General features: G+C 42.3%; 4 protein-coding genes and 1 long non-coding RNA gene across 16 annotated transcripts; 3 read left to right on the top strand and 2 right to left on the bottom strand.

Moving 5' to 3' along the window:
- The first annotated feature begins 14,989 nt into the window (after nucleotides 1-14,989).
- Nucleotides 14,990-45,402, top strand: ACAT1 (acetyl-CoA acetyltransferase 1). Its single transcript, XM_005289962.5, has 12 exons — nucleotides 14,990-15,152; nucleotides 18,739-18,786; nucleotides 20,412-20,529; nucleotides 21,250-21,345; nucleotides 21,629-21,729; nucleotides 24,362-24,505; nucleotides 28,960-29,110; nucleotides 30,155-30,250; nucleotides 35,492-35,605; nucleotides 36,056-36,120; nucleotides 38,708-38,865; nucleotides 40,933-45,402. The coding sequence occupies exons 1-12, from the start codon at nucleotides 15,105-15,107 to the stop codon at nucleotides 41,051-41,053; spliced, it is 1,260 nt and encodes a 419-aa protein (XP_005290019.1). The 5' UTR covers nucleotides 14,990-15,104; the 3' UTR covers nucleotides 41,054-45,402.
- LOC101940351 (protein NPAT) lies at nucleotides 43,717-79,506 on the bottom strand. Of its 5 annotated transcripts, none has more exons than XM_005289961.5 (19): nucleotides 79,324-79,462; nucleotides 73,430-73,548; nucleotides 73,025-73,100; nucleotides 71,420-71,480; nucleotides 69,296-69,368; nucleotides 68,705-68,745; nucleotides 67,525-67,752; nucleotides 66,913-66,997; nucleotides 64,500-64,632; nucleotides 61,757-61,848; nucleotides 61,582-61,669; nucleotides 59,238-59,334; nucleotides 58,556-58,681; nucleotides 55,608-57,287; nucleotides 53,747-53,862; nucleotides 53,554-53,662; nucleotides 50,470-50,527; nucleotides 46,513-47,677; nucleotides 43,717-45,610 (listed from the first exon to the last, which is right to left on the bottom strand). In XM_005289961.5, the coding sequence occupies exons 2-19, from the start codon at nucleotides 73,474-73,476 to the stop codon at nucleotides 45,533-45,535; spliced, it is 4,353 nt and encodes a 1,450-aa protein (XP_005290018.2). In that variant the 5' UTR covers nucleotides 73,477-73,548; nucleotides 79,324-79,462; the 3' UTR covers nucleotides 43,717-45,532. The 5 variants fall into 5 exon arrangements, with proteins under 5 accessions (XP_005290018.2, XP_065437546.1, XP_005290016.2 ...); XM_065581474.1 differs by having other exon boundaries at nucleotides 66,913-66,994; XM_005289959.5 differs by lacking the exon at nucleotides 73,025-73,100 and having other exon boundaries at nucleotides 79,324-79,506.
- LOC135980912 (uncharacterized) lies at nucleotides 60,811-64,840 on the top strand. Its single transcript, XR_010597847.1, has 2 exons — nucleotides 60,811-61,006; nucleotides 64,502-64,840. It is a non-coding gene; the product is annotated as an uncharacterized LOC135980912 (long non-coding RNA).
- Nucleotides 79,478-198,982, top strand: ATM (ATM serine/threonine kinase). Of its 5 annotated transcripts, none has more exons than XM_065581473.1 (63): nucleotides 79,478-79,496; nucleotides 99,297-99,401; nucleotides 99,483-99,595; nucleotides 103,069-103,214; nucleotides 104,953-105,117; nucleotides 107,714-107,879; nucleotides 108,286-108,524; nucleotides 112,263-112,426; nucleotides 115,349-115,518; nucleotides 117,305-117,676; nucleotides 122,858-123,052; nucleotides 125,169-125,264; nucleotides 126,493-126,718; nucleotides 127,514-127,651; nucleotides 128,715-128,840; nucleotides 131,919-132,008; nucleotides 133,720-133,891; nucleotides 135,227-135,426; nucleotides 135,976-136,058; nucleotides 136,164-136,319; nucleotides 137,196-137,271; nucleotides 137,792-137,922; nucleotides 138,635-138,755; nucleotides 140,038-140,214; nucleotides 142,340-142,509; nucleotides 142,840-143,086; nucleotides 143,771-143,889; nucleotides 146,065-146,191; nucleotides 147,170-147,369; nucleotides 151,220-151,394; nucleotides 153,415-153,579; nucleotides 153,879-154,011; nucleotides 156,983-157,078; nucleotides 158,138-158,309; nucleotides 158,779-158,920; nucleotides 159,769-159,945; nucleotides 160,251-160,428; nucleotides 161,291-161,378; nucleotides 161,848-162,003; nucleotides 163,116-163,224; nucleotides 164,186-164,274; nucleotides 164,358-164,460; nucleotides 165,701-165,849; nucleotides 170,776-170,880; nucleotides 171,627-171,746; nucleotides 172,914-173,148; nucleotides 175,908-176,075; nucleotides 176,231-176,350; nucleotides 177,253-177,470; nucleotides 178,017-178,224; nucleotides 178,854-178,967; nucleotides 179,465-179,623; nucleotides 181,029-181,167; nucleotides 182,170-182,252; nucleotides 182,707-182,847; nucleotides 184,596-184,712; nucleotides 187,504-187,653; nucleotides 188,262-188,427; nucleotides 190,097-190,183; nucleotides 190,271-190,385; nucleotides 193,782-193,845; nucleotides 194,837-194,973; nucleotides 195,097-198,982. In XM_065581473.1, the coding sequence occupies exons 2-63, from the start codon at nucleotides 99,330-99,332 to the stop codon at nucleotides 195,275-195,277; spliced, it is 9,216 nt and encodes a 3,071-aa protein (XP_065437545.1). In that variant the 5' UTR covers nucleotides 79,478-79,496; nucleotides 99,297-99,329; the 3' UTR covers nucleotides 195,278-198,982. The 5 variants fall into 5 exon arrangements, with proteins under 5 accessions (XP_065437545.1, XP_042710942.2, XP_042710943.2 ...); XM_042855008.2 differs by lacking the exon at nucleotides 79,478-79,496 and adding an exon at nucleotides 79,504-79,635 and having other exon boundaries at nucleotides 143,774-143,889; XM_042855009.2 differs by lacking the exon at nucleotides 79,478-79,496 and adding an exon at nucleotides 79,504-79,635 and having other exon boundaries at nucleotides 198,464-198,982.
- An 800-nt stretch (nucleotides 198,983-199,782) lies between these two features.
- C1H11orf65 (chromosome 1 C11orf65 homolog) lies at nucleotides 199,783-236,055 on the bottom strand. 4 transcript variants are annotated; one of them, XM_005308977.4, is made up of 9 exons: nucleotides 235,961-236,055; nucleotides 229,017-229,095; nucleotides 226,538-226,630; nucleotides 223,584-223,637; nucleotides 220,218-220,421; nucleotides 215,538-215,671; nucleotides 207,371-207,541; nucleotides 207,061-207,116; nucleotides 199,783-203,147 (listed from the first exon to the last, which is right to left on the bottom strand). In XM_005308977.4, the coding sequence occupies exons 2-9, from the start codon at nucleotides 229,083-229,085 to the stop codon at nucleotides 202,966-202,968; spliced, it is 963 nt and encodes a 320-aa protein (XP_005309034.2). In that variant the 5' UTR covers nucleotides 229,086-229,095; nucleotides 235,961-236,055; the 3' UTR covers nucleotides 199,783-202,965. The 4 variants fall into 4 exon arrangements, with proteins under 4 accessions (XP_005309034.2, XP_065437548.1, XP_042710990.2 ...); XM_065581476.1 differs by having other exon boundaries at nucleotides 235,968-236,036; XM_042855056.2 differs by lacking the exon at nucleotides 226,538-226,630.
- Nucleotides 236,056-236,694: the final 639 nt, after the last annotated feature.

Genomic DNA, 236,694 nt, shown 5'->3' with positions numbered 1-236,694 from the left:
TCAGGAAGCTAATACTGTATAAACAAACCAAGGTGAAGGAAAACTTTCAACCAAGGTATTGATTCTGCTGTGACTTTCCTCTTTGACTGTCCTTGCCTTCTTTTATTATGTTACAGTTCTTATATTTCAGCTTTTTTGTATTTAAGGTGCACAGAGTAAATTTAGAATGTTTTGTGCCTTCTGATATATGCAAAGATTATTCTTTCTATGGAATAAATACTATTTTTGAATGACTATTCAGTGCTCATGGCAGTTTTCAGACTGGCAACCCTTGCAGACAGACAGCTTCCTCATACCATACTGCCAGTGTTTCTCAATCCTGTTCACAAGAACTCAATGCAAAGGGTAAGTACAATCAGTTGCCATGTCCCACAAATCCTTGGGAGGGCGCTTCCGCTTCCGCTCCCACTTGCAGTAAGGAGAGTAGTTGTGATGATGGTCTTTGTGAAATGTGTCCACAAGAAATAAGACAAACAACTCTTACAGAAATTAATTGTGTAGCATTGGGTGGTAACCTCTTCAGCTTCTTCCAGCTTGAACCAATGACTTTAAGGTGAAAGGCTTTTTATCTATTTCAGTCTTCTGATCTATTTAGTTCCCTACTATGTTCAATTATGATTTTATCCATTAACATGTCTCCTGTTTATAGTCGTGTGGGGGGGGGGGGAAGGGAGGTAAAATAACTTCCTATGGTGAGGCTCAAAGAGAATCTTCTGTTGTTCTCTGCCTGGGGATGTTCTTTTGTCATGTGACCTTTCCATTTCTCCTGGTTTCCTGCCTTAATTTCATACTTGGTCATTCTAGCTTCTGAAATCTTCCATGTAACGTCAATTGGATAATGTGATCCTGGGACATAATCTGGAAAGTACATATCACAAGCTGAGGGGGCAGGGTACTGCCCTCCGCTGATTCTGGGCCTGCTCTGTGCAAGGCCAGTCTCCAGAGATAAGTGTAGAGTCTGCTCCAACTTGTGCCAGCTTTTAACAGCCCCGAGGGAGCCACAACCCTGGAAGCGGATAGTGTAGGAGACACTATGCCACCAAATGATGCATAAGGGTTGTATTCCCTTGCCTAGTTTTGCTGGCTTGGTTGGCCAGAATCTGTCGTTAGTGCTGTGCAGCCCAGGATCTGACCCTTTATGACTTCCATTCCATTTACTTTCATTGGATCGATGCTGCATTCAGAAATAGTGTTGCCAGTGATGATGGATATCTTAACATGTGAAATATTTAAAATATCCCATATTAAATGTTGCATAACAGTTTATAAAGTGCTTTTCTACCTTTTATGCAGAAAGTAATCATATACAGGTAAAATAATTATTCTCTTACTTGAAATGCTATTTTGATGTCTTGTCTTCTCTGCTTTCATTTTTAGAAGGTTTGGGGAATACTCTGTGATGCATATCATACTCACTGAATAGTCGTCAAGTGGAGAATTTCACCCTTTTTGCCTTCTAATTTATTCCTCTGTTACTCACTAGTACTACAGTACTAGTAGTAAAATGACATGCACAGCTCAGATCCCAGTGTAAACTAGTCTTTTATTTGAGAAGTCTGTCTTGTTGCTTAAGTCTTTGGTTTACAACCAGTGGAGTGCTCAGATAACTTTATTTATTTTTGTAAATATAATGATGTCTTGTGTCTTATCTTCTGGGCCACGGAATTGCTATCCATTCTGCAGAAAACACTGATACATTATTGATACCCTTGCTCGCCTTTTGGCCAGGTACGGCATATTTACTCATTGTATCCTGACTCATGTTTTTTTCACACTAGCAGGGCAAAAATCATTCTAGTGTGGGCAAGAGACACAATCATCCATAATATTTGTGACTCTGATTAAAATACATTCATCTGAGAGAAACATTTTATAATTTTATCATGTTTTTCATGAGTGCAGTCAACATTGCTAAAGGAACCTGCGCTGCAGGAATAAATGTGAAATCAAGGAGACCTGGAAACTTGACTTTGTTCTTAATTATTCAACCTAAGCTTGGTTTCAGAATTTAGCATTAGAAAAGACACCCGTGTCCAACCAAGAACCTTCTTTATTTTTATTATATTACACTTAATTTTTAAATCTATTTTCATGCTGAAGATTTTTTAGCTGTTTTGAGCCAAGTTGTGAGCTTTGTTCCCTTAGTTATTTGTTCATATATAGTTAGTTGCTGAGCTATATGGCTCTGGATCAGAGAAATGGGATTTTTTTAAGAGTAAGAGAGAGCTGCTTGGCAGTAATTGTCATACCTGACTGCTTGTAAGCGGTTGAGGGCCAAAAAGCAAGGAGGCCAATGAATTGTGATCCTGCCCCTGTCTCTGTAAACTTCCCACTTTAGAGAGCTGCTAGAGCTACTCAGAGAAAAAGAGGTTGTGGCCAATGTAAACAAAAACAAAAAAAAAGGAAAAGGAAAATGGCACTCTACATCAGAGGGAACACTCAAGATGTATGTAGAGTGGGAGAAGAGAAAAAAATGTTGCCTTTATTTTTCCCCGTAGTCATATGACCTCACCTATCCTATAACCAGCATTCTAGGTTGTGACCGGGGGGGTTGGGGGATGGGGCTGAGATTGTTCGATTAGGGCAAACTGCAAAGAATGGGGCTGATAATCCCCCAAATTGTTGGTTTATTCCAATAGTTGGATTTACCAAGCCAGAGACAAAACAGCTTTCACGATACTTTACTGGTTACCCAGAAGCCAAAAATACAGTTCCCTTAAAGCAACCCAGCCTTGGGCTTCCACCCAGTCAGCCAAGTCAAATATGATGATGATTGAAAATCTTGTTCATCATATAAAAATTTCTACCAGTCCCAAAAGATCGGACACCTCCCAGATTAACGAATATTTCAGATCTTACCCAAATACACGTGTACAGCCAATTCTTATTAACTAAGCTAAAATTTATTTTAAGAGTGTGTATTGGTTAAAAGATCAGTATTCATACAGACTTGAATATAATGCTTAGGTCAGTTTCATATAGCTGGTGGTCTTCAGAGTTGCACAGAGTTCTTTCAGAAATAGTCCATAAGTTATAGTTCAATGTCCAAATATTCAATATCAGGGCAGTCCAGATGGGACTGGAGATCTCAGTCTCACGACTCAAACGTCCCCCAAATAAAGCTTAAGCAGATCTGAGATCAAAGGATTAGGTGCCAAGAGTTTTTACAGAGATTTTTGCAGCCTCTTGACCATGCAGTCCTGGGATGAACAATAGTGTTTTTGAAGTAACCTATTTCCTAAACATCACCAGTAATTAACTGCATGGATTAATATAAGGTAATTATCAATTGAGCAGTTCGTTGCCAGTTTACCACAAACTTCATCTAAACGTTAATATTCCCTTTTGATCTCCGAATCATTAGCTATAGTAATAGACAGCCATGTAAACAGACCGTTACTAACATCTAACAAGATATAAGTAAACACATACAATTAGTATTACCTCTAATTCTCTAACAATACAGGTTTGCTTTTTAAAGCTCTAGTCCATTTAACATGGCTATGTTAACTATTTCTAAGGAATAGCCCTAATTATCATTTTATATACTTCTCTAATAAGTCTTTAAAAGTTGAATTAGGGTCAATTAGCCTGCAAGTTGCTTAACCTTTTTTGGCCCTGTGTCACATGGATAGTTAGTGGATGTAATGACCAGTACCTGTGGAGGGAAGGTCTTGCCATATGGTGCCATTTGAAGGACCCTCTATTCAAAGGAGGTATTCTGGGATTTGCAGAGGTCCAGCTGGTAGTATTGTATGAAGGTGTGAGGAGATCAGCAGGTGGCTGCCTTAAATCCCTCATAGGTTTTATTTAGGTGTGGCAGGTGAGAGGATGGGGGGTGTCCTGATAGATTGAGACTATATGATGAGAGATAAATAGTGACCCTGTCCTGGGAATGCAGAAGCCAAGGGTTGGGAATGCTCTAGTAAGGTGGTGGTTGTCATTGTATCACCTCCCAGTGAGGAAAAAGCTATGAACAATCAGGAATTTTGTAAGAGCCTGGAGCTGAAGCAAGCCTGAAGGGCAAGGTGGTAAATTAAAAGTGGTTGTCCTCAAGAACACATTATAGGAAATGGCAGGGATGTGGTGATTGCATGCTGAGCAGGAAGGGGTGACTGATCTCAGCAGGGCTTGTTACCCCAAGGATTTCTCTCAGGTAGGGTGGTCTCAGGAATACCAAGGGGACATGGCACATTTGTCCGATAAGTGATTGACACAAGCGGTATTTCTAATAAAAAAAAAAAAAGAAACTTTATTAACACAACACAGCAGTCCCTGTCACAATAGACTAAGAGCACCCCGAATCGAAGTTGCATGCAATTGGGAGTGATGCTGAGTGGTGGCGCCCTGCTTCTGATGACCAGTCTTCCATGGGTCACTGACAGCAGCTCCTTAGTAGTTCTTAAGTCTCTCAAATCAAGTCTTCCTTTTGGTCTCTTCTCTTTTCTTTCTGCTCTTCCACCCGCACATACTCACTGACTGACTGACTCTGATTCTTATACCACTCTTGTTTTTCTCACTTTTGCTTATATCTTTCTGTCCGAACCCTTGGTGCGCACACCAGCGTTGCAACATATCTAAATGCACCCAACCTTAGGATTAACTGCCTCACCATTACTTTTTATTTTCCCACCAGTTTTTGCTGCTACATGTTCTCTTACCTTCAGCTAATGGTGGAATGGTACCTCAGTGATGTGCTTACTTAACACACAACGGTGGCAAGATTTATAATAGGAGTAACTCATTCTCTGGTATAAGTAACCTCCTTGATGGTTGACATATTTTATATACACTAAATCATCACCAATTAGTAGGTTCAGTGGTCCAACATTAGCTCCAGGCTCCCTTAGAGACCGAGCAGGTGTGGCTTCTTGTGGGCACAATACCTTATTACCCCTGACTTTGCCTCACTAGGACGATGTAACCATTTCAATTCTTTTAAAGCACATATGCTGCAATTGCTTAATCCAGCATGCCACAATAACAGGATCACTACCAATACCTGAAACACTAAAAACATCGCAATGGGATGCAGAATTGGGAGCACTGTGGGAGACTATTTACCATTTATGTTTTGTAATCCCTTTTACTTTCTTTACAGTTTGTTTAATTTTATTAGCTGTGTGGTGTACAGTTGTCATAACCCTGCGTGCATTAGCTTGAGCTTTTTGTAAACAATTTTACAAATTTGTATAATTTAACTCTTTTTATCTTTAGATACTCTAAAATTTACATTTAATTACAGCAACTATATTACATAATTATAGATGTATTAGTAACACCACTTATAAGGCATGTATAAAAGGAGAGAAATTTAAATTATGGATGATCAAGCCCTTGGCAAATAGGCTATCCTAGCATGCACATTAAAATGACTTGGAGAACTATATGCATATACATTTTCATAAAATCTGGAGGCACTGTTAAATGAAAATTTAATTTTCAGCCTTCATACTGAAAGAGCATTTGTATGCCATTACTTTACAACAGGCATATATTAATGTGTATGTGCTCAGTTCAGTTTTTTCCTTTTTAATTTCAACCTTTAACATTCAGTGTTCTGCCTGCTTGTTTATGGAACTTTGCCAATGCATTTCCTTTTTTCTAGCATTATTACAAAGTTCAACAACCTTTTGTTGAATAGTCCAAATACACAAACTTCTTCTTACTTTCAAATGCCTTCCTGCATAAAATGCAGTTATAACCAGTTTTCCTGTATACACAACTACAGATCCATTATGTGAGAGAGGATTTAATTGATAGCGGCATTTTCCTTTCAATAAAAAAAAGAAACTTAGAAGGCTGTACAGCATTACTGTTGCAAATATTTGCTGGATTACGCAATGAATTACCACACTGCTTTGCTCTACTTGTCGGTCAATAATGTTTAACAAAACAGAGCTCTGGTTGGCAATGTTGTGGGTCCATTCCAGCAATATGGTGTCATTTTCTCCCTTTACCCATTTAGAAGTGTACCACACTACAAATGCATGTAAGGGATTTTCTGAGTGTTCGGTGGCGGGTTTAGAAGGTATTACTATAAGATTATGGAAGCTTGCAAATATCCCTGAGCCATTTATTAATCCACCATTGTCCTGGTTGATTTACCTACCCCCATATGATTCTCTGCTCACTCTTTTGGGACCACCTGGTTGAGAAAAATCATGAGGGACGATAGTACCTGGGTTTGCAAGAGGGGCAAAGGAGATAAAAACACTTGTAAGTAGTGCCCGCAACTATATTTGGGTCACCTATGGGTCCCAGGGTAACTTCAGTGTACCAATTCTCTACAGCCTTTCCAATAGCACTGGGAAATGAATATACACAGCTGACATTGGTATGCGTAGGGACCATCAGGTTAGACCTCTACCCTAGACACGAGGAAAGAGAAGGAAAAGTGTAATGCAGGAAAGAATGAAGAACTGGTTTGGATGTACTGAGATTGGTCTGAAACCAGTTGGACAGCAACCTTATTCTAAAGGCAATAGCCCAACTACTTTTAGTTCGGAGGAGGGGGATGTTAGCTTTGACTGGCCATCTTTGAATATTTGTGTGCAGGGCTGGGGAGGGATGGATAGAAAAAACTTTAAGGTCTGTGAAGTTAAACTTGAGGGTCTTTGTAGAAGGTTAAAAGAGCAGGAATTACTCAATAAAGGCGCTGTCCATATGCTCACAAATTAAGTGCACACTAGCATGTTCCCTAAAGTAAGTTTGGTGGTGAGATTTTCATGGATGGGCCACATTCAGAAGTCATTTTGGTGCTTTAGAGCCCTCTTCTGGAATGTACATTGCCAAGGGCAGTCGAACACCTGGCTTTCAATGGTCTTATGTGGAAGACAGCGGGGCTTAGTCATTTTAGCAGCCGAGGTTTGTACATGAATGTAAATTTTGCTTGTTTCATTTTCTCAGAACTGACAATGAAGTAGCAGCTTGCTGGAAACATGCAGGAGTAACACACAGGACCAGGATAGCAGTCTCAGTAGTTGTCCATTACTTTCTCCAAGGGGTTAGGGAAAGGAAGGAATTGCATTAAACGTACAAAGGAATCCCTGATGTTAATTCCTATGTTCAATGCCATTTTCATGCCATCTATTACTGTTCTGTCTTTTAAAATGAGAAAATAAAGGTTATTTTTGTGTACAAAACCTATAGCTATTGCTTTATTTTATGTTTTTCATTCCTTTCCAATTTTTGCCATAACAAGTATAACAAACAATTAATTGATCCACCCATTACCTACTTTTTAGACACACCTCTAACATACTTCAGACATGTTACATAAATACTGTTCAACCTCAATGAGTGTCAGAGGGAGGAGGAGACCAGGACAGTGAATTTGTGGCCAAATTGAGCAAAATATAAACACAATGCTTTTAGAAAGATTGGCGTTTACTGCCTGTACTAGTACATATTAAATGCTGAAACGCTGGTCCATGCTGTAAAATATTTAAGTAGACCTATTCCTAGGCCTGAAAATCTTAGCCAAAAGGACAAGGGTCATATACAGAATGTTTTCTCAGCAATAAGAGCTGCAGCAAGCAAATACCATCTGTCCATTGCTCTGTACCCTGGCTTCCCATAGAATATCAAGTCAAGTACAAGGTGCTCTGGGCCCAGCATATCTAAAAGAACAACTCAAGCTCTAGGATAAAGACTGATAATTCCATTCTGTCAGCGGAGTAGAGTTGTTTGTTTGAGACCAAATTACCAATGTCAGTCAGATGTATTAATACGGTATAGGCAAAAGGTTCTATATGATACCAGTCTCCAAAGAGCAGTCCCATGCAGCCATGTTATCATCCCCTTAGGAAGATGGTGTGTTCCCAAAGCTATGCCCCTAAAGCCATCCTTTTATACCCTACTTGTTTACCAGAAAAAGGTACTGTACATGTCATTTAATTAGTCAGTTTTTTGCCTTGTTTGTTCTGGTACCATGCAGTGCCCCATGCATTCCACGTTACGATGCACCCTTCTCTTTGTTTTGAGCACACACCTTCCAGCTACTGGGGGGGGATAAAGGCACCGCCTAGGTTTGTGTGAGCAACTCCTTTTGTGTTAGTTATGAAGAAATAATCATCTATCCCAATTCTAACAATTTCCCTATCTATTCAATCCAAGGTTTACTTCAATCGATACAAGGTGTTATGAGATACTTAGCATAAGTGTTCAGGATTATAATAAAAGTGCAGGCCACTCTAAATTGTATAGCTACTAATGCTTAATATGTATACGTAAATGTATACATAATATATGTAGACTAGCCAGTGTATGTTAGTCAACAAGCCCCCATGTGTTGCCTTGATTGTTATAGTCAGGGCGGCACCTTTGCCAAATTAATACATGAAGCAATGGTGAGGCCTTTGTGTGATTTAAAGCATTTTAACAGACTACATATGTGACAATATGAAATTAATACAGCCAATACAAATACACCTTGTAACACAAGCAAAGCTTTAAATGCAACCCCTATCCAGGTGTGGGAAATAAGTATTTTGAGATCCCGATCATGGATAAAGTCATTCAAGACTTGTTCTGCCTTGTGCATGTCATTGCTAATCTGGACGAAGTGTGCATCTTTTTTCTGTTTAGCAATGTTTTTAAATTTGAAATGAGTGGGTATGATGCTCTGTACCTCAGGGGAACACCCAGCACCCCCATGTTCATCTTTATAAAATGATTGTGTGGTATCCAATGCAAAGTTTGTCATGTTGGGTGTCTTCAGAAGGCTCATAATGCACTGAGCATGGTTGTTATAGTGACGTTATAGTAATTGTTGCAATAATGTTATAGTAAGGTTATAGGCTATAATTTCAGTATTTAGTTATGAGGCTGAAAATGTATCCTCATGGCTTAAAGCAAGCCCATGCAAAAACTCTCCAAGAACAGAGAGGCAGTTCACACCTCGTCAGGGCATGGATGGGACAAACGCAGCCCAGTCTCACAGGAACAATGGACACTGGCTTAGGCAGCAACAAAAGAATCTGTTCGACCCTTGAGGGAGTCACCCCCTTCCTTTGGGCAGTTTGGAACTGCGATGAGGCAATGCTCACCTGACTCTGAAGGGTTGGGGGGCAAAGCCAGGAGGAAAGAAAGGACATGATAAAAGGGAGAGACATTTTGCCATACTCTCTCTCTCCCACCTACATCTACATCTACCACCACCACCAAGCAACTGAAACGCTGATCAAAGGGGAGAGCCTGGCTGAAAAGTAACCAGCCAGCCTGTGGTGAGAAGCATCTAAGTTTTTAAGGACATTGAAAGTGTTAAGATCAGCTGAGAATGCGTTTTGCTTTTATTTCATTTGACCAAAGCTGACATGTTACACTTTGACTTACAATCACTTAAAATCGATCTTTATAGTTAATAAATGTGTTTGTTTATTCTACCTGAAGCAGTGCATTTGGTTTGCAGTGTGTCAGAGGCTCCCCTGGGAATAACAAGCCTGGTACATATCAATTTCTTTGTTACATTGATTAACTTGTATAAGCTTGCAGTGTCCAGTGGGCATAACTGGACACTGCAAGATGGAGGTTCTTAGGGTTATGTCTGGGACCGGAGATATTGGCTAGTGCCGTTCGGTTGCAAGTAGCTAGGAGCAGCTTACATGCCAGAGCCTTAATGCTTTAGATGCCCAATTTGTGCATGCTGCAGAGACAGTAGTGTTCACAGAGTTATGAGAAAAGGTCCATTTGTCCCCCCACTTGAGCACCTTGCTCTGCAAGCTGATCTGCCATGGAGCTTTCCTTATGAAAAGGAGCTGTTTTGCTTTGACCTTTACACTTGAGAACATAAGGAGGGAAGGAAGCGGCAGAGGGCAGGTGACACTATCTAATCAAGTATAGAAATGTGAGTCAAAAGGGACCTATCAGAAGAGACAAAATTATGAGAATACCAGAATGGAAAAAATTCAGTAAGCACATTTCAAACCCATGCAGAGCCAGAAGTGAATAGTAAAGGTATTGTAGAAAATGCAAAGTGTTCCAATGCACATGCCACAACAGCAAGTTTGATATATGGAGTTGAATGGGAGGGGGTGCAAGAAAAAGAGAGGGAATGAGGAGGGCTGGATGGGGGAGAGGACATACAAACCAAAACTTGCATGTGGGTTGCCATCATTAAAAACTAGAACTGTCTGTAAAAATACCCACTAAAGAAGACATGTCAGCTGACGGAGGAAAGGGTTGGAAAAACAGGTAGTTGAGGTGAGGTGGCCGGCAAAGAACAATTATGAGGAGGGCCATTGCACAGACGCGCATGTGGGAGAAGGAATGGGGTAGGTGAGTGCCAGACATTGTTTCTCCAAGATAAGAATATCAAAGATCAATGTGCTAATAGTGAGTTGGAGACCTGTCTGTCCTTTACCTTACCAGAAAGAAGAAAGTTGGTAGATTTATGTGGAGAATGGAGAATGCTAGATTTTAGTACCTCAGAGACATTTTCCTGTCATTTAGTTCTGTTTTAAACTTTACTCTATTTCGGCCACCCCTAAAAAAGACTTTCTCCAGAACTGCCCCAGGGGCATGGTTCCGTACAATCATGAATAGATTCCCTGAGCTCCCTAATAGCATCATTTGTGTCAACAGGTGATCAAGTCTCTTTTTCCCTGGACAACTCTGTTACCAACTCTGTCCACATATCTATTCAAGGGACACCATCATAGGACCTAATCACATCAGCCACACCATCAGAGGCTCGTTCACCTGCACATCTACCAATGTGATATATGCCATCATGTGCCAGCAATGCCTCTCTGCCATGTACATTGGCCAAACTGGACAGTCTCTACGCAAAAGAATAAATGGACACAAATCAGACGTCAAGAATTATAACATTCAGAAACCAGTCGGAGAACACTTCAACCTCCCTGGTCACTGAATTACAGACCTAAAAGCCTGCAACAAAAAAACTTCAAAAACTGACTCTTACAAGAAACTGCAGAACTGAAATTAATTTGCAAACTGGACACCATTAAATTAGGCTTGAATAAAGACTGGGAGTAGATGGGTCATTACACAAAGTAAAAACTATTTCCCCATGCTAATTTCCCCCTACTGTTACTCACACCTTGTCAACTGTTTGAAATGGGCCATCCTGATTATCACTACAAAAGTTTTTTTTCTCCTGCTGATAATAGCCCACCTTAATTAATTAGTCTCATTAGAGTTAGTAGAGCAACCCCCATTTTTTTCACATTCTCTGTGTGTGTGTGTGTGTGTGTGTGTGTGTGTGTGTAATATATATCTTCCTACTGTATTTTCCACTGCATGCATCTGATGAAGTGGGTTTTAGCCCATGAAAGCTTATGTCCAAATAAATTTGTTAGTCTTTAAGGTGCCACAAGTACTCTTCCTTCTTTTTGCTGATACAGACTAACATGGCTACCACTCTGAAACCTATTTTCTGTATTTGTTTTCCATTAAATGTTTTATTTTACTGTTTAAAACTAAGCAAGTAAAGCCCTTGTATAGCCATGCCCTTTTGCTCTTTATCTCTACCCTTTTTACTTTGTGTTTCCTCCATTTCAGATTTAAACAGATTATATACATGACCCCAAGGATGGCATTTATTTACAATATTAAGTCCGAACAATGCACCGCCATGGTTTATAAATTGTACAACAAAGGATTCCAGTCCTACTGTCTTTCCATTTTATTAGGCATAGCTATGATTTCTTTATATGGCTGTTACCAAGGAAACACTTTAGGAATTCCTGGGCAAAAGCCATATTGTCTATGCCCATGCCCATTTACAAAGTATGGGCGTTTCACCTAGAGTGCTTTATTATGCACTAGTTCTAAAACTCGTTACTTTTAACAAGGCATTTTGCCCTAGTAGCAATTTAAAAAGTTCCAGTAGCACCTCCTGTGCATACTAGAAATGTCTAAGCACTTATAATAATCTTTTGGCCTGGGCTGTTGCACAGGTGTACCAGAGATTCACAAACACTGGTGTCCTACCGCTTACTATGATTCCCCCTCCACTGCTTGGTTTGACTGATGTTTTGGCTAGATGGCTCCTGGCTCGCCTCACCAATTTGTTGATAAATTGTATTGTCAACTGCTTAACTACATTTTGGTTTGTTATTTTGTTATGAAATATACTTGAGACCAAATAATCAAGGTCAGTCAGGCTTATTAGTATGGGAAAGGAAAAAGGTTCTATATACCAGTTCCCCAAGAGCAGTCCTGTGCAGTGATGTTACATTCACCTTAGGAAGATGGTGTGCTCTCCCAAGCTACTGCCGTAAAGCTGTCCTTTTATACTCTATTTGTTTACCAGAAAAAAGTACAGTATACCTTTTACCTTATACTCATTAAATTAGTCAGATTTTTGCCTTGTTTGTTCTGGTACCATGATGTGCCCTATGCAGTGCAGTTATGATGCACACTTCTCTTTGTTTTGAGTACATACATTCCAGCTACTAGGGATGAAGGCACCTCCTAGGTTTGTGTGGGCAACTTTTTTCCTGTATTTATGAGGAAATAATCCTCTGTCCTAATACTGACAGTTTTCCTATCTATTTAAACTAGTTCAACTAATGCATGATATTATGGGATGTTTTGCATAAGTGTTCAGGATTATAATAAAGATTCAGGCCAATCTAGGCTAAAAACTGCTATACTAATGCTTAATATGTATACGTGAATAATTAAAATAGGTGTAGTCTGGGTAGTTACCACTATAATATAGAGGTGTATAGCCAATAGAGTGGGGACTGGGGTTAGAATGGATGGCATGCTACACCTGAAACTACTGGTGGGAAATTGATGTGGGAAATTGAGAAGGGGGAGGCAGTGGCTAGACAGTGGACTAGGAATGTCATTTGAGGTGTGTTCAGATGGTAGGGCATAATGCTATAAAGAGGGGAGTGGGGGGTGGGAAGGGTTGTGAGGGTGCATCTTTGGTAGGCTGAAGAGGGCAAGATGAAAAGTGGAGTTGTGTACAAAGGCTTGAGCTGTGAGGGTGGAAAGATTTGGGCAAAGAGAGAGAGCTGGCAAAGGCAGTTAGAGAAGGAGCAGGGTTTCTAAGGGGCAGGAGAGAGAGATGATTTTTGCAATGAGGAGGGCATGGAGCAAGGGGGGAACTTGGAGACATGTTGCAGACCCCAAGATGGGCCATGACCAAAGCGTGGCTAAGCGCAGGCCTGCCTTTCCCAATGCCTGTGCTTCTGGCTTCTGCGGGGCTGTGGCTACAGCACTGTGCCTTTCTCTAGCGTAGGCACGTCCTGTGTGGGGCAAACAGGTGCTGAGAGGAGGAGCTGGGAGGGAAGGATTTGACACAATGCGTGTGGGGAGTATAGGGGTAACAGGCTCATTGCTGCATTACCATGGGTATTAATTAGGCTTGCCAGGCATCCAGTTTTTGATTGGAACACCCTGGGGGGAAAGGCAGGTTTCCTTCCTGCCTTGGCTCCGTGCAGCTCCTGGAAGCTCCCGGCATGCCCTGCCTTGAGTGCCGGCTCTGCAGCTCCCATTGGATGGGATCCCTGGCCAATGGGAGCTGCGGGTGCGGTGCTGCTGGTGCAGGTAGCCTGCACTGTGCAGAGCTGCCTGCCATGCCTCTGCCTAGAGGCTGGACGTGCCAGCCACTTCTGGGAGGAGCTAGGGCAGGCAGGGAGCCTGCCTTAGCCCTGCTGCGCCATCAACCGGGAGCTGCCTGAGGTAAGCGCTGCCCAGCTGGAGCCTGCACTGCAAACCCCCGGCCCCAGCTCCGAACTCCCTCCCAGAGCCCGCATCCCAACCCCCTGCCCCTGCCCCAGCGCACTCCCACACCCAAACTCCCTCCCAGAGCCCGCCTCCCAACCCCCTGCCCCTGCCCCTGCCCCAGCGCACTCCCACACCCAAACTCCCTCCAAGAGCCTGCATCCCAACCCCCTGCCCCAGCGCACTCCCACACCCAAACTCCCTCCAAGAGCCTGCATCCCAACCCCCTGCCCCAGCGCACTCCCACACCCAAACTCCCTCCCAGAGCCCGCATCCCAACCCCCTGCCCCTGCCCCTGCCCCAGCACACTCCCACACCCAAACTCCCTCCCAGAGCCCGCCTCCCAACCCCCTGCCCCTGCCCCAGCGCACTCCCACACCCAAACTCCCTCCCAGAGCCCGCATCCCAACCCCCTGCCCCTGCCCCAGCGCACTCCCACACCCAAACTCCCTCCCAGAGCCTGCCTCCCAACCCCCTGCCCCTGCCCCTGCGCACTCCACACCCAAACTCCCTCCCAGAGCCCGCCTCCCAACCCCCTGCCCCTGCCCCTGCGCACTCCACACCCAAACTCCCTCCAAGAGCCCGCATCCCAACCCCTTGCCCCAGCGCACTCCCACACCCAAACTCCCTCCCAGAGCCCGCATCCCAATCCCCTGCCCCTGCCCCAGCGCACTCCCACACCCAAACTCCCTCCCAGAGCCCGCATCCCAACCCCCTGCTCCCTCCCACACCCACACTCCCTCTCGGAGCCTGCACCCCGAACCTCCTCTGCACCCCACCCCTCTGCCATAGCCCTGAGCCTGCTCCTACATTTCAAACCCCTTGGCCCAGGTCGGAACCCCCTCCTGCACCCCAAATCCCTCATCCCTAGCTCCACCCCGGAGCCCACACCCCCAGCTGGAGCCCTCACCCCAGTGAGAGTGAGTGAGGGTGGGGGAGAGTAAGCAATGGAGGGAGGGGGCTACGGTGCTCGGTTTTGTTCAGTTAGAAAGTGGGAAGCGCAGAGAGGAGCCTGCGGGGGGAGGCCCATGGCACCCAGTGGCAGGGTGACCAGACAGCAACTGTGAAAAATCGGGCTGGGGGTGGGGGTAATAGGAACCTACATAAGAAAAAGACCCAAAAAATCACAACTGTCCCTATAAAATCGGGACATCTGGTCACTCTAGTGGCCCATTCCCGCCCCCTGCAGGCAGCAGCCCCGCCCCCCCGCTCCCCTTCAGCCCTCAGGGGCGCTCACAAGCCCCGCCTTCCCCTCCAATGGCATCAGCCCCTTCCTGCCACGAGCCAATAGGGGAGGGCGGGGGCGGAGCAGCGGCTCCCGTTGGCTGAGGGCGGGGGCGGTGGCCGCGCTGAAGGTGAGGCGCGGGCCTGGGGCTTCTGCCAGTGACACTCGGGCAGCGATGGCGGCGGCGATGCTGGGCGGCCGGGAGGTCGCGAGGCTGCTGCAGGTGAGCGCGCAGGGGTCGGTGGGAAACACGAAGCCCCCGGCGCGGAAATGGGGCCTGTCGCCGCCCCGCCCCCGCCGCGTCACGGGGTGCACGGGGCCCCAAATCCACCCCGGCCTGATCAGCCCGCCCGCCGGGGCTCCAGTGTGGGGCGCCTGCCGGGCGCTGGGGAGCTCGGCCCCGGGTGACCTGCTCAAGGGCAGGCGGCGGCGGCTGTGGCCCGAGGCCCAGCCAGGAGCCTGAACCCCCAAGGCCATCCTCGTGCTGCCCGGTGGGGTGGGGGCGCTACTCCTCTACCCTCCTTCCCCCCAGCAGCCCTGCCCCGCACCCCCACATCCCCGCGCTGCGGTCCGGTCCCCAAGGCCGCCACCCGCACCCGGGCGGGGCGGGGGCGTGGCTGCCCTAGAGAGGGCAAGGCTGGGGGGGATCGGGGCGGGCTGCCACGCCAACACAGAGTCTGCTCCTTGGGTCGAGGGAGTTGGGAGCCTAAAGCGCCCATGGCAAAAGTCTGAAGTATCAGCAGCAGGGCCGGATTAACCTTTTGTGGGGCCCCATGGGGACGGGGGTAAGGGGCTGGCTGGGGGCAATGGGAGACGGGGCATGCCACAGCAGGGACAACCCTGCTCCACCGGGCCCAGTACAAGGGCACTGTTTACAAACCGGCAGCTGCCAGATGCACACTGACCCACCCGGCCCTGCACTGCCATCGTGCTTCTTCCCCTGGGGGGCGGGCCCACACTGCACTGCTGCCCAACACCCCTCTGAACCCCTATGACCAGTGTCACACTGCCCAAGAGACCCCCCCCCCCACAAATATCTATCCAGTGCTCTCCCACAGACCACTATGCCTAGCACACACACACACACCTAGAAACCCCCCCTGATCCTCTCACTGCCCAATGCCCCCTAGCTGAACACTCCCACAACTGCACAGACCCTGCACCTTCCTGTCTAGAGGCCCCCCCATCCCCTCATTGCCCAGTGACCCCCACAGCCCCACCACAACTACACAGTGCCCCGCAGACCCCCCCCACTTCCCAGTGGTCTGACACACACACACGAGTTCCCCCACTGCACAGCCCCCCAAACACACAGATCTTCCCATCCCCCCAGTGCCCCCCGATTCCCCAGCACCCCAAAACACAAATCTTCCCTACTGCTGAGCACCCCCCCCCACTGCCTAGCACCACACCTCCCCTCCCCCTGACCTCCTTAGAGACCTACTCTCCCAGGACCTGACCCCTGGCCACAATTGCTGGCCTTGATGGAAGGTGACTGTGTCTGCCAGGCTGAGCCGTCAGCGCAGCCAGGGCTGGTCCTGGGGCAGGATAACTTCAGACCCTTGGGAGTGGTGTAATCAGCCAAGCAGGCGCAGGGCCTGCCCGGGTCAGGCTCCCTCAGGACCCACATGTCTGGCACAACCCAGTTGAGCTGCCCCCCACTGTCCCCTGTGACTGGCTGAGACTGGTCCAGCCTGTGCACCAGTCCCAGGTGGCTCTGCACCTGGGGAGGCAGGTGGGGCCCCACAGGTCCTAGGCAGCAGAGACAGCTAAGAGCTGAAGCAGTGCTGGGGAGCGGGGCAGATCCCCTGGGATGTGACTCCTGAGATCCCACCGGGCCCAGACACACCCACTGGCCCCGTGGACAGTAGTCCTGCCCAGCCTGCATGGTGGACCCCAACTGCTGGGTGATGAGCCCCCTATAGGCGAGTGGAACCTGCTGGCTGAGAGCTGCTCATACAGCAAGACCTGGGTGCTGGACTGCCCTGGGCGAGGGGCCAGACCCAGCTGTGTGAATGGATTAAAGGAGTCCGTAATGGGGCCCCTTCCCAGTGTGGGCCTGGTGTCACGGTGCCATTGGCACCATTGTAAACCTGGTACTGATCAGCAGAGGCCAGCCACTTTGGTCTTCAGCCCCCCATTGCGCGAGGGGCTGTGATGTTGCGTGTATGCTTCTTTGAGCCAAATGAACATTAAAAACCCAGCCACTGGTGCAGCAAAGTGTTGCGAGCCTCTGCATTGGAAAAGGGGATGAGGCAGGTGAAGCATCCAGACATCCTTGGTTTATGCTAGGATCAGGTATGTCCACAGAACCAAAGTTGAGATCTTATCAGCTACCAAAGCTAAAAAAAATCTGTTGTCTGTACATATAGGTATGCAGCACAGGCAATGCTAGCTGCAATCAGCTATGTTTACTGGGTTTTTCGCTTATTTGTACAATTGACTGAATAACCTGAACTGTAGATAGTCTAAGATAAAAGGCTGTTACCCTTGTTAGTTGTCAGGTCATTCTAAGAATAAACTACTCTCTGGGATGTTCAAATAAAACCTTAAAGGGATGCAGTCAACTTTAAAGTTTACCCATTTGTCAGAAAATTTACACCTAAAATTGTTACAGATAATCACCCAAGTTGACTATAACTGAAAGACTAGAGGACATAATGTTGTTAAATGCATAAAATTATATAGGCAGTTTCCTTTTTCTTGCTTGTGAATTTGTTTTTCCTGCTGTGAAGCTAAAATTTTAAAAATCATCCTAACTGGCATGGGGACTCAAGGTGAGCATAGTACCTGAAAGTACTTTTTAACTTTTCTTAAAATGACTAGATTATAATTTATGGTGTTCCTTCAAAATCCTCAAGTGACTATTAATTTTAATTCACTTACCTGAGTATATTCTTTCAGTAAAATGCTAGTGACTAGGATTCACTATCTATGAACTATCTATACACTGTCTAGTGAAATAGTTTTACTTTTTAAATTACTTTAAACTGCTGCACAAGGACAGGCGGAGGCAGCTGTGGATAATGATATCTTAAGATAATGTATCTTTTTCAAAAAAAAATTTTTTTAAATTATAATGAATTTTCATCCCACTGTGAGTACACCTAGTAATAGGATGAAGTTAACAGCCTGTGAATTGGTTTGCTGTACAGATTTTTGCTGGATTTGTTTTTCTGTAGTCATCTTTTGATGTTGAATCCTGTGTTCACCACCCATATTACAAATCACAAATGCCAGTGAAATTGAGCTCTAGAAATTAGCTACCTTTGTAATCCTAAACTTAGTGATAGCAGTGAAAGGACTAAAGGAACAATGGGGTTGAATAATCAAAACTTGTAATGTAGCAGCATTCCCTACCTGTTCATTGTATGTAATGATGAGGAGACATGCTGGAGCGCCTATATCTGAGAAATAGCTGTTACATGATTAAAACTGACAGAACTTTTTTAATCCATACTTTCCACAAATTGCATTTAAAAAAAGATACTAATTTCTCAGGAAAGATTTAATCACAGATAATGTAGTGAGATCTCAGCTCACATATTTGAGACATTATTACTTTTAGAAAATATACTACAGAACGTCTACACCGTGTTCGTCAAATAAATGAACAAAGTCCATTTTGTGACGTATTAGTTTTTTATTTTTTCCAATGTTTCTTAACTTGAAAAATGCAATAATTCTTGGTGTTTCCCAATCACTTGTAAGAAGAGCCCAATTTTCACAGTATATCTGTTACTGAACTGAAACATCAGGTCACCAAAATTTGCAAAGTAAAATTCTGAAAATAATTTTCTTATTTTCAGGTTTTGAAATACACAAACCGGGGTTATGCATCACAGCGTACTTTAAATGTAAGTATTAAGAAGCATATGGCTACAAGCATTGGTTATGATAAACCATCGCTACTAGCCTGCTTTTAGAGTCTGATCTTTAAAAACTTGAGCGCAACACACTTTCAATGTAGAGAATGTGCAACTTGGCCAAAGTTGCACAGCTTGTCATTAGCAAAGCTGGGAATAAAACCTACGGTCTCCTGACTCCCAGTGTCCTGCTTTTTAACCACTGGATTGCAAGGACTTCTACTTGAGAGAGATTACTTAAAAAAAGCATTGAAACTCTTCCCTTCCCCACCCTCTTGTAATCTGATGACAATTATATGTGATAAGTTTGAATAAGAATACTTATTACCTGTCTCTCACCTAGTATCAGAACAGTGTTTAGATTTTTCTAAGATCTGTCTGTATCAAAATGTCAGATAACTTTAAAGTGGTCTGTGGCGCAAAGGTGTTGGGAAGGCAGGACATCATGCTTCTGTTAAACTTACAGTGAGAAGGTCAATGCTATCTCTCTCATTTTGAAAATTTCACTCTGCATTGACCTGTGTCTGACCTGGTCTGTAACTGAGGGCAGCTGAATGTGTCTGCCTCTTGAGTTTGTTAATCCTATTACTGGTTACTTGTGGAGTGGGAGGAGAGTAAATCAAGTGACACAAGGTATTCCATCCAAAATCCTGCCTACCTCAGTGAATAAAGGACCAAGGGCGTGACACTGCACGGTGCTGAGTGTCTTTGACTCCCGCTGAAACATGGGGGTTGAAGGTGCTCATCACACCACCGAGGAAGCATTCAGGAACAGGCCCCAAGTGGGGGACCCAGACTTTAGTCCCTTCAATGTCCGCACATCATACGGCCATCAGATTGATAGGCTAGCTTAGCAGGCAGACTTGTTGATGCGAGGGGGGCTGAGTAAAAATAGGGGTAAAAGCAATACAAATCATCATCATACTTAAAATAACCCCATATTATGTTGTAATTCGAAGAAGTCAGCTGCAGTGAACTCCTAGATAAGGAGTTGAAAGTCATACCTTGTTTCATTCAAAAGTTTGTTTATGGTTAGCCCCACAAGAAGATCTCTGATATAACATGACTAAGGCTACGTCTACACTACCCGCCTGAATCGGCGGGTAGAAATCGATCTCTCGGGGATCGAATTATCGCGTCTCGTCGGGACGCGACATTCGATCCCCGAATCGACGCTTGTACTCCACCAGCGGAGGTAGGAGTAAGCGCCGTCAACGGGGGAGCCGCGGAGGTCGATTTGCCGCCGTCCTCACAGCGGGGTAAGTCGGCTCCGATACGTCGAATTCAGCTACGCGAATAGCACATCTTAAATCGACACCCCCCCCCGCCCCCCCGTAGTGAGGACGTAGCCTAAGAATGTCAGGATAATTTAGCCAATGTCTTGTTTCTTGGGCAGGTGTCTCAATTACTATAACATAATAATTATTAAAATGTTTGCACTGCAGTGGCACCTAAAGTCCATGACCCGTTTGGCTCCCCCGTTGTGTTGTACAATTGTATACTGTACAAATATGAGTCACTGTTTAAAAGAGAAGACAAAATAAAGTGTGAACAAGTTAAAAGAAATTTTATGTTTTTAAATACTGTAACTCTTACCACATATTCTGTTCTACTAGGAAGTGGTCATAGCAAGTGCAGCACGGACTCCCATTGGATCTTTCCAGGGATCCCTTTCATCGTTGCGAGCCACTGAACTTGGTTCCATTGCAATTAAAGGAGCAATTGAAAGAGCAGGTATGTGTAAATATTTGTTCACAAAACAAAGTTACACATTGCTCCAGTGAACCGTATCAATTTGTATCTTGTTTTGAAAAAAAATTATGTTAAAAAATAAGTGTGCATGTGCGTGGGTGAATTTTTAATCTTAGATCTTAAACTTTTATCCGTTGATACTATTAAAAAATAAAAACAAAATCTAAGCATGAAATGTGTAAAGCAGTTAATGCCTGATTTGAGTGCTTTTGTTTCAGTGTTGCTTTTAAGAATAGATTAGAATGTTAATCAGTGGCCTATGTGAAATAAAATGTTAATCTGGTTCCTACTGGATAGGTTTCCACCTCCCAAAACCTATCACCACATTAGACACTGATTTATAGTCTGCATTGGAGTTAGAGTGGATGCACTAAAGACATGGAAATGGAATTGCTCTAATGTGTTGAAACACACTGCCCAGGAGTTTGTTGAAGGCAGCATTCCTGGTGCTTGTGCTGTTTTTGTTCTGTGGATGCCTAGAGGACTTTGGTCTCTAGAGCAGTCTTCAGCATTTTTTCATGAACCGTAAGTGTGGAAACCCAGGAGGCTCTTGATGTAGGTCTGTGTGCTGTATTTTAGCCGCACTGGAGTAAAATCAGTGCACTTTATTGCCAGTGTTAGATTGAAAACTTTATCTAAAAGATAAAAATACTAGTGTATGGCTTCTCTCCCTTAGAAAAAGCCTCTTGGTTTATTTTATAGGTATTCCTGCAGAAGAAGTGAAGGAAGTGTATATGGGTAATGTCCTGCAGGCTGGACAAGGACAAGCTCCAGCAAGACAAGCACTACTGGGTGCAGGTATTAACATACTGTTTTTGTTTCTGGGTTTAAAGATCTAGCGAATTTATACTACATAGAGCTGCTATAGAACTGTAGGCACGGATGATAACTATTTTACTTTAGATGAAAATTAGCCCCATATGAAATATTATAGATGGTGAAAGGCAGTTTTTTGTAATGAGGGGCAGTGCAACAAGATTAGCAGCTAATAGTTGTTAAATGCTAAAAAAGGATGATGTAATTAAATTATAAATAGAATAATGTGGTTGTCTTAATTGATTAATATATTTACTTGTCTCAGGTTTACCAATCTCTACTCCTGCTACAACTATCAATAAAGTTTGTGCTTCTGGAATGAAGTCTGTCATGATGGCAGCACAGAATCTGATGTGTGGAAATCAGGTATGTGAATTTTAGTGCCTGATAACTTCAAACATGATATCTGATTGCCAAAATGTGGAAATTCTGATTTCTGAGAAATACGAGACTAATGTGGTGGTTTCCTGCCCATTATAATATACTACACTTTGGTTTTGTGCTAATATTGCTTAACTAGAATTTATATATATATTTTACATAAATCCTAATTTTGTAGATATTTAAATGTTTGTTTTGATAAACAAATTTGTTAACTGTGTATTTAGAAATGTCTCACATATATCTTAGGACACAGTCAATAGTGGAAGTAGTTGTGGTCAGTATTATAAGTTTTTCCTTTTAAGGGGAAGAGAGGATAGAGAAGCAAAATACCTAGATCTTAACCAGGTTGCTTTGACTCGTGCCTCTTGTGTAGACCTACTGGTAGTCAGAACTAGAGACTATTCCAGCATAGCCTTTTAATAGTCAATATATGCTGACAAAGGAGTTTTTCCTGTTGTTGTAGGAACACCACCTCCCCAAACAAAGTTAGCTGTGTTGTCTGAAACCCTCTTCTGTCAACATAGCTGTATCTCGGGGTTTTGTTAGTATGGCTACATCAGTGGGGGTGTGATTTTATTTTTTTATCCCCAACTGACATAGGTATGCTGATGTAACCTTTTAATCTAGACCAGGCCTAGATTAGGAGAAAAAAAATCTTATCTGCCAATTATGGTACATCTTTGGAAAACCTACCTGCTGACATAAGTATTCTCTTTTATTTCTTAAAATACATACACGCTCTCTCTCCTCCCTAGGATAGAGTTACTGATATCAGTGATTTAGAACCGCTGCTTAATTCACACCAAACCCAATCTGACCCAGTATTAAGGGCTTGGTCTAGAGCCTGAAGTCAAGGGGAATCTTTTGCCCCTGACTGTACTGGTCTTTGATCAGGCTCTAAATGGTATTCTTGCCACTGACTTCAGTGGGATCAAGAACAGGTCCCGTACTTCTATTTCAACAGCTACTGCTGGGATTAGTAATTCATATTTAATGAATATTCATACCTTAGGTTTACATTTGATGGATGCAGGCCACACACTTTGTAGGGGCTCTCATATTTTAGAGATTTGACCTGAGGTGATTATGCATGCCTGATTCCCACACAGTCTGTCACTGTCTCTCTACCCACTTTGTTGGATTCAGCCCTAATTGACTGTAAGTAGGTCTTAAAAACTATATTATTAGAGATTTTTTTTCCCCAGCTGCACACTCAGTAATTCTGATCCCATTACAGTCAATGACAAAACTCCCATTGACTTCAATGGATATGTGATTAGCGCTGTTTTGGAGCCTTTACTGGATTGATAGTTTTTTTTTTTTTTTTTTTTTTTTTAAACTGGAAGGGCTGGAGACATAAAATTATATAGGATCAGAATAACAAAGCTAAAAAAAGAACACTTTAAGAAATCTTCTGTTCCCTTCTCTGGATTCCTATTTCTGATTTCTAGTCATAATTGCCTTGGAGTTCTCTCTACTGTCCGTCTCATCTTCATGACTCTCAGTTGCATTTATTGGATCCAGTATATACCTAATATTGAACAAAGCATCATTACTTTAAATCTTACCATAAAAAAACCTTCCTTTCTTATCCCATGACTGAATCCTTGTAAAGTATCCTTTGTGAGGATGCAATATAAAAGTGATTTACTGAACTTTTCTATAGACTACAGAAAAACATTAAACTTGCAATTTTTCTTATCCCTACCCATATGTAATACACTGCATTAAAAATGGTTACATGTATTCTTCATGCTGAGAATCTAGAAACTTCATGTGTGAAGCCCCAGTGAATGGTCAACCATATCTTACAAAGGGTGATAAAACTGCAGGAACTACTTCTTGAAAACAATGTAGAAATATTAATGAATGTACATATTAATTAAATTGAATTTTGGGCTCAATGAGAAAACTGTTTAAAGTCTCCTGTTTGTTGCCGGCTTATTAACAGACAACATGGTAAACTGTGTTATGAAGTTGGGTCAGATCTTTCCACGCTGTGAGACAACACAACATTGTATAGAGCAGCTAGTACTTCATGTGAACAGATCTCTCTTCTTTGCTGGTGTCTTAAATTCTGAAACAGCTGTTTGTCCTGTAGATATAACATGTTACTAATGGAGAACTGAAATGGAACAAATATGCCAAACTAAGACTTTTTAAACAGAAAATTCTACTTTAATCTTGGCGGCACTTACATTTCAACAATTGAGGTATAGGAGAAAGAAAATACTAATTGATGTGAGGTGGCCAGAGCACCAGTACAGCGAATGAACGATTAAAAAGAAATACAGACTAAGAAATTTGTCAGATCTTTTTTTCCCTCAAACACTCCATGTTGTAACTTTACTGTAACTAATCTTCGAGACTTTTTGCTTCTCAGATCTTTTGAAATTACAGCTCAGACACAGAACATTAGTCATGTTCACGTCCTGTGCCAACACCAATTAACTGTTTTCATTTTTTTCCTGTTTTAGTCACACAAAAAATAGAAGCAATTTTGTAAGAAACATCTGTAACGTGTTCTCTAATCTTTTGTTATGTGGGAAGAAATTTTATATAAAATGGCTTTTATTGTAATTTACTTTAACATATGCTTGTTTTGTTTGAGAAGGATGTGATGGTGGCTGGCGGGATGGAGAGCATGTCTAATGTTCCCTATACAATGAACAGAGGGGCAACACCTTACGGAGGAGTAAAGCTGGAAGATTTGATTGTAAAAGATGGCTTGACTGATGTTTACAACAAAATCCACATGGTAATTATTGCTGTTCAGTACTGAAACATACAGCAACTTCATTTTTTTGCCTATCATGAGCCTACTACCGAACTCAAGAGTTTATTACTAACTGTTTAAATGTTGGTTCTGGCATGCCCGGGAAATGAGGGACAGAACTGCTTCTGAGGAAAGGGTTCTTCCATTTTCAGGATTCTTACTGTGAGTGGTGTGGAGAGGCTAGGCAGAAAATTCAGGAGCAGGCCAAGCAGTGGTTTTGTGTCGCTGTGTTTGAGGCCTTTCTCAGGAGTCCAGGACAGTGGTAGACGGCGACTCAAGACCCGGGTGTATGCTGTAGAATGCACAGTTGATTACTAATAGCTCACTATTCCTTCCTTCCCGGGGGGACCAATAAAGCTGCTCAGCCTCCCTTTGTGTGTGTGTGCGTGTGTGTAAAATGCGGTTCCTAGAGGAGAATGAGATTTGAGACTATCGGTATGCTCTCTCACCTGATACCACCTCAGAATATTTGATTCTCCTGGTTCCATGTCAGTTAGCATCCTGACAATAGCTCACTGGTTTAAGATGAATCCAGATAAGATTGAAGTGAGGCTGGTGGGCATTCTGAGGAATTAATGATTGTTCTCCCCACTGAAGGAATTTTCCTACCCTTTGTCTTAGTTATTCACAGTCTTTATTGGATGAGTTGCTACTACTTGCTTCCTAAATAGTAGCAGTTGCACAAATAATCTTTTACAATCTTTGCCTAGCCTATAGATTATTCATAGATTCTAGGACTGGAAGGGACCGCGAGAGCTCATCGAGTCCAGTCCCTTGCCTGCATGGCAGGACCAAATACTGTCTAGACCATCCCTGATAGACATTTATCTAACCTACTCTTAAATATCTCTAGAGATGGAGATTCCACAACCTCCCTAGGCAATTTATTCCAGTGTTTAACCACCCTGACAGTTAGGAACTTTTTCCTAATGTCCAACCTAAACCTCCCTTGCTGCAGTTTAAGCCCATTGCTTCTTGTTCTATCCTTAGAGGCTAAGGTGAACAAGTTTTCTCCCACCTCCTTATGACACCCTTTTAAATACCTGAAAACTGCTATCATGTCCCGTCTCAGTCTTCTCTTTTTTCCAAACTAAACAAACCCAATTCTTTCAGCCTTCCTTCATAGGTCATGTTCTCTAGACCAGGGGTAGGCAACCTTTCAGAAGTGGTGTGCCGAGTCTTCATTTATTCACTTTAATTTAAGGTTTTGTGTACCGGTAATACATGTTAATGTTTTTTAGAAGGTCTCTCTATAAGTCGGGGGTGTGTGTGTGGAGGTGCAGGGCAGAAGGCTGGGTGTTGGGGGGCAGGTCAGGGCAGAGGGCTGGGCGTGTGTGGAGGTGCAGGGCAGAAGGCTGGGTGTTGGGGAGATGGGGGGTCAGGGCTGGGGTGAGGAGGTTCAGGGCAGAAGGCTGGATGTTGGGGGGAGGTCAGGGCAGAGGGCTGGGGTGCTTGGCTCGTGGGGGTGCTCCCAGCCCCCTGCCATGAGCTGCTCATGGCAGGGGGCTGGGAGGGGTATGCCCTGTTCCACCCCCTTCCCCAAGGCCCGTCCCTACCTCTCTCTGCCTCCTCTACGGAGCAGCGAACACGCTGCCGCTCGGCTCCACTCCGCTCCCCTCCCCCTCGCAAGGGCCGTTGCTGGCAGGGAGGAGGAGGGGCCAGAATGCACCACGCTGTGGGAAGAAGCGGGGGAGTGGGGAAGCTTGGCTACTGCAGGACCAAGCTTCTGCCTCCGGCCCCGGCAGGGGAGAGAGTGGGGCGGGGGGCCGGGACCCCCGCCCCCCACTCTCCCTTGCCAGGGCAAGAGGCAGAAGCTTTGGTCCTGCGGCAGCCAAGCTTCCCTCCTTCCCCGCTTCTTCCCCCAGCATGGCGCTTTCCGGCCCCTCCGCCTCCTCTCACCGGGCAGGCAGCGTGCCACTCAAAATCGGCTCGCGTGCCATGTTTGGCACATGTGCCGTAGGTTGCCAACAACGGCTCTAGACCTTCTCTGGACTCTCTCCAATTTCTCCACATCTTTCTTGAAATGCGGTGCCCAGAACTGGACACAATACTCCAGCTGAGGCCTAAGCAGTGCAGAGTAGAGCGGAAGAATGACTTCTCGTGTCTTGCTCACAACACACATGTTAATACATCCAAAAATAATATTTGGTTTGTTGATAAGAATATCATGCGAGACCGTATCAAATGCCTTCCTAAAGTCTAGGTATACCACATCCACTGCTTCTCCCTTATCCACAAGACTTGTTATCCTATCAAAGAAAGCTATCAGATTGGTTTGACATGATTTGTTCTTTACAAATCCATGCTGGCTATTCCCTATCACGTTACTACCTTCCAAGTGTTTGCAGATGATTTCCTTAATTACTTGTTCCACTATCTTCCCTGGCACAGAAGTTAAACTAACTGGTCTGTAGTTTTCTGGGTTGTTTTTATTTCCCTTTTTATAGATGGGCACTATATTTGCCCTTTTCCAGTCTTCTGGAATCTCTCCTGTCTCCCAAGATTTTCCAAAGATAATAGCTAGAGGCTCAGATACCTCCTCTATTAGCTCCTTGAGTATTCTAGGATGCATTTCATCAGGCCCTGGTGACTTGCAGGCATCTAACTTTTCTAAGTGATTTTTAACTTGTTTTTTTATTTTATCTTCTAAACCTACCCCCTTCCCATTAGCATTCACTATGTTAGGCATTCCTTCAGACTTCTCGGTGACGATCGAAACAAAGAAGTCATTAAGCACCTCTGCCATTTCCAAGTTTCCTGTTACTGTTTCTCCCTCCTCGCTGAGCAGTGGGCCTACCCTCTCTTCACTGATACAGACTTCACCTTTGTTATCCATACCTATCTGAAACCCTTCCTTGTTCCCTAGCATGAGAGACCTGCTGCAAAGGGCATATATGTTATGCTGGGGGACAAGGAAGAGATTCAGCCAATGCAGGGTTTTGGATAATCGAGCTAAGACTACTGGTTAGGACTGTGAGGAAGAGGAGGATAAAGATTCCCTGGCTGCAGGGGAGACCACTCTGCTGCTGAATAGCTCCTGCCCAATACAGAGAGCCCTCTGCAGGTCCGATGCCATGGAAGTGAGTGAGTAGGGCCATGACAGCAGATGGCTTCCTGTGCTGCCCCAAGGCCAGTGACATGCAATCCCTGCAGATGCAGTTATCGCGGGGAGGGGAAGCTGTGGGAGGGGAGGCGTGGCTGTAGTCCCGATGGAGCAGAGCCTCCCCACCTAGCCAGAACTGCAGAGGAGGAGTCGTCCCCATCACCCTCTATTTGGCTAGATAGAGGTATAGAAATTAACTCACTTGTGTGAGGAATCAGAGGAATGCTACAATCAAACTAATGCAGACTGATCTCTACACAATGTTTTATATGTAGAATTTGCTATAGAAACCGCATAAGTTTAACCAAATATGCATGTGGATTCTTAAGAAGTTAGCCTAGTGATCAAGGAGGAGGGGTCTAGCTCCCTCATCTTCAGAGTAACTTTCTCAGGTGGACTTGGTGTATCTCAGGGAATTGGTAATGGGATACATTACCCTTCACCTCTGTCACCAGCGTACGTATAGCCCGTGTTTGTAGTGAACGAGATTTCTAATGGTTGATTCTATGGCTGTTCAGTAATCTGTGTGAAATGAGTTAGGCGGTCGCAGAGGATAGTTGTGTATACAATTAAAAAAAAAGAGAGAAATTATCACGCTGTTCAGTAACCTGTACAAAAAGTTAGGTGGTCTCAGTTCAGTTGTTGGATGAAAAATTGGCACTACTTGCCAATTTGTCATTCTCTGCTGAGAATCCAAGGACTGAATAAGATCTGGAGATTGAAGTACCCTTTCAAGCCTAGAAGGCAGTCTCACCAGTATAGGAATGATGTGCATTGGTGAGAACAGTTTGGATGTACTGTTATGTGGCTAAACAGGGCTTCAGATTATCGATCCAAGCCATTTCAAAAGCATTAAATTCTCACAGATTTTTTTTAAAATTAGAAAGGCCTCATTAGGAACATTAGAGAGACAAGGTGGGTGAGGCAATAGCCTTTATTGGACCAACTTCTGTTGGTGAGAGAGACAAGGTTTCGAGCGACACAGCTTTTGCTGTGGCTCAAAAGCTTTTTTTCCTCTCACCAACAGAGAAGTTGGTCCAATAAAAGATATTCACCTTGTCTGTCTAATATACTGGAACTGACATGGCTACAGCTACACTGCATATATCATTACAAACATGGCTTTCTGGCTTAAATTACATCTGTCCAGAAAATTGCCCACTAACTTCTGTTGTGAAGTTCAGATTCCTGTAGCAGTTGTCACAATAGAACCTTCTGGCAACTAACACTTAAAAGTTCACTTCAATGTCATATCCATTTCAAAAAATTGAAGTTAATCTTCCCATCTACATTTCTGGTTCATGCTCTCAGAATGGTCTTTGTTTTTCCCTAGGGTAATTGTGCTGAAAATACTGCTAAGAAGCTTACTGTTTCACGAGAGGAGCAAGACACTTATGCTATAAATTCTTATACTAGGAGCAAGACAGCCTGGGAATCAGGAGAACTGATAAAGGAAGTTGTTCCTGTCACTATTTCACAAAAAGGTATTATGAAAATACATTCTAAAATAAATTTTTAATGTTAAAATGTTAAATTGTGCACTGATGAATACTAATATTGCAGCTGTAATGTGCAAATTTTGGGAATATTTTAAATTTGTTTTTTTTTTTTTTTTTTTTTGGTTTTTTTTTGGTTTTTTTTTTTTTTTTTTTTAAACTTAGCTTGCTTTCTGGCAAACACAGTTGGTGAAAGTTTATGGTCATTTTTTTCCTATTTGTTTTTACTGAGGTACTGGAGTTATCCATACTTCTCTTGTAACTTGCATGAGTGTTACAACATAGAATAAGTGCTAGCTAATGTGGCTTGTAATTCATTTCCTTTTGTTTGTTTTTTTACTATTTTAATACCCCTAATTGATCTGTGATTTTTTTTTTTTTTTTTTTTTTTTCCCCTCTTCTCTCCACCAGCCTTGGAGGATGAATTGCTAAAGGTCTTGTCTTAACAATAAACCTGTTGTGGATCAATGGGCTAAAGGAGCAAGCTTGTCAATTTTTGTCTCTCTTCACAGCTAAATTAAGTCGCATTCAATTTTTAGACATCCTGACATATTATTTCTATAAAATGTTACAGAATAAATATTGCAGAATACCGTGGGTCAGTGGTCCCCCAACTTTTCAGGATTGTGCTTACCCTTACCCCGTCTGTCTCCTGCCCCCCTCACCCCCTCGGGGCTGGGAGCAGGAACACTGCTCGTGTGTGTGTGTGGTGGGGGGGGAACCTTGGACAGGGGTAAGGGAGCAGAGGCTGGGGGTGGGTCTAGTGCCGGGGTTGGGAATAGGGCCAGAGCAGAGAGGGGATGGATAGTGCTCCTCCCCTCCCCTTGTGGGGGCTGGGCTGGACCCACTATGTCCCCCTAGGTGGGTGTGCCCCACAGTTTGGGGAGTTCTGTTTTAGGGGCTACATTTTGGATAAATCATAACAAAAATAACCTGGTAAAACGTCACATGCATCAGCGTGCAACTTTTCATGCTAAAATGCCAAAAACTGATTGAGTTGGCTTTGATATGGCATCTTTGGCATTATTTCAGGGAAACCAGATATAGAAGTGAAAGAAGATGAAGAGTATAAGCGTGTTGATTTCAGTAAAGTTCCAAAGCTGAAGACTGTTTTTCAAAAAGAAAATGGTAAGTACTCTATATGGAGCAATTGGTGTTGTGTGGTTTTTTGTTTGTTTGTTTGTTTTTAAACAGAGCAAATTTTTTATGAAATATTTGAAGTCTCTCCACGCTAAGCCAAGTAGTGAAGAACAGTTTCCAATTGAAATTACTAGGACATATATAGATATTTTATTAAACAGACTTCATGCTGATTCCCAATATGTTACTGATGTGTTGCAGGAGAGGCAGAGATGTATCCAATTTTAAATTAAAGATTTCCATAGCTCTAGTTGCAGTCAAAGGTGAACTGCTTTACTTGAAACAGGGACTCTGGTGTTTGTCTTTTTTTGACTGAGTTCCTCCAAAGTATGTTAGCAGGAGGACTGTGCTTATCTTCTGTTGAACACAGTAGCCTGCTCTTGTTCAGGGCTTGACTTTGAGAGCTGTATATTCTTATGGTACTTAATTTCAAAAAATAAAATCTCAAAACTCTTTCAAGTTGGACTGTTTCGACAGGTGGGTGAATAACATATTCTTTCCACCCAGCCCCAATGTCAGTGTATTTGAAAACAGCTTAACTGGGTCAAGGTGAAGACGACGGAAAGCATAGGAATACAGCAGGCACCACTTACAGCAGCACCCTTTGTGTCCTGGATAATTGTTCTTATAACTGGACAATGTACAGCAGTGTTTCCTGGAGAAATGCAGGCTGTGTTACATACTTCATTTTGTTGTGACATTTGGAAGGTCTGGTTTAGTGACAGGCTTTAATGGTTTCCACTTGAAACAGGTGATAATTGTGGGGGAATCAAACAGCAAAGTTGGTCTAGAATTGCAGTTTCCCAAATGTTCTTGTAAGTGGAATGCTAACACTGAAAAGTAGATGTCAAGATGAGTGTCTTTCCTGGAGAAGTGGTACATGAGTGTGGGAGCTATATCTGTTTTATTGTTGCACAGATCCAGCAGGGATTGATTTATCGCGTCTAGTCGACCCCCGAGCGCTCTCCCGTCGACTCCTGGGCGAACATTATTGCTTTGCGTGTTGATCCAGTCCATTTTTCGTTCTCTTCGGGCTTTAATTATAAGTTGAACTTGTTTAATTAAAAGGTTGCTTCTTCGAGCAGCTCTGCATATTCCCACTTACGGGTACTATGCTGCCTTGTGGTACCTAGCAGCAGAACCACCTAGCAGGGTCAGCTAGAGCACTCTTGCGCTCTCTGCCCCTCCTGTCCAGTGTCACTGATGTTCTGAGAGCGAGACTTGTATAGGGGCTGGAGTGCCCTCAGTTCCATCTGACCCTATGCCTGGATGGATGTAAACATCTCCAGTCTCTTTGGAGTTGGAGCCCTTTTTATGGTTAGGATAGTTAGCGTTAGCGATTATTTTTTCCCCTGTCAATTCTGGGTTATGTCCGAATCAAAGAAGTGGAGAAGGCCGGGATTCAAAAGATGCGTTTCCTGCCTGGCAGCAGGCCACTCACCTTCTGGGTGTTTGATTTTCTGGACCTTTACTCCCAGAGCCCACAAGAATAGGGAGAATCGTTTGTAGATCCTCCTTCTCAAAGAAGCTCTTGAATCTAGATCCTCTGGATCTGATCAGTACGCTTATTGAAGGTCTAACTGAGCAGTCTTGGCTCCTGGCGCTTTCAGCAGCTCTAAGTGACTGCAGGGTTCCAAGAGGCTGCAACTCTGTCAGAGCCAGGTCTAATTCCTGCAGCTCCCTCAGTCAAGCCCTTGAGGCTACATGAATCCAAACCAAGGGCCACATGGTCATATCCAACTGGCCTGGTTTCAGAAGAGATGTTGAGAGAGAGTTTGTCTATGCTCACTGGTGCAGTACCTCCTGCTTCGCAATTATCCAATCCTGACAGAACCCCTGCGGCCATGAGACCAGGGTCAGTTCCCACTTCCACTTTCAGTTCCAGAAGATGGATTTGAGTGGTGTGTCAGAACTGGGGCTGTCGGAGCCTTTGGTTCTAACTGTTGCAGCACCAAAGAAAGTGAGACATAGGGACAAGTTCTTACCTAAGGTAGTATCTGAATTTCACATCAATCAGACAATTAATTTGTTGCCCACCTCTTCTCTCTCTCCTTCCCCCTTCCCCCCCACCCCCCCCTGAAAAAAAAGGGAAAAATAATTCTAATAAGGGGGAATCTGTTCTCCAGACTTTGGATGCTAGAAGAGTCCTCACTTGTTGTTTAGGTAGAGCTAAACGTTTTAATAAATGGTCTAGATTGTGTTTTATGCTTAAAACTACATGGGTTGTACGGTTTCTTCCCAGACGCTCTTGATGGATTAAACAGTGTATTGCTGAATGTTAAACGCCAACAAAATCTCCTGTACCTGCTTCGATTCTACCACATTCCACTAGAGCGGTAGCTACTTTCTTCACTTGTCTTAGGCAGCTGCCAGTTGCTGAAATTTGCAGAGCTGCAATCTGGACTTTGGCGCACATCTTTGCTAAGCACTGTACTTTGGACTTGTCCTGTAGGGCAGATTTGGTAAAGCACTGGATTTGGTAAAGCACTGCTTCAACCCTTATTCAGTTAGGCCTCTGTTCCCACTTCCAGGTTAATTTTCAGCACTGCTTATCAGTCTGTCCCATAAGTGGGAATGTGCAGAGCCACTTGAAGAAATGAAAGCTACTTACTTCTAACCAGAGTTGTTAGAGATTGCTCTGCATGTTCACACTACCCACCTGCCTTCCCCTTTTTGTCAGAGTCCTTGTTCTATGTCTCTGGCTCTGATGTGGTGAGGGCACTCTCCCTCTTATATAGCCTCTCCCTCAGAAAATTGGTGATGCTGAGGGAAGGGGAGAGGTGCATGACCGTGCTCTAGCTGACACTGCTAAAGAAGGCTCTACCACAATGCGGCGCAGTACCCATAAGTTGGGAATATGCAGAGCCTTCTCGAAGAACTCCGGCGATAAGTAACCAACCTTCATTTTCAAATCTGTTTTAATCTGATGGAAAAACCTTATATCGGGACACTTAAATTGATTTAAATCTGGCTTAAATCAATATAGTTACAGGCCTGATCTACACATACAGTTTACAACAATTATTTCAAATTTTGGTGACAATATATACCTCCAGACCAGTGGCACCGCTATGGGCACCCGCATGGCCCCACAATATGCCAACATTTTTATGGCTGACCTGGAACAACGCTTCCTCAGCTCTCGTCCACTCATGCCCCTTCTCTACCTATGCTATATTGATGACGACATCATCATCTGGACCCATGGGAAGGAGACCCTGGAAGAATTCCACCATGATTTCAACAGCTTCCACCCCACCATCAACCTCAGCCTGGACCAATCTACACGGGAGGTCCACTTCCTAGACACCACCGTACAAATAAGCGATGGCCACATTAACACCACCGTATACCGAAAACCCACCGACCGCTACGCCTAGCTTCATGCCTCCAGCTTCCACCCCGGTCACACCACACGATCCATCGTCTACAGCCAAGCACTGAGGTACGATCGCATCTGCTCCAACCCCTCAGACAGAGACCAACACCTACAAGATCTTCACCAAGCATTCTCAAAACTACGATACCCACACAAGGAAATAAAGAAACAAATCAACAGAGCCAGACGTGTACCCAGAAGCCTCCTGCTACAAGACAGGCCCAAAAAAGAAACCAACAGAACTCCACTGGCCATCACCTACAGTCCTCAGCTTAAACCTCTCCAACGCATCATCAGTGATCTACAACCCATCCTGGACAATGATCCCTCACTTTCACAGACTTTGGGAGGCAGGCCAGTCCTCGCCCACAGACAACCTGCCAACCTTAAGCATATTCTCACCAGTGACCACGCACCGCACCATAACAACTTTAACTCAGGAACCAACCCATGCAACAAACCTCAATGCCAACTCTGCCCACATATCTACACCAGCAACACCATCACAGGACCTAACCAGATCAGCTACAACATCACCGGCTCATTCACCTGCACGTCCACCAATGTTATATATGCCATCATATGCCAGCAATGCCCCTCTGCTATGTACATTGGCCAAACTGGACAGTCACTACGCAAGAGGATAAATGGACACAAGTCAGATATCAGGAATGGCAATATACAAAAACCTGTAGGAGAACACTTCAACCTCCCTGGCCACACAATAGCAGATGTAAAGGTTGCCATCTTACAGCAAAAAAACTTCAGGACCAGACTCCAAAGAGAAACTGCTGAGCTCCAGTTCATTTGCAAATTTGACACCATCAGATCAGGATTAAACAAAGACTGTGAATGGCTATCCAACTACAGAAGCAGTTTCTCCTCCCTTGGTTTTCACACCTCAACTTCTAGCAGAGCACCTCACCCTCCTTGATTGAACTAACCTCGTTATCTCCATACTGATTTATACCTGCCTCTGGAGATTTCCATTACTTGCATCTGAAGAAGTGAGGTTCTTACCCACGAAAGCTTATGCTCCCAATACTTCTGTTAGTCTTAAAGGTGCCACAGGACCCTCTGTTGCTTTTTACAGATTCAGACTAACGCGGCTACCCCTCTGATAGTTTACAACAGTGTAACTTCTTATTCCAGTGGGAGACTGTGCGCCTTCACACACGTCTGTCTCCAGTCGATGGATCTCTGAAGCTAAATCAGTTTAGTTGCCCCACTTTTTTGCAGCCCGGTATCGATTGGCGTTAACTTGATTATTGGTAATGTGGAAGCCATTACCGTACCTAAGTAAGATAAATCGATTTAAACCTGGCTTAAATTGATGTAAGTGTCCACACAGGTTTTTGCACCATTTAATTTAAAAGCTTACCTTGAGGCTATATTAATATTCTACTACAAGCTAGGGGTGTGATTCCCCCAGCTCACGTACACGTACTTGAGGTAACCCAATGAGAGCTAGCACTTGTATAAGTAGTAGTGTAGCTTCGGTAGCACTGGCAGTGTTGGCATGGTTTAGTCATGCCAGTATAAACACTCCTGCAACCTGTGAGTATGTACTCAGCACAGCTAAACCATGTTGCTGCTGCCTATGCTACCACAGCTGCACTACTAATACTCATGCTAGTTCTCATCAAGCAATCATGAGAATTTGTATGCGAGCTGGGAAATCACACTCCTAGCTTGTAGTGTAGATGTAGCCTTAGTTAAGCCAGTGCCCCATACTTGTATAGACAAGAGCTCAGATTCAGGACCTCTCTGTCAGATAAATGCATTGAAAAGAGATACCTGAGCTATTGCATTTTCCTTCCTCTGTTTAAATACTGTTCTTCTTTTTTCAGGAACAGTAACTGCTGCCAATGCCAGCACACTGAACGATGGAGCAGCTGCTTTGGTTGTGATGACCTCCGAGGCAGCCAAGAGACTTAATGTCACACCACTTGCAAGAATAGTGGGTAGGAATTTTTCCAAATGCCTCTCTCAAGTACTATGCTGGAAAATACTCTTCTGATTTGCCATGTGACCTGGAATCTTGCTTAACCAGTCTTTTTTCTTTGGGGGAGTGTGGGATAGGTTCATTGGCTAGGAAGGTGCAGCTGTAACGTAACTTGAACTGTTCTTTTAAATTCCAAGAGCCAAACATGCTTGGACTCTTGATCATAGCCAGCCTTTCCTAAACAGAGGATTATGTCTAACACATTTTAAAAGTAAAATCTGAAAGTATTACCATACTGTTTGCTTACAAGCACACACAGCTTACAGCCTGTTTTCAGGAGTCATTTTATTTAAATGAATAGAAAAATTGATTGGTGGAGAAGGGGAGTGTTGGACTTGTATCCTGTGTAGGTTAATATTTCCTTTGTGAAAAGTGATAAAAGATTTCAATAATATTTATGGTCTTACAGCTTTTGCAGATGCTGCTGTTGATCCTATTGACTTCCCAATTGCACCTGCGTATGCTGTTCCCAAGGTAGGAACAAAACTGATCATTGCTGAATATAAAAAAAAAATTGTAAGCTTGCCTAAATTGCTCCAATGATCCAACATGGATTTTCCTCTGATTGGAACACAGACAATACTTGCATCACAGGCTTATTTATAAAGTACTTTGGGACCTTTTAGATAAAGTAGTATTTATATTATGATTGCTTAATCACAAGAATAACTCCCAAGCAAAGTGCACATTCAGTTTTCTGTTCCAGTTAGGTTTTTTTATTAAAGGAACACAGTTCTCTTGAAATTTAGTCGACTTAAAGAAAAGAGTTGAAAATAGTTACAGGTACTTCCTTGCCCTCCAACACCTCTGCCAGTTTTTTGTGGTTAAATCATCACTGTTGCTGTCTGAAAAATCCTCACAAACAGGAACACAACATAAATAGGCTATCAAGTCAAATACCCAAAGTAAACAAATTAGAAAACAGAAAAAAATATTTCTTATTTAGTCCTTATAGTAACTTCAGGTGTTACAAGTAACAAGTGACAAATCTTTTAGACAGAAGTGTGATGGGATCTGAGTCAGTGTCTCATCAAGGAACTAGTTAAATGATGCTGTTCATTGTATTAAATAAAGGGTCTCTCTGTGGGTATGATAAATGTAGATAAAACAAAAAGCTGACAACTTTCCAGGTTCTTGTATATTGGCACTTGCTATGCAGACTCCTTTAGTGCCAGACTGTGGGGTTAATAATGTTGCCTGAGTTGAAGTTAAGACAGACATGTTAATCTCCGTGCTTGAGAGAGAACCCAGCTGGGAGGTTAATAAATTATTCTAAGCATGTCAAAGCAATTATCCGTAACTAAGGCCTTGCATACGCAGGAAGGATTTTTTTAATACAACCTAAGGTATGAATTTAAACTGATATAGCTATACTAGTATAACCCCCTCCTCCCCCAATGGGCACTCTCGTTTTGATCTAAACAGAAAAAAGTCTTATCAGAATAAGTGTGTCTACACGGTGGGGTACGGGGCTGGTATACTGTTGTAATTGGTAAAATGTTTCTTTGTAGACTGGTGGTAAAACTTGTATTTGACAGCATTAGATTAGCCCAAATCTGTGGAAAATATTTAATTGTCACATTTGTCAAATGTGCTGGTAACTTTACAGAAGACTTTGGTTTTGTTTGAGCTGATATATGGCTTTGGTCAGAAAAGGTTATGTCCATACAAATGTGGCTGTTTCTTAAAATGTAATCCACTTCATTGAATTACATTGATGGAATTATTGACGTGTTAAAACCAATTTAGCTTGCAAGGTATAAATATTAAAAGGAGGATTGAGTCCTCAATGCTAATAACTAGATTGGGGTGTCAAACTCATTCTGTAGGAAAGGCCAATTTTTTTTTTTTTTTTTTTTTTTAAATTATGGTGTGTGGGCTGGGGCATAAATTTACATCTGTATAATCCCCTCAATCCACAGATCTCTCACTGATGATGTTGTGGTGATTGCATAAAGATCAAGGTTAGAATAAAGGTTTTTTTATGTAACAAATTTTTAATTCAGTTGCATTCTGCATCACTTGGGAGAATATTCTCACTCTTAGGACCTACCACTATTTCTCCTCTTGTTGTCACTTCTACATCTCTACTGCTCCCCCTGGCTTTGGTCTTGTCTGTACTTAAAAGTTTTGCAACCCTCCCTAGTTTAGAGTTATACTAGTAGAAAAGTGCGTATACTGGTATAGCTTATTCCGATTCAAGAACTCAAAGAAGTTATACTGGTATTATACCTTTATACCATACCAGTATAACTGGCAGCACACACAAAAAAAACAAACCCCACCCCCTAACCAGTAGTGACAATGGTAAAACTTTTAAGTGGTTTTGTCTTGCTTCCTTTTCTCCCCCCGCCCCCCCCCCCTTCTATTTTCTTTTTTGCATCAACTCCCAGTTTGTATCCACAGGCTTCACTTCCACTCCATTTCCAGCTGATAAATAGTTACTGACATGTGAAGCATCATCACTCTATTGAGGCTAATGGAAAAGGGGGAGTGAATTTCCAGAGCTGCTGTTTCGAGCTGTCTGCAAACAGGGAAGATATCTGTGTCAGTTACATTGTGCTTACATTTGGAAGGTTAATTGTAAGCATGAGGGCAAAGAGAATTTTAGATTCTGCAGAATCTGAACATGCTACACAACTTGCATAAATACATCAAGTAGGCCTTGTGTCTGACACCTTCAAACTAGAGGCTGTGAAAGTTTCGCCACTCTTTTCTTTTTTTCTCTGCTGGGCTTCCCTTGAGTTCATTTCAGTTGTGACAAAGCCAGATCTAGAGCCATCTTAGCCCTGTTTTTACAGGGGCAACTGCTGAGATGTGCAGTCTTCTGTACAATCCTTTCTTTGTAGGGAATAGTCTTAACACCACTTTTGAATAATGTGTATCCCAGCTGGGAAACTGGTGAAAAGCCTTGTGACAAGGGGAAGCTTCTGATCCAGGCCGAGTGCTTCACTGGGTAACTTTCAACTTGTTATAGGAAGTGTAACATTGAATTAAAAACAAAACAGGACCACCATGAAGTGCTTTTGGCTACATAACTTTCACAACGTTTTATTTCTAGGTTCTTAGTGATGCAGGATTGAAAAAGGAAGACATTGCGATGTGGGAAATCAATGAAGCATTCAGCGTTGTAGTCTTAGCCAATATTAAAATGCTGGGTATTGATCCACAGAAGGTGAACATACATGGAGGTGCTGTGTCTTTGGGACATCCAATAGGGTAGGTGAAGTACTCCGTTATGTGTTTTTGTTTGTTTGTTTGCACTTTAGAGTAGGTCTTATCCTTGGACAGTATCTGTTAAACACATCATTGCGTCTGTGTGTGCTTGGGCCATGTTTTTTTTAACACTTCCATTTTGTCTTTAGTTTTCCAAGCCAGGGGCAAAGGCTTTTGCTACTGTCACAGGGAGCCAGTCAGTAGGAAGAAGCGTGAGCAAGAATTGATGGTGGCAATTTGGTAGCAAGTTCATTGTAATTTTATCCAAGGCTTAACTTTTAGGGTTCTGTGAATCGGGCTTGGTTGGAGGTTCACCTTTCACCTCAGTATTTAGCTCTTCTATGCAGTGGATGAGCAAGATTGGGAACCTTTTCTTGGATGAAGAATTTTCCTTGTGTCACAGGAAATTTTATTCAGTTCATTTATTTGCTCCCATCACTGTTGTCTTGGTGCATGTACCATTTTTTTCTCAAATTTCTAATTATTGAACTTGTTAACCAGGAAACAGACATTACTCCTGTCAGAATCAACTGCAACAGTAAACCCATTAATTAATGTTTGTGCAGTGCTTTCAACATGTGCTGTACTAATAAGTATTTGTTATACTGACTAAGCCCTCCTGCAAAAAGCCTAAGTTAAATGGAGGACCTTCAGGGCATAGTGTAAAGACCACCAGGACACTGGATCTGTCCCAGCAACAGGCAATTAAACTCCAGGCCTAGGGCCCTCTACTGAAAATTCTCACATTTGATCGCTACTGTTGTCTAAGGTGGATCCAGAACATCTACTGAACACCTAGTATTGCAGTTAGAAGCCAGCGCGGTCATTGGAGCACTGCTGTAATGTGCTCTTTTCAGTTTAACCCGCCTGCCCCCCTTCCCCCCAAACAAAAAAAAGTTGTCACGTTATGAAGCAGCTGTAGTTTCGGAATAGTCTAAGTCTTTCCCAGTAATCTACTTTGGAGGTGATAACTGGCATTGTGCAGATCTATTGAAGAAAAATAGCCCCAATCATCTAGCTAAATACAGCTGGGAAAACCCATTGGGGATTCCAGGAGCAAATGGTGATCCAGAAGTGCCCCTTGAGTTGCAAGCTCTGTTGGCAAAGATGTTAGGACCACTCCTCAACTCGGGGGGTGGGGGTGGCGGCTAACATCTTCCTTCCCATATTCTGTTGGTGTCCTCTGACCAAATCAACATCACCATAGTCTTCTCTGGATAGGTTATTTTCAAAAGTCCCTCTCTTGGTAAGTATGTAGGGCCCCGATCCTGTAAACATTTATGCATTGAACTAAATGAGCTGACTTTTGTGCCAAAATGCTTGTCTACACTTAAAACACTGCAGCTGGACCGTTTCAGTGAATTCTATCTAGGCTGCTGGGAGGAGTTCTCCTGTTGGTGTAGATACTCCACCTCTCTGAGAGGCGATAGTTAGGTTGATGGTAGAATTCTCCCGTCGACTTAGCACTGCCTGTGGATTTTTCACACCCCTGAGTGACTTAATTATGCTGATGTAATTTCCTAGTGTAGACCAGACCACTGTGTTTGACGGTTCGGGGTCTTAATCACAGCAAAAGCAGCACCTCATTGTACATCCTCAGACTTGTAGTTGATGAAGAAATCGGTGTACAAAACCACCACTTGAACCAGCAGCTGCTCTCAAAATTCATTCTTCCTGTGGTGGTGGCAGCATGGAAGAGACTTATGTTCAGCCTGCTGTCTTTTTGAGAGAGCTGTGCTTTGCAATGCAGCCCAGTTAATTCAGTTCCAGCAAGGAACAGAAAGCCTGGTATTTTAAAGAGCTGTGTTTAGAATGCTGCAAGGTCTCTTCCCTCCCTAGACTGACACTTCTGGTATTTACATAAAGACCTTCATCCCCTCAATGAAAGACAAAGTGGAAAAACTGGTGGAAAGTTGCTTTTATTACTCTTAGGTATGGTTAATTCGATATTTAATCCAAGGATGCAGTGCTACAGCAGCACTGCCATTTGAATCTGTTGATTGTTTTAGCTTGATTTTATACAAGTTGCTCTGACTTCCTATAAACTAAACTGTTTTCTCTTCTATATAGAATGTCTGGAGCGAGAATTGTTGGTCACATGGCCCATGTGCTGAAGCAAGGACAGTATGGTCTTGCAGGAATTTGTAATGGAGGAGGTGGTGCTTCTGCGATTCTGATCCAAAAGCTGTAGTCTGGCTGGCTGTTGAAAATACCAAACCTTAAAATTATATGAGCAAAATAATCTGAGTGGTGGTGGCAGTTACATTATTTATGGATTTGCAGATAACACCCACTTTAACTGTTGGTTTTCTATAGTATTTCTCTAAAACCTTGATCAGTCATGCTCACATCTGTGTTGCACTAAATTAGTTTAAAGTAAGTGTTTTTTACATAGTGTGAACTAAAACTTATCAAATTATGGTAAACTACAAGTTGTCATTAGACAAAGACTGTATGCCTACTCGGAATGTAGCTGTTCTGTGGATGATTCACAAAGATCCCCACCAGTAATTATTTGAATGAAAATTGTTTTCTTTGGTGGGTAATGAATTGATATTAAATCATTCATAGCTCTTAGCATGGACACATAGCTTAAGTGCTCAATTTTTTTTATTTAAGCCTGTAATATCTAGTTGATTTTTTTTTCCCCTCCCCCCATGAAAATCACCTGGCAGTTACTTACCTGAATCTTGCTGTTGGAACATACCTTTACAACAGGAGTGTGAGTCCAGCTTGCCATCAACTGTTTAGACTTCTTCTAAGGTTAGCTACAATGCTGGAGGAGTCTTTACACCAGCTTTTCATTAAGGATTTCTGCAGCACTTTGTTTAGCATTGATAAAAATTAGTAACTGACATCATAGAACACAAGTTTGTCAACTGCAGCTGAAAATATTAAAAATACTTAACCGTTAAATTATGCACAGATAATTGGCATTTCTCATTAGTCAGAGATAAGTGTTCACCTGCAGAGTTAACTGGTATAACTATATCCCTTTAAGTTCACACCCTACTTTATACAATTACAACTTCCCATGAGACAAGCCCATCAATCTGTGGTATCCAGAAAAGACTGGCTGACAATTGCTTGTGTTCAAGTAAACTATTGTCACCTTTGTGCTAGTTCAGGAGCAGTTGTAAAAATTTTTGCCTTCTGGCCTGAATCTGTGCTACAGTTTTCAGGAATATTTTGAGCTGAACAGATATATCCACATGCAAACTTAGAAATGTAGAAAGATCAGAATATGTATTTTCACTGAAGATTCTGCATATGGTTTGAAAACAATATCCCTAGAATAGGTGGATGCAATTCTAGTGCAGCTTTGGGGGGGTAAGAAGCAAAGAAACGACAAATCCTCCTCTATTTTTCCTAGTACTAGCAGTAATGTAAACTTTTAGTTCTTTAAGCAAGTGTTTTAGCTGATTACCTAAAGTCTTTCTTAACACTTTTTTGTGTGTGTGCTTAACTTCAGTAGTGGTCTTCATGTGTGAAAATTTGCAATCACTAGCAGATAATCTACCAAATTGGCAACAGCACCAACAAATGTTTAACCTGAATGAATAGTTTTGGTAGCTAGATATTCTTAAATTTCTCTCTGCTCCTAGACCTGCTACCAAACAGGTCTTTTTTAAAAAAGATTTCTAAAATCACAGCCAACGTGTACTACACACGTCCAATGCACTGCAAATAGCAGCAGCCTGCTGGAGTTTTTTTTTTTTTTTTAAAGGCTGTGTATATGTTACAGTACCAGTCTCCACTCCTTGACTTCTAGGAAATGAACACCCCTAAGAAATGATTTGGTCTTTTGATTCAGAAGTTGTACTGAAGTTGTTAATTCACTTCTGGTAGTACCCTGGTCTTGTCAAGAAACATACTCTGGCAATAACCACTCAAAGGTGAGGCAGGTAACTGGTTCTCATAAAACCATCAATTTTGTGTCTGTAGAAATTGACATTGATCCAAGCACATATGAAACTTAAAATCAGAAGTAACTTCAACCCTCTTCTACACAGCAACACTTCATTCTGTCATGACTACACTACCTTCCTTACAGCTGCTTTAAATTGATTAGCTTCACAAGTCTTGCAGTCTAACCTGTTTTTTGTTGTGGTTTTTGTTGGGGAGGGGAGGAGGAGAGGAGTGAGCATTTTGCTAGATAAGCCCTCTGAGCCTTTAGAGATAATTTCAGACGTTGACTCTATAAGAACATCAAGTTGCAAATGTTATGTCTTTGAATATTGTTCTTTATGGCTAGCTCATGTCCATCCCAGAAAAGCCTATACTACTGATACGTAAAATAATACACCTCTACCCGGATATAACGTGGTAAAGCAGCGCTCTGGCGGCTCAAAGCAAGTTTGATATAATGTGGTTTCACCTATAACGTGGTAAGATTTTTTTTTTTTTTTTTTTTTTTGGGCTCCTGAGGACAGCATTATGGGGGTAGAGGTGTACTGCTTACTAGGTGTAAGACTTCAGAGGAAGACTAGTATGGGTTAAGGATTTCTACTTCACCTCAGTCCAAGCCTGCCTCTGTCTCCAGTGACAACATTAGCTATCATTTTTCCAGAATTAAGTTGAAGGCTTTGTGTAAAATAGGTACTGGAAATATTAATAGATAATATCAAGTCATTTGTGCATGAAGGGTGTAGGGTTTTTCAAAGCTGGCTACTCACTTAAAACATCTTCCAAAAAAAGAAAATTCAGCTATGTCATTTCACATTTCTGCAAACAGACCTGATAATTTAGCATTAACAGTTCTTAGAAGATGCAGAGCAAAAATGAAAGTGAACTGAATACCAGCATAGGCCTGGTAAAGGGCTGTTTGGTACACAAAATCGATAGACAACCTTCTAGATTAAAACCAAAATGTTTATTCAAGCCATAAATGCTATGCAGTATTAAGTTAGTGGATGGGTTTAATATAAACATCTACTGCATAATATTTGGTTCCTTAGGAATCCTTGGATGCTATTTGAAACATTGCCATGTCACCATACAGTTCTTACAAGAAAACTATTACATTGTTCAATAATATATCAACAAGTTGAGAACAAAGAGGAAACACACCACTGCCAGTGAAGAAAATTCTGCAGAACAAGTTATGTCTTGTACCATTTGGAGTAGGGATTAGGACTAGTGATCACAAGAGAGTTGTTTTATTAATTTGTATCTATACCAATTCCTCCCAATGTGTAGGATGCATACATAGGAGCTTTGCCCTGCCACCTTCACTATGTTAAACTACCCCACTGGATACCAGCACGATCTACCTTTATTTTGAGCTAAAAGCCTTTTAAGTAGATGAAACAGGAAGCTACCATAGTGACAATGCAAAATAGGGTTGAAAGAATCATCTTCCCCATTAGAGTATTTTAGATTTTTAGTCTCACTGCATCAACTCACCTCACACACACCCCCTCCGCAAAAAGTAAAATTACAGTGGAAGATCCAGGCGACAGTGTGCCCTGTTCAGAAATACTGTTAGGGATTTCTAACAATCTCTAAAAACTCACTACCTACACAAGTGAACTGTTTTACTTAAGCTGTCATTGAACATTCTTTTCCTTTTGCTAGGAAATCCTTTTGATTTTCCTAAATCAAAACTCACTACCTATTTGAGGTGGGTTTGTTTTTTCCCCCAGCAGCAACTGTTCATTTGAGTACATGGCATTTACTAAATTAGCTAGGGTATTTGGATTTCAGTGACCAAAACTTCCATTTCAGTCCATTACATTTCATCTCAATACAACATAATGCAGGAATGTTGCACTGCTGATCTCCAAATGATATGCATGGATACAGAACTGAGCCATGTGAACTAAACCCCTTACATCTAGTCTGGCTATTAACATTTTAAATATTTAAAACTTCACTATTTTAAATAATTTTTGCACTTCAAACAATACCATCATAGCTAACACGAGCGGCCTTTGGGAATTTACTTGGCTAAGCTGATAACAGCTGTTTAAGATTTTGTAAAATTCTTGGGCAACTTTATTGGAAGATAGTACACTTTGGGGGGGGAGGAAGAGACTACTTGTGTTTGTGCCTATTACTCTTTCCTTTGGGGGTATCATCCATGCAGTTTTAAAAAGTAAAAAAGCCTCTGACAGAACATGGTGTGGAAGGGTAGGCGAGAACTCTACTACAAACAAGTGAGCAACAGTCTGATTTGAGAACCCCCAATACCTGTAAAAGATGATCCAAATGCTTAATTTCCTAGTTCTTCTCTCAACTGCCTTGTTTAAAATCAGCAGTGCTGCAAGGCTTAGAAATGCTGAGCTACAGAATCACTGCCCTCAAATTCACAAAGTGACTAAGCAATTTAGATGGGTAAGTAAAGAACTTTGCAGAATATAAACATCTGGAGTTATAGGAAACAAACTAAGAACATTTGGTTGTTTACAACTCTTCTCACAATACATTTGTACAATACTTACATTATCCAAACAAGTCTACCTGTACAGTTTTGTAAATAAATGGCTCTACATCACTGTAAGTGCTTTCTCAAAAATAAAATATACCAACTTAAAATTCTATTTACAAACTAGCAACCTGCTTCAGAAACAGCATGATTTTGCTATAAAGTGAAACTTCAGTGCACTGAAAGTGCAGCTCACCCTTTACAAAGCGACACCTTGTTTTAAATAGTCATAGTTCAACTATTTTATTCATCATAATGCAAAGATAACAAGAACTTGTCTACATCCATTCCAGCTGGAAAACAATGTGGCAGCTTCTTTTTCTGTTGGGAGAAGTAAAGGCTCATGTTAAACGTCAAAATCATGGAGGTGAAAAAGTTTGCAAATTTCTTACTTTTGCTTCATGCTTCCCCATCCACATGCTCAAGAGATAAACACATGACACTTATTCAGAGAGTACCACATCCTTGTATTAAATTATTGTACACCTGTATTTTAATTGCACAGTGTGATTCAGGGACTGTGGGAGTAGATTGGGTTGCAGTTCCAACTCTTATTTGCTTGTTCTGTGGCCTTGGACAAGTCCCTGTGTATCTGCCTTAAGTTTCCCCGTCCGGACCATGCTTACACACCTTTGTAAACCACTTTGAGACCTCTGGATAAAAAATATTATAGGACTAAGTATTACGAATTACAAAAACTACAGAATGTATCTTGTCCCATCAGTTTATATGGATTGCTTTAATGCTTGATCTAGAGTAATGCCTTTGAAATTCACCATTGGATCAAACTCCCAAGTTTTATTAAAGATAATATTTCAAATGTAGCAAAAAGACAAAGTATGTCAGCTCCTGGGTCTATCACTGCACCGAGGCTGTGGGAAAGGGATTGCATTCCAGATCTTTCTTTTAGTATAAAATAAGTTTTCTTTTTCTACAATGAGTAAGTTTCTAACAGGCTAATTTGACCTTCATACGCAGTTGCCAACAAAGTTACTGGGAGTTGCTCCTGTGTGTGTGTGGTAGTCTGAATCCTAAGAAATATTTTGTTAGTTCCGACGAGGAGAAGTGCGCTCAAAGAGCTATGTTACTGATGAAGGAATTCATTTAATGGGTGTCGGGATTTGGGCTCACAGCTCTCTACCATCCAATGCTAGATACATATTGGGGCTAAAAAAAATTAAGTATTGACATTTTTAAAATAAAAAATGAATTTATGTACTTGCCTTTATTTTCTTCTTTTTCACTGGGGTTGTAGAGCTCTGAAGTTCCTTTTTACTAGCAGAACGGGAGTTTCTCTCACATTCATTCAAGTCCTCCAGTTTTCTTTTTTTTGCTGTGCTTCTCACTGACCTAAATTGTTGTGTGTTGTCTTTCAGGGGAGTCATAGTATTAGTCCTTGCAATAGCAGCCCTTGATAGAATCATCAATGTATGGGCAGCCATACTGACACTGTTTTCACTACCTGTTTCACTAGCTGGGCTGCAGGCAGGCAAGTCTGGAGTAGCAGGAGGGACCATTATTCTAGGGGTTGTATTATCTTCAATGTAACGTCTACAAGTTGGTGTCCTTACGCTGTCTGAGATATCCTCTGTATGTGTATCCCCAACTCCTGATGGTGTACGGGGTACTGGTAAATCCCCATTTTCAACCACTTTGCTAGCAGGGCTGTGCCACTGAATGCCATGTAACATCTCCACAGCTTGTTTAGTTAATGGACTTGCCAAACTAAGGCTGTGGTTGGAAGGTTTTGTTTGGTCTCTTTTTGGCTCCTTTGAAGATAGGGAAACAGATCCTGAAGTTTTGCTATTCACATTTGACAGTGATCCTTGTTTTTTGTTCTGTTCCTGCACTGAAGCAACAGTTTTTTCATTCCAGAGGCCGACATTCTTTTGGCCATTTGACAGTTTTGCAGCATCCTGGTTCTTTTGTTTTTCATCAACATCCCTTCTTAATTCATTCTCTTTATTCGCTGTTGTCTTGTGAAAGGGATCTAATGTGAGTCCTGCAGCCACAGCCCTTCTTTCAGGCTGTGCTTCTTTCACAGCTGCATTTCTGCTACCACCAATCTCAGCCTTACATAGGATTCTAGGCAAAGTTTTATCCTTCTCTCGTTTGTTGGACTGTGTTTTAACAGAGGCAGATGCAGCATTTGGAGAGTCTACTGCATATAAAGGATTTTCATTCCTTTCTTTTTGTAATGAGCTCTTAGTATTTTTAACTTGAGTATTTCCTCCTGGAGTAGATAAGGCACTATCAAAACAAAGAACTCTCCTATGGCTTTCATTCTGTTTGGAATTTGAACTCGTGGACTCTGCTGGTACAGTAAGTGAACTCTCTTCCAATTTCCTTCCCAGGTCTGCACAGGCATTCCTGTCTGAATTTCCAGCCCTGACAAATGTGATAGAAATATTTCAGCAACAGAATTTGAAAAACTTGCATAATATAAATCAAATCTGTTTTCTGTTATTTTAAAGCTATTTCTCAGTGTTGTAAATGTAGTTTAACATTTGCTCAAATTGCAAATGAAAATGAAAATGTGTATTTGGGTGAGAGCACATATGAACCCTCTAAGGGCTGTGTCCAGTAGCACGTCCTTTATGTTTTACCATAGGAACGCTGAAATGACTGGATAAGGAAAAGAAGGGCATGAGCAATCAATGGGCTGATGAATTCAACGGAGAAAAAGTGGGTGGATCATTGTAGTTCTTTTGTCATTTCTATTAAACTTAAGATGAAGTACAGGACACACTGTGGAAACTCTCACTCTTCCTTTCAGGAACCGCAACACACTGCCCCCTTCGCAGGGTGCAAGTAGAATTTATATGACTAACATTGATTAAGACTAAGCAGAGGGTTTAAATACTCAAACAATGGAGTCTCAAATCTTGCCCCTGTGTTTCTCCATCAAATACAGAAGAGAGCACCCACCACTTTACATGTACAATAACAGAAGTGTATACATTGGTATATATGTATTTCATTGTAATCTTATCTACATCAAACTTGCTATGAAATAGAAAATTGAACTTACTCAACTTCCTTTAGTTTTTTCTCCATCTTTCCAATGTGTTAACTCATAATTTTTCTCTTCATTCAATACTTTAGAAGTTATTTTAGTCTGAGTACTCTTCACTTCCAAGACATTTTTTTTCTTCTGATTCTACTCAATTTATTGCCCTCCTAATTTCCTCTTTTACTCCCTCCCTCTTTCCCATGTGGTCTTTTCAAACTCCTCCCTGCAAGAGTTGCAATAGGGAAGGCTAATCAGGGTGGACTTGATTTAAATCATCAGTTTTAATTAGCTTTTCCATTTATACTTCAATTATTTTCAAAGGGAAGTGGCATTCTCTCATTGGCTGATATAACCATTAGAACATCTTGATTTAAACCAAAGAGAGCCTTCACCCTAGATTGGGTTCATCTTTTTGCTACCTAGGAAAATACGCTGTAACTACATACATTTATCTAAGCAATTATACAGTTTAATATTTTCATACTCTTATTAATTATACATTTTTAGTAGGTTAGAAAATGATGAGTGAGGCTGCTTATTTACTAAATTAACTTTTTGGTCATGATTTGTGTCAAGCTGCATTAAGCATAAAAATTTATTTTTATTAAACAAAACAACCTTAAATGTTTTGATGAGAGGTTTATGTATCCAAAACATGTTTCACATTTACAACTAAATGATTTCTTAAACAGAGAGATTAACTATAGTCAGTGAAATTAAACTGATTTCAGGTCAGCTTGGGAAAATTTCAAATAAGCTGCCGTCACTTTCATTTAGGCATAAATTCCTAGTCTCACCTAAATCGCTTGAAAATGAGACAGCCTCCTGACGTACTGTGGCATATTTATAAAGCTTGATTTCAAAAGTTAGATGTTTTACCCCTTTTTGTTATATATAGAAAAGCAGCCTTTAACTTAAAACTTTTAACACAGGCTCATGGATTCAGCATATTTATTTATTTAAAATATAATAATAAATTTAGTCTTAATATATTTTGTATTAAATTCACATTTTTTTTAAACAAGTGTATTTTTAATATGAAAAAAATTGATTTTTGTTTTAAAAAATTATTTTTATTATCTACCCTGCTGCTAATATTGAACTCTGGTCCTCTTCTCCCCTACCTGACTAAAATATGGAGGAACATTCCTGATTCTAACATCTAGTATAATTATGAATTGACACCAGTTATCCTAACAAATACAAAATTAGCACCTTCTCCTGCAGGAACAGCCTAACATTCCTTCCCCTCATCCTTCAAGATCTCAGCATAGTGTGGAAAGTCAATTATATGTTTAAAATCCTCCAATAAATGTATCTGGCACACTCTCCTACCTCAGAGTTGTTGATGCCCGTGACTCAACGGAGCTGGGGATGAGGGGTTTGGGAGGGGCTCAGGGTTGGGGTATGGGGGTGAGGGCTGTGAGGTGGGGCTGGGAACAAGGGGTTCAGGGTGCAGGGAGGTGTTCAGGGCTAGGTTTGGGTGGGGCAGAGGATTTGGGTTCAGGGTTACCTCCGGTGGCTCATGGTCAGCGGTGCAGAGGCAGGTTTCCTGCCTGTCCTGGTGCCGCGGACTGTGCTGCGCCCTGGAAGTGGCCAGCAACAGGTCCGACTCCTAGGCGGCGGTGTGCAAAAGGCTCCGCGTGACTCTCGCCTGCAGGCATAGGTCTCCCCAGCTCCCATTGGCTGGTTTCCGGCCAATGGGAGCGCGGAGCCAGTGGTCGGGCAGCGCACGGAGCCACGGAGCCCCTCTGCCTAGAAGCTGGACCCGCTGCTGGCCACAGCGCGGTGTCAGAAAAGGTAGGCACTAGCCTGCCTTAGCTGGGCTGCATCACCGATGGGACTTTTAATGGCCTCGTTGGCAGTGCTGAGCGGAGCGACCCAGTGCCTGACGTGCTGCGACCCAATACTGGGTCATGACCCACGGTTTGAAAAAATACTGCACTAGCCTATGGCTATCACTGATTGGCATGCAACCCTCTGTATCTGGGGCCAAGGCTCTAGTTTAAAAACAAAAAATGTCAAGAGCTGCTAGGTACAAGAAAGGAGGAAAAGAATCACAAATAGTTAATGCACGAGTGTTTATGAAGTTGCTTTCCCAAAAGAAGTTAGGAAGGAATCTGCAGAAGCTGAAATAAAGCAAGATTGAAGAAGCATTTGTGCTAACCTTTGTACTCGAGAACTTGGAGGGTTCACAGGCTTTGCTGTACTGGTTACCAGCTTTCCTGAAATGGTGAGGTGTAACAGTTAATAAATTGAAAATAGCCAAACTAATCTTCTTCGAGCTGGTACCATAGGAATATCCCACTTGTTCACACCACTTCACATGTTAAAAAAATCAAAAGAGCGACTTGCTGATACCATAACAGCTCCATAGTATGTTTTATAGTTTTAACAGTTACTGGATTATGAAAATATCTGAAACAGAAAAACAGCCAAGGTCGACCAATTAAGTGCCAACATGCAGCTTGCAGTATACAATTTTAGTTAAAACAACTTGGATATATACTGTATATACTTAATCATAAGCTGGTTTGTTTATAAGCTGACCCGCCCCCTCCCCTCAAGATGGGTAAGTAAAAATGGAAAATTTTTATAACCCGTTCATAAACCGACCCTATAATTCAGGGGTCAGCAAACTTTGGCTCCCGGGCCATCAGGATAAGCCGCTGGTGGGCCGAGATGGTTTGTTTTCTTTGAGCGTCCGCAGGCACCTACGTAAACAAAGTGCCCCGGCGAGCAAGCTGCTTACCCTGACGGGCCGGGACAGTAACTGGTGGGGAAATTTTTGGGGGGTGAGAAGCTGGGAGTCGGAGTAACCCCTGTGACCACCACCCACATGACCCCACCCCTAGCCTGGGACCCCCATACTCTCCCCATCCCATCTCTTCCCACCTTATCTGGGGAGGGCCATGGGAGGATGTCTCTGACCTGGCTGGAGCTGCTCCGGCAGGCTGGGCAACGCGGCCGCAGCCTGCTCCGGCGGGCCAGACCGGGTGGTGCGGCCGTAGCATGTTCCAATGGGCTGAGCCGGGCGGCACGGCCATAGCATGCTCCGGTGCCCGGGCGGCGCGGCCACAGCCTGCTCTGAAGGGCGGGGCTGAGCAGCACGGCTGCAGCCTGTCAGCCCCAGAGGGGCAGCTGCTTCAGAGGCTGTGGGGAGAGCATCGTGGCCAGAAGCAGAGAGACTCTGGCCCCGCCTCTTCCCTTCTGGCTCTGCTGCCTCTCCTTGCTCCCTCTGTTGGGGGGGAGGGGCTGTGTCCCACCTCTCCCTCTCTGTACCCGTTCATAAACCGACCCCTGTCTCTGGTGCTTCTGTTTTTTATTAAAAAAATTCGGCTTATGAACGAGTATATACGGTAAATGTAAAATGTACAGGATGGGGCAGGGAAAAAATTAAATTACCTCCAACTATCTTGTTACAATTTGCCATTGAAAGAAGTAATCCTTCGTAATGCACAGAGAGAATGTATCCACATGTTTAAATATATAATTATATATAAAATGGGGGAGGAGGATTGCACTGGTACATTACATTTTTACTCTGTACGTCTGACTATTGCTATTTAATAAGAACTGACAGTGTTACTCCTGGGGAAATTCTGCGGACTGCGCCCGCAGAAAACGGCAGGGAAGTTGCATGGGAAGAAGGACAACCACGGGTGCAGATTTTTGGGGGGGATTGCCCCCCCCCCCCGACAGAGGCAAGGCATGGGGGGGGCACATGAAGTTACGAGCCACTGAGCCCAGTGCTGCCCATCTGAAGGAGGCTGCGTCCTCCTGGGTCCTAGTGCCAGTTGTGCTCTACTTCTGTGTACTGGGAGCCTTCCTGTTTTCTGTGCAACAGCGAGTGCCTGCGGTGGGGCTGGGTTGGGGGGGGGGGGGGGGGGAAGAAGAGGCAATGGGGAAGGAAGGGAGGTGTGGAATAGTGCAGGGGGAGGGCAATGTGGGAGTGAGGCATAGGTGCCAGAACTGGGGGTGCTACCACACCCCCTAGCTTGAAGTGGTTTCCATTATATACAGAGTTTACAGTTTGGTTCAATGGCTCTCAGAACCCGCACTATACAAATTGTTCCAACACGCCTGAAGTGAGGGGAAGAGGGTGAGATGGGGAAGAAAAGGGGGTAGGGGAATCGCAGGGGGAAGAGGGAGCCTGGCATGTGGCATCTCCGCAGCAGCAGCTTGGGCTCCCCCGTTAAGCAGGCCAATCGAACCCTCACCCTGATAAGCCCTACACCCCCTACACCTGGACCCCCACACACACCCAGACCCTCCCTGCTGAGCCCCAATTACCTTCACCTGGATCCCCTGCAGGCTCCCATTGCCCCCGGGAACCCCCTCACCCCCCAAAAGCCGCTGTGCATCCAGATCTCCCACTGAGCTGCCCACACCCAGAGTGCCCCACACAGAAACCACTCACCCCACACCTGGATCTTCCCACACTAAGCCCCTCCACACTTGGATCCTGCTGGGCTGAACCTGCCCACCCACACCTGGTGCGCCTGGCACAGACGGGCACTGCACTGCGTCAGGGTCGGGTGCAGCCTCACAGCCGAGTCCCTGTAATGGGGGAGGTGGGGGCTTCAGGGTGATCTCTCATCTCAATGCGGCCAGTGGCCTGTGCTCCCCACTGCCATGCTAGAGCCACATATTATTGACAAATACAAATTGCAGAATTTTCAAATATCGTGCCCATAATTTTTAATTTTTTGACACAGAATTCCCTCAGGAGTACAGTGTGCTCAGAGCTGTTGGCTATTCTGCCTTACCGTTTCTATTCAATGTGGTTTTGATCAGATAAATATTTATGGCAAGAATAAATTGGTTTTATAAAACAATTAAAATTACAACTGTAAATGCATTCAAACAGGCATAAACATGAAGCAATCAATTCAGTCTTCAGAGGAGTTATTTTGGCCACAGGAGGGTTCCTTTCCCCCCCCCCCCCCACCACCACCACCACATATGCCACAGAAACATACTGAATGGCTACAATAAAAAGCTGGAAAAAAACCACCCACGCTTGACTTTGAGCCTACAAAGATTTTGTAAGGCTGGCAGTTTTTTATTTGTAAACTGAGCATATCTGATAGGCAGTCATTAAGACAACAAACATGAACTCCCTTAATGCCCCTCTGAAAGTCGATTTTCACAGAACACCGCTTTAAAAATTTCACATAGTCAAATTAAACGGCTCTAGAAATTCCAATTTTTGTTGAGCTCTATACAGCTCAAGAAGTAAGCACTATACCTGTATTTGACTTGTTTCTTGCTCCGGTGGTCTTCTGAGATTTGGGAGGAATGGGTATTTTAGGAACACTTCTGTTGCACATAGGATTTGCTATAGGCATGTGTAGAACCTTCAAAGAATCAAAGTATCACATTAGGGTTTGTTTTAAACAATTTAATTTTGAGAACATGAAGATTTATTAGTAACATTTTACCTGGTGGGGCGGTGCTGAGAAAGTATTTCCGCTTTGTCCCACTACTGACACGGGGATCATCCCCACCATTCCTGGTAGAACAGGCTGCACTGGAGATGCAATTATAATGGCAGAACCTAAAAAATTAATTATTTTTATAGAATAAAAATTAAAATATTTCAGTCAAAAAAGAACAAATGGCTCCTCAAATTGATCTTTCCCCTGGATAGTTTTGTAAAACCTAAGTGGGTGAGGGGAGGGGGGATGGGGAGAAAGCCATTTCACAACCAAGCTAGGAATGTTTACTACGGATTATTGATACTAGGTTATGAAGCTTCTGTCTGCCTGATGTGCAAGAGACATAATATTGGAAAATTACTGTAGCAGACTAACTGTAAAATAAAGACTAGGTAGAACACAGTTTCCTCTTCAGTTGAGTGACTGAACATACGATACAAAATTCAAACGCAGAAAAACATGCAGATTTTGAATAGGGCAAAACCACATATACACAGTTCAAAAAACAAACACTAGTTAAACAGATGAACAGCACCCTGAAATTCTGCAAACTGGAGATGTTTTTACACTGACCTCTGACCACACAGAAATAGTTGCAGACCAGTGAAGGGATGACCATGAGTTAATTTACATTTTTGCAAATACACCTCTACCTCGCTATAACGCTGTCCTTGGGAGCCAAAAATCTTACTGCGTTATAGGTGAAACTGCGTTATATTGAACTTGCTTTGATCCACCGGAGTGCGCAGCCCTCTCCCCCCCCCGAGCACTGCTTTACCGCGTTATATCCGAATTTGTGTTATATCGGGTTGCGTTATATCGGGGTAGAGGTGTATATCTATCTAAATGTATGTTGATGGTAGCAAGTTAGTATTAGATTTTATTATCTAGACAGGACTTACTTTATTGTTATTTGATTTGACATTTTAAAAATATTTTCTAAAAACATTGTACCACTTTAACTGTACAGGTATAAACAGTATAGATCACTTTTATCCTGGTATAACTGCATCCACACTAGGGCTTTTACTGGTACGTATAACTATTTTGGTAAAAGTATCATGCCCGTAAGCAAAATAACTGTACTGGTACAACTTCTGAGTGTAGACCAGGCCTTAAAGAACACATTATTGAAATATGGCAGTCACTTGAGACGGGAAAAAGATTACTATGATATAACTAGCTAGTCATTCAGTCTAAGTACCAACACCATGCAGGAAAATAGTTAAAATACAGGAGTCTTATAAAGGACAACTAAGAGATTTACAAATAACTTCTTATTAAAAGATGTTTCTTCTGATTTGCTGCTGGATAAATCAATCAGAAGCATATATGACCCTAGTTTTCCTATTTGAATTAAATGTGTCCTTTCTATTTCAGCCCATCATTTGTTTTATAGTTGGTATTCAGAATGAATAGTTCTCTTACCCCTTGCTTTCTATTGGAGAGGGAGTATAGATAATAATCTGGGATATTTAGAGAAGTGTTTTGAAAGGCAGATAATCCGACATTTGAAAATCGGGCCCAGTGAGGTAGACAGTGCCACTGTTTTATCTCGGGATGTTTTAAGGAAAAGTTACTTAATCCTTCTGGCCTGAAAAAAACAAAAGATCCCTTCCACATTACCATTTCTATAATTATGTGATATTTGCCCCGAAAGGTCAGTCCAACTTTTCAAAGCAGTATACACCATAGCTGGAAATGAAATAATAAATACACAAATATACTTGCAAGTTATTTAAATGCCTAGTTAGTTTGAAGTGGTAGATAGACGGATTCTTTACTTTACTTTAATACATTTACAAGGATAAATGAAAAAGTAAACACTATGTAAATATTCAATGAATGCTTTTAACCAAGTTACCTTGTGAAAAGTTTGGAGATACAGTCTGATTCATTGTAAACATATTTGATCTAGGAGGAGTCTGTAACTGTTGTGTTGCTGGAGCTTGGGCAGCAAGTGGCACAGAATTGCCAGGCAACACAACTACATTAGATGGAGTTACAGTAGTGCCCAATGTGGTTGGATCGGTCACACAGGTGGCTATATAAAGGTTATTTGAATTGCCAAAAGCTGTGCTCGTTGCCGGCATCAACTGTATAAATCCCCCATCCTTGGAAAGATTAGTTGCACCAGCAACTGAAAAAACAGTGCAATCTTCATTCTGAATATTAGCTGTGCTCACAACAGGGTCTTTAGGTCTGAGCACAAGAAGATTCTGCTCTGCCGAAGCTGAGTCCCCAGCTCTTTCAGTCTCTTCTGAAGTTACACATTTGGATAGCCCCGTAGTTTTGGCTGGAGAAGACAGTATTATAGTTGGCAAATTTTCTCCAGTGATGCTGGAAACTGCATTGTTTAACTCAGTGTCAGATGAAATAAATGGGTCATCACTGATGATGATTTTGAGGGACACTATACTAGAAGGATCTACATCCACAGGCTGACTGCTAGAAGAAACACCACCAATACTTTTGAACTCAGTGCTAGACTCTTCTGTCAAGCATGCAGTTTCTAGTGGAGGGGTCTGGCATGCTTCAGATACAGTAGGATTACTTTCAGTGGATACTACAGAAATTTCTGTACATCCATCATCACCTGAAGAGAAAAATATAGTCTCAGCATCTGTTTCTGTAGAAGATGAAGGTTCTTGCATTTCCACTTGTGTTCTCTCAGAATCTGATGACCCTGAACAGAGACTTAAATCTTTTGTAGAAGGCTTATCAAGTGTAAACTGATCACCTGAATGAGGTTTGTTGGAAGTATCTACAACTTCAAGCTGCAACTCTGTTCTCGTCAGATCTGATATATTTACAGATCTTTCAACACAATCCAACACCATTTTATCCAGGTCTTGACCGTTAGAATGGTGATTAGAATTTTGTTGTAAAGCAACAGGCAACATGGGTGTTTCTTCTGTTATATCCTTTTCATTTTCACCTGAATCTCCTGACTGACTACACTTGGATGCATTACTTTTTTTTAGCATCACACTGTGATCAGGGTTCCTGTGAGAGGGACTTATATTTGTTTTTTCAGATAACGAAGTATCTGGTGATAAATGACACTCACTTGTTCCAGGATATGTTCTGTTTTCAATAGTTATAGTATCTTCATCAAGGGAAGCCAAGGAACTCTGTGGAATATCAGAATGATCATACTCCAAACAGGGTGTATTGTGACCATTATGATTTAGTGCGTCTTTTTCAGTTTCCATAGCTGTTTGACTTTTGGATACTAATTCAGCCGACTCTTTATCGTAAGATTCTACAAAGTGTTCGTTTTGTTCAGTACCAGAATTCTCTCTCTGGTTAGAGTCAGTCAAATCAGGCACAGATTCAAGGGCAATTTCAAGCTCACCAATTTGTTCATCGTTTACTGTTTTAAGGTTATCAGTCTGTTTCTTCTGTTTACCGCTTCCATGGGATTGTTCACAAGTTACACTTTTCTTAGTGATGTCATCACCATCATTACTGTTCTTCGAGGCACATGATGCTTCTTCTGAATGATAATCTGTACAGGACTGAGCCTCTCTGGAAAGATCACCTGCAAAATAGCAGTTGGGTTGTTTCAATATTTCTGTAAATTTTATTATTTCAGCAAATTAGTCTCTTACAAGGTGTTAACTGTCCATTAGTCACTGCAATGACAAATGGTTTCATAAGTGACATATTGAAAGCAATATTTTCAGCATAATTCTTGGGCAGCAAAAACAGTGACTTCTAGTTTTCAGTTTTATTTTGAAATTAACCGCAACTTTCTCGGCATTTTTTACCTACCTTCCTTCATCTTCCATGCAATGTACTTTCCCCTCTCTCCCAATTTTAAAACTGATTAAAAGTTATATTGAACAGAAAGTTGGAGTGCAGAGGTCAGTTTGCATAAACATTTTATTTAATTCCTTGGTTATAAGTATCTGGCTCACAGCCCCATCCCCCAGGCAAACTGAATCCCTTTTGTTGCTTGCCCTTCACAGTATCTTGTATGTTACCTGGTAGCACTCCACTGAATGGAAGATGTATATGATACATTCAGCAGCAGGTTAATGCTACTTAGAATATCCGATAGCAGTTAGAGCATTCAATATCACTTTAAACCCACACATAGCAGAAACTACACTATCAATTTTTAACAAAATTATATTAAAAATTACTGGTGATCACTTACCTGTATCAAGTAACCTGAACTTGTAAGCTACAAAGTTGCTTTTTACTAAGTTAATTGTTTTGTTTTAAAACTAAGACTGAATAACTCAAAGGTACAATCATTTCCTTCCATCTCTCTTATTTGTGTTGTCAGTACCCCAATCACCCTGATTTAGATGCCAAGTCTATTAACACTGCAGGTCTGCAGCTGGAGTTATAAGAGTGACAAAGTCTGTACATCCCTAGAGAAAGATGCCAACTGGTATTTCAGGTGATAGCTAGATGAAACCTTAGTAAATACATTATTAAACCAGAACATAACAGAATGGGGGAAAAGACTGCCACGGCTAGATATTATACAGCCATTTCTACTATGAAACTAAGAATCTCACATAAAAACTGGGAGCATTTCTGTTTTATATGAGAAGACAGTTTTGCAAGCACACATATTTCAATTTACAATGCATGGATGGACTGGTATGCCCATATGAATCCACAGTTTCAACAAGGCTCTGCATGGGTGCATCAGTCTCCCTATACACTATAAATGGCAGGACTGAGAGATTATTAATTAAAATATAAAGCCATGAATTGTAGACAAGTGCAAGTATTTTTGTAATGGAAGAAAACTGATACTGGAACAGATTTTATAGATATTAATATACTTACTTGCTTCTTGTGTTTCTAAAGAACTTGCAATTGTTTCCAGATTATGTTCATCCACCAACATTGTACCTTCTACTCCATTCTGATTGGAAATGGCATGAGGTGCATTTTTATGAGCCTTGTTTTTACCTATTTCAAATTAAAGCAATATGTAAATAGACATTTCTATCTCAAGTACATAAATTTTTCTGTTTAAAATTAAATGAGCACAGTTTAAATAAACAATTACACATGTTCAGTATATGAAGACACAAAGAAGAACTATTCACTGATTCTCACTGGAGATCCATCAATAACTTGAAAACATTTCCATTTTTACTAAGTGCATTCCTGGAACCATACTGATCTGACATAAGAAATAAAAGCTCCAGTTGAATAAAAAACAAAATAGCAAGACAAACATGATCTATAGCCTCCTGTCAACAGAAAGCTAAAATGAAGACAAATGTGTAACCACTGACACACAACATAAAAATATTTACTTGAAATACTTGAAGGTGATCCATACGAAATCCAAAGAGATATTAAATTGATGGCTAATCAGATTTGAGGGGAATAACAGTATAAAATCCACTTCTCCCAGTCTGCAAAGGTACTCTGCTAAATCAATCCTGCTTTTCAAGCAAAGTTTTGAATGCGTCACCATTCTAGCCCATCCTTTACAGATGTGTAAACCCTAACCTACCAGGTTCAAAAAGGTCAAAGAGTGCCTGAAAAGCTGGGTCTGACTCGGTCTGTTCCAGGATGTCCTGTATTGCTTCTTCTGACATATGGATTTCATTCTGAAAAAACGGTGAAGTCACAAAGAACTGATTTACATAGTAATTTACATACTAAATAATGAGTACAGTAACTCGTCGCTTAACGTTGTAGTTATGTTCCTGAAAAATGCTACTTTAAGCGAAATGATGTTAAGCGAATCCAATTTCCCCATAAGAATTTTTTTCAGCAGACAAAAGACTATATATTGACATACATACAAGTTTTAAACAAACAATTTAATACTGTACACAGCAATGATGGTTGTGAAGCTTGGTTGAGGTGGTGGAGTCAGAGGGTGGGATATTTCCCAGGGAATGCCTTACTGCTAAATGATGAACTAGCACTCAGCTGAGCCCTCAAGAGTTAATACGTTATTAATGTAGCCTCACACTCTACAAGGCAGCATGAATGGATGGAGGAGACACAGCACGGCAGAGAGAGAGAGAGAGAGAGAGAGAGAGAGAGAGAGAGAGAGAGAGAGAGAGAGGTGCATTGCCCCTTTAAGTATGCTGACCGCACTCTAAGTAAACTGCCTTTTTAAGTAGATCAGCAAGTTGAGACAGCAGCTGCTGCCAGCAAGCTCCCTCCGTCCTGAGCCCTGTCGTGTCCCCACCCAGCTCTGTGGAGATGGGGTACAGGAGTGAGGGGAGGGGGACACCCTGACATTAGCACCCCTCTTTCTCCCCTCCCCCACTCTGCATAGCAAGCAGGAGGCTCCTGGGAGCAGCTCCAAGGCAGAGAGCAGGAGCAGCACACGCAGTTGGGGGAGGGACAGCTGAACTGCTCGGCAGTTGGTAGCGTGCTGGGCGGCTGCAGCACAGGGAATTTAGGGGAGCTAATAGGGAAGCTGCAGCACAGGGAACTTAGGGGAGTTGATAGGGAGGCTGCCGGTCCACCCTGGTTCCAAGCCCCCACCAGCTAGCTCCAACAGGCTGCTCTTCCTGCAAGCGGTGGACAAAGCAAGCGGTTGCCAAACAATGTTATAAGGGAGCATTGTGCAACTTTAAACGATCATGTTCTCTAATTGATCAGCAACGTAACAACAAGACAAGGTTAACCGGGACGATGTTAAGTGAGGAGTTACTGTAAAATAAACAAGACAATAAGAAGCCACACGACTGAAATGAGCTCCTGTGGCTGACCCTGACACCCAGACCTTTGGGAGAAGCCCTAGGAGTTGTTGCTCATCACCAAGGGCATGACTGGGGGGGGGAAGAGGGATAGCTCAGTGGTTTGAGCATTCCCCTGCTAAATCCAGGGTTGAGAGTTCAATCCTTGAGGGGGCCATTTAGGAATCTGGGGCAAAAATTTGTCTGGGGATTGGTCCTGCTTTGAGCAGGGGGTTGGACTAGATGACATCCTGAGGTCCCTTCCAACCCTGATATTCTATGATTCTATCACTACAAAACTAAGTCAGCTTCAGTGAAGTCAACATACAGTCACTGCAGTAATTAAAGCGGTATTTCACATCTACGCTATGCTCCTTCTGTTGGCAGTGTGCATCCTCACCAGGAGTGCTTCCACCTACTTAACTGTGTGGGGCTCAGTTGTGGAGCTCCAGTGGTCAGAGGTCTGGCAGCCAGTGCTCCCCCCAACCATGAGAGCGGAGCAACTATCATCAAGCAACCATCTTTGGGGCACTAGAGAAGACAATTGCTACACCATGCCAACCCATATGGGGGCACCCCAGTAGTGAGTCAACCCTTCTACAATTCTATTCTGTCCCAGTAACTGAAGAGAGAAATCTATCTAACTCAGCTGGTAGCAAAGCATAGGATTAGATGAGACTAAATATGCAGGCACCTGACTGTATGTTGTTTTTAATTGCTTTTTCTCTGTTTTGTTCCAACTCTAAATAAAAAGACTGTCATATGGACGCTGTTGGTAAATATAACTGGTCACAGGTTCCCAAAGGGAGGGGTCCCTGGGGCAGGAAACCCAGTTAAACCTACAGGCGACAGGGGGTTGGTATACATAGGGCAGCGTACCCAGCTCCTGGCCTAAGAATGAAAGAATCACAAAATTCCACCTTGAGACAGGGAAGGGCAAGAGGCAGACCACCTGAGGAGGGTGCACTCAGATAAACAAGAAAGGGGACGTTTAGCCTCATTACCATGACCGTTACTTAACTGACAACTATGTAGCTTTCATAAGACAAATGTGAAAAGAGCACTGACTTCAAAGCAAGGTATTTATGCTATGTTTAGCAGGATCCCACATAGCAGCTGTGGCTTTATCAGCTCAAATGTGAGTTATTGCAAGTCTACCTGAAGTCCAAAGATTTCATCAATTGAAGACTCCTGTTCTGCAGGACCACTGTCTGTCTGTTTAGGAATCTGAGCAACACTGCCCTCACTGGAACACAATTAAAAACAGTTAGTATAGAATTCAGAAGTAAAACAGGTACACAAGATCAGGATATTTCATACATAAATTTATTACCTGCCCAAAAATTTGTTAATGTTTTCTGCAAGCTTCTCCTGAAGAGATTTGTTGCTCAGGATTTTCTCTCTGGCATTTTCAATGACCAATTGCTACAAAACAGTTTTAAAGTGGTCAGAATTATATTTTTTATAATTACTAGAAAAGGATATCAATTTCCAATTTACTAGTAAGATCAGATTCATGTTCAGGACACTAACAGTTTGAATACACAGAAAAGACTCATAATAATGAGGAAGTTTATCATAACTACTACTGTAACAGACATCTAATGAGAAGGATACCAGCAGCCCACTCTCTCCCATGCCCAACTCCCTCCTCCAGAAACAACAAGATCAGAGAGACCTTTGGAGTTTCTCTATGCAGACATCTGTTCCAACTGCTTTTCATGGTAGACACCACCTGTCACCGATACAAACTCACCCTTGAAAAAAGTTTATCTCCTTGGCCATGTAACATCACATGCTGCCCACAGAGACACCCAGATCTATGCCTACATGACAAGTGCAGTGTCTGGATGATATCCAGGTCTAACTGACTAAACACTAATTGCCAAAGATCTGTCTGGGGCAGCACGGGGCATCCTTGAGCACTGTCAAATTTGGCCCTGAAAGGGAAGATTAAAAACAGACTGATAATTGACTTGACTGTTAATGTTGAGGTTTCTTGAACAGCGTCTAAAAGTGCTTCCTCAAGGGTTACAACCTGTCCTCTCTAAGAAAAACATTGAAAACTCTACCAACAGAAGCTCCAGTATTTCTTTTCCCCCCTATGTAATTAAGGATTATTGTAGAGTATATGATCAAAGGGAAAAGATAAGATTGTGCATACAGATTCAACTGTACTTCCTGAGTTTCAGCCTCTTACCACGTAACCTTACCAACTCAACATAATTTTTTTTGTAAGAAATTACTAGGTTCGTTTGTTTCATTTTAAAATGATGGGGAGGGGGAAAGCAACTTATGTAATTTCACTCTCAGGACCTCAAAGTATGGCTTGCTTGCAAAAAGTAGCAATAATGCACGTAAGTCTGAAACTATTTTTTTTTTATACCACCAGAACATATTTTTCCAAATATAAAAGAAAATTTCCTATAACTTTTATTAACTGAAACACTTTACAGCCAAAATGACTGAAGACTAACGTTGAAAGTTGGCACTAGGTGTAGCAGAGAAATTTGGTTTTACTTTGACCAAGTTATGACCCTTTGGAAATTGCATGTTGCACATGAACAGTACATTTTGCAGAGGGTTTATATCACTTAACTTGTTAAGCATACAGCTAAAATACCCTGTGTTGCATATGCATGTGCTACAACAGCTGCAGAATGAAAAGCACAGGAATAAGAACCCATGACAGTGGCCCCACTGAACATTATAAGGGCCGAGGAACTCCTACTCTGACACATCTTAGGAGCCTCCAGAAAATTTGCAGGGAAGAGATATCTCTCCTACAGATTTGTGCTGCATGGAACAGGATCCCCCCCCCCCCACACACACACACACAAACATACGTACTTTCTTCATATTCAGATGCCTGAACCATTTTTGCTTAAGCTTTCAAAAACAACTAAAAGTTTGAACTTTGGGCAGACAACAAGACTGGAAAATTTCAGCCTGAAAAGTCAGAGCATCAATTACGAATGACTGAAACCTTAGTATCATAGTGGAAACCAGTTTAATTTTAACTATAGTGGCGACTCCTGCTATTATTACTTGAAGAGAAAGCTGTCTGGGGTCAGAATCAAAATTTTGATTCTGGTTTGTATTTTTAACCTAGTATCAAACTCTATCATTTATGGAAGACATTTACTTTTAAGAAACCAAGTCAAACAGGGAGGACTAATCAGTCCTTTAATACGTTGCTTATCATAACTACAGTAACTCCTCACTTAACGTCCTAGTTATGGTCTTGAAAAATGCAACTTAAGCAAAATGATGTTAGTGAATCCAGTTTCCCCATAAGAATTAATGTAGATGGGGGGGGGAGTTAGATTTCAGGGAAATTTTTTTCGCCAGACAAAAGACCTTATAGACATATATAGTATTAAGTTTTGAATAATTTTAAACAAACAATTTAATACTGTACTCACCAATGATGATTGTGAAGCTTGGTTGAGGCAGGGTCGTAGCAGGGTCGGGGGATTGCCCCGCTCCACCCGCCGGGCATTCCAGCCAGGGAGTGGGGTCGGGGCACGGGGGCTTCCACCGCTCTTCCCGCCTGGGGCTCCTGCCGGGGAGCAGGTTGGGAGCGCAGGGGAATGCCGGGCAGGCAGAGCAGGGCAAGCACTCTGCACCCCAATCCGGTCCCTGACAGGAGCACTGAGCAGGCAGAGTGGGAAGAGACAAACAACGTTATAAGGGAACATTGCAGGACTTTAAAGGAGTTTGTTCTCAAATAGGTCAGCGACCTATTAACGAAACAATGTTAACCGGGACAATGTTAAGTGAGGAGTTACTGCATTCTGGAAATCTGGTAGCAGATTCAGTGCTTTAGACCTAAGATGTAAGACCGATGATATTTAAATCCTAGATGACTAAAGTTGTTTGAATTGGGTCATCATGCATTTAACTACCTAGTGAGTACGGCATGGAAATTTTTTGAACGAATATTGGCTTGGCTACAGAAGAAATGGAGCTTTTTAATTTGTCAGAACACAGGGACATAGAGCACTCCTTTCTACTCTATCCTTGCCAATAGAAGTCCTTAAAATGAAACGATGGTGTTTTGTTTTTATACTTACAGGGAAATTGCCATCTATGAGTTCCTGGAGGGGTTCACTTTCTTCTTCCACTATCACCACACTGGAGTCCTGAAAACTTCTGCTTGTTGAATGAGGTCCAGGGGATGCAATACTTTTCTTCTTCTGAGATTCACTGAAACATTTTTGGAAGTTTATGCCATATTTTGTGAAAATGCATTCATTGTAAACAATGTTGGGAAAAGATTCTGTCCACAAGAGGTTACTGACTCACGCCATAAATAAATACTTCCTCTTCCAACCTTGCAATTAGAAAATTTTAACTAATCAAAACTGAACTGCATATTTGTAATGAAAAACGAAACAAAACAATTTTAATCGTGTTCTCTCTGTCTAGTCAAGTATGTTAAACAAGACACCCTATACCTAATCTAGGATATCAGGTTAATTATCAAGTACATAAATAAATTAGGCGAATGGGCAACATGATGGCAAATTAACTTTAATGTCCACAAATGCAAGGCAATGCATGTTGGAGGAGAAAAAATTAAAGTGCTTATACCTTAAAGGGTTCTAAATTAATTGTATCAACTCAAGAAAGGGACTTGGGCATCACTGTTGACAGCTCAATGGAGACCTCTGCTCAATGAGCTACTCTGGTCAAAATAGCAAACAAGATGTTAGATTACATAAGGAATTTGATGGAGAATAATACAGAGAACATTCTAATGCCTATATTTAAATCAATGGTGCAGCCTCATCCGTGAACACTGTGTGCGCTGCACTGATCATCCCTTCTCTAAAAGGATATTGCAGAATTAGTGTGGGTTCAGAGAAGAGCGACGACGATGATATCAAGCAGAGTGCCTCAAGGATCTGTCTTGGGGCTGGATTTATTCAATATCTTCATTAATGATCTGGAGGATGGCATGGACTGCACCCTCAGCAAGTTTGCAGATGACACTAAACTGGGAGGAGTGGTAGACACACTGGAGGGTAGGGATAGGATAGAGAGGGACTTACACAAATTAGAGGATTGGGCCAAAAGAAACCTGATGAGGTTCAACAAGGACAAGTGCAGAGTCCTGCACTTAGGACAGAAGAATCCCATGCACTGCTACAGACTAGGGACCAAATGGCTAGGCAGCAGTTCTGCAGAAAAGGACCTAGGGGTTACAGTGGACGAGAAGCTGGATATGAGTCAACAGTGTGCCCTTGTTGCCAAGAAGGCTAACGGCATTTTGGGCTGTATAAGTAGGGGCATTGCCAGCAGATCGAGGGACGTGATCATTCCCCTCTATTTGACATTGATGAGACCTCATCTGGAGTAGTGGGTCCAGTTTTGGTCCCCACGCTACAAGAAGGATGTGGAAAAATTGGAAAGAGTCCAGCGGAGGGCAACAAAAATGATTAGGGGGCTGGAGCACATGACTTATGAGGAGAGGCTGAGGGAACTGGGATTGTTTAGTCTGCAGAAGAGAAGAATGAGGGGGGATTTGATAGCTGCTTTCAACTCCCTGAAAGGGGGTTCTAAAGAGGATGGATCTAGACTGTTCTCAGTGGTACCAGATGACAAAGCAAGGAGTAATGGTCTCAAGTTGCAGTGGGGGAGGTTTATATTAGGAAACACTTTTTCACTAGGAGGGTGGTGAAGCACTGGAATGGGTTACCTAGGGAGGTGGTGGAATCTCCTTCCTTAGAGGTTTTTAAGGTCAGGCTTGACAAAGCCCTGGCTGGGATAATTTAGTTGGGAATTGGTCCTGCTTTGAGCAGGGAGTTGGACTGGATGACCTCCTGAGGTCCCTTCCAACCCTGATATTCTATGATCAAGGATCTGGAAAAACTCTTATACGTAGAGAGACTGAGAAGACTGGGATTCTTTACATTAGAAAAGAGACACGATGAGCACATAAAATAATAAAATAGTCTAGAGGAGGAAAACTGAGAACTTCTGTCCTCCCTGTCTCATAACAGAAGAACAAGAGGCCATTTCAATCAAATTAAAAGGTCGGAAATAGAAAACCAATAAAAGGAAACATTTCCACATATTTAACTGGACTGTGGAACTCATTTCCACAGGATGCTGAGTCCAAAAGCTTCTCTAGATCAAAAAAAATGGATTGGATATTTATATGGATATTCAGTTATCATAATTAATGCTAACAAATTTTGGAAAGTATATTAAACCTCATCTTTCAAGGTTTAAGCTTCTCTCTCTAACTACTAGAGATCAGGATGAGACCTACTTGCAGGGTAGGAGGGCAGATTTCCCCATATCTATCTACTGCAAGGTTGTTATACCTACCTCTGAAGCATCTGGTACTGGCTATTGTCAGATACAGGATACAGGATTAGATGGGCCTTGAGTCTGATCCAGTATTGCAATTTTTGTGTTTCAAAGAACCTCATATGTTCAAGACAAGCATGTTGCACAAATTATAAATGGAACATTCACCTTTTTCGTCTTCCTGGAGATAGCAAGCTTGAATTAAATTTTCGTTCTTGAGGCCCAGGAACTAGAATATGTATAGAATCACCTGCTTAAAAAAAAGAATATGGGTGACACCAACATCTTTTCTAATGAAGCTTCTTAAGGCGCTAAAGGAAACAGGAATTGCATATTAATATCCCTATCAGTATCTAATTTCCAATCCCCACCCCTCTTGTGAATAGATTACATGTAATTTGGTATCACCATACAAAGCACAGCATTCTGTTTACAAAATCCAGACAAAAACATGCAGATACGATTCAAGTTGCTAATTGTCTTTTCTGGGGATGTTAGGCACACATGGAAGGATCTGAACACAAATTATTTTATGCACCTGTGAGCCACCAACATACATGGAGCAATAGCCAATATGCAAATTAAAAACAATCTCTTCATTGTGCAATCGTCTTATTCTTAATGTCTGACTTGGTCTGGACACCAGTAAGAATATGCAAAGCAGGAATTTCTCAAAGCAAGCTATCTTTTGTGTAGGATGACTATTACACATTATAAAATAATTCCATCTGTAAACATAAATTGAATAAATAAAAAAAACCAGTAACAAATTTTACTTACTGCTGACATTATTTTCCTGTGTTTGGGACTGGTGTGCAAACAACATATTCAATCTTGTCTGTGACGCATTTTGATTTACTGTTGGTCTGTGAATAATTTGGGTAGTTGCCATACAAGAGGAATTAAGTTGTCCTGACTGGTGGGCTATAGACAACAGTCCTGAGGTTGGAGGAGCTGACTGAAGTATTCTCTGCCTTTTCATTTCTGCAATTCCACTTCTTGTACGTGCTGAGGAAAGTTAAGGCTACAATGAGATCCATTATTGGATATTTTCAAGAGGCAGTTGATTTTCCAGGCAGTAGTCATCATTACTTGAAGATGTAATTATGGGCATCCCAACAGGACCAACTGCTCTTTTAGCAGGGAGGGAGAAAAGAAATGGGGCCTAATAGTACAGTACCTTCTGCAAGAGCTTGTCTACACACAGTTTTTGTATGGCTTTAACTATGTTAGTTTGAAATCAGTATAGTTAAAGCAGTACAGCTAACTAGGGTAGGTACAATTAAACCAGTATAAAGGTGCTTGTATCAATGTAGTTTATTCCTGTAAGTTTATGGGCATTTTTATTGCGGCATAACTGCATCCACACTACGGGCTGTACCAATTTTACTATGTAAAACCCACATCTCTAACTGAAATAGTGAAACCAGTACGTACACTGTATGTAAACCAAGCCTGACAAACTTAAGCTGTAGGAGATTCCCAGAACAATAAACACTGTAATTGTGTCCAATATAGGCAATGGGATTGTGGGATTCAAGAGCAAACAATACCTGTATTTAACATTTGTTTTTCTCACAAACGTTTCTGATTAAAGACTTGTAAGGCATAGAGTTTATTCTAGTGATTGTGAAAATAAAATAACTTTGCCGTTTAGAAGTTCATTTGGTAGATCTTCCAAAGAGGTGAATAATTCTAGACAAGTAGCTGTTTATATTTTTTTCCACTTTCTAGTGAGACTAGACTGCAATTGGATTGGTCATGTTTTCAGTTACCTTTTGAACCGTCAATTAAATAAGTTTAAGGGAGTAGAAAATTAAAATCTAGTTTTAGGCGTCAGTACGAGGACTATCAAAACCACAAGGTTGATACTCTTTTGAGGAGAGGTAGGCCTCAATCAAAATCAGTTCTGAACTTGAACCCCATTTATTACATCCATATGATTCAATTAGATACCTACTCCTTTGATTAGCAGAAAATCCTGCAGAATTCTGCATACTCCTACAAAATAAGATAAAACAGTCAAAATAAATAGAACACACACTAGACACACCTAAACATAAGAAGGATCATTCTATAGTTATGCATTTACTAATTTATGTGCTAGTCACATACTGATTTGGCAATGTTTCTGGCTGCAGCATGATTAATGTTGATTAAGTTCTTTAAGTGGGATCTACTGTGAAATTAGGTTGAATTTTGGAACCAATAACCACGGCAACTACAGTACTGTGTTATATGACAGTAAGGCCATATCTATATAGGCCATGGAAACCACACTAGCACCTCCCTATCTGATTTCTCTGGCTAGCATAAACGGAGCTTGGACAGTTTTGAGATTCCCACCCAACCATTTTATTGTCAAATGCAGATTCTTTCCCTGCCAATTCACAGAGAAAAACAAACATAAAAAATATCCTCATTACCCTTAGTCAGTGTGTGTAGACAGTATGTTCGTAAAATGTGAAAATGAAGTAAAGGAAAGCTAGGAGGTAGATAGTCTCACTTTAAAGGAAAGTCCTCTATTTTTGATTTCAACATTACAAATTACCTGATCTGAGAAAGAGTATAGTCTAACTTCTTCCACAAAGATGACATAATTGCTGGAACTTCATTTGTGGTTTCTAAAAAAAAAAAAAAAATACATGAACACATTTTTCAGAGAGCTAAAATAGGTAGCTTGAAGGAAGACGTGTCAGAAAACCAGTGTAACATAGTCAAGAGGTAAACACTAAGTAAAATTTTCAGATGTACCTAAGCAACTTCGGAGCCTAAGTCTCATTGTCAAAAATCACTTAGGGCATGGCTACACCTGCAAGTTACAGCGCATTAAAGCAGCCACAGGCGCCCTAACTCCCGACCCATCCACACTGGCAGCGCACTTAGAGTGCCTGGACTCTGCAGCTGGAGCGCTCCTGGTAATCCACCTCCATGAGAAGCATAACGCGTGTTGCACCTCGGCTGAAACGCCCGGGCGTCAGTGTGAATGAGATGTTGCATTACTGAGCTTTGATTAACCTTCAGAAACGTCCCATAATCCCCTTAAGTCAAGTGGCTACTCTTGTCATTGTTTTGGAATCGCTGCAGGCATGCGGATATGCCCTTTCAAAGCTCCGTTTCTGACAGCCGGCATGCTTATCTGCTCCAGGACAAAGCAAACCATTACTGTGGAATGCTGGTGTGAGAGAGAGAGGCAGGGGATGGGGGTTGTCTGCTGCTGTCTGAACTTACAAGACAGCATGCTGACATGCTCTCAGCCCCCCAAAAACCCACTCACTCTCCCCCCACATACACACAACACACTCCCTGTCACACTCTACCCCACTCCCCCCATTTGAAAAGCACGTTGCAGCCACTTGCATGCTGGGATAGCTACCACAATGCACTGCTCTCTCTGTGGCCTTTGCAAGAGCTGCTAATATGGCCATGCCAGTGCGCTTGAATCTGACAGTGTGGATACACTGCAGCACTTTCCCTACTGCAGTCTCCGAGGGCTGGTTTAACTCACTCTACATCTGCAAGTGTAGCCATGCCCTTAGGCATTGCAAGTCTATAGTCTTAGTGCCTAAGTCACTTCTGAAAATTGGATTTAAGCCTTTAAATTATTCAAGTACTGTACTTTTGAAAATTTCACTGTATATTTATAGCCTTTTACGGGAATCACTGCGCATTTTTGAAAAATGTACCATATATGTATAGTCTTTTACAGGAATATCTGCTCGTTTTGATAAATCACTGAGGGAAGTTAATAATGCTTGAAATATGGGGAGCACACAATCTTTAAAAAACAAATGGAGAGAAGGAAGAATCTCCAAGCAGCTAAGATTATAGAAAAGACTAAAAATCCAAATTAGATTTTTTTGTGCATAGTAGGTCTGAATACTTCGATTTCCCAGTAACTTTAATGGGAATTGTAGATACTAAACAGCTCTCAGAATCAAGTCCACACCTTTTTTAATTCCATACTGCATTAAAATACCTGGTTCATACCCACTTTATTAGCTGAGTTTGAAGTCAGAGAAGCTCATGTCACCTTCCCCAGATTTAGACAAACCTCTTTATAATGCTCTTCAAGATGCCAAGTAAATGTTATTTTGCTGCAATGAAATTTGTGCCTTACAGCTAAAATTTTTATTAAACATAAATAAGTGAGGAAAACAACATTACAAAAATATTGAAGATGTGGCAGTTCTTTACATAGGGATCTAAGATCATACACTTAACTACACTGTACGCCCCCACCCAAGTGTCTCAAAGCACCAGCAGAACAAAGTCTAATCACTTGCACAGACGTCAACGGTGAACAAAACTAGGTGGAAGACAGACCCTCATTAGTTGTGTTTTAAAAAACAAACACAGTTGCACTTTTCTCTCTCCTAGCCACACAAAATGTTAATAATTCATTTTGAACTTTTTAAAGATTTTCTATTCAAATTTTTAGAGAGAAAGCATGCACACAATTACTAGCTACGATAACAGACCTCTTTTTTTAAAACTCTGATCAAATTAACAATTATTTGTGTTGTGATAGAACCTAAAAGTCCCAATCTAGACTGGGGATTGTGCTAGGTACAGAGAGAGAGAGAGATACTGTCTCTACTCCAAAGAGTTTACAACATAAATAGATAAATGAAATGAAGTGCTATACAGCAGATGTCTGACCCTCAGTGCTTACCTTTTGTTTTCATGGCTACATACTCATTAAGAATGGTTGTCAAGTTTTTTCCAAACAAAGACTGAAAGAAAAAAAAAGGATCAGTGTTAGATTAAAGAATCTTCAGCAGCAACCTACACTTTACCTCTTCTATTACATTACTCAAATGATGAAAAAGACTGAGTCCTAACACATTCAGTTCTTGTAGTTCTTTAGGATCAACACCATGTAGACCTGGACACAAATAGATGTAGATTACCCTGCTTATGTTGCTCTCTCAAGGATGCAAAAAGTGTAATCCGGGGACAACATGCATTCCTCAACAATAATCGAAATTTTCAAGCATAAAGCCTTCTGCAGAGTAGCCATTCCAGGACATATCAGCCAAGAATACACTATCTTGCTTTAATTTTCTCTTGTTGTAATGGGATAATAGAGCCAGAGGCAGGAGAAAGTTAGGCAGTGTCATTTTTGATTGTTAGGGAATAGCTGCAATATGCACGCAAGTGAAGGCCATCAGCCTGAGGCAGTACAACATGTTGATAAGAGAACAGACACCACAGGAGAGTTGCTGCCAAAAGTGAGAGTTTTTAATAATTTTACAGCAAACCATTTGCACCTGTCCCATTACACCATGATTTTAGGTGACACACACAGATTTAGGATTTTCAAATTACTACTATCCTTAGTTTCAGCTTCTTGTTTTGTGTGATATTGGTAATCACCTATAGTCCTCTGATACTTGTTAAAAGCTCTCTTGAATTATAAAGCATGTGAATTCTAATGAGATTTTGGTCCTATGGAATTTTCTAACATAACATGCATTTAGAAACAGAAAAAAAAATATTGCCAAGAAAAGGAAAATAGTCTATATATTTTCCATCTTAAAAGTTATAAAATAAAAGAATATTTCATTATAATTTACTTTAATAAACCACAATCTTTTTCTCTCCCCTTTGTTTATCTAATTCTTACTGTCCGCAGCTGAATTCAGAACTGAAATTCAAACAGTCCAGTAGGCTACTAGCAACATGACTGATTAAATGCTTATAACTAGATAAAATGTTTTAAGCTCTTTTTTGAGTTGGTGAGTCAGAAACATGGATCTCACAAGGGAGAGATTTCCACCAACCTAGAATATTGCAGGCCAAGGATTCACAGTTATCAAATGGTGTATTACAAAAATAGAATGCAAGCTGTGAGTAGGTGCAAATATGAATATCAAAGTTGCACGTACAAAAATCAAAGCCATGCCACTTGGAATGCTAGTCAAAACCTCATTTTGAGTGCATTAGAAAGGGCAGCCACTGAAGTGAGAGAGTTAACGTAGTTATGTTTACATGCATAGTTAATAAACAAATCATGAGTGACAAGACTATAGACAAATTGCACCTCAGTTGGAATAGATAAGGGTAATAAGTGAGGAAGCATTACAGTTGTCAAACTGGAAAAGAATTAATGCATTCACCAGACTTAAATTTGTGCATACTTACTAGCACAACTAGGAGATCTTTAAGTGAAACTGATTTATCTAATTCAAGTTAATATTTATGTGGAACAGACTGTAATTAAATGTTACATCTACACGATACAAAGGTTGTCATACTCATAATAAAGTACTCTTACTTTAAATAACTGTAGCAGCCCGGTAATCAATGTAGCTTCTTGCAATACTTTACCAAAAGTAACTCCATGCTCACAGCTACAAAACAGATTGAATTAAACATTCTCAATACCATCTGCATATTTTACTCTTTTAGATATCTATCCTTCAGTATTATTAGCAATGTAGGATAGAGTCAGCTGTGCATATACAATGCTTTATGTGATGCCAAAAAGAGAGAGAGAGAGAGGTTACTATTTCAAACTATTGAAACATTTGGAACAGAGTCTGAGTGGTAGATGCGATGTAGTTTACTCACATTCTAAAAGTGCAGAAGTCTGTGTGGACTAATAATAAATTATTTAGGAGAGATTTTCAGACTATACCACAGTGTAACTTTATCTTGTGTGCTGTAAAGATGAACTCACCAGTAAACAGGCTGGAACAAATCCTTCCTCTGTATAGTGCTCAGCATATTCCTTTAAATCTGAGCTTTCCAATATAAATTCACGGCAGGTGGCTAAAAGCTTTTCCTGTTGTAAATATCCTGTAACAGATAAGACAGAAAGTTTTGTTAATTGCTTCTCATGCTACACTTGGTAGATATCAAAGTTCCGATACAACTATACATATAATTAAGCACGCTCATATAGCAACTATCTATGGACTCAATTGACAAAAACTAAAGAAAACAAGTTATATTTTGAAAGACTAGCTCCTTTTCCATACATTTCCCTAATTGTAAAAAAAAAAAAAAAAAAAAGATTGCGCATAATATTGCTGATGCTGCGCTACATAAATCCAAATAAAGCTACTTTCAGACTAAAACCAATTATTAGTACCACCTAAAGAACTATTACTGTTTATACAGAAACAAGGCTGTGCATAGCTCTCTATAGACAAGAAAATAAAATTATTGCCAGAAAGGATTGACAATCTGAGCAATACATAATAGAGCCCTGCAAATCTGCAGATCTCCACGGACCATGTTTGCAAATCGTGGATGGATGCGGATCCAAATTTTATATCCAGAGCCCTGCAAATCTGCAGATATCTGCTATTATATCCATGCAGGGCTCTATACATGAGCCAAAAATTCCAGTTTTAAATTAAATTGAACTCTACAGTAAATTTTTATAAAATGCATTGCCATACAACAATCAAGATTCTACGTACATTTTTAACAGTTCCAAAACAGAAAAAACATGAGCAACGTTAAAACATGTTCAGATTTCTTCAAAAAGATGAACATTACTGGCAGATGGCATAACTGGAAAAGTAATATATTTCCACGGTGTAAACTTCATATTCAGTAGACGTACCAACAGTCTCTTGTGCACCTCTGCCCTAAGCCCTGGTCTACACTACGAGTTTAGGTCGAATTTAGCAGCATTAGATGGATTTAACCCTGCACCCTGTCCACACGATGAAGCCATTTTTGTCGACTTAAAGGGCTCTTAATTTCTGTATTCCTCCCGGATGAGGGGATTAGCGCTGAAATCGACATTGTTGGGTTGAATCTGGGGTAGTGTAGACGCAATTCGATGGTATTGGCCTCCAGGAGCTATCCCAGAGTGCTCTATTGTGACCCCTCTGGACAGCACTTTGAACTCAGATGCACTAGCCAGGTACACAGGAAAAGCCCTGGGAACTTTTGAATTTCATTTCCTGTTTGGCCAGCGTGGCGAACTCAGCAGCACAAGTGACCATGTAGTCCCCCCAGAATGTTTCTACGCTCCCCCAACATCTCCGTCCCTGAGGTTATCGCAGATTAGAAGGCAAAAAAAAAAATGCACTCGCGATGACATGTTTTCCGAGCTCATACAGTCCTCCCGCACTGATAGGGCACAGCGTAATGCATGGAGGCATTCAGTGGCAGAGGCCAGGAAAGAATTGCTGTGTTTGCTTAACGGCAAAGGTATCATGCCTCGCTAGCGATCCTGCCCGAGCCAGGTCGCTGTGTCACATGCACTCCGCGCTGTGTCAGCCTCAGGCCGGGGCATGACCGCTTTGTGAGCAGGAAGGCCATAGCTATAGACATTGCATTAGGTAGCTTCTGTACCTAGAGAAAACATTCCTGTGCATTTGGCAAAGTATGTGGCAAAAAAAGAGAAGCCCCGTAGTGTAGTGGTTATCACGTTCACCTAACACGCGAAAGCCCCTTAGTGTAGTAGTGATCACATTCACCTAACACACATAATGTCCCTGGTTCGAAACCGGGCGGAAACAGGTCACTGTTCCTTTTTCTGACTCCCGAGCCCCAGACCGGCAGCAGGCTGAGCTGCTCAGCCCGCTTCCAGTCTGGGGCTCCATCCGTCGGTCCCGCTCAGCCCGCTGTCTGCCTCAGGTTCCAATCATCCAGGCAGGCAGCAGGCTGAGCGGGTCCGGCAGACGGGACCCCAGACGAAAGGCGCAAAACGATTGTCTGCCATTGCTTTCACGGAAGGGGAGGGGGAGAGGGGGCTGACGACATGTACCCAAAACCACCCGCGACAAAGTTTTTACCAGTAGTAAGGAGTACAACTTTTATCAGGCATTGGGAGCTTAACCCAGAATTCCAATGGGCAGTGGAGACTGCAGGAACTGGGGGATAGTTACCCACAGTGCACCGCTCTGTAAGTCGATGCTAGCCACGGTAGTGAGGACGCACTCCGACGACTTAATGCGCTTAGTGTGGACATACGCAATACACTGTATAAAATCGAATTCTAAAAATCGACTTCTATAAAATTGACCTAATTTCGTACTGTAGACATACCCTCAGATCCCATTAGTTACTTTAATTTGAAATAGACAGAAATTCCTACCCCAAAAATATTTCCATCCTTTAGGAAGTGTGTATAATTATTTAATTTGCATTTTAATGCTGAAATTCCTTCACATGCTAAAAAGACTAATTTATATATAGGATCCAGAACACAGAATCATGTAAGTTAGTACAGTATGTCATTTTGTCTATTCCAGGCCGAAGCAGACTTGCCCCTGTGCTACACTGGATGGTGCTTTAGCCACTCTATTTTAAATGTCTCTGATGGGATTCCAATCCCAAACATCTACCTCCAATTTGTCTCTTATAAAATACCATTCCTAGAGCTGACAGAAAGATCAGATCAAATCAAAGTCTTCTTCTCTTTCTGGTCCACACCAGTGTTCAACATATGATGCATCAAATAAAAATTAAAAACCCCATAATTCACTGAAGCTAATTCTTGCAATGCTATACATCATGGAAATATTTGTACTTGGTCCTAAAGATGATTAGTTAACATCATGAAGAGCTGTGTAACACTACTGGCACAGCCTGTAATTCTGTACCTCTGTTTTGATGTCAACATTATTCAGATATTTTTTAAAAATCCAGCCACACCATTACTCTCTCTATGACTTCCTGAAACACAGGGTATGTCTTCACTGCATTTTAAAATGCACAAAAGGGAGTTTCAGAGCCCTGGTCTGTCTACAGACTAGGGGTTTGTGCCACTGCACTAAAAACAGATGTGTAGACATTCAAGCTCGGGCTGGAGGTTGGGCTGTGAATTCTGGGCAAGGGAGTGGGTTTCAAAGCCTGAGCTGAACTGCAGCGTGAGGCTAAGTACACCTCTACTCCGATATAACACTGTCCTCGGGAGCCAAAAAAAATCTTACTATGTTATAGGTGAAAGCGCGTTATATCTAACTTGCTTTGATCCGCTGGAGCGCACAGCCCCGCGCCCCTGGAGCGCTGCTTTACCGCGTTATATCGGGTTGCATTATATCAGGGTAGAGGTGTATAGAAGCCGAAGCTCTTTGAGCCGCCACTACCACAAGTTTTAAAATGCAATGTAAACATACCCGTAGCTGCATAGGATGAGTATATGCTTACAATAACACAGAGAGAGAGAGCTATGTTCAAAGAACAGTAAAGTTGCAAAATCAAACACTCAAAAGTTATGAAATACCAGGATTAAGGTTGCTCTTGCCCAATTGCATACATGTGTTATGATAACAATGAGGAGTCCGGTGGCACCTTAAAGACTAACAGATTTATTTGGGCATAAGCATTCGTGGGTAAAAAACCCACTTCTTCAGATGCATGGAGTGAAAATTACGGATACAGGCATAAATATATATTGGCACATGAAAAGAAGGGAGTTACCTTACAAGTGGAAAACCAATGTTGAAGGCCAATTTAGTTAGGGTGGATGTTGTCCACTCCCAATAATTGATGAGGAGGTGTCAATACCAAGAGAGGGAAAATTGCTTTTGTAGTGAGCCAGCCACTCCCAGTCCCCATTCAAGCCCGAATTTATGGTGTTAAGTTTTCAAATGAATTGAAGCTCAGCAGTTTCTCTTTGAAGACTGTTTGAAGTTTTTTTTGTTGAAGAATGGCTACTTTTACATCTACTATTGAGTGTTCAAGGAGACTGAAGTGTTCTCCTACTGGCTTTTGTATATTACCATTCCTGATGTCTGATTTGCGTCCATTTATCCTTTTACGTCAAGAGGATGTCTGGTTTGGCCAATGTACATGGCAGAGGGGCATTGCTTACACATATCACATTAGTAGATGTGCAGGTGAATGAGCCTCTGATGGTGTGGCTGGGTCCTACGATGGTGTCGCTAGATGGTGTTATGATATAACCTTTAATTAAATCATCATATACTATTTTTTCTACAGGACCCCTGCCTTATTCAGCATACTGGATGAACAGTGCTCACTTAATGAGCAGCTAGCCAATATTTTTTTTTATCCTTGTGGTTCAATGTGTGGCTCCAGGACTTATTTACTGCACATCACCAAGCCCTGAATACAAAATTATTTATGTCCCCAGTGGCATTTCTATGGCGATTTCAACTTAATAATTTAGTTCTTTACAAACATTAATCAATTTATCTTCACAAAACCCCAAGTGCTGGGGGCTGTGGTTGTTGAGAGCACAAGAGAGACAGTCTTTCTGCTCTCAGTTTTGGTTCAGGGCACTATAGCAGCCCCCTGAAGAAAAGGAGCAATTGCAGGGAAAGTCCTCCTCAGTCTCTGCAGCCCTGGGTTAGAGCATGTGTAATGACGACCATCTTGTCTGACATAGCAGGGACTGAACTGGAGACTTCCAGAGACAAAGCATGAGCTACTACAGTTTGAACTAAAAAGCCACAGTTCTCTAGGTGTGGGATGTAACAACTCATGTCCTCTGCAGATTGGCACAGAAGCAGGACCAATTACACTCACCAGTCAATGACATATGCTCAGTGGGAATGACACTGTGCCATCTGATCAGCACAAAGAGCTTGGAGGGGATGGGCCACATTCAATGAAAATGGACTCTTCAGGGAATTTAGCTGCCAAACTCTATCAAGTTTCTACTGAGCATGTCTGAGCTGAATTTTTTCAGAGGCTTATAATAATAGCTTATAAATTATAATACTTTTAATAAGGATGGCAAAGAGCATGTCCTTGACAGCAGGACAATTTCTTTCCAAATTTCAATACCCTTAGTCCAAATCATAGACACATTAGATGCTCAATGAAAGTTTGACAGTCTAGATATTCTGGGTCACCCACATAATTCTTCTGGTAATCAGAAGTTTAGTTAGACCTCATTCACTCTATTTCTTTTTGTAGAAAGATACAAGAAAACATGACCTTTATACATTTGGATTACACTTTTTGAGATAGTACAGGCTCCCCCCAAATTAAGACACAGCCTGTTAATATTGTTTCACGTGTCAGTTTGCATCTTGACAGGTCTTTTTGCATTACACCAACTGTGTTAAGGCAGGGCCACAGACAGTAAAATCTTTATGGTATAAACGTGTTCTCAGCTTGGGTGTTGCAACCAGATCCAGGGAAGGTCAGTGTTACTCTCTTTCTTTAGGGCTATATGGGAGGGGAATCGCGAATCTTTTTTTCTGTTATAACACGAGGGCACAATAGGGAACAATCATTGGCAAAGGCGCTCTGTATTTCTGCATTTTCCACAGCCCTGACCACGTTGTCAGTGGCTAACAAGTGACAACAGGGAAGCTGTACAAGTAACTGCCTTATGCGGCAGCCTTTGACCCAAAGGGGCCCTCCGATAACGCGCCCCAAAGGCACGGGTCGCAGGTCTGCTCCTGCCGCGGTAGGGCCACGCCTCCTGCACGCAGCCAGTTTGCGTTGGTTGCTGACCAGGGCACGTCGAACAGCCCCGGTGCCTGCGGGGCCCCTACCCCAGGGAGCTACGGCTGCAGCCCGGCGCCCTCGCGGCCCCCGCCCCTGATATAAGCGGTGGCTGCAGCTCCGGCCCCGCACGGCGGGCGCGGCCAGCGGAGCGGGAGACGTGACCCGCCCGGTCCCCGGACTCACCCAGCACCAGCCGGGCCACGTCGGACGGCAGCAGCATGGCCCCGCGCGGGGCTGGGCACGGCAGCGGCGGCCCCCGGGAGCGCAGCCAACCAGCCCCGCGACCTCCGACTGCCAAGGCGCGGAATCGGAAACTGGGAGCCACCGTCCGCCCCGCCCAATTCCTTCCGCCGGAAGTAAGCGCGCTTCCGCTTCCGGGTCTGCACCAGACAAGGCGTGATGGAGAGGCGCATGCGTATTCGCCTCTCTTAGACTCTTGCCCTGGGGCACCTCGCGTTCGCGGAGGCAGCGTGGGGACTGGGGACACCGCGTGCGGTAACTGACTCCGGGTGGCGGTTGTAGCCCAGCGGGGGAGGAGTCGGGTGCGCCACGCCTCGAGTCTGAGCTCAGATTCTGGGGCTGCCTTGGTCCCCGGGTCCTACCGGCAGCGCAGTCCGGGCTCTCCTGGCATCCCCGGCCACCTCACATCCCCGTCTCCCTGCGCCCACCGCCCCGGCCACCTCACACCCCCGTCTGCCTGCGCCCCTTCCCCCGGCCACCTCACACCCCTGCCTCCCTGCGCCCCTTCCCCCCGGCCTCCTCACACCCCCGCCTCCCTGCGCCCCTTCCCCCGGCCACCTCACACCCCTGCCTCCCTGCGCCCCTTCCCCCCGGCCTCCTCACACCCCCGCCTCCCTGCGCCCCTTCCCCCCGGCCACCTCACACCCCCGTCTCCCTGCGCCCCTTCCCCCCGGCCACCTCACACCCCTGCCTCCCTGCGCCCCTTCCCCCCGGCCACCTCACACCCCTGCCTCCCTGCGCCCCTTCCCCCCGGCCACCTCACACCCCTGCCTCCCTGCGCCCCTTCCCCCCGGCCACCTCACACCCCTGCCTCCCTGCGCCCCTTCCCCCCGGCCACCTCACACCCCTGCCTCCCTGCGCCCCTTCCCCCGGCCACCTCACACCCCTGCCTCCCTGCGCCCACCACCCCGGCCTCCTCACACCCCCGTCTCCCTGCGCCCCTTCCCCCCGGCCTCCTCACACCCCCGTCTCCCTGCGCCCCTTCCCCCCGGCCTCCTCACACCCCCGTCTCCCTGCGCCCCTTCCCCCCGGCCTCCTCACACCCCCGTCTCCCTGCGCCCCTTCCCCCCGGCCACCTCACACCCCTGCCTCCCTGCGCCCCTTCCCCCCGGCCTCCTCACACCCCTGCCTCCCTGCGCCCCTTCCCCCCGGCCACCTCACACCCCTGCCTCCCTGCGCCCCTTCCCCCCGGCCACCTCACACCCCCGCCTCCCTGCGCCCCTTCCCCCCGGCCACCTCACACCCCCGTCTCCCTGCGCCCCTTCCCCCGGCCACCTCACACCCCCGTCTCCCTGCGCCCCTTCCCCCCGGCCACCTCACACCCCCGTCTCCCTGCGCCCCTTCCCCCGGCCACCTCACACCCCCGTCTCCCTGCGCCCCTTCCCCCCGGCCACCTCACACCCCCGTCTCCCTGCGCCCCTTCCCCCCGGCCACCTCACACCCCTGCCTCCCTGCGCCCCTTCCCCCCGGCCACCTCACACCCCCGCCTCCCTGCGCCCCTTCCCCCCGACCACCTCACACCCCCGCCTCCCTGCGCCCCTTCCCCCCGGCCACCTCACACCCCCGTCTCCCTGCGCCCCTTCCCCCCGGCCTCCTCACACCCCCGTCTCCCTGCGCCCCTTCCCCCCGGCCTCCTCACACCCCCGTCTCCCTGCGCCCCTTCCCCCCGGCCACCTCACACCCCCGTCTCCCTGCGCCCCTTCCCCCCGGCCACCTCACACCCCCGTCTCCCTGCGCCCCTTCCCCCGGCCACCTCACACCCCTGCCTCCCTGCGCCCCTTCCCCCCGGCCTCCTCACACCCCTGCCTCCCTGCGCCCCTTCCCCCCGGCCTCCTCACACCCCTGCCTCCCTGCGCCCCTTCCCCCCGGCCACCTCACACCCCTGCCTCCCTGCGCCCACCACCCCGGCCACCTCACACCCCTGCCTCCCTGCGCCCACCACCCCGGCCACCTCACACCCCTGCCTCCCTGCGCCCACCACCCCGGCCACCTCACACCCCTGCCTCCCTGCGCCCACCACCCCGGCCACCTCACACCCCCGCCTCCCTGCGCCCCTTCCCCCCGGCCTCCTCACACCCCCGCCTCCCTGCGCCCCTTCCCCCCGGCCTCCTCACACCCCCGTCTCCCTGCGCCCCTTCCCCCCGGCCTCCTCACACCCCCGTCTCCCTGCGCCCCTTCCCCCCGGCCTCCTCACACCCCCGTCTCCCTGCGCCCCTTCCCCCCGGCCTCCTCACACCCCCGTCTCCCTGCGCCCCTTCCCCCCGGCCACCTCACACCCCCGTCTCCCTGCGCCCCTTCCCCCCGGCCACCTCACACCCCCGTCTCCCTGCGCCCACCGCCCCGGCCACCTCACACCCCTGTCTCCCTGCGCCCCTTCCCCCCGGCCACCTCACACCCCTGCCTCCCTGCGCCCCTTCCCCCCGGCCACCTCACACCCCTGCCTCCCTGCGCCCCTTCCCCCCGGCCACCTCACACCCCTGCCTCCCTGCGCCCCTTCCCCCCGGCCACCTCACACCCCTGCCTCCCTGCGCCCACCACCCTGGCCACCTCACACCCCTGCCTCCCTGCGCCCCTTCCCCCCGGCCTCCTCACACCCCCGTCTCCCTGCGCCCCTTCCCCCCCGGCCACCTCACACCCCTGCCTCCCTGCGCCCACCACCCCGGCCACCTCACACCCCTGCCTCCCTGCGCCCCTTCCCCCCGGCCTCCTCACACCCCTGCCTCCCTGCGCCCCTTCCCCCCGGCCTCCTCACACCCCTGCCTCCCTGCGCCCCTTCCCCCCGGCCTCCTCACACCCCTGCCTCCCTGCGCCCCTTCCCCCCGGCCTCCTCACACCCCTGCCTCCCTGCGCCCCTTCCCCCCGGCCTCCTCACACCCCTGCCTCCCTGCGCCCCTTCCCCCCGGCCTCCTCACACCCCTGCCTCCCTGCGCCCCTTCCCCCCGGCCACCTCACACCCCTGCCTCCCTGCGCCCACCACCCCGGCCACCTCACACCCCTGCCTCCCTGCGCCCACCACCCCGGCCACCTCACACCCCTGCCTCCCTGCGCCCACCACCCCGGCCACCTCACACCCCTGCCTCCCTGCGCCCACCACCCCGGCCACCTCACACCCCTGCCTCCCTGCGCCCACCACCCCGGCCACCTCACACCCCTGCCTCCCTGCGCCCCTTCCCCCCGGCCTCCTCACACCCCCGTCTCCCTGCGCCCCTTCCCCCCGGCCTCCTCACACCCCCGTCTCCCTGCGCCCCTTCCCCCCGGCCACCTCACACCCCCGTCTCCCTGCGCCCCTTCCCCCCGGCCTCCTCACACCCCCGTCTCCCTGCGCCCCTTCCCCCCGGCCTCCTCACACCCCCGTCTCCCTGCGCCCCTTCCCCCCGGCCTCCTCACACCCCCGTCTCCCTGCGCCCCTTCCCCCCGGCCACCTCACACCCCTGCCTCCCTGCGCCCCTTCCCCCCGGCCTCCTCACACCCCTGCCTCCCTGCGCCCCTTCCCCCCGGCCACCTCACACCCCTGCCTCCCTGCGCCCCTTCCCCCCGGCCACCTCACACCCCTGCCTCCCTGCGCCCCTTCCCCCCGGCCTCCTCACACCCCTGCCTCCCTGCGCCCCTTCCCCCCGGCCACCTCACACCCCTGCCTCCCTGCGCCCCTTCCCCCCGGCCACCTCACACCCCTGCCTCCCTGCGCCCCTTCCCCCCGGCCACCTCACACCCCCGTCTCCCTGCGCCCCTTCCCCCGGCCACCTCACACCCCCGTCTCCCTGCGCCCCTTCCCCCCGGCCACCTCACACCCCCGTCTCCCTGCGCCCCTTCCCCCGGCCACCTCACACCCCCGTCTCCCTGCGCCCCTTCCCCCCGGCCACCTCACACCCCCGTCTCCCTGCGCCCCTTCCCCCGGCCACCTCACACCCCCGTCTCCCTGCGCCCCTTCCCCCCGGCCACCTCACACCCCCGTCTCCCTGCGCCCCTTCCCCCGGCCACCTCACACCCCCGTCTCCCTGCGCCCCTTCCCCCCGGCCACCTCACACCCCTGCCTCCCTGCGCCCCTTCCCCCCGGCCACCTCACACCCCTGCCTCCCTGCGCCCCTTCCCCCCGACCACCTCACACCCCTGCCTCCCTGCGCCCCTTCCCCCCGGCCACCTCACACCCCTGCCTCCCTGCGCCCCTTCCCCCCGGCCTCCTCACACCCCTGCCTCCCTGCGCCCCTTCCCCCCGGCCTCCTCACACCCCTGCCTCCCTGCGCCCCTTCCCCCCGGCCTCCTCACACCCCTGCCTCCCTGCGCCCCTTCCCCCCGGCCACCTCACACCCCTGCCTCCCTGCGCCCACCACCCCGGCCACCTCACACCCCTGCCTCCCTGCGCCCACCACCCCGGCCACCTCACACCCCTGCCTCCCTGCGCCCACCACCCCGGCCACCTCACACCCCTGCCTCCCTGCGCCCACCACCCCGGCCACCTCACACCCCTGCCTCCCTGCGCCCCTTCCCCCCGGCCTCCTCACACCCCCGCCTCCCTGCGCCCCTTCCCCCCGGCCTCCTCACACCCCCGTCTCCCTGCGCCCCTTCCCCCCGGCCTCCTCACACCCCCGTCTCCCTGCGCCCCTTCCCCCCGGCCTCCTCACACCCCCGTCTCCCTGCGCCCCTTCCCCCCGGCCTCCTCACACCCCCGTCTCCCTGCGCCCCTTCCCCCCGGCCACCTCACACCCCCGTCTCCCTGCGCCCCTTCCCCCCGGCCACCTCACACCCCCGTCTCCCTGCGCCCACCGCCCCGGCCACCTCACACCCCTGTCTCCCTGCGCCCCTTCCCCCCGGCCACCTCACACCCCTGCCTCCCTGCGCCCCTTCCCCCCGGCCACCTCACACCCCTGCCTCCCTGCGCCCCTTCCCCCCGGCCACCTCACACCCCTGCCTCCCTGCGCCCCTTCCCCCCGGCCACCTCACACCCCTGCCTCCCTGCGCCCACCACCCTGGCCACCTCACACCCCCGTCTCCCTGCGCCCCTTCCCCCCGGCCTCCTCACACCCCCGTCTCCCTGCGCCCCTTCCCCCCCGGCCACCTCACACCCCTGCCTCCCTGCGCCCACCACCCCGGCCACCTCACACCCCTGCCTCCCTGCGCCCCTTCCCCCCGGCCTCCTCACACCCCTGCCTCCCTGCGCCCCTTCCCCCCGGCCTCCTCACACCCTTGCCTCCCTGCGCCCCTTCCCCCCGGCCTCCTCACACCCCTGCCTCCCTGCGCCCCTTCCCCCCGGCCTCCTCACACCCCTGCCTCCCTGCGCCCCTTCCCCCCGGCCTCCTCACACCCCTGCCTCCCTGCGCCCCTTCCCCCCGGCCACCTCACACCCCTGCCTCCCTGCGCCCACCACCCCGGCCACCTCACACCCCTGCCTCCCTGCGCCCACCACCCCGGCCACCTCACACCCCTGCCTCCCTGCGCCCACCACCCCGGCCACCTCACACCCCTGCCTCCCTGCGCCCACCACCCCGGCCACCTCACACCCCTGCCTCCCTGCGCCCACCACCCCGGCCACCTCACACCCCTGCCTCCCTGCGCCCCTTCCCCCCGGCCTCCTCACACCCCCGTCTCCCTGCGCCCCTTCCCCCCGGCCTCCTCACACCCCCGTCTCCCTGCGCCCCTTCCCCCCGGCCTCCTCACACCCCCGTCTCCCTGCGCCCCTTCCCCCCGGCCTCCTCACACCCCCGTCTCCCTGCGCCCCTTCCCCCCGGCCTCCTCACACCCCCGTCTCCCTGCGCCCCTTCCCCCCGGCCTCCTCACACCCCCGTCTCCCTGCGCCCCTTCCCCCCGGCCTCCTCACACCCCCGTCTCCCTGCGCCCCTTCCCCCCGGCCTCCTCACACCCCCGTCTCCCTGCGCCCCTTCCCCCCGGCCTCCTCACACCCCCGTCTCCCTGCGCCCCTTCCCCCCGGCCTCCTCACACCCCCGTCTCCCTGCGCCCCTTCCCCCCGGCCTCCTCACACCCCCGTCTCCCTGCGCCCCTTCCCCCCGGCCTCCTCACACCCCCGTCTCCCTGCGCCCCTTCCCCCCGGCCTCCTCACACCCCCGTCTCCCTGCGCCCCTTCCCCCCGGCCTCCTCACACCCCCGTCTCCCTGCGCCCCTTCCCCCCGGCCTCCTCACACCCCCGTCTCCCTGCGCCCCTTCCCCCCGGCCTCCTCACACCCCCGTCTCCCTGCGCCCCTTCCCCCCGGCCTCCTCACACCCCCGTCTCCCTGCGCCCCTTCCCCCCGGCCTCCTCACACCCCCGTCTCCCTGCGCCCCTTCCCCCCGGCCTCCTCACACCCCCGTCTCCCTGCGCCCCTTCCCCCCGGCCTCCTCACACCCCCGTCTCCCTGCGCCCCTTCCCCCCGGCCTCCTCACACCCCCGTCTCCCTGCGCCCCTTCCCCCCGGCCTCCTCACACCCCCGTCTCCCTGCGCCCCTTCCCCCCGGCCTCCTCACACCCCCGTCTCCCTGCGCCCCTTCCCCCCGGCCTCCTCACACCCCCGTCTCCCTGCGCCCCTTCCCCCCGGCCTCCTCACACCCCCGTCTCCCTGCGCCCCTTCCCCCCGGCCTCCTCACACCCCCGTCTCCCTGCGCCCCTTCCCCCCGGCCTCCTCACACCCCCGTCTCCCTGCGCCCCTTCCCCCCGGCCTCCTCACACCCCCGTCTCCCTGCGCCCCTTCCCCCCGGCCTCCTCACACCCCCGTCTCCCTGCGCCCCTTCCCCCCGGCCTCCTCACACCCCCGTCTCCCTGCGCCCCTTCCCCCCGGCCTCCTCACACCCCCGTCTCCCTGCGCCCCTTCCCCCCGGCCTCCTCACACCCCCGTCTCCCTGCGCCCCTTCCCCCCGGCCTCCTCACACCCCCGTCTCCCTGCGCCCCTTCCCCCCGGCCTCCTCACACCCCCGTCTCCCTGCGCCCCTTCCCCCCGGCCTCCTCACACCCCCGTCTCCCTGCGCCCCTTCCCCCCGGCCTCCTCACACCCCCGTCTCCCTGCGCCTCTTCCCCCCGGCCACCTCACACCCCCGTCTCCCTGCGCCCACCGCCCCGGCCACCTCACACCCCTGCCTCCCTGCGCCCCTTCCCCCCGGCCACCTCACACCCCTGCCTCCCTGCGCCCCTTCCCCCCGGCCACCTCACACCCCTGCCTCCCTGCGCCCACCATCCCCGGCCACCTCACACACCTGTCTCCCTGCGCCCACCGCCCCGGATCTGGGGGTTCCCAGCTGCCTTACAGCCATCTCCCTGCCCCCCCCCCCCCCCCCCCCCCCGGCCACCTCACAGCCGTCTCTCCCTCTGCCTCTCCTCCCCACCCCCCGGGCCACCTCACAGCTGTCTCCACTCCTGGCGTATCTCCCCCAGATCTGAGGTCTTTCCACCCCCAGCAGCCTCACACCTATCTCTCTCCCACCCTACCACTGGCTGGGCCTCCATCCCTGGCCATCTCACAGCCATCTCCACTCCTGGCCACCTCACATCTATCTCCCTGCCACCACCCCAGCCACTTCACATCCTCCTGTCCCTTCACATTCACCCCCCTCCCCCTTCACATCCTCCCATCTCTTTCTCAGACCTGGGAGGCTCCCTGCATCCCCAGCTGCTTCACATCCTCCTGCTTCCCACTTGGGCCTTTGGCCCTCCCTGGCTGCCTCACACCCTCTTCCTCTTAGCTGGTGGTGTCACCCTTAGTTGTGTGGATTTGGGTGTCGTTTTCCCTCACCTTTCAGTTCTTCTATACAGTGCCATGTGTATTTGAACACAGCACCATGGAGACCCATGTTTGTTCTTCAGGAACATCTGTGTCAGATATGTGCAGTTCACAATAAAATGTCTTTTCATAGAAGATTAGGATTAGAAGAGACCTCAGGAGGTCATCTAGTCCAACCCCTGCTCAAAGCAGGACCAATTCCCAACTAAATCATCCCAGCCAGGGCTTTTTCAAGCCGGGCCTTAAAAACCTCTAAAGATGGAGATTCCACCTCCTCCCTAGGTAACCCATTCCAGTGCTTCACTACCCTCCTAGTGAAATAGTGTTTCCTAATTTCCAACCTAGACCTCCCCCACTGCAACTTGAGACCATTGCTCCTTGTTCTGTCATCTGCTACCACGGAACACAGCCAAGCTCCATCCTCTTTGGAACCCCCCTTCAGGTAGTTGAAGGCTGCTATCAAATCCCCCCTCATTCTTCTCTTCTGCAGACTAAATAAAACCAGTTCCCTCAGCCTCTCCTCATAAGTCATGTTCCCTAGCTCCCTGATAATTTTCATTATCTTCCGCTGTACTCTCTCCAATTTGTCCATATCCTTTCTGTAGTGGGGGGCCCAAAGCTGAATGCAATACTCCAGATGTGGCCTCACAAGTGCCAAATAGAGGGGAATAATCACTTCCCTCGATCTGCTGGAAATGGTCCTACTAATAAAGCCCAATATGCTGTTGGTCTTCTTGGCAATAAGGGCACACTGCTGATTCATATCCAGCTTCTCATCTACTGTAATCACCAGGTCCTTTTCTGCGGAACAGCTGCTTAGCCAGTCGGTCCCCAGCCTGTAGCAGTGCATGGGATTCTTTTGTCCTAAGTGCAGGACTCTGCATTTGTCCTTGTTGAACCTCATCAGATTTCTTTTGGCCCGATTCTCCAATTTGTCTAGGTCGCTATGGACCCTATCCCTACCCTCTAGTCTATCTACCTCTCCGCCGCAGCTTAATGTCACCTGCGAACTTGCTGAGGGTGCAACCATCCCATCTAGTAGGTTTAGCAGATAAAATAAAAAAAGAACAAGTTAAAAATCACTTAGAAAAGTTAGATGCCTGCAAGTCACCAGGGCCTGATGAAATGCATCCTAGAATACTCAAGGAGCTAATAGAGGAGGTATCTGAGCCTCTAGCTATTATCTTTGGAAAATCATGGGAGACGGGAGAGATTCCAGAAGACTGGAAAAGGGCAAATATAGTGCCCATCTATAAAAAGGGAAATAAAAACAACCCAGGAAACTACAGACCAATTAGTTTAACTTCTGTGCCAGGGAAGATAATGGAGCAAGTAATTAAGGAAATCATCTGCAAACACTTGGAAGGTGGTAAGGTGATAGGGAACAGCCAGCATGGATTTGTAAAGAACAAATCATGTCAAACCAATCTGATAGCTTTCTTTGATAGGATAACGAGCCTTGTGGATAAGGATGAAGCTGTGGATGTGGTATAGAATATCAGAGTTGGAAGGGACCTCAAGAGGTCATCTAGTCCAACCCCCTGCTCAAAGCAGGACCAATTCCCAGCTAAATCATCCCAGCCAGGGCTTTGTCAAGCCGGGCCTTAAAAACCTCCAAGGAAGGAGACTCCACCACCTCCCTAGGTAACGCATTCCAGTGTTTCACCACCCTCCTAGTGAAATAGTTTTTCCTGATATCCAACCTGGACCTCCCCCACTGCAACTTGAGACCATTGCTCCTTGTTCTGTCATCTGCCACCACTGAGAACAGCTGAGCTCCATCCTCTTTGGAACCCCCCTTCAGGTAGTTGAAGGCTGCTATCAAATCCCCCCTCATTCTTCTCTTCTGGAGACTAAACAATCCCAATTCCCTCAGCCTCTCCTCATAAGTCATGTGCTCCAGACCCCTAATCATTTTTGTTGCCCTCCGCTGGACTCTTTCCAATTTTTCCACATCCTTCTTGTAGTGTGGGGCCCAAAACTGGACACAGTATTCCAGATGAGGCCTCACCAATGTCGAATAAAGGGGAACGATCACGTTCCTCGATCTGCTGGCAATGCCCCTACTTATACAGCCCAAAATGCCGTTAGCCTTCTTGGCAACAAGAGCACACTGTTGACTCATATCCAGCTTCTCGTCCACTGTGACCCCTAGGTCCTTTTCTGCAGAACTGCTACCTAGCCATTCGGTCCCTAGTCTGTAGCAGTGCATGGGATTCTTCCATCCTAAGTGCAGGACTCTGCACTTGTCCTTGTTGAACCTCATCAGGTTTTTTTCGGCCCAATCCTCTAATTTGTCTGGGTCCCTCTGTATCCGATCCCTACCCTCTAGTGTATCTACCACGCCTCCTAGTTTAGTGTCATCTGCAAACTTGCTGAGAGTGCAGTCCACACCATCCTCCAGATCATTAATAAAGATATTAAACAAAACCGGCCCCAGGACCGACCCTTGGGGCACTCCGCTTGAAACCGGCTGCCAACTAGACATGGAGCCATTGATCACTACCCGTTGAGCCCGACGATCTAGCCAGCTTTCTATCCACCTTACAGTCCATTCATCGAGCCCAAACTTCTTTAACTTGGCGGCAAGAATACCGTGGGAGACCATATCAAAAGCTTTGCTAAAGTCAAGGAATAACACATCCACTGCTTTCCCCTCATCCACAGAGCCAGTTATCTCATCATAGAAGGCAATTAGGTTAGTCAGGCACGACTTCCCCTTCGTGAATCCATGCTGACTGTTCCTGATCACTTTCCTCTCCTCTAAATGTTTCATAATTGATTCCTTGAGGACCTGCTCCATGATTTTTCCAGGGACTGAGTGAGGCTGACTGGCCTGTAGTTCCCCGGATCCTCCTTCTTCCCATTTTTAAAGATGGGCACTACATTAGCCTTTTTCCAGTCATCTGGGACCTCCCCTGATCGCCATGAGTTTTCAAAAATAATGGCTAATGGCTCTGCAATCTCACCCGCCAACTCCTTTAGCACCCTCGGATGCAGCGCATCCGGCCCCATGGACTTGTGCACGTCCAGTTTTTCTAAATAGTCCCGAACCACTTCTTTCTCCACAGAGGGTTGGTCACCTTCTCCCCATGCTGTACTGCCCAGTGCAGCAATCTGGGAGCTGACCTTGTGCGTGAAGACAGAGGCAAAAAAATCATTGAGTACATTAGCTTTTTCCACATCCTCGGTCACTAGGTTGCCTCCCTCATTCAGTAAGGGGCCCACACTTTCCTTGATTTTCTTCTTGTTGCTAACATACCTGAAGAAACCCTTCTTGTTACTCTTAACATCTCTTGCTAACTGCAACTCCAAGTGTGATTTGGCCTTCCTGATTTCACTCCTACACGCCTGTGCAATATTTTTATACTCCTCCCTGGTCATTTGTCCAATCTTCCACTTCTTGTAAGCTTCTTTTTTGCGTTTAAGATCAGCAAGGATTTCACTGTTTAGCCAAGCTGGTCGCCTGCCATATTTACTATTCTTTCTACACATCGGGATGGTTTGTTCCTGCAACCTCAATAAGGATTCTTTAAAATACAGCCAGCTCTCCTGGACCCCTTTGCCCTTCATGTTATTCTCCCAGGGGATCCTGCCCATCTGTTCCCTGAGGGAGTCAAAGTCTGCTTTTCTGAAGTCCAGGGTCCGTATTCTGCTGCTCTCCTTTCTTCCTTGTGTCAGGATCCTGAACTCGACCATCTCATGGTCACTGCCTCCCAGGTTCCCATCCACTTTTGCTTCCCCTACTAGTTCTTCCCTGTTTGTGAGTAGCAGGTCAAGAAAAGCGTTGCCCCTAGTTGGTTCCTCCAGCACTTGCACCAGGAAATTGTCCCCTACACTATCCAAAAATTTCCTGGATTGCCTGTGCACCGCTGTATTGCTCTCCCAGCAGATATCAGGGTGATTAAAGTCTCCCATGAGAACCAGGGCCTGCGATCTAGCAACTTCTGCTAGTTGCCAGAAGAAAGCCTCGTCCACCTCATCCCCCTGGTCTGGTGGTCTATAGCAGACTCCAACCACGACATCACCCTTGTTGCTCACACTTCTCAACTTTATTCAGAGACTCTCAGGTTTTTCTGCAGTTTCATTCCGGAGCTCTGAGCAGTCACACTCCTCTCTTACATACAACGCAACTCCCCCACCTTTTCTGCCCTGCCTGTGCTTCCTGAACAGTTTATATCCATCCATGACAGTACTCCAGTCATGTGAGTTATCCCACCAAGTCTCTGTTATTCCAATCACATCATAGTTCCCTGACTGTGCCAGGACTTCCAGTTCTCCCTGCTTGTTTCCCAGGCTTCTTGCATTTGTGTATAGGCACTTAAGATAACTCATCGATCGTCCCTCTTTCTCAGCATGAGACAGGAGTCCTCCCCTCTTGCGCTCTCCTGCTTGTGCTTCCTCCCAGGATCCCATTTCCCCACTTACCTCAGGGCTTTGGTCTCCTTCCCCCGGTGAACCTAGTTTAAAGCCCTCCTCACTAGGTTAGCCTATAGCTAGTTATACCTAGACTTTAGTAAGGCATTTGATACAGTCTCGCATGATATTCTTATCGATAAACTAGGCAAATACAATTTAGATGGGGCTACTATAAGGTGGTTGCATAACTGGCTGGATATCCATACTCAAAGAGTTATTAGTGGTTCCCAATCCTGCTGGAAAGGCATAACGAATGGGGTACCGCAGGGGTCTGTTTTGGGACCGGCTCTGTTCAATATCTTAATCAACGACTTAGATATTGGCATAGAAAGTACGCTTATTAAGTTTGCGGATGATACCAAACTGGGAGGGATTGCAACTGCTTTGGAGGACAGGGTCATAATTCAAAATGATCTGGACAAATTGGAGAAATGGTCTGTGTTAAACAGGATGAAGTTTAACAAAGACAAATGCAAAGTGCTCCACTTAGGAAGGAAAAATCAGTTTCACACATACAGAATGGGAAGAGACTGTCTAGGAAGGAGTACGGCAGAAAGGGATCTAGGGGTTATAGTGGTTATACTCAGCTGGAGTATTGTGTCCAGTTCTGGGCACCGCATTTTAAAAAAGATGTGGAGAAATTGGAAAGGGTCCAGAGAAGAGCAACAAGAATGATTAAAGGTCTTGAGAACATGACCTATGAAGGAAGGCTGAAAGAATTGGGTTTGTTTAGTTTGGAAAAGAGAAGACTGAGAGGGGACATGATAGCAGTTTTCAGGTATTTAAAATGGTGTCATAAGGAGGAGGGAGAAAACTTGTTCACCTTAGCCTCTAAGGATAGAACAAGAAGCAATGGGTTTAAACTGCAGCAAGGGAGGTCTAGGTTGGACATTAGGAAAAAGTTTCTAACTGTCAGGGTGGTTAAACACTGGAATAAATTGCCTAGGGAGGTTGTGGAATCTCCATCTCTGGAGATATTTAAGAGTAGGTTAGATAAATGTCTATCAGGGATGGTCTAGACAGTATTTGGTCCTGCCATGCGGGCAGGGGACTGGACTCGATGACCTCTCGAGGTCCCTTCCAGTCCCAGAATCTATGAATCTATGAATCATCCAGATCATTAATAGATGTTGAACAAAACTAGCCCCTGGGGCATGCCACTTGATACCAACTGCCAACTAGACATCGAGCTGTTGATCACTATCCATTGAGCCTGACAATCTAGCCAGCTTTCTATCCACTTTATAGTCCATTCATCCAATGCATACTTTTTTAACTTGTGGCAAGAATACTGTGGGAGATGGTATCAAAAGCTTTGCTAAAGTCCAGATATATCCCGTCCACTGCTTTCCCCATATCCATAGAGCTAGTTCTCATCATAGAAGGCAATCAGGTTGGTCAGGCATGACTTGCCCTTGATGAATCCATGTTGACTGTTCCTGATCACCTTCCTCTCCTCCAAGTGCTTCAAAATGGTTTTACTTGAGAACCTGCTCCATGATTTTTCCAGGGACTGAGGTGAGGCTGACCGGTCTGTAGTTCCCTGGTTCTCCTTCTTCCCTTTTTAAAAGATGGGCACTATATTTGCCTTTTTCCAATTGTCCGGGACCTCTCTCGGTCACCACGAGCTTTCAAAGATAATGGCCAATGGCTCTGCAATCACATTAGCCAATTCCCTCAGCACCCTCGGATGCATTAGATCTGGACCCAGGAACTTGTGCATGTCCAGCTTTTCTAAATAGTCCTTAACATGTTCTTTCACCACTGAGGGCTGCTCACCTCCTCCCCATGCTGTGTTGTCCAGGACAGTAGTGTGGGAGCTGACCTTGTCTGTGAAGACCGAGGCAAAAAAAGCATGAGTACTTCAGGTTTTTCCACATCACCTGTCACTAGGTTGCCTTCCCCATTCATTAAGGGTCCCACACTTTCCCTGACCTTTTTCTTGTTGCTAACATACCTGTAGAAACCCTTCTTGTTACCCTTCACATCCCTTGCTAGATGCAACTCCAGTTGTGTTTTGGCCTTCCTGATTACACCCCTTCATGCTCGAGCAATATTTTTATACTCCTCCCTAACCATTAATCCTGCGGGGTCAAGCTGGGATCTGAGATTTAAGCTGGGTTTTTTCCCCTCCCATGACCATGGTCTCTAATAAAGCTTCTGCAGGTCAAACTAGACTCCCAGTTACACTGATGCAAATCCTTCCTTTCAGGGAGGTTACACAGGTAAAACTGAGAACAGATTTGCCCTTGCACTCGGAATTTAGTTCTGTTCATGCACAGAACCACAACAGAATTGAGCTCACTCTGCTGTAGTTGGGCTGGTGTGGAGGTTGGGAGCTTAGCAAGAAAAAAGCGCTAAAAACCTATATTTGTTACCGGAGGAAGCAGAATGCATTCTGAATTCAAAACAAGGAGCAGATCCGATGCGTGTTCACTAGCCCACCACCACCAAAGCATATGGACACTGCTTAAAATAAAATAAAAAAATGTTTCTGGTTCTCTTTCTTCCTGGCCTATAGGACAAAGAGACTGATTTGTTTATTAGGTTTTCTAATGTATAGCATACATATGAAAACTTTAGTGTGGGACTGCTAACTTGAAGAAATTACTTTTGCATTCTTATGGCACATAAGCACATGTTCCATGCAAATCTAGGGTACCCACTATGACACATGAAAGATCACATTGTCTACTGGGCAAATGCTTGATGATAACACCTATACATGTACACAGCCATCGCATTCCTTGTTTTTCTAGTCTCTTTGCTAGATAGAAATAGCTTATTGCTAGGGCCCTATCAAATTCATGGTCCATTTTGGTCAATTTCATGGTCATAGGATTTAAAAAATAAATTTCATGATTTCAGCTATTTAAATCTGAAATGTCACGGTGTTGTATTTGTAGGGGTCCTGACCCAAAAAGGAGTTGGGGGGTGGGGGAGAGCAGGGTCGCAGTACTGCTACCTTTACTTCTGCTCTGCTGCTGACGGCGGTGCTGCCTGAAGAGCCGGGCAGCTGGAGAGCAGCGACTGCTGGCCGGGAATCCAGCTCTGAAGGCAGAGCAGCCTCCAGCAGCAGCACAGAAGTAAGGCTGGTGTGGTATTACCACCCTTACCTCTGCGCTGCTGCCTGCAGAACTGGGCCGTCAGTCAGCCGCCATCACTCTCCGGCCGCCCAGCTCTGAAGGCAGCAGCGAAGAAGTAAGGATGGCATGGATATGGTATAGTCATTCTTCAGCGCTGCTGCTGCTGGCAGGGTGTTGCCTTCAGCGCTGGGCACCTGGCCAACTGCCGCTGTTCTCCGGCCACCCAGCTCTGAAGGCAGCGCCTAAGTGAGGATGGCAATATCATGACCCCCTCCCCTAAAATAACCTTGTGACCCCTCCCCCCCTGCAACTCCCTTTTGGGTCAGGATCCCCAATTTGAGAAACGCTGGTCTCCTCCTGTGAAAACGTATAGTATAGAGTAAAAGCACACACAAGACCAGATTTCACAGGAGGAGACAAGATTTCACGGTCCATAATGCGATTTTCATGGCCGTGAATTTGGTAGGACCCTATTTATTGCTCAAGTTCACTGGCTACAGGAACCTAGGGTGGTGCAACTTTATTTGTAGCCTCAGGTTACAGGAAAGGGTCAGTCAAAGGTTGAATTTTAGGACTCTCTTTTAGCTTGCATACACCTCTGTTCTAATGCATTCTTTGTTTTGAGTCTTCCTTGTTTAAGTCAGTGTGAGAAAATTATTACCGATCAATCTGATACTAGGCAGCATCTGGTTTTACAATTTCTACAAATTCTTTTAGGCTTGTGCCTGTTGTTTTTTTTTTAAGTAGTGTACAAATATTAAACATGAAATCTCAAAGGATAAAATGTAAGTTTTGTTTATCAAATCAAAACAATTGCAAAGTGAGAGGCTGTTAGAATATTTGTCAGGTCTTGCTTTATCTGAACAAACTGTTTTTCTGTTCCAACTAGTATTAAGTGGTGTGTTAGAGTTTCTTTCTAGTAATTCTTAATTTCTGTTTATTACATATTAAATATAGTAATGAGCTTAGCATAATGCTAAATATGAGGCAGAGTATTTAAATGCCAGGAAATTCCAAGTTACACTGTGTTTTCTAATTTCATTCTTTTTCTAAATCTAAATTTCTAAATCTTTTTTAAAAACAGGTCTTTCTTAAACCGAAGACCAATGAAAACATGTTTGTGGTTTTTAAAAATCATTCCAATAGTAAAAATTGTCTTCAAACAAATATTCCCTGTAGTTTTTGTAATCTAAACATTGCTTCATTAAGAACGTCAAACAAAAATTGACAATAAATAAATGTGAAATTGTTTAAAGTCTAAATGCATTTTCATTGCCTAAATTCAGGAGATAAAAAGTAAACAAACAGCATAAATAGTGAAACATAACTTGGATTTTCATAGTTGTTTCAATAATCTGCGATATTGTGGTATTCATACAGACACTCCCTGGGTTATGTAAACCCGACTTACACAAATCCACACTTAAGGAAAAAGGTCCGTAAGCTAGGAAGGTTTTTTTTGTTTGTTTGTTTGTTTGTTTGTGTTTTTTTTTTTTGCGTAATAGTCGGGTATATGTTCCCGACTTACGCAAAATTCGAGTTACGCAAGGCGTTCTGGAATGGAACACTTGCATAAGTCGGGGAGCGTCTGTATTAGTAGCAAGAAGTTTGTTTACATGTGGCTTAAATTGACAATGTCTTTTCAAAGTTTTTCTACTGCAATGTTATGATGCACATTGTATATTTTACAGTAAGTATTAGGAACATAGGAATTGCCATAGTGGACTAGGCCAGAAGTCCATGTAGTCCAGTATTATGTCTCTGAACAGTGATCATTCAGAGAAGAGTGCAAGAAACTCTGTGGTGGACAATTATGGAATAACATGGCCATAAGGGGAGTAGAGTTGAGAAAATAATTGATTTTTGTTGCTAGCTTCCATTATTTAGTGGTTGGTTTATGCTCAGAAGCATGAGGGTTATATCATTTTTTAAAACCTATGTAATATAATTGGACTTTCGCATTATCCATATAAATGCCTAACCTGTAAGAGATCGTAGCTTGAACATATTGAGGGAAAGCTTGGAGAAAAGAGTTTTGCATTTCATTCTGAAAGTGGTTGGTTCTGTGATCATTCCTGAGGGAGTGAGTTCCATAATCTAATCAGACTTTTGGAAGTTCTGCCTCCTCTATTGGTTGAAGATTTCATTATTATAGTACAATATAGCTGTCATGGCAGCTCATGGTCATAGAGGGAGAGACAGAGACTATGTCTTGGGAAGCTAGGGCCAACAATATGGAGGGCTTTGAATATCAGGACAGAGACCATGAATTGGATGCTGTATTTATCAGGAGCCAGTGCAGAGTGGAGCACTAAGGTGATGTGTTCATCAGTGACTCATGTTACCTAATAGAAAGCTGCTGAATGGCCTGGTCAAAATGTGTTTTAATACACCCATATGTAAGGTTATACAGCTGGGAAAAAGGAGTGCAAATTATTTCTACAGGATTGGAGAAGCTGTTGGAAAGCAGTGACTCAGAGAAGGTCGTAGGTGTCATTGCGGATAATTGCCTCAACATGATCTCTCTGTGTAATGCTGTGGCAAAAAGAATGAATACAATCCTTGGATGTATTAAAAAGTGGACTATTAAGTAGAAATAAGGAAGTGTTCTTGCCTCTGTACTTAGCATTGCTAATATATAATAATAAATGGAGATATACCTATCTCAAAGAGCTGGAAGGGACTGTGAAAGGTAATTGAGTCCAGCCCCTTGCCTTTACTAGCAGGACCAAGTACTGATTTTGCCCCAGATCCCTAAGTGGTCCCTTCAAGGATTGAACTCACAACCCTGGGTTTAGCAGGCCAATGCTCAAACCACTGAGCTATCTCTCCCCCCTAAGATTGCTACTATTATATTGTCTAATTTTGGTGTCCACACTTCAAGAAGGATGTGAAAATATGGGACAGAGTTCAAAGGAAGGCCATAAAAATGATCCAGGGTCTGGAAAAGAAGTCTGATGGTTTGGGGTGTAAGGAACTCAACTTCAGAGCTGAGTATTTTTTTTGTTATTGAATATTTAATTGGCTGGAAAATGCATTTGTGAGAGGCACCAAAACTTTGTGAATTTGGGTCAAATTCAGCAATTTGTTTTTGCCCCCAAAAACCTTGAATTTTTTTCAGAAATGTCAAAACAAAACATTTTAGCATTTTCTAAACTACCCATTTCAATATTTTTTTTAAAAATATCAATATTTTCAAAACATTTTCTTGGACCCAACCAAAATTTTTCTACTTTTTTGTTTTGCGAGAAAAACATAATTCAGTTTCAATTTGAAATGAATATGTGGCTCATGAAGGCCAGGTCAGTGTTAATAGGCTGGAACACAATATTCTGGCTATTCACAGAGGGAGATGGGCATTTTTTCCTGCCATGGCTACTTGCGCATCCTGTGGTATTGAGTCCAAAAGGACCCCGAGGCTGCACATTTAACAGTCTGGCGGTAGATGCTCTTGATAGAGGGGTATGTAATAGAGGAGGAACGTTTTTTCAAAATGGTTCCCTTTTCCTGCCAGCACTACCTTAGTCTTGCCTTGGTTGAGCTTTAAATGGCTTCTGATTTTGGGCTGAGCGCTGAGAGATGGAGCTATTTGTGTCATCCAAAAGAGCTGTAGAGCTAGGTGTCATCTGTTTACTGTCGATGCTTTGATCTGTGTTGTCTGCCCAGCTCTCACTTCTCTATATGTCAGGGCAGAAGTCAGAGAGTATGTCTACGGAACAAAGAGAAACTCACAGCTGGCCCATGCTAGCCGACTTGGGCTATGGGGCCAGGGCCGGTGCAAGGATGTTTCGCGCCCTAGGCGAAACTTCCATCTTGTGTCCTCCCCGAGCCCTGCGGCAGCTCCCAGCCCCCCCCGCCCTGAGGTGCCCCCCCTGCGGCAGCTCCCCACCTACCCCCCTGCCCTGAGGCGTCCTCCCTGCGGCAGCTCCCCACCCCCCTCCGCCCTGAGGTGTCCCCCACGGCAGCTCCCCACCCCCATCAGCCCAGGGAGCCATGCAGCAGCTCCCCACCCCAGCTCACCTCTGCTCCGCCCCCTCCCCGAGCCCTGCAGCAGCTCCCCCGCCAACCCTGAGGTGCCTCCCCCACGGCAGCTTCCCACCCACCCCCTCCGGCTTGAGGCGCCTCCTCCGTGGCAGCTCCCCCACCGCCCGGGAAGCCATGCGGCAGCCTGAGCTCTGGGACCCTCCCGCCTGCAGGGCTCCAGCCTGTGCCAGAAGTCTATACAGCAATAAGACAGCCGTGCAGCCCAAGCCCCGTGAGCCAGAGTCAGCTGGCAGGGCTAGCCGCAGGTTTTTTTTTTTGCTGTGTAAACATACCCACAGTCATATGAGGTGGCCCTCGTTGTTGTCAATTGGTCCATAACAACTACTTGTGAGAATGTTTTACGTTCTTGTAATGAGACTATTTCTGATTCTACTTGTCTTGTTCTTGATGGCCCACAAGACCAATTCAGGTGCTGGTGATCCTCTCTGTGAATAAAACATAAATTTTAAAAATACCTATGCATGTAAGACAGGATGACCACAATTATGAACTGAAAGCAACTAAAATATCAAAACACTTCAGGTAACATTTTTTAAAAAGACTTAAAATTGAAGCTAGAATCCCACTTTGCATTACATTTCTCATCTTTTAAGCAGGTTGGCTAGCTACAGTAGTAAGGCAGTTTATTTCATAATTAGAATACTGATTGTCTTTACTTCCATTTACAGATGCAAATTATTTATCTGCTGCTAAGCTAAACCATGAGTCTTGTGCTACATGAGCTGCTTGTTTGCTGCCGTCAACTTGAAAATGACAAAATTACAGAGCGAAGGGTAATTAAAATCCTTTTTTTGTATGTAAAAGAGTGGAATGGATGCATAATAAATAACCTTTTTCCTGAAATACATTTTCAGAAAGAAGTTGAAAAATTCAAACGTCTCATCCGTGATTCTGAAACAATTAACCAACTGGATCGTAATTCTGACTCTAAACAAGGAAAACAACTGAACTGGGATGCTGTATTTAGGTATCATTTTTGTCTAAATTGCCATCTTTCTCACTATACAAAACAGCACTGTTTTGTTTCATAGATTATCAGGTCAACACCAATATTTTTCCTAGATCTGCAGATTGGATTCAGAATCTTATCTGTCTGTCTGTAAATAAGAAATGTCTTAAAAGATAGTCACAAAAAGTGAAATGGCTCAGTGTAACAGTTACCAGTTGCAGAGGATACTAAGGCCTGGTCACACCATGCTTCAATGCTAGCGGAAACTTGACTAAATAAGGTTGATTGCTAGTGTAGTTATTGTTAGTCACCTGTTCAGATTTTATCTTACAATAAATACTAACTTAACGTTACTTTTTTCTAATAAATATTTTCAGTTTGTGTCCAGCTTTCAATTTGTAGTTCTTTGAACATATATATATATATATAAAGAGAGAGAGAGAGAGTATGGATTATACATACGATGTAGATATCTTATTAGAAGCCTATGTTCTTAATCAGTCCTTTGAACTAGGGTAGCTGAATTGTGGCTCATGGGCCAAATGAGTCATACTGTATGGTCTGTGGAGGCTCTCATATTTAATATGGAATCTGTTCTTACTCCTGAGGGAATTTTGCACCAAAAAATTAAAAATTCTGTGCCAGAAAAATAAAAAGTCTGTGCACAATATTTTAAAATTCTGCAATTTTTTTTGTCAGTAAATAAATGTGGAGGCTCCAGCATGGCAATGGGGAGCACAGGCCTCTGGCTGCACGGAGTTGGGAGATCACCATGCAGCCCCCACCCCAGGACATGGACTTGGCAATGAGGCTGCACAAGCAGGGCCGGCCCTCGGCTTTTTTGCCTCCTCAGGCAAAAAAGCCTCCGGCCGCCCCTCCCCCACTCCACCAGCGCAGCAGGGGAGGGCGGCCGGAACCCTGGGAGGAGGGCGGAGTGCCCGGTCGGGGCTCCGCCCTCCCCGGCGGCCAGAGGCCTGGGAGGAGGGTGGAGTGCCCGGCCAGGGCTCCGCTCTTCCCGGTGGCCAGAGCGTCAGGGGGAGGGCGGCGAGCCCCGGCCGAGACTCCGCTCTCCCCGGCGGCCGGGGGGAGGGCGCCGGGCGGGAGGGCAGCCGGAGCCCTGGGAGGAGGGCGGAGTGCCCGGCTGGGACTCCGCTCTCTCTGGCGACCAGAGCGCCGGGGGGAGGGCGGCGAGCCCCGGCCGAGACTCTGCTCTCCCCGGCGGCCAGAGCGCCCGGCCAGGGCTCTGCTCTCCCTGGCGGCCGGAGCACCGCACCGCGCCGCCCCCCTCCAGGTGCCGCCCCAAGCACAAGCTTGGTGCCTGGAGCCGGCCCTGTGCACAAGGCAAGGGCTGGGCTGCCCCAGAAACACCCTGGGGCTCTACCTCTCTGCGCCAGCTGCACCAGGTGTGGGCAGGCAGGCTTAGCTTGGCAGGCTCCAAGTGTAGAGGAGCTTATTGGGGGTGGGATCCAAGTGTGGGGTAAAAAAGTTCTGCGTGGGGCAATCTGGGTGTGTGCAGCTCAGTGGAGGGTCTGGGAACAGGGAGGATCTAGATGCCCAGGGGCTCATTGGGAGGGTTCTTTGTGCAGGGGCAATGGGACTCTGCAGGAGGGTTTAGGTGAAGGTAGTTGGGACCCAGCAGGGTGTCTGGGTGTGGGGGGATGGGGCTCAGTGGGGGAGTCCGGGTGCTGGGGAGCGGGGCTTGGTGGGGTGGAGGACTGGGTGCATATGGTTGGGGCTCAGTGGGGTGGGGGTCCAGGTGCAGACTGCTCATCAGGATGGTCCAGGTGCCTAGAGGGTGGGGCTTGTCAAGGTGTGGGTTCGAGTGTGGGGAGCTCAACAGGGGGTGGTCTGGGTGAAGGGGTTGGGCTTTGGGGGAGGGAGTCGGGTGCGGGAGGGGCAGCCTACATGGGTGGGGTCTGGATGCACAGGGATTGGGTGTTTGGGAGAGTAGCTCCCATACAGTGACCCCTCCCCCGGCGGCTGAGGAGTGTTGGGGGAGGGACGCGGGGGCGGGGGGAAGGGTGCAGAGCCGGGGGAGATTTCTAGGGGTAAGTCTGCCTTGGCCTGCCACTCTATGCAAGGGAAGTGCGCTTTTCCCCCATCTCCAGCCCAGCTGGGGCTAGCAGCTGAGCCCAGCACAGGGTAGGAGCCACCAGCCGGGTTGTCCCCAGCCCTGGATGGGGCTGGAGCTAGCCGGCACAGAGCTCAGTGGGGGTGTCTCGGGGGATCTGGATGCAGGGGGGTTGGGTGGACGGAGAGTGGGTCTGACCAGGCACTGGCAGGGGATCCCCAGCCACCTGTGATTTACCTCTCCACTGGCTGCTCCGGGTGCCTGAAACTATGCGCCCATGCTGCTGGGAAGGGGCACGTGACCACTCTTGTGGCTTCCTTTTGCTTCCCTGTCAGAAAATCATTTTTCTGCTGGGAAGCAAATAAATTTGTGGGGGACATGAATTCTGCGCGTGCACAGCGGTGCAGAATTCCCCTAGGACTACTGTTCTATATATTCTGCGGGTTGCATCTTAATCTTCCATTGAGAGGAAAATGGAGCATAGCATGATGTGCTTGTTGTTATATATAAGTTGCACTTCCATGTTAAAAATCAGTGTCTGAAGTCTGCTTCTATACATACATACTTCTAAACCTATACATTTAAACTAAGCTTCAGGTGTATTTCTACCATGTAATATAACAATCAAAAAGATTTTTATATTCTTATCTTTTGTTACTTTTGCTATGACTAACACAAAAAGGGTTTATGCTAGAAGAAAACAAAGATGCAGATACTAAACCAAGTAAATATTGCAGATCAGAAAATCAGTGATGTAATTATGAAAAACTTGAACATACACTTGTAGTACATCTAATACAAACTAATAGTCTATTTACACTACATATTCACTCTGTTATATGAGACTGTTCTCAGAACAGTACATGATTAGCCCCCTCTTTTCCCCTCCATTAAAATTAATGGAAGTCATGCATCTTTTTCAAGGAATAATTTTAAAATATTCAATCAAAAACATGCTGTGGAGTCTGATAGGAAGCTCATTTATTTAGAAAGAATTCAAGTTTTCTTCATTATGAACAATAAACAGTACTTTTTAATATTCTGTGCTATAGTAATTATACATATTTGTTGTAACATGCATAATAGATGCATATCAGTATAATTTTCCTTTTAATCACTTACTTTATGCTCAGCTCTAAACAAATTTTAGAAGAAGATAGACTTCTTACCCCAGATAACTTAAAATCTAAATAGATAAAATAATTCAGACACAAAATGTACTAGATAATCAGTTCTTGTCACTATCTGCTAGCTATTTCCATTAGATTTACACCCGTAATATATACCTGTGTTTATTAATTGTTTCAGAACCAACATTGCTAAACTGGTGCCTGGATTTTAAGTTTCCACAAACAATGTTTACCCATTTTATTTTAATCAATAGCCTGTTCTGACAAATACCCATTTTGCATTTTTGAAGGTTTCTGCAGAAATACATCCTGAAAGAAACTGACAGTATCAGATTGGCAAAACCAAATGTATCTGCCTCAACACAAGCTTCCAGGCAGAAAAAGATGCAAGAGATCAGCGGTTTGGTCAAATACTTCATTAGATGTGCTAATAAAAGTTAGTAATTTATATATCCACATATAATTATAGATCTTTTACTGCTTTACTGTCAGTTTCAACTGTTTACTCTGAACCCGGTGTGACACGCTATTTTAAAATATTCAAGGACCACGGTTATAAATTAGTGCTTATTTTTCTTGAATGTCCCAGTGAACCTTTTTCATTGGTGTTAGAAGTTATAGATTTGTACTAGTTCATCTCTGGGGCAGTATAGAATTGTTTCTTCACCTGCAGTGTAATTGTAGTGCTTTGTATAGTCTACTTGTTTACTGAGCACTTACAGTGTGGACTGTGCTTGTACAAAGCATAGAGGAAAACATGATTTGAGGCAGAATTTTCAAGTGATAAGGTTTCTGCCAATTTTCTTGGGAAGCTATTCAATAACCCAAGTACCCTCACCAGCAGACAGGTTTTGCTGACAGCCTGAATTGTCTTTTTATGAATTCTATCCCATTTCTCCTAGTTATACCTGTGGACAGTCCTAGACAATTCCTCATCTTTCAAATACCTCTAAAAGGGTCTGTTGACCACTTAATTATCATCTAACAAAATGATGTAGTTCTGTTCATCTTTCCTCATCAGTTAAGCTCTCCAAAGTAAAGTATTTGTCTCACACTGTCTATAGTCCCTCCAATTTGTTTACATCTTTCTCGTATTGAGAAGCCCAAAACTGAACCCAGTATTCAAGTACAGACTCACCAGAGCCTTGTAGATGGGGACTATCACTTCTCTGCAGCCCAAAATCACATTTAGCTTTTTGCTGCCAGGTTGCATTGGAAGCTCATCCACTTTGGTTGCATCATCATCCTTATGTTTCTTTCATCATAACTGCTCTCCAAGTTTCTTCCCTCCATTAAATGTTGAGACTCCTATATGTGTTAGCACAGTGGTTCTCAACCAGGGATCTGAGGCCCCCCAGGGGGCCGCAAGCAGGTTTCAAGGGGGCTGCAAAAATAAACCAGAGAGCAGGGCCAGCGTTAAGAGTCACTGGGGCCCAGGGAAAAAGCCAGAGCCCGAGCCCCACTGTGCGGGGCTGAAGCCCGAACCCTGCCACATGGAGCTTTAGCCAAAGTCCAAGCAACATAGCTTTGTGGGGCCCCTTGTGGCCTGGGGCCCCGGGCAATTGCCCTGCTAGCTACCTCCTAACACACGCCCTGGCTTTTAATCTACTTGATATGCAGAAAAACTTGTTGTGGCACAGGTGAGCCATGGAGGTTTTATAACATTTGGGTGGGGGTTCGGAAAGAAAAAGGTTGAGAACCCCTGTGTTAGCATGCATTTTTTCAGCTGAATATCACTTTCATTTCATGCTAATATTCTAAAATCTCAGAATCCTTTTGTGTTATTTCTCTGTTCATTGGTGCGTGTGAATGTAACCAATGTATGACTTATCCCTTTTTTCAGATCACCACAGTCTTTTAGGTAAATTCATTATTAGAAAGGGTTTCTTTAAAAACAAGGGCATTAACAAAAACAGATAGAAATTGAAATGTGATCGGTCATATACAGAGAACATGCTATATGTGCATTATTCCTATTATTTCCAAAAAAACCACAGACTTTCAAATATTTGTTGGTAGTGGAAGAATACAATGGGAGGAAATATACTGTAACTGAGATAAATATGGTAATGTTCAGATTTTATGTAATCACTAATTCCAGTCTTGGCTTCATTATTCAGTACTTGGTTTAATTAAAAAGCCAATGTTTGTACCTCCTGCTATTTTCTGCATAGGAGCACCCAGATTAAAATGTCAGGAGCTTCTGAACTATGTCATGGACATAGTAAAAGATGCATCAAGTTGTGCTATTTATGGAGCTGACTGTAGTAGCATACTACTAAAGGATGTTCTTTCAGTGAGGAAATACTGGTGTGAGATATCTAAGCAACAGTGGTCAGGTTAGTATATAACACTTCTATTTCAATAATGTCTATTTACAAACATGTATTTCCTAGTATAGAAATGTATTTAGGCATATTATTGTTATTTACTGTTTATTATTATTATTATTATTTATTTGTATTTCAGTAGCACTAAGAGGCCCTGTTGTATGAGGCACTGTACAAATATATAGTAAGAAATAGCCTCTACCCAAAGACCTTACAATTTAAATAGACAAGATAAAGGGGCAGGGGTGGATATTACAGTATTATTCCTCTATTATTATCTGTTATTCCATGTAGGTTAACTTTGTGTACTGGGAACAATGACTCAATCAAATCAATTTTAATGTCCAGTTTATTATTGAGACTATATTGGCTGGTGTGGTTCATGTATTACCAGTGAGTATTATTACCTGTATTATGGTAATATCCAAAGATTTCAACCATGTGCAGATCCCATTGTGCTAGGCCCTGTGCAGACATATAGTAAGGGACAGGCCAGAAGAATTTCTAAGAAGACCAAAAAATAAAAGCTGAAGAGATGGGGAATATGATAGAACATAAAAGCAGTGCTCCATGACATTTGACACATGAAAGATGGAGGAGGAGACATCATAATTTCTGAATTAACACAAAAGTGCTGCCCATAGCAACCCCTCAACCTGCTCGTTATCAGTTGGCAGATTTATTATAAGCACCACAGAAGAAGTAGATCTTGAAAGATTTGAAGGAGAGGATGGGGGTGGATATTGCATGCATAAATGTAGAAGAAATTGCAGAAACAATTGCACTACTGGGAAAGTGCCTTGGGGTTGGACATGTCGTACTTGAGAAAAGCACTACGTAAAATCATATTCTGAGCTGTAGCTTGAAGGAAATTGCTGTAATTTCAGACAAAAAAGACAAAACACAGACTTGGGATTGTTGATTTACTCCATCCAACAGATGCCTTTGGTCTTGTTTTGATAAAAAATATTGACACACAGATATTGCTCCAGCTGGCCGCCTGGGGACCACGACCCAGGGCTGCGGACCGCAGCTGCTCCAGCCGGCCAGGGACCACTGCGCCAGCTGGTTGGGGACCGTGGACCATGTCTGCTCCGGCCAGCTCCCCCAGGGACTGCTGCCTGGGGCGGTGGACCACGGCTGTTCCTGCCACCCTGGGACTGCTGCTGGGGGCTGCTCTGGGGGCCACCTGAGCAGCTGGCCCAGGAGCCAGCTGCTTGGGCAGCCCTGGGGTCAGCCACACTGGCCCCTACAGAAGTCATGGAGGTCACGGAAAGTCACGGAATCTGTGACTTCCGCCACATCTGTGAGAGACATGGGGCCCTAATTATAATGCATATGCACAAAAGGGCTGAATTAAAGGTGCATAGGCAACCTTAATTCTGGCATTTCCTAACTTTGAGTTCTAGACTTTGCAACTTTAATAATATCCTTTTAACATATTTTATACGTATAATAATATAATTGTGATTTCTTTAGCAGGCTCTTGAAGTTGCTATTCTGCAGTTGCCAAATTCCAGTTAGTGATGAGATGTAGAGCCTTGCACGATACAAAATTCATATCCGCAGAGCTGCAGGGCTCCACCAGGAACCGCAGTGGCGAAAGCAGCATGATTGTACCATCCCCAGGCCTGTCCCCAGCCCCAGGACACACAGACTGCTGCATGGAAGGGACTCCTGTCCGGGAGAGTGTGAGCCAGTAGCACACGCTAGCATCACCAGGGACAGCTGCCAGTGAGCCTGGTACTCGCCCCAGTGGGCGGGGCTGGGAACAGGGCTGGGGGTGGTACAGCTATGCCAGAGGAGCTACCTGCGCGGGGCGCTGGGTCCGGTAGAGCCCTGCAGCTCTGCGGATATCCGCATCCACGGATATAAATTTTGTGTCTGCGCAGGGTACTACTAAGATGTCCCTGTATGTTTTAGTACTGATCTCTAAAGCTCTTTTTATATATCCTCTCCTACAAGATATAAAAATAATGCTGATACAGTGTAACATCTTCAAAGCTCTACGAAGTATTAGTTTAATAATTACCTATTAAATAAAAATATTAGACAATGGAAAAAAATATTCAATAGTACCTAATTCACTTTTTCCATTTTTCTGCTGGTACTCGTTGAAACATTATACTCTGGCATATAGTACAAGTGAAAATTCTGACTCTGGTGACATGCTAGAAGGGAGTGAAATAATTCTCTGTAAGAATTAGCTGAAATGTTAGTTAGTAGTCTTTAGGGTTTGTTTGTTTTTTGCAGTTTTGTTGTTGTTGTTCTGTTTTGTTTTTTGTGGCATTCAGCTACCTGTGGTATATTTAGATAATATTTTCTTAATGTTTCTGTGTGCAGTTAAGTTGCAAAACAGGGAATTAACTTTTTTGAATAATGATCCAAGTGTCTATGAGGTTAATAGCAAGTGGATATTTTCATAACTCAGGCAAAATATTTTAATTTTACTGCTTAAGTGGTGGTTTTTCCTTCCTGTGTAACTTCTGCATTTAATCAGCTTGTTAGAATTGTATGTTCCGGTCTCTTAAATCACTATTTTACCCAGGCTAAGGAGACAGTTATACCTTTATATGATTTTTGATTCTTTGGATTATGTTTACAGAGCTGCTGACCCTGTACTGCAAATTGTATCTCAAACCTTCCAGAGATATTAACAGAGTCTTGGTGGCTAGAATAATTCATACACTGATCAGAGGATGCTGCTTCCAAACTGATGAACTAAATTCCAATCTTTTTTGCTTCTTTGAAAAAGCACTACAATGTGCAAGGTAATTTTCAGCTTTTTGTTTTGTGTGTCAAAATTGTATTTCAGAGGATAATTTGTCCTAGGTAATTGGGGTTGGACTTGATGGTGTGTGGAGGCTCATCAATCCCTGACTTCTATGAGTCTGACCTTCAACCTCTTTCTGTTTACTCAGAGCTCTTTGAAATGTGAATCTTTTCTGCATTTATATGTATTCTGGAATTTTTTTGCATTATCTGCAGGTATGCAGAGGTGAGGTCTTTCGAGTATTCTTGCCTTATTTTATTAAGTTAGGTTGGTTGAGTGCTCAATTTAGAGTTCAAGGAATAGATTTTAAAAAAAATCCAGAAAAGTCATTCTTTATTTGTTAATATTTCTTATCAACAGTTGGCTATTTTTGCTGTAGATGAAGTGCTTGGTTTATATTTCAGGCAGGAAAACGCTTCTGCAGGTCTGGATCATATTCTTGCAGCAATTAATGTTTTCTTCAGCGTGTATGCTGTGAACTGTCGTATGCGGATTTGTAAGCTAGGAGAAGAAATTCTTCCTACGGTTCTTTATATATGGACTCAGTATAGACCAAAAGAGTCTCTAAAGGAGTTAATAATTCAGTTACTTCAACTGCAGGTTCGTGTTCATCATCCAAAGGGAGCCAAAACACAGGAGAAAGGTACACAATATAAAGCTTCTTTTGTTTTCTTGCTTTTCAAATTTTAGCAAATTTTTGCTATATGTGAGAGTTCAAGTTGCACGAGCACAGAAGTTTTGGATGTCACTGGTAAACTTGGAGAATAATCACAGGTGTAACTATTTCTTCTCAGGTTTCAGAGTAACAGCCATGTTAGTCTGTATCCGCAAAAAGAAGAACAGGAGTACAGTCTTGCATCTGAAGAAGTGAGGTTCTTACCCACGAAAGCTTATGCTCCCAGTACTTCTGTTAGTCTCAAAGGTGCCACAGGACCCTCTGTTGCTTTTTACAGATTCAGACTAACACGGCTACCCCTCTGATAGGAGTACTTGTGGCACCTTAGAGACTAACAAATTTATTAGAGCATAAGCTTTCGTGGACTACAGCCCACTTCTTCGGATGCATCCGAAGAAGTGGGCTGTAGTCCACGAAAGCTTATGCTCTAATAAATTTGTTAGTCTCTAAGGTGCCACAAGTACTCCTGTTCTTCTATTTCTTCTCAATAGTTTTACACTGTGCATTAAAGCTGATTGAATTGGGGAATACGTGTTTTTAACTATTATTGTATTATAACAACACTCAAAATATGCAAGGTGCTGAATGGGAACACCCAGCATCTGGTCAAAGACTTTTAATTTAAAAAGAAAAGGGGGAGGGGGAAAGGCTGGAGGGAATGGATACAACATACAGGAGTGAGCAAAGTGCAGATTGGCACACATGTTCACATCTTGTTAATTTTATAGATATTAAGACTAGGAGTGACCATTATGGTCATCTAGTCTGACATCCTGGAAAACACAGGCCGAAGAACCTCACCCAGTAATTTCTGCATCAACCCATAATTTCTATCTCAGCTATATCATGTCTTTTAGAAGATGTCTATTCTTGATTTAAAGACTGCAAGTGATGAACAATCCACCAGGCCTTGGGCAAATTTTTCCAGTGGTTAATTACTCTAATTAAAAATATATCTTATTTCTAATCTGAATTTGTCTAGCTTCAGTTTCCAGCCCTTGCATCTTGATTAAGAGCCATCTCTTTCCCATGTAGATATTTACAGACTGCAATCAAGTCATCTTTATTACCTTCTCTTTGATAAATGAAATAAAGCTTCTTTAGTTACTCACTATAAGGCATATTTTCTAGACCAGCGTTTCTCAAACTTTGGCAACCCGAGGACCCCCATTTTGATTTAAATTTTTTTGCAGATCCCCAAGCCCACCCACTCAGCCCTGGCCCCACCACCACTCCACCCCTTCCCCCAAGGCCCCACCCACACCCCACCTCTTCCCTCTCCCCTCCTCTTCCCCACTTCTTTCCTCCCCCTCCCCCGAATGTGCCCCGTCCCCACTCCTTCTTCCTCCCAGCACCTCCTGCACACCGCTGAACAGCTGTTCCCCGGCGTGCAGGAGGTGCTGGGGAGGAGGGGGAGGAGTTGATCAGCAGGGCCCATGGACCCCCTGGAGTACCCTCGCAGACCCCCATTTGAGAAACGCTGTTCTAGACCTTTGATTAGTCTTGCCTCTCATTTAAGAACCTTCTGTAATTTTTCAACATCCTTTTTGAAGAGTAGAAACCAAAATTGGACACAGTATTCTAGTAATGATCTCACTATAAACATATACAAAGGAAATACCACCTCCCTCTAGTTCATATTCCCCACCTTATACATTCAGGGATCCTGTTTGCCATTTTAGTGACATCATCTCCTTGAAAGCATGTATTCAACTGGTTATCTACCATGACCCCTAAGTCCTTGTCAGAGTCACTGCTTTCCAGGATACAGTCCCCCATCTTATAAATGCGACCTATGTTCTTTGTACCTAGATGTTGTATGACCTTGCATTTGGCTGTGTTAAAACATATGATGTTCAAGTGAGTCCCCTTACAAAGCAATCCATGTTGGTCTATATAGCTGACCTGTCCCCATCATTATTTAATACTCCACCAATTTTCATATCATTTGCAAACTTTAGCAGCAATGATTTTATATTTTCTTCCAGATCATTCTTAAAGATATTGAATAGCAGTGGGCTGAGAATAGATACCTGCGGGAACTCATAAGAAACACTCCCTTGGGATGATGATGCCCCATTTACAGTTACTTTATGTGATATATGGGTTAATATCATCTACATAGATTTTTGTATAGTGGTAATTCTTTATCAGAATGTCATGTGGGACTAAGTTAAATACCTTGCAAAAGTCGAAGTCCATTATGTCAACATTTACCTTTATTAACCAAACTCATCAAAAAATACCAATTTTGATTGACAAGCCCTTTTATCCATAAAACCATGTTGATTGGCATTAATTATGCTACTATCTTTTATTTTACTGATTGCACGCCATATCAGCATTTCCATGATTTTTGCCCTGTATTGATGTCAGGCTAACTGGTCTATAACTTTCCTGCCATCCTATTTACCCTTTTTAAAATATTGGCACAACATTAGGGTTTTTTTTTTCCAGTCCTCGAACATTTCCATGTTCCAAGATTTGTTAAATCAATATTAATGATTCAGAGATCTCCTCAGTTAATTCATTGAATACTCTTGGTTGCAAGTTATCAGGTCCTATACATTTTAAAATGTTTAACTTTAATAGTTGCTCTTTAACATCCTCCCTAGTTTCTGATGGAATAGAAAGTATTTCATTATCATTGCAAGACATTAATATATCACCCTGCTTCCTTCAGAATACAGAACAGAAATATTTATTGAATACTTCCGCCTTTTCTGCATCATCCCTGATAATTTTACCATCCTTGTCTAGTATTGGACCCATATCATCACTAGGGTTTTGTTTGTTTCTAATACATGTAAAAAATTCCTTTTTATTGTTCTTAGCGCTACCAGGCATAGATTTAGCTTCCCCTGTCAACTCTGTTTCCTAACTGCTGATTTGTATTTACTACTATCCAACCCATTGTGGTGGGTTTTTTTAACGCATTAAATATTTTTATTAATCCCTTGTTAACCATTAATCCCCAGTTATACTGAAGTCCCTCTTAGACCACATTCCCCTACATTTTCTTAGCATCTGCCCCCAAACCCCAACATATAGGGTCCCTGGCCTTCACTGTCTATGTTTGCATCTTGTCTGTATCCAACAAAAAAAAATTCGATGTAAGGCCATCTTCACAGCAGGGTTCTTCTTTTGCACCGGAGATGCTGGAGATGGATGCTTCTGCTATATCTGCTGCTTTGGAAGGGCAAGGAGGATAGGGCAGGGCCAAATCAGAGTATGTTGGGTGTTAAAATTCTGCAATTTAATCTGTGACACCTGTTGTGTCCTTGGGTTGAGACGACACATGGGTCAGCTGTTCTTGGCTGCTGCTGGGGAAGTATTCTAGCCCCTCCCACAGACAGGTGGCAGGGTGGCTGAACTGGGGACCTTGAGTCTCTGGGGGTGGGAGCAGCTTAGTTCTGGATGTTTAGGTTGGAACAGATGAGGGTGGGATTCTTGATTTTTTTATTTTTTTTTCTCCCTCTTATTTTGCATCCAGATTTTATCCTCTCTTCCCCCGTCTTTGCAAATGTTCAAACATTTTTTGTTTTAAATAGCAAATGTTTGCATTATAAAACCTCCTGAAAAATACAACTCTAATTGCTGTTAAGCATTCTCTGCTCATCTGGGAACATAGAATGCTATATTGTATAGTCAGATTATGGCAAATAAACTGCATATATAACTTAAATTTTATCTTTTCGCATACAGGTGCATATGACTCAGCAAAATGGCAAAGAATCTTATACAACTTGTATGATCTTCTGGTGAATGAGTTAAGTCTCATTGGCAGTAGAGGAAAGTATTCTTCAGGATCACGCAACATTGCTGTAAAGGAAAACTTGATTGAATTAATGGCTGATATTTGTCATCAAGTAAATGACATTTCTACACATTGTTTCAAGTGAATGTAAAGTTGATGTGTATACTGTACTATGCTATTCACACACTTCAATTTTCCATTAATATGTCTTGCAGATTTTTTTCATAATTGTTTACTTATACTTCAGTATCTTTAGTCTCTGGTCTAGAGACATGTCCTTTTTGGCCTCAATTAAACAACAGTCTTGAGATCCTAATACTCAGGTCCAATAGAGGCTGCACAGAGTGCAGAAGGAGCCCTCCTGTTCAGTTTATAGAGAAGTTTAATTGCTCTAGTGACATTTTGGATTAACTTTCCCCAAAATATTTCCATGTGTAAGGTACAGTGCAGAGATGGAAGCAGACATTTTCTGTTTGCTGCTGAAAGTGTTTGAATGTTTTATATTTGAAAGGTTTCAGAGTAGCAGCCGTGTTGAAAGTTTAACATGGTTACAAAAAGAAGAACAGGAGTACTTGTGGCACCTTAGAGACTAACAAATTTATTAGAGCATAAGCTTTCGTGGACTACAGCCCACTTCTTCGGATGCATATAGAATGGAACATATAATGAGGAGATATATATACACACATACAGAGGGCATAAACAGGTGGGAGTTGTCTTACCAACTCTGAGAGGCCAATTAATTAAGAGGAAAAAAAAAAAAAAAAAAACTTGGTTACAGGCTTGTAAGGGAGAAGCGTCCTTATATTTCTGGTACACTTTTATAATATCAAGGAATTCTATATAGAGCAAAATTATTTGTTACTGCAGAAGTTCATATTTAGTTAGTACTTTTATTCTGTATGCAGTTGAAAGAATGGGTAATTGATATTTTTATATGACTGTTTATGTGACTTGGGAGCACAAGTTTAATTGAAAATCAATGGTACTTTATGCTCCTAAATCACTTTGGGCTTTTGTGAAAATCCTACCATTATTGATTAATTACTGGAGAGTGTAAGTACTGTAATAATACTTACTGGTAGGTCTCATAGTTCCAAGCCTTGCTTTTGAAGGAAGATCCCAAGCTTGGCTTCTTGCTTTTCAGATGACAGAGGCAGTAGGACACTTTGTCTCTGGAGAGCAGGAAGTAAATCTCTGATCAAATCCTAATGGCTGACAGGCATAGAATTGATAGGTGCTGGAGACAGCAGCATCCTTGTGCCCTCTGCCAGTATCTGGGTTGTTGCCATGTGTGGTCTTTGAAGGTTGTGAAGCAAGCTAAGAGGGAAATGAGAATTCTCTGGAGTGCTTTATAGATGATAAATAATGATTAACTTCAGGTATATCTACCTTGTAAGCTGGTGATGTGTTTCCCAGCTGGAGGAGACATATTCACACTAGTTCTGATTGAGCTAGCTCAGTAAAAATAGTGTAGTCCCAGCAGTGCAAGCAGCGGGAGGGGCTAACTGCCTCGAGTGCATGCCCATAAGAGATGCTATGTACTAAATGGGGCAGCTAACCCCTCCTGTCACTGGGCCACTGATGTTGTACTCTATTTTTAGTGTATTCGCTCAATTAGAACTAGTACAAGCATATCTCCTCAAGCTCAGAATCACACTCCCAACTCAAAATATAGGCATACCCTTAGTTTGAAACATCTCATGGCCTTTAATAGAGGGTGAGGGTGACAAAGTCTCTCACCAAAGGCTCTTATGCAAAGTAAGCTGCCACGGGATAAGAGGGAAGGTGCTCTCATGGATTGGTAACTGGTTAAAAGATAGGAAACAAAGGGTAGGTATAAATGGTCAGTTTTCAGAATGGAGAGGGGTAAATAGTGGTATGCCCCGGGGGTCTGTTCTGGGACCAGTCCTATTCAACATATTCATAAATGATCTGGAAAAGAGGGTAAACAGTGAGGTGGCAAAATCTGCAGATGATACAAAATGACTAAAGATAGTTAAGAGCCAGGCAGACTGCGAAGAGCTACAAAAGGATCTCTCAAAACTGGGTGACTGGGCAACAAAATGGCAGATGAAATTTAATGTTTATAAATGCAAAGTAATGCACATTGGAAAGCATAATCCCAACTATACATATAAAATGATGGTGTCTAAATTAGCTGTTACCACTCAAGAAAGAGATCTTGGAGTCACTGTGGATAGTTCTGTGAAAACATCCACTCAATGTGCTGCAGCAGTCAAAAGAAGCAAACAGAATGCTGGGAATAATTAAGAAAGGGATAGATAATAGGACAGAAAATATCATGTTGCCTCTATATAAATCCATGGTCCACCCACATTTTGAATACTATGTGCAGATGTGGTCGCCCCATCTCAAAAAAGATATATTGCAATTGGAAAAGGTTCAGAAAAGGGCAACAAAAATTATTAGGGGTATGGAATGGCTTCCATATGAGGAGAGATTAAGAAGATTGGGACTTTTCAGTTTGGAAAAGAGATAGCTAAGGGGAGATACGATTGCAGGCTATAAAATCATGACTGGTGTAGAGAAAGTAGATAAGGAAGTGTTGTTTACTACTTCTCATAACACAAGAACTAGGGATCACCAAATGAAATTAATAGACAGAAGGTTTAAAACAAATAAAAGGAAGTATTTCTTCACAAAATGCACAGTCAACCTGTGGAACTCCTTGCCAGAGGATCTTGTGAAGGCCAAGACCATAACAGGGTTAAAAAAAGAACTAGATAAATTCATGGAGGATAGGTCCATCAATGGCTATTAGCCAGGATGAGCGGGAATAGTGTCCCTAGCCTCTGTTTGCCAGAAGCTGGGAATGAGCGACAGGGGATGGAACAGGGATGATTACCTGTTCTGGTCATTCCTTCTGGGGCACCTGGCACTGGCCACGGTCAGAAGACAGGATACTGGTCTAGATCGACCTTTGGTCTGACCCAGTAGGGCTATTATGTTCTTATGTGAGTACTTGAATACTTTTATTGATGGGTCCTATTTTTACTATATCTTTGGAAAGGTCTTTACTGAAGACACCAAAGTCCTGGAGATAACCCAGTCATACACTGTTACACAAAGAGAGTCTGGAGATGAAACTGCACCGAGCAAGCGTAGGAGGATCGAATTGGGCTGGGAAATAATTCGAGACAACCTGCAAAGATCACAGAATGATTTTGATGTCATACCTTGGTAAAAACACCTTTATTCTTTTACCTTGGAACTGAAATCAGTATAAATAACTTATTAACAGGTTTTAGTTTCACATTCAATTATTTCTTTATCTGTGGACTCCTACATTTTATAATGAATTGTCTCCCAAATGCCTTGTGCTGCGAAGTAAGGTGCTCAGATACAGAACATACAGGGAGGCTGTCATGGAATCAGCCTAGCTTTTCCCAGCTCTTGAAAAATCATGAGGAATGTTCTTGAAATTCTTGTTATAAAAGCTTCTAAGTCAAATACCACATAATAGTTAGAAGTCATAACTTTCACATTGCTGACTTGGATAACTGACATGATATATGAGAGACACAAGGTGGGTGAGGGTAATACATTTCATTGAACCAACTTCTGTTAGTGACAAAGATAAGCTTTTGAGCTACACAGTGGTCTGACCTGATATGTGACTAACGTATGACAATGAAATGATGGTGAATGAAAATACCGGCTTTTATGCGGGGCTGTTGAGTTGCAATAAGAATAATGCCCTGGGGTGAGAACCTCATCTCTATTCTCGCCATTTTATGCTGGGTAAACTGGCTTGAGGAGTATAATAATAATGTAATCTTTGACATAGCAGATAAAGGTATAACAAGATCCAGTGGCTGGAAGTTGAAGCTAGACAAAGTCAAGCTGCAAATAAGGGGCACATTTTTGAACGGCAAAAGGAATTAACTGTTGGAACAGTTTATGAAGGGCTGAGGTGGATTCTCCACTGGAAGATTTTTTAAGTCAAGATTGGATTTTTTTCTAAAAGAGATGCTTTAGTTCAAACAGGAATTAATTCAGGGAAATCGTATGGCCTGTTTTATACAGGAGGCAGGGTAGATCATCAGAGTTGTTCCTTCCAGCTTTATAATCTATAAGTAAAGCTAAGATTTTTGTCATGGAAGTCACGGAATCTGTGGCTTCCAGAGAGCTCGGTGACATTTTCTGCTTCGGCCCCAGGGCAGCATGGCTGGTGGTGTCAGCTGGAGGGCGGGGGGTCCAGCGGATCTTAGCTGCCAGGTGGTAGGGACCTCACAGCTCCCAGCCTCTGCAGGTGGCAGGAGACACCCTGCAGCACTGAGCCACAGCGGATGGGGGAGGGACCCCCCCTCAGCTCCAAGCCGCCATGAGCGGCAGGGGGCCCTCCCCAGCTCCAAATCGCCATGAACGGTGGGATGGCCCCCGACAGCTCTCAGCCACTGTGAGTGGCAGGGAGACCCCGCAGCTCCCAGACACTATGGGCCACGAGGGGAGGGGGTTGTGCCCCTGCAGCTCCCAGCCATTGTGGGAGCAGGGTGGACCCCAGAACTCCAGCAGCCATGGTTGCTGGACTCTCCTCTCCCCATTTTGTCACGGTTATTTTTAGTAAAAGTCACGGACAGGTCATGGGCTTCGGTGAATTTTTGATTATTGCGTGTGACCTGTCTGACTTTTACCAAAAATAACCATAGCAAAATCTTTGCCTTATCTATGAGAAATAAAATTACAGACAAGAAAATTAATTTTCTGTTTGCTTCACTGATATGACAATCAACTTGTAAAACAGCATTTGTGTGGCTGAGGCTGAACATACTTAATTGCTTCAAAATGACAGAATAATTGGTGATTGAACAAGCTATCCAGAACACTTAAACAATCACAGTTAAATATACAACGATAGAAGTGTAAAATGATTCTCTGAAACTGCTAATATTATATTTTACTGCTTTTCAACACTGATGAATTTATGTACACTTTAAGTTAATTGCCTTCACTTTCTGTTTTTAAGGTTACAGATTACAGCCCGATTAATATCAAAGTATCCTATGAGTCTTCCTAACCGTGAATTATCTCCCTTACTCATTATACTACACCAGCTACTGCATCAGCAGAGAAAAGGGGAAAGGACCCCATATGTGCTAAGGTGCCTTACAGAGGTTGCTGTTTGTCAGAGCCAAAAATTAGATTTGGAAAGCACACAAAAGTTGGAGCTGCAGAGAATCTGGGCCAAAGTTTGGTCTCTGACACTTCGCAGCATAAGTTTTCAGCAAGTTGAAACAGAAAGCTTTGGGTTGCTTGGAGCCATAATTCAAGGAAACCTTATTGTAATAGACAAAGAACTCTGGAAGATATTTTCAGGGTCTGCATACAAGCCTTCAAGGTAAGATGGGAACTAGGGATAGTGTATCTCATGTCTTTGACGCTGTACAGCTGTTTTTCTTCCATGAATAGAAATACTAAATTTGTTCTTGTGGCATTTTAATTAAGTACTATGCATATTTGTGTTAAAACCTGTTTTTCAGTCATTTATAACTCAGCCTTAAAAACTCGCTCCAGTCGGAAAGTTGACATGGAAGAGAAGTGACCAGGGCAAGCTTCTTAAAAACAAATTTTGGCCAAAATAGATTCATTCTACTTTTGTTGAAACAAAGTAAAGCATATTTTTTGTTCTTTTCAAATTAATCTAATTTCAAAAGATGGATACAAATAGTTTTAAAATAGATTCATAGATTCTAGGACTGGAAGGGACCTCGAGAGGTCGAGTCCAGTCCCCTGCCCGCATGGCAGGACCAATACTGTCTAGACCATCCCTGATAGACATTTATCTAACCTACTCTTAAATATCTCCAGAGATGGAGATTCCACATCCTCCCTAGGCAATTTATTCCAGTGTTTAACCACCCGGACAGTTAGGAACTTTTTCCTAATGTCCAACCTGGACCTCCCTTGCTGCAGTTTAAACCCATTGCTTCTGGTTCTAGCCTTAGAGGCTAAGGTGAACAAGTTTTCTCCCTCCTCCTTATGACACCCTTTTAAATACCTGAAAACTGCTATCATGTCCCCTCTCAGTCTTCTCTTTTCCAAACTAAACAAACCCAATTCTTTCAGCCTTCCTTCATAGGTCATGTTCTCAAGACCTTTAATCATTCTTGTTGCTCTTCTCTGGACCCTTTCCAATTTCTCCACATCTTTTTTAAAATGCGGTGCCCAGAACTGGACACAATACTCCAGCTGAGGCCTAACCAGAGCAGAGTAGAGCGGAAGAATGACTTCTCGCGTCTTGCTCGCAACACACCTGTTAATACATCCCAGAATTATGTTTGCTTTTTTTGCAACAGCATCACACTGTTGACTCATATTTAGCTTGTGGTCCACTATAACCCCTAGATCCCTTTCTGCCATACTCCTTCCTAGACAGTCTCTTCCCCAGTCTCTGTATGTGTGAAACTGATTTTTCCTTCCTAAGTGGAGCACTTTGCATTTGTCTTTGTTAAACTTCATCCTGTTTAACACAGACCATTTCTCCAATTTGTCCAGATCATTTTGAATTATGACCCTGTCCTCCAAAGCAGTTGCAATCCCTCCCAGTTTGGTATCATCCGCAAACTTAATAAGCGTAATTTCTATGCCAATATCTAAGTCGTTGATGAAGATATTGAACAGCGCCGGTCCCAAAACAGACCCCTGCGGTACCCCACTCGTTATGCCTTTCCAGCAGGATTGGGAACCATTAATAACAACTCTCTGAGTATGGTTATCCAGCCAGTTATGCACCCACCTTATAGTAGCCCCATCTAAATTGTATTTGCCTAGTTTATCGATAAGAATATCATGCGAGACTGTATCAAATGCCTTACTAAAGTCTAGGTATACCACATCCACCGCTTCACCCTTATCCACAAGGCTTGTTATCCTATCAAAGAAAGGTATCAGATTGGTTTGACATGATTTGTTCTTCACAAATCCATGCTGGCTGTTCCCTATCACCTTACCACCTTCCAAGTGTTTGCAGATGATTTCCTTAATTACTTGCTCCATTATCTTCCCTGGCACAGAAGTTAAACTAACTGGTCTGTAGTTTCCTGGGTTGTTTTTATTTCCCTTTTTATAGATGGGCACTATATTTGCTCTTTTCCAGTCTTCTGGAATCTCTCCCGTCTCCCATGATTTTCCAAAGATAATAGCTAGAGGCTCAGATACCTCTTCTATTAGCTACTTGAGTATTCTAGGATGCATTTCATCAGGCCCTGGTGACTTGCAGGCATCTAACTTTTCTAAGTGATTTTTAACTTGTTCTTTTTTTATTTTATCTGCTAAACCTACCCCCTTCCCATTAGCATTCACTATGTTAGGCATTCCTTCAGACTTCTCGGTGAAGACCGAAACAAAGAAGTCATTAAGCATCTCTGCCATTTCCAAGTTTCCTGTTACTGTTTCTCCCTCTTCACTAAGCAGTGGGCCTACCTTGTCTTTGGTCTTCCTCTTGCTTCTAATGTATTGATAAAAAGTCTTCTTGTTTCCCTTTATTCCTGTAGCTAGTTTGAGGTCATTTTGTGCCTTTGCCTTTCTAATCTTGCCCCTGCATTCCTGTGTTGTTTGCCTATATTCATCCTTTGTAATCTGTCCTAGTTTCCATTTTTTATATGACTCCTTTTTATTTTTTAGATCATGCAAGATCTCGTGGTTAAGCCAAGGTGGTCTTTTGCCACATTTTCTATCTTTCCTAACCAGCGGAATAGCTTGCTTTTGGGCCCTTAATAGTGTCCCTTTGAAAAACTGCCAACTCTCCTCAGTCGTTTTTCCCCTCAGTCTTGATTCCCATGGGACCTTACCTATCAGCTCTCTGAGCTTACCAAAATCTGCCTTCCTGAAATCCATTGTCTCTATTTTGCTGTTCTCCCTTCTACCCTTCCTTAGAATTGCAAACTCTATGATTTCATGATCACTTTCACCCAGGCTGCCTTCTACTTTCAAATTCTCAACGAGTTCCTCCCTATTTGTTAAAATCAAGTCTAGAACAGCTTCCCCCCAGTAGCTTTTTCAACCTTCTGAAATAAAAAGTTGTCTCCAATGCAGTCCAAGAATTTGTTGGATAGTCTGTGCCCCGCTGTGTTATTTTCCCAACATATATCCGGATAGTTGAAGTCCCCCATCACCACCAAATCTTGGGCTTTGGATGATTTTGTTAGTTGCTTAAAAAAAGCCTCATCCACCTCTTCCACCTGGTTAGGTGGCCTGTAGTAGACTCCTAGCATGACATCTCCCTTGTTTTTTACCCCTTTTAGCCTAACCCAGAGACTCTCAACACTTCCGTCTCCTATGTCCATCTCTACCTCAGTCCAAGTGTGTACATTTTTAATATATAAGGCAACACCTCCTCCCTTTTTCCCCGTCTATCCTTCCTGAGCAAGCTGTACCCATCCACACCAACATTCCAATCATGTGTATTATCCCACCAAGTTTCAGTGATGCCAACAATGTCATAGTTGTATTTATTTATTAGCACTTCCAGTTCCTCCTGCTTATTCCCCATAATTCTCGCATTTGTATATAGGCATCTAAGATACTGGTTTGATCTTTCCTCCCAGTTTTGTCCTGACCCTCCTTTCTCTCTGACAATATAGCCCACACTCCCTCTCGTTTCCGACCCATCTCCCCGGTCTCCATGTTCCCCACTTACCTGTGGGCTTTGCTCACCTGTCCCCGTCGAACCTAGTTTAAAGGCCTCCTCATTAGGTTAGCCAGTCTGTGTCCAAATGGGGTCTTTCCCCTCCTCGAAAGGTGAACGCCATCTCTGCCTAGCAGTCCTTCCTCGAATAGCATCCCGTGGTCTAGGAAGCCAAAGCCCTCCTGGCGCCACCATCTTCGCAACCAGGCATTCACCTCCATGATGCATTTGTCTCTGCCCGGGCCCCTACCTTTGACAGGAAGAATTGAAGAGAATACCACCTGCGCTCCAAACTCCTTCACCCGTACTCCCAGAGCCCTGTAGTCACTCTTGATCCGCTCAGTGTCACACCGTGCAGTATCATTTGTGCCCACATGGATGTGTAGCATGGGGTAGTAGTCAGAGGGCTGGATAATCCTCGACAATGCCTCCGTAACGTCTCGGATACGGGCTCCCGGCAGGCAGCATACTTCCCAAGATGAAATGTCAGGGTGACAGATGGGCGCCTCCGTCCCCCTCAGCAGAGAGTCTCCGACCACCACTACCCTACGTTTCCTATTCGCAGTGGTGGCAGCAGACCTCCCAGCCTTAGGGGTACAAGGCTTCTCCTCCTTTAGTGTAGGGAGTGATTCCTTCTTTCCTGTATCAAGAAGAGCATAACGGTTACCTATTACCACGGCAGGAGGGTTCGGAGCAGGGGTGGAGCACTGCCTGCTGCCAGAAGTAACCAGCTGCCAGTGTCCACCCTGGGCCATCTCCTCCTCCACCGGTGGTGTATCAGCAGTCCTGTGTACTGGGACAGCTACCTCAGCTGTCTCCACATGGACACTGTCGAGGAATTGCTCGTGGATTCGGATGCTCCTCAACCTAGCCACCTCCTCCTGTAGCTCTCCCACCTGCTGCCTGAGAGATTCCACCAGCAGGCACCTCTCACATTGGATGGTCCCCCTAGCCTGGATATCAGTAAGTGGAAATTGCAAGTTACAGTCTCTGCAAAACCACACCAGGATCTGGGTAGAAGCATCCATGCTCAGGCGCTCTGTCTGGCTACAGGCACAGGTGGAGGAGACAGAAGCAGTGCTGGCACAGGTGTTGCGGGTCTTCCTAACCATCGGAAGCCTCCCTCTGTCAAACTCCCGTCTGCAGCCCCCTGTCGGCTGAAAGGGTTGTTTAAGCAAGAAGTTTTGAATGTAGTTGGTTTATAGGTATTAAGGGGAATAAAGAGAAAACAGATAGAACCGGCAAGGGACCCTCGCCCCCTTCCTGCTCCCCTTCCAAACTCCCTTGCGAAACTCCCTGTTAGCAGCCCCTGTTTGCAAAAAAAAAACCCTGGTCGCTTGTGCGCTGCTTTATAAAGCCCTGGCCTGTATGAATGCCCCGCCCACTGATTAAGGCTCAGCCACTTACCAGAGGCTTTTAGCTTTCAAACCTTCCTTTGAAGCTCACAGCTTCCAGCTGCCAGCCACAGCACACGGTCCTTCAAACAACCAAAACAAACAAACAGACTGACAAACACAAGCTCAGCACACAGCAAGTAACCCTCAAACACAAACAAACACACACTACAGTCACTTACCCCAAAAGGGTGCTGTATTGCTCCTCCTTCACCTGGAGAACTCCCTTGCGAAACTCCCTGTTAGCAGCCCCCGTTCGCAAAATAGACAAATGGAATCTATTGTCTAAAATATGGGTTTGAAAATGCATGCAGAGTGAGTATTCTTATAAAGGAATTTTTAATATGCATGCTTATTAAGTATTTTATTTATGCATTTGACAATATTCTCAGAGCTGTCCAAGATCCAGAAATAAAGACTTTGCCTCATAATGATAATAGTGGAATATATATTTAATTATGATTTCCCACAAGCTGTTCTTTGCTCTGTTTTGTTGTAGTCCTGCTGCACGTTGCTTGGCATTAGCAATGACTGCCTATGTAGTACCAGAAACTTTGAAAGTAGGAATGGTGCAGAATAATTGTGAAGGAAATGCAGGGTACGTGTTAAAAGAAGCAATAATGAAATGGCTACTGTTCTGTCATTTGGAAGAGAAGATGGAAGAATGTATTGAGTTACCCCCTGTGCTATGCAGGTAACAACTTGGAGTATAATCCGCTCTGTGTATAAACACAACACATAACATTAAAAAAAGCAGATGGGAAAAAATGAATTATCAAAGTCTTCATATGTTGCTAATATTTTGATAGAGTTTATAAATCTGTGTGTTAACTTTCTGTAGGGTATCATAAAACACTTGTTCTGGAAATCATTAATTTTTCCTTACTCAAATGAAAAAAAAATACTTGTTTTATAAAACTGCTGTTAGGTGAAAATTACCTGCACTACTTATACCTGAAGTTTTGTAGCTTGATGTTTCAATTTTAGGAATGACTGGAATCAAACTACTCTATTTAGCAGGTGATAATATTAACCCTGATGCTGCTTGGTATAACTAATGTGCTATTATAATCCAAGTTTTTAGTTATTCAAGTGTTAGCTTCAGACAGTGCATGCATTTTAAGGTTTCTTGCTTTTTAAAACATTAGGTTAATACATGATTTTTTTTGGTAAATAACTAATATTACTGCACATTTAGCACCTTTTATGAGAGGATCACCAAATGTTTTACAATCATAATTAAGCTTATTAATACCACTTTGGGGGAGGGAGGTAGATAAGTAGTATATCCATTTTTACAAACGGATAAACTGAGACCGAGATGGTGACTTCCATAAGGTCACACAGCGAGTCTGGCATAGATGTGTTACTCCTGGGAGAAATTCTGCGCCACTGCATGCTCACAGAATTCATGTCCCCTGCAGATTTCTTTGCTTCTGCACAGAAAAATGACTTTCTGACTGGGAAACAAAGTTCCAGCAGCGTGGGCACATCATTTTAGGCACCCAGAGCAGCTGGCAGAGAGGTAGAGCACTGTGGGGCAGGACTGGAGAAGACCTGGCTGGTGGCTCCTGCCCTGTGCCAGGCTCAGCTGCTAGTCCCGGCTGGGCTGGGGGTAGGAGAGGATGGGACTCGATCTTCCCTTGCAAGGAGTGGCCATGTCCGGGTCAGACCCATCCCCAGAAATCTCCCCTGGCTGCCGGAAACTCCACCCCATACCGCTTTCTGCCCCCATCACTCCTCAGCCGTGGGGGGAAGGGTCACTGTATGGGGAGCTGCTTCCCCGATCACCCAACCCTCGTGCAACCAGACCCCCCCCATACCCAGACTCCCGCTAAGCCTCAGCCCCCCGACCCAGAACCCTCCCATGAGTCCCCCACACCCTAACTCGCACCCTGCCGAGCCTCACTCCCTGCATCTGGATCCCCCTTGCTGAGCCCCGCCCTTTCCCCCCACATCCAGCCCCCCACCCCAGCCCCAGGACTGCCCCCTGAACCCTGATGAGCCATACCCCCACTGCACCCGGACCACCCCAACAAGCCCCCCTGTCCCCCACCCTACTGAGCTTCAGCCAGCTGGACCTGGACCCCAGACTCTCCCCCCCCCCCCCCTGAGCCCCCCACGTGCAGAGCCCCACACCCAGACCCACCCTGCTGAGCCCCAAGCACCTTCACCTAGAACCCGCTGCAGAGTCCCATTGCTCCTGTGCATCCAGATCCCAACTGCACCTGGACCTCCCACTGATCCACCCGCATCCAGATTGCCCCACACAGGACCCTCTCACCCCACACCTGGATCCCCCACACTAAGCCTTTCCAGACTAGGGATCCTGCCAGGCTGAGCCTACTTGCCTGCACCTGGTGCGGAGGGGCAGGGCCTCAGGGTGTTTCTGGGGCAGACCCAACCCTTGCACTGTGTCAGGGTCGGGTGCAGCCACACCACCGAGTCCATGTCCCTAGGGGGAGCTGCAGGGTGATCTCCCACCTCTCTGCAGCCAGTGGCCTGTGCTCCCCACTGCTATGCTGGAGCCTCCACATTTATTTATTGACAAATAAAGTTTGCACAACTTTAAAATATTGTGCACAGAAGTTTTATTTTTTTGGCACAGAAGTTTTAATTTTTTGGTGTAGCATTCCCTCAGGAGTAGTTTATATAGAACTCAGGAGTCCTGATACCTAGTCCTGTTCTAATGTAAAATTAAGGTTAGATTTGAGATATGAAGTTCGGAGTCATAATCACCTAATAAGTAGAGATGTTTCTCACCTAAATTTCATCTCTGTTTTTTAAAAAAATATATATTTTCTTTACAGTGATTTTCCTCATCTAGTGCTGCAGACAATTCTTGTGAGCTTGACTATGAAGAACTGCAGAGCTGCAATGAACTTTTTCCGAAATGCTACTGAGTGGTATGTTTAAAATTAATCAATATAGGTAGTATGTTCCTCATATTTAGGGGCAGTATTTTTAGGGTTGAACCAGGTTTTTTTTAGCTGTAGTCCATATCCTCTTGATATTCTGTATTCCCCCTACTTGGCTCAGGTAGCATTACAGGTTTTTGCCATTCCAGCAAGCACTGAAGATATGGAACACATGTTTTCCTGTCTCTCTCATATCTTTTAATGTTCATTTCTATAAGGTATTTAGCACACTTTTGGGCATTGTAAATATAGAGCATCTACAGTCTGGTTAGGTGCTTTAGATAGGTATGAAGACAACATCTCCTCCCTGAAGATGTTACATAACATCTTTCTTACCAGTAATATATCTTAGTAAACAATTGCAAAAAAAAAAAAAAACCTTTAAAAAAGCCCCCAACTAATTAGAAATTACTCTCATGGTCCACGGTACCCACCCTTCTTCCCCATTACTTTACAGTCTTAAAACTTGATTAGTGGAAGGAGTTGGACACAGCTCCAAATGCTTCCCCTTTGTATGTCCTTGGGTGCTGTGGGGGGTACATAGGGAGGTGGCGCACACTGCCTTGATGAACACTGCTTTCCAGAATGCTCCAAGGGTACACACCAAAGTTGTGAGCACATTTCATCTACAGTAGGAGTTCTCAACCTTTTTCTTTCTGAGGCACCCCCCCCAACATGTTATAAAAACTCCACAGCCCACCTGTGCCGCAACAATTATTTTCTGCATATAAAAGACAGAGCTGTCATTAGAGAGTAACAAGCAGAACTATTGCTCAGGGCCCCACACCACAGGGGGCCCAGCAAAGCTAAGTTGCTCAGGCTTTGACTTCAGCCCCAGGTGGCAGGGTTCAGGGCCCCGGGCTTCAGCTCCACATGGTGGGACTTCGGCTTTCTGCCCTGGGTCCCAGGGATTCTAACACTGGCCCCCCTGAAACCTATTTGTGGCCCCCCAAAGCGGCCCTGGATCCCTGATTGAGAACCACTGATCTACAATATAGATTCATCTTGATAATCATCTCAGACTGTGATTAAAATAGTAAGTAACCATTCCTTAGTGAGATTCATCTGAGAAATGAGAGAGCACAAGAAATGACTAGAAGCACAAATAAAAATTTCATTTTATTTCTGTTTATCTTTCTTGTGTTTAAATAATGGTTTTAAAGGTACAGGTTCTAAAACAGGATGTCACAATAAGAGTAATGTGTTTTTCTTCAAGTGTGCAACACACACAAGACAAAGGAGAAGTCAGTTTTTTGGAAATTGAAGAGCTGTATCTACAAACAACTTTTGATGAAATGGCTGTTTTCACCAGCCTTGCAGTGAACATTGCAGATAAAAATCTGTCTGGTTCAGGACTTGCTGTCAACCAAAACCATAGGGAAACACTGGAGCACTGTCTGTTAGTGGTGTCAGAACAGCTTTTAAACAGCTACTCTTCTGAGGTGAGTTAGAAATGATTATTGAAGTCCACGTTTGTTCTGCTTATTTCTGTATTTTAAAGTCACAGAGCATGTTTTTTTCCTTGAACTTTAGCACTTTTCCTGTTAAAATTGAATTGCAGATAATTTTTAATATTTCCTACAAAATGAAGTAGACAAATGTTTGTTTCCCTATAATGCTCTTCAGAATACCCGAAACAAGTTACATGGGAAATAGTTACATGATCTGCAAACTGAGAAGTATACATAAAATTACAAGTTTGGCCATTTTCTCCTTCCATACAATTTCTGCCCTCCATAATTCAGAGTTTTGTTGAAGTACCAAATTAAACACCTCAGGTGAAGTCCAATTCAGTAAATGTTAGAGCTCTCATTGGTGGCAGTGGAGCCAGGGTTTCACCTTAGTGGTGACTATCAGCTTGTGCCTGGGAAGAAAAAGAATTGTAATTTTTAAATGTTCCAATTCCTTAGATAAGGTTGCACGGTTGTTAGTATATTACTGTTCTTCTTGAACTGGCTTATTCCTGGGTGTGCCAATGGTCTTGAGCAAATCACATAACTTCTGTGCCTACATCTGCCCATCTTTAAATTACAGATAAAAATACTTACCTATTTTCCAGGAGTGTAATGAAGCTATTTGTAAAGTTCTTTGTGATCCTTTGTTGAAAGGCAGTGCAGTATAAAAGAGAAGTATTAATGTAATAAACATTAAAGCATTAAAAGAACCATTAATAGCTCTGTAAGCTGCCGAAGCACCATTTAATGTAAAATGTATGATGTATTTATATTATGTATTAGATTTGTTCCAAGTCTACTACTGCAGAACACCTAGTCCGATGTGTCAGTCTCTTGACTGGTGTTCTTAGCTGCTATTGCTATGCTGGCACATTAGCTGAAGAGGATGCATGTAAATCAGAATTGTTCCATAAAGCTAAGGTTAGTAATAATGTGCGTTTGATAACGGTAAAGAAAACAATATTCAATAACTTTAAAATTATGAATAATTATTAAAAATGAGTATTTTCATATTTTCAAAACATAAAGCAATTGTTTCTGCTGGTTTCTGCTTAACAAATCACAGTAGGTGACAGGATTCAATGCATATTTAATTTATAGGGACTAGTTTTCTCACTATTACTAAACAAATTTATAGAATTTTCTTTTTTAAACTGTAATGGAAACTAGGCATAACTAAAATTACATATACACTACTAAAACTACAATTATTTTGCAATTGAAGATATTCTACTTATTAAAATTTTGCCTACTTGCTTTTGGGAAAATATAAAAAATCAAAATGATCAGGGTCCAGATAGCTAAAGGGTTTGTTAATAAGTTAATGGCACCCTTCACCTCTAGGTCACTTGTGCAGTTCTATCCATATTGGTAGTGAATTAGTCACTGAGAGCAGTTTGACTATCTGAATTTATTTGGTAGTCCTGCTCTAATTCCCTAGTAGCCATGTATATATAAAGCCACCATCTCTAATAACAGGTTTCAGAGTAGCAGCCGTGTTAGTCTGTATCCGCAAAAAGAAGAACAGGAGTACTTGTGGCACCGCTCTAATAAATTTGTCCATCTCTAATAAAACTGTTTAACTTCTTTGTTGGGAATCTGAGCTAATAGGTCAAAGACTGAACACACATGGAGATTGAATTATCTTTTTATGACTAGAGGTGGTGCCTTGCTTCAGAGTTGAAGCACAATATCAGAGCAATATGGAGAAATGCCATGTTTTTCTTTGGTGATTAGAAAATTTGAATTTCCATCAGGTCTGTGTGGTCAGTTCATCACTTGTAGAGAGCAATGAATGTTTAAAATGGAAAAAAAAAGCAAACCTTCCACCCCAAAACTACTAACTCATGATCTGAATAGTGAAGCTTAAATGTGCAGCAGAACCACATATGTCTGTGTGTATGTGCGTGCATGCAGTCAAATAAGGGAAATATGTGATTGAGAGATTTTCACTACATTGTATTTGTATTTCTGTTTTTAATAGTCTCTCATGCATTATGTTGGAGAAAGCATTTCTCAGTCTAAAAGTAAACCTAATGAAGACTCTAGGATCATCTTGTTGAGGACTTTGATAACACAATGTACCAACTGCTTATGTAATTGTACCAAGGTAGGATATTTAAAATAATGTTTGTCCATTATTTTTATTCTGTAATAGATATCTAACTTAATTGTAACTTTCAAAAAGCAATAATAATGTATTTTGCAAGCTTCTGAGATGTTTATCTCTTTCATATTTACTGAATTATGTATTGCATAGGGAAAAAAACTATTAGAACATTAAAGTTGCACAGTTATATCAGGAAATGCCGAAGTTAAGGCAATAATATGCAACTTCAACTCTACCGCCTTATGAGCATGCTTTACAGTAGTCTTCAATTGCATGCTATTTCTCAAATACAGTACAATATAAAATACTTTTTTCCATAATCTTAAATCGTTATCATTTTAAGCTTACATGAATTTCATTATCTTAATCAATCAGTTTCTTTTTGACTGTATTTTTTTAACATAAGTTCTCTACTCACTAAGGTATGTACTTTTTACTCTCTTCTCTCTCCAACCAGCAGAACATTCTTTCTTAGGTACAATTAAGAGGATCAGGCAGTTGGCTATGAATTGTGAATTTAGGAGGCCTGTATGTGCTAATAAATATTCAGTATTGTTCCAATGCAAAACCATGCTCTGAAGTTCCTAGCTTCTGTTTGCCAGAAGCTGGGAATGGGCGACAGGATGGATCACTTGATGATTACCTCTTCTGTTCATTCCCTCTGAAGCACCTGGCATTGGCCACTGTCGGAAGACAGGATACTGGGCTAGATGGACCTTTGGTCTGACCCAATATGGCCATTTTTATATTCTTATACTTAATCTCTAGTAAGTACAGTACTATATATATATCTGATAGAGTATATTACAATCATTCCTGTCTGGCATATGCAGAGTAGTACATGTTACTGCAAGGGCCTACACCTATATCTAAAGTAATAGAAAAATTGTATGGTGTAATATTTGAGAAATAATGAACCAGTTCTTCAGCTGGTATAAATTGATGATGCTCTATTAAGTCAGCTACAAGCTCTGTTGAAGCATTGGGGGGGGGAGGAATCTATTGTTGTTGAAAATCATATACAATTATGTAATTAAAGGCTATTTTGTAAAGTCATTGAAGTCAGCAAAGCTATGCTGATTTGATTCAGCTGAGGGTGTGGCCTAGTGTTTTGTCATGAAATTAAATACTGTATTGTAGAACACAAGAGGGCAGAGCCCAGAATGAATTTAGAACCTCAACAATGCAACCTTAGCCCATAGAATTTCCTGAATTTCAAATGCTTATTTATGCAATTTTAACATTCTCTTCACTTACAGGGAGATTTTCAAATGGCTGTTAGGCTCCCAACTTCCATTTGACCCTTTGAAAATTTCCCTCGTCGTTTATGTGGAATTTCCTAGGCAAAAAAGATAAAACATAAAAAGGAGCTTTACTCTCTAGAAATTCAAAGATATTTTAGGTAGCAATAAATAGACAATGGTGAGAATAAATTTAATAACTAAATCAGTATTTGGTGAGACATGACTAGTGTTTATAAGAGGGAGTCTCTCGTCTATCCACCTTAGTTGGCACTCAGTTTTGCACCTCACCCAGCTTCAGATATCCTGAGGTGCATCAGAAATGAGGCTCCCTCCTGCGCACCTTACAAAGTCTTCAGGAACCTTTATTTAGCCCTTTCATTGCTTACATGATCAGCAAAGGATGAGGTAAAAATTAAATGTGCACTTGACCCAGCCTGGTTATAGAGAGTATAATGTCTGATCCAAAGCCCATTGAAGTCAATGAGAGTCTTTCTGTCAACTTCATTTCGATGAGGACTTTAGTACGTTCTTAACACATTTGTATGTACATCCCAGCATCTTCTAATATATGCAGGAGGGGAACCCCTCTCCTTCACCTTAGCAGACTGTGCCACAGTCTGCAGAGCCAGGCTAGGCAATGGCAGTGTTAGCATAAACCCAACCCCCACTGTATTTTCCTGTTTGCAATATTCTATTTAATTGGACTTCTCAACTTGTCACTATGCAGCTAAGTTAGCTATGCATGCATGTGAAGCAAACTGCTCCTTAGCTGTGCAGCTTTTCAACTCATCAGAAAAAAATCTCCTGCTTGTAATCCATGCGTAATTTTCAGATGTTCACCTGTCAGATCAAAACCAATGCAGGATATTTCAGTCCCCACAGTTTGGCTCTATGACTATTAAAAAAAACAATACCAGAATTATTTTTATAATTGAGAGAGGGGTTTTTTAACTCCCTGTGCTCAAAAACAAGTGACCCGTTTTTTTAAAATAATCTCTGTGCAGAGACCAAGCATAGCACAATTTTTGATCAAAAAGAGTTTCAGAAAGTTATGAGAGACTGAAATGGGGCTTGGACGCAGGCTGCTAACCTTAGCTACAATATTTACTGCTGCAGCTATCATTCAGTAAAAAAAGTTTAATGCAACATAAGGTACACTGTGTTGCATTAGCGTAAAGGTTAAAGTTGTAGCCACTCCTTGCAACAGCTCCTGGAATGAATATTTGTACCCCAAAAAACCCTTGACAATAAAGATTGTATATTGAAATCCTCCTCCGCTTTAACTATAGCATCACTAGGATGCAGCTGCTGTTTGCAGATACATTAGTAGAATGTTTTCTTTTTTTACATATCTTTGAGGCTTCTACTCATTCCATGACTGTTCCTCAAGATAATGCAGTAACTAGGTACATAAGAGGAATACATTTTTAAGAAATCATGATATTTTTAAAAAAACTTTGATTTATATTCAATTTTTTGTTTTCTGATTGGAGTTTTAAAAAGGTGACTTATCCAAAATGACACAGATGAGAGAGATTACAGTACCTCTCTCTGACCAAAAAACCAGCCAAACTGATGACAACATTTTAGAAAAGAAACTTTTCTACTTGATTAGTAATATATTTGAACTTGCTTACAGACATGTTCCATTTTGGATTTTTCAAGATAAATTGTAGTGCATGACACACTCCTGATATTGGAATCTGGACCTGTATTTTTAATATTATCTGTTTACTTTAATGAATTCACAGTAGGGAATAAATCCAGTTCCTTTCTAAGAAGAGAATGTTATGTGTACTGTGATAACTGGTCTGTATACTTTGTTTTCTGACAGAACAGTCCAAGTAAGATCTTATCAGGCTTATTCCTGAGTTTGTTAACATCAAAGATGATGAATGATCTTGTAGATATTTGCAAACATCTGGTAAGTATTTTTATCTAAATGCTGTGTTTCTTTGCATGAGGATTATTTATACAGTATAAATAACTCAGAGACAAACTGAATGTGATTTTTATTACAGGAAACAAATTAGGCAATAAAAATATATCAGACTTAAGGGCCTTTCTAACTAGTAGTGTTTGTGTGGACCATTCCTACATGTGTGAACAATGAAAAAATATTGCTCAAAGAACTATGCTAATCTTGCGTCCAAAATTTAGTTATATCATTTAAGCCTTGTCTTGATACTATATGAATGAAAAGTGCACAGTGACAAAGCTATAGAAATAATAAATTATAACCCCCACTTTTATTAAGTGAATGAAAAATAGAAACACATTGTAAAGTAGTTATGGCTTTTTGATCAGTTATTTTAACATCCACAAACAGCTTAATTTATTCTTAAGATAGTCAAAACGCACATCTTACTTCTCAGCCATACATCTTACAGCGTCACCTGTTGCACTAGCTTCTACCCGTGCTTTTTCGGTAATTAATTTGATAATAAATGCCAGAAATACTTCTCCATGTAACAGATCTGAATCAAGGCCAAATCTGGGAGCTGCAAGCACATAAGAATTTGCTTCCATTTCTTTTTCATTGTATTAAGCTCATCTGTTTTTTAATGTTAAATGTTTTTTTGCATTTGGAAAAGATGAAGGATTTTTCTGCTATGAAAGTAACTCTTTAAAGGTGCTTGAAAAATAAATATTCATGCTGAATTCTTCAAATATGTACACTTCTGTCCTACGCTTAGTAGCAAGGTGACAGAATGTGGCATCACTACGTTTTGTAAAAACCTTGAAACTGTATCCTCATCTGCTTCCAATGCACCTTGAGCTGGGTGTCCAGTCCAAATAAATAACATACTTAGTATTTTGCGTGAGGAGAAGCTGACAGTTTCGCCACTGTTAGCTTGTCAGCCAGCGGCACCACTGTTAGCTTGTCAGGTTGAACGGTAATTATTTGGGGAGTCCTTGTGTCATTCTCTGGTTTCTTTTTAATCAGAAGTTTGCCAGTTTTTAAAGTAACATTGGTGTTTAAGTGCTAACAATGCAGTCGGCATTCTGCGAAACCCAGAAAAGAAAGCATTCTCTTTCCCAAAGAGCTCACCATCTAAAGAAAACAGTTCAAATCACACACACTGCACCAGCTAACTAGAAGATGGGTTTATCACAGAAAGCTGAAGTAAATATGATGCTTCATAGTTGATGACTTTTAGTTGCTAGGTTGCATAGAAGTGCAAAGAGGGATTTCAATGAGATTAACTACAATTATAATTATTATTTATTGTGTGTATTACAATACTGCTGAAGGGGCCCTGTCAAGGATTAGGACCCTACTGTGTGTTAGGCAATATACAAACAAGTAACAGGAAGACACCCTTTAACCCAAAGAACTAGATTTAGGACATGATGGAACAGGTAGAGGAAACAGAGAAGTGGAAAAATGTGAGGACAGGTAACAGCAAAATGAACACATTTTGTATCTCAGAAAGTATTAATTTTAAAAAACTCATTCACCCACAAGGTGTGCACACTACTAAAGTGAGTAAATTCATGATCTTAGCATCCCATGTCCTTTCTCACCCTGTTTGATTCACAAGGAAATGATGGTCTGTTTCCATGTTCTGTTACCTATATTGCATTTTCAGCCACCAAAAATAAAATTTACAAGAATGTGATGCTTTTGTTAGATGGTCTTTACAGGCAAACCAAGTGATGCTGGAGAAGTAGACCTAATGGAAGATGATATTGAGGAGAGTGCAATGGAAGTAGATAACCATGTAGCCATGGACCGATTTGATGATCACTATATCACTGACTTCGGTGATGCAAATGAGTCTGGAGAGATGCAAAACGTAACTGGTAAGTGAAAGTCTGGTTTCTGTCCAGAATTGTTTGCATAAGTGTAGGGCACATGCTTTTTTTCAATCTTACACTGCCCACTTGTCTCACATCACAGTTAGGCAACACATTGGACCATTACAGTAGCTGGGATTGTAGCTGAGCCATTTGCCTCCAGAACAATAATAGTGTCTTAGCAATTCAATAGTGTTGTACAAACATTAACTAAAGCCTTGGGAGGAAACTACTATTCTTCATTTACAGTTGGTAAAATTGAAGCAGATAAAGTAAATAACTTGCTCAGGGTCATACAGTGACTCTGTGGCAGAGCAGGGAGTAGAGCTCAGGTCTCCAGATTCCCACTCCAGTGGTCTAATCACTAGTCCATGCGTCCCTTCAGACCCAGTACCAGGATATTTTCTTGTGTGTTGTAGTTGGTTCTATTTAATTGTCTCTCTTTTCTTGCAGAGTAGGTCTATCACCTCTTTGGCAAGGTCAGCTTTCTCACATATCCAGATTTGCAAAAGAGTTGTCACTTTCCTTATCCATGACACAGATTTTTTTTTTTCCTACCAGGCTGGTTTGGCACCAGCAGTGGTATCATGTTTTCTTTTGAAATCTGATCTGAATTCTTGCTTAAGATGATCACCTTATGCCTAAGTCGAGACTATGGTTTCTATTTTATTTTGGAGAGGAGAGATCAATTTGTTATACTAATACCTCAGACTGTTCTTTGTCTGCTTATTCCACTGTGTTGAATGAGCACCTCTGGAATTAGTTCCTCCAGACCATTAGATAAATAATAGTAAACACTGGGGTTGGTGGCAGTGGCAGCAGCTCTGGACATCAGAGAAAATGGACATGTATATGGAGCCATTCTCTCTAGGTCACAAATTTGGACCCGGTCAGTAGTATAGAGTCAGTTGTCATCACCTTAGGTTTGTTGGGTGGGCTTTGTAAAAAGCGGGGAAATTTGTTTGTGGTCTCAACCAAATTCTGAGTCGGCAAGTGTCCACAAAAAAACACATAACAAATGGTTTTATTGATACCCTGGTTGCCAGTTTTCGCATAGAGGCCTAGGGTATGTCTGGATATAAAGAGTGCAAAATACCCTTCTGTTTCTAGAGGTGGTCGCTCTAGAACAGAGGCCTCACTCCAGATAGAGAAAGCTTGAGCTGGTGCTGTCCATACTGTACCTATTCTGTAGCTAAGAGACTTCAAGGCTGCTAGTCTTACATTTTTTTGAGAACATAATTTAACTTGATAAATGCACATAACTCTATCATGTTTTAATATAACGTTTATTTTCCTAGAAGAAGCTTTTTTTTGTACTTGACAAGAAACTTTTTTTTTTAGGTGCTATGAGCCCATTAGCTGAAGAACATTTGACAAAGCAGGATTTACTCCTCCTTGAAATTCTGAGGTTCTTGTGTCTATGTGTAACTACAACACAAATCCATACAGTCTGCTTCAGAGCACCTGACATACGGCGGAAGCTGTTAATGCTAGTTGATAAAAGTATATTTGATGCTGCTAAATCACTGCATCTACAAGTGGTGAGTGTGACATTGAGAAACTTCTTGATTCAGTAGTTATCTCTCTGTAGATAGACACTGTCTCTTAGAGTCGTACACACATTCTGTGGCCATTCTCTTGGACTCCATCCACTCAGAAGAACTTATAGTGTCTGCTTCTGAAGATTTAAATTTTTTTTACAAAGCTTATAGGATTTGTCAGAAACCAGGCACTAGATTGCTGGGCCATATGGTATCTGCCTTCAGTATTCACCTTTAGCAGGTGGCTTGGAGGTTGTGCAGTCTTATTCTCTGGGACAGAGTGTAGGAACTCCTTTCCAACTACTAGAACTGATATGTTTATATGCCAAAATATAAGATTTAATTACCCATATTATTGTGCATCAAATAATTCATTTGTATGAAACAAATGTCAAATTATCTAACCATGTAAAAACTGACATAAATATTGATGTAAATATTTGTCATAAAGCATTTAACAGCCATTGAAAATGCTTATCCTTATTCTTTTGTTTTTGTGTGTGAATATAAAAATATTACTAATGTGTTCTATTTTTAATTATTCCTTAGTATTTAGTCCTTTTGAAGGAACTCCCAACTGAAGAAAATTTGTTACCAGAAGATGATCTTCTCATGCTTCTCAAGCCTCTTTCGTAAGAAATAACATCAATTATATATTAATAAAAATATTTTATTCGGCAACTGTCTGATTTTTCTACCTGTTTGGCTTCTAAAGCTATCTCTTTTTTCTTTCCCAGTGATGTGTGTTCCTTGTATCGTCGAGATCAAGAAGTTTGTAAAGCAATTCTAAATAATCTACTTCCTGCAGCAGTGGGGTTGGGCCAAGCCAACCCAAATGTTGAAGAAACAGGGGAAGTCCAAGGACAATTTTTAACTGTTGTGGGGGCATTTTGGTACGTTTTATTTATTTTATGCAGTAATCTATTTCTTGGCTTGATGGCTGATGACCTATTCAAAGGTTGTGATGCTGCTGTGGGGCCAGCTGTCAGTAGTGCTGTGAGTTTATCTAGTCTGTACACTTCTCCCACATGAATCTTTTTGGATACCAGTTCTATATTAAAATTAGATCACAGATCTTCATAGCCACTAAGTGATAGTTTAAAGGCACGTTGAAAGGTAAACTTAGACCCAAACATCAATATGATGGGGCAGTGATTTCTGAATTCTGAGTTGTTTTTTAAATTCCTTAGTCCATTGCTAAGGTAATTAAATAGAATTCACTGAGGCCGTGGCTACACTCAAAACTTCAAAGTGCTGCCGCGGGAGCGCTCCCGCAGCAGCGCTTTGAAGTGCGAGTGTGGTCGCGTGCCAGCGCTGGGAGAGCGCTGCAGGTACTCCACCTCCACGAGGGGATTAGCTTGCAGCACCGGGAGCACTGCTCCCAGCGCTGGGGCACTGTTTACACTGGTGCTTTACAGCGCTGTAATTTGCTGCGCTCAGGGGGGTGGTTTTTCACTCCCCTGAGCGAGAAAGTTGCAGCGCTGTAAAGTGCCAGTGTAGCCAAGCCCTGAGAGAAAAAAGAGACAGTTCTCCCTGTTGGCTTTATGGCAATAATTAACAAATGCTCTTCCAAGCAGTATTTATGATATTGATACACAAACAAGAAAATAAATAGTCCTTTAAAACTGGGGGGGAAATGCTTGCTAATCAGGTCAGAAGGATTACTTAAAAGCATCTAAGAATGAATTACAAAGAGCAGAGAGTAATGTCTTAAGACTTTTTTCCTGACATTAAGCTTGTAATAGGTATTTAAATGGCTTCTGTTTCAGGCACTTGACAAAGGAAGGGAGATGTACGGCTCCGGTAAGAGTGGCCCTACTGAACTGCATGAAAGCCCTACTTGAGGTGAGCCATATTTTCCTATCTGATGTTAGTTTAATACCGTGATTCTCAGACCTTAGTGGTTCAGGAGCCAAATTAGCGATCAACATTTCCCAAAAGAGCCACAGTAGTATGAATTCATTGTTTCATTTACTATAAGTACTATTCATATTTAAACAGTATGACGGTGAAATATTTAGTTTATATTTATATTAATTATATATATATTATTCTCACAGCAAGTAAGTTAATAACTTAGTGCAAATAAATAACTTAATTGGCTAATAACATAGTAAAAGCATCCAGATAGATTAATAACTTTAATGTTATGTGCTGCAAGGAGCCACAGGTAACATATTAAAGAGCCACTTTTGGCTCTTGAGCCTCAGTCTGAGTATTACTGGTGTAGTAAGTGTAATACTCAATGTTTGCTTGAAAGTAGTGCAGAAAGAGCTAGTGCATACATCAGTATAACAAGTACATCCAGTGTTCATTTCTGTATAAATTCCATACATATTTAACAAGAGATGTTCATTTTCTTCAGGCTGATCCTCATTCAAATTGGGCTGTGCTTAATGTAAACGATAAAGATCTGCCTGTGAGTGATGTTTTCCCACATTTCCTCGCAGATAGCCACCATCAAGTTTGCATGCTCGCTGCAAAGTCAATAACCAGGTGATAACCTAGACCTTTTTGTAGTTTGTTTAGATAATTAAATCAGTATATTTAAGGATAGTAGACAATTTTTCTCTTTTACATGCTATGTAGCTACCCAAAGTTCTTAAAGCTATAAAAACACCTGGATGTCTTAAGGCAATGTGGCACCTTCCATTTATATTGACTGAGGCCTTCAAAACTTGTGTAAATTTGCAGTACTATATGTTATAGTAAAGATTTGTGTAAAACCCATTGTGTGTAGACCCTTCATGTAGATATATTTATCTTCATGGAAAAAATAGACTAAGTACTGTAAATAATGTGATTCCTTGTGCTAGACAAGCAATGATTTTGTCCTTTGCCTAAATAAGGGAGCTTCTGAGGAACTCTTCACAAACATTAATGAATTTATCTTTGCAATGCTCCATGAGGTAAAGACAACAGTGATAGAGGATCAGAGTTTGGATCCATTGCTCCCTGGTTAACAGGGACTTGGACACTTTCAAATGATTCCTCTCCCTGCCACCCAGCAAATCCTCATACTTCCATCTGAACATTTTTGGATGGAGGGAGGGTTGACTCAATACAAGGCCTTTGAAAAATTGGGACTCCAGACACCACCTTCTGCCCCTCAAAACAAAGAAATCCTAATATTTACCATGTAAAATATACACCAATTCTGAAGATTAAGTGTTAGGTTAAATAATTGTTGTCCATGTTTTATTTTAAGTTTGTTCCAAGATGTGAAACAGAGAGATTCTTCTGGATTACCAAAAGCTCTTCCTTTGAAGTTCCAGCAAAAGGCCTTTGAGAATGTATACCTCAGAGTTCAAGAAGGAATGAGAGATCTGGTAATAAGATCTAATTGTTAGCCATGTGTAACTGTTCAGGGCCATATGCTTCATTTTCTTAGAACTTTGTCATTGGTAGAAGACTGTCATTTTTCAGGACTAGTGAAACAAGGGGCAAAATATTTTCCTAGGCACCTCCCTTGTCACTCTCCTGTCCGTGCTACAAACTCAGGTGCATACAGTGGCGTAGCCGGGGGAGGGAACAGGGGGAGTGATTTAAAAAAAAAAAGGCACTACCCGCTGCAGCGCTTTTATTTTTTATTACTCACCCGACAGTGCTCCGGGTCTTCGGTGGCGGGCCCTTCACTCGCTCCGGGTGTCTTCGGCGGCACTGAAGGACCCGCCGCGGAAATGCTGCCAAAGACCCGCGGAGCGAGTGAAGGTCCCGCCGCCGAAGACCCAGAGCGCCGCCAGGTCAGTAAAATAAAAGCACCGCAGCGGGTGGCGCATTTTTTTTTTTATCGCTCCCTCGGGTGAGTACAAAGGCACCAGGAAATTGACAAGGTACCACTTGTGCTCAGTGGGGGAACGGCCGCTGTCCCCTCCCCCCAAGCTACACTACTGGGTGCATGGTTCACATGTGTGGCCATCTGTGGAATACAAATAGGGACCACACATCTCAAAGAACCTCCAGTTACAAGTAAGTAACCTCAATTTTATGCAGCTTCTTTGAGAGGTACATGGATGATAAAAGAACATTTTTCTCTCTTTCTTTGCAGAGATTGTGCCCATGAATGCTGTATTTGCGTAGTGTAAAAAGAAATATTTCCAGTGTTCAGTGCAGTAACTTTCACAAACCCAAAATTTGCTTTTAAAAGTTACAAGAGAATTAGAGAAAGGGATAAGCTGCATTCATGTTGTAGGATAATTGGAATTCCGTTGAGGGATATCCATGCAGTTGTCTCTCTTGCATCCTTCATTTTTTCTTCTTTCCCACCACATGATGACTTCTTGACTTTCCTTCCAATTTTTAAGGATCCTTTCATATTTTTATTTGTTTTAGCATGGATTCGCAAGCTCATATTACAATCACCAGCCTTCCAAGTAAGGTGATTGCATAAGACTGACTTGATAGCTCAGCAGCGCTGTTCCATAGGAGAGGAGAGGTGGCAGTTGAATTGCTAAGCCATCCATTCCCTTCCCCATATGCATCTCAGGAGCTCAGCATACTGCCTCCATTGTTATAAAGGGTGTTTTTAGTTTAAAAAGTTTTAGCTCATGTAAGAGTTCAGAAGCTCCCATTTAACGTTCTTAACAATTATTTCATTCTTAATTGATGAAGGCACGTGGTGGCATGCGCCCTGAAGACCTCTTGGATGAGCAGTGTAATAGAAGAGCAGTTCTGCTGATGCTGATAACCATGGTTTTATGTTGCAGTCCTGTGTGTGAAAAACAGGCTTTGTTTGCTATTTGCCAGTCTGTGAAAGAAAATGGATTGGAGCCTCACCTTATAAAAAAGGCAAGTATACAAGAGAAGAAGAACAGGAGGACTTGTGGCACCTCTAATAAACTTGTTAGTCTCTAAGGTGCCACAAGTCCTCCTGTTCTTCTTTTTGCGGATACAGACTAACACGGCTGCTACTCTGAAACCTTTCATTATACAAGAGAAATGCTTCTTACAGTTAGGTTATAAATTATACAAGTAAAGCAGAGTTGTCGTGTGTACCCTTTATTTTAAATTGAATTGATTGATAGTTCTGTGTTACCTCCCTCTGAGTTCGGCTCCTGTGCGGCCACAGTTTTTCAGATTAATATGGTGAAAATTATCCTTTATGGTTCTTTTAGATTGGGAGACTCTTAGGAGCACACGAAAAACGAATACGGTGACCACAAACACAGTGACATGTAAACAGTCTTGGTTGTATTATAACTTATAATCATATGTTACACTCATATAATGTCTACACAACCTGAGAAATCCCAAGCAATAGCCCCAGATATTGTAGAGTCTGATGGATCTCTCAAGTGGTGATCATATAGAGGGGGTCTTTCATCGGTGTCTTCCCACTTTTACCTAACCAGGAAATCTCATTTATATTTTTGTTCTGACCACACCTAAGACCTTATTCAGATGCATGAGGTTTCCAACCTCCTTTTCCTTATCTGTACTTCCATATCCCATAGATTTTGGGGTGTCTCACTTTCCATAGGTTGTTCTCTTAGTTCCCCTTTTCCTTATTAGCATCCTATTAACTTTTACATCAACCCGTTTCCAGGGTAACCTGCGGTCAGAACAGAACTTTGTGTGATGTTACAGCCAGGTGTCTTGCAGTCTACTGCAGTCTATTTTTCCTTAACATCACTTATTGGCACATCTTTTACAGTAATCTTGTGGTTTTATTGGCATAGAGTCAATCTTAGATCACCCTCTCATGGCAAGTCTCCTTATGCCTGCAGTCTCGTGAGGCGAAGCTAAAATCTTATAGGCCCCAGCCTGTAGGCCTTGCATTACAACAATGCCTTGCTTATATACCTAATATGCATTCATCAATCCTAAATACTTGTCAATCTTATACTTCTAGAATCCTATATTACATCTATACCTACAACTGAAATCTGTTTAGCACACATTAATGATATATGAAATAACAAATGAATTGACCATAACACTAGATAACACAATGATAAATAAACTAATTGGCTACAAGTGCTATAAAGGGTATTTAGTTAATGCTGAAAATTTTTACAGCTCTTTCATTGTACGCAAACAGACTGGCTGATGTATTTTTTTACTTACTAAAATACCTCAGTGATGTTTTTAACAGTTTCTAGTGTTAAAATAAAGAATATGCAATAATTCTAAGGTTAACATTTTTGTGATAACTCCTGTATTTTCATGGACATCTCTAAACTATAATCAGGATCACGCACTGTAAATATTTTTGCCAGGGATGGTGGAACCAGGCAGGTAAGGGAGGCTAGGGCCCCCGCAGTAGAAATATTGTGGGGGCTCTGTCCCTGCATAAATTCACACATGCCCAGGGGCTAGGGAGAAGGTGAGAACAGAATCCAGAGGTGCTGGAGCTGCTTCCACAAAGCCTAAGATTGTTCTAGGGAGCAGGGACAGGGACCTTCTGGGGCTCAAGCAGCTTCTATGATGCCTGGGATCTGGCCAGGATGCAGTGAACAGCACCCAGAGGGGCTGGAGCCGCTGCCATGGTGCTCTGGATCAGGCCAGGCATCAGGGAATGGGACCCAGAGTGGCTGGAACAGGCCTGGAAAGGATCTGGCTTGCCTCCCCTGACCTCATCAGCTGAGTCTCACTGCCTCGCCTCATTCCCTATCCATTCCCCACCCCTCTTTGCTGGGACTGTCTGCCTCCCCCCACCCTAGATTTTAGACCCAGTTAAAGATGCTCACAACCAAACAAAGTAAAGTCCGTTTTTCCATACGCAAAACATGTAAAATGCTAAGTGCTGTCTACTGAAAAATGCATACTATGTACTAATTAGAAGTTGAACTATATAAATACTATTAAAAGAGCAAAAAGATGTTAGAAGGGAGGCTTGGAGACGTAACTGCTCAGTGTACTGCAGCACAACATATATGCTGCATGTTATCTCACAGCCTTACTTATTGCACAGGTTTTGGAGAGAGTATCGGACATTTTTGGCTATAAAAGTATAGAAGACTTCATGACTTCCCAATTAGACTATCTGGTGCTGGAGTGGCTGAGAATGAAAGAGAGTGGATATAGCCTATCTGCTTTTCCTTACATTGTTTTGAACTACTCTAGCCTTGAGGAGTTCTACAGGTAGGTTTATACATAAAATTTATGTGAAATCCATTTAAATTAGATTTATTTAAAACCATGAAACATGCTATATCTAGTATCAAAATAATGTAATTTTGCTGCTTGTACTGTAAGATTTTGCTTTAGAAGGCATGTAGTTAAGTCTTTAAAATTAATTCCATGTATCATGTCTATTACCTGCTATAATGCTGGAGATTTATTTTATAGATGTAACTAGATAATCATACAACAGCTCAACTATATCTACTATATTATATTTAAAAGGTAGGGTATTTTAAAAATTCCATTGTAATTCAAGGACAATTTGGAAATATATTTGCTTACCTGTAGGTCTTGTTATAAAGTTTTGGTTCCACACCTGGTGATTAGAAGTCAGTTTGAAGATGTGAAATCTATTGCTAACATGATTGAAAAAGACTGGCCGCAGCTACTAGCAGACTGCTTTCCAAAGATTCTTGTAAATATCCTTCCCTATTTTGCCTATGAAAGCCATGGAGATAGTGAAATAGCACAACAGAGAGATACAGCTTATAAAGTCTACGACATGCTTAAGGATGAAAGCTGCTTAGGAAAACAGGTACCTATTTTAATGTACTTTGTTTCCTTTATAAATGCATAAACAGTGGTGGATGACTTGTAATGAATTTGAGGAGAAAATAGTAAGTAATAGGTCAGATAATTCAGGTCTTCAAATAAGGATATTTTGTAATAAGGTAAGTCAAAGTTTGATATTTTTATTCTGAATCTTTCAAGTAATGTCAACTATGCTGTCTTAAAGCCACACTGTCAACTGGAAATCTAATACATTTCAAAATATGAATTAAAAGTTGTTATGCTTCTGCAGTCACATTTGTCTATTTTTTAAAAGTTTTTTTCTCTCTGATCCTCTGTGAAGCCTTCTCCCATCCCCCCCAACAGGAACACTGACTATTCATGAGACCCAATGACTATACATAATGTTATGTCAAATGCACAATGTAAAGAAACTGAAAATATAGAGAAATATTTAATTTATGGTGAATCTTAGGTGTTGTAATTACAGTTGGTAAAATATTTCTAGAAAGAATTGTGATTTCTAAGTTGCTTGTGTCCCTTTAATTTTAAGATGGACAACTCAAAGGATAAGTAGGTAGCCCAGACAAAAGAAAAAGAAGTTGCCTCAGAAAAACACAAATTGAAATTGAGACCTTCAGAGTTAAAATATTTCCTTATTAAAGCTGTTCATATGAAAACATTAAATGTATCTAATATTGTTTTCTAGCAGATTGACAATTTATCTCACAGTAACTTGCCAGAGATTGTGGTGGAGCTGCTGATGACCCTGCATGAGCCAGTCAGCACCAAGGCAGGAGAAGGAGCTGATCTAAGTAAATTTACAGGGTATGTAGATATAGATTTTTTTAGAAGATGTATTTCATACCTTTTTACTTATGTACAACATTTTGCATATGTGTGGGGTGTGTGCATCCCAGCATATGCTCTCAAAATTTCTTCTATGATTTCAAGAGAGCAAAACAGAAGAGTGGGTATCTCAGTTCAGAGAGATGTATTACCCCTCTCTTTCCATAGTCTCAGTGAGGATGGAAGACACACCTCTGTCAAGCATTTGGCTGGATCCAAATAACTTTTGGCTCAGCTCTTGCATGGCATGGTCTTAGTAACATCTTCAGCTCATGAATATATAATCTTGTGTATGCATCTTCAACAGGGTTGTAAATCTTCAACTTTGTGGTTATATTGTTTTTGTCTTTGGAGCGGGAAATTCTCAGAACATCTCTAAACTTGATTTTAACTTTTTTATTCATTTTATTTTCTGAGATTCCTTTAATTCATCAGTGTTTAATAAGAGATGAAATGTTCTTTCTTAATTGAGTCCAAACACTCCTATTTTCTATATGAAAATCAGATTTTAAAATAATCTTTTTAAACTTAAATTATTCTTAGAGAATTTTCAAATACAAGTGGTCATCTTTTGCGATCCTAGAAAAAAAGTTTCTTCCCATCCTTTAATAAGGGGGAAAGTCCCATTCTTTGAGAAGACACTTATTGGTGTTCAAACTGTTTTCATGATTACAATCTGCAGTAGCAATTAAAGACTCCTACCAAACACACTATGCAAATCAAATATCACAATAACATTTAGATATATTTTTCTAACATGATATAGAATATTAAGGCAAAATAGAAGTTATAAAGCTTCATTCCAGAGTCTGTACACCGTGACCTGGAGGTGTTGAGTACAATTTTATGGCCATCATTCTTCATGATTATTTCCGTACCTGTCACTTACTGAGAAAAAGCAGAGACTTTCTGGGAGTTTCTGTAGTGAGACTGAACATTTTATTTAATAAACTCAAGCATGTAAGCTATTATTCTCCAAGCATCATGTATGTGTATAAGTTACTGTATCTTCTGAAATTCAGCAAAGGCAAAGAGCAGTTTGTAATAAATTATATTTTATTAATTACCATTTTTGCATCAGTATTGAGGTTCCCCTCTCAGTCCCCCAGTTTCTAACATTCTGTGTAGTTTAGGCACTGAATATTTGAATAAGACTGCCGTGTGCCATATTTCTCCCTGACAAACATGGGCTAGTTCTCTTACTTCTTTATTTCATTCGGGACTGGCCTGGGAGCAGGGCTGTCATTTTAGAGGATTTTCAGCTATAAAACTCTCTTGTGTAGAGGTGGTCTGCTAAAATTCCTCATTGGCTGACTTCAGGGCATGCTGAAAGATTTATTTATTTCATTTGACCTACTTTTCCATGTTGACTGTTTCTGGGCCACCCAGCCCTTTGCTTTTCAATCTGCTACCCTTCTGTTTTCTTTATTCTTACCAATTTGTTCTTATCCTTTATGATTGGGGTAACGTACATGATGACTGTGATTTATTCTTGTGAATTACATTTTGACAAGGTCTGGGAGTGGATTGGGGGGGAGGGATAGCTCAGTGGTTTGAGCATTGGCCTGCTAAACCCAGGGTTGCAAGTTCAATCCTTGAGGGGGCCACTTGGGGATCTGGGGCAAAATCAGTACGTGGCCCTGCTAGTGAAGGCAGGGGGCTGGACTTGATGACCTTTCAAGGTCCCTTCCAGTTCTAGGAGATGGGAGATCTCCATTAATTATTATTATTATTATTATTAGGCTGGTTGGCTTGTATTTAATTTAATGTTTTTGTATTTTGGTGTTTGGTGCTTCAATAACATGCAAAAGGCATCCTATAATTGAATTAAACAAAACAAGTGCAAGTATTTCCCTATAGAAAGGAAGTCTTTCTATGTTATATTTGGGGATTACATCTCGTTTTATTTGCAGTTGTTAGTTTGCTGGGAAATATAACTAATTCTTCACTTACTGCTGAAAATATTACTGTTATGTACAAAAAAATTTGTACTTTGCTATATTAATTCACACTAGTTACTATATAGTAATTTTTTCTTGCCTTATCGGGGTGAAACCAAATCAGCAATGCAACATGTTATATATGCATCCATAACCTTGATCTCTGAACAAGTTTTTGAAAGTCTTGTCTTACTGTATTTTTTAATTCATTCAGGGAATTGGACCCTGCTCCTAATCCTCCTCATTTTCCATCTTATGTGATCAAGGCAACCTTGGATTATATTAGCAGTTGTCATAAAACCAAGTTAAAAAGTATTGTAGCTGTACTTTCTAAAAATCCTGTAAGTATGTAATTTTGCTTTTTTGTTCATTGTTAGAAGATTTCCTTTTAATTATATTTATTTTTTATTTGTAAATTGTCAATGCATGCCAACAAAGAAAAACTTTCCAATATAATTTTAGGAAATCTCCTTATGTTTCTATTAGCAGCAAAAAAAGACAAATGTCCCTAAATTAAAGGCCACGGTAACTTTATGAATGTAACATGATGAAAGATTAGTTTAAAAAAAAAAAAAGTGAAAGAAAGACAGGGCCACAGTTTTAAAAATAAATCAAGTTGGGGGGGGGGGGGATTTACGTATATTAAATAAAACTTTATAGGTTAAGTTCACATTATTTCTGTCACAAACTAGCTAACGAATTACATCAGATCATGATATATTTAAGTATAAATAATTACTCCCCCTGCTGACAGTGTGGACTTATGCTTAGACATGTTTGCTTCACACAAAGTATGACTATTCTCCTTTATGTTGTTTATAGATTCGAGAAAAACATACTAATATTTAGTTGTTTTATAACTAAATGGGAGAATATGTTTCCAGAATGTAGCATAGCCATGCACAAATTCACAAAAGCTCTGCATATATTGTTTTTTTGTGCCTATTTACTTTTTACTATATGTGTGTGTTCTGTTAAAACAATCTTGCATTTTTATACTTTGATTTTTTTTTTTAATGATGAAAACTGCCTTCAGTGCTTTGTTTTCAGGAAAACAAAAAGCAGTTTTTTGCACAAAGTCATGGAAACTAAAAATAGAAGGAACCTCTGGGGATATCCAGTGTGCACCCCCATTCCTTGTATGACTGGTCTCTACAGTGCATTTTCTAGCATTTGAAATAAACATGTGCATTTATATATGACTCAGGAAATACAAAACTTGTCTTATGTTTACATTTTTTCCTAAAGTTAAAATAACTTAATTTTGCTGTTATGATATGAGAGGCGGCTTTTCACTTGGTGTTTTCATTCATTTTCAGGATTCATTCCAGAAAATCCTACTAGCCATTTGCAAACAGGCAGCTGATACAAACAATATTTACAAAAAACACAGGATTCTTATAATTTATTACTTGTTTGTTAATTTGTTACTTAAAGAGATAAAGGATGGTTTAGGAGGAGCATGGGCTTTTGTTCTTCGAGATATAATATATACCCTGATTCACTACATCAACAGCAGGTAAATACATGATTGTCTTCTAGTCCTTCCTTTTTTACCTTCTCACTGTTATCCACATATTTTAGAATCATAGAATATCAGGGTTGGAAGGGACCTCAGGAGGTTATTTAGTCCAACCTCCTGCTCAAAGCAGAACCAAGCCCCAGAAAATCATCCCAGCCAGGGCTTTGTCAAGCCTGACCTTAAAAAACCTCTAAGGAAGGAGATTCCACCACCTCCCTCGGTAACCCATTCCAGTGCTAGTACCTATTATACCATCTATGTAGAAGCTAGTGTAAAACTGATGTTAGTGTCACACTAGGATTGATTATAGGTAGGGTGACCATATTTCCCTATGCTGAATATGGGACACCTGATAAAATTACTTGTATTCTAGAGAGTTCAATGGCAATCAGTCAGAACTATGCAGTACAAATGTTCAAATTAACATCAAGTTGACTGAGTCCCTGTTAAAAAGAAATACTGCATAGTTGGATTCTTTTCATTTATCTTCTTATCTTTAAGGCTTTAGGGTTCCACTGGGGAGAGGTGACACACACACATTCCTGTACCCCTCTTTCACACGTGTGTGTGAGAGAGAGAGAGAGAGAGAGAGAGAGAGAGACTAACCAACCTGACCCTCCCTGCCCGGCGCTCTCCACGGCCCATAGCTGGCTGAGCCCCCGGGATGGACCCGGCTCTCCTGATACCTGATGTTGCATCTTCCCGAGGCAACATGTTGGGGGCGGGGGTCATGAAGGGTCAAATGCCTCCCCTTCCCAGATTTTTGCCAGGGTTCACACCAGAATGTGGCCAGCAGCAGCCTTTGGCCCTGTGCAGGAGAGAAGGGACGGGAGCTGCTTCCAGCCCAAACAGTGTTGAAAGGCAGCTAACATCTCCAGGCTGCTGCTGGCCACTGAAATAACCCAGCTGCCTCTATCCCCTGGCTACAGCGCAGGCTGGAAGGGGTTAAGCCCTTTAGGATGCATTGTGCACCAGGGCCCAGGGAAGCTGACTGCAGGGGCTTTAGCGAACCTGACCGGAGAGGTGGCTCAGCAGGAAAATATACCTAGGGGACAGAGCAGCCCCACGCTCCCTGGGGGCAGGACCCAGGCCAGGGGGGCAAGTGAAGAGGGTGTTAAGCCCCTGTCCGGGGGCTGCTGTGGAGCCTGCATGGTCAGGGCATGGCCAGGCTGGAAATCACTTCTCCCGCTCCACTCCAGAGCTTAGCTGAGGGGCAGAGAGGCTTCCCCATGCCAGTGCTGCATGGGGCTTTGGCACATGCAGGGCTTGATTCCTCCTGGCTAGTGTCCTGGCCTGGAGGATCTTGGGCTTTCCTGGGACCCCGGCCCAGCCAGAGGCAGTGGGGGAAGGAAGGAGCCTGCTGGCCAGGCTGTTGGTGAACTGAACACTCCGACCAGGGCTGGTTCTCCGCACAGCACTGGGAGCAGGACGGGCCCCGCCTAGGGAGAGATGGAGGAGCAGCAGGGTTGTGGGGGTGAAGGGGCAAAGCAGGGAGAGGACAGCAAGAGGGGAAGCACATAAATGGCCAGTGGGTGGGCAACAGAGGCAACACGTAACCGGCCACTGCCTGGCGCCTGCCCGCCCTCACCAGCCACCGCAGCTCGCAGCCAGTGCGAGCCAGAAACAGGATGGGGGATGGGGCCCTGTGGCCAAGAGCTGGCACACAGCGGGGGTTGCGCTGAGGGACCAGCAGGGGGAGTGGCTGTCCCCCCACACACACACACACTGCAGCTTTGCCCCACCACCAGCCTTGCATACCCACCCCCATTGTCGGCCACAGGACCCCCCCACTCACTGCTGAGTTGGAAGGCAGCTGGCGAGCAGGGATCCAGCCAGCGGCAGGCCACCAGTACTGATGGGGGGAGACAGAAAATACAGGACAATTTGCCCGTTTTTAAGAAAAAGTCGGACACCTGCAGGAAAGCTTAAATACGGGACTGTCCCTTTAAAAACGGGATGTCTGGTCACCCTAGTTATAGGTCTTCTTCACTGAGCACAACCCTATTTATTGGACTATGGAAGATGGGTCTTTTTGTTGAAGTTCAGTTTCTTGTAGGCTGCCTTCCCTGGACATTTTGATCATTTAAATGTTAATAAATGTGTTGAGTATATGGCTCGAAATGATACATAACTTTGCAACAAAATCTAAAATTTGCTACTTGATACCAAGTTAATCAAAGAACAGCCAGTATTATGCAAGCACCTTCATTGTGAACATAACATTTGGTAAATCTCCTCTTTTGCCTTTTTCTGTAAAGCTTCCAGTGTTGCTACTCCAAGGAATGTTTGGGATTGCAATGCTGTCTGCTAACATAACAAAGTAAAAGGGTATTTCAGTAACCCAGAATATTATTCAGATCACTGAAATTTTTTATAGTCTAGTCTTCAACAAACCCTGCTTTCTTACTCGTTTGTCTCTGAATTCTTTCTCTGCCCACCACTTGCCCTGTTTAAACAGTACTCTTCCTTTCTCCCTGATGTCAGTCTATTAACTTCCCTTCTGTCGACTTCTCAACTTTTACTCTGCCTTCTGTTCTTCACCCACTAACTCTCTTCTGCCACCATGTTAGCTTCTTTAATGCCCAGGCTTTACCTCTACTCCTGAACCCCAACAGCCTTTGGAGAAAGCTCTGTGACTATGATAACTTCTGTTTTGTTTATTCTGTTTGTCTGCCCTCTTCCTTGATAAATAATGTGATTTCTTCTCCCTCATGAATTTCTGCTCTGCTAACTCACACAAGTTTGTAAGCTTGGACCTAAATTCTGTGACAAGTTCCCTGCAGTCTGCTGCACAGCTTCCGTTAAATTTAAAAATAGAGACTATTAACCAGTTAATTCTGAAAGTGAATAAATTATCAGTACAGTAGCCCATAATATTTATTTTACACTTTCCCCACATTTTCAATTTTTAATATCTGCAGATTTTTGTGTTGACAACATAGAACTTCATTGTAGAGGCTAAGGGTTAAGCAGAAGGTTTTAGTAGGTGAGTAGGGAACAGCTGATGCTTTTGGCAACTGAGGAGGTGAGGAAAGCAATTTGGTATTGTGGGACTAAACACATCATTTGGATGTTTCAGCTAAAATGGTCAGCAGTGCAATAATTTAAATTGCTGTCTTTAGATTTTAGAGGGAACAATCCGTAGTGATGAATGAGTCAATTAACATTGTTTTGGGTTGTCTGCACACTCAGAAAACCATCACCATGTCAGCTTAAACTCAGTTTACATTTGGCATGATTATCTTCAAATCTATAAAGGCTAGAAGCATATATATTTGTATTTTGTGATAGCTTAGTCTGGAATTTTCAAAGGACCCTACGAATTGCAGTGAGAGTTGTGTAGAGTATGGTTCTGTGATGTGACAAATTAAATGTATTGCAGCAGATTCCACAGGAATACAGGCGCTGTTATAACAGCACATCCACTGCACAAAAGGGAGGATGTGATCAGAGAATTCCCCACTCAAGTGCTCCTTATAACAAAATCCCTTACCTTTAATGTGTGGCAGCCTATATACTTTTTTCCTCCCTAGAGGAGATGATCTGTTTCTTTTTCACTCTTGTTTGACTGTGTTGAATTAAACCATATTGACAGTGGCTAAATTTAGCATATGTAACAATGATGGAAGGACTTGGGGATTTGGTACCATTCAATCCAGAAATCTAAATGCCTGTGATGATTGGGTCAACCATTTTAAGACTGAAATCACTGCCTTTTAAATATGATGTTTATATGCTCCTTCACCCTATTTCTCCCTGTCATGCAAAGGGTTAGTACTTTGACAATGGAAATATTTGTTTTTTTAATTTAATTCCTCAAACTTGTTTTTTTCCCCCCCTGTGGCAGACCCAGTCTTGGCAGAGACATGTCCATGCGCAGCTTTTCCCTCTGCTGTGACCTTCTAAATCATGTTTGCCATGCAGCAGTCACCTATTGTAAGGATGCCCTAGAGAATCACCTTCATGTTGTTGTTGGAACGCTAATACCTCTCGTCAGGGACCAGCCTGAAATTCAGAAGCAGGTAGCTTTTCAGAAGATGCACTTGTTGCTTTTCTTTATTATATGCCTCCTGGCTTTTGTAGTTAGTTCAAGTCAACATTTTTATAACTAATACTTCTATCTGTGTTTTAAACATAATGTTTAGTCACCCTTTTCTATATTCTCTAGAATAGATTTTTTCATTTGTTACCAGTTGTCAGTTATTTCATAAGATTTTTTTTAAATGGCCTTTTTCAGGAAGAAAAGTAGTTTTTACTACATTTCTGCTTCTTAGACTTTTTTTGTTTAGCCCTGTAGTACAAACCACTATTGAAGGGGAATATATGGACAGAACTTTACTTCAGATATAGATGTGTATAGACTGCATTTTTCTATGTAGATATGTTGTTAGCATAGGTCAGGGGTAGTCCGTTATTTTTTGCCAAGTTGCACATTTCTTGGTCAAGGTCCAGGCTGCAGAGAAAATAATAACAATAATGATAAGTAAATAAAAAGATTTCAGGGTCCGTTCAAAAGTGTCTGGTGGTCCAGATTTGGCCCGCGGGCCACCTACTGACTACCCCATGTCTAGATATTTCAGGTTGGCAAATATTCAGTTCTGTGTTTTGGTTGCTTAGTGGCTTTAAAGCAAACTGTCAGTAGAGGTGCATTTGCATCTCCATAGTTATGGTTATTGCAGCACTTCTGCTCTCAAAACCCTGTATACTAGGTTTGTGCCTTCCTGTAAAATTATGCTTTTTGCTGAAATTTAGCCTACAAGTTCTTGGTCAACAGAGAGAGCAGTATTGTTGTTGTCTGCACAGTTTTGTTTATATTTAAGGATTGTCATGGCAATAAATTGGGAAAATTACAGCTTTGTCATGGCAAAAAATACAGCCCATGATTTAGCTGAAAAAAAAAAATGCCTAAGACAACACCACAATTTTTTTTTCAAATATAATATGTGGTTATTTAATTAAAATGTACCAAAACCACAATAAATTCATTCAAATAGGAAAATCCCCCATACACATAGCATGTTAACAAAACTCATATAAATAATTCTAGGTCTTACTATAATAAAGCATATTATAAATTACATGGCTTTACAGCTCTCCTGTCTTCTTATATCTTTATATAAAATACAGGAACCTCTGCAGAAGCACTGTATATTGATCATTTTTAGGCCAACGGCACCAAATTTGTTACACTTGGTCACTTTTGGAAGAATTTTTTGCACTTAGAGAGCTAGCAACTTAATTTTAAAAAATATTTAAAGGAGTTCTGCAATGGACTTTTAAGCAGCCGAACAGCCAAATTTAAATAAAAACAGCAAAAACTGCAGAATCTATGATAGCATGACATATACCAGCCTTATTAATATTTAATTTATTCTAGTAACAGTATTAGGCATTCAGATTAACAGCAAAATAAGTCAACCAAATCATGCAAAATATTATAGTTTCAACAGCAAGAAAATCAAATAAATTGTTAAATTATAGAATTTCTGTATCAGTTACTTTACTATTATCCTATCTCTGTTTTTAAGCCTCAATGAATTACAAATATTACATTAGAAAGACAAGGTGTGTGAGGTAATATCTTTTATTGAACTAACTTCCATTGGTGAGAGAGACAAGTTTTCGAGCTTACACAAAGCTCTTCTTCAGATCTGGGAAACATACTTAGACCTGAAGGAGAGCTCTGTGTAAGCTCAAAAACTTCTCTGTCACCAGCAGAACTTGGTCTAATAAAAGATATTACCTCATCCACCTTGTTCCTCTAGCATCCTGGGACTGACATGGCTACAGTAACACTGCAAACAAATATTATATTGTCCGTGAATGTGCCAATGTCTTTTTAAACACTTTAAAACATGCAATAATGTAAAACACATAGTTTATGAATTTTTGGTTATATTCAGTTATCAGTTTGGAAGAATTTAGTCTGTATAGAATGCATAAATGTTATTTCATAGAATATTGTGCTTGGCTTGAGGAGTCTTTTTTCTTATTAAGCTGTTCTTTTTTTATTATTAATTAATTAATTTATTTATTATTCAGGTCCTAGGCTTGTTGAAGTACCTAGTGATAGATAACAAGGATAATGAAAACTTGTACCAAACAATCAAACATTTAGATCCTTTTCCTGAGCATCCTGCTTTTAAAGATTTGCGTGCTACTCAGCAGAAAATCAAATACAGTAAAGGAGCATTTTCACTTTTGGAGGTAATAAACTATTTTATTTGGACTACATGGCACAGTCATGGTAATAGGTCCCTTTCAACTGAGGCAAATGTACTGACTGTATGATAGAGAATAGAAAGATTATTTCCCCTTAAATTAGACATGATTTTTTTAATCTAGCCCTAGTTTCAGGAGCTAATCAATTTGTTTGTCTTTTAATTCTTGTGTACATTTCATATCTATTGGTGTTCACATTGCAGTGAAATACCTTTGAGAACCATTTCTCCACTTAAAACATAGCATATGCAGTGTATACTTATTACAAAAATGTTGTTTTACAGGAAATTAACCATTTCTTATCAGTAAGCTTCTGTGACTCACTGCCATTTGCAAGACTTGAAGGATTAAATGATTTACACAAACAACTGGAACAACATAAAGATCAGATGAAGGATCTCATGAAACATTTCCAGGGTACAAACTCCTGATAGCATGCTTCATTTCTTCCTCTACATGCTGTATTCTTTTGATTAGTAAAATAACACTGTTGTAATTTCACACATACACCAGACTGATATGATGCAAACTGTGAAATTTCTTAGTGAGTATTATACAATACATAATGCCATATGAGTGATATAACTACACCTGCTTTTTTGTAGGTATATTTGTATATATGAGCAGAATACATTCACTATCATCTCACCAGTGTCCTTGTCCCAATCTTCTCCTTTCCCTTGACTCAGTCCAGCTGTTTTCCCCTCTAAATTAAAATCATAGAATATCAGGGTTAGAAGGGACCTCCGGAGGTCATCTAATCCAACCCCCTGCTCAAAGCAGGACCAATCCCCAGACAGATTTTTGCCCTGATCCCTAAGTGGCCCCCTCAAGGATTGAAAACTCAACCCTGGGTTTAGCAGGCCAATACTCAAATCACTGAGCTATCCCTCCCCACTTCTTCTTCCACACTGTCTGGACGCCAGAAGTGGGGAGCCAAAGAGCCCAGCAGAGACAGGCTCAGTGCTGGTGCCCACCTTGGACCAGAGCAGCAATTCACTGCTGGAGTGTGCTCAGTCACTCTGGGGGCATGGTGCATGCGTAAGAACTGTGAACAGCTCGAGCATGCTCTTTGAAGATGGAATCTTTACAGATTTTTAGCTGCTAAAATAGAAATCTCGACTGAGCATGTGTGAACCTGCAATTGTTCAAAGGCTTATAACTTGGCCAAATTTGGGTGAATTTTCACAGAGATAGCAAAAGACGCATCACTGAGACAGAGGTCACCCCCTTGCCAAAGTTCCTGGCTCCAAAGCATGTGGGATGCTAGAGCTGTTCATAAAAAGGTTGCCAGAATTTTTTTTACATGGACTAGACATTGACATTTCCCCTAGCCTCGTTCTTGGAAATGACTGAACTATTATGGGTGAAATTCTCCCCAAAAAACCCCGAAACATTCAGCCTGAGGCAGACACTTGCCATGGAAAATTACAGCCCAAACAGCTAAGTTTGGCAAAGTTATGAGTGATTGAAAATAGGATCTTATAATGGGAAATGTCAGACAGTCTTTATAATAGTTTGATACAATTTATAAGAGGTACTATGAAATATTAAAACTTCAAAGAGACTGTTTGTGTTTGTGGGCTGTATAAGATTTCCTGTGGACATTGTCAACTTTGGTGTGGTTAGTACAGATTTCACAAGGTCTGCAAAACAGAGTTTAAAATATATGGATTCGTTTATAAAAATATTGGAATTCATTAAGATTAAACAAGACCTAACACTTAGTTTTTAAAGGTCATCATGAGTGTGTCATTCAAGTGTGAAATCTTAGAGCCTAAGCCATTCCTGAATTATGAGTTGACCAAAAAATGTTAAAACACATTTTTAAAGTCCTGTAAGGTAACCATGGCTTGTCCAATTAGCCTCCAGTGTTTGGTTTGTTTTGTTTTAAATCCTGTAGCCTAAAATGAAAGCTATGAAATTTCAGGCTGATAGCAGATTTTTTTGTGCAAGTTACAGGAGATCAGGGATAAACTGGAAACTGGCTTACTACCTTAATTATTGTCACTGGGGTTATTATTGAAGGTTTTTAAGAACAGGTTAGACAAACACCTGTCAGGGATGGTCTAGGTTCACTTGATCCTGCCTCAGCATGGGGGAATGGATGACTTCTCAAGGCCCTTCCAGCCCTACATTTCTGTAGTGATGATTATTTATTATTAATTTGTTTGTGTTACAGAAGCACATTGAGGCTTCAGCTGAGTTGAAGGCCCTGTTGTTTTAGGCACTTTGCAGTTCCATAATAGAATTTACTGCATACCCACAACTAGCTATAACAACTTAATAAAATCACTACTGTAATGTAAAAACACTACTGTTAAGTTTGAAATATGAATCAACCAACTGTCCTTTTAGAACAGAAATGTGGACTGGACATTTTGGTAGTTTGTCCATAGCTACTTTGAATTTTAAAAACTGAATTGTGATCTTTAACTATTTTAAATTAATGCTTTTTTAAAAAAGGAAACAGCTGAATGTGTCTTTGTACCATGGATTCGGTTTTTTATTAAAAATAAAAAAGATTCAAGAAGTAAAATAACTTTAAAAATTCCACTCCCTTATCTATACCACTTTCTCCCTGATTGATGTTTCAGCCATCACCTTCCTCCTTTAGTTCTTTGGAAGTTCATTAACATGTTTTAAGTCTCTCCAAAAGTAACAAAAAAGGGTGCTGGAAATGCAAGGAGTTGAGGGAAGAGAAGCAGCTTGAATTGCTGTAGGTTTTCAATATTTTTGACCATATTTCTATATCTGGCCCTGAATTCCCATATGTTTTCCATGGTTGGATAAATTCCTCTTTTTCCTCCCTGTTTGAGTCACTCTTACCTCAATACAAAATCAATAAATTGTTTAAAAAACATGAAAAGTTTCAGACAAATCTAATAGAGAAAGGGCTGACTGTAGAGGAAGGTAATAAGTACCAGAAGATCCCAGACCTTGACTATGTTTTCTTGCAGTAAAATATGATGAGTCAGTTGTTATGACATCATGCTATGCTGCAAATACCAATTTGGTTATCTCATGATAATGTTTAAAGTATGCAGCTATTAAAGGTAAAATTGGAAGTCTGTTTACATTTCCATTATAAAATCCTGGAAATAATATATATATAAATTTTAGTTCTGGGGAATCCTGTGACTAAATAAGTAACATACAAGAGTTGCTTCAAGAAGTGATGATTTTTAAAAATATGGAAACATTTCTGTTTGTGTTATGTTTTATAAAAGCTTTTATGTACCAAATTTGACCCAATAACTATCCCCTTTAATGTTCAGAATGCATTTTGAGATCTTAGTTGAAATAGAATTACAAGTAGTGTAATTTGTGTGTTACAAATACACATGGAATAGATATTAATGCTTTCCTTTTTTCTTCTAAATGGTAGAAAACCCCCAGGACTATGTCATAGTAAAGTTGGTGGTGAGCTTGCTACAACTGTCCAAGACAGCAGTTAATCATACAGGTGAAAAGGCAGTTTTAGGTAAGTAATTTTGCTCATGAGTGTGTACATCGTCTACACTAGCACTAATATCTCTAAATGACAATTATTTTAATCTTTGGCAATTGCAAAATGTTTTCTATGATGCTGAAATTAGTGCGGTTCACTTAAACATCTAGTATGTAGTGGTAAACCAGGCGTTTAGATCTTCCTCATCTGAAAACTAAAAACCTGGTATTCAGAGCTGATGAGTACCCACAACTGTAATAGCTGTTATGGGAGCTGGCATGGCTCAGCACTTCTGAAAACAAAACTATACATTTGTCATTCCTGCAATATATTTCATTAAGAATTTGCTAAATTTGCACCAGAGCCCAACCCTTATGTCTGCCGCATGTCTCTTCTCATCTTGGTGATGGTAAAAGAAATGTTATATAATATATTTTAGAAGATCTAGAATTTTCATAGCTACAGCTGAATGTGTACATGTCAAAACTTGAAAGCCAAGATCTGTTCTCACAAATATGGATTGTATGAATGCAGCAAGGAAATAGACATATGTCTGTCTGTTTCCTTCTGTTTGAAACAGTGTATGTCCTGGAGCTGTGAAATTGACAAGAAAGCTGAGCAGCCACTCCATGGAGGGTAGGGGGCTCCAGCTAAATCCCAGCTGCCCCTGGGTTCCTGGCTCCCAGCCATGCCGCTGCCCAGTTTTCCTGCTCTGAGACAGACTGTGCACACCCAGCTCCCCACTCGTTTCCTGATTGCCCCCTGCCTCCCAGCCGGGCTGCTGCCTGGATTCCCCGTGGGAAGCCCAGATCCACCGAGGCTCCCTGTCAGGAGTATGGGCATTGTACCGAGGCTCGGCAGCTCCAAGGTTTTCTGGGCTCAACTAACATAGAAACTTACAGAGAAATTTAAGTTTGTTGTGTAGACATGCCCTTAGTTTCTACTAACATGAGATGTTGAAAGGGCAACACGGCTCACATAAAACTGTATGTAATATGTATGCATATTCACACACACATATACACAGTTAAAAAAAATAAAGCTCTTTCCTCTACTATTTGGAGACTATAAAAGTAATATTTGCATTTGCAGAGGCTGTTGGAAGTTGTTTGGGAGAACTGGGTCCTATAGATTTCTCCACCATAACTCTGCAACATAGTAAAAATGCAGTCTATTCTAAGGCAGTTGACTTATTTGAAGATCGAGAACGTCAGTGGGTCTTCATAATTCTGACTCTAATAAATAATGCTTTAATAGATGATTGGTAAGTGTACATTTGATTCAGTGCTTAAATGAGCACCAATGAAAAAAAGTAGCTATTGTTGTAAAAAGGTTTTGTAGTCAATATTTTAGTTTTTCTGCCTTCTGTCTCATAATTTCATTTAATACCTGCACACAAGCAACAATCTGCTAACTCTCTACTAATGATCCACTTTGAGGTTCAGATTACTCATATTCCAATCAATCTGTGGTGTTCTACAATGCCTCTGTCAGGGGCTGGATGTGATTCTAGCTAAATGATTTTGTTGCCCAATGCCAGTTGGGGCCTTTTTGTGTTAGAGTAAATATTTGCAGTCTCTTTTGTAACACTCATCCTTAATTCACATCCTATGGCTCATCAGTGTCAGGTGCCTTTAGAATTATCTTTGATGTACATACTTTTTTAACATAGACTTCATAAGGTTATGTTAAATTATTAAAGAATCTGTTACTCAGATAAGCTTATCTTTCAGTATTGGTGTTCGATCTGCTGCTGCTGCCTGTTTGAAAAACATTTTATCCACCAAGGCTGGTAACGACTTTTGGGAGGTTTACAAAAACAAAGCTGATCCCATGTTAATATATCTACATCCTTTCAGAATGTCTAGAAAGAAGGTATTTCTTTTATTTATTTTTGTGCAGTTCAGGGTAATGAGAACAGAAAATATAAAAACAAATATAGATCTGTAAACATTTCTGAAGACCAGTGTTACGGAATCTAGAGATGGAAAAGATCCTTAAGATAGTCCCACTCTTCCTGCCAGTACAGTATTAGTTCCTTTTGTACATATTTCCTACCTCTTGTACTTTCTCGGGGGACTGATTTTTGCAAACGCTTATTTTTGTACCTTATGTTTACTACAGTGAGTCATCCCATTAACTAAAAGACCTGATATTAAGTGAAATGTTTACAGGATCAAGTTTAGTTCCAAATATACCAAGCTGTGGGGCTCCCATTCCCTTTTTTGTGAAAGTATTCCACAGCCTTGCTATCAGGAAGTTCTGTATGTATGCATTATGATAATAGTCCTTATTTATTTGATCACATACTATTTTTTCCACAAGACTGCTGCCTAATTCAGTGCACGTGATGGAAGTACAAAGGGGCAGAAATAAGATTGCATGAGCAACTGTAAATCAAGCATTTCCTAGCATTTTAGCACTTGACTTTGCAACCTAAAATATGATGTGTAGTGGGAGAAACTTGCTGGAGAAACTTTACCATTACTATTTCCAGATTCTTTGGTTTTAACTATAACCGTGCATTAATATAGCATATTACATTTATTTATAATATAAACTAAGCCTGATAAAATGTTTTCATGTAGACAGACTCTGCATTGTGTGTGTTTAATTTTGTTGTTCATCTAAATTTTTGGACCAAGTTGTTTGTATGCTGGTTATTTTTTAGAAGAACAACACATCCTTGCATTTTTTTAATTTTAATTTTTGTTTCTGTCTAGTTTTTAGAAGTACCAAGTAATGAAAGAGAGAGTCCTTCAGAAAACTTGGATGATGCAAGTGTGTGGATTCCTCAGAGTGTAAGTCATGATACCTGGATCAAGAACCTGACTTGTTCATTACTGAACAGTGGAGGTGTGAGAAATGAAGTTCTTCAGTTACTGAAACCAATGTGTGAGGTGAGCTCAGATTATATATAGCTTCCGTGCACAGCTGCCACCGATAATTGTGGCAGACTTAGTCATAACTCCTGTTAATATCAGATAATTTCTGTAATAAAATCACCATTTCTTCAAATAGAAAAAAATATTCAAAGCACTCTTTTAGTAGGCATTCAGATACTATATTAATATGCATGAGTTGATAAATCTTATTTTATTTGTTGTACAGTAAAAGAGTCATATTGGCCAGTGGACCATGACTATAGTTAGTAGCTGAGAAATGTGTTTTCCAGCAGCTGACTGTGTGCGCTTGTGGGTTCCAGGTGAAAACAGACTTTTGTCAGACTTTGCTCCCGTACCTGATTCATGATATCCTGCTTCATGATTCAAATGAATCTTGGCGAAATCTTTTGTCCATGCATATACAGAGGTTTTTCACAACTTGTTGCAGATACTCCTCATCATCCAGCAGATCAACTACACCTGCAAATTCCAATTCAGGTAATGACATGAAAATGGCATGGAAAAGAATGATGATTTCCTCCTCTTTTTCTAAGGGTGCGTCTGCACTGCACACTTCTTATGGCAGAAATGTAGTGTACATACCTGAGTAGCATCCCTAGCACTGGTATAAATAGCAGTGTAGACAGTGAGGCGGTGCATAGGCATGTGGAGTAAATACAGGCCTGAAAGGTGTGGGTATGTGCTCGAGTGTGTACCCTACATGGCTCTCTACTCACCCAAGCCAGGCCTCCCTGTCGGCACGGCTGTTTTTAGCTGTGTAGTGTCCTGCTGCATCAGCCCTTCCCTGCCACAGTGAAAGACTCCAGGAGTAGGAAAAGATTCTGCCAGCTCCCAGCTGCTAGAGCCCTTTCACATCACAAGAAAAGACTCCGGCAATGGGGATAGGCTCTTGCAGAGGGAAAAATTCTGGCAGCTCCTCACTGCTGGAGCCTTTCCTTGCCACAGGGAAAGATTCTAGAAGCTCCCTGCTTCTGGAGTCTTTCCTCACTGCAGTGAAAGGCTCTAGCAACAAGGCAGCTGAAGCCTTTCCCTGCTGCTTCCCCTCCGCAGAGCCTTTCACTGAGGTATAGCTACACGTCGCGGTGTGCTTTTCACTGCAGCATGTAGCTACACAAACACTACACGCTTCCTCCGGTGGTGTGTAGTGTAGATGTAGCGTATGTTTCTAACACTAGCTATATAACATACACCAGTTTTAGCCAGACAGCATTTAGAAAATCTTGTCTGTGCAATTATTCACTGTTTAATCATTCACCTTAATGTAAACAACAACTTTTTTTACCATCAGACATTTTATGATGTGTATTCACACTTCTCTCTCTTTTCATATAAATTGTAGAACCAGAAACCTTTATTCGTGGAGGTTTAGATAAAATATCTCGACGAACAATGCTTGATGTTGTTGATTACTTGAGAAGTCAAAAGAGGTGAGTTGTATCTATTTTTAAAATTAGCTTTGATTTAAGATTACTTTTTTTCTCTATACTAAAACTTGGCGATGCCTTGGAGAGAGTTACAATGTACATGGACACCACTTAAATAATTGTAATAAGAAAACAAACCATTCAAAGTAATAGATACACATTGTGTATTTATATGATAAAGTAATATATGTCACACTAGTGACATTTTATTGCATATATACCTGGAAATTGCACTCTGATTACCCTTGAAAATAGGGGTCCTCAGAAGGGTTGTTGTAGATTAAACTGAATGCAGTTTCCAAAAACCTTTTGTCTGGAAATATCTTACAAGGTATAGGTATATTTCTTTTTAGAGATAAAACTGTACCTGTTGGCATAGGCTTTACTGTTACAGTGTATTTCTTTTGTTTAGCTTTAGGATACAGGGCAGGCCTCGTATTATTACATTAGTATTAATGCTGTATTTAACTAGATCTCTTTCAGGTACAGTTTTTGATGACAGTTTCTGGCTGGAGTTGAATTACCTTGAGGTTGCTATGGTAGCACAATCTTGTGCTGCTCACTTCACAGCTTTGCTCTACACAGAAATCTACGCAGACAAGATAAACTTAGACAAACAACAAAAAAGGTACTATACTTGAGGAATACAGATTCTTCACATTTCAGTCAAAACAGGCCATGTTGTGGGTGTTTGTACAGTGGTGTTTTGTTGGAAAAGGAAAAGTGAATTATATATCAGGAAGACAAATCTTCCTTTTTTAAGCTCAGAAAAATGTAATGGCCCTGAAAGTACTTGTACTGGAACACCAAAGTGTCTCCAGCCCTGACAGAATGGTAGCTATCAGATGTTAAAAACATATCATTCTGATTACCTACCAGAACACTTTCTTATCACTTCAGGTTCAGCATGATTTTAGTGGCTGGTATCTTAAAAACAACTAGAGCTAAAAACTAATACATTCTATCATCCAAAAGTCTTAAATCTCACCTTCCAAATAGGATAGTGTATTCAATTTTAGCTCTAGCATTTCAGGACAAATTATCTGTTTAAATTATATCAGAAATGGGGGAGTGGGGTGGGAAATTTAAACAGAATGGTACCCAGAATTACGTGGTTTTAATGTTCAGCATCTCATAATATACTGAGTGTAGACATGAATGATATATACAATGAACATATAGCTTTCCTATGTAATACATTATTTTTATATTTTTTTACACTGATAGAATACTGAATGTAGGGAATTGCTTATTTTGGCTCAGAATAACTTTACAGAATTAAAGCAGTGAGCAAACCATGGCCACTGGGAGCTGTGGGCGGCCGTGCCTGCGGACGGTCAATGTAAATACTGTCTCGCGGCTCACCAACGGATTACCCTGATGGGCCGCGTGCGGCCTGCGGGCCGCAGGTTGCCCACCACTGGTATACATTATTTCAGGTAGGGTGGAGATGTAACAACTGGCCATACTGACTAACTGAGCAACTGCTTGGAAGTTGTTATTCATCAGCATAAGTTAGAGCAACCACAAGACTTACTCTGACTTCCATTGGGGACTGGTTTGGTATCTAGCGGCATTCACTATTAAAAGCAGAAAGGTTGTAGGAAACTGCCCAGCTCCAGGGTATGCCAAGCTCTTCTCTGAAACACCAGGGATCTGGCCCTTTTAGGGATTATTTCAGCATCTCTGTGGCTTGTACTGATTTTCAATTAATTCAACATGTTTGTCCCCTTCTTATAGATCTGCTTTCAAAGCGTCTAAAAATCTAACATTTGAAGAAGAAAGCCAAAGTCCAACTATTAACAGATTGAATGAGAAAAGTAAAGAAGAAACTGGAATAAGTTTACAGGTATGGAATAGTGCCTTCCTCATATGAAGTATTATCTAATCTTAAGGTAAACCTACCTAATGAAATGAAATAATTAACATATGTATTTCCAATGTAAGCAATATTTCTTGTCTGAGTTTTGAGTCCAGCTGGTCAAAACTCAGAGAAATATTTTCTTAAATGTTCCCTCCTGCTCCCCCATCCCCCTTTCAAAACTTTTTTGAGTAACTTATTTTTTACCAGCTCTAGTTCAAAGTAAAACGTTCAATTGCCTTTATTGATGAGCTGAATAGGGTATTTGGGAACACATCAGGCCTTGCTCACACTAACTCATCTGAAATAGCAGTAGCAGGAAGTTGTATAAAAACAGAGAAACAATTTTTGCACATAAAATAACTGATCATATAGTCCCTGTTGACTCAGCTTTTGTTTCAGAGAGATATTGCATATATCAATAAAATATAGCAAGTGGATGATCATAGTGAGTTTGAATGACCAAGAACAGCTCTCTCAGATCAAAACAGCATGACTGTGGTGTTACACAATAGTATATTCTGCATTTGTGTCATGTTGCACAAATCTATTTACTACTTATTCTGTGTCAGTAATCGCTCTCAACTAATATTTCATTCTTCATAAATCACATTCACCAACTTTCAGCTTGTCAGCTTGCACATCTTATGTCGATTAATTTTATGCTACTTTTTGCCTTTTAGCCAAATTTGCTAAATTCTGGTGATGCTTTTTAAAATCTTAACATAAGCATTTAGAGAGTCTCTGGTCTAGGAAGTCTGACAATATTGCACTGGAATGTAGATCTTAGTATTTCTGCTTTTGATCTCAGTCAATGTATATGTCAAGCATTGTTAACCATCTCGGACATGATTTTCTAATTCATATATATAGATATGTATGTATACTATTCATAAATTACTTTGGAACATATTTAATTAATGTTTTGTTTTGTGATGGTATGTCATAGGACCTTCTCATGGAAATATACAGAAGTATAGGAGAGCCTGATAGTCTCTATGGCTGTGGTGGAGGAAGAATGTTACAGCCATTAGCTAGGTACAATTTATTCATTTTTTATAAAAACATAGTTTTATTTATGAAGCATTTGAAATCTCAGAACTACTCTTTACGTGTAACAGGATAAGAACATATGAGCACGAGGCCATATGGGGAAAAGCCCTTGTAACATATGACCTTGAAGCAAGCCTCCCTCCAGCTACTCGCCAGGCAGGAATAATAGAGGTAATTCACTCCTTTAGTAGGAAATAAATACAGGAATCACCCCCTCTAGTGATCAGAAGTATTCTTGCTTCAGTAAACCTGAAATTGATTTTGTTCTGGTATTCTATTAACATAATAGTCTGGGCTTTAGTCTTTGATGTATTTTCATATAGGAGCACTTTAACTATGACCACACTATGTATTATTAGTATGAGATGCTATATTGTATTTTCATCTTGGAAGCCTGCAACCATATCACCTTGTGCTATGACACTCATCATATGTTTCAAACTAAGAAGAGTTAAGTCATTACTCAAAATCAAGATCTCCTAAAAACACAGGTGCTGCAGGAAGTAATGGTATTGTTAGCGCTCTGCCATCTGAATCACTATAGAGCAGTGGCTGCCAACCTTTTTTCATTTGCAGACCCCCTAAAAAATTTCAAATGGAGGTGCAGACCCCTTTGGAAATCTTAGGCATAGTCTGCAGATCCCCAGGAGTCTGTGGACCACAGGTTGAAAACCACTGCTATGGAAGTAATCCTCCAGTACACTGTCCTGCTGGAGGGTACCATCTTTCAGATAAAAAGTAAAATCGAGGTTTTGTCTACATGTGGTCATTAAATACACTGTGGCACATTTTGTAAGACATGGGATGTTCACCCCAAATATTTGGCTAAATTCCAACTTTGATAACTAATTTCTGCCTATCTACATTTCCTCCTGCAGTTTCAGTGTAATCTGAGATTCTTCCTTTACTGCTCCAAAACCATTTGCTACTGCTGTGCACTGTTGAACATCTGTCATGTTCCTCTTCAGGAGTAGCTGCATTTTATTACTTGGTTAAATGATCAAAATATATAGAAAGATCTTTTGCCAATTCCACAGGAGTACTGAGGCTTAATTAGGGAAAAATCTTGCCAATCCTTCATGCCACCAGTGCAGAAGACCCTCTAGTCAGTGATCTGTTGTGGTGCCACTGCCCAAGAGTGGGGGAATGAAAAAATTGCACAGGCAGTTCATTTCTCATGTGTCAAGAAGATTTGTTCTGTGGAGGATGTTTTGGGAAATGACTGAGGCTGGAGCCTTTTTATTGGTGAATGCTTTACACTTACAGAGTTCTTAGGTTAGAAATAATGGTAGTTCCATGCCTGGAAATCTTACCTTGGTAACAAAAGGGTAAGCAAATCCATTTGAAAAGCAGCCCAGACTAGTGAAATGTTGTCTTTTTTTTTTTTTTTTTTTAATCTTACTGATTGTAGGCCTTGCAGAATTTTGGGCTTTGCCATACTCTTTCCACCTATTTAAAAGGCTTGGAATATGAAAACACAGAATGGTGTGCTGAACTAAAGGAGATTCGTTACCAGGCAGCTTGGAGGAACATGCAGTGGGACCACATCTCTTCTGCTAAGTAAACCAACTTCTCTGTTTATCTTTTCCAGCTCTAGTCTGTTAAAGCTTAATCTAACAATGCGCTATTTGTTTTTGAGAAAAAGGAAAACTTCAAAATATAACTGCTGTGGGGCAGAAATGGTGCAGTACTGTTTATCTTAGTTATCTGCACAATTGAAATAAAACCAAAAAGCAATCCCCTTTCATGTAAAAACCCTGTTTCTATTGTATGTGTATCAGTCTATTATAGCAAATGCTACTGTTATAGCTGTATTTCCTCTTTTCATTTGCTGATAATTTTCTTTAAAATCTCCTTTTCATTTTTAGTCTCAGCCACAAGATTAATCTTTTTTTTAAGTGTGAGGGAAATGCTTTCCTGCATCCATTTTTGGTTTATAGGAGAATGAAAAGATTGCTCTTTGAGCCTTAAGAGTGACTTCATCAATAGTTGAAAAAAAGAGTGTCCGACTTGGTTCTGTGGCTACTCCCTCATAAGGAATAGTAAGTGCCTAAGGGTGACATGATATACTGGGCACGGAGTAGTGTATACCTTGTCTCTGATGAGGAGAACAAGGCTATATTCCCTTTAGGGGGAAAAAGGACTAGATCTCCCTCCCATCTTGGTGAAGGCTTAAGTTACATCACTGAGTCATTCAGTGACTCCTTCCACCAATATTTTGCAAGCAGGAGGAGGGGAACTTTCTCCCTAGCTGCTTCTGTGGAGATGGATCTGAAAGAGAGGTACTTCTGGCTGCAGTACTCTCTTCTGCTACATCCAAACAGTGCTCACTTAAAAGCAACTTGTGGAGGCTGCTGCTCATCTCCATGTTTCCTGTCTAATGGAGGTCCATGTGACACTCGTTCTTCCAGCTGCCGCAGTCAGGATGCTCTCACTCTTGTGAGGCTCCCCTTGGTGCTGGAATAGGGAAGGTAGCAGAGGTGAGCTATTCTAAAATGCTGCAGTAATGTGTGTGGTATAATAACCTAGATAAAAAGATTCTTCAGGTCCAGTATGGGAGGTGAAGAGAGTGATATTTGGGCTGAAAAGAAGGGGAATAGACAAAGATCAAGGAGAGGGGGAATAAAGGGCAGAGAAAAAAGGTTGGAAATAAAATATGTGGCCGAGAATTAAGGAAAAGGGAATCATGTTGAAAAGGGACTGGCAGGAGAGTGAGAGTTTAGGACTTCTAGCCTTTTGTTCTCATTTCTTTTTCTCTTTCTCCTTTTTTTAAAATATCAATGAAATTAAATGCAAAAAACTATTGATGGTGGAGTTCTCTCTAATTTTTTCTATCCATGTGTGGAATTAATTTTTTTATGTGCACCAATATCGAGGTAATGTGCGCCACCAGTAGAAACCAGAAACCTAGATATAATTTTTTTTTTTTAAAGTTACCATAGGGATAATTACTGTAGCCAGGACAGGTTAGGCATTTTAGAACTCACTACTCAAAGAATTACCGTAAGAGAGAAATAAAATTATGAAATGCGTAGACCAGTCAAAAAACTAAAATAACAGCACTTCAAAAGAATAAAATTACAGAGAATATATGTGCATTGCAGGAAGTATCAAAAAATAACAATAATAATAATAATACAAGTATGTGTTGGGAGGTGACTGTGAAAGACTGTGTGTGTGTGTGTGTGACAAACACACACTGTGTGAGAGAGAGAGATGCACAGTGTGTGTGTGTGTGTGTGTGTGTGTGTGTGTGTGTGTGTGTGTGTGTGTGTGTGTGTGTGTGTGTGTGTGTGAGAGAGAGAGAGAGAGAGACGTGCTGCCCCTTTAAGTAGATTGGCATTCATCAGTCTGAAGCTTTCTTCTTCAGACACAGCAGCAGCCACCAGCAAGTTCCATCCCACTCCTGAGCCCTGTCATGTTCCTCCCGCCAAGCTCTGTGGAAATGGAATGCAGGGGGAGGGGGACACTCTGACATCAGCACCTCCCCCACCTTCCCTCGCACAGCTAGCAGGAGACTCCTAGGAGCAGGTGGCTAGGGGCTCCAAGGCAGAGGGCAGGAGCAGCAGAGGGGGGAGCACTTGGAGTGCGCAGCACTTGATAGACTGGTGGGCGGCCGCACAGCTTAGAAGGAACTTAGGTGGAATCTCATGTCAGTGTTGACATGCAAGGATTCAGCAAACACTATAGGTGAATACCTGTTTGTGAGGTCAGGCCAATGCAAGAACCACAAGCATGGTTACATGTGGGACAGAGAAGATTGTCCATGACTATTGGAGGCTGTTGTATCATTGCTTTGTGATGTTCACATTTTTCATATAAGCTGTTAATGCGCTTTGCTTCAAAGCAGTTAACGGCGACATGACAAATCTGCTGCCACCTTGCTCTCTTACAAGGCTGTTGCTTCCCAGTTGCCGAGGTCAACTTGACATGCCTTCAAGTTTGACTTCAGTGTGTCTTTTGGACTGGCCATCATGAGAATGAGTGCCTTGCTTTAACTGACCATAAAATATAGCGTTGAGTATTCTTGAGTTGGCCATATGAATGAGATGACCAGACCAGCACAGCTGATCTTTAATCAGCATGATATAAATGCTGGACATTCAACAATGATTAAGAATTTTTATATTGGGAATCTTGTCCTTCCATTTGACTCTACGAACAGAATGAAGATGGCACATGTGGAAATGATCAAGTTTCCTAATATGAAGGCGATATGGTGTCCATACCTCATAACCATATAGAAGCATTGTAAGCACAACTGCCCAATACACATTTAGCTTAGTGCTTATTATGATGCCTCTATCATTCCATAGGTGGTAAGACAGCATATCAAATGCAGAGTTGGCCTTGCCTGTGAGATGGGTAATCTCATCAATTGTGGCATTGTATGACAGCATACACCGTAGGTAGCAAAACTTATCCACTGTCCGAAGAGACGCATTGGTGAACTTAATTATTGGGTATCCTCTGGCAAATGTTGGGTTCGGTATTTCAGTTTTCTTTAGGTGGAGTATGAAACCAAAATGATTGACTGCATATTTGAAGTCATCAATCAAGTCAGCAACCAATGCATCGTCATCAGCAAATAATAGCTCCTTAATGAGTAAATCTGCCACTTTCATGTGAGCATGGTAGTGTTGCAGCTTGAAAACTTCCTATCCGTGTGGATCTGGATAAATACTCATTTGTCTATATCATGAAATGCATCCATAAGCATAGCCAAAAAATGGATGGAAAAGAGTATGGGAACCAGCAACCGTCTTGGGAGCCATTGGAGACCAGAAAGGGGTCCGTATCCTCATCTGGGTGTGTCATTGTCAGTGCATAGTCACTGATGACAAAAGCAGGATGACCTTTAGCAAGACTGATGCAGAAGAGCATAAGTCTGTCATTAACACCTTTCAGCAGTAACTCAAGTTTGTGGGCAATTAAAGAGCAGGTGGCAAACCCTGAACCAGAGTGCATCTCCATTCATCATCACATTTGCCAATCCAATAAAAGGTGTAACCAGCACTCGCTTCTTGTAGCTATGTCCTGCTAGCAAGTCTTGTCTAACTGAGTGCAGAAATATCTATATCGTACCGCACCAACACTCTGACAAGCATAGCGGTTCTACACTCAACTCCAGCATGTCTGTCAAGGAGTGTGTGAACATTCCTAGCTGCAAAATTTTTTGTGGTCTTTCTTATATTTAGACCATAGCAAAGCTGGATGACCAGTCAAGGTATAGCACTCTGACAAATGTGGTTGGAGCAAGAATTAATTAGGGATCTTTTTCCATCCCCTTCCCCATTTGAGGAGAGCAGCACTTTCCCTAGGTAGGATGGCTCTGACACCAAGGAAGGATATGATCATGGCATTTGCTCCAGTCTGCGATGAGTGACCATCACTCCCAGGCCATCTGTGTGCAGGATTGTGACTAAGGACCTCCAGCAGCATCCTCTGCCTATCACCATCACCACAGGACTTGGATTCAGAGGTTGCAGAGTCAGTGTTGCATTGCTGAATAACCTGCACTGTGAAATAGTGGGAAAAGTGTATGCAGTTCCAGTCCCCCTTTCTCATCCATGTAAGCCATGTGCCATACCAGTGCAAAAATTGCAACAAGTAGGGCGACAAATGAGGATGCAGAGTTCCTTTTCCTAGCAAATGCCACTGACCCCCTCATAGTTCCTCTGCCTTTCCAGAGTTACTTCTGGAGGAGCAATTGCATGCCCTTATAGTATGTCATTGACTACAGACTTATTTGATGGCAGCTTACATTCACTATGTCCAGTACTATCTTTAGGCATCACTGGCCTTTTACTGAGGCAGCACCACCATCTGCTGCACTATTGGTACTGCCGTTAGATTGTCTGTGACTGCTTATTCAACAGGTTTTCCTGCTTATATCACAGCTACCCTCCATATCTGGAAGGTATTCCACTATCTGCAACTCATGGACATGCTCGGTGGCAGATGACACTGCCCCGGGAAGGTGATCCAGAATTGCTTTTAATACAATACTGATGGTACACATTAGAACACAGTCAGATAATACAAGAACCTTTACATATGTGCATTTTGTTGTTTAGGTTAAAATTGTAGATTTATTGTATGATAGTTTTTGGAATAATTACATATATTTTAATGTAATTTTGAAATTTTGACTCCATGTATAAAATACAATTTTAATAATTTCTCACTGCCTTTTAATTTTGTTTACTTGAAAACAATAACTTAGGTTTACAGAAATGTATTGTGTTACAGGGTTGCTTTTTATTTTTTAGGCAAATCAAAATAACACTTTGCCTAACCACCGAAAAATTCCTGACTATACTCCTTATTCAGATAGGTTATTTTGTGTCTCATACGAAGACCCCACCAAAATGACTTAAATGTACTGTATCAAAGAGAATGTTAATGCTGTAGTTTTCAATCATCAAGATCATTGATGACCTTAAGTGTAAATATAATTTTGCTGTTTTTAATCTTTTTTTTAAGAGATGAGATGGGACGATCAGGCTACCATGAATCATTGTATGATGCTCTGCAGTCTTTAAGAGACCGAGAATTCTCTGCTTTTCATGAAGGCCTGAAAAATGCCAGGTAAAAAACAAATGCCTATAAATATGCTGTGTGTAAGACCTTGTTGTGTTTGTGCAGCTGTAGCAAAGTATTACACAAAATCAGACTGATATTTGAGCTGTAACTTGACTTATAGATTTTGACCTGAATTCTCCCTTTCATGCCTATGCAAGTCACGTTAGTGTTAATAGGACATGCATGCCTGATGCAAGGCCAGAATTAATTTTGTTTTAAATTTGTAAAGTGGTTTGTGTGCCCACAAACAATATATATAGAATCTTTTTGGTAGAGATATTTATAACAACCTCTTTGCAAGGCTGCACAGGCTGAAGAATAATGATAGATATTAAAAGCCTTAATCCTCAAACTAAGGAGGAAGAGACAAACTACTGGCATTTTATGCCATAACAAGTCCTTGTCTCTACAGGTCCTGTTTTTTTAAAAATAGGGTTACTTTCTATGGAGAAATCATCTTCCGTTAGTGTACATCCCTTTCCTGTTAATAGACAAGAAAGTTACTTCGTAATAGTCCTTTTAAATCAAGTGTCATATAGGCTATGAGACAGTAAACCTGATAGCCTTTCCATTTAGATTCTTAAGGGAGAAACCTTGAATTTTAGATTTTAATAATAATGCAAAATTCTTACTTAACTAAAATACAAAATATGTGTTGGTGCAATATAGTTTATATTTTATATCTATTCTGTACATGGAAACTATATTGTCAATAAATAAAAGTATTTAGCATTGCTGTATTGTATCCCTAGGGTGAGCGAAGTAGAGGAGCTATGCAAAGGCAGTCTCGAGTCTGTGTTTTCATTGTATCCCACACTCTGCAGATTACAGACCATTGGAGAGTTGGAAAACATAGGACAACTTTTCTCCAGGTATTTTATTCCTTCATGTTAGATTCCCTTCCAGTTCTAGCTATGAGTCTGATGTTGTTCTTGCATCTCTCAGCTATTTTTAAGCAACTTGTAACTAGAGGCTAGTCCCTCTGTTTTCTTCCTTTAACAAACATACTTTATAGATACCATCTTTACAAGTAACTTCACAGGTTCTCTAGTTATAAATAAAGGCCTTTTTCTAGAAATATTTTCCTGCTTATAAAAACAGGAAAAGAATGGTGGTATTATGAAAATCCACTATACTGGACTCTTCTGGATTTCCCGGTGCATCCTGTTTTCTATTTGTTTATCTTCTAACCTGTTAGTTCTTCAGGACATGGCCTGTCTTTATTTTTGTTTATTGTAAACATTGTCAGGACTAATATTTGTTAATGATTTAGTAGTATTTATTATTTGTTTTTGGGTAGCTTCCACAATGTGCTAGGTGCTGTACAAACACAAAAAAAGGATACAGTACCTTCCCCAAGGAGCTTATACTCTAACAAGATAAACCAGCCATAGCTGGAGAGTACATCTGAAAGGCATGCAGTATAATAAAAATATGGGCCATATAAAACACACCATCCTGCAGCTTGTGCTGCTGCAGCCATATTCTATATTTAGCATGATAACTTGATGTGAACTAGTGAGAGTATGTCTGCTCAAGCTGGAAATCATACCCATAGCTCCACGTATAGATATACCCTTATTCTGTCATGCAGCCATGTACATGTAGATACAGATTAAGATTCCCTTTGCCAAATTTTTTTATCAGCCTTATCACATACTAGAACTTAAATTAAATTCAAACAAGCATTCAAGAATATGTACACTGGAATTGTCGTGCCTCCCAGATGTTCCTCTCAAACTTGGGTTTGCTTTAAATCAGCTGTTTTGCTTAACTTCTTATAAAAGTTACAAATCCTCTTATAATCCCTACCCTCCACTTGCTTGCTTTTCAAGATGTTTGTTCTAAGCATGAGCAGGAAGGGTTTCATGAACTATTTTTGCTTTCTGGACCATATATTGTGAGCTACTGACTTCAGTTGTTTTATAGTCTTGGGATTTATAAAACAAGCTCCTTCACATCTCAGATTTCATTAATATTTGATCAGAAGTAATAGCAGCTCTTTTTTCCTTTTCCTTTCTTAATGTCTGTGATTTCAGATCTGTTACTAACAAACAACTGAATGACGTTTATCTGAAGTGGCAGAAACAGTCCCAACTTCTTAAGGACAGTGACTTTGGTTTCCAGGAGCCTATCATGGCCCTACGCACTGTAATTCTGGAGATCCTTCTTGAGAAGGAAAGTGAGAATTCCAAAAGAGAATGCATTAAAGACATTCTCACCAAACATCTAGTGGAACTGTCCAAATTGGCACGAACTGCCAAAAACACCCAGGTAACTAGTTCCAGCAAGAATCAGTCTGAAAAACACTTACTTCTCCAGTTAATAAGGAAATTTTTCACTGTAATGCTGAAGACCAACTATGCTAAAATTCCTATACTCCATCTAAGTTTACTCATTGAATTGTTTATCTAGAGAGTCAGCCTACATATTTTATGAATGCTGCAAGCATATCTTCACATTTTTGTTCATAATTACATGCCTTTTCATGCAGTATATGTTATAAAACTGGAATTTTTACCTGTAAATGTATCAGAGGGGTAGCCGTGTTAGTCTGGATCTGTAAAAGCAGCAAAGAATCCTGTGGCACCTTATAGACTAACAGAGGTATTGGAGCATGAGCTTTCGTGGGTGAATACCGACGAAGTGGGTATTCACCCACAAAAGCTCATGCTCCAATACGTCTGTTAGTCTATAAGGTGCCACAGGACTCTTTGCTACTGTAAATTGTTTCTACAACTTTGTAACTCCAGTTTGGTACACTGGGTAGATGTAAAACCTCATCATCATGCCTTAGAGTCTCCCAGCATTCCAGGATAGAGTTGCAGAAAGAATTCCTCAACCTCAGCGTCTTGGTGTCGTGTTCAAATGTATATACACTTAAAGTGCCATTATTTACTGAAAAGTCAATCTCCATGAATTACCTTGTAGAATTCCAGTTTTTTTTATCCCGATGACTTTTAAATCAAATATGTTCAATTTTTGGTTACATCTGCCTGTCCTAAAAATTCAATGTAGGATGTGAAAGGCAACCTGAGCTATTTCTTGCTACCGTATGAGCACCAGTAATAAATTTTGTGCATATGGAGCTTGGTTAATAGCTCTGACCCAGAATTATGGAGCTGCAATACTTTTTATATCCTCTTAACTTCCTTGAAATAAAACCAATCCTAGAATATATCGACCCTGGAATGAGACATGGCATGTGAAATTATAAAGTTTAGGGTGTTTTAAAATTTTTCTAGAAGTTGGTTTAAGAATGTTTCTAAACTTTTTGGCACATAGTGGGTGAAATCCTGTCCCATTAAAGTCCAGTGCAAAGCTTACATTGACTTCACTGGTGCCATGATTTCACTAAGGCCTAGCGTACACTACAGAGTCAGGTCAACGTAAGGCAGTTTACGTCAACCTAGCTCTGCCAGTATCTATATTACAGTTGTGCTCATGCTGAGGTAAGTCGCCCACTACATCAACTTAATAACTCCACCTCTGAGAAATGCGTAATGATTAGATCGATGTAGTTAGGGCAACACAGTGTCCGTGTAGACACTGTTTTACTTACATTGTCTGTTGGCTGTCAGCTTCATGTGGGGCTGATAGCTGGAGCCCCTCCTTCCTCGGCACTGACAACCGAGCCCAGGGCTCACAGACAGAGCCCATCCTCGCCCCAGGGCTGACATCCCGAGTTGTGAGCCTGGCTCAGGGCTCAGTTTCACAGCAGGGAGCCTACTAGCAGTGAAATTGACATTCTTGTCAGTTTAATGGCTGCTAGTATTTCACGTTTTGTCTCTGGCTTCAGCTGTCAGCCCCAGGGTGAGGGGCTTCCGTTGTGAGCCCCAGCTGGCCAACAGGAGATGAAATGTGAGCCCTGTGGCTGTCAGTGCCCCACACTCCAGCTGTCAGTGCTCCATAATGCCCCACTTCAGTCAATGCAAGCGCTCCTGATGAGGACGCGCACTCCCGGCAGGACGAGGGCAGTGTGGACACCAAACAGCCGATTTAATTTCTACGATGGCTGTAGGTCGACCTAAGTTAAGTCAGCCTAATTTTGTAGTGTAGACAAGCCTTCAGCATCTCCAAAATGGCTTAAGAGATCCATTGCTATATAATCTTTCATCTTTCACCCTTATCACCTCATCAACCCAATTTATACTGCCCACCCAATCTCAAGTAGCAGGGGGTAGCCGGGTTAGTCTGTATCTACAAAAACAACAAGGAGTCTGGTGGCACCTTAAATCTGTTAGTCTTTAAGGTGCCACCAGACTCCTTGTTGTTTTCACCCAATCTCAGATACTCTGATGAGTGCCTTATAAGAATCTGAATAGAAAAACCTTACCTTTGTCCCCTAATATTTGCAAAAATATATGCAAACTACTAAGAGATTGTAAAAACACTTTTTCTAGTCAAGTGATCAATTTCCATTAATTTGGTAATTTGTTATTTTGATATTTGCATATGTTTGCAAATTTTAGAGGGAAAGTTGAGGGGACTGTGTATATTTGGATATAGTGAGTAGTGCTGAGGGATTATATGTTAGTCAGGAATGGGCTGCATCACTTAACTGTTCTTTACTGGCATTCTAACATTTGGGTTTTTTAAATTGTGTAGAATGTTTGTAACAAAAATGTAATATTGTTTTGGGGTATTAGCTGGCCTCCATTAAAACACATTTTAAACCTCTTTTTTAACAGTTTTTTGGTTATGAATATAAGCCAGCTCACTGTCCTATATTGTCATATTACCTCACTGTAATTGCAATGTTAATACTTCATTTAATGTTTTGTGAAGCTCAGTTCAGTAATCTATACTTTGAAACTTTTTGGTTATCAGAATGATAGGGTAGCCTATGCCTGTGCTCTAACACGTAAAAAGACCTTGCCTCCTTCCCAATGAAACAATTCTTAACGCTAAGCAGGCAGAAGAGGGATATCTTAAAGAAATAAAGCAAAGTACTGATGGTGTCAGAGAGCCTGTTATGAAATGTATGTCCATTACTTATAAATATAATTGACAATTTAGTTTTTCTATTTCAGCTTCCTGAAAGAGCAATGTTTCAGATCAAACAATACAATCCAGCTATGTGTGTAGTCTCTGAGTGGCAACTGGAGGAAGCTCAGGTTTTCTGGGCTAAAAAAGAAGAAAGTCTAGCACTGAGTATTCTCAAGGAGATGATCAAGAAATTGGATACAAATTGGTTTCAGGTGTGTGTCAATAGGTAATCTTGAAATCGGGCCTAATTAATTTAATTTATTTTGTTTAGATGAGGAAATAAGGTTTTATAGGTTGACCATCTTATATGGAAAATTATTTTTGATTTGAAGTCTGATCTTTTTTTTAAAAATGTGCTTCTCCAAAGGTTGAGAATGATCCGAGCCTAAGACTGATATACACAGAGTGTCTGAGGTTATGTGGAAACTGGTTAGCAGAAACATGTTTGGAAAACCCTACAGTTATCATGCAGAAATACTTAGAAAAGGTAGGGTGGTTCTTCAAAACATACAACTAAATAGATCCTTCTGTATATAATACCTTGTAAAAATGTCAAAGTAAATTTTACAATGCAGCATTCATTTTTTCCATATTGACACTATGGATTTTCAGTATATTCTAGAATAGCATCTCAGATGCAAAATAGTTTTTATTAATGATTTTATAGACTCCACAGTGAAACTTAGATTTAATACCCGTTTGGAGGTACAATGATATGACTTTTGTACTCCTCCACTCACTGTAGGGGTTACTCCCTTGATCTTGCCTTCAGTATGGTCTGCACTCTCACTGATCTCTCATCTTGTATTCTCTCTGCAACCACCTCATTGCTTCCAGTATTGCTTGCCACGCACTTCATTGCTCCTGCTAATTTGTGACTCTTCAGTTGTAGTTATCCCTTCTGACTTTTCTGATACTCTCCAAATACCGTCACCATCATTTCAGTTTTACTTGTAACTCTAGCCTCTCTTCTGTCTTGTGTTGTCATCTCCTTGTCTTGTGTTCGTTAGACTGCCTTTCTTACACTGTAAGCTCTTCATGGCAGAGAATCTTTCTTTATTTATACTGCAAAGCACCACGTACAACTATTTTATTATATGAGTAATACATAATAAGTGTTGGAGGATTTCCATTAGGTTCTGTAGTTAAAATTGGCATCAGCTGCTAGCGCTGAAAAATCCAAGTCCTTTCTGAGGATTAAATTCACTTAGGAAAAAAAAATACTTTAACACAGTTGGTTTTATTTTGTATGTGCATCTGCCAGTATATACAAACATTAAATAATAATAATTGTTTAATCAAGCAGTATGAGAATAGATGTTAGCTATAGCTATTATGCGAACATGATCATCAGTCTTATCATTTCTGTATTTGTAACTTTCCTCTTAGGCAGTGGAAATTGCTGGGAGCCACAGTGGAGACAGCAGTGATGAGCTAAAGAATGGAAAGATGAAGGCTTTCCTTTCTTTGGCTCGTTTCTCTGATATTCAGTACCAAAGAATTGAGAACTACATGAAATCCTCAGAGTTTGAAAACAAGCAAGCTTTGCTGAAGAAGGCCAAGGAGGAAATTGGCCTCCTAAAGGAGCACAAGGTTCAGACAAACAGGTAGGTGTCCAGATTGAGGGGAGGTAACTATAGCTAATTGGCATACAGCACCAGAGTGGAGAGCAAAGTGTAACCAGATTTGGGATTTGCACATGCAGTAGAGCTGATGGAATCTTAGAGTTCATCTGACTATTTTTCTTATAGCCTTAGTAAGAGGAAGGGAAAGTGAGGGAAAACTCTAAGCTTTAAAAAGCAACAGAGGGTCCTTTTCTAAGCTTTAGTGGTTCTCTATTTTCTGTAGGAGGTGGCTCAAGTCTTAGTGCTTGTTTCCGTTCCCAGAAATTCACTTTTACATTGGTGTGTTCAGGTCCAATCATTAGAAGAAATGGGACTAGATTTTCAGTGTGTTTTAATCACAGAACAATGGCACCCAGTGTACCCAAAAGAGGAGGACAGTGCGGGTACTTGATCTAAAGGTTGCTTGATTTTCTTTGCTGGTACAAAAGCAAGTATAAAATGCTGGAAAATTGCTTAAAGTTGTAGGTGAGAGAACTCCAGCCTGCCTTCCCATCAGTGTTTTAACATATGGTTAATGTCCATTCATAGATACACAGTGAAGGTTCAGCGGGAGCTTGAACTTGATGAATGTGCAATTCGTGCACTGAGTGAGGATTGTAAACGTTTCTTGTGCAAAGCGGTAGAGAACTACATCAGTTGCTTACTTAGTGGAGAAGAGCATGATATGTGGATCTTCCGCCTCTGCTCCCTCTGGCTTGAGAACTCTGGAGTTTTTGAAGTGAATGGAATGATGAAGGTACGTTTCTGCTCTTACTTTTTTCTTATCCTTCTGATTCTACATGAAAATCAAATTCAGATTCCTCATTCTCACATGGTAGGACCTGCATAGCTCTGCCAGTGTGTCCACCTCTCGCCTCTCATTTGTATCTTAGTCAGTGTGTCCTGCACTGCACTCTTCCAAAACTGCTCACTTTTTTGCTTTCTCGATCTGCCTCCTTCCATTAGCTACTCTACACACTTTCTCAAGGTGCCCATATGCCTGGAGTCTGGCACATGACCCTGTGCACCAGCCTTCTTCAGTCTTTCCTCAAAACTCACTTTATGTACTACTCATTTATCGCCCTCCATCATTAACTGTGGTCCTCTTTTCTGTTTCTGTCCCCTACATTTTTAATAACAAAAGTTAGCAAAAGTGTCCATAACATTAAGCATATCTCTTGATCTTTCGCTGTTGTACCCTTGTGGCACCCAGCGAACGACTAGTGAGGGAGTAGTGTGCAGCATGCTGCCACTTGGGCAGCCAATAAATATTTTTAAAATGTATTTTAAATATCAGTACAAACCCACTGGTGCCTATCTACTGATTTGTGTTTGTGATCTCTTTTATGTGCATTGTTGCTTTACATCTGATTTCTTTTTCAACAGACAATTGCAGAGAAGATTCCATCATACAAGTTTTTGCCTCTGATGTACCAGCTGGCCGCTCGAATGGGAACCAAGATCATGGGCTGTCTAGGATTTCACAAAGTTTTAAATAATGTAATTAATACTAAATCATAAGTATTGTGATTAGATTAATGGTACAGAGATGCATCTTACTTATGTTAAAACTCCTAAACAGAAGATGCATCTTCCTTAGCACAATTCTATCTTGACTGAGTCATGTAGCCTAAACTATTCCATTACAGAATGAGATGTAGCAAACTTGAAATATAAAACTTGTTTTTTGTTCTGCCAATTCTCTTCACTGATTTAGGAGTCTTAGAATAGTCAGACCATTGTATTAAGAACATATTTTATATAGTATAGACATCAAAATACAGACTTAGCTATGCTGTTACTTTATTTTTTTCTGTAAAGGACCATGAAAGGTAAAAAAATTCAGTCCTTTCTATGTTGATTATAATATGAAAGAGTTGAATAGTGTTTTATTGCACATTTGCTTCTTAATTTAAAATCTTAGTTTACTGCTCTGATTTGTAAGTCATTTTAATTTTTATTATCTCTTTAATAACTGACTTGTTATTTCTTGACAGCTAATATCTAGAATTTCACTGGATCATCCACATCATACTTTGTTTATAGTACTGGCTTTGGCAAATGCCAACAAGGATGAACTCTTGGCAAAACCAGAGGCAACAAGAAGAAACAGACTAACAAAAAATGTACCGAAAGAAATCTCCCAGCTCGATATGGTACTCAAATCAAACTGAATTTTGTTTATGAATCACATAGTTCTGGGTTATGAATCACATTTAGTATCGTAGTGTCAGAAAGTTAATTTACTTTAAAAGGATGTTATAGTGCAGAGTTTCTTTTATTTGAATTTTTTGGTGGGATGAGGAAGAATGGGGAAAAATTAAATATTCATTTTTAAAATCAAAACTTGTAATTACGGACATTGGGGACCTACTAGCTTTGACAGTTGTTATTCAAATCAGTTATTACAGTGGTTTCAGGGGGGAAAAAATCCTCACATTTCCTGCGGCCAGTGGTCCCTCAGTTCAGAGTATCATAAAGGAGATTTTTTTTAGATTTTTCACCCTGTGAGATATTGTAAAGACATTTTACCTGCATCAAGGGCTTGAGTGGGTTTATAAGCGAGAAGTCGATAATGACCAAAGATTTTTCTGTTTTAATGTTAAGTTAGTGTTTAATGTAAATCTGTAAGATAAAAGTATTTGGGTTTGTGCAACATGGTTCTAATACCTTTATTTCTTTCCCAGAGAAAAAGAGTAATGTTAATGCTATAAACCCTAATGATTTGTAACATTATATCATGGCTTCTTTTTTAAGTTAGTGTTATTGTTTGTTTGATTATAATTGCTACGATTACGATGATTTTCCCAACCTTTCATTATTGGAGCCCCTCATTGGCACTCCTTGGGCACTTTCATTGTCCCCTTGCACTGTCGTCCTCTCATAGTTTCTGGCTTCTCTCTTTTTTCCTGTCCATTTCTCGTCGTCTTTTCGGGGAAGGTTTCCTTATCTTTTTTCCATATTTGTAGTTGGCTTTTCTCCTCCTCTTTGATAGTTCTGATCCCTTTCCCCAGCTCGTCAGTAGGCTGTATGTAGCTGTGGATTGGGGCTTCCATTGGTGTGCTAAATTGAGCGAAGTACCACAAAGTTGGGAGCAGAGAAGGGAAGCTTGGACGGGCAAGCTGCTTGAGCCTTCAGCCTCGTACATGTGAGCTACTCCCCCAGCCAGCTACATTAGGGACAATAGCAGAAGCAGGAAAGGGGATGGGGGGTGGATTTCCAAGAGCCACCAACCCCTTTATTTGCCCCATGTTTGCATAGGATGGAGAGTGGATCTGGTGTCCTGCAGCTTTCTCAGTCTCACTCCTTCTCCACTTTGTTTGGACATACCCACCCCCACAAATAGTTCACTGTCCTTCCCACCCCAGGTTGGAAAACACTGAATTAGCATTTATATGAATCCAGGTTTGTATTGCAGAGGATATTCAGTATCTGTGTTTCCTCTGTTTTCCCAGGATAGGTTCAATTCTACTTGATGGCAATATACTGTGTGTCTTTGACCTGGTAAGGAGTAACTTCCAAAATGTATTTGGTTTTTTGTTTTTGTTTTTTGTTCTGTAGGATCGAATGGAGGCTGCCAACAACATAATTAACATTATAAAAAGTAAGAGACCTCAGATGGTTAGAGGTGTAGAGGCACTTTGTGATGCGTACATCACATTAGCAAATCTGGATGCCACTCCATGGAAATCTCAAAGAAGTAAGTATTTGAAAAGAGGGCTTGTTGGTCAGTAGTTAGGCAGGGTATTTAGAGTCACAATTACTAAGCTTTATTCCCAGCTCTACCATTGCCTTACCTTGGGGCAGTCACTGAGTCTCTCTAGGCTTCAGTTCCCCCAGCTGTAAAATCGGCATGACACTGCATAGGGTGGGGATAGGTCAGTTAACTATTGTTTTCTTTGAAATCCTTGGATGAAAGATGCTATTTAAATGTTAAGTATTATTACCAAAATGCAGACGGGCTGCTGTACTGCTACTATGTCCTAATTATGTTAAATATAAGACCTACTCTGATTTAGAAGTCATATGAAACAACTTGCACTTTGAGGTTCAACTGGAGTGGTTCTTGGATATGAGACCTCCAGAGAATTCCTAGTGCTACTGGTAGCAGAGGAGGCCAGGGGGTCATGACCCCATCCCTTTTTACTGGCCGTAAGGGCGAGCAACAGGGGGGAGGGGACAGAGAGGAAGGAGCGGAGACTGGGGTGTTGGGGGGGTGGGGGGTGCAGAGGCGAGGTCTGGTGGGGAAGTGATGGCGTGAGGGTGGGGTCTCGGGGAAGGGGCAGCGTGGGGGCAGGGATTCGGGGGGAAGGGGCAGGGTGGGGCGTCGTGAGAAGGGGTGGGGCGTTGGGGGCGAGGCGTAATGAGCTCGGGGGCTTGGGGAGAAGGGGCAGCGCACGGGTGACAGCTCGGAGGGAAGGGGTGGCTCAGGGGATGGGGCCACAGTTTGGTCATTGGTGGCCCCCCTACTTTTAGGGAGCTTCCAATGCTCTTGACTGTGAGAGAAGTGTTTTCATTACCTCAGTTTGGCTCCCTAGATGAAAGGGCCCAAGGAGTGCTTAGGGCAGTAGCTGTCCTTTCCCTCACTCAGATCTTGGGTTCAGGACCCAGACTGAGCAACCTTTTGGGGGAAAACAAGGGTAAACTGATCAGTGTGAACTGCAGTTGTTGATTTAAAATAATGCATTGATTTTAACTGCAGAAGGCATAAGTATTCCTGCTGGCCAGCCTATTACTAAACTAAAGAACTTGGAGGATGTTGTTGTTCCCACCATGGAAATTAAGGTGAATAAAGTTGAGATATATTTACAATTTAATATCCATCCATTTCTTCTCAATGGAAGTCAGGGTGTGTGGTCCTTTGCCTGTGTTCTTTGCTTTTTTCCCCTTTGCTTTAAATGCCCTCTTCCCCTACCTTTGTTGCATTTATGTATGTGCTTATGAGTACATATTTACATATTTGGATATTTTTCAATAGATTTTGGTATATTTTTCTGATATTGTGTATTCATTTCTTAATATAGATATTGTTTCATTAGGTTTTCATATGCTTATTTTTAGTGCTAATATGATTAATAAACTACTTGAACTTGGAGACTACAGATGTCCTACAATAACAATCTTGCATCGTTTAAAGTCTGCTAATGAAGTTTGCAAAGCTTCGGGTTTATAGATAATGAAACATTTTTCCTCACTAATGAATATGATATTTTATAGTAATTTTGAATTATAATTTCAGGTGGACCCTACTGGGAAATATGAAAATTTGGTGACAATAAGATCATTCAAGCCAGAGTTTCGCTTAGCAGGAGGCCTGAATCTGCCTAAAATAATAGATTGTATAGGATCAGATGGAAAAGAGAGGAGGCAACTTGTCAAGGTGAGCTCTATCTGCTGTAGTTGCCAGAGGGCAGTGTCCTATTTCTACAAGACATGGAGCCAAATTTTTAAATGTACTTAAGTGTTGCTTTGCTAAGTGTTTCAATGCCTAACTGACTTAGGAGCCTCACTCATTTTCAAAAGTGACATGAAGTATTTAGCAGCAAAGAATCCTGTGGCACGTTATAGACTAACAGACGTATAGGAGCATGAGCTAATCCTGAATGGCTAGCCAACTACAAAAGCAGTTTCTCCTCCCTTGGTGTTCACGCCTCAACTGCTAAAAGAGGGCCTCATCCTCTCTGATTGAACTAACCTCGTTATCTCTAGCCTTACTCACTCTTGCTTGTATATTTATACCTGCCCCTGGAAATTTCCACTACATGCATCTGAAGAAGTGGGTATTCACCCACGAAAGCTCATGCTCCTATACGTCTGTTAGTCTATAAGGTGCCACAGGTCTCTTTGCTGCTTTTACAGATCCAGACTAACACGGCTACCCCCTTGATATAAAGCATTTAGGAGCCTAAGTCCCACTGACTTCAACAAGACTTGCCTATGTCGTCTTTTGAAAGTGAGAGGCTCCTAGGTCAGTTAGGCATTGCAATGCCCAAATACCTTTAAAAATCAGGGCTATGGAGAAAGTTGTGATCTGAGTACAGGAATGGAAGCCTGAAACTCTTAAGTTCTCATCCCAGCTCTCTAGCGGTCTCCTCTTATGTGCTTGGGTGCATCACTTAAGATCTGTGTCCGTTTCCCCAGTACAGGTTGTTTTAAATATGTTTGTTTATACAAGTATTTTGAAAAGGAAATCATTAAGTATATAATATACGAATTTGTATATCTCTGTCCTCCTACAGTGTGCACATGTACTATTGCCCACTATTGGATAGAAGATGAGACCTGCCGAAGTGTGTGATTATTTATGTTCCTTCTAGTGGCTGGAGTGTGTATTGAAATAAAGCACTGTACTTTTACACTGTTAACCAAAGATGTGCTCAAAAGTTCATGCTTGTTGGTATAGAATCATGTGGGTAGAAACTCTTTATTCTAAGTGTTTAGTCTTGTTTTTCTTAGAAATAAAAGGATTAGTAGTTGGAGAGATTTTAAAAGCAGAGACTTTGAAATTTCAAAGTGTACAAGATTCTAGAAAAGTTACTTTAGAACGGATTGACTTGATTAATGATCTCTAACTCCCTTTATTCATTCCCAAGTGGCTTTAAAAATAGTGACTGAATTAGTTCAACCAGCTTCATTCTAGCCCACCTGATTGCACAGTGATATAGCACTACTCTTGGGAAATGTGGGTTTTACAGATCTCTGGCAGTGGTAACTAGGACTGTGTTGCAATTGTGGTACACTGAGACCTCTGGAAAAGCTGCGATCTGCAGTCCTTATGGCTAATTATGGGATAGGGTGTAGCGTTGAATGAAATGACATCTTTAAAAGCATGCTAACATAAGTAAGTTATATAGGGTTTTGGAAACCCTAAAAATCAAAAATCAAATGTTTGCAATGCGAAGAAGGAATAAAAACTGGTAGATGAACTTTATTTTCAAGCTTCTGAAGTGTACTACAAAACCAAGTATTAATTATATTTACATAGTTTGACTTGGGTGAATAGGAGAACATTTAATTTTTATGTTTTGTGGAGGCTGTTGCTCTTCTAAGAGCACCTTTATTGCAATAAAGAGGAAGTTGGATGTTAGAAGAATTGTCCTTTAATTGCCTTTTGTATTTCTTTTAAAGGGCCGGGATGACCTGAGACAGGATGCTGTCATGCAGCAGGTTTTCCAGATGTGCAATACACTGCTCCAGCAAAACACTGAAACCAGAAAAAGAAAACTCACCATCCGAAGATATAAGGTAGCCTCCAGCTGCTGCTGCAGCAGAGTTGTGATAAATGGCTCTTGTGTAGTGTGACAATTTTACTCTCTTCTTTTATCTCTATAACCCAAAAGCTAGCTAAAAGTACGGTACGTTGTCAAGAAATTAACTATTTCCTCAGGTGGGGCAGAGTTCAGATAAAGCAAAGGTTACCATTTAATTTTCTCCAGTCTATAAAGTCCACGGAAAAATTATCTGGTGCCCTGATGTCTATTTAAATACCCCTGGAAGCTTTCTTTGTAGAGACTTGAAACAGTAAAATGAGAAAGCCATGTACTGCCACTCAGTTGTAAACTGCTAACCATTAGGTTTCAGCACACAAGATCATTAAAGTTTTCTCTTTAATTTCAGTCTTGTAGGATCCCTTACAAGTTCAACTGAGTCCAACAGCCCAATCCAAAATCTGCAAATGCAGGATCTGAATGTCAGAACTGTATTTGATGAGACAAAGAATGAATTTAATATTTCTGGATATAAAAAATTAGTTTGGACATAAGCTTTTCCCCTTTTTCCTCTAATGTGTATGGTGTGTACAAACATATTATAAAAGAATTAAGATGAGCTGCTAATAAATAGTTTTAAATGAAGGTTGAATGAGCTTTGTCTTTGACAAATTGGAACTGTGTTTCAGTCTGTGAAGTGATTTATCCTAATTAGTTATGCATCCTATAATACTTTCAAGAACTCATAGGTGGATTTCATTGTGTCTTGCTTAAATAGTTTTCAATCAAACTTGGTATATTTTGTAAACATGCAAAATGAAGGAGGACAGGGAGGAAGGAAAAGTGTTCATAGGGTTTTTAAATGTATATAATAGAAATTATCATGAAAATACAAACTCCCTCTTTACTATGAGATTTCAAGTCTTTCATAATCCATCAGCAATGAACAACAAGGATAAGAAGACAGAAGATGTACAAAAAATAAAGGAGTAGGAAGGAATCAAAACTAAAAGAGATGACCACCACTCAATAGCCAGAGGATTCTTTAGTCTCTGTACCAATTCAGTCTGCTAAGGCAACCAACAAGGAGGGGGCAGTTAGAGCCAATTGTGATGTGAACATCTGTTCACTAGTACCTGGCAATAGACTAAATTTGTGAGATTTGATAATGGTTTAAAAACTGGCTGATAGGACAGAAGGTACCATTGTGATCATCTAGTATCTTCAATTTCACATATGTTCATTACAATTGTTACATGGTATCTTAATACACGCAATTGCTTGTAATAATCCTATAAAATTTGTGTTGAACTATTAGTAATCATTGCATCATTTTACTACCTGACCAAACATGGAAACTCAGCAGGGTAATTATGTTGTATTGAAGTATTAGTAATAGCTGTAAATGGTTCCCTAGCAGTTTCTTTTGATAAAATGAGGTCTTCCAGTTGAGCTTAGAAAAAGCTGTATAAAAACAAGTATGATGCTGTATGGAATCTGGGGAACACTTTAGGATATTATGAATACCAATATTCATAGATTCTAGGACTGGAAGGGACCTCGAGAGGTCCCTGCCCTCATGGCAGGACCAACTACTGTCTAGACCATCCCTGACAGACATTTATCTAACCTACTCTTAAATATCTCCAGAGATGGAGATTCCACAACCTTCCTAGGCAATTTATTCCAGTGTTTAACCACCCTGACAGTTAGGAACTTTTTCCTAATGTCCAACCTAAACCTGCCATGCTGCAGTTTAAGCCCATTGCTTCTTGTTCTATCCTTAGAGACTAAGGTGAACAAGTTTTCACCTTATTGTAAATATTGTAAAATATTCTAAAATTGCAATGAGTTATGTCAGATATGCCATGTAAGATATCTGCAAAAATGTTACAATTTGCCAGATATGATCATCTTGTTTATATGTTTGTATCACTGTTGTATTATGAGTTACAGATATGTATGTATGTCTGTATTTCAAATTTGTGCTATGCTTCTGGGTGACACTCCCAGACAGTTTGGCATCAGCACTGCCTAGCCTGCTTGATGGCCCATTAAGGACCATCAGCTATACAACTGACCCATTGAGAGAAGGCAGATACACCTTATGACTCAGCAAGGTATGCAGGGGCATGCCTATGGACAGAAAAGGCTTCCAAGCCATGTGCTGGGCAGCTTGTGTTTGAAACAAAGGAAGCATAAGCCGCATGGCAAAAGACTATAAAAGACAGCTGCATCTTCTCCATTTTGTCTTCAGTCCTGCTTCTTACCTCTTGTTATGTATGTGACTGTTTTATCATTTAACATCTCGCTTCTTGTTCTTTCTTTTTTCTTTATTATAAACCTTTAGTTTTAGACACTAAAGGGTTGGCTGGCAGTGTGGTATTTTGGGGAAGATCCAAACCTATACTGACCTTTTAATGTGGCTGACCCTTTGGGGTCGGAAGAACATTTTGTATATATGAGCAGATGTTTTTTTAAATAACTTCACTGACCTGGACGTAGGTGCTGACTGGGAGTCGGAGAACTGGGATGCAATAAAGGGGGCTGTGTGATTTCTTTTTTGCTTCTTGATAACCAATGTGGGGAATCAGAAGCACCGTTTATGACTGGTTGAGGAGTTTAACTTGAGTGTTACCCCACCGGTCTTGGGAGTATCTGCTCTCCCCTTTGTAGCCTGCCCTGACCTTGGCATTTCCAGTGAGGGCTGCCCCAGGTACACCGGGTCATAACAAGGTATGTTGAACTCAATTGTACAGTCTACTCTAATACACATGCCTTTTTAAGAGATACAGGTTAGGGTTGTGGTGTTGGTTTTCTTTTCCCAGGTGATTCCCCTTTCTCAGAGAAGTGGTGTCCTGGAGTGGTGCTCAGGGACAGCTCCCATTGGTGAATTCCTTGTGAATCCTGAAGAGGGAGCTCACAGGAGATACAGGCCAAAAGACTACAGTAGTACTTACTGTCAAAAGACAATGATGGTGAGTCACAATAGCAAAAAATCTTGCTCATTTAGTGTCATGCAGAGATTCTTTAGAGTTTTGATCTTTTAAAAAATATATATATATATTGTGTTAATGAATACATTTCTGTTATAAACCCAATATTAAAAACCGAGAATATAGGCAATGAAATAGAACTAGTTAACTAGATCTCCAGGGTTATATGACAATAACCTGAGATTAACTACTAAAAGTCTAAATTATAAAGTAAAAACTTGGCATGTGAAGGATCAAACTATAGTTGGATCTCCAATAGTATGACATGATAATCCCTTCCATTATCAAAGCTCAGTTTTGTGGAAGCCCAACAGGGTATGCCATATTTTGCAAAATTAATTTACATTTGTCAGTGTTTTTCATCATAATGAGAGAACACGGTAATTTATGAAAACTAGAAAATAATTTAATTATTACCATTAATACAGAGAAGTTTTATCACAGCTGCAAGATTGTGTATCTATGTTAGAGAGAGAGAATTTGATATGGGAGTAGAGCATTGTGTATTGCTTTCCAAAGAATGGAGTAGGCTCCATCCAAATTAGTTAATGGGTGAAATCATGGCTAATTTATTTGTGGTTTTTTTAAAGGATGCACAAAAACAGCATTCTGAAGAGAAATACAACATCTTTATGGACGTTTGCCAGAATTTTCAACCTGTGTTTCGCTATTTCTGCATGGAAAAATTCCTGGACCCAGCTGTTTGGTTTGAGAAACGATTGGCATATACTCGCAGTGTGGCTACATCATCTATCGGTATGTAAAGCAACTGCTGTCATTGTTTTCAAGATAATATATTTTCAAACCTAATGTTGGTAATAACTAGCATAACTATAAACAAGGAGATTAGAACATTTTACGGTAACAGCAATTAAGCTAAGACATATTGAATGGGAAATAAAAAATAACAAAAACAGGTTGTTGTTTTTTTAAATGATGACTTCCAGCACCCAGTTTATTGAAACAATGATTCCATTTGTCTCACTAGAAAGACAGTATCAAACATTGCTCTTTTGCTTTTTATAAGGTTTTTTTAAGTCCCAGAAGATTTAAAACATATTTCCAGTCAAACACTGATTTCCACTGCCTCCCTCCCCCAAGAACTGAATCAAAGGGAGGCTCCATTTTTACTTTCTTTGTGAACCAGCATCATTAGTGGTATTTATAGTAATATACTCAATTTGGGGGGGGGAGAGGGATTTTTATCTAATGGCTGCTGCAGTTAACAAGGAAATGCAAAAAGTGGATTTTTAATAAGGTAAAATTGTTATTTTTTTTTCTTAACTCCTGGATAATTGAGTTCTGGAGTTAAAATGAATATTTAAGTTCTGGACGACATCCGATAGCAGAGTGAGTGTTAAAGTAGGCTCTATCTTAGGTCTAAACAACATGGCAAGAATCCCTATTTAATATAAGATGAACATACTTAGCATGTTGCATGTATGCCTTCTCCTAGGGTAAATTCCTGTGCAGTGGGCCTGCACACAGCCCAATGACATGTTTAAGACCTCAACATGCAGCTTAAGTGGTGTGCACAGCCCTATACAGAACCATAACCTTTCATACTTTTTCTCACACAAAGATTATTTCCATACTTGGAATTCAGTATGTTATATACAGTACAATGGAATCTATTGATTGACATATGACGGAGAGACTTATTTGTGAATGACTGAATTTAGCAAATTAATGGGTTCATTGTCAGCTAATAAGGAAAAGATCATGCATCACAAAATGCATGATGTACATTTATTTTGACAATTGTAGTTGTGTTATTTATTATATGCCAGAATGAACTTATGAAATACTCTGTATTGTAAAAATATGAAACCTTGCTAGTAGTCACTCACTACAGCATCTCCTAGCAAATCTTTTTGCTGAAAAGTGAGGAAAGATTGCTTCTTTTGAATGTATTTATAAAATTTATAGAGTCGCAAAATCCAGATGTGAGAGTTCTACTGCATATTAAATGTTTTTGACTTGTTCTTTATTTTACTGTGAATCTACTTTCTTTCTTGGACCAGTTTTATGAAGTCATAGGGCTAAATTGTCTGCTGATGCAAATGGGAAGAACTCCTCTGAAATAGACCTGTGCACATTTACATCAGCAGAAACTTTCACCTATTTTATCTAATTCATCTCTTTGGTTGCAAACTTATTGCATGACATTTGGTATTCTATACTGGAGCTACATGTATGCATATAGAACTGTGTGTATTATTTTTCTCTTACTTTTAAATTGTTTACATAAATCAAGCTTATTCTATGAATATGTTCTATTAGATTTTTCAGCATTTTTACAAAGGTGATTGTGTAAGGCGTAATCATGTATGCTAAGGAGCAATCATGTACACTCAAATGTAAAGTAGTTTTACAAATCATGATTTCATACAAATCGTTTCATTTTGAGATAATCTCTTTTCAGTTGGTTACATACTTGGGCTTGGAGATAGACACGTACAGAATATCCTGATAGATGAGCAAACTGCAGAATTGGTGCACATAGATTTAGGTAAGAGGAAAAGTTTAAAAAAAAAAAAAGCTTTCAATTGCTTTTCCTAAACATTTTTGTAACATTTCACTATATCTCTTACTTCAGGGGTTGCTTTTGAACAGGGCAAAATCCTTCCCACACCAGAGACTGTTCCCTTTAGGTTAACCAGAGACATTGTGGATGGGATGGGCATTACTGGCGTGGAGGGAGTCTTTAGAAGGTAAGCGATGCTTCTTAGGTCTAAGAGGGCAGCCGAAGGTCTCCTAAATTATGATTGTTTATAGTATGTAATATAGTGCAGAGAGTGTTGAGAGAACTCTTAACTTCCTGTGGAGAATAACCAAATCTGAATTAGTATCATGTAACAATCGATGATGGAATCTTTAATATTGTCCTTCGGTTGCACAGCTTCTCTCCTCATTCATCACTAATGGGTTAATGCTGCCCAGTGATGGAGTTCAGAGGTGGTCAGTTGTTGCTGGAGACTCCCATCAGTGCAGGCCACTAGATTTTCTCCCTTTGGCAATGGAACAAGTTGATGGTGCAGTTTCTCTTGACCATTTCGTTTTATGGTAGAACCCTTATTTTACTGGGGAGTGCTGGGGAGCACTCTGCTAGGTCTTTCCCTTTCGTGGCACTAGTGCCCCTTTGTGGGTTCCTCCGCCTGGTCTGATACGCACACCCTTAGCCAGATTGCTTGTCAAAGAACTGATAATAATGTACAATATATATAGGTATTATCACTTGACCAATCAGTACAGAAAAACAGGTTACGAAATCAGAAACTGTTGCTGGGTAAGATAAGAAACTGGTGCTAGGCAGGAACAACCATAACAGGTTCTGGAGACCCGCACTTCTCTGGCCAGGAGTCCCTTCTGCACATGTGCAGATGCGCAATGGTAACCCAGCAGACACCTTGATTGACAGCCCTTAGGCTGCACTTGCTCTACTCACCCTATGCTGTTAGTGCAGCCTATAGTGAGTAGTTCATAAAATAGAACACCTCAGTCACTGTACATATGTAGCATAAGTTGCCTTATGATGCACTGCATCACTTTCTTCTTGCCTTTAGACCACTGCAAAGCCATTTCAAATGCTTCGAAGGCATCAGAATATGAAGGCATGTCAACTTGCTCATATAAAACTGGTTGTTTGTAAGACTGGTGTCGAGAGTCTTCTGTATAACTTCAATTTTGATTTGTTTTCGTGTGATAGATCTAGCTGCACATTAGCCAAGGAAAACATGGTTTTTACCTAATAGACATAATGTTAGAAACCCCTCCCTCCACTGCATCTAGAAATGAGACCAGACATCCTTTACCAAGGTCCTATCCCCCATCCAGCCCATTTATACTTGACAGCTTGGCTGTTGGGACAGAACTATTAATCAGGCTTACACTATCCTCCAGAGTGAATGGGAGTTTACTCTTCTTCAGGAAGCTTGAACACGAAAGGTCTAACCTGAATCTGGATAAAGTTTATCTTGTGGTATCAAGGGAAAACAAAACCCCCAAGAACCCTGCTACCCAGCTATTCTGGATTTTCTTCAGGACAGTCTGATCTCAGAAGGTAAACAGGCTTATGCTGACTAGTACTTGGATGGGAGACTCCCTAGGAACGTTGGGTGTTCTCAGCACCCAGAGTCTTAAGAAATAGGTGGTAATAGTCACAGCAGGCTCAGGTCGCAAGTTACACACCAATAACCATGCAATAGGTAACATGACCAATTAGTGACTGGAGGAACAGACCAGTTCAAACTGGACACTGCTGCAAAGGATTTATATCCCCTGTTCAAATGAAGAAAAGCTCTTGAAGCCAATGCCAAGAATTGCTCACCCAGGGTCAAAACAGACATGGCTCTGGCCATAATTTTATCACCTCTGGAAAAAGTTCCAGAGATCCAAAACTTTATTGTCCTGGCAGGGCTCATCCATAGCCAGTTATCTCCAGTGTCTGGGATTGCTGGTGCCATGCCTTGGCTTCATCCCTTGAGTGGATTCCTCAAAATGCACCTGTAGAAATTCCTTTTGAGGACATGGAACCACACACCTGATGCAGTGCAAAATTATGTGTCATTCTCAGATCACATCTGAATGTCTCTTTGTGGGCAGCTGAATACAAACAACATGCAGACAGGTGACCCAGTTTTCACCCTGGACTCTTTCATGCTCACAGTGGAAGCAAGATTCATTGGGGGGGGGGCACATACCTGGAAAACAAATTTCCAAAATCTCAGCGTACACATCCTTGTAGTTCACTTTGACAGCTCTGTCAGTGGCGTGTCTGACCTAAGACCACAAACATGGCCACATAGGATCAGACCAGCAGTTCGAGTCCAGTAAACTGTCTATAACAATGACCAGTCAATATGTAGGCATCTAAGAGCAATGGGGGGAAAGTGTATGAGCCTCATCAAAGGAAGACTTGCAAAGTTAAGTGTCCATTCCCCTGCAGAGGCATCCTTTAATAAGAAGATACTACTGGGCTGGTTCGGCTTTTGACATGTTGAAACTGTCTTCATTCCATACAATCTCAGAAAAATCCTCCATAGCTTTTGGCTCAGAACAGTCTCAAACCAAGATCTATTCACACAGTGCAGCCAGTAAGATATGAGCACCATCATTACCAGGAGGCGCTGGAGACGGATTGGCCATGTGCTTCAGATGGAAACCGATTCTATCACCGGAATAGCATTAAGATGGGCACCTGAAGGCAAGTGAAAATGAGGCCGCCCAAAAACAACATGGGGAAGAGCTGTGGAAGCTGAGCTGAAAAACCTGGGACACAGCTGGGGAACCATTGAAAGCCTTGCCAGAAACAGGCAAGAGTGGAGGAGCTTTGTCGCTGCCCTAAACACCAGAGCGTAATGGGAACATGATGATGATGATGATGATGATGACTGGGTTAGTTCCCAGATAACTTCTTAGTTTATATTGCTTTCTTTATATGGGGGAACAGCCATTCTTGCCTATTATTTTACTATAATAATTAAAAATCTGTTCTCCTTTCCTCCCTACTTCTGTGATTCGCTGCTCACTACTTCCCATTAGTGATGAATGAGGAGAGGTGCAACAGAATGAGAAATTTCTTACCTGCTAATCGTCTTGCTGTTAGCACTTTCTCTCCTCATTCAACCCTCCCTGGCAGTTTGGTAAGTGACTGGAATACAAATTGATTTTTTTGTCTAGTAGGACACTTGGACATATATTAATTAACCTTAACACAATTATATCAGGTTTTTGTTAAGTTGTTGCTAATAAACGGTTGCTGGAGTGTTACTGCAGTTTAGGAAGAACTCGTCTGCTGGCCTGAGCTGAAGTTCATGGCTAGTCTTGAAGCCTCCAGCAACAACATTGGGCTGCCTACAAATTCAGAGGTGTGGGACAGTAGCCCATTAGTGAAGAATGGAGAGAGAAGCTGCTAACAGAAAAATTTATCAGGTCAGAAATTCCTCAGTAATTTTCTAAAATGGAAGCTTCAGTGAGAATAATCTTGTGGTAAAATAATCTCTGAGAAGGGTATGAATACCAATTGTTTAAATGATAGAAAAATAGTCTTTGGTTTTACTGAAATGGGAGAAAATCCAAAAATGTGATTTAAAAAAAATCTTTTGTAGATGCTGTGAGAAGACTATGGTTGTTATGAGAAATTCCCAAGAAGCTTTGCTGACTATCGTGGAGGTAAATGTTTCTTCATGCTTCCTGATGGAAAACTGAAAGAAAACTTTTAATTCCCTGCCTTCATATATACAGACTGGAATGTTGTGACTCTTACTGTCAGCTACAAATGAATATTTGTAACAAGCTTTTTCACATTGTAGTTCCATTGCATTTTCCAGAATTACTCATGCATGTAGCTTTTTCAAAACAGTCACCAGCTCACATTGCTGTGGTAACCGTTTCAGGCTTATAAATTATTAAAATAAATTGCCTGTTATTCAGTATCCAGAAACTTCCAGAGAGAAATATAGCATTCCTACAAGGACCAATGCCATGGGAATTAAATCCCTTTTATACAGTACTTTCAATAGACAAAATGTGGTGATTTCATGCAGTGTAATAGAAAATATCAGTTTGGGTATTTTGCCCTGGCAACATGATGTTATTTTTAAAGAACATAATATTCAAGGCACAACCATAAAACAATGGTCCTGCTAATGAAAGCAGGGGGCTGGACTCGATGACCTTTCGGGGTCCCTTCCAGTTCTATGAGATAGGTATATCTCCATATATTATATTTTAATGCTAACACAAACCAAACACTCAGCAAAATAAGAGAAACAACAGTGTTTTGCTACACAAGCTTCTTAATAATTTGAAAATTAAAAAGGAATTAAAAAAGGAGAATTAGATTGTGTACTGAAAACCAATAACAATATTTAATCATTAAAAATAATGACCTTTTAATTGTAGAGATGGGACAATGCAGCAAAATTTGGATTGGATCAGAAGTTCTCCGGTGTCTGGGGATGGTCAGAACTGTAGGGGTTTTGATTCTGTACCATGTCTGCTTAATTGAGACATTCTGATTCTACTGGATTATGCCAAATAAGAGGATCTTAGCCGTGTGTCTAGCATGGGCATCAGCTGTTTTATTTATCTCTTCCTGTTAGGGCATTGAACTAGTTGTAGTTTAAAACTTAATTTAAACAGATAATTCTTTCCTATGTAGGTGCTGCTCTATGATCCTCTCTTTGACTGGACCATGAATCCTTTGAAAGCATTGTATTTGCAACAGAGACCAGAGGATGAGGCTGACATCAACTCCACACTCAATACCAGTGATCAGGAATGTAACAGAAAAGCCAGGTAAGAGGTGCTTCTTTATTTCTTGCCTTGGATTTCGTACTTTTCTCTTCTTACCCAAAGTTGTTCATCCTATTCGGGCCCCATGTATAATCTGATTATTTGTCATTTTTATTTTAATATCAGAGATGACCAGAGTTTTAACAAAGTTGCAGAACGTGTCCTGATGAGGCTTCAGGAGAAGCTGAAAGGTGTAGAGGAGGGAACAGTGCTCAGTGTGGGAGGACAGGTGAACCTTCTGATACAGCAGGCCATGGATCCCAAAAACCTCAGTCGGCTCTTTCCAGGGTGGAAGCCCTGGGTATGATCTTGAAGTATCCAATAGGTTTTAAAGAGTGAATAGGAAACCTGTTTTATTTGGGGGGAAGGGTGGCTGGGTCAGCATTTCATATTGATGTTTCTTAATTGAAATACTATATCGGAATCAACTGTGTAGATTATAAAGCAGTAGTACTGAAACAAGTGTTTTAATTTTTAAATGATTTTTATCAGATTATATTGTTAATCTCCAGAATTGTGTTCACCATACACAAAACCCCAAGTGAAGTATTCTGGTGTTCCTATACCATACTAAGAAAATCTTTTGACCTTCCAGGAATAGATACTTTTTGCTTGCAGTGAGATGGCATGTACAGTGTTCTTGCAAAACCTTTTTAAAACATTCATCTAATCTTGGATATCAGTTAAGCATCTAGAGCTTGATTTGTATAACATTTATAGACTATATTATTACCTCTACTGAATGAGTGATTTGTAAGCTAAAAGACATCAAATAAGTCACTTAAATGTGTTACAAAAGAAGAAGAAACACTGTATCTTAAAGCCTATGTTGAAGTGATACTGGACAAAACTACAAAAAGGGAAACGTTAAATATAAAAGTTTAGCGCTAAAAATAATTTCATATCCAATGAACTGATAGGTTCTTATGTATTTTGTAGCCTAATTATATAGCTGATGATGAGAAAATGGGACATTATTGCACAGTATTTTCTAGATAAATGATCTTTGAGCCAAGTATAATATAGTGCTGCTTTTTGTGCTGCTGTAGCTTAAATTGTTTTGACACTTTCCTTGTATAAACCATGATTTTTAGCGTTTTAAGCAATGACATTAACTTTATCTCCAACTCACCTATTAAAATAGACTGATCCTGGCCTGAAACCTGACATACAGGGTCTAGCTCAAGAGCAAACACTCTTTGGATGTCTGAAATAAATGTGTTTGGAAGCTTTAGAGTTATATTTTGAATGCACAACTTGTTTATTGAGTGTGTGCAGTTTTACTTGTTACATTTCATTGCTTGCCCCTTTGTAATATATGAAACTGCCTACTTTGGTAAGATAGTCAATAAGCATGTGTAATAGGGAACTCTGTTCAGTCCATAGTCTCCATGTTATGCCTTTTGAAATCCTTCCTGAAATATTTTTTGTTTTATTTAAAAAAGTACAAATAAAAGATACGAAGTCTGACAAAATTCAACAAAATCCTTAATATGGACTTTCTGCCTTTTTCATAGCAGTGTAAGTTAATGATGGAGTGTTGGCCTAATTTAGCATTTCACTGACTTTAGTTTGCCTTATTTTTGCCATTTCATTGTAATTTTAAAATTTATTTTTCTACACACATTTTATTCCAGACTGCTGGTAGAAATTAAGACAAGTCTTTTTTAGTTTGGTGATGCTGCAGACACACATTTCTGTTAGAGACAAAGTGGGTGAGGTAATATCTTTTATTGGACCAATTTCTGTTGGTGAGAGAGACAAGCTTTTTAATATACATTTCTCAGACCTGAAGAAGAGCTCTCTGTGGCTTGAAAGCTTGTCTCTCACCGGTGAAAGTGGGTCCAATAAAATATATTACCTTACCCACCTTGTCTCTCTAATATCCATACATTTATGTTCACACTCATCAGTCTAGGATTCAGCATTAAAATTGCATCCTGGGTTTCCTACTCTAGAGAGTAGGGGAAGAGTGAAATTGACTTCCATTAGGGGACAGTAGTTTGTAGCTACACCTCAGAATTAAATATGTCTGATAGGACAAGTGCCCCACTATACTGTAGTATTAATGACATCATCTAGGAAAAGGAGAAGGGTCTTGGCATGCAACTGTGGGATGGCAAGCAGGAGCACATGGAGCAAAAAGCCTTTGGCCAAGATTTTCAAAAATAGGTGTCCAAAGTTAGGCTGCTAAATAAGTGTGACCCGATTTTCAAATATACTGAGTGATTTTAGTGGGAGCTGCTGGATGCTGAGCACATAAGAATGTCCGGTAACTTATCTAGAGGCCTAAATATAAAATTAACCTTAGGCACTTATTTCTGAAAATCTGGGCTATTGATTTAATGGCCTGCAATTTTGTTACCATTCCTCTAAAAAACATCAAAATAACTGTAAGGGACTCACGTTTAATTGGGCCAGGGTTCTAGCTCCTATTACATGTATAGATATAGCACATAAGTGTTTGGGTAAACTCTATCCCGACTGCACCTGTTATGGAGAATCCCCCTCGAAAGGGACACTGTCATCTAAGTAGGCCCAAAATTTAGGTTTTGTGTTAAAATAAATCATCAATCTAATATGAATAAACTGTTCATTAATTTTTAGCTTCAGAGATGAGCTAAACATTCCACTATAGTGTTGTGTGAACTCAGTGTGCATGAGGACAAGAAAATGAAATTAATCTGTTTTCATTGCCCAAGCTGCATTAATGGCAAAAAAGAAATGTGTATAAATTTTGTATGCTTTCATTATTCATAATGAAAGATGATGTATTAATTTTACATAGACAACGTTACATTTGTGGAGGAATACCTAATTAAGTGATGTTAATGTGTGATGCACTAGCATTTATTCTGAGGACTCAGTTTTTACTCTAACCTTGTTAAACTAATTACAGTGAATTTACTGGTGTCAAGCCACAGTACTCCACACCACCCAACAGAGACCATTTAAGCATTGAGCTTTCTTTCGGTTTTTGTATGTTGCAGTAGTTCTCTCTTTTTAAAAGTAAGAACTGGAAAAGTGAATATTGTATTTGACTGCTAAACTGTATATTTTTGAGCCACATGCCTGGATTTTCCTTTGTATATGAGAGACCCAGAAAAGACCTTTAATAAATACATGAAGTGCAAATGGCATTTTATTCTGAATAATGGTTAGGCAGAAACTGAAGTGCAGTAGCATTGAAAGTGAGGTAGATTAATATCGAAGAGCCATATACATTTACTATATTAGTAATGTAAAAATAAGTGAAGCCATGTTATATTGCATTTTTTTATATTCTTGTATTTCCTTGGAGTATGTTAATTGTTATATGCTTGAAAAATGTGATGAATTTTTATAGACTGTTTCTAAGGAAAATATTAGGCCTTTGTGAGTGTATGATATGAAGGGAAGGGTTGTTGTTTTTTAATAGATTTAGATTTATATTTTTTTAAAGCCAGTGACAACTTTGTTCCATATGTAAAATGAACTATTGGTGTTTATGCAGTTTCTGCTGGACAAGTGTCCAACCTCAAATCTCAGCAAAAAGGCCACAGATTTCAATGGACTGTGGAGCCTGAACCTACCATTTCTACCACTAGAGAAGATTTCTCCAGAACAGCGATGGAGCTAAGTTGGCAGGGTAGTGTGGGGAAGCCAGGCTGTTTGGGGAAAGTGAAGACTTCAGTCTCCATAACTGTCGAACTGGAACCTTTCATGATGTCTAATGGCCAACACCACACACTTTCTAATTAATTTCCCAGTAGTTATGAAGTGAGTTGTGTTGCTACGGAACTTTGGGCTTAAAGAATACATATTAGAATACACATCTGATTTCACCACAAAAAACTCTTTGTTTAAAACTGAGAAGTTGTGAATTCATAAAATGTATATTATATTTGCATGTGGTAATGCATGACTCATTGTATTTTCCATATGAATATGAATCTTCTGTACCTGCAAGAGCTATAACGCTTTCGTGAAAAAATTTCAATAAAGATATCATTGTTAGCAATGATTGCTAAGATGACGTAGTGAAATTCAATTGCGTGACTGTTAAAAGTTGAAGATATGTTTTTATTATTATTACTTTTGCGGTTCAAAGCCTGAACCTAGTGTAAGCTGCTGCAGTGTTGTCTTGCAGAGTCTGCAGACAACCTGAAACAAAGACTTCGAAAGGTATGAACTCCCCTTGCTCCATTGATCTATTGAATGTTGATACCAAAAATCTAATGATGATATTTTAATGTCACTATTAACTAAACTGATCATTTTAGCGGGGGGGGGGGGGGGGGGGGGATGGGGCAAGGGAGTGAAGACCATGATTGGAAAAATTGGGAGCTGCCGTAGAGAAGGAATGCATAGAGAAGAGTGTGTTAAATATCTCGCTTTTATCATGAGTATGACTTGGAATTGATTTACAGAAGTTGATGTAGAAGTCAAGTTATACCATATCTCCTGCTTAGGTTAAATGGTCTAGATAATACATAGTCCTGCCATGAGTGCAGGGGTTTCTCTACACGCACACACACACACACACACACCGTCTGTCAAAGTGTTTGCAACCCCTCCCTTTACACTCTCTCGCTCTCTCTCTCTATATATATTATAGCTATAGAAAGTCCTGAAACAGATTACAGCCCATAAGTTGTTTTTATTGCCAAAACAATCTTCGGTTTATTCAATGTTTCACCCGTTAGTCCAAGCAAAAGGTCAGCTTTTTTGTGTGTTTTTTTCCCCACAGTTGTTTTGGAATGAATTCCATAATGTAAGGTATAACAAGGGAAGCCTCACCCCCCAAAAAAAATCCTGTTGATAAACTTTGTAAAGGTTATTTAAGCAAAACTGTTTTATTTTGATATTACAAACAGGCTAGGGGTTCTGCTATAGACCATGAAGTCAGGAGGAAGAAGTCAATGATGCATTACTATAACAAATATCCAAAACACAAGACCTGGTAGTAATGGGGCACTTCAGCTACCCAGATATCTGTTGAAAAAGCAATACAACAAAATGCAAAAATCTAAAATACATTCTTGGAATGCACTGCGGACAATTTCATGTTTCAGAAGGTGGAAGAAGTACCCAGGGGGAGGTGCTGCAACAATTTGAGACTTGATATTGAATAACAGTGACGAGTTGGTTGTGAATCTGAAGGTGGAAGGCAACTTGGGTGAAAGTGATCATGAAATGATAAATTCATTGTTTCTAAGGAAAGGAAGGAATGTGTGAGAGCAGCAGAATAGGGACAACAAACTTTAAAAAAAAAAACAGACTTTAACAAACTCAGAGAACTGGTAGGTAAGGTCCCACAGGAAGAAAATCTAAGGGAAAAAGGAGTTCAGGAGAACTGGCAATATCTCAAGGAGACCATATTAAAGGCACAACAGCAAACTATCCCAATTAAAAGGAAAGAAAGGAAGAATAATGAGAAGCCAATATGGCTGTATTTGGAGTTCTTTAATGTCTGGAAATAATAAAGGAATTCTACATGAAGTGGAAACAGATTTTTCAGGATGAGAACCAAATAATAGTTAAGTATGGATGGATGGAAAAAATCAGAAAGGTTAAGGCACATAATGAGTTACACTTAGCAAGGGGCACAAAAGTCAATAAGAGGAGGTTTTATAAATACATTAGGAACAAGAGAAAGACAAAATAAAATGTAGGTCCATTACTTAGCAGGGAAGAAGGGATAATAGATGACACCAAGAAGGCTGAGATGTTTGTCTATTTTGCTTCAGTCTTCACTAAAAAGATTAGTTATGACCCGATGCTTAACACAGTACCAGGCAAACTGGTTGAAACTAAATTGTCAGACACATAGATGAACATAATTTGTTGGGGAAGAGTCAACTTGGTTTATTTAAAGTGAAATCATGCCTCACCAATCTACTAGAATTCTTTGAGGGGGCCAACAAGCATGTGGACAAGGGGGATCCAGTGGCTATAGTACTTAGATTTTCAGAAAGCCTTTGACAAGGTCCCTCACCAAAGGCTCTTAAGCAAAGTAAGCTATCATGGGATAAAAGGGAAGGTCCTCATGGATTGGCAACTGGTTAAAAGATAGGAAACAAAGGTTAGGAATGGTCAGTTTTCAGAATGGCGAGTGGTGGATAGTGGTGTCCACCAGGGGTCTGTACAATCCTATTCAACATATTCATAAATGATCTGGAAAAAGGGGTAAACAGTGAGATGGCAAAATTTGCAGATGATACAAAACTACTCAAGATAGTTACGTCCCAGGCAGACTGTGAAGAGCTACAAAAGGATCTCACAAAACTGGGTGACTGGGCAACAAAATGGCAGACGAAATTCAATGTTGTAAATGTAAAGTAATGCACGTTGGAAAGCATAATCCCAACTATAGATATAAAATGATGGGGTCTAAATTAGCTGTTACCACTCAAGAAAGAGAACTTGGAGTCATTGTGGATAGTTCTCTGAAAACATCCATTCAATGTGCAGCAGCAGTCAAAAAAGCTAACAATGTTGGGAATCATTAACAAGGGATAGATAAGAAGACAGAAAATATCATATTGCCTCTATATAAATCCATGGTACACCCACATGTTGAATACTGTGTGCAGATGTGGTCGCTTCATCTCAAAAAAGAGATACTGGAATTGGAAAAGGTTCAGAAAAGGGCAACAAAAATGATTAGGGGTATGGAACAGCTTCTGTATGAGGAGAGATCAATAAGACTGGGACTTCTCAGCTTGGAAAAGAGAAGACTAAGGGGATCTGATTGAGGTCTAGAAAACCGTGACTGGTGTGGAGAAAGTAAATAAGGAAGTGTTGTTTACTCCTCATAACACAAGAACTAGGGGTCACCAAATGAAATTAATAGGCAGCAGGTTTAAAACAAAAGGAAGTATTTCTTCACACAACGCACTGTCAACCTGAGGAACTCTTTGCCAGAGGATGTTGTGAAGCCCAAGACTATAACAGGGTTCAAAAAAGAACTAGATACATTCATGGAGGATAGGTCCATCAATGGCTATTAGCCAGGATGGGCAGGGATGGTGTCCCTAGCCTCTGTTTGCCAGAAGCTGGGAATGAAAGACAGGGAATTGGATCACTTGATGATTACCTGTTCTGTTCATTCCCTCTGGGGCACCTGGCATTGGCCACTGTTGGAAAGCAGGATACTGGGCTAGATGGACCTTTGGTCTGACCCAATATGGCCATTATGTGTTCTGCCATCTCAGACCAATTCCCATTAGTTTGTTTTAGAGGGTTTTTTGTACTGTAGACCCACTACTAAGAAACATGAAATGATGGTGCTCTAGTTCAAAACAAAAAAGAACCCCCTCCCAGCCAACCCCCATTTTCAGGTAGTTTCAGACCAAGGTTAACATTTTCCATTCAGCCCTGCTCTGAAACGTAACTATTCAGTAGCTGCTCTGCCTTCAGAGCAGCAAATTCCATTGATACAATTGTTATACTGTGTAGGATCTGCTGGGTTTTAGAACTCTGTAACAGTGTGTGTCAAATAGAAGCAAGAAGATGGCATTGGGCAAGTCACTTAACCTTCAGTCTCTTCACTGCTAAAATGGGGGGTAATCCATAGCTACCTCACAGAGATACTTCAAGGCTTAATGGACTCATAAGTGTTTTCAAAACATTTTGAAGCTTAAAAGTCCTGGAAGTGATAAGTATCAGTTGTAAGCATCCACTTTATATTAGAGCCTGAAAAAAAAATCTATAGAAAGAACAGATCACTATAATATTTGCTGAAGCATTTGGCATAATTTTATTGTATAGAATGTAGGTGTTCTAGAAGAGGGAGAAAAATAGGGGAGGTTATTATTAGCACATTATGACTGATTCAAACCAGTTTTGGATACTGTTGTAATTTGTTTTTATAGAGGAGAGAATCATGCAGCACGTTTGTGTTTTACATGCAGATTTCTTGTTTAATCAGCTCTAACTGCTGAAGCTATAGCTCCATTTCATATCAAATTGAAGTAGAGCAAAATAGTATTCTAATGAATAGGAGCAAAATTATCATTCAGAATTGTTATCCATTGGGAGATTACAAGGTGAGTTTAATGGTGTTCTAGATGTCCCTGACTTGAAGTCTGTTTCATTTAAAGGTAATGGATTAGGGATTGGTGTTTCCTGGATGTTTCCATGGGATAGCTGTGAGAATTCACATGGATCATGTTGTGATACAATAAACTGGAAACCTAAAAAAAAAAAATTGAAACATTGGTCAGAAAAATCTGTGAGAGGTAATATAGATATTATTTAAACTAACTGTCCCACAGTTACACTTTGACCTATCATAGTTCTTTTCTCTTTACAATATTCATACATGTAACTTTAAAAACAAACAAACATATAATGCTGTTTTAAAATAACAAAGATTAAACTCAAACTCAGCACACTTGAATAACCCTGCTTAAAAAGTTCTGTTTGTGTTAGCGAGATGGAGGAAATTAGGATGAACAAAAACAACTTTAGGAAACATACCTTGCTAGCAGTGCTTTATTTTTTCTTTTATTCTATACCATTGTTAAAAAATCAAATGCAAATACAGTCTAATTTTCCAACAATGAAAGATATTCCCCTTTTCTCCCCCACAAGAATAAATTGTGGGCCAAATTCTACTTTCCCAGGGGAAAAGCGTCATGCGTCTGACGAAGTGGGTATTCACCCACCAAAGCTTATGCTCCAATCCATTTGTTATTCTATAAGGTGCCACAGGACTCTTTGTTGCTTTTCCCAGTGGAGTAACTCCTTAGTAAATCTATAGAACTCAACAGAGTTATTCTGGATTTACACAGTGCAAATGAGAGCAGAATTTGGCCCTTTATTTGTATCTTGGCCTTCTTTTGACTTGTCCCACCACCCTCCAATCTTCTATGAGATGGTGCATATTAATACAGCCCAGGTCACTGCATAATGTCTAAATAGAGCGTCATTGTGAGCTGCTTTGTCAAGATGGCCAATAAACAGAAGAGTGGTTCTTGCTGACTTAACTAAGGCTTTGTCTACACACAACAGTTTCACAGATTTAACTAAAATTGTTTTTAAATCAATTTTGTTAAATCAATTGAAACACCTGTGAGGGCACACATCAGTTTATAACTGGTTTATATCAATTTAACTTTGGATTCCCTACTGCTTCAGCAACTGTGTTTCTGTCACTGGAGCAGTGGTAGCATAAGGGAGATATTTTTACATTGTTTTCTCTGATGACAGCATTACTGTTAATTAAAAATACTCAAGGCTTTTTATTTGCGTCGTACAATCATTTTAATATTAGTCATCAATTTTAGTAAATTACATTAAAAAAAACCCACAACCCTGACCTCTTCCAGAATCGGTGGAAAAATCAAATTTTTATACGTTCCATTGCACTGTCCAATCTCTCTTTACTAATGGCTAGATAATGCTGCCAGTACTAAAATGTCCTTGTAATTTCTAAACGTTATAGATGACAATTTCCTAACTCAGAAAGTGTTGCAGCCCTCACTGGAGGATTCTATATTAGACTTTGTCCTAACAAATAAAGAGGAACTGATTACCAAACTAAATGTTAATGTAGCTTAGGTACAAGTGATTATGACTTGATCACATTTATATTGTGCAAGCTGAATAAAATCCAGACCAGTAATATATATACTTGGTGCTTTAATAGGGCCAATTTCACAAAGCTGAAAACAATTACGAGCTATTAGCAGAGAGGAAGAATTTAAATAGAAAAATGTGAATGATACTTGGGAATTATTTAAGAACACCTTACTAGATGCCCCAAAAGCCACAATCCCGCAACTGAGGAAGAAGGCTGTTCTGGTTAAAAAACAGCCTGGTTTAGAAGGGAAGTGAAGACAGGTATAGAAAATAACATACAACAAATGGAAGAAAGGGAAAGTTGATAGTAATGAATATAAATCAGAAATTAGGAATTGTAGAAAATTGATAAGGGAAGCCAAGGGACACAAGGAGACTTCCATGGGCAGCAGAAATAAGGACAATAAGGAATTTTAAAAATATTAGGAACAAAAAGAATATCGACAATGGTACTTGTCCAGTACTAGATTGAAATGGTAGAATTATCAATACTAATTTAGAAAAGGCAGAGATGTTCAATAAATATTTCTGTTCATCTGGTAATAATAAAACTCTTTCCATTCTACTAGTATCACTGGAAAATGTTAAACAGAAGTTAGATATTTTTATATCAGCAGGTCCAGATAGCTTGCATCAAAGAGTTTTAAAGGAGCTGGCCGAGGTGCTTGCTGCACCATTAATGTCTATTTTCACTAAATTTTGGAGCACTGGGGAAGTTCAAGAAGACTGGAAGAAAGCTCAGGTTGTGCCAATTTTTGAAAAGGGTAATTATAGGCCTGCCAGTCTGACATCAATACCAGGCAAGCTAATGGAGCACCTGATACCGGACTCAATTAACAGTCAGCTAAAGGAGGGTAATGTAATTAATGCAAATCAACATGGTATCAACTATCTTGATATCTTTTTTTGATGAGATTACAAGTTTTGTTGAAGTATTATTTAAACTTCTGTAAGGTGTTTGCCCATTGGTGGCGGCTATATTAGGCCTCCTGTGGCACAGCCACTGCTGCTGGATGCCAGTTGTGGGTTTGGTGGGGGAAACTTTTGCTTATTATCATGCCCCATGCAGGTTCCAGGGCGGCTGAGGAGACAGTATGCGTTACTCAGCTTCCTGGGTTCATCAAATTACATTAAAATCTCCCTGGACTCCAAAGAGATTACTGATGAACCCAGGAAGCTGAGTAGCAGATACCACCTCCTAAACTGCCCTGGAACCTGCATGGCACGTATCAAAAGCTCAGATTCTTCCAGAAGAGAGACGAGCTTTTGAATTTTCCTGCGGGGGCGGCTTAGGGTCTGGGGAGGGGAGGCGCGGCTGTAGCTGGCCTGGGCTTCTCCGGGCAGGTTGGGGGAGGGGTTCAGGGCTCCTCCTAGTACTGGAAGTGTTAAGTATGGATATAGCCCAAGTACCACACACAGTATAATACGTAAGCCCATACAGAACACACACACACACACACACACCTTTGTCTGGTTGTCAGCTCCCACCTAACAACTACAGCCAAGAATATGGTTTATTTAGTCTTAAAATATACTGGGTGCACGTGCATTACATACATTAGTGATGGAGTCACATATCAGCAATAACCCACATTAATAAATGAAAATAAATCTTACTACATCATCCCAAGAGATTCTGTTTTGTGTATTTTTAGTTTAAAATAGTAGAGTATCCCCTTGAGTCTTTCAAATGGATAGATGAATTATACAAGAATCTTCCACACTGGAACACTTGGAAAGCATAGCTCTTGCATATTTAAAACCAGGCCTTACTTGGATAGTAAGGTCTTTGGGTCAGGGCCTGTCTTTTTTGTTCTATATTTGTACAGTGCCTAGCACATTGGGGTCCTGATCCACATGTGGGGAATCCCAGGCACTACTATAATACAAATAAATAATATGCCTGTGAACCAACATATATGGTAGGTCTAATTTTAGGTTTACGGGCCTGCTAATAGCAGAGAAAAAACATGTAAAAAAGAGAAACTAAATTACTGCATATAAAACCTGATTGTAAAAAGACACATGCATTACTAATAAAGATGATGCAGAAATTCAATTTTTAAAAGACTAGCGAGACCAGAACTTGTTTATTTTCTCAAAGATGAGCAATACTGATGTTTGGAGAAATGTTAACAAATCAGATTGTAGAAGCAAATGTGTAAATCATAATTGGTTACAGTTGAGTTTAATAAAAAGGGGTTGACTTTGAAAAGGCTATTCATATTTTCTGGAACTCTACATTCCCTTTTCCTTTTCACATAGTAGGTTAAAAAAAACTTACACTTTTGATATTCATAACAAAGATCACCAGATCTTGATGATACTGATAAATATACTGATTTCTTGGCAAGTTTGCATGATTGGGAATTAGAATATTTTTGCCTGGAAGCCAAGCATAGTGGATATGGAAAAAATAATTGACACAATAAACATGGAACATAGCTGCAATTTTTAAAGTAATTTTTGAGAGCAAAATTGTGTTTGAAGCCATTTACCACAACTATAGTTGGCACCACTTACCCTGGTAGTTAGCTGATGAGTTGCTTGTTGCAATTTCTTTCCACTGGCTAATATATCTAAGCACATTAAATAAACACACATTCAGTTTAAGGTACAATTAACAAAATCCTGGAAATTAAACACAATTTTATTCTTTTGGGAAGTTAACTTTTTGGAAGCTGAAACATTTCCAAGAAGATCAAGGCCACAGTACAGAACAATGGAGGGAGAAGATTTAAAGTGGGAGAAGCTGGGGCTCATCAGGGCTCTTTCATAGATAATAAAGTCCTTCAGAGGGAAAAGAAAACAAACAAACAAAAAAAATACTTACTCTTCGAAGTTAAGTGCATTTGTCCATTGCAACAGTTCATCCACTTCCCATTCCATTACATTGTCTGTTCCTCCTTTCTCAACAGCATTGACGATGCCTTCTGCACTTCTCTGAATTAAGATTGCAGTGGTAGGGTCCTCCGTTTTGACCCGCAAGCTTCCTGCATAATACCTAATAGTGAAAAAAGAATTTGTTTTGCAGGTTGCTTGGAACAGTTATATTTTCTGACGGTAAGGGGCACTATAACCCAACATACTGTCTTATTCTAGCGGAACCAACTAAGGATAACATGGGCAGTCTGTGAATAGAAATATTATGAACCTTAGTCATTATTAACTTTGATTTAATGGTGACATACTGAGGGGAAGAGAATCAAGTATGTGTGTACACAATTTAAATATAGATTCTATTTTTTCTTTTATCATTTTAATATCAAATATATTAGACTTTTTAATCCCAAATGATCCTCAAAGCACTTTACAAAATGATATAACAGTTATGTAGGCATCACCTTCTCCACCACCATATAAAGTGACTTCTGGGTTTTTTAAACAATACACCACACCATACACAACAATTTGTACACTGGATATACAACTGAAACAGAGATCTTCCCAGAGGTGACCATTTCAGGCATATGAGAGGGTAAAAAATGACCTATCTCCTAGAAGAAGCTACTTTTATAAATATTTCCCTAAAATGTTAAAGTACCGTATTTTCCGGCGTATAAGACGACTGGGCGTATAAGACGACCCCCAACTTTTCCAGTTAAAATATAGAGTTTGGGATATACTCGCCGTATAAGACTACCCCTCTTCCAACGCACACCAAAAAAAATTTAAAAAAACATCAGATTTGATTTCAATATGGTAATTTTAATTCAAATGCTTATGACATGCAGGTACTTAGCAGGAAAACTGTCACTTATAAACATAAGGCTGTTTGTCATCAAACATGTAAACATAAAACAGTGCAAGTGGATTAAACTTTTCCTAATTCACTCTAAAGCTGAAAGGAAGGATAAGACAATAAACCCATGGGAGCTGCCATGCTGTTTGTTTTCTAAGCTGTCAACCAAACTGGAACTGATGATGATAGGAGGAAGATAACAAACAAGAGAGAGAGAGCAAGTGCCGGGCAAGTCCCTGGCGAGTTAGCAACGCCCATCATAACTGCAAGCTACGGTTTTGCTGGCGTGACAGTTTCCCTTTAAAAGCCTTCAAAATCCTCCTGTTCGTCATCTGATATCATAAGTACATCAATGACATCTTGTGATACATTTGTAAGGCAGTCATCGTATGGATCGAATTCCGTATCAGATGGTGTGGTCTCAGCTTCGGCTTCCTCTTCATCTTGCCACAAGTAGTCGTCCTCCATACCATCTAATGAATTTGATATGCCACACTTCTTGAAAGACTTGATTACTGTTTCTGCATCAATATCATTCCAGGCTTTTATGACAAACTTGCACAAAACATCCAACTGTGGAGCACGCATGTTTCCTCCTTTTGTGAATGACTTTTCGCCACTAACCATCCATTCATTCCACTGTTCTTGAATGCGATCTTTAAATGGCTTGTTTAGGCACACATCCAGTGGCTGTACCAACGATGTCAATCCTGCAGGAATAACTGCCGCATCTGTGTTTAGTCTTGCAAGCATTTGCTTGGTGCTGGGAGTTAAATGAACCCTGAACATATCCCACACCAGTAGACTACATTTTTGAATAAGTCCACCTGGTCGCCTGCTCCATACATTATCAAGCCATAGCTTTACCCCTTCTTCATCCATCCAGCCTTTTTCATTCACATGTACAAAACAACCAACAGGGAACTTGAATTTCGGCATTGTTTTTCTTTTAAAAATAATCATTGGTCTCAGTTTGGCGCCATCAGCTGTGCATCCTAGTACCACTGTAAAACTGGACTTCTCATGTCCTGTTGTTTTAATTAAAATTGTTTTTTCACCTTTTTGATGGACAGTTTTATTTCCAACCATATCAAAATTCATTGGAGTTTCATCCATATTTCCAATACTACTTAACGCATAGCCATGTTTAGTGCGCTGTTGTATTACGTATCGATGGAAACTATTTACTTTGCTATCAAGATCTGCAGGTAATTTTTGGGCAATTTTCATCTTTTGCCTCAGTACCATATTATGCCTTCCCATGAATCTAGTACACCAGGATACAGTGGCCTTAAATCTGTTGCTGTGATCTGGGTTAGATTTGGCCCACTGAAGTGCAAACAAACGTATTTTATTTCGTGTCACTACATAACCGTTTTGGCGATGCTCATTCACCATGTCTGCTACATGTTTTTCGAGTTCTGGCCAATGTGGAGTGCCTCTTCTTAATGCACACTTACTCCTTGGCATACTCTTTAATGCTTTTTCATTTGCTTTCCAGTCCCAAACCATCTTTTCTGTTACTCCATATTGTCTTGCAGCAGCGCAGTTATTATGTTCCATGGCAAAGTTTACAACTTTAAGTTTGAAACTGGCTTCATATTTCTTTCTTCTTGCTGGTGGAGCCATGATGGGGTTTTGACTGTTGGACATTTGTATACTGTACTGTATGTACTGGTGCTATACTGTATGAACAGGTACAGATACTGGTGCTGTACTGTATGTGGTACCCAGTATACAACAACCAGCCAATCACGGCAAGCAATGTACCTTACCGGCGATTGGCTGGTTGTTGTATACAAAGCCTGCTTGGATTGGTCAGCTCTCCCTGCCTGCCCAGCCCTCCCTGTCTCCAAGACTATCAGAGCGGTAGCGCAAACACGCCTCTTTCACCCGTCTGGCCCGCCCTTGTATCCTATTACCTCCTTCTCTGCCTCTCAGATCTTGCACATGTGCGCCTGCGCCGCTTCACTGCAGTCCTCAGGAGCGAGATCTGAGAGGCAGAGAAGGAGGTACGGTAATAGGATACAAGGGCGGGCCAGACGGGTGAAAGAGGCGTGTTTTTCTGGGCACAGCGCCGCTCTCTCTCTTTTTTCCATACCCCGGGCGTCCCAGACGCCTGCAGCTTGCTCCGCCCTTCACTTACACCTTCCCGGTGAGGCGCCCCCTCACCTCGTCATCGGGCGGGGATGCGGCCGCGGCCGTTTTTGAGCTCCCCCCACCTTATGCGGCGACTGCAGATTCTCCAGTCCGGCTCGGAAGTTTCAGCACCCGCCCTATAAGATGACACCCGGCGTATAAGACGACCCCCGACTTTTGAGAAGATTTTCCTGGGTTAAAAAGTAGTCTTATACGCCAGAAAATACAGTACCTGTCTTGACCCTGTACGTTAATGATGTCAGGACTATGCCTATGAGAAGGATAATCTAGTAGTAGCCTAGAATAAATGAGTAGATGAAAACCTGAGTGTCCCATTTATACTATATATTCTTAGTTCTTGTCTTTGGGAAATTATTCCCCTTTGTTTAGGAAGGAGGATACTTGCAAGAACACACATGGGCCGACTTGCCTCTTCCTCTCAAAAGAATACATCGTTCTTCATGCCTGCCCCATCTCTCAGTAATGTAGGGAGAAAGAAATCACAAGGTAAAACTGATTGTTGTTGTTGTTAAAGAAAACCTTGTTAAACACCACAAACAATCCAACTATTTTAGGCTTATTGAAATTCTTTGGGCATCACACTTCGAAATGATTTGCAACCTCTTTGTGGTGAGTAATGTTATGATATTACATAAACAGAAGTAACTTTAAAAATTATACTACAAAAAGAATTGTGTGTCCCCTGCCTTTTACATATAAGGATGCCATTTGAATTATATATCGGGTCAGAACGGGACAAAAGCTGAACTTCAACCACTTTCAAAATAGAGCGGTATTTCTTTCTTCTATCTCTGTAGGCCACTGGTTCCCAAATTTTAACAACCTGTGAAACCCTTTCACTAAAATATCAAGTCTCGCGAACCCCCTCTGAGAAATGAATATTTCCAGGAATTTTCTCCTTTGTCTGAGTATAAATTATAAAAGCCGTGATCTTGGAAATACAAAATTTGTTTTCATGACATGCTTATTACACACGATTTATTATTAATTATTATTTATCATTACAGTATTTTTATTACATTATGAAAATGGCAACACTGTATAAGTGTTGGGCATTGGGCTGTATAAGTAGGGGCATTGCCAGCAGATTGAGGGACGTGATCATTCCCCTCTATTCGACATTGGTGAGGCCTCATCTGGAGTACTGGGTCCAGTTTTGGGCCCCACACTACAAGAAGGATGTGGAAAAATTGGAAAAAGTCCAGCAGAGGGCAACAAAAATTATTAGGGGGATGGAGCACATGACTTATGAGAGGCTGAGGGAACTGGGATTGTTTAGTCTGCAGAAGAGAAGAATGAGGGGGGATTTGATAGCTGCTTTCAACTACCTGAAAGGGGGCTCCAAAAGAGGATGGATCTAGACTGTTCTCAGTGGTACCAGATGACAGAACGAGGAGTAATGGTCTCAAGTTGCAGTGGGGGAGGTTTAGGTTGGATATTAGGAAAAACTTTTTCACTAGGAGGGTGGTAAAGCACTGGAATGGGTTACCTAGGGAGGTGGTGGAATCTCCTTCCTTAGAGGTTTTTAAGGTCAGGCTTGACAAAGCCCTGGCTGGGATGATTTAGTTGGGGATTGGTCCTGCTTTGAGCAGGGGGTTGGACTAGATGACCTCCTGAGGTCCCTTCCAACCCTGATATTCTATTATTCTAACACTCTTCCAAAATCTCACTTTCGTAGCTTATATCACTTTGAATAAGCCTGTTATAAGCCAAGGCTCGTATGTTTCATCAAGGATTATCAGATGTGAAACAGCATGAAGGTATTTAAAAAGCCAACTCAAAGAGTTCCTCCTACGCAAGCATTCAGGTCTTGAGCAGTCCAGGCAAACAATTAGAGTGTCCAGACAGCAAATGTGAAAAATCGGGACGGGGGTGGAGGGTAATAGGAGCCTATATAAGAAAAAGACTCAAAAATTGGGACTGTTCCTATAAAATCGGGACATCTGGTCACCCTACAAACAGTGCACGTTACAACAAAGCTTAAACTTGTTCTTCATCATAATTTTAAAAACAATACTAGCTGCCTATTTAATTTTAAAAACAGCTAAAAATATCCACCTCCCTTTCCATTTCTTATAGGAGTCTTGAAGTTTAAATCTCCTCTGTGTGATAGGTATGCTTGCAAATCTGCTTAGCTCTTGGAAGCTGCTGGCACTGTGCTGTCCGGGGTTCCTAGGAACAGCTCTGTCCGCCATGAGGGAATTTTTTCCCGAGAACCCCTGTAACATTTCATGAACCCCAGTTTGGGAACCACTGCTGTAGGCTTATTCCTTTCTCTGGCATAAGAACATAAGAAAGGCCGTACCGGGTCAGACCAAAGGTCCATCTATCCCAGTATCCTGTCTACCGACAGTGGCCAATGCCAGGTGCCCCAGAGGGAGTGAACCTAACAGGCAATGATCAAGTGATCTCTCTCCTGCCATCCATCTCCATCCTCTGACAGACAGAGGCTAGGGACACCATTCCTTACCCATCCTGGCTAATAGCCATTAATGGACTTAACCACCATGAATTTATCCAGTTCTCTTTTAAACTCTGTTATAGTCCTAGCCTTCACAATCTCCTCAGGTAAGGAGTTCCACAAGTTGACTGTGCGCTGCGTGAAGAAGAACTTCCTTTTATTTGTTTTAAACCTACTGTCTATTAATTTCATTTGATGACCCCTAGTTCTTGTATTATGGGAATAAGTAAATAACTTTTCCTTATCCACTTTCTCCACATCACTCATGATTTTATATACCTCTTTCATATCCCCCTTTAGTCTTCTCTTTTCCAAGCTGAAGAGGCCTAACCTCTTTAATCTCTCCTCATATGGGACCTGTTCCAAACCCTTAATCATTTTAGTTGCCCTTTTCTGAACCTTTTCTAGTGCCAATGCAAATTCCCATTGACTTCAGTAGACCTGAAGAAGAGCTCTGTGTAAGCTCAAAAGCTTGTCTCTCTGACCAACAGAAGTTGGTCCAATAAAAGATATTACCTCCCACACCTGGTCTCTCCAAGGAAAGTTTTGCCTGAGTAAGGAATGAAAGATTTAGCCCATTATTTTTAAAATGCTCATTATGGTGACCCAATGACACCCAGAAATAATCATCTGCTTCATAGACTGTAATTTGGGATCAACTTCTTATCTTGTTTCTTTGGCTGGGGTAAGAGGAACTTTAACATTTCCATTACAGCAGCTTGTTGTGTTGTACTGCTGAAACTCTGGCGAAAGTGGTGTCGTGTTCTCCTCCTCAAAGTGACAGTAGCATTATGTTAGATGTGATGAGGTGGGTACTGCATTATAATATAGACATATGTGAGCTTAATTCTGATGAATCCGTGTTAAGCGGATGTGTTTGAAACTGATGATGTGCAGCACAATACTGTTATCCCTCTCGAAAAAACAAATAAGGACTTGTATGAATTATATAGCCTATGTAATGCAGGAAGTCAGGCTAGTGGAACTGATCCTAGAGATTTATCTGACCCTTAGAATCTGTGAATATGTTACTATATAAAACTCATACCTCTGCATGCTATATTTTTTCTAATACATTAATTTTGAAGTAATCTTTAAAATAAAATGAATGTCCAGTTAAATGACACCCAATGGTATGCCTGTTTGGTGACGGAGGCACTTGGGATTGCAGTTGTGTACTTTTTATACATGTCCACCTGATCCTGAAACAATGGTTAATGCCAAGGAATAATTTGTTTTCTCTCTTCAGAAAACAGACTATAAAATTTGGCCTACTCAAGCAGGGGTTATAAAAATATAACTGTTTTGTACTGGGAGCCACAATTTTTCTTCCATTGTGCTAGCATTAGAGATGATTGCTCTATCTGCCTTCCTACCTACTTAACATGGTTTAATATAGATGTTAAATAATATAGGGGAGAAGATTCTGTGGGATTCCACTGGTCAGGACCTTGGAGGTGGATAAACAATTGCCCATAAGTAGCTATTGGTTTGGTCTAAAAGGAAGGACTTGAGTTATTTTAGAGTGTGACCTTCCAACCCTGCAAGTTCTTGGAGGCTGGACTAGAGAGTTTAGTGATCAGCAGTAACAAATGTCAGACAGGTCCAACAGGATGAGCATGGATGTTCTTTCCTTATCTATGGACCAAAGAATGTCATTAACAGAGCAACAAGTGATGTGTCTGTACTGTGGCCTGGTCTGAAGCCTGACTCAGATGGATCCGGGATTCTGGCAACTGATAGGAGCCACTGGAGAATGTTTTTTGCTAGCTTCTTAATTAGTTTGCTTAGAACAAGGAGGCTAGACACTGGCCATAGCTGCAAGGTCTTGAGTGTTGAGCAATGTTTTTTTGGTTCTGGTTAGACCCTTCTTAGGCTGCATGGTAGATTTCTCTTATTAAATGAACTATTGGCAATCTCAGTTAGGAATGCTCCATGGTATTCCATACAAATCTACCATATAGCAACAGCAGTTGTCTTTGTCACAGATGGTGAACCTGCTTGCACTCAGTGATTCAATGACTATTGTTTGTGTGTATAGGTTGGTGTCTTGGAATGAAGGTGTTATGTTTCTGAACTTGTTCTCAGCTTGTTCCCGGTGGCTTATACAGCCATTCCAGCTATGGGTGATCTTCTCTGGGAAACAAGATCAAAATTCCTGGGAGCAGGAGGTTCTATATTCTAGAGATAATGGGGGCAGTGATCTCCAAGCAGAAGAGGAAGCTGCCTATATGTGGAGTTCCTCTTTTCTGAATAGAATTTGGGAAGAACTATCACCCTCTGTGATGCTGTCTTTCTCTATGCTTCCAGATATTTATGTGGAAATCCACACGGCAGATAGTACAGCCCAATGTCACATCACCTCCTTCTGTGTTGCCTCCACAGCCGCCAGTGCAGAGGGATCTAACCAATAAAATAATAGCTCCTGCAGGAGCTATCCAGTCTCAGATATAGAAGAGGCAATATCCTGCTGCCCCAAATGGAACTAGCTCCATCTGGAAGTTCAACAGGACTTGGTAGTGATATACAACTTCATTACTTATAACACAGTTACATGGCGTTTTAAGATAATTTATCCATGAAAGCTAATGATTTCTGAAAAGACCCATGACCAGTCTGAAAATTGCATCAACTCACATTTTTGTCATCCATTCAATTTTTCTCCTTTTTCTTCTCCGGTCAATGTCTTGTTTCCTCTTCAACTTAGAGTAATGGAATTCCTTTTCCTTTGTGTTGTCCTCATCAGTTAAGGGATCTATGGTCCTCCAAAACTACTGGCAAATGTGATGTATTGTTTGGACTAGTTTCACAAAAACACCATTACTGATTTTCTTCCCCACTACACCCCTGGGCATGTCTTCTCATTTATAAACCCCATGATTGGTCCTTTACATTGAGAATAATTAAAGATTTACCACTTGCCTGTTTTGCTTATCTGTTCAGCATAAGATACATTATCTTATCAGTAACTTGAAAGACACAAGGCTAAACATGTATCAGGGGGGTAGCCGTGTTAGTCTGAATCTGTAAAAAGCAACAGAGGGTCCTGTGGCATCTTTAAGACTAACAGAAGTATTGGGAGCATAAGCTTTCATGGGTAAGAACCTCACTTCTTCAGCTGCATCTGAAGAAGTGAGGTTTTTACCCACGAAAGCTTATGCTCCCAATACTTCTGTTAGTCTTAGGCCTGGTCCCCACTAAGCCCCCACTTCGGACTAAGGTACGCAAATTCAGCTACGTTAATAACGTAGCTGAATTCGAAGTACCTTAGTCCGAACTTACCGCGGGTCCAGACGCGGCAGGAAGGCTCCCCCGTCGATGCCGTGTACTCCTCTCGGCGAGCTGGAGTACCGGCGTCGACGGCGAGCACTTCCGGGATCGATCCGGGATCGATTTATCGCGTCTTAACCAGACGCGATAAATCAATCCCAGAACATCGATTGCCTGCCGCCGGACCCTCCGGTAAGTGAAGACGTACCCTTAAAAATGCCACAGGACCCTCTGTTGCTTAAGGCTAAACATGCAAGGAGTATATTTTCTCTTGCAAACATTAATTCAATGGTAATTGCTCCTTGCCTTGGTAAATTTCTGCATAAAAAGAATACTGATTCTTTAATAGCTGATAAGCTGTTTAATATAGTGGAGAGAAAAATCTCATGGATAACATACTGAGAAGTTATATAATAATCACACAAATAATGCCCAAACACAGATTAGGTTTCTCAGAGAAGCTCCAGAACTGTTATTCAGAGGCTACCACTAGACAGGATTAAAGGAATAGGCATAAGGATAGATGTAATAGGGAAGAGGGAGAAAGTAAGAAGCACGATTTTATGCCTAGAATAAGAGAACATGAGTCAGAAGTCTGATTCCTATTCCCTACACTGCCACTGACTCTCCGTGACCTATACAAGTCACTTAACTTCTTTGACCCTCAGTTTCCTCATTTGTAAAATAGAGATAGTAACATTTGCCCACCTTTGTAAAGTACTTGGAGATCTTTGGATGAAAGGTGTCACTATGTATATGCAAAGGAAGGAAAGGGTTACCTACATTTCTGTAACTGTTGTTCTTCAAGATGTGTTGCATATGTCCTTTCCACTATAGGTGTGTGCACACCTCGTGCACAAATGTCAGAGATTTTCCCCCTCAGCAATACCCATTGAGGTGGCTCAAGTGCCCTCCTGTTGCTGTGCACAACTGTACGCTGATGTAAGAGGGTGGAGCGGCTCCTGACCTCCCTCAGTTCCTTCATACTGGATGTACTCTGATATAGAGGGGAAGGCAGATGGGTCATGGAATAGACATGTGTCACACATCTCAAAGAGCTGTTATAGAAAGGTATGTAACCGTTTCTTCTTTGAGCGACTGCACATGTCAATTCCACTCGTGTTGATTGGTGAAGGATCTGCTCAGCTGATCTACCAGTGTGTTTTGCTTCCCTGGAAGGGAAACAGTTTTGAGGTGAATTGAGTGGGTTATATAGATGTCCCAGAGGCGAACTGCTTCCTGGCAGAGCTGGGTTGACCATGCCCCTCCTTGATTGTTTATATAAAATATAATCACTGAGTTGTCTGTCATATTCCACAGACTTCCCCCTCCCCCCATGTAGGAGAGGAAGGTTGAGCAGGCTAAATGTACTGCTTGTAACTCCCTGACATTTATGTGAGCCTCTAGGTCCGGAGGTGACCAGAGTCCTTGAGTCTTCAGGGATCCAATATGAGCTCCCAAACCTAGAGACGATGCGTCCATGACTAGAGTGAGTGTTGGCAGTGTTGGAAGGAAGGGAATGCCCACACAAACTTTTAGAGGGTCTGTCCACCAATCCAGAGACAACAGGACTAGCTCTGGCACTTGAACCATCTTGTCCAAGTGGTGACGATTCGGGGCAAATACTGATGCCAGCTATGTCTGTAGTATCCTGAGTCGCAGTCTGGTGTATTGCACTACCTAGATATATGCTGCCATGTGACCTAACAGGTTGAGGTACTTGCATGCTGTTGTGAGCGGGTAAGCTTTCATTTGAAGTACTAGGTTCTGAATGGTTTCAAACCTGATTTGTAGAGTCGAGGACTGCTCCAATAAATTCTATTGTCTGTATAGGCCTCAGCATTGATTTTTTCTCTACTCCTTAAGAGCTCCAGAGCATTGAATATGGATAGAGCAGTGAATATGCTGGAGAGGACCTGAGATTCTGATTGACACATGGACATCTGATTTCTGAAGATGAGCTACTACCATTGTCATGCACTTTGTGAATACCTGAGGAGCAGCTGCCAGGCGGAACAGACATACTCAGAACTGATAGTGTCAACCATTCACCACAAACCTGAGAAACTTTCTATGGTTGGGACATATTGTGATATGGAAGTAAGTATCCATCAAGTCAAGGGCGTCAAACCAGTCTCCTTATTCCAGGGAAAGGATAATTGTCAGTAGGGTAACCAGGCAGAATTTTATTTTTTTCAGCAATTTGTTCAACTCTCTTACATCTAAGATGGGCCTGAGGCCTCCTTTGACTTGGGGATCAGGAAATAATGGGAATAAAAGCCTTGTACTCTGAGGCCCAATAGTACTTCCTCTGTGGCCCCTGTCTGAAGCAGAGATTGAACCTCCCACTGAAGGGCAATCTTGCGAGAGTGGTCCCTGAAGAGGGACAGGATGTGGGTGGAGGGTTGAAGTAAATTGGATGGCATACCCTCATAGACTCATAGACTTTAAGGTCGGAAGGGACCATTATGATCATCTGGTCTGACCTCCCGCATGATGCAGGCCACAAAGCTGTCCCTACCCTTTCCCTTGACTCTGCTGTTGAAGTCCCCAAATCCTGTGGCTTAGAGACTTCAATTAGCAGAGAATCCTCCTGCTAGCAATCCCTGCCCCATGCTGCGGAGGAAGGCGAAAAACCTCCAGGGCCTCTGCCAATCTACCCTGGAGGAAAATTCCTTCCCGACCCCAAATATGGCGATCAGTAAAACCCCGAGCACGTAGGCAAGATTCTCCAGCCTGACCCTCATCAGCCATTATACTATTTACCTGCCATGGCACGCTGTTCCTTTGACTAAAATCATGTTATCCCATTAAACCATTCCCTCCATAAACTTATCTAGCTTAATCTTAAAACCAGACTGGTCCTTCGCCCCCACCGTTTCCCTCGGAAGGCTGTTCCAATATTTCACCCCTCTGACGGTCAGACCCTCAGTCCACCATGCTTAAGACCTACTGGTCTAATGTTATATGGGTTCAGGCACTTAGGAAGTGGGAAAAGTGATTGGTAAATAAAAAAGGAGGAACAGACAGAAATGAGGAGACTGGTATACTGTCTTCAATAACCCCATCAAAATGCCTGCTTGGAAGAGGCGGCTGGACAGAATGAGCTAAGGGAGGGGAGAAGTGGAGTATGTTAGAATAATAGGATTAGAGAAGACGTCTGATGGTGTCACATCGAATGATTCATGTCACTATGCAGTGTATTAGAAGTTATTTAAATGTTGTAATGCTGTGTATCATATCTGAAAAAGAATTCTGTTCATTAGTGCAGCCCTGTGGTTGCTCTAACTTGCCAGCTCAGACTCAGGACAGAGAAGAGAGAAAGATGGCTTAGACCTGCCTTTACCTCCACAAACCTTCAGATACCAAGTAATCCAGCCCTAAATCATCTGATGATTGATACTTGAAATGGAGTTATACTGTTCATAGTCATTCTTGGGGTCCAAATAATTCTCTGAATAACTAATTAAATTCTGTAATTACTCTGTGTTATGTTTGTACAAACCTTTCACCTTTAAAAATATTACCAATTATTTCCAAAATAATTTAACAGAACATAAATGGCTTAATTTTAACATAACATAATTTCAATATGTTTTATATTTCAAGCTATGCATTGTATTAGAGAAAAGTACATTGACTCCTCTTGCAGATTTTTAATCCAAACAAAATTATACCTTAATATGGAGAAGTATGAAATTGTATTTTAATATTTAAATATTATATTGTACTTTAATAAACAGGTCTATTTCATATTTAGCACAAGATCTTATAGTACGGTACTTATGGTAATTTAATCATATTCTATTTATTATGTTGTTCAGTGACCTGGTGATGAGGAACATTTTATAAATAAATGATCATGATATTATTATAACATCTCACAAGGAGTGACTATTACCATAGGTCATTATTTCAAATAAAGATCCCACACATTATGAAGTGATCCATATAGTGAGTGAAATTAAATCTCCATAATGTGTAGGTTATGTAAGAAAAAGAAGTTAACATTTTAAAGAAAAAATGTAAATGCTATTCTTTGCTTACTCTGATTGAAAGAAGTCTCCAACCATTATTCTCCACACGCTTGTACCAGCCACTGCGGTCATCTTTCCAAATCTTTCCATGAATAGCCTCTGGCAGCAACTGTTTGTATGCTGGCTTTGTATAATCTTTAGGGCTGTTAGCACACATATCCACAATGGGTCTATAAGTGAATATTTTGTAATATATACTTGGAGGATATTTAGTCTGTAAAGAAATATCACACTTGAAAGTGAGAGATCCAGCTAGTGACAGAGTGTGTTATAAACAAAAGTTCCTACTTTTTCAAAAAATTGTCAGATTAATACCTTGTTTAACTCTGTTGACATAAACAGGTTTACAACAGCCATGAAACTGTTCCTTTACCCATTTCAAAGTAGCTTAACACCGTACAGGATAGGCTGAAATTGGAAGATTTGATTGGCTGATTACAATTCTGAGTGAAATTAAAGATCCAGTCCTCAACTCAGTGAAATCAGTTGGAGTTTTGCCATTAACTCTAAGTGAGTGCAAGGTCTTTGGTGTGTTGTCACAAGAATACACAACATTTATGAGTATTTATTGTTTCTCTTCTAATGTTTATTTTTCTGAACTGAATGGGGGAAGTTTATTGGGAAGAGAAATGGAATTGAAAAATATTTACTGGTAAATATGAAAAGTTAAGTGTGCACAGGAGCTAGAACAGGGACTGTGAGTCTGTACTTGTGGGTTTTACTTCCAAGTACACTGCAAAACTCGCTGTGTGAATTGAGTAAGTCAGGGGTTGGCAACCTTTCAGAAGTGGTGTGCCAAGTTCACTGTAATTTCAGGTTTTGCGTGCCAGTAATGCATTTTAACGTTTGTAGAAGGTCTCTCTCTATGTCTATATTATATAAATAAACTATTGTTGTATTTAAAGTAAATAAGGTTTTTAAAATATTTAAGAAGCTTCATTTAAAATACAATTAAAATGCAGATCTTATCAATTAGTGTGATCCTTGCCTGGGATCCTTGTCTGGGGTTCCAGCCACCAGCCCCGCTCAGCCCGCTACCGGTCTGGGGTCCAGCCGCTGGCCCTGCTCAGCACGCTGCTGGTCTGGGGGTCCATTCACTCAGGCGGCAGCGGGCTGAGCGGGCCGGTGGTGGGCTGAGCGGGGCCGGCGGGGGGCTGAGTGGCTCAGTCCGCTGCCAGTCTGGGTGCCAGCAGCACTCCGCCTGCTGCCGGTCTGGGGTTCCGGCTGCCAGCTCCTTGCCAGTCGGGGTCCCAGCCACCGGCCCCGCTCAGCCTCCTGCCAGCCTGGGTGAGCAGAACCCCAGGCTGATAGCGGGCTGAGGGGGGCCGGCGGCCGGGATACCGGCTGGCAGGAGCTGGCAGACGGAACCCCAGACCTGCAGCGGGCTGAGCGGCTCAGCCTACCGCCACTCTGGGGTTCCAGCCGCCGGCTCCTGCCAGCCGGGATCTCAGCCACTGGCCCCACTCAGCGCCCGCTGCCAGCCTGGGGTTCCCTGAGGATCCCCAGGCCGGCAGCGGGCGCTGAGTGGGGCTGGTGGCCGGGACACTGGCTGGCAACGGGGCAGCAACCGGAACCCCAGAGCGGTGGTGGACTGAGCTGCTCAGCCCGCCGCCGCGTGCCATCAAAAATTGGCTCGCATGCCACCTTTGGCACGTGTGCCGTAGGTTGCTGACCCCCAGACCTTTCTTTTCATCAGTTTTCCTGTCTGTAAAATAGTGATAATAATTTACTTCTCTCAGATGCCTATTCTGAGGATTAGTTAGTCTTTGTAAAGCAATTTGATAGCCTCAGATAAAAGGTGCTAGTACATGCAAATTAATACTTTTACTTAATGGACCTTACTGATGATCTAAAGATGAGAAAATACATTAATAAATTAGATTATAACCTGTAATAATTTCTGCAGTGAAACTAATTTAGCTGCTTGGATGGCTAAATGGGTTTTAAAGAACTGAGAGGGGTTTTTTGTTGTTGTTGTTGTTGTTGGTTTGGTTTCAAGCAACCCACTCTCTCAGTCAGAGGTGCTGTAATTTCATTGACAAGTCCTGGTCCATCTGGTATGTTCTCAATTGAAGTATATAGATTAGCAGCCCTGTTTCCATAGTCCAAATCTCTTAGTAGTAAATAGATGAGAAGGAAAAATTCTGTCTAACCCATGATTTTTCTTCCTAGAACTCCTGAATGCCTATTGTGAAGACTGACATGGAGGTGATGGAGTACAGACTGACAATCTGTGAGGGAGTTAAAGAACTTTCAAAGAGGAATAATAGGTAATTAAAGCATACATTCTCTCCCTCTGCTAATATTACTTTTTAAATGGAAAATGTTATGATGAAAGATAATCATGTATGTCTCTCTAACACTAGAGATGGAAACCTAGAAACATACGGTCATGTTAGACAGTCTTGTAAATATATTGCAAATACGACAGCTTAAAATGCTAGGACAGTTCTGATTAAAATAACCATTTTTCAAATTTATATTTTGTCATGGTGCTAATGTTTGGTAAGTAAAGAAAAGAGTATGTTGGCTCCGTAATTCCAATCTAAAAACTTCATCCACCTCCACACTTACTTTCACTGAACTGGATAATCTTGTAAGTAATAAATCAGCTCAGAGCCTTGATCTCTACACCGTGCCTTCCACCAGAGAGCAAACTGTTGCTCTGATGTTTTATTAACAGCATATGTCATCAAGGTGAGGTTTACTAATGATGTATTATTCATAAGTTGGTATTAGCCAGGGAAGAGTAGGTCAGAAGCAGAAACCAAATCATTACAGGGTAGAAGTCTGCCAAATACAATTTACTAGAAATTGCTAGCCAGGCAGCAGGGAAGAATATTAGCAATGAATCAGCTTCTTTCCAGCTATTTCAAGTGCTGTAGCAATAGATTTACAATCCTGTATTAGATATTTTGAAAGCAGGAGACTCTTACTCAGGGCTTGTGCTATTCCAGAGTGACTGTTCAGCTGTCTAATACTAATAGGCAAATACTTAAGGCCAAAATCTAAGCAGACTCTTGGGTCAAAATTTTCAGACTAAATCCATATTTAGTCACTTAAATAAAGGCTTGGGGTGAAATCCTGGCCCCATTAAAACCAGTGGAAAAACTCCTGTTGACATCAATAAGGCCAGGACTGCACCCCTGATTATCAAATCCAGAGCAGTGAGAGCACCCACAAATCCAACTGAAAATTCAGACCATTTAGTCAGGTGCTTAAGAATGGATTTAGGAGGCTAATTTCAGGCACCCTGGTTATAAAATACTAACCTTGCTAGTTTGTCAGAATACAATTAATATAAGTCTATTAAGTTGTGATTACCTAGATATAGAATCAATGTCAATATTTCAATATTCTTTAAAACGCTACTTACACCACCTAGTCTGAATCGGATATAAACACCTGCTGCAGCATCTAGTAACTCTGCCTGCAAGAAGAAAAAGACATTAATCCACAATGCTTCCAAATCAAGACAGAAAGATACAGTAATGGACAGTTAAATAACTTAGTTTGTCATACATAAAGATGTGTTTAGATTCTTCTCTGACATAAGTCCAATATCATATTAATAGGGATGCACACAATATAAATAGGTTGATATTTTATTCTTATGGAAGTGCCGTGTTTTCTAGATGAAAAAGGCTTTCATCTATAAATTGAAGTATGTAAAAAGTTTAAAAGGCAGAATAATGGGCCTCATTCTGCTCTCTGCAGTATGGTGTGGACATCATACTGTGGCATGCAAGAAGCAAACAAGTGAAGGTGGGCGAGCAATGGCTTTGATTAAATTTTCTCCATATCTACTTAAGACATCCATCACCGTAGCATCTGAGGACAAGAAACAATAAGTAGGGTTCACAGAGTGATGTCTATAATTGACTCTCTTCCTTGCTTCTTCATTATATTACTGTTTTTTGTTTAATTTTTTTTTTAAGGTGAGGGAGAAGATTTTCTCTTTCACTCTTGTTCTTGTTGTAGTATTTCTTCCAAGGAGGGATAAGGCATTTATATGGATAATGTGAATATTTGGAGTGATAACAATACATGATTTTTTTAAAGTAAGCAAGAGTTCTGGAAGCAATACAAAACTCTCATACACCTGACCACAAGTCAGCCTCTAGCTATTGAGGAATAGGAAGAAACTTTCCTGAGGGGTGGGTTTTCCTATAACTGCCTACTGCAAGTTTTTTTGCATATCCACTCAAGCATCAGATACTGGTCTAGATGGGCCACTGTTTTTATCGAGTCAGCATTTCCTATGTGACTATTTCCTTGGGGCAATTTATTGCACAAAGGCTTTTGCAGAAAGATAATTTTTACAACATGCTCTGAAAATAATTGGGCTTGGTCTGAAACAGTACGAGTCAGATTGAACCCCAAATGCCTTTTACCATCTGTTAGCTATTAAATGGCCTCTCTATATGAAATGAGTTGGGGTCCTCAATTCCTAGAAAACAACTGACTTCTATGGGCTCAGCCTTCTCCTTTCCTTTTTCCCTCTAATTCTACCTTGGGTATGCTTTTACTTTTGTTGTTTACTGATACTTTCTTTTGTAACTACTATATATTTCTTTTGGGGCATATAGTTTCAGTTGTGTGCAATCCACAAAGTATCCTACATCCAATACTTCTGTTAGTCTATAAGGTGCCACAGGACCCGTTGTCGCTTTTTACAGATCCAGACTAACACGGCTACCCCTCTGATACTATCCTATATCAGTAAATCTTGGACTTCAAATGATGGAACAGTCAAAAATTGTATTTGATTTATAATGCTGTAATGATCCTTGTCTCCCAATACTATGCCCCAAATAAAAGATAGTGAGACAAATGTAGTGCCCATCTTTAAAAAAGGGAAGAAGGAGGATCTGGGGAACTACAAGCCAGTCAGCCTCACCTCAGTCCCTGGAAAAATCATGGAGCAGGTCCTCAAGGAATCCATTTTGAAGCACTTCAAGGAGAGGAAAGTGATCAGGAACAGTCAGCATGGATTCACCAAGGACAAGTCATGCCTGACTAACCTAATTGCCTTCTATGACGAGATAACTGGCTCTGTGGATGAGGGGAAAGCAGTGGACGTGTTATTCCTTGACTTTAGCAAAGATTTTGATACGGGTTTCCCACAGTATTCTTGCCAGCAAGTTAAAGAAGTATGGGCTGGATGAATGGACTATAAGGTGGATAGAAAGCTGGCTAGATGGTCGGGCTCAACGGGTAGTGATCAATGGCTCCATGTCTAGTTGGCAGCCGGTATCAAGCAGAGTGCCCCAAGGGTCGGTCCTGGGGCCGGTTTTGTTCAATATCTTCATTAATGATCTGGAGGATGGCGTGGACTGCACCCTCAGCAAGTTTGCAGATGACACTAGACTGGGAGGAGTGGTAGATATGCTGGAGGGTAGGGATAGGATACAGAGAGACCTAGACAAATTAGAAGATTGGGCCAAAAGAAATCTGATGAGGTTCAACAAGGACAAGTGAAGAGTCCTGCACTTAGGACGGAAGAATGCCATGCACTGCTACAGACTAGGGACCGAGTGGCTAGGCAGCATTTCTGCAGAAAAGGACCTAGGGGTTACAGTGGATGAGAAGCTGGATATGAGTCAACAGTGTGCTCTTGTTGCCAAGAAGGCTAATGGCATTTTGGGCTGTATAAGTAGGGGCATTGCCAGCAGATTGAGGGATGTGATCATTCCCCTCTATTCGACATTGGTGAGGCCTCATCTGGAGTACTGGGTCCAGTTTTGGGCACCACGCTACAAGAAGGATGTGGAAAAATTGGAAAGAGTCCAGCGGAGGGCCACAAAAATGATTAGGGGGCTGGAACACATGACTTATGAGGAGAAGCTGAGGGAACTGGGATTGTTTAGTCTGCAGAAGAGAAGAATGAGGGGGGATTTGATAGCTGCTTTCAACTACCTGAAAGGGGGCTCCAAAAGAGGATGGATCTAGACTGTTCTCAGTGGTACCAGATGACAGAACGAGAAGTAATGGTCTCAAGTTGCAGTGGGGGAGGTTTAGGTTGGATATTAGGAAAAACTTTTTCACTAGGAGGGTGGTGAAGCACTGGAATGGGTTACCTAGGGAGGTGGTGGAATCTCCTTCCTTAGAGGTTTTTAAGGTCAGGCTTGACAAAGCCCTGGCTGGGATGATTTAGTTGGGGATTGGTCCTGCTTTGAGCAGGGGGTTGGACTAGATGACCTCCTAAGGTCCCTTCCAACCCTGATATTCTATGATTCTATGAAATTAAAATTAAAACACTAACATCTTGAACTATATTGTACAGTACGTGTGTAACATGTAAAATACATCAGTAAATACAGCCCTTACCTCTCTAGGGTCAATGCATTTCATCAGAAGATGAGGGTCCCCAACTCCTCTAAAGCCTATTAGTTCTTTGTAGTATCGAAAGACACGGACATTCTGTAGAGAGGTATAAATATACCAAGAAAAACTATTGTCCCTGGATTTTTTCCAGATTTTGAACATAGTCATGACACTATTCAGGGTTTTCCCATGTCAAACCACACAGAATTTAGGACAGTGTGGGGCACAATTCATCAAATGGTCTCACAGAGTTAAACTTGTGCCTGGTGTACTCATCCCAGTCCTGAAGAGTAAAATTAATAGCGTTACAGCACTGCTGAATTCAGTCAAATATGTGTAACAAAAACTGAGTCTAGTGCATATTTGAAAAAGTTTATATTGCGAGAAAGAGTCCTGTGGCACCTTATAAACTAACAGACGTATTGGAGTATAAGCTTTCGTGGTGGTAACGAAAGCTTATGCTCCAATACGTCTTTTAGTCTATAAGGTGCCACGGGACTCTTTCTTGCTTTTTACAGATCCAGACTAACACGGCTACCCCTCTGATACTTAAGTTTATATTGTTTATTTTGGTATTAAGTCAAAGTGAGTTAAAAGTGAGAGGGCTTTCAGAGAAAGAAATGCATATGGATACAAATTAAAAGCATGGAATTGCTGCTATATACTAGGGGGAATTTTAAAGTAGAGCATCTAAATCTCCTAATTTACCACAGTTATCTTTGAGAAGATCTCTTTGGTAAGATTCCCCACGAGACCACCTTTTCTTCCTCAGCTGTGGATTTAGGAGATTACCTTTACAATAACTTTTTAAAAGTCTGTCCATTTCTTTCTCTGTGAACTAGGTTATCACCATGGACCTAAGTGCCTTTTACACTTCCCATTTCTGTCCAACTTCCTCCTTTGTTTCTCTTTACCATCATTCCATCATTAACAACTTATAACTCTTTAAATGGCAACATTCCCCAGTAATACAGTAGTCACCCACCCTCCTGATGAGGGCTGTCTCTCTGTTCCTAAAGCTATTGTAATCAGTGCCTCACTGCATGCTATGCGCTACTGTAGACTGTGCAGAACACAGTATAAAAAGACCAAAACACTGCTGAAGGAAGCCCACACATTCCCCCTAAATTAATACACCATCCCCCTTTGGTAATGTGATGTGATTTTTTTTCCTGTGGCAGCTATGGAATTCTACCTGCTTTTGACAATATTGTGATGTTGTGCAGTCTATATGGTTTTATAAAAACATGATAATAAGTGAATATAATGTAACTGGAATAGTTTTATAAAAACATGATACTAAGTGAATATAATGTAACTGGAATATGCTTTATGCAAAAGGTCTCTTGTAAGGTATCATTACAAAGCTTATAATATACTGAGTGTGATCATCCTATTTGTATAAATGTACCACTCTTGTATCTAAAACTAGAAATATAAAATATAACTCTGAGGGCCTATTGTAATTATGCAAAGTGTGGGCCATTAATGGTGGTTTGGAATCTTGATGACTCCCATTAACCAGGACCATTGTCTTCAGCTGGCTAAAGAAGGAGCCTCTCCACCCCCCCAGGATACTTGAAGGAAACTAGAACAAAGGACAGTAACTACAGGGGGTGTGAGTGATTGCTGGATCCAGGCTAAAAGGAGATTAGCCTGTAAAAGGGAGCATTCTGGAACTGGTGAGGATCTTATCTGTATTTAGTTTGATTAGACATAGATTTGCGCATTTTATTTTATTTTGCTTGGTGACTTACTTTGTATTGTCTGTTACTGCTTGGAACCACTTAAATCCTACTTTCTGTATTTAATAAAATTACTTTTTACCTGTTAATTAACTCAGAGTATGTATTAATACCTGGGGGAGCAAACAACTGTGCATATCTCTCTATCAGTGTTATAGAGGGCGAACAATTTGAGTTTACCCTGCATAAGCTTTATACAGGGTAAAACGGATTTATTTGGGTTTATACCCCATTGGGAGTTGGGCATCTGAGTGCTAAAGACAAGCACATTTCTGTGAGCTGTTTTCAGGTAAACCTGCAGCTTTGGGGCAAGTAATTCAGACCCTGGGTCTGTGTTGGAGCAGACAGAAGTGTCTGGCTCAGCAAGACAGGGTGCTGGAGTCCTGAGCTGGCAGGGAAAACAGGAATAGAAGTAGTCCTGGCACATCAGGTGGCAGTTCCCAGGGAGGTTTCTGTGATCCAACCCGTCACAAATATAAAATTACATATCATTTGTAATATACTGTATCTGCAGGCTTCTGTGGATAGTTAACTCTCTATTAAGTTTTATGGCCAGCATCAGCCCTATGTATGGGGACAACTGTACTGGAAGTGGGATTCACACCACAGGAGTTCCTGCTCCTGGCAGACTTTCCATCACCACTTTGGTTTATAGAGGAGAAAAATATCAAAATTGTTACTTAAGTGTTTAATGATTAAAATAAATGATTAAACATAAAATAGTGCTTCACACTCACAATACATCTTTTCCAGCATCTCTGAATGACTCTTGCAGCCTGGTTCTGTTTGTCTTCTTCCATTGGCATTTACAAATGCCTAAAACAATAAGGCTATTGTTCACAACTATTCAATATTGCCTCAGTTGCTATTTGCACAGCCTTTTTCTTTTATAACCAGTTTAAAGTAAGTAACTGGTAAAAAACACTTTTTAAAAAATGTCTGTCTTTTAAGAGTGTTATAGCTGTGTTACCTCACCCACATTAGCTTTTAAGACTTGAATTAGGATGGAGAAAAAATAGGTTACTCATAAATAGCTAGTTTCTCCAACTAAGTGATATCCCCTCTAGACCAGTAATCTTAGGTAGAAATTACAAAATAAAATAATTCATAGAATTTGGATAAGTAATTGTGAAATACAGATACAGACAAAAAACAATACCTGCTTTTCAAAGATGGTCATGCACAGTTGCATTCAGCATGGATGTACTGTTTGAAATCAAAGTGATTTAAATAACTGATTTTAATCATGCTTTAAATCAGCAAGCAGGAAACCTCGATTTAAATAATCAATTTTAATTGTGATTTGCATTTGTACTTTAGTTCTTTTTCTGAAGAAAGGTTGATTCCCATTGGTTGGATTTGCAACTAAATATGGCCTTTACACTAAATTTGGTGCTTCTTTTTGCTCACCAGGACAATACGCTATATTTATTTACATTAATTTAAGCAATTATAGAGCTTAACATATATTAATATAGAGTCTTAATTTTTACATTTTTTATTATGTAGAAAATGGTGAATGATACATTTCTTATTCACTAGATGATTTTTTTTAACTTGTGATTTGTGGCAAGCTCTATTTGGATGGAAATTCAAATTATATTAAAAATGCAAAAGCACAACATTTCAATTTGTTATGAAATAAAACTATCTTAAATGTGCTACATTTATCAAAATATGTTTTGCATTTAAAGCTATCTGATTTATTAAATAATGGAATCATTAACTGTAGATAGTGAATTGAACTGATTGTTTCTTATCACCTTTAAGATTTTAGAACTAGTAGATCTCATTCTCTCATATGTCAGACTAAGATTTAGTCACAGATATTTTTAGTAAAAGTCATGGACAGATCACCGGCAATAAACAAAAATTCATGGCCCGTGGCCTGTCCATGACTTTTACAATAAATACCCCTGACTAAAACTTAGCAGCTCCTGGAGCCTGGAGCGTCACTGCTCTGGGGGACCCTGGGACACCGCTGCTCTGGGGAGGCCCAGGGACCGACGGCTGGCCCCTGTTCTGGCGGCAGGGGCTGACTACCCTCTGAGGCCCAGTGTGGCTGGCCCTGGGGCTGCCCCAGCAATGGCCAGTGCAGCTGGCCTTAGGGGCCGCCCCAGCAGCCTCCTGAGTGGCTGGCCCCCAGAGCCACCCCAGCTGCCACCTGAGCGGCTCCCAAAGCGACCGGCACACACACCCCTCCAGCAGCGTCTACTAGGTGGGTTTGGGGGGTAAGGGGTCTCCGTGCACTGCTGCCGACAGGCGCCACCCGCACAGCTCCCATTGGCCGCAGATCCTGGCCAATGGGAGCTGCGAAGTTGGTGCTTGGTGCGGAGGCAGCGCACGGAGACACTCCCACCCCCCAAGGGCCGCAGGGACATGCTGGCCACTTCCGGGAGCGGCGCAGCGCAGAGGGAGGGAGGCAGAGTGGGCAGAGCGCTGCCTTAGCCCTGCTGGTACGTCTCTGCGTGTCTCTTGGGGGCAAGGAGGCAGCAGGTCTCCGTGCACTGCCCAGGGCGGGGGCAGCGCATGGAGCCTCCTCCCCCACGTTGGGCGCGCAGAGATGTGCCAGCAGCCGACCGCTCCAGGAGCAGTGTGGGGCCACTGGCCACGGCATGAAGGCAGCCTGCCTGCCTGAACCCTGCTGCACCGCTGGCCAGGGACTCAGGGGCAGGTTGTCAGATGAGATTTGTCCTGCATTTTGCCCCCCTCCTTCATTGGGGGCCCCGTGCCACCGCACTGTTTGTTTCCTACTAAATCTGCTCCTGGCCTAGAGTTTCTCTCCCCTGCAGCCAGTTTCTCAGCTTTGACTGGTCCTGCAGTCAAAAAGTCTCTTCTCTTTCCAAAAGCCTGCCCCTGTGTTCTTCTTCCTGCTCTACGTTTTCTTTGTCTGTCTGACACACCCCGTCTCTGTGTTTTTAAAGTGCTGTACCAATGTTTCATCTCTTTGTTCCTTCTCATGGGGAAATTATATTTCTTTAAACCCTAGCCCTCTGCAGAGAAGTTGGAGAGAGAAAACTGGTTTTACCTAGGATGCAGTGGCAGGAGCACCGGGCCCTTTAAATCACCGACCGAGACCAGCTGCCGGAGCCCCAGCGACAGCAGGGCTCCGGCAGCACTTTAAAGGGCCCGGGGCTCCCCTCGACAGCCACCCCGGGGTGGCAGCGGCAGGGCTCCTGCATTGATTTAAAGGGCCTGGAGCTCCATGGCGGCCGGAGGCCCAGGCCTTCTAATTCGCCCCTGAGCCCCGGGGCTCCCAGTTGCCACTTAAATATTGAAAGGCCCCCCTAGTTTGCGGGGAGGGATAGCTCAGTGGTTTGAGCATTGGCCTGCTAAACCTAGGGTTGTGAGTTCAATCCTTGAGGGGGCCACTTAGGGATCTGGGGCAAAATTAGTACTTGGTCCTGCTAGTGAAGCCAGGGGGCTGGACTCAATGAGCTTTCAAGGTCCCTTTCAGTTCTAGAAGATAGGATATCTCCAAAAAGAGGAGAGAGGCCATGCCTCTTCCAGTTGAGGCCATGCCCCCGCTCAGGACTCCTGCATACCAGTAAGTCCTTTAAGTTACTTTCACCCCTGATTTCAACTAACCCAGGTGATGCAATATGGGTGCTTTGTCAGTGCCTGATCCCAGCTGGGACTTGGATGGTAGTAATTTAACTGAAAGTCAATCTGAATAAAATAGAGGTGATGGTAATAGATTGAGGAAGAAGCTTGAAGTGATGGTCAAGTGATTCTTGCCCTCATGATCAAGGACGTGTCTCATCCTGTGTCCTAGAAGCTCACAATTTAGGACTGATTTTAGGACCTCATCTGCTCTTGGATTCTAGGTGCTATTAGGGGCCAAGGCCAAAATCCACAAAGGGACTTCGGCACTGCAACATCTAACTCAGGGATCGGCAACCTTTGGCATGTGACGTGGCCGGCCAGGCCGGTTTGTTTACCTGCCGCATCCGCAGGTTTGGCCGATCTCGGCTCCCACTGGCCACGGTTCGCCGCTTCAGGCCAATGGGGGCTGCGGGAAGTGGTGTGGGCCGAGGGATGTGCCGGCCACCGCTTCCCACCCCCCCCATTGGCCTGGGACGGCAAACCGCGGCAAGTGGGAGCCTCGATCGGCCGAACCTGCGGGCGTGGCAGGTAAACAAACTGGCCCGGCCTGCCAGGGTGCTTACCCTGGCGAGCCGCGTGCCAAAGGTTGCCGATCCCTGATCTAACTTTTAAGCACCTAGCCATCCTGTGCATGCCAGAGACTGAGCTAAGTGCCTAGGCGCCTTATAAGATGCATGAGCAGAGATAAGTACCTAACAATGGGATTCACAGAGCCAGCACACTAGAAAAAGAGCTGCCTAAGCTAATGAATAGCAGACTCTGAGGAGAGGTGTGTGTCCTAAGCCCCGTCTTTCTCATGGAGTTAGGTGCCAAACAGTCCAGGCTGGATCCCATTTGGGATCCACAGCCACGAACCTTCACCTGCGTCAGGCACCAAAGCCATCTCTTCCCAGAACAGCAGTGGCACAACACATGCCTAACTCCATGCAAAATAGCCACCTGGTGGTGAGTGAAGGAGAAAGACTCCCTTATAAATTTTAATTCAGTGGTTAGGGAATTCACCTAGGATGTGGGAGACCCTGGTTCCAACTCCCTCCCCTGCCTGCAGAGAAGGGATGTGAAGATCGTTTATCTCACCTCTCAGGTGAGTACCCTAACCACTGGGCTCTGGGATATTCTGAAGTGGGTTTCTCCGTAAGGTTTTCCACTGGATATAAATAATTAAATATGCACTAGGCCAGAAAGAGAGTGAAAATGACTATAGTCCAGTGGTTGAGGCACTCATCTGTGAGGTGGGAAACCTATATTCAAATTTCTTCTTATCAGTCAGAGGGGGAAACTGAACCACAATTTCCCACATCCTGTGTAAGTACCCTATCCACTAGACTAAAGGTTGTAGGGGAGGATAGGCCTTCCCCTTCCCCCACCCCCATTTTATGTGGGATTAGGCATGCTCTGTGACTGCTTGACAAATTGGGCCCTGCAACTGAGATACCTGAGGGAATTGTAGTAGAGTTTAGGCATGAGACGGGGCCTGGGCCCCTACACTGAGGCATTGTGTGCATGCCCACCAGCAGTGACTTAGAATCTACTCCGTGAAAAAACCCCTGCAGAAGTGAGTCTCAGCGTTTCAGCTTCAGTCTGAGCGGAAAGCTCTACACTGGTATTTTTAGCCCCATAATGCAAGCCCTGGTGAGCCCAAGTCAGTTGACCCAAGCTATGAGACTCACGGTCTTAGTTTTGTGGTGGTGGGTTTTTTTTTTTTGCTGTGAATACGATCCCTTAGGCACCTAGAGGACATTTATGGGGGAAAATTTAGGCACCAAATTTTAGGAGCCTCCAGAGTTAGGCAGCAGCTGAGCAGGTGCTTTGAGGATCTCAGTGGTGCCTATATTTTTGAGTTAGGCAGGAGTTAAGTGCCTAAATCCTTTTGTGGATCTGGACTAGAGAGATAAAGTGTGTGTGTGTGTGTGTGTGTGTGTGTGTGTGTGTGTTTTAATCTGTGCCTGATGGAGTATTTGTCTTTTTTGATTCCAGAGTTTGCCAGACCTATCCTTGTTGTTGTGACTTCTAGATTGGATTATTGCTATACGCTCAGTCTGGGAATACTCTAGCCTGACTGTTAGTTGGACAACCAACAAGGAGTCTGGTGGCACCTTAAAGACTAACAGATTTATTTGGGCATAAGCTTTCGTGGGTAAAAACCTCACTTCTTCAAGGAGTGAGGTTTTTACCCACGAAAGCTTATGCCCAAATAAATCTGTTAGTCTTTAAGGTGCCACCAGACTCCTTGTTGTTTTTGTAGATACAGACTAACACAGCTACCCCCTGATAGTTGGACAACCAGCTATACTAGCTGTCCAAGAGACCCACTGGCTTCTTATTCATTTTTACTTGGTTTAACAATTTTATTAATAATAGTTATGGCTGTGCATGCAAAAACATCATAGCTAAATTTAGGGAGGCAATAGTCCCTCTCTATACAGCATGATTACAGGGTACATAGAATAGAATGTACATATCTGAGCACAAGTACAACAAATATAAAAATGGAGGCACTTTTCAGAAGTGCAACAAAAATGTGAAGGGTTGGAAGCTTATTTTCAGAGGAATGATTACAAGAATTATATATAAATATAATATAGATATATGGGATAGATATTTACTAGTATTTGAAGGAGACGAATTGATGAGGCTATTACAAGAAGTATATTCAAAACTAGAAGTAATGGTAGGAAATTGAGCAAAGAAAACATTTATGCCTAATATCAGGAACCATTGCCTAAAAGTCTATTAAAAACTAGATTGGGCACAGCACTCAATGAACAATTCTGCATTGTGAGGCCATGAATTGAATGCGCTAAAGGGTCTTTTTCATTTCTAATTACTGTGATTCTAAAATTATCACTGAATCTGGATAACTGTAATTGCCTGATATAAAATAGCACATATTTTCTATTATCTCTGGAACAAATTTAGATATACCCTCTTGTTTAACCCCCCCCCCCCCACACACACACACACACACACCAAAACAGGTTTTCTGCTTTAACACGATCAATCACAAATAGCAATTAAATTACTAATGGTTCTTTTCTCTTCTTGATGTATGTGGACAACTTCCATTAACGTTAATGAGATTTGCACACATACAATGAATAGAGAATAGACTCCTAAGTGATGATACTTATATAAACCTCATTAAATAAAATGAAAGGGAAAGATAAAAGTTCCTACCCTATAGGTGAACATCCCCATAACAAAGCACTAGACAATGAAAAGTAGAGAATGATTCTGAAATGTAGGGAGATGGTCCACATGACCTAACAGGTCATTCCAGTCTCTAACTATGAATAAGCTCTCCTGGCTAAAGAAGTTACCATTTACCCACCAGTCAGTGTTTCCTGCTTTTCACATATTCTCTAACAAACTTATTTTACCCCTATACTATGATTCATTATTATTTCTTTAGTGCCAAAATGTGCTTGGTGCTGTGCAGTACACAAAAATAAAGAGAGTTCTTCCAGCAAACAGTTTATATTCTAAAAAAGACAGGTTTCGCTAGGAAATCCAGAAGCGGAGAAAATCTTAATTAATGTCTATAAAACAAAATAAAATAAGATTTAAAAAACCACTGCAGAAAGTCTTAGAGGATGGGGTCAACACACTGATTGTTTTCGATTTCCACGCCCACTCCCATCCCTCATTCTATCCCATAATTACCTGTAGGGTAGAAATGGGTTTTTATTTTATTAGCCTATATCCATATGTTTGAAATGTATTGGAAATCTTAATGAATAATATCTACTTCATCTTCCATTGTCTACTACCTAGGGTAGTACTTTGGAGAACTTAGAGCATGTCTTCACTAGCAACGTGGCTGTGTAGTCACGGCACCAGTGGTGGGAGAGCTCTCCCAGCTCTATAAAAAACCCCACCTCCACGAGGCGAATAGCTACCAGCGCTGGGAGGAAACAGGGAAACCCTGGGACCAGGAATTGGGGGAGGGGCCCCGGAGCGGGTGGGGTCGGGGCCAGGAGGTGATTTTCCCCCCTCCCCTCCTGGGTGAGCTGCTCGCGACAGGCGGGGGGGCGGGGAGGGGAGCCCTGCGCGCCCACCCTTCCCCCCACCGTACCGGGTACCGGCCACTGCAGCGCGACGTCGGTTCGGCTGGCAGCGGCTGAGCGTCCCGTTGCTATAGTAACCCGCAGGCTGGGGGAGGTGACTGAGGGGGCGGGGCTTATAGGTGAGAGGAGGGAGGGGAGGAAGATGCAGAGATGGGGAGGTGTCTCCCGGCTCGGGGGCTGAGGGGGGGAGGTGTCTCCCGGCTCGGGGGCTGGGGGGGGGGGGGGGAGGTGTCTCTCGGCTGGGGCTGGGGGGGGGGGGGGGAGGTGTCTCCCGGCTCGGGGGCTGAGGAGAGGGGTCCGGGAGAGGTGTCTCCCAGCTGGGGGCTGTGGAAGGGGGTACGGGGGAGGCGTCTCCTAGCTGGGGTCTGAGGGTGTGTGTGTGTCTGAGGGAGGTGTATTCAGCTGGGGACTGAGGAGGGGGAGGTCCAGGGGGGTCCAGAAGTTTCCTTCTGGCTGGGGTGCAGAATGGGAGCCAAGGGCTATGGTGAACTGAGGAAGATGAGGTCTTTCCTGGATTGGGGCTGCTGTTCCAGGTCAAGGCAGGAGCAGAACTGCCCCCATTTTCTGTCAGAGGGAAGTGGTTCACCAGCCCCAAAGGAGGGCTCACCTCACTCGTGCCCTTCCCAAATGAGGGCCCCCTTCTGTAAGGAGCTAGTTGGCCTCAGCTCATTGGGCATCCTCACCTGTCAGGATTGGACCACAGATTGTACTGTTTACCCCAGACTGAAAATACTGTAGGAAG

The sequence above is a fragment of the Chrysemys picta genome, chromosome 1, assembly GCF_011386835.1.
Source record: "Chrysemys picta bellii isolate R12L10 chromosome 1, ASM1138683v2, whole genome shotgun sequence".
NCBI classification, from domain to species: Eukaryota; Metazoa; Chordata; order Testudines; family Emydidae; genus Chrysemys; species Chrysemys picta.
The sequence above is the reverse complement of the archived record's forward strand: the minus strand, read 5'-3'. Positions and strand labels throughout refer to the sequence as shown.

Coding starts and splice junctions, on each gene's coding strand:
- ACAT1 (XM_005289962.5), top strand. CDS start 15,105: ATGGCGGCGGCGATGCTGGGCGGCCGGGAGGTCGCGAGGCTGCTGCAG. Junction 21,346..21,628: donor ACAAGCACTACTGGGTGCAG/GTATTAACATAC, acceptor TACTTGTCTCAG/GTTTACCAATCTCTACTCCT. Junction 29,111..30,154: donor TGTCACTATTTCACAAAAAG/GTATTATGAAAA, acceptor GCATTATTTCAG/GGAAACCAGATATAGAAGTG.
- LOC101940351 (XM_005289959.5), bottom strand. CDS start 79,360: ATGCTGCTGCCGTCCGACGTGGCCCGGCTGGTGCTGG. Junction 69,369..71,419: donor TGTAGCCATGAAAACAAAAG/GTAAGCACTGAG, acceptor TTTTTTTTTTAG/AAACCACAAATGAAGTTCCA. Junction 57,288..58,555: donor TTTAGAAACACAAGAAGCAA/GTAAGTATATTA, acceptor GCTATTTTGCAG/GTGATCTTTCCAGAGAGGCT.
- ATM (XM_065581473.1), top strand. CDS start 99,330: ATGAGTCTTGTGCTACATGAGCTGCTTGTTTGCTGCCGTCAACTTGAA. Junction 135,427..135,975: donor AATCACTGCATCTACAAGTG/GTGAGTGTGACA, acceptor ATTATTCCTTAG/TATTTAGTCCTTTTGAAGGA. Junction 147,370..151,219: donor ATTCACTACATCAACAGCAG/GTAAATACATGA, acceptor CCCCTGTGGCAG/ACCCAGTCTTGGCAGAGACA.
- C1H11orf65 (XM_065581475.1), bottom strand. CDS start 226,702: ATGACTATGTTCAAAATCTGGAAAAAATCCAGGGACAATAGTTTTTCT. Junction 215,672..220,217: donor GGAGACTTCTTTCAATCAGA/GTAAGCAAAGAA, acceptor ATTTGCCAGTAG/TTTTGGAGGACCATAGATCC. Junction 203,148..207,060: donor CTCATCAGCTAACTACCAGG/GTAAGTGGTGCC, acceptor TTTTTTTTTTAG/GTTTCCAGTTTATTGTATCA.